This window comes from Ovis canadensis, chromosome X, assembly GCF_042477335.2.
Source record: "Ovis canadensis isolate MfBH-ARS-UI-01 breed Bighorn chromosome X, ARS-UI_OviCan_v2, whole genome shotgun sequence".
Classification (NCBI taxonomy): domain Eukaryota; kingdom Metazoa; phylum Chordata; class Mammalia; order Artiodactyla; family Bovidae; genus Ovis; species Ovis canadensis.
In genome coordinates, this window is record NC_091727.1 from 51,735,327 (window position 1) to 52,011,314 (window position 275,988).

Sequence of the window (275,988 nt, forward strand, 5' to 3'; positions counted from 1 at the left end):
CTTAGCGACCCCATGGACTGCAGCCTCCCAGGCTCCTTTATCCATGGGATTTTCCAGGCAAGAGTACTGGAGTGGGGTGCCATTGTCTTCTCCGAATAGGGACGGTTTAATTCCAAAGCCAGCAAACTCATTTTACTACTCCAGAGGGAGAAGAGAAAGAAAATAAAGAGGGAATAGCTGGTACTGGGTGAGGGGGGAGGCAAGAGGGGACTACATTGAGTTTTATCTCTAACAAGGGCCTGAGATACCTTTGGGGCCAATGCAGGGCCAGGCCAGCAGAAGGCGGGGTGGGTGGAGCTGAGCCAAGGGAGAAGGGATAAATACCATGTCTTGACTCACAGAGCCCAACCTGTCGTTCGTTCGTCCTCAGTGCAGGGCAACAGGTAAGTGTTGCTTTCAGCGTGGTGCCTTCTTTCTTGGTTTGCTTGCCCACCTCATGGCTGTATAGGCTGACTTTCTGACCTGACTAGATCTGGGTTTGTTTCTTACAACCTATCCCTCTGTCATTTTCTTTCCCGCACCCGATGTCTCTTCCTGTCTTTCCCTGTTTTCAGCTTCCCTTTGTCTTTTTTTCCTCTTGTTTCTTCTTCTTTGTTAGTTTACAAGATCACTCACTTTACTTCGTCACTCTCTGACACTTTAGTTTTCTCTTATTTTCCCTTTACTCTGGCTCCTTCTTGCTTGGCAGACAGCAGAGCCCAATGGATCAAAGTTTAGAGGGTGAGAGGTAGGGAGAGAAAACAGAGTTAATGTGGTGTGATGGGAATAATGCATTGAAGGGAGAGATTTGAAGGAACTGAGAGATGAATAATTACCAGAAATAAAGGGAGATGGCGGGAGAGGAATTCTGTGTCACTAAAAGGGCCCTGTGCTGAAAGTCAATAGATTTGTTTTCTCACCTTAATTCACTGTGAGGCAAATCATTCACTCTTTGTAAAAGAGAGGTTGCCCTATGATTTCCACAACCTCATCTAAGTTTGATTTTGTGGTCTTCTAAATTTTTCTGTTTCTAAGAATTTCCTATTTTGATTCCAGGAATCTAAAATTCTCAATGCTTCTTCTGTGATGGGGAGAGGGTGCTAGGAAGGAAATTAAAGCCTGATGCTTCCAATTCTTGAAGAAAAGTGACCATATCCTTTCCAGACTTAACTGATTCTTTCAAAGCAGGCTGTAAAGGGGACAGAAGTGTCAAGGAAAACAGTAATGAATGGTTTCTGGCTCTCTGCTGGGGTAGAGTTATGGTTAGTCCTTCTGATCTCTGGTACTGTACATTGGCTGCTGACACAAGAGAGGATTTTACTGTGTAGGAAAAATCTAGTAATGCTGTATAACTTAGGCCAAAATTTCACCATTATCACTTTGAGTGAAAGCATTGTTCTAAGAGACCCCAGCAAAGTTGTTAAATGATGGAATGAATGAATGAATGTTCATCAGTGTCTGAATTCCACTTCAGTTAGAAATCTGTTCCTATGATAAAGGCATTGGTTACAGCTCAAAATCAAACGTCCTGGAAAGGGACCTGGATTAATAGGAGAGTGGATTAATGTGTGGAGTCAGGCTCTCAGTCAGGAAAATATGTGGTAATATTTGAATCATAGATCCATAGTGGTTAAGTTAGTAGGCTCTGGAACCAGACTCTGTGTGTGTGTGTGTGTGTGTGCACGCACATGCTCAGTCATGTCCAGCTTTTTGTGATTGCATAGAGTACCCCACCAGGCTCCTCTGTCCATGGAATTTTCCAGGCAAGAAAAACTGGAATTCATTTCCATTTCCTTCTCCATGGGATTTTCCCAACCCAGGGATCAAACCCACATCTCTTGCATCTCCTGCATTAGCAGGCAGATTCTTTACCACTGAACCACCTGGGAAGCCCCTGGAACTAGATTGACTAGGTTCAAATCCTGGTTCTACTACTTAGTAGCTCTATGACATGGACAGGTTACTTAATCTTTTGGGGCCTCAGTTCCTCACCTTTGAAATAAAGTTGATATTGGTTTATACCTGACAGGATTGTCATGAGGATTAAATAAGTCAACGTATGTGAAGCACTTACAAAGGGGTCTGACACAGTGAGAACTCTGAGAGTGTTTGACTGTTAGAATCAGATGGAATCTATGGATTTATCTAGTCCAATGTCTGTGGAGAAACTGAGGCCCAGAGAAGAAAAGTGCAGGGTTCAATTTCATATAGTAAATTGTAATAGAAAAAGGATAAGAATCAGGATTGAGACAAGAGCCAGCTTTCCAGACCTGGTCTGGTATATTTATGATGTTAATTCCCTTGGCTATACCTTCCCTTTCCCTATACAGAAAATGTGGAATCTAGGATCTTCTTCAGTGAAGTAAGTCACCCCCTGATGTTATCATTTCTGCTGTAAAGCCAACCAGACCATCCTTCCTTTTCATGTTTTTTTTTCTTCCTGCTGTGAGTAGCCTGACCAGACCCCTGGCTTGGAGAGCTCAGGCTTGAGCCCCCAGCACTGCCCTGAAGGCCAGGACTAGCCTGGTGTGCTGGTGTGCAGGCCTTGCTCTCCCAGCGTGGGCCTGCCCAGCCTGATCACCAATAAACCCTTAACCATACCTGCAAAAAAAAAAAATAGATGACACTTTTTCAGTATTTACTGTTGGATAGGTACTCTTCTATATAATTTATATAGATTATTTTACTGCATCTTTACAACATCCCTGTGAATTTGAGTATTCTTGTTATTATCTATATTTTAAAGTTATAAGATGTAGAGCTTAAGCATGACTTTTCTAATACCCCAGGGCTAGTGAGTAGTACAGCAAGGATTCAAATGCAAGTAGTCTAGCAGGCTGTGCTCTTAATACTAAAATACTTAATTGCCTAAAATACTTCTTTGATTCAATTTTACTCACCCCAATCCCAGGATAGGTAGTAAGATAGAAAGGAAACAGAGCCCAAGGTAACTACACTACAAGATTATGGGTCATAAAGATGGTCAGGCAGAGTGAGACAGGACAAATTATAGGAAAGGAGTATCAGAACAAAGAAACTGGAACTGAAGCTTGAAAGAGCTTGATAATCCAACAAATTCCAAGAAGTAGCCTGTATTTCCCAGGTCTTGAGTATATATCATGGCTAAAAGCCTGTTAGAAGTGATGTGTGTAGTGAACTTCTGCTTTTATTCTGGGGGTGGGATTCACCATCATCCCAAGGCAAGACTGGACTTTGCTTTCAATATTGGGGTATTTTCTTCACATTACATACCCCAAAGTGGTCATTATTGTCGTTAATGTTGGCGAAAGGAATTTGCAGGAGCCTGGGACCTGATCATCTCTTTTGCCTGCCTCTCCCTTGGCCATTCAACCCCCTTACCACCAGTAGCCAGGGCAGCCCCATCCAGATGCACAGACATGATTCTAGAAAGGAACTCCTTTTCTCCCCCACACCCTAGTCTCAGCCTGGGGAGTGGTCAGACCCAAAATGTGATAAACTCTGAAAGCCTTATCTGTGGTCTGCAGGCTCAGCCCCAAGCACTTTAGCCTTTGCAGGCAGGCAGGAGATGGGAAACTCACATATCCAGATATGAGGGAGGCATCAAATTCAATTCATTACCTACCATATGAGGTAGACATAAATATCTTAAATTTGACTACTGATAAAAGCTGAGACCCAAAGAGGGGAAGTAACTTTCCAAGTATGTCTAACAAGGAGTTAGAGAGCTGGAACTGAAATAAGAAAAGCTAACATTTTCTTTTGGAAATTTTCCCAAAATCTTAACGTGAGTTTCATTTAGTCTTTTCAATACCACTTGGCCTTTTCCCAATTTCAATATCCATATACTCTACTCCATACACCAACCTATGCTCTTATGACAGCCTGTGAGAGTTGGAGGGAGGATACTCTGCAACTGAACAAGGGAAAGAGGTTGTTTTGTGAGTTAGGAGGAGGGCGTTTGCTCTGTGAGATCTAGAAGGGAGGGGTATTGCTCAGTAAGAGATGAAGGATATTGCCATATAACAACATGGCATGAGCTTCTCCTGTTCACTTGTCCCTCACAATATAAGGCCTTAAATAGTAGAGGTGTTGTTGGGTTCTACTCAGTAGCTCTCCTGGTGGTGGCAGGCCCTTAGTCTTCAAACATTCCTCCATCTTTCCCCCATTATCCAGTCCCATATTTTGGCTCACTCTCTGATGCTGGATGCTGTACTTTTCTTTCTTTCTTTCTTTCTTTCTTTTTTTTTTTTTTTGCAATTATCTCACTTCTGTTTTTATTGAACTATTAGATTACAAGTCACAACCAATTAAAAACATGATGTAAGATCTAAACAGTATAACCTTTATATCGTGTAGATGATAGATCCTAAAACCTGCCCGTTAGCACTTTGTAAAATGTTTCTTTCTTCTACTTAATGTTATCAACATTTTTCACCATTAGGTTTACATATAGATACATATAATCTACTTCTCCCTTTTGCTATCTGTAGCTTCTTTTCATATCTCTCATTCCTCCCTCATCCCAACCCCCAACCCACCTTAGCCACCTCTCTGTCTCTATCCTTTGATCTTGTCTCTACTCCCTTCACCCTGTCACTCAGTCTCACTCTCATTTCTCTCAGTAGGGAGGGCCAATTCCTCTTCCTCTAACCATTCTTTGTTCTTCTCCATCTCCACAGTCTCTGATAGAATTTCTCCTTTACCTTTGTGCTGACTGACTCTGTCCCTGCTGGATTCTCTCCTCTCCTGCTCTCAGTTTTCTGAGTCTTTGTATATTTCTGCATGCTTCTTGATTTTTGCCTCATATCCCTTTTTTGTCCTTCTATCTGTTTCTAACTCTTCTTCTGCTGTTACTCAATCCCTCTCCTCTACCCTTTTCCTCTCCTCTCTTTTGTCTTCTCTTTCATTCTCTTTGTCTCATCTCAGTCTCTTTCCCTGCCTCCTTTATTTTCCATCATCCTCTTGTCCTCTGTTTTTTTGATCAGTTATCTTCTTCCTGTTCTTATCTCTACTTGTCCCCTTTCCTTCTGACTTTGATCTTTCTCTCTCCTGCAATTTCTATTGTTCTAACTCCATCACTACCATTGCACTTTGTTTTCTATTACTTTCCACCTTTTATCTTTCTTAATTTTTCATTTCTTATGACTCTTTCCATATTCTTTTCCCTCTGAGTTCCTGCTCATTCATTAATTTACTCCCAAATTCAATAAACATTTATTGAATAAACATTCAATAAACTCAATAAATACTTATTTAAATTCAATAAATATTTATTGAATAAATTTGAATAAAATATTCAATGAATATCTGTTTTAGCCTCTGCCTCTTTCATTCACAAATAGATGTTTCCCAGATCCCTTGGGGCTTGGCTTGTTTTCATCTACATCTCTATTTGTGCTTTTCCCAGTCTGGTGGGACATGTACCCTTTCATTCTATTTTCCTGAATCTACTTAAATTGGTACCTGTGGCCTCAAGCTTGTCTCTCTGGCTGGGCCTGCTCAGGAAAGACCCCTAGCCAAGCTTCAGGAGCCCTGGTCAATGGCATCTGTCTACATTAGCAGGTTGAATCTTCATTTAGCTGAGGCCAATATTCTTAGAATGAGTCTTAGCCTTAAGTGTTGATCAAAGGGTTGGTAGGTTGTCAACTCTTATCCTGCCACACAGAACATACTTCAATGATCCTTACCATCACAGAGTAGGTCAGTAGTCAAGTCTAAAACAATCAGAATTCAGGCTTTCTCATCTCCAGTGGGAACTCATTTCTTTACCTCTTTGATCTAATGATCAGTTTCTTGTTTCTTCCTCTCAGATGCCCCTTTGGTACATTTTAAGATTGGGAAATTTCTTACTCTGAAATAACAGTAAAGGCATTTCTGGGGAGGGGAGCAAACATCAGGTGAGAAGCTAAAGGCAAAGTATCAAACATAAGAATGACGCTTGACTTTTGGCCAGGACTTCATAGTGGAATCTCATCTCTTCCATATCTTATGCAGAACTTCAGGCTCAAGATGGTGACAGCAGCCATGTTGCTACAGCGTTGCCCAGTGCTTATCCGGAGCCCCACAGGCCTCCTGGGCAAGATGATTAAGACTCACCAGTTCCTGTTTGGTATTGGACGTTGTCCCATTCTGGCCACCCAAGGACCAAGTTTTTCTCAAATCCACCTTAAAGCAACCAAGGCTGGAGGGGGTAAGAAGTCACTGCTGACAAATGGGGGGGGGGGGGAATGTCTGGGTCTTAGAGATAAAACTCCAAGTCATACTGGTCATTGTTACCTAATAACTGGGAGGGTTCATGTGAAAAGTGTCAATGAAGAATAAACTGGCCTAAAAATACACCTCACTTCTGACTTACGTCAGTATCTCTAAAAAGAGTCTCATTCTCTTGCCCCTCACATTCTATATACTCCAGTCATGCTGAAACTACTTAAAATTGTCTGGATTAACTATCGTTTTAAGTTTCTATGTCTTTGCTCCTGTCAAATGACTCTGTCCCATTATCTTTTCCAGAGCATCTCAAACTTCTCATGTAACACTTAACTTGGACACCATCTCTTCTGTGAAGCCTGCCTAGACTTCCAGCCTGTCCAATTCCAATTCTGGGTCATGTCCCTTCCCTCTTCTAGCCCATGTCTTCCTTCCCATCCCAACACTGTTCATAATGTGTCTTCAGTATGTGCCATTCCCAACAACTTAGGAACTCCCTTAGCACAGGGACAAGATACATCCATCTTTGTGTCTCTACCATAGCCTGAGATAGAGCTTTTAGTTATAGAACATCTCAGTGACCATTATTAAATTTACAGCTAGAAACTTATAGCTAGAAATTCACTACCACTTACTCTCTTTGCATAGATTCTCCATCTTGGGCCAAGAGCCACTGTCCCTTCATGCTGTTGGAACTCCAGGATGGAAAGAGTAAAATTGTGCAAAAAGCAGCCCCAGAAGTCCAGGAAGATGTGAAGACTTTCAAGACAGGTTGGAGTTAAGTTCTACCTCATCTAACATCTACACTTATTGCTTGATTTCATTTTATCATGGTCCTGAGCTAGGCTAATCCAAAGGCAACTGGTACACATTCCATGATGGAAGTCTAGTCTTTTCTAGGAGAACCACGGTAGGCAATAGCTTAAACTGTGCACTGAAATTCACCCTCCCCAACACATATGCATGCTTCTATAACTTTTAGCTATTAGTCTAAAATGAGCTTCTGCCTGCTCTCTCCCAAGTGACTAAATGGATTCCAACAGACTGGGCTCCCACATATAAGCAACACTACCCTATAACAATCTGGATTTGCATGAAAGAGTAAGTTTTGGAAGTAGGTGCATTCTTTAGATGAGTATTGAGGTCAGGTCAATTCAATTGGTGCAAAACATTTAAGATAATCACACTTGAGAGTTGGCTATACTGTCAACATCTTTCACAGAACTTTGTGGGATATAATTAAGAGTAAAATTTTCAAAATTGAATTCTAATGACTTTCAGAAAAGAAGAGTAAGGGACACTATCCTGCATTTACCTTTCAAGTGCAAGACTCAGCATTGCTGTTCCAGTTATCTCACCCAAGGGAAAGTCCTAGTGAAGAAAAGTATAATTCACCTTACGGATGGTTTCATGACATATAAGTCTCCACTTGGGGAGATGAGAAAAAGCTTACTTTTCAGAATATTTCTTCTCTCTGTACAAGGCTTCTCTACTTCCTAACCTTGAATTTATATATGTTGTATTGAGTTTAAAGAGGACAGCACATGCTTTTTTTTCCCTCCCCTCCCTCTTTTCATGGCCAATGGATCCCATACTCCCTCTCAGACGTGCCCATCTCTCTGGCCTCAACCAGCCTGAGGAAGCCATTCTCCAGTCCCCAAGAGCCAGAGAAAAATTCAGAGAAGGTCACACACCTGATTCAGAACAACATGGCTGGTGAGTTTCCTGAGATGGAAGTAAAAGGGGGTAGGAATATGGAAGGAATGCTGAAATGCTGTGCACTGACACAGCAGAGGAAATGGCAAAGAATCACTTTAGAGCCCAAGGGAGTCTGAGTTTAAATTTTAATGCTGGCACTTGCTGGATCTGCAAGCTTTGGAAAGTAAGTCATTTCCTTGAAGTGAGATTTCAATACCTTAACAAGTTATTACAGGAAGAAAATAAAATTACACTTACAGAAGTGCCTCTAACTTGTTATGAAGCTTCATTAAATATTAGATGTATTTCTATCATTTTTTTCTCCATGCTTCCCTCAGAAACACTCATCCTTCACAGAGAACTCTTCCCCTTGTCTTGTGTGTGTTTATAATAATTTTTCATGACAGAATTTGTTTTATTTTCCAAATACAAAATGAATATAAAGAGGGAAATTTAAATCAGAGCTCCACCATCCACCATTAATTTTCTTATTTTTTCCAGATATTTTCCTGTGACTAAACACACACGTACAAAACTACACTTCCCTGCACATACATGTTTTTATTAGAAATGTGATCTCATTCCACCTTGAGTTTACTGTTGTTCTTTGTTCATTTAACAATATGTCATGAGCATTATTCCATGTCCCTAAACATAGAGCTGAATAATAATTATAAATGATTGAAATGTGTCCTGTAGTATGAATGCAACATCATTTAATCCACCAAGCATCTTCATGTAATTATACCAATTTTTTGTGTGTATTCTTCCACTTTATATTGTATGTTGGTTTTATATACATATAAATGTAATAGATTGCTAATAGAACTTTCCACATAGGATAACATATCTCCACAAAGATAACATATAGTATTCTTAGACTATATATGGCTATACTAGAAACTAATTAGCTATTCCTCAATTGGGTTGCTTCCAGTTTTTTCTCTTACAAACAGTGGTGCAACAAACATCCTTGAATGTACCTCTTCATGTAGATAGGTAAATGTTTCTCTACAATAGACACCAAGAGGTGGAAATCTCAGGATGTGAAGGTGTACACATTTTCAATATTAATAAATATTGCCAATTGGTCCTCCAAAGTGGTATACTAATTATCAAAGAGAATCCATATTCTCACACACTATCCAGCACTTGATAGTATCAAACTTTTAAATCTTTGTCAATTTGATGAGTGAAAACTTGTTTTGCAGTTGACTTTCCCTGATTAAGCATCTTTTTACTACATTTGTTGAATGGTCTGGTTATATTCTTTGCCCACGTTTCTATTGGGTTAAAATTTTACATAGTAATTTTCAGAGTTTCTAAAACATAAATTCTGGATATCAAGTTTTATGCTAAACATGCTGCAAATATTTCCCTAGGTATGTCAGCATGTGCATTTAAAAATCTCTTGGTACATATTTCCAAACATCCCTACAGCACAGACATTACTAGTGTACACTCCTACCATATTAGTTACCATCTGCAACAATCATGATTTCTGTCTCGTGGATAGAGTTCTGGAGTTTAACAAGCCTGGTGGCATATATTATATTTCAATTCTAAAAATAAGGTTGCTCCATTTTGTAGTGGTTAAAGAAGTAGACTCTTCCTCATTTGTAAAATGGAGATGCTAATAGAACTTTCCACATAGGATTATTATAAAGAATAAATGAAATAATATCTATAAAGTTACTAAGAGAGGGTATTACATGTAATAGGCACTTATTAAATGTTGGCTACAATAATATTATTTAAAATTATTATTCTTACTACTACTACTATACTACTATATTACAATAGTCACAATAATAGTACTATGTGTCAGATATTGGCTTGGATATATTACATTCTATTTGTCATCAGATGGTCATAATTCTGTGATGAAGATATTATTAGTCCATTTTATAGGTAAGAAAATTAAGACTAAGAGGATTCATGACTTGCCAATATTACGCAAATAGGAAGTAGCAGAACTATGGCTAGAACTAGACCCATCAACACTCTTCCCATTGAAACTTGAGGTGGTACTTCTGGGAGGAGGGTGCCATACTAACCTTGGGAAAAGAGATGAGGCCATGCAAGGGGTAGGAGGCCTGAGTGAATGTATAACAAGTGAATGAGTCAGTGAGTAAGCAAAGGGATGGTTGAGTTAAATAGTAGAGCATTAATGTGACCCAGTAAGTTAATGACTGATCAAATAAATGAATAAATGGAAAGAGAACTGGAGAACTACAAATCAATTGCATTAAATAAAATATGGACTAGCCAGGAAGTAATTTAAAATAAATCCTTTTCATCCCCATCTCTACTCCCACAGGAGACCATGTCTTTGGTTATGACCAGTTTTTTAGGGACAAAATCATGGAGAAGAAACAGGACCACACCTATCGTGTTTTCAAGACTGTGAATCGCTGGGCTGATGCATACCCCTTTGCTGAACACTTCTTTGAGGCATCTGTGACCTCAAAGGATGTGTCTGTATGGTGCAGTAATGACTACCTGGGCATGAGCCGGCACCCTCGGGTCTTGCAAGCCACACAGTGAGTAGTAGGGTCTGAGCCATGATGAGCCCACAGGGGGATATCCAGAGAAGAGCCAAAGCCACACATAGAAGGAAAAGGCAGAACTGATGGTGGAAACCTGGGTTCCACCCAACATCCCTTTTGTCTTAAGGTCTTTCAACAAATCTAATCCTTGGACAGGAACTAAGTCAACAAGCCTAGTTTTCCAAACTCTTTGGTGTCCAGTGCTACAAAGGATAGGATGAGAAATCAAACAAGTTGCACCCTCCATGAGTTCTTACTCTGGCTACAGAATGAGTATTACCAGAGATGGTGTGCAACCTTCTCTAAAAGATCTTCCAAGCTAATCAAGACCAATCTAGCTTCTCCTTCTCTCCCTGAGTGCTTTCAGCCTAAGAGGGAAGGTCCATTTCTCCTCATTGCCCCCATACCAACCTCTACTTTGTCATATAGGACACAACTCAGAGAATCACTAAGTTAATATTGACCCCTATCGAGGAAGAGAAATCTACAGTTTCTCAGTATCTGACAAGAGTTTCTTCTCCTTTCTTCCCCTGTTTTCTCCTGGCCAGAGAGATCCTGCAGCGCCATGGAGCTGGAGCTGGTGGCACCCGCAACATCTCGGGTACCAGTAAGTTCCATGTTGAGCTGGAGCAAGAGCTGGCTGAGCTGCACCAGAAGGACTCAGCCCTGCTCTTCTCTTCATGCTTTGTGGCCAATGACTCCACTCTCTTCACCTTGGCCAAGATTTTGCCAGGTAAGCCCAGAGCCAAAACTTTGTTCAGGGCTAGTATCCTGCATCCAGGCTTACTGTCTCCATCAGCCCTTCCCTGTCTTCTGAGTTCACTTGCTCCCAATGCCCTTTGTCCTTACCCATCCTGCATACCCTCAACACTGGATGACTATATCCTAACCTCACTGAAGGGTAACATCATAAATTTATCATTTCCCAACTCAATTGCACTCAACACTTATAAATAGTCCTTTTATATCCCTATATCAGCTTTTTCAAACTTTCTTTCCCCTTCTAAAACCTGTGGCTACCTCCTTCAATCTTAGCAAATAATCTCACATCTTACAACACAAATAAAACAGAAGCCACCAAACAAGAGGTCCTTTAGCTTACAGCCACTAAGCCCACAAATTTATCTCACTGTTCATCTACCCTTTTTCATTCTCTCTCCTGCCTAAAGCTAATCTCTTCACTTGTACACCAGAGCTCATCTGAATCCCATCTTCCCACTCTCCCATCCTCTAACCAGTAATGTCCTCAACTCATATGCCTATCAATTCTTCCATCATAACCCAATCCCAGATAAATGCAACTCTCCACCTTCTCTATGTCAATACTGGTATTACATAATTACCTAGATGGGAGCCACTAATAATTCATGGTCCTCAACCTCTACTGTCTTCTATGCTTTCTGGCAATCCTGTTTCCATAGTCAGCCCTCCAAGTCTCCAAGGAAATTTTGCCAAACCCTATTCTCTTCAGCTTTTTTACACCTCCACCTCACCTCCACCCACAGCAGATTACTTCATCTCCTACCACACAGAAAACAGAAGACTCTAGGCAGCAATGTCCTCAACTTCTTGCCTCAAACTACCTATAAACTCATGAGCATTCTCACATGGCTTCTTTTCATTCCTTATCTCCTGTCACAGTAGAAGAGGTGCCATTTTTCTTGTTGACTAATTCTTACATCAGTGTTCTGTGTGTCCTTTACCTCATCAGGAATCTTGATCTATGAGTTCCCTCTCTCTCTCCTGTATCTTTAGCCTCTCCTGCTCTTTAAACATGTTTAAGTCTCTTGCATCTCAAAAAAATTTTTTTTCCTCTTCACTCTCTAGTTACTGCCATTCTGTCCTCTCCTTATAACAGGCAAACTGCTTGAGAAAAGTCTCCACACTTGCTACCCATTTCCTCACTTCTTGAAAACATTTCAGCACACTATAAACATCTCTACTGCTTCTTAGAAACTTTTTTCAAGACCACACATAACCCCAACTCAAGCCAATATCTTTGGAAATGTCTTCAGTAAACTCCTTCCACCATTAGAATTCAACTTCTTTTCATTTCCTCTGCCAACATCCTAAGACCAAAATCATTTTTCTGATTTCACCTTTGCCTTCCTACAACATATTCTTCATGAGAACCAGATGATATTTTAAAAATAAAAGCCCATCTTTGTTATTCCTCTGCCCCAAACCCTTTGATAGATCCCCACTGCCCTTCTCTTTATCATGCCTTCTAAAGCCTTCAATAATCTGGCCTCTACCTACCTCTTCAAGCTCATCTGTTGACACCTCTCCTCACATTTTTTCATTCAATAATATACTAATTCATATTTTCATTCACTCACTTAAAATTCAGTAATTCTATTTTTTTTAAGTCCATTCATTAAAAAAAGGTTTGCTTAACATCTCCTGTACACTTATCCTTAATCTGGGTACCAGAAACAGAAAGACAAAAAGCTATGGTCCCTGCTCCCAAGAAACTTCCAGTCTACTTATCTTTCACAGCAGGTTCTCCGGGAAGTCATGCCTGATTTCCACAGGTAGAAGTGATCCCTTACTCTAATATAAGGCCACAGTTCCTTGATGTCAGTGCAAGTTTAGGGGCCCAGGAATCAATTCCATCCACCAATTTCCCACCTCTACTTGTTCCCCCACCATTGTCTAGGAAAAAGCCCTGGATTCCTCAGGTCCTAGACAAAAGTCTCCCCTTCTTTAGACTTAGCTTCCTCACTTGTACATTAAAGTGACTAGATTCCATGGTCAACAATTGCCCTTCTAGCTCTGACTTGTAATGAGGTTATGATTCAAACTGTGAAAGTCTAAGTATCTCCATGTAACAATGAGCAGAGGTATACTATCTGGAAAAGGTGGGGTTTCATCTAAATCAGGAAGAATATATCATCAGTTCAAGTTAACAAACATTCCCTGGGATAAACTCCTTTCTAAGGCTTAATCTTGGTGTCTAGGAATAGGAACGTAAGCCCTGTTCTCAGGAAACTCTAGAGCATTCTTGGGAAGTTTAAATTTCTTCCACCCCGAGAATCAAAGTCCAAGCCAGAGTTAAAATGCCTGGAGAGAAGAGTGTAGTGATCAGAATTTCAGGGCAGAAGAGTTCTTCCAAGAGAGGAAGAGGTGTTACAAAGGCTTCCGGAGAAGGGAGAAGCTGAGCAGAGGCTTCATATGGAGGAAAGGATTAGCTCTTTGCTCCTGCCAAGTCAGTCTTGAAGTTGAAATGTGAATACTGGAATAGAAGCTTAAGCACTATGCATCTGGTTCTTCAGGGTGCGAGATTTACTCGGATGCAGGCAACCATGCTTCCATGATCCAAGGTATCCGCAATAGTGGAGCTGCCAAGTTTGTCTTCAGGCACAATGACCCTGACCACCTGAAGAAACTTCTAAAGAAGTCCAACCCTGAGACACCCAAAATTGTGGCCTTTGAGACTGTTCACTCCATGGATGGTAAGCGTATGTGTGAGTGTATGTTTACTAACATTGGTCTCACAAAAACTATGATGATAATGAAAATAGCTAACATTTATAGAATGCTTATTATGTACCAAGCAAAATTATTAGTATTTCACATGTATTACTTCACTTAATCTTCACAACAATTCTGATGTAAGTGCTATTATTATTTCTATTTATATGAGGAAACTGAGATACCAAGAAGTGAAGTGATTTGCCCAAGGTCACATAGACAGTAAATGCCAAAGGATGGAGACAGCTATTACACTGATTTCAAAGGTTAAGAAACTAAAGTGCAGAGACAGTACCCAAGTTACCTTGGCTGGTTCAGTAAACTGGTGCCAAAGTGTGTATCTGAACCCCTAAAATGTATGAGTCCAATTTCTTCATATGATACTCCTTCCATTAGAAATGATGTGCAGATCATCCCAGTGTCTGGTTCCTGCAGCATAAATTTTCACAAATCAGTACCTGGGAGATTTTTTAGGGTCCAATATGTAGCACTGGAATCAAAACAGGTTTTCAAGTCAGATCTTGGTTCAAATCCTACCTCTAGCACTTACCAGCTCAGTGACCTTGGGTAACTCTTTAACTCTCTGAACTTCAGCTTTCCTCAAGGTAAAATATCTGCTTGAAAGAGATGATGGAACACATTCTATTTATCATGATCTAAGTAGAAATAAGTCACCTTGATCATCCTACCTCTTTCCTTTCCCCAGCTGAAACAATGCTCAAATCATTGTATTGTTGTCCCTCTTAGGCAGAAATCGTCTATTTTAGGCATAATCTTCTGGGTTTATTAAAGTGAAGAAATCCTCAATTCATTTCAATGTGTCACTTTTCCAAGTGAAACAAAGGAGAGTCCACTGTACTCTCAGATTTAGCCAGTATAAGTGCCATCACATCAAATAATGGTGATGCACAAGCTGTTGAACCAAACTATCCATGTTCAAATCTCAGCATTACAACTTACTAGCTTGGACAAGTTTCTTAATTGCTGTGTCTCAATTGCCTTATCTTTAAAATTTGAGATGATAATTAATAGAGTAGCTGAGAGTATTTAAGTGAGTGAATATATATAAAAACTTATTGTCATGCCCTCGTCCAAATTTCCACAACCAGCAATGATCGTATTTCTACCACTGAGACTACTCTAAATCATTATTTCTGTAGTGAAAACCAGAAATAATGAATGTTGGGACTATTCTACTTCCTTACATTTGCAAATGAATGGTTCTTTATTTAGTGAATGGTGGAAACCCTGCTGAAACTGTCAATTTAGTGCTGAATTCCTCCCATTGAAATGATGCTTGAACCATTACACTGTCCTCTTAGTCTTGGACTCCAACTCTTGTGGTTTTCTCCCCTCCTGTTGTCCCACCAATTGCTCACAAACTTTAACTCTAGCTTGGAGTCCCTGTTCCCACATGAAGAAGTTTTTGTTGTATTCCACTTCCCTACACCATCAGTTTCCAGGAATGGAGAATGACAGATGTATGGGTTCTTGTATATGTAGAGTGGTCACAAAATCTGTGCATGAAATTCACAGACATTTGAAGACCTTATAAACAATTATCAGCATAGAATAACAGGGGAAAATGGTAAATCTGCATGGAAAATGTACAGGAACATACAGATTACTTCTAATTCACTTTCATTCAATACATTGAGCCTGAGTCTATGGGAGGGTACCCTCAGGTAACAACATTGACAGGATGAGAAAGAAATATTTCCCACAGAGACGAAAAGACTGAGGCACAAAAAAAAAAAAAAAAAAACCTCAGAAAGAGACAGAGATACAGAGAAAAAAGTCCAAAGTCAGAAAGGTAGACATGAAGGGATACAAACAATAAGAAAGAGAGAACAGAAGTGAGAGAAGAAGGTGAGTGAGGGAAGGAGGGATACAGATACTAACAAAGACACAGAGGAAGGGGGGAGAGGAGAGAGAAAAACGAAGACAGAGATAGAAAATAGAGACACAGAAACAAAGTTGGAAATAGTCATAGAAAGAGAATGGCAAAAAGTCATAAACACAGAAATATGGAAGACCAGTGAAAAAACGATATTGACACAGCTGACACTTGGCAGAGAGGGTGAGTGAAATCTGAAAACATTAACCTGGAGCAAAAGGAGAATTTTTTTAATTTATTTAAACAAAGGCATCATATAGGCTAGTGCCAATACTTGATGGAAATACACAGACTTGTAGGGGGGAAAAAGGCAGAGAGAGGCTGGCAAATAGCATAAGCAAGAGGACAGATATTATCAGAATGAAGTAAAAACAGAAAGACAGAAAAGTAACCCTTAATCACAGGCTGGGGAAAATGCACACACACACAACTTGGGTAGGAGTAGGGTGAACTCAGTTGACACTTATGAAGAAGTCTGGCATAGTCCCAACTAAGGGTGCACACCCTCCCCCTTTCCCAACCTATAGTTGTTATGTACCACAAATTCCATGCTGGAGATGGAGCTGGAGAAGGGTTATGATCTACCTCTATTCATGGCTTTGCTCAGGTGCCATCTGTCCCCTTGAGGAATTGTGTGATGTGGCCCACCAGTATGGGGCTCTGACCTTCGTGGATGAAGTTCATGCTGTAGGACTGTATGGGTCCCGGGGTGCTGGGATTGGGGAGCGTGATGGAGTTATGCACAAGATTGACATCATCTCTGGAACTCTTGGTAAGCGAGTCCCTTGGGTTACCCTTATATACAATCCAGAGAGGAAGTCCCTAAAAGAACTTTTTCTTCTTCCTCCACAAAGTTGCAAAGGCTATTTGGGTAGAATTTATGGCCCAGGCTATAGAACACTTGGATTCTCTCCTCCCACTCCCATCCCACTGCAAAATTGCTGACAAAGTCTGGGAGGATTTTTTGAGAAGACCCCTGAGCTGGGCCAAATTACCAAGTTCAATTCAGTGAGTGGAGTTGTGGATCAAAACTCCTTCCCCACCCCAGTTCCAAGCTCCATTTAGCTCTACTTTTGGATCTAACCAGTTGAAGGTCCCCACCCAGCTCCTGCATATCTAGTCAGTACACATGGCAGGGCTTGCAAGTCCTACCTCAAAGCAGCACAACTATCAGCTCTGTCTGCTTGTCACAGACAAGAAAGATGATAAGGGAGTCTGGAGTTCCAGCTTCTAGTGTATCGCCTTGAATTACCCTGTTCCTCAGGGGGCTGATAATAGGATCTGTGCATAACCTCCTTATTCTCCTTCTTGTCTCCAGGCAAAGCCTTTGGCTGTGTGGGTGGCTACATTGCCAGCACCCGTGACTTGGTGGACATGGTACGTTCCTATGCTGCTGGCTTCATCTTCACCACTTCACTGCCTCCCATGGTGCTCTCCGGGGCTCTGGAATCCGTGCGACTGCTTAAAGGAGAGGAGGGCCAAGCCCTTAGGAGGGCCCACCAACGCAATGTCAAGCACATGCGTCAGCTACTAATGGACAGGGGTCTTCCTGTCATCCCTTGCCCCAGCCACATCATCCCCATTCGGGTGAGAGTCCTACATTGCCCATTGCCTTCTCCACCATCTCTCCTGGGAGCCTTCCCGCACCCAGCAAACTGAAACCTGTTCCTGTCAACTGTTTCCTTGTTAACCAACCTTCTTATCATCAGTTTCTTTCCCTTTTGGAAAATTATCACTCATTCTGGATTAACTAGTCTTTTTTTTTTTTTTTTTAACATTAGCTATTATCTCATGCTTAGTAGACTGTACTGTTCCTTGGGCTAATTCAGAGTTCCTTAGAAAGACTACTTTTGCAAATATGTTTAATTAACCCAGTGACAACACCCCAGAAGTCACTTGTGGTTTTATCTTCTTACTCAGAACTACCCTAAATTAACATACTAGCTAAGTATGCTTCTGCAAACAGCTTCAAGACATCTTGAAGCCTATATGATGCCTTTGTTATGCACAAAGATGTTATGCACTTTGTTATGCACTCCCTAGAAGCACTTCTACCCCCTTTAATTTTTAAATTGAAGTATAGCTGACTTGGGGCTTTTCTGGTGGCTCAGCTAGTAAAGAAGCTACCTCCACTGCAGGAGACCCCAGTTCAATTGCTGGGTCTGGAAAGTTCCCCTAGAGAAGGGATAAGCTACCCACTCCAGCATTCTTGGGCTTCTCTGGTGGCTTAGATGGTAAAGAATCTGGGTGCAATGAGGGAGACCTGGGTTCAGTCCCTGAATTGGGAAGATCCCCTGGAGGAGGGCATGGCAACCCTCTCCAGTAGTGTTGCCTGGAGAATCCCAACAGTCAGAGGAGCCTGGCGGGCTACAGCCCACAGGGTCACAAAGAACTGGACAAAACTGAGCTAATAAGCACAGCACAGCATATAGTTGACTTACAATATTGTGTTAGTTTCAAGTGTACAACAAAGAGATTCAGCTACATATTTTTTTCAGATTATTTCCCTTTAGTTTACTGTATTATATAGTAAATCCTTGTTGCTTATCTATTTTATGGGTAGTAACTTTTATCTGTTAATCCCATCAGTTCAGTTCAGTTCAGTCACTCAGTAGTGTCCAACTCTTTGCTACTCCATGGACTGCAGCACACTAGGCTTCCCTATCCATCACCAACTCCTGGAGTTTACTCAAACTCATGTCCATTGAGTGGTGATGCCATCCAACCATCTCATCCTCTGTCATCCGCTTCTCCTCCCACTTTCAATCTTTCCCAGCATCAAAGTCTTTTCAAATGACTCAGTTCTTTGCATCAGGTGGCCAAAGTATTGGAGTTTCAAGTTCAGCATCAGTTCTTCCAATGAATATTCAGGACTGATTTCCTCTAGGATGACCTGGTCAGATCTCCTTGCTGTCCAAAGGACTCCAAGAGTCTTCCCCAACACCACAGTTTGAAAGCATTAATTCTTTGGCACTCAGCTTTCTTTATTGTCCAACTCTCACATTCATTCATGACTATTGGAAAAACCAAAGCTTTGACAAGACAGATCTTTATTTATTTATTGGCAAAGTGATCTCTCTGCTTTTTAACATGCTGTCTAGTTTGGTCACAGCTTTTCTTCCAAGGAGCAAACATCTTTTAATTTCATGGCTGCAGTCATCATCTGCAGCAATTTTGGAGCCCCTATTTTTTAGGGGCTTTATTTTTAAAGTCTGTCACTGTTTCCATTGTTTCCCCATCTACTTGCCATGAAGTCATGGGACCAGATGCTAAGATCTTAGTTTCTGAATGTTGAGCTTTAAGCCAAATTTTTCACTCTCCTCTTTCATCAAGAAGCTTTTTAGTTCTTACTTTGTTTTCTGCCATAAGGTGGTGCCATCTGCATATCTGAGGTGACTGATATTTCTCCTGGCAATCTTGATTCCAGCTTATTCTTCATCCAGCCCAGCATTTGTACAGCCTTGACTTACTCCTTTCCTGATTTGGAGCCAGTCTGTTATTCCATGTCTAGTTCTAATTGTTGCTTCTTGACCTGCATACAGATTTCTCAGAAGGCAGGTTAGGTAATCTGCTTGTCACATCTCTTGAAGAATTTTCCACAGTTTGTTGTGATCCACACAAAGGCTTTGGTGTAACCAATAAAGCAGAAGAAGATGTTTTTCTGGAACTGTCTCAATTTTTCAATGATCCAACAGATGTTGTCAATTTGATCTCTGGTTCCTCTGCCTTTTCTAAATCCAGCTTGAACATCTGTTAAGTTCATGGTTCACGTATTGCTGAAGCCTAGCTTGGAGAATTTTGAGCATTACTTTTTTAGTGTGTGAGATAAGTGCAATTGTGCAGTAGTATGAGCATTTGGCAATGCTTTTTTGGGGGATTGGAATGAAAACTGACCTTTTCCAGTCCTGTAGCCACTGCTGAGTTTTCCAAATTTGCTGACATAGTGAGTGCAGCAGTTTCACAGCATCATCTTTCAGAATTTGAAATAGCTCGACTGGAATTCCATCACCTCCACTAGCTTTGTTCATAGTGATGCGTCCTAAGGCCCACTTGACTTCACATTCCAGGATGTCTGGCTCCAGGAGAGTGATCTGGGTTGTGAAGTGATTATCTGAGTTGTGAGGATCTTTTTTGTACAGTTCTCTTATGTATTCTTACCACCTCTTCTTAATATCTTCTGCTTCTGTTAGGTCCATACCATTTCTATCCTTTATTGTGCCCATCTTTGCATGAAATATTCCTTTGATAACTCTAATTTTCTTGAAGAGATCTCTAGTCTTTCGCATTCTATTGTTTTCCTCTATTTCTTTGCATTGATCACTGAAGAAGGCTTTTTTATCTCTCTTTGCTATTCTTTGGAACTCTTCATTCAAATGGGTATATCTTTCCTTTTCTCCTTTGCCTTCCACATCTCTTCTTTTCACAGCTATTTGTAAGGCCTCCTCAGACAACCATTTTGCCTGTTTGAATTTCTTTTTCTTGGGGATGGTCTTGATCTCTGTCTCCTGTACAATGTCACGAAGCTCTATCCATAGTTCTTCAGGCACTCTGTCTATCAGATCTAATTCCTTGAATCTATTTCTCACCTCCAATGTATAATTGTAAGGGATTTGATTTAGGTCATACTTGAATGGTCTAGTGGTTTTCCCCCACTTTCTTCCATATAAGTCTGAATTTGGCAATAAGGAGTTCATGATCTGAGCCACAGTCAGCTTCTGGTCTTCTGGTTTTTGCTGACTGTAAAGAGCTTCTCCATCTTTGGCTGCAAAGAATATAATCAATCTGATTTTGTTGTTGACCATCTGGTGATGTCCATGTGTAGAGTCTTCTCTTGTGTTGTTGGAAGAGGGTGTTTGCTATGACCAGTGCATTCTCTTGGCAAACTCTATTAGCCTTTGCCCTGCTTCATTCTGTCCTCCAAGGCCAAATTTTCCTGTTACTCCAGGTGTTTCTTGACTTCCTACTTTTGCATTCCAGTCCCCTATAATGAAAAGGACATTTTTTTTGGGTGTTCATTCTAGAAGGTCTTGCGGTCTTCATAGAACCATTCAACTTCAACTTCTTCAGCATTACTGGTTGGGGCATAGACTTGGATTACTGTGATATTGAATGCTTTGCATTGGAAATGAACAGAGATCATTCTGTTGTTTTGGGGATTGCATCCAAGTACTGCATCTTGGGCTCTTTTGTTGACTATGATGGCTACTCCATTTCTTCTAAGGGATTCTTGCCCACAGTAGTAAATATAATGGTCATCTGAGGTAAATTCACCCATTCCAGTCCATTTTAGTTCACTGATTCCTAAAATGTTGATGTTCACTCTTGTCATCTCCTGTATGACCACTTCCAATTTGCCTTGATTCATGAACCTAACATTCCAGGTTCCTATGCAATATTGTTGTTTATAGCATTCGACTTTACTTCCGTTACCAGTCACATCCACAACTGGGTGTTGTTTTCGCTTTGGCCCCATCTCTTCATTCTTTCTGGAGTTGTTTCTCCACTGATCTCCAGTAGCATACTGGGCACCTACTAACCTGGGAAGTTCATCCCTCAGTGTCCTATTTTTTTGCCTTTTCCTACTGTTCATGGGGTTTTCAAGGCAAGAATACTGAAGTGGTTTGCCATTCCCTTCTCCAGTGGACCATGTTTTGTCAGAACTCTCCACAACGACCCGTACGTCTTGGGTGGCCCTACACAGCATGGCTCATGGTTTCATTGAGTTAGACAAGCCTGTGATTCATGTGATCAGATTGGTTAATTTTCTGTGATTGTGGTTTTCATGCTGTCTGCCCTCTGATGGAGAAGTATAAGAGGCTTATGGAAGCTTCCTGATGGGAGAGACTGACTGAGGGGGAAATGGAGTCATGTTCTGATGGGTAGGGCCATGCTCAGTAAATCTTTAATCCAATTTTCTGTTGATTGGCAGGGCTGTGTTCCCTATCATTCCCATACTCTTAATTTACCCCTCCCTTATACCTCATTGTTTTTTAGTCACAAAGTCATGTCTAACCAACTCTCGCAACCCCATAGACCATAGACTGCCATAGACTTCTCTATCCATGGGATTTCTCAGGCAAGAATACTGGAGTGGGTTGTTATTTCCTTCTCCAGGGAATCTTCCCAACCCAGTGATCAAACCCAAGTCTCCTGTATTAGCAGGCAGATTCTTAACCACTGAGCCACCTGGGAAGCCCCTCTTTCCCCTTAGGCATCCATAAGTTTATTTTCTATGAGTATGTTTTTTTGGTTATAGATTCATTTGTATTATTTTTTAAGATTCCACATATAAGTGATATATCTGTCTTTCTCTTTCTGACTCACTTCACTTAGTATAATATTCTCTAGGTCCATCCATATTTCCACAAATGAAAATATTTCACTTCTTTGTGGCTAATATTCAATTTTATGTATGTATGCACATATGTATATGTGTGTGTGTACACACATACACACCCCACATGTTCTTAAGCCAATTGTGTGTTGATAGGAACTTGAATTGTTTCCATGTCTTGGCTATTGTAAGTAGTGCTGTTGTGAACATTGGGATGCATGTATCTTAAGTCAGATTGCTGCCACCGAGCAACTCCTTGATAAGAGATTCTAGACCTGCCACTGGCTAAGATGCTTATGAAAATATATGCCCCCAAGTTCAGTGGAGTTCCTTGATCTGATTCCCTCCACCTACTTAATAGAGCTAGCAATAGTGGGGCCAGGGGAGCAGATACTGACAAGCTTTTCTCCTGGGTCCAGGTGGGTGATGCATTGCTGAACAGCAGGATCTGTGATCTCCTGCTCTCCAAGCATGGCATCTATGTGCAGGCCATCAACTACCCAACTGTCCCCCGGGGTGAGGAGCTGCTGCGCTTGGCACCCTCCCCCCACCACAGCCCTCAGATGATGGAAGACTTTGTGGGTAAGTCCTCAACATGAGTGTCTACAGCACTCTTCTTTCCTTCAGCCTCATTATCTTAAGAAGTTAACAATGGATGCCATTCAGTTTAAAAATACATTTCTGAAACATCTCTTATGTGCTAGACCCTATACTAGGGTCATACACGAATGAGAAACACTTCCTATATTCATAGGGCTTCAGTTTGGTTGAGGAGACCATAGCAGACTCAAACAATGACTTCAAGGAGCGATTGAAGTTCAACAGAGAGAATGAATGACGGAGTTTTAGGAGCAGAAGAGGGGCCTGGCTTCAGAACAGCTTTCTTAGTGGAGGTGACAACCTGAGCTGAGTCTTGCAAAGGGGTGTGGTATTGGACCAAGAGAAGAAAGAGGATGCAGAAGAGATATTCCCAGTAGAAGCAAGAGCATGGAGAAACGCAAGGAAGAGAATGAGAAGTAAGCTTGGACATATCAAGAACAAGCAGATATTACTGGAATGTAGGAAAGTAAGAATGGAATAAGGTAGGGGAGAGTTTGCCTATGAATCTGCAAAGACAACACACAGTTTGGAGGCTTGTAGAGCTGAATAGCTTAGGTTTTATCCTTAAGGTGCCCAATTCACCTAAAGTTTACTGGATTCCTTCTGGGTACAGGGCCAGCATAGAGCAGGTTCTTATTCTAGGTCTGTTGGGTGAAAGACACATAAGTAGTTGATGGCATAGCAAAGGAGACAGACATAAACATGGGTGGTACTGGTCCAGTGTGGTGAGCTCCAATACTCTGGGAGCTAAAAGGAGAGTGTTCACTTATGGCTAGAGAGGGTAAGAAAAGTGAAATTAAGTAGGCTTCATAGGTAAGGAAATCCTTCTGCTGTACCTTGAAGTACCTGTGGTATGGTGTAAGAAGGGTATTTCAGAACAAGGGAATTTGATAAGCACAGACCTAGAGATAGGAAAGCAGAGGGCATACATTAGCTAAGCATTTTGTTTGTCTGGAGCATAGGCAGAATGAGAGTACTAGGAAAACAAGACAGGTAGATGCCATTCATTCATTCATTTAAAAGCATCAAATAATGCTAGCCAACACTTATTAAGCACTTACCATGTGTCAAGAACTGTTCTAAATACTTTACATACTCATCTAATCCTCATGGGGTAGAGATGGTATTATTAGCATTTCCATTTTATATATGTAGAAACTGAGGTATCAAAATATATAGTAACTGGTCCAAAGTCATATATCTGCTAGGTTTGAACTGGAGAATCTGTTTCTACCTCCATGCTCATACCACTAGATCTCATACCACATACCTCTCTGAGCTAATGATCTAGACTTCTGGACCTCTTGCTAAGCCTTCTTTGCACTAGGCTTCAATTATAGAGCTTTCAGTATTATCAGTTCTCTAAGTATCCACTTATGCTGGGCTTTTGCAAGAAAGAAATATGAGAGGCATTCACCATGACTCCACCAGTCAGTCAGTCCTTCAAAGTTATAGCCAACCCATCATGAAATCTTGCAAATGTTCTCTACAATCTCTCTCAAATCTCATTTATCCATTGCTACTTTTTAAATCCATGTCAATGTGATTTCTTCTTAACTAATTTTCCTGCTTTTCTCTAATCCTTTATCCATACTGACCAATCAGAGGGATTTTTCTAAAAATCTGATCATATAGCTTCTTAGTTTCAACCTCTTCATAGTTCCCTACTGTCTTGACTAGAACAGTGGTCTCCCAAGGTGAGGTATGCAAGATCATCCATAGGGTAAGGCAATTTATTAGAATTGTATATTTATGTTTTGTCTTAAAAAATATGAAATTAAGCATTACTGATACCGATCTCTAATATATAGACTGACAATGATATATGTACATAGTATATATAAAAAATACATACATTGGAGGTAGGTATTAGAACTTTTGTACTAATAAGATATATAGCCCCCAAACTGGAGACACTGGCCTGGAGAATAGTCAAACCTCCTTGGCATAGCATTCAGTGCCTTCAACATGGTGATCTCTATGCTTTCTCTTCTTCCCCACATTCATTTTATTTCTTCAGCTACTCTGAATGACTTACAGTTCCCTCACTTAGCTCTAGCCTCTTACTTCTGGGATTTTGTTAATGATGCTTCCTTATGAGTGGAATGCCTTCCCTCATCTCTTACTCTGACTTACCTCTTTTCATCTTCTAGATGTGATCAGGCATCTTTCATTCATTCTTTCAACACATAGTTATTGAGTACCTACTGTGTGCTAGATACTGCTCCAGGTGCTGGGGATTCAGTACTAAACAAAACAGACACAAAATCTCTATCCTTCTGGAGCTTACATACTAGTAGGAGATAATAAAAAAGGAACACTTAAAAATAAGTGCAAATCAAATAGCATGGTAATTCTAAGCATTTATGAGGAAAAATATAGCAGGAGAAAGGGGATTGAAAGTGCTGGGGGTGGGTACAGGGGCTAGCTTGGAGAGGAAGGTTGCAGCCTTAAATAGAGTGCTATGGATAGAGACCACCAACGTGACACTTGAGCAAAGACATAAAGGAAGTGAAGGAGTCAGCTGGGAAGAAATCTAAGAGAAGAGCATCCCAGGCAGAAAGAACAGCCTAAAACAGGTAAGACCCTAGCACAGCAGTATTCCTCTTGTATTTGAATAACAGTAAGTAGATGAGTATGGATGGAATGGTGTGAATAAGAGGAAAAGAGAGAGAAAACTGAGGAGGAGCAATATGGACCAGACGGTGTAAGGTATGGCAGGCCACTGGAAGGGGTATGGCTTTAACTGTGAAAGTGAAAGAAAAGTGAAGTCGCTTAGTCATGTCCAACTCTTTCCGAACCCATGGACTGTAGCCTACCACGCTCCTCCGTCCATGGGATTTTTCCAGGCAAGAGTACTGGAGCAGGTTGCCATTTCCTTCTCCAGAGGATCTTCCTGACCCAGGGATCAAACCCGGGTCTCCCACATTGTAGGCAGATACTTTACTGTCTGAGCCACCAGGGAACTCTGAAATAGAAAGCCTTCTGAAGGATTTAAGCAGATGAGTAACATATCTGAATCTGATTCAGGTTTCAAGAGTTTCTCTGACTTCTATGTTGAGAATAGACTGAAAGAGTGGGAGCAGGGAGATCCATTAGGGGGCTACTGTGATATTTCAGGTTAAGAAATAATGGTGACAAAAGAAGGGATTAAAATTTCCAAGCCATTGGATGTCACATAGCAAAGAATTTGCTTTTTAATAAAAAAATCTTCAGAATTAAAAAATGAAAAACAAATAATGGTGGCTCAGACCTGAGGATAGCATTGGTGGTAAGAAGTGTCAGATTTTGAAGGTAGAACCAATGGTTTTTGCTAATAGACTGGATGTGTCATAGGAGAGAAAGAGAAAAATAAAGGATAGCTCAAATATTTTTGTACTGAGCAACTGGAATTGCCATCAACTGAGATGGTTAACGCTGAAAAGTAAGGTAGACTTGGTGGAGGGTAGGGAGATCAATAGCTCAGTTGTGCTCATGTTAAGTTACAGATGCCTATTAGATATCCAGGTGAAGACACAGAAAGGCAATTGGATATACAAGTCTATAATTCAGGAAAGAGCTTTGGGCTAGATATGAAAATTTCAGAATCACCAGCATATACATGGTGTTTAAAGCCATGAAACTAGATGAGATCACACAGGGAATAAGCATGAAAAAAGAGCCAGGGACAGAGCCCTGGGACACAACTGAGGTACTTCTGACAGAGAGGTCAGGTGCTGTCCTCTGGGCTCCCCACTCCCTCTAGGAAAAGCCCCTGCCCCAGGCTCCCAGGTCACAATACTGATGACACTGTGTGTTTACTGTCAGTGTCATCTTCCTCACCAGGCTGAGTTTCCAAGTAGATGGATTCACTTCTTGAGTTACACCATGTCATGTACTTAGGGAGTGGTTCAGGCCAGGCCAGTACAGCTTCAAATTATGTCACATGAGTGCTTCTCAAACTTTTATACATCACAACACCCATACACAAATGGTAATATTCACATCACACAAAGGAGCAAACTAATGAGGCTATTTCTAGTTCTGAGATATCTCAAAGGGTTGAGGGGATCAGTATCTTGGCACATCTGTAATGTGGCACAGGAATTAAGACATACTCTAACCAATTATTTCCCTTCCTTCCCCTCATCACCTTCAGAGAAGCTGCTAGAAGCCTGGACTGAGGTGGGACTCCCCCTCCAGGATATATCTATAGCTGCCTGCAATTTCTGCCGCCGTCCTGTACACTTCGAGCTCATGAGTGAGTGGGAACGTTCCTACTTTGGGAACATGGGGCCCCAGTATGTCACCACTTATGCCTAAGAAACCAGCTGCTTTGGATCCCCACTCCACCTGCACTTCACTTGAAGCTGGGCTGCCTCCTGTCCTCTGCTTTGTGTGCCTTTAGCTGACTTGAGTCTGAAAATAAAGAGCAAAGTGTAGCATTTGTAGCTCTTTGTTTGACAGAGAACAGATAATTGCATTATACCTGTCTCCCTCAGACAAGTGGCAGAGCCATGAGGAAACCACTGATCACCTGTTGATCTGACCGTCCCATTTTACTGAGAGGGAAACTGAGACTCAGAGAGAGGGAGAGGTCAAAAACTACACAGTGAGTTGCACAGAGCCAGGACACTTGGAAGATTTATATTAAATGGTTCTTTCCCCATGGTTTCACCAAAAATCCAGGGATTGACTCTTCATTTGTAGACCTGAAAACTTTGGTCCCAGGTAGTCCCTGAAGCAAGGAGATGGAATCAGCCTAAATCAATCTGCCTGGAGGAAAGGAGTGGTTCCCCAAAACTTGAAGGTATTTTCCAACAGAGAGAATGGATAGTCTCCTCAATCCATTATCCTCTTTCCTTCCCACAGTACCTTATAGAAGAGTACTTATCAGTTCTATTTCCCAAGGTGGGAAAGAGGCTTGGCTATAGCAAGCAACTTGTTCAAAGCAAGGCTCCCAACCTCTCTAGGTCATAACACACTGAAAACATGTCCATGGAACACTTGGGTGAATTAATATTTCCTGCCTAGGAGGCAATATTTCCTAATACTTGTACAATTAATTCCTGGTCCTGTCTGGCAACTCTAGGTTTGAGGGATCCATTTCTTTCCACCCTTTAACACATCTGTGGCAGCTGTGAGACACATCAGTTGGGAAACATTGGTTTAAAGCTACACAGGCTGGGGCTTCCCTGATGACTCATGACTGTAAAGAATCCACCTGTCAATGCAGGAGATCCAACTTCAATCACTGGGTCAGGAAGATCCCCTGGAGAAGGGAACAGCAACCCACTACAGTATTCTGCTTGGAGAATCCCATGGACAGAAGAGCCTAGCAGGCTACACTCCATGGGGGCACAAAGAGTCGGACATGACTGAGTGATTAACACTTTCATACAGCCCACCTGAGCTTTCTGTCCCACCATACCCATCTCCCTTGATGACCCAACCTCAGCAGTACAGGAAACCCCAACTAAACAGAGAACCTTTATGGTGAGCACCACTCTTCCTTCATCACTTCTCCTTAGGAGTTCAAACCCGGGACTGAGATAACATCTCTAACGCAACTTTATGGGGCACATCCAAAATGTCCATATGACATGGTGCACTACAACAAAGACATGGACTTTATTTAGGCACAGATACATTTTCTGGCAAGGTAAGAAGAGGTTTAAAATTACAACTTCCTGGGGCAACTGCTTCTGGTGTACTTCTGAGAGGAAGGTGGGAAGTGGGGTGGGGGACTGGGTCACAAGCATTAAGCACAAGAAGCTCACCAATGAGGAGGAACTAAGCAGGAAGAAAAGAGAAAAAAGGAGGCTTTGGAGGAAGAAGAAAAAGAGGAAAGGGGAAGGGTCCTTGAGGAAGGTGGAAGAAGAGGAGGAGAAAGAGGAGGAAGAAAGGAGGTCTTGAGGAAGGAGGAGGCAGCTTAGGAGGAAGTTGGCCTCAGACCATACAAGGTAGACTATGTCAGACATCTCTAGGCCTGCGTTGGTTCAGCTGGGCCTGCTCCAGAGGAAGAAATTGCAGCGGGAAGAGGGGTCAGTGGGAGGACCCTGGGGCCTGGCACACATGTAGAAGTGGCGGCCCAGGTTGGGTCCTGGCTTCTTTACAGTTCGCATTACACATGGCTCCCTGTGTCCCCCACAGAGGGGCATGGGCGAGGGTCCTCCCAGCAGAGACTTCCAGAATGAGGTCCTTATCTCCTTTTCATCCTTGGCCTCTGAAGCCTTGGCCTGCCCCTCCACCACATTGGCCATCATGTCCTCTTCTGAGGTCTTTGGGCTCTTAAGGGTGCCCAGGCTAGGAAGATCCAAGTTAGAAGTTTGGGGGCGACTGGAGGATGGTTGGAAGTAGCTCATCAGGTTTTTTTGGCCTCTACTAGAGACAGTTTTACTTGACCGGGACCTAGTTGAGCGCACACGGGCTTTGTTTTGGCGCATGTATACCTGTGTTTGATTGCTGGGCTGTAGTGCTGATTGCTTGAACACAGGATCTTGTTTGAGGTGAACCAGGAATCGTAGGATCTTGAGTTGGGTACCTGCAAACTCGGGGAGGAAGCAGGTGCACAGAGGTGGGCACTGTTTTGCTGCCACAGAGGACACACTTAAGACTGCACCCACAGGGCAGTGATCAGAGCCCATCACCTCAGGCAGCAAGAAGGAGTCCTGAAAGGTGTCTATGACCAGGGTCCTATCCCCCAACACGTAGTCAAGCCGGGAGCCATAGTTCAAATGGCGGGCACCACTGACTGTCGACCAACAGGTGAAGGCCCTCTTCTGCTTTGGGTGGAAGCAGCGGTAGCTATCAATGAAGGGTCCCATGTGGGAGCCACTCTCACACCCCAGGTTACTGAGCAAACCATCCATCCACTTGCGCCCTGGGTCCTCTTCAAAGCATTCCTGGGGAAAAGGGAAGAAGACAAAGAAAGAGGCAGAATTAGATGCCTAGAACTGTAAGGGACTAACTGCTTCATTTTACAGACAAGAAAATGTGGCTGTTCCAAAGAAGAATGCTCAAGGTCATACAGTCTGGAACTGGCAGAGCTGGGATTCACTTTGCATCCTTACTGATTTAAAAGCTCATGCTTCTTTTTACTTCTGCATCAAGCTACACCTACTTTGCACTGGGCCATAAATCCTGGGCCTGAAAGCTTCCTGTTGGTTAATCAAAGCAATTCTCAGAATTGCTCACCAAGGGAATGGAAAATAAGATGTGTAGAATGGTTACCTCCAGGAAGTTGGGCTACAATTAGGAGTTAAGACTGTTGCCTTTTCATGTAAACCCTTTAGTACTATTTTGGTATTTGTTTTGGTATTTGACGGGCTCAAAGGATTCACAACTGAATACTTCCTTTGGCACTGATTCCTAATTCATCATCCACCCAATCCACTTACTCATCCATTCAATGCAACAAATGTTCAAAGAACACTGACTATGTGCCAGGTGTGATATGAGTGACAAAGTGGGACCCTGATCTAGTCTTGGGGACCAACAAGGCTTTCTTTTAGCAAGTGATCTGGAGCTGAGAAGTGAAGATTGAGCAAGAATAACCCAGGCAGAAGGTGTTACAAATTGAGATAACAACTTATGCAATGGGCCTGTGGAGGGAGGGAACAGTGTACCCAGAAGACTGGAGAGGCAATGAAACTGTGGACCAAAGTACCAATAGGAGATAACTATCATAGTCCACATAAGCAAGATATGATGGTTACTTAGACTAGGGTGGTGCCAGGGGAGACAAAATGAAATTAAGAGATGATTTGGAGCTAGAATCAACAGTACTCACTGGCCAACTGAATGGGAAAAGGGAGGGTAGAGAAGGACAATACTAACACGATTCCCTGGCTTCTGGTTGGAGCAACCAAGAGGATGGACGGTACCATTTAGGGAGGATGAGACTAGAATAGCTGGTCTTGTGGGAAGTGGACATATTCTGCTATTTTGGAAAGATTGTGTTTGTCATGTCATCTGGTATTATTCTTTTTTGTTGGGGAAAAAAAAAGAACACATAAAGTGCACTCAAGAGATCTAGGATATTTCTGAACTAAGAAGAGAACACATAAAGGTGTATGACACTATCACAGGAAGCAGGAAGAACAGATTAAGTAAATACCCGATGAGGAATAAGGTAGGGAGGACTGATGGCTTTCAGTTTGCAGTGTATACTTCCTTCCCCACCATGACCATCACCAGTCTCTATCTCATTTCTGCTCATTTTCCCCATTGGGAGACACATCTATGTCCTGTGGGTCTTCTGCAAACCAATCAAGGAATCTTCCTACAGCCTCTTCTTTGAGGCAAGCAATGATGAGAACTGACTTGAAGATTCTAGCACAGTGGTTCTCTAGACTGAATATACAATAAAATCAGCCTGGGAGTTTTTAAAACATACTGCTACCCTGGCCTCACATCCAATAGATTCTGACTTAATTGGTCTAGGGTTACATCAAGGTATTGATATTTTTGTAAAGCTACTTATTTTAATGTGCTTTCAGAGGTTGAGAATCATTGGCCTAGAGGGACTCAGAGATGAGGGGTTGATACAAGAAAAGAAAACAGAAGGGAGGGGATGCCCACCAATTCAGAGGACAGTGAGAAAAGCCAAAATGAGAATAACTTGTGCAATGGGCAGAGAATAGAAAACCTAGGTGGAGTGGATGGAGTGTGAAGGGGTGCTGAGGATGGGAATAAAAGACGGAGCACAGACAAGGAAGAGCCTTGAATGCCAGGCCTGGGTATTTGCTCTGCATGTCTGCAAGGTAACTGGGAGGTATTAAAGATTTGTGAGCAGGAAACATACTCTATTAGGGAAATGATCCAGATAATGTGGAGTTCGAGGCCCTCAAAATCTGACTGGAACTCTCTAGCCCCGTCCTCTGCTACTCACCTTCCTTCCCTGTCATCCCCTAATAAGAAGGGGACTTGTAGTTCCTAATGCACACCAGCCAAATTCTCACCTTGCAGTCTTTGCTCATCATGCCAGAATGATTTGCTCTCCACTCCACCCCCAAGTTCTTTTCTACTCATCTTTTAAGACTCAGCCATTTTAAGATATCTCCCCTGAAGTCCAGACACTATTCTATAATTGACTCGTCATGTGTCCATAGCCAACCATCATGCTGAGAGCTCTGGGGGACCAACAGTCAGAACTGACTGATAAATGAGTCCACAGCATAATCCTCAGTGCTTTGAGAACAGAATTTCAAACTAAGCTCTGCTTTTCCACGAAGGATACTGGCCACTGGGCAAAAAAAAAAAAAAAAAAAAAAAACAGCACTGATTGGCTGAACAGAATCAGTCATGAGTGAGATCAAAGGCCTAACGGGAACCTTACCATGTTGACTGCATCCCAGTGATCAATGGGGCGGTGGGCTGTATTCAGATCACCCATAATGATAACATGGCTGAAAAACATAAAATGAATGTCAAGAAAAGGAAGCAGCAGTCCTGGCCCATCTACTGTCTCCTGGGCCCAAGATCTGCCACCTGCCACATAGACGTGAAGATGGGATCCAACAGCAACGCATAGTAGTCCACCTCTCCAATTTCACTATAACCTTGATGCCTTTTACAAATGACCAACCCAATTCTGATCTCCAAAGGTAAAACTGTTTCTTTTTTGACATGATTGTCTCACTGATCTCTATCAAATGGCATCTTTCTGATCCTTCAAAGATGAGCTCAGGTACCATTCCCTCTAGGAAGCATCTCTTGATTATTCCAACCCAACCTCACTTTCCTGTCCTTCTCTGGAACAAGACTTTTCATTTGTTCTAAGTATGTTACCTTCCTCTTATTTCACCCTTAAAACTTTACTGAGGTAGGGATTCATACAGGGCTTCTCTGATAGCTCAGCTGGTAAATAATCCACCTGCAATGCAGGAGACCCCGGTTCGATTCCTGGGTCAAGAAGATCCACTGGAGAAGGGATAGGCTACCCACTACAGTATTCTTGGGCTTCCCTGCTGGCTCAGGTAGTAAAGAATCTAACTGCAGTGCAGGAGACCTGGGTTCGATCCCTGGGTTGGGAAGATCCCCTAGAGAAGGGAACAGCCACCCACTCCAGTATTCTGACCTGGAGAATTCCATGGACTGTATAGTCCATAGAGTAGCAAAGAGAACAACATGACTGAGTGACTTTCACTTTCAGGGTTTCATATACTTATTTTACAAAAGAGAAAACAGAGGCAGGACTAGCTTTTGGGCTCATAGTGAGTAAAAGGAGAAGCCAAGGTATGTGACCAGAGGTATTTGAGTACAAAACTCGTATCTGTATCACTTTACTTGGTCCTCACAAGCTCTTAAACAGAAGAGCCTATTCCCTTGGGCATGCTGTTGTCTACAACTAGGCTGTGAATAAATTCAAAATACAAAGATCCCACATCCCTCCCAATGGGTCCTGACACAGGACTGGGCACCCAGGAAAAGCTCAAGGAATCCTTGCTGCACAGGCTTACGGTACCTGCCAGCTGCCAGGAGAGCTTCTGCTCGGATCTGCAGCAAGCGATAGAAGCGCATCTTAAAGGTGAGTCGCTCAGGCTTCCCAGGGTCCGCATGGGGGCAGTAAACGTTGATTAGGGTCAAGGTCTTCTCCTTCCCTTCCCATGTGCTGGGAAGAAGAGAACCAGCCCATCAAAAAGGGATCACTTGCAAGCCACCCTTCCCCTTCCCACACCATGTGACTTCCACTCAAGGTTGTCTATGGGATTAAAGTAAAGGAAAGGGATAGAGAAACATGAATGAGCTGGCATACACAGGACTTGAGGATTGACTATACCTATGATGACACACAGGTAAACCAAGTAACGGTGCTGCCATTCACAATGATAGGCCACAGAAGGAGAGCAATCTGGGGCAGTAAGTTCAAGGTTGACTAACTTGCTTTTGAGGCACCTGTGGTAATAAATGTTAGGCCTCCCAACCAGGCTCCCTCCCACCTCAGCCCCAAGCAGAGACAGAGAACTCAAAACTCAGAGAAGAATACAATTTGTTCAGGGTCACAAACTAGGTAGCTTAGCCAGGACTTAAGTCCAGGAATGGCAAGTTTAGGAAGTTTTCCAATGGCGGATGCATGTTTATAAGGCAAGCCTTAGAACCACCACATTCACAGAGTTGAACTAGCAATGATGGGTGACAGGGGGATGTGGACTATTACCAGATTTTGTGTTGTGTGAGGAGGGCCCGGCCCTCACTATCCAGAGCTCGAAGCTCCTCTTGGGTGAAGTCATCCAGGTTTCCATAGCAACCCACATCCCCATTCTGCGTGGAAAGCAGGCCACTCAGGCCTTCTTCAGCAGCCACTGGGGTAGCACTGTCCTTACAAAAAGTGGCTACACCTGGAGACAGAGAGGGTACTGGAGACTGAGCAGGCCTGGCAGTCAACAGCCTGTTGCACAGCCTATTGCCCCTGCACAGGTCACATGCTCAGCTTCATCAAGCATAGCTCTCTTGATGACTCAAGGGCCATGGATACTTGGGGCAAGTCTACTCAAACCCTGGGTCTCAGTTCCTTCATCTTGAAAAGATACAGATTAATAACACCTAATATTCTAAGTGCTTTACATGTTAGCTGCTCAGAAAATGCTATTATTATTATCATATGAACTAATAAGTTCAGTTCTTGCAACAGCCCTAAGAAGTACACATTATCCCCCTTTTCAAAGTGAGGAACTTTGAGCATAAAAAAGTTAAATAGCTAGCCAGAGGGTACACAGCTAGAAGTGAGCTAGGATTCAAACTCAGGCAGTCAGGCTCCAGAGCTCACATAACTAACCACCACTTTTGTGCTTTTGCAATCCAATATTATACAAAAAAATATCCTTCATATAATCTTATGTGGCTTTATCTCTGTAGATAAAAAGCCTAATTTCTTACTGCCTTCTCATTAAATATTGAAAACCCTTTTCCACCTGCCCTCATCACTTTAAAGCCCCCAGAAAGACCCATTTACCCGAATAGCCACTGCGGTTGCGGCTGAAGCTGAAATAGGAGTTGTAGCCCTCAATGATAGCCAAGGGCTCTGTCAGCACATCCCCTGGGGGAAAAAATATGTAAGATTACATCGGAGATAAAACTAGAAAGGCCTGGAATTATAGCTGTAGGCTAATTTCTTGCACACATCAGAGCCAGGGTGGGAAGGGAAAATTAAGTATCTATGATTAGAGAAGTTAGAAAGGTGGGGACGATAGAGGAAACTGATACCAGAATTACAAGAAAGGGGAAGACTACCTAATGGGAGGTGAAGAATTAGGTGGGAAAAGGCTAGGTGACTGGAGGAAGTTGGGGGTAAGAAATGGTTATATGGGAGAGAAGACTGGGAATCTGAGCAGGAGGTAGGAGAGAGAGGGAATTGGAAGATTTGAACAGAGGATGCAGGGAAAGTAGGTAACTGGTCTTAAAGGTGGTTGGGTGGGAGCGGGAAGGAATCAGGGGATTGAGCTGTGGGGCGGGGGTGGGGGGGGGTGGAGGCGTTGTGTGTGCAGGGAATTACCAGAGTCTAAGCTTGGGGGTGGACATAGAGTAGGAATGAGAGGCTCTCTGGAGAAGGAAATGGCAACCCACTCAAGTATTCTAGTCTGGAGAATCCCTTGGACAGAGGAGCCTGGGGCTATAGTCCATGGGGTTACAGAGAGTCAGACATGACTTAGCAACCGAGCACTCAGCTGGGGAGGAGACAGGGGGTAGAGATAAGGGGATCTGGTGACTTTAGATAGAGGTTTAAAAAGGAGGAAATTAGGGAGTCTAAACTGGGGACAAAGATGGGGTGGGAATTAAAGGATATGGACTGCGGGCAGAAAAGGGAAATTGGGGGAATCTGACTTGGGAGTGGGAGATGGAAAGTGTGTAGGGGAAGGAAATTCGGGGGACTTAGCTGGGGTAGGAGAATGAGTAGGAATTGGGATGTGAAACAAGATGGAAATTGCAAAGGGGAGAGAATTATGATTTCGCCGAGGCCGGGAGATTATGTGGGAATTAGGAGATCTAGCTAGAGCGTGAAACAGAGAGGGGAGATTGGGATTCCAAATTGGCTCTAAGGGGGAGGATTCTAAGAATAGAGAAATGGGAAAGTGAAGTATATGGAGCAGTGGGAAAAAGTTAGCAGAAAGGGGAAAGTATGGTAGGCGGTCCTAAATTCTTGAGTGCTCACTGGTTACTTTGGTCTCCTGAAGACAGACGATGTCTGCATCCAGCTTGTCCAAAATGCGCCCCATGGCCATGGCGCTGCAGCTGCTGGGCTCCTCGTATTTCACCCCTTGCAAGGGGCTCCGGATCCCATTGATGTTCCAGCTCACCAAGCGCAACATGTCGACAACTAATTACAATGTCCTTAAGCCCGCGCCCAGCACAGGCGCTAGGGGAACCACTGGAAACTTTCAAATCCAGCAGGCCTGGGCCTCCCGCGCGCGGGCGCGCGCGCGCGGATTTGCGCAGGCTTTCTATTGAGTGCCACCCTAAACGGTCGGACGTACGTGGGGCGGGGCTTCAAGCTCTTCAGTTTTCATTGGTAGGAGGAGCGGAAGCTGATGGGGAAGGTGCGGTCGGTCTCCCCTAGGGGAAATGAATAGCGAGAGAAAGGTCACGGGTTGGGCTTCTCCTACCACCCAACACTGGCTCGTGTGCCTGAGTCTGATTCCGTTTCTACTCTGCTCAAAAGTCCCTATGGTGCTTTTGATTGCTTACAGACGAGATTTCACCACTATTCAAGTGGCAGAGCCTTAAGCGGAACCGCACAGCCAGCGGAAGCACGCAGCGACCAAAACCCCCGCCCCTAGTGTTCAGACCGCACCCCTTGGTACCCGGAAGCCTTTGAGGTGGGGAGCTGGGAGTGTCTGGAATAACCCAGCGTGTAAACGCGGAAGCCAGACTGAGCAAAGGGAGCTTTGTGGCTGAAGGCCTGAGCAGTAAGAAAGGCTCTAGATTTTGGAAATTAAGCACGTGTTGGTAATTGTTTGCAATTACTTTCTGCCAGTCTGTAGGTTGTCTTTTCCTTTTGTTTATGGTTTCCTTTGTTGTGCAAAAGCGTTTAAGTTGGGTTAGATCCCATTTGTTTATTTGCTTTATTGCTTTTGCCTTCAAAGACTGATCTAAGACTATATTATCAGGATTTATGGCAAAGAATGCTTTGCCTGTATTCTTTTCTAGGAGTTTTAATGTGTCGTGTCTTATATTTAACTCTGTAAGCCATTTTGAATTTATTTTTGTGTATGATATAAGGGAGTGTCCTAACTTCATTTATTTACATGAGGTTGTCCAGCTTTCCCAGCACCACTTGCTAAATAGACTGTCTTTTTTCCACTGTACAGTCTTGCCCTCTTTGCCCAAAAGTAATTGAAAGTAAGTGTGTTAAGACAGAAATATAGACCAGTGGAGCAAGGTAGAAAGCCCAGAGATAAACCCATACACCTATGAGCACCTTGTCTTTGACAAAGGAGGCAAGAATACACAATGGAGTAAAGACAGTCTCTTCAATAAGTGGTGCTGGGAAAATGGACAGCTAACTGTAAAAGAATGAAATTATAACACTTCCTAACACCATCAAAAAATAAACTCAAAATGGATTAAAGACCTAAATGTAAGGCCTGAAACTGTAAAACTCTTAAAACATAGGCAGAACTCTCTTGGACATAAATCACAGCAATATCCTCTATGACCCAGCTCCTTAATTTAATTAATTATCACTCAGTTGTGTCTGACTCTTTGCAACCCCATGGACTGTAGCCTATCAGGCTCCTCTGTCCATGGGATTTTCCAGGCAAGAGTGCTGGAGTGGATTGCCATTTCCTTCCCCAGGGGATCTTCCCAACCCAGGAATCGAACCTGGGTCTCCCGCATCACAGGCAGACACTTTACCATCTGAGCCACCAGAGAAGTCCCTAGAGTAATGACCCAACTCCTAGAGTAATGGAAATAAAAGCAAAAATAAACAAATGGAACCTAATTAAACTTAAAAGCTTTTGCAAAGCAAACCATAAACAAGATGAAAAGACAACCCTCAGAGTGGGAGAAAATAATATCAAATGAAACAACTGACAAAGGATTAATCTCCAAAATAAGCAAGTGGCTCATGCAGTTCAATATCAGAAAAACAAGCAACCCAATCAAAAAATGCACAGAAAACCTAAACAGACAGTTTTTCAAAGACATATAGATGGTTAATAAACACATGAGAAAATGCTTAACATTTATTATTAGAGAAATGCACATCAAAACTAGAATGAGGTGTCACTGCATACTGGTCAGAATGGCCATCATTAAAAAAAAAAATCTACAAACAATAAATACTAGAGAGGGTGTGAGAAAGGGGAATCCTCCCGCACTGTTGGTGGGAATGTAAGTTGATACAGCCTCTGTGGAGAACACTGGAGATTTCTTTAAAAACTAGGAATAAAGCTACCATATGACCCAGCAATCCTGGTACGGGGCATATACCCTGAGAAAACCACAATTTTAAAAGACACATGTACCCCAATGTTCATTGCAGCACTATTTACAATAGCTAAGACATGGAAGCAATGTAGATATCCATCAACAGATACAGAAATTGTGGTACCTATATACAGGGAAATATGTGTGTGTTTGGTGGAAGGTTGGGTGGGTGTGTGAGCACATGCCTGCTCAGTTGTGTCCAACTCCTTGTGACCCCATGGACTGTAGCCCGCCAGGCTCCTCCATCCATGGGATTTTCCAGGCAAGAGTACTGGAGTGGGTTGCTATTTCCTTTTCCAGAGGATCTTCCAGACCCAGGGATCTAACCTGGGTCTTCCACATTGTAGGCAGATGCTTTACCATCTGAGCCACCAGGGAAGTCTATGCAATGTATAATTTACCATAATGAAAAAAAATAATAAAAGGAATGAGGAACCATCACCTCTTCCTAGTTCCAAAACATCACCTAAAGGGAAACACATACCCCTTAAGCAGTTAGTCCCTATGTCCTTCACCACGAGCACCTGGATGCCATCAATTTGCTTTCTCTCCCTGTGTGTTTATCTATTTTTGATTTTTCACATAAATTAAATCATTGCAAAATGTACTAAATCCCACTGAATCATACACTTTAAAATTGTTAACTTTATGTTGTGCAAATGTTACCTTGGGCTTCCCAGTGACTCAGCGGTAAAGAATTTACCTGCAGTGCAGGAGACATAGGAGACACGCGTTTGATCCCTAGGTTGGGAAGATCTCCTGGAGGAGAGAGTGGCAACACACTCCAGTATTCTTGCTGGGACAATCCCATGGACAGGGGAGCCTGGCAAGCTACAGATCAAGGGGTCACAAACAGTCATGACTGAGCACTCAAATTTTACCTCAATTTTTAAAAAGCATATACACACTATAATATATAAAATAGAGAATCAACAAGGACCTACTGTACAGCACAAGGAACTCTACTCAATACTCTGTAATAATCTATATGAGAAAAGAAGCTAAAAAAGAATAGATGTATGTATATGCTGTACTTTGTTATACACCTGAAGCTAACACAATATTATAAATCAACTATACTCCAATGTAAACTAATTTTTGTTAAGAAAAGGAGAGGATAATGAAATGTTCTATGTGCATTTATATGGGAAGATATCAAAGTGCATTGGGGGGCAGGCTGCAAAATAGTACTGAAACTTTTGAATAAACCATGGGGAAAATGAAGGAGTGGGGAAGCACTCTAATGGAGTAAGACTTAGGAGAGGGCCTCTGGCTTTATTGGGCTGGGAGAGGGAGATGGGGAAGTTTCATCCAGCCCACCCTGTAGCCATTATTTTTCTTTGGCTTTATAGCATCCCTAGGATGCGACCTGACAGTACTTTCTCTTCATTTCTCAGATGATTAAAATCAAGACCCAGAGAATCTAAGAGGATTATCCATGTCCAGAGCAGCACTGTTTCCCAATATAACCCAAGGCTCTTCCATATGCATTTATCTCACTTCCTTGTCAGAGCAACTTTGTAAGGGACATTAAGGCTAAATAAGAGAGGTTCAGTGAATTTGAATCAATATCACAGAAGTAGTAGAGCCAAGATTCAATCCATATCTTAATCAGCTCAAGGAATACTTTCCTGAGTAAGTTTTTGTTTTGTTTTGTTTTGTTTTTAATAATCACCCATGCACCACTTTTTCTCTGGGCCCCCACACCACCCTATCGTCCATTCTGTCACAGCACTTACAATGCACAGCTACCACTGATTTCTATTTCCATCACTAGACTGCCAGCAGCTTGAGAGCAATGACTATGTCTGATTCATCTCATTAGTCCCATCTCCTAATATAGCACACAACACATGTTAGGAGTTAATAAATGTTTGCTGAATGAATGAACAAGCAAGAGCATCAGCAGGTTAGTGACTTGTTTCCTAAGAACATAAGAATAGAGATAATAGACCTGTCCAATATCCAGGGGAAAGTATAACTTTGCATCCTTAGGTTCCTCACCCAGAATTGCAGTATAATTACTTTTCCCCCAGAATTCCAACCATCATTCTCAATGTCTGCAAAAAATACCTAAAGAGCTGCTTTTCTCCTTGGAAGAATTAAAGGTTACATTCCCTCTGATGGACTTAAAGGTTGTTGCCATCAGAAAATACCCTTGCAATTAAAATTAAAATGCTGGTTCTTTAAGCTTTTTCATGTTTTGGTAGTTATAAGCTTAGGACTGAGTCCCAAGAGTGGAATAATTAGGACAAAGGAAATGAACATTTGTATTGCTCTTAACTTCCTATTGCCAAATCACTTTCCAGTAAGGGATCATGTCAATTTGCACTGAAGAGCAATATGAAACAGCCCTAAGGAAATCCAGATCTTGCCTCTTTCCATTGCTGGTTTTCATTTCCCCATTCTGCAGTAGCTCGTTAATATTAGTTCTGACCTTCGGGGTTGGCCTGAAGAGAAAAGGCTCCAGATGACTCAGGAACTTCTTTGGCAACTACAACAGCTGATATTTCAACAGCGGGTACACTGCCTTTCTTACCAAGGGAACTTCCCAGCCTTCCCAGAGAACCAACAAGCACTTCCAGACTCCCTGTTTGATGCCACCCTCTGGACCTGCTTTGGGGTCTAAATGCAAGAGTCGTGTGTCGGATAATTAGTGATGGAAGAAAAAACCTCTAGGAGAACAGGTAGGTGAGACAGAAGAAAAATAGATGGGAGTTAATACAAATATAAATCCATTCTTTAGGCTCTCTGGAAATTTTTCTTAGTGTAGGCAGTCACTTGAATTTTTCACTAAAGTGTATGGGAAGTTTGGAATTAATATAATTTCTACATCTCATTATCTATCATCCATTCTGACCTGTCTTTGGGGAACACTGGCCCAAAGGGCAGTTCCTTAGCACTTTTAGAAGTCTCTCTCACTTGGTCTAGTCCAGTTTTGAAAAAAACTGGACGATAGATATTATATTTCTTAACTGCCAACTGTGTATAAAATAGGACTGGTTTGCTGTGGCACTTTGAACAAGCTTTTAGCTTCTTTGGGCTTCAGTAGCCTCCTTACTAAAATGGAAATTAAAGTCCCTATCCCATTTCCCTCAGAGGGCTGTAACAAGGTGAAGAAGAGTAGGATGAGAAGAACCAAAGCTCTTTGGAAATATTTCAGGATTTCTGTGCTCTGTGTTAGTGATCTTACCTTTTCTGCAGCCTCCACAGGCAATACCACCCACAACTCTCTTCTCCCTGAGTGACTGTGGTCTGTGGAGTGCAAACCTTGGGCTCCAGGCATGGCGCTGAAAGTAGTGAGGGGATAGTAGGTCAGGGAAGTGGCTAAGAAGGAAATTACTCCTAGGCTGCTGCCACAAAAGGCCTAATATACACATATAGACATCTGATCTATAAGCATACAATCTCCCCTCCTCACTCTAACACGAATGCATTAACATCCATACACTCCAAGAATTACCAATAAAGAGACTCTATTTGTGATTTTGAGACCCATCAGTACTGTCTTGATATTGCTTTTAATGAAATTCTTCCATGAATTCCATACTTTAGGAGGATGATCAGAATCTGCATGCCTCAGGAAGACACACTTTATGCTTTCCTCCATACAGTTAATCCCAAATTAGAATTTGTGGTTCAACTCTTAGTCTTGAGTTAGGGTAAGTGAGTTTCTGATACTGAGTGAAACTTTCTTTTTCCATAACCAGTTATTTGGATCATTTGGGGGAGTGAAGGGACTTCATTCTTTAATTCTTTTTGTTTTGCCCCATTCAGAGTTGAGAAACTCTCTAGATCCTCCTACCACCTTCTACCTTCAGTTCAGTTCAGTTCAATGCTCAGTCATGTCCAACTCTTTGCGACCCCATGGACTGCAGCATGGCAGGCCTCTCTGTCCATCACCAACTCCGAGAGTCCACCCAAACCCATGTCCAATGAGTCGGTGATGCCATCTCATCCTCTGTCATCCCCTTCTCCTCCTGCCCCCAATCCCTCCCAGCATCAGGGTCTTTTCAAATGAGTCAGCTCTTTGCATCAGATGGCTAAAGTATTGGAGTTTCAGCTTCAGCATCAGTCCTTCCAATGAACACCAAGGACTGATCTCCTTTAGGATGGACTGGGTGGATCTCCTTGCAATTCAGGGGACTCTCAAAAGTCTTCTCCAACACCACAGTTCAAAAGGATCAATTCTTCAGCGCTCAGCTTTTTTTATAGTTCAACGCTCACATCCATACATGACCACTGGAAAAATCATAACCTTGACTAGATGGACCTTTGTTGGCAAAGTAATGTCTCTGCTTATTAATATGCTGTCTAGGTTGGTCATAACTTTCCTTCCAAGAGGTAAGCGTCTTTTAATTTCCTGGCTGCAGTCACCATCTGCAGGGATTTTGGAGCCCAGAAAAATAAAGTCAGTCACTGTTTCCATCTATTTGCCATGAAGTGATGGGACCAAATGCCATGATCTTCTTTTTCTGAATGTTGAGCTTTAAGCCAACTTTTTTACTCTCCTCTTTCACTTTCATCAAGAGGCTTTTTAGTTCCTCTTCACTTTCTGCCATAAGGGTGGTGTCATCTGCATATCTGAGGTTATTGATATTTCTCCTGGCAATCTTGATTGCACCTTGTGCTTCTTCCGGCCAGGCGTTTCTCATGATGTATTCTGCATATAAATTAAATAAGCAGGGTGACAATATACAGCCTTGACATACTCCTTTTCCTATTTGGAACCAGTCTGTTGTTCCATGTCCAGTTCTAACTGTTGCTTCCTGACTTGCATACAGGTTTCTCAAGAGTCAGGTCAGGTGGTCTGGTATTCCCCTCACTTTCAGAATTTTCCACAGTTTATTGTGATCCACACAGTCAAAGGCTTTGGCATAGGAAATAAAACAGAAATAGATGTTTTTCTGGAACTCTCTTGATTTTTCAGTGATCCAGCAGATGTTGGTAATTTGACCTCTGGTTCCTCTGCCTTTTCTAAAACCAACTTGAACATCTGGATGTTCATGGTTCACGTATTGCTGAAGCTTGGCTTGGAGAATTTTGAGCATTACTTTACTAGCATGTGAGATGAGTGCAATTGTGCGGTAGTTTGAGCATTCTTTGGCATTACCTTTCTTTGGAATTGGAATGAAAACTGACCTTTTCCAGTCCTGTGGACACTGCTGAGTTTTCCAAATTTTTTTGCATATTGAGTGCAGCACTTTCACAACATCATCTTTCAGGATTTGAAATAGCTCCACTGGAATTCCATCACGTCCACTAGCTTTGTTCGTAGTGATGCTTTCTAAGGCCCGCTTGACTTCACATTCCAGGATGTCTGGCTCTAGGTGAGTGATCACACCATGGTGATTATCTGGGTCATGAAGATCTTTTTTGTATAGTTCTTCTGTGTATTCTTGCCACCTCTTCTTAATATCTTCTGTTAGATCCATACCACTTCTGTCCTTTATTGAGGCCATCTTTGCATGAAATGTTCCCTTGGTATCTCTAATTTTTTTGAAGAGATCTGTAGTCTTTCCCATTCTATTGTTTTCCTTTATTTCTTTGCATTGATCCCTGAGGAAGGCTTTCTTACCTCTCCTTGCTATTCTTTGGCACTCTGCATTCAAAAGGGTATATCTTTCCTTTTCTCCTTTGCGTTTCACTTCCCTTCTTTTCACAGCTATTTTGAAGGCCTCCTCAGACAGCCATTTTGCTTGTACCTTCAGACCAGGTTATTTCCCTCACTTCCAGTTCCCTGAATACTCCCTTTTTACAAAATTTGTCTTGTTGAATGGGGATTATTTGTACACATGTTCATCTCATCCAGGCAGAGAGATGTAGATTAAGCAAGTATCCTCTGTTCCAAGGCCTGAGCTGGACATGTGGAAACAGATCACAGATAACTGAGATCCAGTACCTATCCTTAAGGAGCTCAGAATCTAGTAGGAAAGTAGACTGGTAAAACACAGGTTGATACTTGCTCAGATAAACAGAAGCATATAAGCAATGTGAGAACCAAAACCAAGGCTTCTCAGAGGAGGTGAGAATTGAGCCCAGCCTAGAAAATTGAGTCATATTTCACTGAGAATGGAAAGGAAGGGAAGGCATTCCAGGCTAAGCAAACACACAGAGGCAAAAAAGTACACAGTGAGTTTGGGGGCCCAGTGAGTCAGCTGGTAACAATTAAGCTATGGGAGTTTAAAGAGATAAATGACTGTAGAAGTAGGTTTGATTGAGAAGAGTCAGGGCTGAGGCCTTTCCATAAAGCTTGTTGAGTTTTCCTACTTCTGGGGATCACAATGGATAACAGTGGTTAAACACACAGACAGACACATACATACACATACACATACACACACAAACACACACACAGAGCTAGTTCCAGGCAATTTTAATGTGGATTTTCAAGCCTGGACCCCAAGTTTGCCTTTCAGACCTTGTCAAAAGTCAGCTAAGCTCCTATCTCAGATTTCCTGCTGCTAAAATTATCTTTCATGCAGAGTCATGAGGACAAAATTGTAAACATAGTAAAGGGGTTCATATGACTAGAGTGATTACATCAGATGAGCCACTTCCCCTCCTGAGACCTCAGTTTCCCTGTGAGGCTAGTGAGAATGTTTGGAAGGAGCAACTATGAAAAAGAATATGTTTCTCTGTGGGCCTTGGAAAACATACTTGTAAAGCATTATTATTAAGATTATTAGCATTAGCAGAGTGATACAGTTAGGAGACTTATTAGAATTAAGAGAATTGTATCTCTTCCAAAGTCTAGGTCTAGGGCTATAAATGTTATGAACTAATCTGGAGGACCACATTCTTAAATCAAGCTATTTTTATCAGTTAAACCAATGAAAAACCCTGGACTGGAGAACTTAGATCCCCAGTGTTTTATTCTTGACTTGGAGATTTAATTTGCTATAGGACCTTAAGAAAATACTTCCCTTCTCAGGCCTTTATTTTCTTACCTGAGAGAGTTGAATGAAATGATTTCTAGGGGTCTTCTGTATCATAAAACCAAAAAAATAAAAACGAATTCATCTTTCTAATTGATTGGCATGAGTTCTTTATTACAAATGTTAACCCTTTGTCATAATTTTTAAGTTTCTTTTGCTGTTCCCTGAATTCTCACCATCACATTAGAAATTGTAGATTAGCCAAAGAGGTGATTGATTTTTTACTTCACAGGGGGAATCACTGTGTTACATAATATATATTGAACATTTCCCAGATTACTTTATATGTATTAACATACCGAATCTTCAACTACACTAAAATACACTTATGAGATGAAAACACAAAGTGTTTCACCAGGGCACTGCAAAGTTGTGTTCTGCCCAGCGTCTCCTAGCAAGGGGGAAGAGGTGGGATTCCACTCAGGTAGCATGGCTCCAGAGCCCATTGCTTTTAACCACTGTGATCCACTGCCTCGAGAGATTCATTTAGAAGGGAAGGATCTGAAATGTATTGAAAGTTTGGTATGATCTATACACAAAAACTGGAGGGACTCTAACCCTTAGGTAGACTGGGATGCTGAGAATGTATTTAAGGGAACTTCTTAAAAGGCAAAGTGGAGCTGAGAGCACTGGAGGTCAGGAATTGGGGATTTATATCCCCAAGAGACTAGCCAAGTGTTGCCCAGCTCAGAGGAAGAAACTGAGCTTCCATGTAGCCAATCACTGGAGGTTTATCAAGGGGTGGGAAGGTTGCAAAAGAATGAAGTAAGAGCACACTTGAACATCTTCCAAGTAAGCTATGCTGTTAGATGAGTTTTACACATAAAAGTTTCAAAACAATCAGGGGGAGGGTAAAGAAGATAATTCTGAGTAGGATGGCTCTGGTCTATGGATTTGTCCTACTTTGAGGCCATTGCTTCCTGTTCCCCATAGTCTGCTTGCTGCAGCCTCCCCCCAGGCCTCCATCCTCATGGCTTGACATGAAGAACTTTAGTCAAGTTCTGGGTCAGATCACAATTCCTTTCTGCCTAGAGGACCTGATGACAGTTGGCAATCATACTGTCACTTTCCCTAGCAATGGCTGCGTGCACATCTCTTCCCAAGGTGTCAGGTTTACTCTGATTTATTTAGCCTTGGCTGGAGAGAGCATAAAGATGATCAAACAGTGTCCATCTCTCTGAGAGGGTCCCAGGAAGCACACTTTCACATTTTAGGAAAGCAGGACCCTCAATAGGAAAGGTAGCTGCATTCAGGGGAAGAAAAGGTTTGTAGTGCCTTTGGGAGGGCATTGAGGCAGTAAACCTTCCACTTCCAGTTCGGGACAATGATTGCTATCTCAAAACATTTTTTTCAGTAGGGACATTGTATTTGTGTGTTTGTATTCAGGAATCTTGTATTTCTGATGTGGATGGGCTGGAGCTTGACATTCTGCTTGGGCCTGTTTTTTTACTGCAAAGCTATGAAAGCTGCTGAGATCTGACTCCATCACCTTTGCCTCCCCACCCCACACAGGACATAAGCACATGATCTTCAGTCTTTCATTTGCATACTCTACTAGTCCTGTCTTCATTGGAGGGAAGTGACTGGCCAGACCTGGGCTGTCTTGCTGGCTGCCTTCCTTGCTGGGCTCCAACTTATCTCCTATGTACACAGCCCTTGGAGTTCAGAGGCCTCTGCTGACCTCTGCCCAACCTCTCCTCTGTACCCAAGCCCTCAATGGTACATACAAGAGCAGAGGAAGGCAAGGACTAGGAGACAAGAGAGAGGCTGGAGACAGGCTGCAAAAGGGCTCAGAATCCCAGCACACCTCCCTGTCCCAACTCTGTCCACCACCTGCTGTGGCCACAGCAAAAGAAGATAGAGCTAATAAGACAAAGTAAGGCCGGGTACCTTGTGGATAGTGGTGTTGTTAGCTGTGATGCCTAAGATGTCTCAAGAGATGGGAGAGCTCACCCAAACCAGATTGCAGAAGATCTGGATTCCACACAACAACGGCAACAGCAGGCTGCAACGGAGGAGGGGCTGTAAGTGGTGTTTGCTTCTGTGGGCTTCAAGGTGGTGGTGGTAGAATGGGTGTAGAAGATCAAAGGACATGGCCCCCTGTCCATCCCCACCCCAACCTGAAAGTTGGAATAGATGAGCAGCAGGATGAAATAGCTGCAGGGTAACAAGATGCTAATGTCAAAAACAGAGAAAGAAGGAGAGAAAGAAAAACAGAAAGAGAGAGGTGAATACAGAGAAAGAATGATGGTTACATAAAGACCATCTTAATCAGAGGGATTTTTGACTAAGAATTTTTTCTTTTATCTGGAGCTTATTTGGAATACTTATTGTTTGAAATCTGACTGTTCTACATCAGTGTTTGCCTAAATGTTTTATTTTGGTGACCTCAGTGAAATGTCTGGAAATTTGTGCTGTCTGATAGCTCTTGGGTGAAATAAAATTCTTGGCATTGTTTCTTAGAGGACAGGTGCTGGGTACACAACAGTTCCATATCATTGGTCAGGTTTGCTCCTCCTTGAGAAACTGGGTTTAACTGGGTTGGAAAAGGCTGGTGTCCTGTCTCCTGCATTACCTTCATGGCACATATGGACACATTTGCTGCTCTAGGAATTTGAGGGAGAAGACACCCAGGGAAAGACTACTGGTGTAATGTCCACTTTTAAAAATTAAGAAAGGGGGAAAGCAAACAAAACCTGTAAATATATTTTTTAAGTAGATTATACCATTTCCCATAGATAACAGGGGACAGTTTGCAAATCAAGGTGTTTACAGCCCAAGAATTTTGACCTGAGGAGCCATAAGGTGGGTGGAGATAAGACAGCTATGGACTGTGGGACCCAGACATCTTAAGGACCAGCTGACCAAGCTTCCACTATGCTAATGCTAGAAGAGGTCCAGGCTCACAGCTAGTGAGAGGAAGATCCAGGAAGATGTAGGATGTTAAATATACTATGTAGAATGGAGGGTATGGATGGAGGGAGAGAGGGGAAAAAAAACCTAGCCTTCTGTTCTTCCTTTTCCTCTCCATCAGCAGTTTCAATCACTCATCTGGAGATCAAGGAGCCCAGATGAGACTGAAAATTACATCCCACCCTCATCCACCAAGCCACTTTTATTCCTTCTAAGGGGCTATTGGATTAAGCTGGCAAGCAGGCAAGCCACTCTCTAACTATTTCCTTTCATTCTATTTTCTGACAGAGGTTATCCAAGGAACTATTTGTTCTTTAAATATTTGGCACAACTTCCAGGTAAAAACATCAGACCAGTGTTTTCTTTGTAAGAAATAAAAATAATTGATATAATCTTTTGCATAGTTACAGAATCATTCCAGTTTGCTATTCCTTCTTGTCAGCTTTGTTAAATTATGGTTTGTTTTTTTTTTAGGAATTATTCTATTTCACATCACTTTTCAAATTTATTTGCATAAACTTATATCCATATTTTTAAAATCTCTATTTCATTTGCAATTATATCCTCTTATCCTTGTTTATTTGTACCTTCTTTTTTTATTATTCTTGATCAATAGTGCCATAAGTTTGTCACTTTTACAAATTTTTAAAAATAATCAACTTTTGGCCTTCTGATTCTTTCTGATATGTCTCTGGCTTTTTATTTAGCCATTTTCCTCATCATTATTCTTTTTTTCTACTTTTTTTGGACTTACTCTGTTTTTCTTTTTTAACTTCTGGGGTTGGATGCACAGCTTATTAATTTTTAGACTTTCTTCCTTTTGAAAGTAAGCATCTGATGCTATAATTGTCATACGAAACAGATTGGTATTCCACAGATGCAGTTGTATGGACATATGAATTTTTAAAGTATTTCCAGACTGTTTGGTAAATAGACACTGCTCAGGGCTTTCTTAGTTTCTATATCACTCAGTTGCCCTGGCCACCTCAGTCCCTTTCTCAGGACTGCTAAGACCTATAGATTATCACCTAGCAACTGAAGAGTTAATGCCTGACACAGAAGGAGTCATCTAGAAATTGGTGCCAAACCCTTGGGCCAGCTTCTGTTTTGCTAGATCAGTGCCCTTACCATTTCCTGTCTGATTCCATCCTTCTTCAAGAGCAAACTGTATGATTTCTATTTTTTTATGTCTATTGAGATTTGCTTTATGGACCAACATATGGTAATTTTTGGTAAAAATTCCATGAGCACTTGAAAAAAATATACATTTTACAATTCGATTAAGAATACTATATACTTCAATTAGTATTCTCCCAGGATTTTGTCTGCTTATTGATATGAAAAATTTGTTAATGTCTCCTTGTAACTATGTCAATTTTGAAGCTTTGTAAATAGCTACAAATTTAGAATTGCTATATATTTCTGGTAAACTGACTATTTATCAATGTGTAAGGAAATTTCTGCTAATCTAGTATAATTAACATTTTGTCCTACAATGTTTTCTGATATTATTATATGTATATTTGCTTTATTTTGCTTTATATTTACCTGGTAAATCATTTATACACTTTCAAATAATGTTTTTACCATTTTAGTGAAGTGTAGTTAACTTATAATGTTGTATTAGTTTCAACTGTGAGCAATTCAGAATATATATATGTATGTATATATATATATATATATTCTATATATTCTTTTGCAGGTTCTTTTTCATTAGAGGTTATTATAAGTTATTGATTATAGTTCCTTGTACTATACTGTAGGCCCTTGTTGTTGATCTATTTTATATAGGGTTTCATATATTAATTCCAAACTCCTAATTTATCTCTCCCTTAACTCCCACTATGTTCTTTGGTAACCATGTTTCTTTTCTGTTTGTAAGTCTATTTCTGTTCTGTAAATAAATTCACTTGTATCATTTTTTTTTATTCTACTTATAAGTGATATATGACACTTGTCTTTCTCTGTCTGGCTTACTTCACTTAACATGATAATTTCTAAGTTCATCGTGTTCCTGCAAACAGTATTATTTCATTCTTCTTTTCATTCATTTGTTGATGGACATTTAGGTTGCTTCTGTGTCTTTGGCTATTGTAAATAGTGCTGCTGTGAACATAGGGAGGCATGTGTTTTTTCAAATTAGATTTTTCCCTGGGTTTATGCCCAGGAATGGGGTTGTTGGATCATATGCCAACTCTATTTTTAGCTTTTTAAGGAACCTCCATGCTGTTCTCCATAGTGGCTGTACCAGGTTACATTACAACCAATAGCATAGGAGGGTTCCTTTTCCTCCATATCCTCTCCATCATTTATAGACTTTTAAATGATGGCCTATAAGAAAAATGTTTATGATAGAGATATAATACACATACCATAAAACTCACTATTTTAAAGTGTACAACTTAGTAGTTTTTAGTATATTCATGTGGTTATGTACCATCATTACTAATTCCAAAACATTTTCATCACACTCTCCAAAGAAACCCCATATGCTTTAGTGTCATTCCAGATTCCCCCCTCCCTTTAGCCACTGGCAAACCACTAAAATCTACTTATTGTCACCATAGATTTGCCTATTCTGGACATTTCCCAATAATGAAATCATACAATACATGCTCTTTTGTATCTGGCTTCTTCCATTGGGCATAATATTTTCAGTTAATTCATGTTGTAGCATGTGTAGATACTTCAGTCCTTTTTAAAGCTGAATAATATTCCATTATATAGATATACAACATTTTGTTTAGCCAATTCAAATATGAATTGAGGGAAATTTGGTTTGTTTCCACTTTTGCCTATTATGAACAATGTTGCCATCAACATTTGTGTACAAGTTTTTGGGTGGACACATTTTTCATTTCTCTTGAATATATACATAGAAGTAGAAATGCTAAGTCCTCTGGTAATTCTGTCTATTAATACAATGATTTAAAGAACTGCTAAGCTGGTTTTTCAAGTGGATTCATGTTTTATATTTCCAAAAGCAACATATGAAGATTCTAATTTCTCTATATCTTCACTAACAGCTGGTTTTGTCCACTTTTAAAAGATAGTCATGCTAGAGGATGTTCAATCTACACTTGAGAAGAATCTCTAATCCCTTGAATCTATTCCTCACTTCCACAGTATAATTGTTAGGGATTTGATTTAGGTCATACCTGAATGATCTGGTGGTTTTCCCTTCTTTCTTCAATTTAAGTCTGAATTTGACATGCTCTGAGCCACAGTCAGCTCCCAGTCTTGTTTTGCTGTTTCTATAGAGCTTCTCCATCTTTGGCTACAAAGAATACAATCAATCTGATTTCAGTAGTGACCATCTGGTGATGTCCATGTGTAGAGTCTTCTCTTGTGTTGTTGGAAGAGGGTATTTGCTACAACCAGTGCATTCTCATGGCAAAACTCTGTTAGCCTTTGCCCTGCTTCATTCTGTATTCCAAGGCCAAATTTGCCTGTTAATGCAGGTATCTCTTGACTTCCTACTTTTGCATTCCAGTCCCCTATAATGAAAAGGACATCTTTTGTGTGTGTTTGTTCTAGAAAATCTTGTAGGTCATCATAGAAACATCCAGCTTCAACTTCTTCAGCATTACTGGTTGGGGCATAGACTTGGATTACTGTGATATTGAATGCTTTGCATTGGAAACAAACAGAGATCATTCTGTCATTTTTGAGATTGCATCCAAGTACTGCATTTTGGGCTCTTTTGTTGACTATGGTGGCTACTCCATTTCTTCAAATGGATTCTTGCCCACAGTAGTAGATATAATAGTCATCTGAGTTAAATTCACCCATTTCAGTCTATTTTAGTTCACTGATTCCTAATATGTTAATGTTCACTGTTGCCATCTCCCGTTTGACCAATTTACCTTGATTCATGGACTTAACATTCCATGTTCCTAAGTAATATCGTTCTTTACAGCACCAGACATTACTTAAACCACCAGTCACATCCCCAAGTAGGTGTTTTTGCTTTGGCTCCATCTCTTCATTCTTTCTGGAGTTGTTTTCTCCACTTTATTCCAGTAGCATACTGGGCACCTACTGACCTGGGGAGTTCATTTTTCAGTGTCCTATATTTTTGCCTTTTCATACTGTTCATGGGGTTCTCAAGGCAAGAATACTGAAGTAGTTTGTCATTCCCTTCCCCAGTGGACCATTTTTTTATCAAAACTCTCCATCATGACTCATCTGTCTTGGGTGGCCCTACATGGCATGGCTCATACTTTCATTGAGTTAGACAAGATAGTGGTCCATGTCATCAGTTTGTTTAGTTTTCTGTGATTGTGGTTTTCATTCTGTTTGCTCTCTGATGGATAAGGATAAGAGGTTTATGGAAGCTTCCTGATGGTAGAGACTGACTGGTAGGGGACGGGGGGAACTGGGTCTTGTGTGATGGGCAGGGCCATCTTTAATCCAATTTTCTGTTGATGAGTGGGGCTGTGTTCCCTCCCTGTTATTTGACCTGAGGCCAAACTAATGTGGAGGTAATGAAGATAATGTTGAGCTCCTTCAAAAGGTCCAGTGTACGCACTGCACTCAGTGCCCCTGGCCATGCAGCAGGCCACCACTGATCCATGCCTCCACTAGAGACTCCTGGACAATCACGTGCAACTGTGGGTCAGTCTCTTGTGGGGTCACTTCTCCTTTCTCCTGGGTCCTGTTGCACAAAAGGTTTTGTTTGTGGCCTCCAAGAGTCTGCTTCTCCAGTCCTGTGTAAGTTCTGGTGGCTCTATGGTGGGGTTGATGGCAACCTCTTGCAAGAGGGCTTATGCCATAACCAGGTCTCCTGCACCCAGAGCCCCTGCCAGGCCTCTACCTCCACAGGAGACACTCAAACATGCAAAGGCAGGACTGGCTCTTTCTCTGTGGGGTCTCCTGCTGTGCACAAGGTTTTATTTGAGCCCTCCAAGCATTTCTGGCTGGTATGGGGTTTGATTCTAAATGTGATTTTGCCCCTCCTACCATCTTGCTGGGGCTTCTCCTTTGCCCTTGGGTGTGGGGTATCTTTTTGGTGGGATCCAACATTCTCCTGTTGACTGTTGTTCAGCAGTGAGTTGTAATTTTGTAGTTCTCACAGGAGAAGATGAGTGCATGTCCTTTTGCACTGCCATCTTGCAAATCTTGGTGAGTAGGGAAAGGCTATATAGTCAGGTAGGAGTTTGTGATAAGGATAAATGCAATAACAGTCTTGTATTCTTTCTTCAACACAATTAAGGTGTGTGCAAGGTCTTAGATGGTCCAGTCTCCTAATTTTGATGAGCCTTTCTGGTCCATTAATCTTGCCTCAGGTTTCATTGCTCTTCCTCCTTTGGTTAGCAACTGTTCTGACCTTTGGAACTGAGAGATCATGGAGGCTGGAGTCTTGTCTATAGGAAATGAGGGACAAAAAGGCCTCCATGCCAGGCGTCCCACAGGGCCCTGCTCAGCATCAGTAGTGGCTTCTTGGGGCACACTTACTCACTGACTGGGGTGTGCAATAGTTGCTTGCAGTAGCAGGGACCAACAGGCAGTTTTATATAAGCTAGCTCCACAGTGCTGGATTTAGAAAAGGCAAAGGAATCAGAGATCAAATTGCCAACATCCGTTGGATCATTGAAAAAGCAAGAGAGTTCCAGAAAAACATCTATTTTTGCTTCATTGACTATGCCAAAGCCTTTGACTCTGTGGATAACAACAAACTGAGGAAAGTTCTTCAAGAGATGGGAATACCAGGCCACCTTACCTGCCTTCTGAGAAATCTGTATGCAGGTCAAGAAGCAACAGTTAGAACCAGACATGGAACAACTGATTCTTTCCAAATTGGGAAAGGAGTATATCAAGGCTATATGTAGTCACCCTGCTTATTTAACTTATATGCAGAGTATGTCATTCAAAATGTCAGGCTGGATGAAGCACAAGCTGGGATCAAGATTGCTGGGAGAAATATCAATAACCTCAGATATGCAGAGGACACCACCCTTATGGCAGAAAGTGAAGAAGAACTAAAGAGTCTCCTGATGAAAGTGAAAGAGGAGAGTGAAAAAGTTGGCTTAAAGATCAACATTCAAAGAACTATGATCATGCTATCTGGCCCCATCGCTTCATAGCAAGTAGATGGGGAAACAATGGAAACAGTGACAGACTTTGTTTTCTTGGGCTCCAAAATCACTGCAGATGGTGACTGCAGCCATGACATTAAAAGATGCTTACTCCTTGGAAGGTAAACTATGACCAACTTGGACAGCATACTAAAAAGCAGAGACATTACTTTGCCAACAAAAGTCTGTCTAGTCAAAGCTATGGTTTCTTCCAATATTCACGTGTGGATGTGAGAATTGGACTATAAAGAAAACTGAGTGCTTAAAAATTGATACTTTTGAATTGTGGTGTTGGAGAAGACTCTTGATAGTCTCTTGGTCTGTAAGAAGACCCAAACAATCTATCTTAAAAGAAATCAGTCCTGAATATTCATTGGAAGGACTGATGCTGCAGCTGAAATTCCAATACTTTGGCCATCTGATGAGAAGAGATGACTCATTTGAAAAAACTCTGATGCTGGGAAAGATTGAAGGTGGGAGGAGAAGGGGATGACAGACGATGAGATGATTGGATGGCATCAGCGACTCGATGGACATGAGTTTGAGTAAGATCTGGAGTTGGTGATGGACAGGGAGGCCTGGTATGCTGCAGTCAATGGGGTCACAAAGAGTCGGAAATGACCGAGCAACTGAACTGAACTGAACAGTGCATGTAGAGGCAGTTTCTGGCGTGTGGAGGTGATGGTGACCTAGCCCCCATACATGTATCTCAACAGTGGTGCCTCAGTTTCCAGGCACACTATGCCTTGTCTAGGAGCATTCATGGCTGTGCATCCTTTCCCTCCTGTTCCCTTTGCTGTATCCACACAGTCAACCGTGTTCCTCTCCCTGAATCAGTTCTCCCAACCCCACACTTTAGCACTCAGTCCCCACCAGCACTGGCAGACTCTTGTCCCAGAGAGAGCACCCAGTGCTGATTCCCAAGGAGGCTTTGGGATGATTGGTGCTCAGGCAACCAGAGCTCCAGAGGGCAGAGGAGACCCTGACCTGATAGCCCTCCCTGCTCAGAAAAGGACTCCTCTCACTGCCTGCAGATGCTGGTGGGTTGGGGGAGGATTTGAAATGGTGACTCTGTCCCCTTGCCCACCAGTGAACAATGATGCTTTGCTTCTGTAATGTCCTGGGATTGTTCTGAAGACACTCCTAGTTGTGGAGCTCCTTATACCTGTCCCTTCAGACTGTCTTTTCACAGCTAATACCTGTCCCTTCTCAGTGAGATGGGAATCTGAGTTCTTGTCCATGGAGCCAAAGAATGGAATCCATGAGTAAACACTCAAGGTAGCAAGCAAATAGGATTTATTAAAGAGGAGGAAAGTACAAAGCTCTCAGCATAGACCCTGATTGGGGGTAAAGAGTCCCCCTGCCTCCAAGGTGGGACTTATAGCAGTTTTTATATCCTTCCTTAAATCATGGATGTCTACCCAATCAGTGTAAAAGTCAAGATACTTAACATCTTTATGGCTTCCCTCGATCCTTGGATTAAGTCCTCACCCTTTCTAACACCCCCTAGCCAGCCTGGTCCTTAGGCCGACTGTCACCCCTGCTTGCCTGAATAAAGGAGCATGGCACCCCACTCCAGTACTCTTGCCTGGGAAATCCCATGGATGGAGGAGCCTGGTAAGTGGCAGTCCATGGAGTCGCTAAGAGTCGGACACAACTGAGCAACTTCCCTCCCTTTCACTTTTCACTTTCATGCATTGGAGATGGAAATAGCAACCCACTCCAGTGTTCTTGCCTGGAGAATCCCAGGGATGGAGGAGCCTGGTGGGCTGCCGTCTATGGGGTCGCACAGAGTTGGACATGACTGAAGTGACTTAGCAGACATTTTACCAGATATATGCGCTTAAGATTAATGATCACTGGTTGTTTTTCCCAGGCATTTGGAACAGAAGCTAATTACTGCCCTTTCCTTGATCTGAGTGCTGATAATTTATCAGACTAAAGACACATTAGAGGATTTGAGGACATGGAGTGGGATGTTTACTGAAAACAAGACCAAGGTCTCAGAGTTCTACACTGATTGCTACATATCTCTAGCAATGTTTTTTTAACATCTTTTCATTTGATATTAGTATAGCCACTTCATCTTTCTTCCGGTTGCTCTTTTTGTGATATACTTTTTACATTCTTTTACTTTTAATTTATCTGTATCTTAAAATCTAAAGCATATTTTCTGTAGGCATCATAAACCCGGACCTTGTTTTTTCTTTTTAATCCAGTCAGACATTTTCCACCTCTTTCTTAGATTGCTTGATCCATTAATATTTAATATTATTATTGATGCAGTTGGATTTAAATATACCATTTTAAAATTTTCTATATACATTATGTCTTTTCCCCATATTCCTTTCTTTTGTGTTAATTTTACCTAGTTTAATATTTAATTTCTTTAAATATTTTTTTCACTACATATTTTTGAGATATTTCCATAGTGGTTGCTCTAGGGCTTTCCATATATATCTTAACTACTAAAATCTATTTTCAGTTCAGTTCAGTCACTCAGTCGTGTCCGATTCTTTGTGACCCCATGAACCACAGTATACCAGGCCTCCCTGTCCATCATCAACTACCAGGGTTCACACAAACTCATGTCCACTGAGTTGGTGATGCCATCCAACCATCTCATCCTCTGTAGTCCGCTTCACCTCTTGCCCTCAATCTTTCCCAGCATTAGGGTCATTTCAAATGAGTCAGCATTCGCATTAGGTGGCCAAAGTATTGGAGTTTCAGCTTCAGCATCAGTCCTTCCAATGAACACCCAGGACTGTTCTCCTTTAAGATGGACTGGTTGGAACTCCATGCAGTCCAAGGGACTCTAAAGAGTCTTCCCCAACACCACAGTTCAAAAGCATTCAGTCTTTGATGCTCAGCTTTCTTTAAAGTCCAACTCTCACATCCATATATGACTACTGCAAAAACCATAGCCTTGACTAGACAGATCTTTGTTGACAAAGTAATGTCTCTGCTTTTTAATATGCTGTCTAGGTTGATCATAACTTTCCTTCCAAGGAGTAAGCATCTTTTAATTTCATGGCTGCAGTCACAAGCTGCAGTGATTTTGGAGCCCCCCAAAATAAAGTCAGCCACTGTTTCCACTGTTTCCCCATCTATCTGCATGAAGTGATGGGACCGGATGGCATGATCATAGTTTTCTGAATGTTGAGTTTTAAGCCAACTTTTTCACTCTCCTCTTTCACTTTCATCAAGAGGCTCATCAGTTTTTCTTTACTTTCTGCCATAAGGGTGGTGTCATCTGCATATCTGAGGTTATTGATATTTCTCCCAGCAATCTTGATTCCAGCTTGTACTTCATCCAGCCAGCCTTCCTCATGATGTACTCTGCAGGGTGACAATATACAGCCTTGACATACTCCTTTTCCTATTTGGAACCAGTCTGTTGTTCCATGTCCAGTTCTAACTGCTATTTCCTGACTTGCATACAGGTTTCTCAAGAGTCAAGTCAGGTGGTCTGGTATGCCCATTTCTTTCAGAATTTTCAAAAGTTTACTGTGATCCACATAGTCAAAGGCTTTGTCATAATCAATAAAGCAGAAATAGATGTTTTTTCTGGAACTCTCTTGCTTTTAAGATGATAGAGGGGATGTTGGCAATTTCATCTCTGGTTCCTCTGCCTTTTCTAAATCCAGCTTGAACATCTGGAAGTTCACGGTTCACATATTGCTGAAGCCTGGCTGGGAGAATTTTGAGCATTACTTTACTAGCATGTGAGATGAGTGCAATTGTGCGGTAGTTTGAGCATTCTTTGGCATTGCCTTTCTTTGGCATTGGAATTAAAATCTACCTTTTCCAGTCCTGTGGCCACTGCTGAGTCTTCCAATTTTGCTGGCATATTGAGTGCAGCACTCTCACAGCATCATCTTTCAGGATTTGAAACAGTTCATCTGGAATTCCATCACCTCCAGTAGCTTTGTTCCTAGTGATGCTTCCTAAGGCCCACTTGACTTCACTTTCCAGGATGTCTGACTCTAGGTGAGTGATCACACCATCGTGATTATCTGGATTGTGAAGATCTTTTTTGTACAGTTCTGTGTATTCTTGCCACCGTTTCTTAATATCTTCTTCTTCTGTTAGGTCCATACTGTTTCTCTCCTTTATTGTGTCTATCTTTGCTGGAAATGTTCATTTGGTATCTCTAATTTTCTTGAAGAGATCTTGAAGAATCTACTTTAGATTTATACTAACTTAATTCCAGTTAGATATAGAAATGTTACCCTTATATAACTATATTCCATTTTTCTTTTCTGTGCTATTATTTCATACATATCATATCTTTACATGCTAAAACCCCCAATATATTATTATTGTTTTACAAAATTTTATGTTTTAAAGAAGCTGAGCAAATTAAAGAGAGCATATATATAAAGTTTATTATATTGATATTTATTGTCTGATTCTGTTCATTTGTTCCTGTGTGTTTGAGTTGTAACTCTTCACTTTGTGACTTGATTAGCCTATTTTAGTGAAGTTTATTTCTCTGCAGTGAGAAACCTTTGGTGTTACTTCTTGGAGGCCATGGGACTTCCCTGGTGGCTCAGTGGTAAAGAATCTGCCTGTAATGCAGGAGACCTGGGTTTGATCCCTAGGCTGGGAAGATCCCCTGGAGAAGGGCATGGCAACCCACTCCAGTACCCTTGTCTAGAGAATCCCATGGACAGAGAAAACTGGTGGGCTGCAGTCCATAGGGTCACACAATGTTGAACGTGACTGAAGTGACTCAACAATAGCAGCAACTTGGAAGGCAAAGCCTTCAGGCTCACTTTGACTATCTTTTTCCCTGATTATTCTATAAAGCTATCAGTTTCATTTGGTGTTACATTCTGGGATTCACAAATTACAAGCTGATTGCTATTATATTTTACAATGCCCTTAAAGCATACATTGCTCAGCAGTGTAATCCAATTAAACTCTGGCAAAGGTAGTCTTTGAGGTTAGCTCTGACCCCAGTAGGGCTCTTCTTAATAGGCTCTTTCTCTGGTTCTCTCTCAAAAAAAGATGTCCTTTTCATTATAGGGTACTGGAAAGCAAAAGTAGGAAGTCAAGAAACACCTGGAGTAACGGGCAAATTTGGCCTTGAATTACAGAATGAAGCAGGGCAAAGGCCAATAGAGTTTTGGCAAGAGAAAGCATTGGTCATAGATATCACCCTCTTCCAACAACACAAGAGAAGACTCTACACATGGACATCACCAGATGGTCAACACCAAAATTATATTGATTATATTCTTTGCAGCCAAAAATGGAAAAGCTCTATGCAGTCAGCAAAAAGAAGACTGGGAGCTGACTGTGGCTCAGATCATGAACTCCTTATTGTCAAATTCAGACATAAATTGAAGAAAGCAGGGGAAACCACTAGGCCATTCAGGTATGACCTAAATCAAATCCCTTACGGTTATACAGTGGAAGTGACAAATAGATTTAAGGAACTAGATCTAATAGACAGAGTGCCTGATGAACTATGGTTGAAGGTTTGTGACATTGTACAGGAAACAGGGATCAAGATCATCCCCAACAAAAAGAAATGCAAAAAAAAAAAAAAAAAAGCAAAATGATTGTCTGAGGAGGCCTTACAAATATCTGTGAAAAGAAGAGAAGCGAAAAGCAAAGGAGGAAAGGAAAGATACACCCATTTGAATGCAGAGTTCCAAAGAATACCAAGGAGAGATAAGAAAGCCTTCCTCGGCGATCAACGCAAAGAAATACACCAACGATCAATGCAAAGAAATACAGGAAAACAGTAGAATGGGAAAGATGGACTTCCCTGGTGGCTCAGACAGTAAAGCGTCTGTCTACAATGTGGGAGACCCAGGTTCGATCCCTGGGTCGGGAAGATCCCCTGAAGAAGGAAATGGCAATCCACTCCAGTACTATTGCCTGGAAAATCCCATGGACAGAGGAGCATGGTAGGCTACAGTCCATGGGGTAGCAAAGAGTTGGACATGACTGAGCGACTTGACTGACTGACTGAGAGATCTCTTCAAGAAAATTAGAGATACCAAGGGAACATTTCATGCAAAGATAGGCTCAATAAAGGACAGAAATGGTATGGACCTAACAGAAGTAGACGATATTAAGAAGAGGTGGCAAGAATACACGGAAGAACTGTACAAAAAAGATTTTCACAACCCAGATAATCATGATGGTGTGATCACTCACCTAGAGCCAGACATCCTGGAATGTGAATCAAGTGGGCCTTAGAAAGCATCACCAAGAACAAAGCTAGTGGAGGTGATGGAATTCCAGTTGAGCTATCTGTGAAAGTGCTGTACTCAATATGCCAGCAAATAGAACTCCTAATCATGGAAAGATGTCTCACAATTGATTTTTGTATATTGATCTTGTATCTGTCAATTTTGTCGAACTCACTTGTCAGTTCTAAGGATTTCTATAGTTTTGGGGATTTCTATGCAGATGGTCATGACATCTACAAACGGGAAATATTTTATTTATTCAATCTTTCACTTTTAAGGCTAATAATGACAGTATGCTTTTGTTTTAAACGTTCCTTATCAAGTTTAAGTAATTCACATCTATTCCTAACTTAATAATTTTGATTACTAATTAGTTTTTAAAGTATTAAGTGTGTTTCCTGTGTGCATTGACATATTTTTCTTCAATAGGTTTTCAATATCATGGGTTACATTAATTGATATTTTTGAATGTTCACCTAACCTTACAGACTTGCACTGAATAACACTTAACCATTCTCCATAATTCTTTATTCATAATATTGGATTTTTTGAGCTTGTAGCAAATAATTTATTGAAAGATGAGGATAGGCAACATTACTTTATAAGAACTAATAATATTTAATCTTTTGCTTTCTTCTTATTTAACTTCTATAGTAATACATTCATTCTTTAAAAGTTTAGAAAATATATAAAAGTATAAAGAAAAAAATGATATGGATCTAACAGAAGCAGAATATATTAAGAAGAGGTGGCAAAAATACACAAAAGGACTGTGCAATAGAGATCTTCATGACCAGATAACCATGATGGTGCAATCACTCACCTAGAGCCAGACATCGTGGAATGCAAAGTCAAGTGGGCCTTAGGAAACATCGCTACGAACAAAGCTAGTGGAGGTGATGGAATTCCAATTGACCTATTTCAGATCCTAAAAGATAATGCTGCGAAAGTGCTGCACTCAATATGCCAGAAAATTTGGAAAACTCAGCAGTGGCCACAGGACTGGAAAATGTCACTTTTAATTCCAATCCCTAGGAAAGGCAACACAAAAGAATGCTCAAACTACTGCACAATTGCACTCATCTCACACACTAGCGAAATAATGCTCAAAAAATTCTCCAAGCCAGGCTTCAACAGTATGTGAACCATGAACTTCCACATGTTCAAGCTGGATTTAGAAAAGGCAGAGGAACCAGAGGTTAAATTGCCAACATCTGCTGGATCATCGAAAAAGCAAGAGAATTCCAGAAAAACATCTACTGCTGCTTTATTAACTTTCCCAAAACCTTTGACTGTGTGGATCACAAACAACTGTGGAACATTCTTCAAGAGATGGGAATACCAGACAACCTGACCTGCCTCCTAAGAAATCTGTATGCAGGTCAAGAAGCAACAGTTAGAAACAGACGTGGAAAAATTGACTGGTTCAAATTGAGAAAGGAGTACATCAAGGCTATATATTGCTACCTTGCTTATTTAACTTACATGCAGAGAATATCATTCAAAATGCTGGGCTGGATGAAGCACAAGCTGGAATCAAAATTGCTGGGAGAAATATCAATAACCTCAGATATGCAGATGACACCACCCTTATGGCAGAAAGCGACGAAGAACTGAAGAGCTTTTTTCTGAAAGTGAAAGAGGAGAGTGAAAAAGTTGGTTTAAACTCAACATTCAGAGAACTAAGATCATAGCATCCAGTCCCATCACTTCATGACAAATAGATGGGGAAACAATGGAAACAGTGACAGACTTTATTTTCTTGGGCTCCAAAATCACTGCAGATGGTGACTGCAGCCATGACATTAAAAGATGCTTGCTCCTTTGAGGAAAAGTTGTGACCAACCTAGACAGCATATTAAGAAGCAGAGACATTGCTTTGCCAACGAAGGTCCATCTAATCAAAGCTATGGTTTTTCCAGTAGTCATGTGTGGGTGTTAGAGTTGGACTATAAAGAAAGCTGAGCACTGAAGAACTGATACTTTTGAACTGTGGTGTTGGAGAAGACTCTTGAGAGTCCCTTGGAGAGCAAGGAGATCCAACCAGTCTATCCTAAAGGAAATCAGTCCTGAATATTCATTGGAAGGACTGATATTGAAGGTGAAACTCCAGTACTTTGGCCACCTGATGAAAACTGACTCATTGGAAAACACCCTAGTGTTGGGAAAGATTGAAGGTGGAAGGAGAAGGGGATGACAGAGGATGAGATGGTTGGATGGCATCACCGACTCAATGGGGATGAGTTTGAGTAAGCTCCTGGAGTTGGTGATGGACAGGGAGGCCTGGTGTGCTGCAGTCCATGCAGTCACAAAGAGTTTAACAGGACTAAGGGACTGAACTGAACTGAACTGGTGGGCACAGCCTTTCTTAGTAAAACTTTAATCCAGTTATGTGCTAATGGGTGGAGTTGCATTCCCTCCCTGTTAGTTCTCTGGCCTATGGTTACCCAGCCCTGGGATCTGTGGGCTGTATGGTAGGGTTAATGGCAACCTCCAAGAGGGTTTATGCCAAGGGGGACTTTCCCAGCCTGCTGCTGCCAGTGCCCTCATCCCTGTGGTGTGCCCCTGCTGACCAACACCTCCACAGGAGACCCTCCAACACTAGCAGGTAATTTTTGTTCAATCTCCTGTAGGGTCACAACTCCTTTCTCATATGCCTTGGTGCACAAAAGATTTTGTTATCCTTTCCAAGACTGGAGACTCTGTTTCCCCCAGTCCTGTGGAAGTCCTATAATCAAACCTTGCTGGCCTTCAAGGCCAGATTCCCTGGGGACTCTCATTCACTTTGTCAGATCCCCAAGTGGGAAGCCTGATGTGGGATTCATAACTTTCACAACAGTGGGATAACTCCTTTCATATTGTTTTTCTCCAGTTTGTGAGCCACCCACCTAGCAGGAATGGGATTTGATTTTATCATTATTATGTCCCTCCTACCATCTCACTGCAGCCTTTTTGTCTTTGGGTTTGTGGTACATTTTTGGTGGGTTCCAGTGTCCTCCTGTCAATGGTTGTTCAACAGCTAGTTGCAATTTTGGTGCTCTCACAGGAGAGATGTGCACATGTCCTTCTACTCTGCCATCTTGAACCCCAAACCCCTTATTAACTTTTAAATGACTGCAGAATATGTAGTGATATCCCCTAAATATTATTTCTGATATTGGCCATTTTATCTTCTCTCTTTTTATATGTGTCAGTCTTGCCAAAGGTTGTTCATTGATTTTCCACTGAATGGTTTATTTATTTATTTATTTAGTAATCAACTTTTTGTTTTATTCATTTTCTCTATTGTTATTCTGGTTTTAATGTCATTGATTTCTGCTCTTATCTAGAATTTCTTTCCTTTTGCTTGCTTTCATTTATTTTGCTCTTTTTTCCTTTTTTTTTTTTTTGTTTTAAGTGGAACTTAGATTATTGATTTGAGACTTTTTTTTCAATGTATAGTGTTTTCAATTTATAGCATTTTAGTGCTGTAAATCCCTCTGTCACCATTGCTTTAGCTGCAACCCTCATATTTTAATGTTTTTTTTTTTTTACTTTAAATCAGTTCTATGTGTATTTTCAAAATATCTTTTGAGATTTCTTTTATCAGTCATGGATTATTTAGAAGTATGTTCTTTAATTTTCAAGTGTTTAGAGACTTAAAGTATCTTCATTCTTTTGTTGATTTTACTTTGATACCTTTAGGATAAGAGAATACACTATGTTAATGTCAATCAGTTTTTATTTACTGAATGTTGTTTAATGGCCCAGAGCATGAAAATGAGCCATGGTCACTAGAACAAAATATTTATTCTGGTGTACATATAAATGTAGTACTTTTATATGTCAATTAGATGCTACTGATTTAGTATGTTGCTTAATTCTTCTATATTGTTGCTGATTTTCTGTCTAATGATTCTGTTAATTCCTGAGAGTGTATGTTGGAGTCCCCAAGAGTCTTTGTGCATTTGTCTCTTTTCTCCTTTTAGTTTTGCTTCATTCATTTTGAGACTCTGTTGTCTGGTATGCATATAATTTGGATTATTATATATTCGTAAGGGATTGATCTTTTATCATTGTGTAATTCTCTTTTGTATGTAGTATTTTTCTGTGCACTGAAATATAACTAACTGGATATTAACAGACACTCTTGCTTTTTTAAAATTGATGATTGTATAGTACATACTTTTTCCTTTAAAATATGCTTTTATGAACCCATTTAAACATGAAAATAATAAACCAATTACATGTTAACATAAATAGCATATTTTTCACAAAATAGCTATTTCCCAAAAAAATGATGAAGAAAAATTATTTCATGTATTTAAAAACCTATTTTATGTGTGGCTTAATAGTAGATGTATCACATGTTCTGCATTCAATCTGTTGTAGTGTGTCATCTTGGTTGAAATACATGAAGAAAACTTGTCCTCCTCTATGAGAGCTTGGGAAAACAACAATACCCTAATAGTGTTTATTTTTAGATAATTACATTTTTCTTTGATTTGATACCAAAATTCAACAATTGGCAGTTGTTTTTTTATATTGTGACAAGAACACTTAACATGAGATCTACCTTGTTAACAATGTTTTAAGTGAATAATAATTATTGTTAATTTTAGGCACAATTACAATAAATCTCTAGAACTTATTCATCTTTCATAACTCAAACTCTCTACCCATTGAACAACCATTCTACCCTCTGCTTCTATGACTTTGACTACTTTAGATACTTCATATAAGTATAGTGTGTAGCGTAGTCTCTCAGTCATGTCCGACTCTTTGCGACCCCCTGGACGGTAGGCCTCCAGGCTCCTCTGTCCATGGGATTCTCCAGACAAGAATACTGGAGTGGGTTGCCATTTCCTTTTCCAGGGGATCTTCCCAACCCAGGGATCGAACCTGGGTCTTCTGTATCACAGGCAGATGCTTTACCCTCTGAGCCACCATAGTCATGCAGTATTTGTACTTCTGTAACTGATTGATTTATTCCACTCAGCATAATGTACACCAGGTAAATCCACACTGTCACATATGACAGGATGTCCTTATTTTTAAGGATGAATAGTATTCAATTACGTGTGTGTACCATATTTTCTTAATTCATTTATCAGTTAATGGATATTTACCTCATTTCAATATCTTGGCTATTGTGAATAATACTTCAATGAACATGGAAGTGCAGATAATGTCTTGATGATATTGATTTCAAGGATAGCATCTTAAACAAATGGTAGTGGGAAAGGTGGATATCCACATGCAAAAGAGTAAAATTGGACCTATATCTTACAACATACACAAAAATCAAGTCAACCTTGATTAGCTATTTAAATAAAAGACCTGAAACAGTACAACTCCTAGAAGGAAACTTAAGGATAAAGCTTCATGACATTAGTCTAGGCAGGGATTTCTTGGATATCACACAAAAAAACAATAGCAACAGAAGCAAAAATAAATAAGTGGTAATTCATCAAACTAAAACGCTTCGGCATGGCAAAAGTCACTTAACTGTATTTGAATGGATTTATTTCTGGGGTCTCTAGTCCATTCCATTGATCTATATGTCTATCCTTTCCCCACACTACACTGTCTTGGGTACTATAGCTTTATAGTAAATCTTAAAAACAAGTAGGAAGTTTCTTCCAAAATTTTTCTTGTCTTATAATTATTTTAGTCAGTCTAGTTCCTTTTACTTTCCATATTAATTTAATTTTTTCCATTTTTATTTTATATTGGAGTATATTTGATTAACAATGTTGTGTTACTTTCAGATGTACAGGAAAATGATTCAGCTATACATATGCATGTATCTATTTTTTAAATTATTTTCCCATTTAGGTTATCACACAGTATTGAGCAGAGTTCACTGTAGGTTCTTGTAGATTATCTATTTTATATATATAACAGTGTGTACATGTCAATTCCATCTCCCAATCTATCCTCCTCCCTCAAGTCTCTGAGTCTGTCTGTATTACAAAAATGTTAATTTGTATAATGTTTTAAGATTCTGAATATATGGAATATCTTATGCTGTTTGTCTTTCTCTGACTTACTTCACTTAATATGGTAGTCTCCAGGTCAATCTATGTTGATGCAAATGGCACTGTTTCATTCTTTTTAATTTCTGAGTAACATTCCATCATATATATGTACCACATCTATTTCATCTATTCATCTGTCAATGGACAATTTAGGCTTGCTTCCATGTCTTGGCTGTTGTAATGAACATTGCTGAAATGAACATCAGAATGCATGCATCCTTTCAAAACATGTTTTTTTTTTTCCTCCAAATGTGTGTCCAAGAATGGGATTGCTGCATCATATGGTAGCTCTATTTTTACTTTCTTAAGAAACTTCCATACTATTCTCCATAGTGGTTTTACCAATTTACATTTCCACCAACAGTGTAAGAAGGTTCCTCTTTCTCCCCACCCTCTCCAGCTTTTATTATTTGTAGACTTTTTGATGATGGCCATTCTGACTGGTGTAATGTGATATCTTGTAGTTTAGACTTGTATTTCTCTAATAATTAGTGATGTTGAGTACCTTTTCATGTGACTCTTAGCCATGTGTATATCTTCTTTGGAAAAATGTCTATTTAGGTCTGTTGCCATTTTTTTATTGTTTTTTTTTTTAAATATATTTAGCCTCATGTTTGTAATTTTGGGGAATTAATTCCTTGTTGGATACATAATTTGCAAATATTTTCTCCCACTCTATAGGTGGTCTTTCTGTTTTGTTTGTGGGTTCCTTTGTTTTGCAAATGCTTTTGAGTATAATTAGGTCTCATTTGTTTATTTTTTTGTTTTTATTTTACCCTATGAGATTGGTCCAAAAAAGATATTTTTCCAATTTGTGTCAAAGAGTATTGTGTCTATATCTTTGTTTAAGAATTTTATAGTTTCTAGGCTTACATTTAGGTCTCTAATCCATTTTGAGTTTATTTTGGGGTTTGGTGTTAAAGAATATCCTATTTTCATTTCTTATCTACAGCTGTCTAGTTTTCCCAGCACTCTTTATTCAAGAGATTGTCTTTTCTCCATTGTATAGTTTTTCCTCCTTTGCCATAGATTAATTGACAATAGGTGCACAGGTTTATTTCTGGGATTACTATCCTGTTTAATTGATCTGTATTTCTATTTCTGTGCCAGTACCATACTGTCTTGATAACAGTAGCTCCATTGTATAGTCTGAAGACAGGGAGCCTGATTCTTCCAGCTCCATTTTTCTTTCTTAAGATTGTTTTGGCTGTTTGGGGTCTTTTCTGTCTCCACACAAATTTGAATATTTTTTATGTTTTAGTTCTGTGAACATTGGTTATTTGATAAGGATTGCCTTGTTTGGGGTAGTACCATGATTTTGCCAATGTTAAATCTTCCAAAACTCCAGAAGTTGGTGATGGACAGGGAGGCCTGGTGTGCTGCAGTCCATGGGGTCACAAAGAGTCAGACATGACTGAGTGACTGAACTGAACTGAATTCTTCTAATCCAAGTATATGGTATATCTCTCCATCAGTTTGTGTCATCTTTGATTTCTTTCATCAGCCTCTTTATAGTTTTTGGAGTACAAGACTTTTGTCACCTTAGATAGACTGTTCCTAGGTATTCTTATGAGGTGGTAAATGGGATTGTTTTCTGCACTTTGCTTTCTAATCTTTCATTGTTAGTGTATAGAAATGAAACCGAAAAAAAAAAAATGTAGCTGGAGGAATTAGGCTCCCTGACTTCAGACTACTACAAAGCTACAGTCATCAAAACAATATGGTACTGGCACAAAAATAGACATATTGATCAATGGAACAGGATAGAAAACCCATAAATAAGCCCATGCTCCTATGGTCAACTAATGTATGACAAAGGATGCAAGACAATGTTGGAAAGATGGTCTCTTCAACAAATGATGTTTGGAAAACTGGACAGCCACATGTACAAAAATGAAATTAGATCATTTTTAAACTCCATACACAAAAATAAGTTCAAAATGGATTAAATACCTAGATGTGAGCCCAGACACTTCAAAACTCCTAGAGGAAAACATTGGCAGAACACTCTCTGACATAAATCACAACAACATCTTTTCCAATCCATCTCCCAGAATAATGGAAATACAAACAAATAAATGGGAATATTAAACTCAGAAGCTTTTCCACAGCAAAGGGAACAATAACAAAATGAAAAGAAAACCCACAGATAGGAAGAAAATATTTGCAAATGAAGTCACTGATAAGGGATTAGTCTTCAAAATTTACAAACAGCTTGTGATACATAACGGCATCAGAACAAACAACCCACTCAAAAAACGGACAGAAGAGCTAAATAAACATTTCTCCAAAGAAGACATAGAGATGGCCAATAGACACATGAAAATGTGTTCAACACCACTAAGTATTAGACAAATGCAAATCAAAATTACAATGAGATATCACCTCATATCAGCCAGAATAGCTATCATCAAAAAGTCTACAAACAATAAATGATGGGGAAGGCATGCAGAGAAGGGAACTCTCCTACACTGTTGGTAGGAATGTAAATTGGTACAGCTACTATGAAGAACAGTATGGAGGTTCCTTAAAAATCTAAAAATGTAGCTCTCTTATGACCCTACAATCCTACTCTTGGGCATGTATCTGGACAAAAACATGATGACAAGTATGCATGCACCCCAGTGTTCACTGTGGCACTGTTTACAATAGCCAAGACATGGAAGCAACCTAAATGTACATTGACAGAGGAATGGATATGAAAGATGTGGTACATATATACAATGAAATATTACTCATCCATTACAAAGAACAAAATTATGTCATTTGCAGCAATGTGGATGGACCTAGAGAGTGTCATAATGAGTGAAGTCAGACAGAGAAGGAGAAATATCATATGGCATCCCTTATATGTGGAATCTAAAAAGAATTTTACAAATGAACTCACTTACAGAACAGAAAGAGACTCATAGACTTATAAGACTTATGGTTTGCAGGGGAAAGGGATAGTTAAGGAGTTGGAGATGGTCATGTACATACTGCTATATTTAAAATGGATAACCAACAAGGATCTATGGTATGGCACATGAGGCTTGGCTCAATGTTGTGTGGCAGCCTGGATGGGAGGGGGGTTGGGAGAAGAATGGATACATGTATATGTATGGCTGAGTCCCTTCATTGTTCACCTGAAACTATCACAACATTATTAACTGGCTATACCCTGACACAAGAAAAAAAAGTTCAAATTAAAAAAAAATGAAATTCAACAGATTTCTATATATTTATTTTATATCTTGCAACTTTACCAAATTCATTGATGAGTTCTGGTAGTTTTAGTGTAGCATCTTTAGGATTTTCTATGTATAGTATTATGTAATCTGCAAAAGGTGACAATTTTACTTCTTTTTCCAGTTCGGCTCCCTTTTATTTTTTTTTCTTCTCTGATGGCCATGGCTAGGACTTCCCAAACTATGCTGAACAAAAGTGGCAAGAGTAGGCATCCTTGTCTTATTCCTGGTCATAGAGGAAATGCTTTCAGCTATTCACCTTTGGGTATGACATTAGCTGAAAATTTGTAGTATGTGGCCTTTACAATGTTGAAGTAGGTTCCCTCTCTCCCACATTCTGGAGAGCTTTTTTAAAATCATAAATGGCTGTTGAATTTTGTCAAAATATTTTTCTGCATCTATTGAAATGATCATATGGTTTTTATTCTTCAATTTGTTGATATGGCACACTGATTGATTTGCAGATTTTAAAAAATCCTTGCATGCCTGGGATAATCCCACTTAATCATGGCATATGATCCTTTTAATGTATTGTTGGATTTGGCTTGCTAGTATTTTGTTGAAATTTTTTGCATCAGTGTTCAGCAGTGATATTGGCTTGTAATTTTTGTGTGGTATTTTTATCTGATTTTATTATCAGAGCGATGATAGCCTCACAGAATGAGTATGGGAGTGTTCCTTCCTCTGCAATATTTTGGAATAGTTTCAGAAGGATAGGTGTTAACTCTTCTCTAAATGTTTGATAGATGTTCCTGTGAAGCATCTGATCCTGGACTTTTGTTCACTGGGAGTTTTTAGTCACAGTTTCAATTTCAGTATTTGTGATTGGTCTGTTTTTATTTTCTATTTCTTCCTGATTCAGTCTTGGTAGATTGTACCTTTCTATGAATTTGCTCATTTCTTCTATTAATATGATGTCAAATTTATTGGCATATAGTTGCTTATAGTAGTCTCATGATCCTTTGTATTTCTCTGGTGTCACTTGTAACCTTTTCTTTTCCATTTCTAATTTATTGATTTGAGCTCTCCCTTTTCTTAATGAGTCTGGCTAAAGACTTATCATTTTATCTTTTCAAAGAACTAACTTTTAATTTCATTGGTCTTTTCTAGTTTTTTTGTCCTTATGTCATTTATTTCTGCTGCAATCTATGATTTCCTTCCTTCTACTAATTATGGGTTTTGTTTGTTCTTCTTTATCTAGCTGCTTTAAGTGTAAGGCTTGGTTGATTATTTGAGATCTTTCATGTTTCCTGAGGTAAGATTTTATTGCTGTAAGCTTCCTTCTTAGAACTGTTTTTGCTGCATCCCATAGGTTTTGAATCGTCTTTTCCTTTTGATTTGTCTCTAGGTATTCATTGATTTTCTCTTTAATATATATTTTTAATACTTTAATTTTTACTTTTTTTAGGCTGTGTTAGGTCTTCATTGCTGCGTGGGCTTTTCTGTAGTTGTGGTGAGCAGGGACCTCTCTCTAGTTTTGGTGAGTGGGCTTTTCATTGCACTGGTATCTGTTGCAGAGCATGGGCTCCAGGGTGCACAGGCTTCAGTAGTTGCGGCTCATGGTCTCATAGATGTGGCTCTCAGGCTCCAGAGCACAGGCTCAATAGTTTTGCTGCAGAGGCTCAATTTCTCTGCAGCATGTGTGATCTTCCTGGACAAGGGATCAAACCTATGTCTCCTGCATTGGCTGGCAGATTCTTGCATTGCAGATGGATTCTTTGTCTCTGAGACACCAGGGAAGCCCAGGAGGTGGATTCTTTCCCACTGAACACCAGGGGAGCCCCATCCTCTTTGATTTCTTCAGCTATCCATTAGTTGTTTAGCACCATATTGTTGAACCTCCATGCGTTTGAGTTTTTTTATAATGTGTTTTCTTGTAGTTGATTTTTCATTTCACATAGGTGTGTTTGGAAAAGTTGTTTGATATGATTTCAATTTTCTCAAATTTACAAAGTTTTGCTTTATAGTCCAGTATGTGGTCGATCCTGGGGAATGTCCATGTACACTTTAAAAGAATGTGTATTCTGCTGCTTTTGGATGGAATGCTCTATAAATATCAAAAATGTCAATCTAGTCTAATATGTCATCTAAGACCTCTGTTTCTTTACTGATTCTCTGTCTGGGTGATCTGTCCATTGATGAAAGTGGGGTGTTAAAAGTTCCCCACTATTATTGTGTTACTTTTGTTTTCTCCTTTTATAGCTGTTAGCATTTGCCTTCTGTATTGAGGTGCTCCTATGTTGGGTGCACATATATTTAAAATTGTTATATCTTCTTCTTGGATTGATCCCTTGATTATTATGTATCATCTTTCTTTGTCTCTTGTAACCTTCTTTATTTTAAAGTCTATTTGTCTGATATGAGTATTGTTACTCCAGCTTTCTTTTGCTTTCCATTTGCATTGAATATTTTTTTCCATGCTCTCACTTTCAGTTTGTAAGTGTTCTGAAATTTGAAGTGGGCCTCTTATAGACAGCATATATAGTGGTCTCTTTTTTTTTGGTATCCATTCAGCCAATCTGTGTCTTTTGATTGAAGCATTTAGTCCATTTACATTTAAAGTAATTGCTGATATATTCTTTCTTATCTTTTTAATTTATTTTTTATTGGAGGATAATTGTTTTACAATGTTGTTAGTTTCTGCTGTACAACATGAATCAGCTATAAGTATACATATATCCCTTCCCTCCTGAACCTCCCTCTACCGCCCATCCCATCCCTCTATGTCATCACAGAGCACCAAGCTGAGCCCACTGTGTTATAGAGCAGCTTCCTACTAGCTATCTCTTTTATATATGGTAATGTATATATGTCAATGCTACTCTCTCAGTACGTCCTACCTTCTCCATCCCCTGCTATGTCCCAAGTCCATTCTCTACATCTTCATCTCTATATCTGCCCTGCAAATAAGCTCATCAGTACCATTTTTCTAGATTCCACTTATGTGCATTAATACATGATATTTGTTTTTCTAACTTATTTCACTCTGTATGACAGGCTCTAGGTTCACCCATATCACTACAATTGACTCAATTTTGTTCTTTTTTATGGCTATGTAATATCCTATTTATACATGTACCACAAATCTATCCATTCACGGGTCTATGGATATCTAGGTTGCTTCTATGTCCTGGCTATCATAAATAGTGCTGGATACGTATATTCTTATCACCATTTTCATAACTGTTTTGGACTTTTTAAAGATTTTTTCTTCCTTTCTTCTTTTTTGTCTTCTGTTGTGATTTGATGACTGTCTTGTGTGATGTGTTTGTATTTCTTTCTGTTTTTGTGCGTATTGTAGATTATTGCTTTGTGGTTACCATAATGTTTTTTTTTTCTTTTTTCAAATTTATTTATTTTTAATTGAAGGATAATTGCTTTAAAATATCGTGTTGGTTTCTACCATACATCAACATCAATTAGCCATAGGTATACAAATATCCCCTCTCTCTTGAACCTCCCTCCCAACATCCACCTCATCCCATCCCTCTAGGTTGTTACAGAGCCTTGGTCTGAATTCCTTGAGTCATACAGCAAACTTCCACTGGCTATCTATTTTACATATGGTAGTATATATGTTTCCATGATATTTTCTCCATTTTTCTCACCCTCTCATTCCCTGCCAACAGCATGTCCATAAGTCTATTTTCTATGTCTACATCTCCATTCTAGATTCCATATATATATATATATATATATGCATTGATATATAATATTTGTTTTCCTCTTTCTGACTTACTTCACTATTTATAATAGGCTCTAGGTTCATCAACCTAATTAACACTGGCTCAATTCATTTGATCCAGTCCCATCACTTCATGGCAAATAGATGGAGAAACAATGGAAACAGTGAGAGACTTTATATTCCTGGGCTCCAAAATCACTGCAGATGGTGACTGCAGCCATGAAATTGAAAGATGATTGCTCCACGGAAAAAGCTATGACCAACCTGGACAACATAGTAAACAGAAGAGGCATTACACTACCAACAAAGGTCCATCTAATCCAAGCTATGGTTTTTCCAGTAATCATGTATGAATGTGAGAGTTGGACTATAAAGAAAACTGAGTGCTGAAGAACTGATCCTTTTGAATTCTGGTTCTGGAGAAGACTCTTGAGAGTCCCTTGGACAGCAAGGAGATCAAACCACTCAACCCTAAAGGAAATCAGTCCTGAATATTCATTGGAAGGACTTATGCTGAAGCTGAAGCTCCAATATTTTGGCCACCTGACACATATAATTGTCTCAGTGGAAACAATGAAGGCAGGAGGAAAAGGGGACGACAGAGGATGAGATGGTTGGATGGCATCACCAACTCAATGGACATGAGTTTGAGCAAGCTCTGGGAATTGGTGATGGACAGGGAAGCCTGGCATGCTGCAGTCCATGGGGTCACAAAGAATCAGACACGACTGAATGACTGAACTGACTGAAATGCATTTATTTTTATGGCTGAGTAATATTGCATTGTATATATATGTACCACAGCTTCTTTATCCATTCATCTGTCAATGAACATCTAGGTTGCTTCCATGTCCTAGATATCATGAATAGTGCTGCAATGAACATTGGGATACATGTGTTTTTTTTCAATCATGATTTTTTCAGGGTATATGCCCAATAGTGGAACTGTTTTGTCATATGGTATTTTTATTCTTAGAGTTTTAAGCAATCTCCATACTGTCTTCCTTAGCGGCAGTATCAATTTACATTTCCACCAACAGTGGAAGAAAGTTCCCTTTTCTCCACAACTTCTCTAGCATTTATTGTTTGTAGTTTGTTTGTTTTTTTTTTAATGATGGCCATTCTGACTGATGTGAGGTCATATCTCATTGTAGTTTTGATTTGCATTTAATAATGAGCAATGTTGAGCATCTTTTCGTGTGTTTAATAGCCATCTGTATATCTTCTTTAGAGAAATATCTGGTTAGGTCTTCTGCCCACTTTTTGATTGGGTTGTTTGTTTTTCTGGTATTGAGTTGCATGAACTGCTTATGTATTTTGGAAATTAATTATTCTGTCAGTTGTTTCATTTGCTATCATTTTTTCACATTCTGAAGACTGCTTTTTCACCTTGTTTATAGTTTCCTTTGCTGTGCAAAAGCTTTTAAGTTTAACTAAGTCTCATTTGTTTATTTTTGTCTTTATTTCCATTACTCTAGGAGGTGGATCATAGAAGATCTTGCTGTGATTTATGCTACATATGTTCTGCTTATGTTTTCCTCTAAGAGTTTTATGGTTTCTGATCTTACATTTAGCTCTTTAAACCATTTTAAATTTATCTTTGTGTATGATGTTAGAAAGTATTCTAATTTCATTCTATTTAAAACACCTAGGAATAGACCTACCTAAGTAGACAAAGAGTCAGACACGACTGAGCGACTGAACTGAACTGACGTAGACAAAGAGCTATATACAGAAAACTATAAGGCACTGATGAAAGAAATCAAAGATGACATAAACAAATGGAGAGATATTCCATGTTCCTGAGTTGGAAGAATCAATATTGTGAAAATGACTATACTACCAAATGCAATCTACAGATTCAATGTAATCCCTAGCAAATAACCAATGACGTTTTTCACAGAACTAGAATAAAAAAAAATTCACAATTCGTATGGAAACACAAAAGACCCAGAAAGGCAAAGCAATTCTCAAAAAGAAAACTGGAGCTGGAGGAATCAATCGTCTTGACTTTCGACTATACTACAAAGCTACAATCATCAATAGAGTATGGTTCTGACAGAAAAACAGAAATACAGACCAATGGAGCAAGATAGAAAGTTCAGAGATAAATCCATGCACCAATGAGCTTTGTCTTTGACAAAGGAGGCAAGAATGTACAATGGGGCAAAAATAGTCTCTTCAATAAGTGGTGCTTGGAAAACTGGACACCTACCATGAGGTTTTGATGGAGCAATCTTTCTATACACACTATACACAAGATTGTTTTAAGTTGCTAGTCTCTTAATTTCAAATGCATTTCAAATATCTTGCATCTAAAATCTCCTCATTGCACAATTATTGGTTTTGATATTATATTTTTGTGCAGATTGTTTCCTGCCTTTATTATATGTTTGCCTTTACTGTTCAGCTTTTCCATTTGTAAATTTCTTGTTTCTAGTTGTGAGTTTTTCTGCCTACAGAAGTTCCTTTAGCATTTGTTTTAAATATGGGTTCATGGTGTTGAATTTTCTATTTTTTTAAATTAATTCATTCATTTTAATTGGGGGCTAATCACTTTACAATATTGTAGTGATTATTGCCATACACTGACATGAATCAGCCATGGGTGCACATGTGTTCTCCATCCAAAAATCCCCACCCACCTCCCTCCTCATCCCATCCCTCCAGGATCATTTCAATACACCAGCCATGAGCACCCTGTCTCATGTATTGAACCTGAACTGGTGATCCATTGCATATATGATAATATACACATTTCAATGCTACCCTATCAAACCATCCCACCCTTGCCTTCTCCTACAGAGTCCAAAAGATTGTTGTTAACATCTGTGTCTCTTTTGCTGTCGTACATATTGGGTCATCTGTACCATCTTTCTAAATTCCATACATATGTATTAGTATATTGTATTGGTGTTTTTCTTTGTGACTTACTTCACTCTGTGTAATAGGCTCCAGTTGCATCCATCTCACTAGAACTGATTCAAATGCATTATTTTTAATGACTGAGTAATATTCCATTGTGTATATGTACCACAGCTTTCTTATCCATTCGTCTGCTGATGGACATCTAGGTTGTTTCTAAGTTCTGGCTATTATAAACAGTGCTTGTATGAACATTGGGGTACACATGTCTCTTTCAATTCTGGTTTCCTCAGTGTGTATGCCCAACAGTGGGATTGCTGTGTCATATGGCAGTTCTATTTCCAGTTTTTTAAGGAATCTCCACACTGTTCTCCATAGTGGCTGTACTAGTTTGCATTCCTACCAACGGTGTAAGAGGGTTCCTTTTTCTCCGCATCCTCTTCAGCATTTATTGTTTGAAGACTTTTGGATAGCAGCCATTCTGACCGGCATGAGATAGTACCTCATTGTGGTTTTGATTTGTATTTTTCTGATAATGAGTGATGTTGAACATTTTTCATGTGCGTGTTAGCAATCTGTATGTCTTCTTTAGAGAAATGTCTGTTTAGTTCTTTGGCCCATTTTTTGATTGGTCGTTTATTTTTCTGGAATTGAGCTGAATGAGCTGCTTCTATATTTTTGAGATTAATTCTTTGTCAGTTGTTTCATTTGCTATTATTTTCTCCCATTCTGAAGGCTGTCTTTTCACCTTGCTTATAGTTTCCTTCATTGTGTAAAAACTTTTAATTTCAATCAGGTCCCATTTGTTTATTTTTGCTCTTATTTCCATTACTCTGGGAGGTGGGTTATAGAGGATCCTGCTGTGATTTATGTCAGTTAGTGTTTTCCCTAAATTTTCCCCTTGGAGTTATATAGTTTCTGGTCTTACATTTAGATCTTTAATCCATTTTGAGTTTATTTTTGTGTATGGTGTTAGAAAGTGTTCTAGTTTCATTCTTTTACAAGTGGTTGACCACTTTCTCAGCACCACTTGTTAAAGAGATTGTCTCTTCTCCTTTGTATATTCTTGCATCCTTTGTCAAAAATAAGGTGTCCATAGGTGCAAGGATTTATCTCTGGGCTTTCCATTTTGTTCCCTTGATTTATATTTCTGTCTTTGTGCCAGTACCATACTGTCCTGATGACTGTTGCTTTGTAGTATAGTCTGAAGTCAGGTAGGTTGATTCCTCCAGTTCCATTCTTCTTTCTCAAGATTGCTTTGGCTATTCAAGGTTTTTTGTATTTCCATACAAATTGTGAAATTATTTGTTCTAGTTCTCTGAAAAATGCTGTTGGTAGCTTGATAGGGATTGCACTGAATGTATAGATTGCTTTGGGTAGTATACTCATTTTCACTATATTGATTCTTCTGATCCATGAACATGGTATATTTCTCTATCTATCTATGTCCTCTTTGATCTCTTTCACCAGTGTATTATAGTTTTCTATATATAGGTCTTTTTTTTCTGTTATGTAGATTTTTTTTCTGTTAGGTAGATTTATTCCTACGTATTTTATTCTTCTTGTTGCAACGATATACAGAATTGTTTTCTTAATTTCTCTGTTTTCTCATTGTTAGTGTAGAGGAATGCAAGGGATTTCTGTGTGTTAACTTTATATCCTGCAACTTTACTATGTTCATTGATGAGCTCTAGTAATTTTCTGGTGGAGTCTTTAGGGTTTTCAATGTAGAGGATCATGTCATATACAAACAGTGAGAGTTTTACTTCTTCTTTTCCAATCTGGGTTCCTTTTATTCATTTTTCTTCTCTGATTGCTGTGGCTAAAACATCCAAAACCATGTTGAATAGTAGTGGTGAGAGTGGGCACCCTTGTCTTGTTCCTGACTTTGGGGGAAATGCTTCCAATTTTTCACCATTGAGGATAATATTTGCTATGGGTTTATCATATATGGCTTTTATTATGTTGAGATGTTCCTTTTATTCCTGCTTTCTGGAAGGTTTTTTTTTTATCATAAATAGATGTTGAATTTTATCAAAGGCTTTCTCTGCATCTATTGAGATAATCATGTGGTTTTTATCTTTCAATTTGTTAATGTGGTGTATCACGTTGATTGATTTGTGGATATTGAAGAATCCTTGCATCCCTGGGATAAAGACCACTATGGTCATGATGTTTGATATTTTTGCTATGTTGTTGGGTTCTGTTTGCTAGAATTTTGTTAAGGATTTTTGCATCTTGTTCATCAGTGATATTGGCCTGTAGTTTCCTTTTTTGTGGCATCTTTGTCTGGTTTTGGTATTAAGGTGATGGTGGCCTCATAGAATGAATTTGACATTTTCTTTCCTCTGCAATATTCTGGAAGAAGTTGAGTAGTATGGGTGTTAGCTCTTCTCTAAATTTTTGGTAGAACTCAGCTTCGTGAAACCATCTAGTCCTGGGCTTTTGTTTGCTGGAAGATTTCTGATTACACATTTGATTTCTGTGCATGTGATGAGTCTGTTAAGATTTTCTATTTCTTCCTGGCTCAGGTTTGAAAAGTTTTACTTTTCAGAGGATTTGTCCGTTTCTTCCAAGTTGTCCATTTTATTGGCATATAGCTGTTGACTGTAGTCTCTTATGATCCTTTGTATTTCTCTGTTGTCTGTTCTGATTTCTCCATTTTCATTTCTAATTTTATTGATTTGATTCTTCTCCCTTTGTTTCTTGATGAGTCTGGCTAATGGTTGTCAATTTTATTTATCTTCCCAAGGAATCAGCTTTTAGCTTTGTTGACTTTTGCTATGGTCTCTTTTGTTTCTTTAGCATTTATTTCTGCCCTAATTTTTATGATTTCTTTCCTCCTACTTACCCTAGGGTTCTTCATTTCTTCCTTTTCTAGTTGCTTTAGGTGTAAAGTTAGGTTATTTATTTGACTTTTCTCTTGTTTCTTGAGGTAAGCTTGTATTGTTATGAACCTTCCCCTAGGCACTGATTTTACTGAGGCCCATAGGTTTTGGGTTTTTGTGTTTTCATTTTCATTTGTTTCTATGCATATTTTGATTTCTTTGTTTATTTCTTCTGTGATTTGTTGCTTATTCAGAAGTCTGTTGTTTAGCTTCCTTATGTTTGTATTTTTAATAGTTTTTTCCTGCAGTTGATACCTAATCTTACTGCATTGTGATCAGAAAAGATGCTTGGGATGATTTCAGTTTTTTTTTTTTTTAATTTACCAAGGCTTGATTTATGGCCCAGGATATGATCTGTCCTGGAGAAGTTTCCGTGTGCACTTGAGAAAATGGTGAAATTAATTGTTTGGGGGTGAAATGTCCTATAGATATCAATTAGGCCTAACTGGTCCATTCTATCATTTAAAGTTTGTGTTTCCTTGTTAATTATCTGTTTAGTTGATCTATCCATAGGTGTGAGTGGGGTATTAAAGTCTCCCACTATTATTGTATTATTGTTAATTTCCCTTTTCATACTTGTTAGCATTTGCCTTGGTGCCCCTATGTTGAGTGCATATATACTTATAATTGTGTCTTCTTCTTGGATTGATCCTTTGATCATTATGTATTATCCTTCTTTGTCTCTTTTCAGAGCCTTTATTTTATAGTCTATTTTATCTGATATGAGTATTGGTACTCCAACTTTCATTTGGTCTCTATTTGTGTGGAATATCTTTTTCCTACCCTTCACTTTCAGTCTGTATATGTCCCTTGTTTTGAGGTGAGTCTCTTGTAGACATCATATATAGGGGTCTTGCTTTTGTATCCATTCAGCCAGTCTTTGTCTTTTGATTGGGGCATTCAACCCACTTACATTTAAGGTAATTATTGATAAGCATGATCCCGTTGCCATTTTTTGTTGTTTTGAGTTCGAGTTTATACACGTTTTCTGTGTTTCCTGTCTAGAGAAGATCCTTTATCATTTGTTGGAGAGCTGGTTTGGTGGTTCTGAATTCTCTCAGCTTTTGCTTGTTTGTAAAACTTTTGATGTCTCCTTAACATTTGAATAACATCCTTCCTGGGTACAGTAATCTGGGTTGTAGGTTTTTCTCTTTCATCACTTTAAGTACATCTTGCCATTCCCTTCTGGCCTGAAGAGTTTCTATTGAAATATCAGCTGTTATCCTTATGGGAATCCCCTTGTGTGTTATTTGTGGTTTTTTCCCTTGCTGCTTTTAATATTTGTTCTTTGTGTTTGATCTTTGTTAATCTGATTAAAATGTGTCTTGGGATGTTTCGCCTTGGGTTTATCCTGTTTGGGACTCTCTGGATTTCTTGGACTTGGGTGGCTATTTCCTTCGCCACATTAGGGAAGTTTTCAACTATTATCTCCTCAAGTATTTTTCATGGCTTTCTTTTTGTCTTCTTCTGGGACTCCTATGATTCGAATGTTGGGACATTTGACATTGTCCCAAAGATCTCTGAGATTGTCTTCATTTCTTTTAATTCGTTTTTTCTTTTTTCCTCTCTGCTTCACTTATTTCTATTATTCTATCTTCTACCTCACTTATCCTATCTTCTGCCTCTGTTATTCTACCATTGGTTCCCTCCAGAGTGTTTCTGATCTCAGTTATTGCATTATTCATTATTGGTTGACTCTTTTTTTTAATTTCTTCTAGGTCTTTTTTAAACATTTCTTGCATATTCTCAATCCTTGTTTTCAGACTATATATCTGTAACTTCATTTTTTCCCCAAGATTTTGGATCATCTTTACTATCATTATTCTGAATTCTTTTTCAGGTAGACTCCCTATCTCCTCCTCTTTTGTTTGGTTTGGTGGGCATTTACCATGTTTCTCTACCTGATAAATATTCCTCTGCCTTTTCATCTTGTTTAGATTGCTGTGTTTGGGGTGGCTTTTCAGTATGTTGGAGGTTTGTGATTCCTCTTTATTGTGGAGGTTCCCCCCTTTGGTTGTGTTGGAAGAGTGCTTGTCAGGGTTTCCTGGTTAGGGAAGCTTGCATAGGTGTTCTGGTGGGTGGAGCAGGATCTTTTCTCTCTGGAGTGCAATGAAGTGTCCAGTAGTGAGTTTTGAGGTGTCTATGGGTTTGGTGTGACTTTGGGAAGCCTGTATATTAATGCTCAGGGCTATGTTCCTGCTTTGCTGGATAATTTGCATGGTATGTCTTGCTCTGGAACTTGTTGGCTCTTGGGTGGAGCTTGGTTTCTGTGTAAGTATGGAGGCTTTTAGGTGAGCTCTTGTCAATTAATGTTCCCTGGAGTCAGGAGTCTTCTGATGTTCTCAAGTTTTGGACTTAAGCCTCCTGTCTCTGGTTTTCAGTCTTATTCTTACAGTAGCCTTAAGACTTCTCCATTCATACTGCACTGATGATAAAACATATAGGTTTTTGGCGAAAAGATTCTCCACAATGAGGGACACTCAGAGAGGTTCACAGAGTTACACGGAGAAGAGAAGAGGCAGGAGGGAGATAGAGGTGACCAGGAGGAGAAGAGAGAGAATCAAAAGGGGAGAGAACAAGCTAGCCAGTAATCAATTCTCTATGTGCTCTCTATAGCCTGGAACACCCAGAGAGGTTCACAGCATTGGGTAGCAAAGAGAAGAGGGAGGGAGGAGATAGAGGTGACCTGGGGGAAAAAATGAAGAGTCAAAGGAGGAGAGAGTAATCAAGCCAGTAATCACACTCCTAAGTAAAAATTGACACTGAAGATTGGATTCTTAAAGGTACAAAATTAATAGCCAATACCAAAAAGCAAAGATTAAAAATCTAGAGTGTAGGTTAGATTCTCAAAAATACATTATTAAAAAAGCAAAACAGGGGGAGAAGGAGAAGATGGCGGAGGAATAGGATGGGGAGACCACTTTCTCCCTCACACATTCATCAAAAGAACATTTCAACCCTGAGTAAACTTCACAAAACAACTTCTGAATGCTGGCAGAGGACATCAGGCACCCAGAAAAGTGGATCATTGTCTTCAAAAACAGGTAGGTAAAATATAAAAGACGGAAAAAAGATACTAAAGAAGTAGAGAGGGAGCTCCATCCCGGGAAGGGAGTCATAAAAAGAGAGAGGTTTCCAAACACCAAGAAACACTCTCACGGCCGAGTCTGTGGCCAGCCTTGGAAGCACAGAGGGCCACATAACAGGGAGGAAAAATAAATAATTAAAAGCAACAGATTATGAGTCCAACGGTAACTCCCCCAGCAGAAAAGCAGTGCAGACGCCTGCATCCGCCACTAGCAAGTGGGGGCTGGGCAGGGAGGCGCAGGCTACAGTGCTTTTCAAGAACCGGGCCAGAATGCCCCGATCGTAACCTGAGCAAACTAACTTGGGCTAGCAAGCCAGATTGTGGGATAGCTACTGCACGAAAAGCTCTAACATAAACACTGCCAGGACTGTGCACAGAACAAAGGATGGAATAGAATTAGCCCGCTGTAGACCATCCCCCTCTGATGACAGGCAGACAGAGCCGGAAGGGCCGGAAGGGGGCAATCGCAGCCCCAGAAAAACTTCCAAACTGCAAGCAAGCTTCTTTACTAACTAAGACTTCTTGGGGTTCCAGACAGTCACCATCTGCCTAATAAGGGGCGTCAGTTGTACACCCAGAAAACTGAGCAGCAGTGTCGGGAAAGGTGATAAGTCACAGTGACTGTGCTCGCCAAACTCCCGAGTTGCTTGGACCTGGGAAGGGCACAAAACACAGGCCCAACCGAGTCTGCACCTCTGAGGACTACGTGAGTGCCTGAGCTTGAGCGGCTTAGACCGAGGAGGTGTATGCAGACCAGGGCCAGCCTCAGATGGTTCCTGGCGGAGCAACCTAGAGTCTGAGCGGTGTGTGCCATAAGCGGGGACAGGCCCAGCGGGACTGAGACAGTATGAACACATGCCAATGTTATTTGTTTGCAGCATCCCTCCCTCCCCACAGCACTACTGAACAAGTAAGCCTTAAAAAAAAAACGTGTCCATCCCCGTCCCCCTTGTGTCAGGGCGGAAAACAGACACTGAACAGACCAGCAAACAGAAGAAGCTAAAACAGAGGGAACCACCTTGGAAGTATAGATCTTAAGAAATATAAGCCAGACCAAGGAACTATCTGAAAATGATCTGACCCCACACTGCCCACAACACCACCAGAGAAGTCCCAGATTTACCTTTGCTATTTTTACTATCATTCTTTTTGTTGTTGTTTTGTTTTTTTCTTCTTTTTTAAATTTTATTTTAACATTTTTTTTTTAATTTTTAAGTTCTTAAAGCAAATATATATATATATCTGTGGTGGTTGTTTTTTTTAATAAGTCATGTGACTTTTTTTTCTTTCTTCTTCATTTTTTCTTTAATATTGTATTTTTGAAAATCCAACCTCTACTTTAGATTTTTAATCTTTGCTTTTTGGTATTTGTTATCAATTTTGTACCTTTAAAAACCCAATCTTCAGTACCCATTTTTACTTGAGAGTGAGATTATTGACTTGACCACTCTCTCCTCCTTTGAACTCTCCTTTTTCTCCACCAGGTTGCCTCTGTCTTCTCCTCCACCCTTCTTTTCTCAACCTAACTCAGTGAATCTCTGTGTGTTCCAGACAGTGGGGAACACTTAGGGAACTGATTACTGGCTGGATCTGTCTCTCTCCTTTTCATTTCCCTCTTTTATGCTCCTGGCCACCTCTGTCTCCTTCCTCCCTCTCCTCTTCTCTGTATAACTCTGTGAACATCTCTGAGTGGTCCAGACAGTGGAGCGCACATAAGGAAGTGATTACTGCCTAGTTTGCTCTCTCCTCTTCTGATCCCACCTCATCTCATTCCAGTCACCTCTAACTACCCCTCCCTCTTCTCTTCTCCATGTAACTCAGTGAGCCTCTCTGGGTGTCCCTCAATGTGGAGAAACTTTTCATTTCTAACCCAGATGTTTTATCATCGGTGCTGTATAGATGGAGAAGTCTTGAAGCTACTGTAAAATAAAACTGAAAACCAGAAGCAGGAGACTTAAGTCCAAATCCTGAGAACATCAGAGAACTCTTTACTCCAGGGAATATTAATAGATAAGAGCTCATCAAACACCTCCATACCGACACTGAAACCAAGCATCACCCAAGGGCCAACAAGTTCCAGAGCAAGACATACCATGCAAATTCACACAGGAACACACCGCTGAGCTTCAAAATACAGGCAGCTCAAGTTACTCCAAAACCATTCACGTCTCATAACTCATTACTGGACACTTCATTGCACTCCAGAGAGAAGAAATCCAGTTCCACCCACCAGAACTCTGACACAAGCTTCCCTAACAAAGAAACCTTGACAAGCCACTGATACAACACCACCCACAGTGAGGAAACTCCATAATAAAGAGAACTCCACAAATTGCCAGAATACAGAAAGGCCACCCCAAATGCAGTAATATAACCAAGATGAAGAGGCAGAGGAATACCCAGCAGGTAAAGGAACAGGAGAAATGCCCATCAAACCAAACAAAAGAGGAAAAGATAGGGAATTTACCTGATAAAGAATTCCGAATAATGATAGTGAAAATGATCCAAAATCTTGAAATCAAAATGGAATCACAGATACATAGTCTGGAGACAAGGATTGAGAAGATGCAAGAAAGGTTTAACAAGGACCTAGAAGAAATAAAAAAGAGTCACTATATAATGAATAATGAAATAAATGAGATCAGAAACACTCTGGAGGCAACAAATAGTAGAATAACAGAGGCAGAAGATAGGATTAGTGAAATAGAAGACAGAATGGTAGAAATAAATGAATCAGAGAGGAAAAAAGAAAAACGAATTAAAAGAAATGAGGACTATCTCAGAGACCTCCAGGACAATATGAAACGCTCCAACATTAGAATTATAGGAGTCCCAGAAGAAGAAGACAAAAAGAAAGACCATGAAAAAATACTTGAGGAGACAATAGTTGAAAACGTCCCTAAAATGGGGAAGGAAATAATCACCCAAGTCCAAGAAACCCAGAGTCCCAAACAGGATAAACCCAAGGCAAAACACACCAAGACACATATTAATCAAATTAACAAAGATCAAACATAAAGAAGAAATATTAAAAGCAGCAAAGGAAAAACAACAAATGACACACAAGGGGATTCCCATAAGGATAACAGCTGATCTTTCTATAGAAACTCTTCAGGCCAGGAGGGAATGGCAAGACATACTTAAAGTGATGAAAGAAAATAACCTACAGCCCAGATGACTGTACCCAGCAAGGATCTCATTCAAATGTGAAGGAGAAATCAAAAGCTTTACACACAAGCAAAAGCTGAGAGAATTCAGAGACCAAAAGATAGCAGGAGTAGCTATATTTATATCAGATAAAATAGACTTTAAAACAAAGGCTGTGAAAAGAGACAAACAAGGACACTACGTAATGATCAAAGGATCAATGCAAGAAGAAGATATAATAATTATAAATGTATATGCACCCAACATAGGACCACTGCATTATGTAAGACAAATGCTAACAGGTATGAAAGGGGAAATTAACAACATCACAATAATAGTGGGAGACTTTAGTACCCCGCTCACACCTATGGACAGATCAACTAAACAGAAAATTAACAAAGAGACACAAACTTTAAATGATACAATAGACCAGTTGGACCTAATTGATATCTATAGGACATTTCACCCTAAAACAATGAATTTCGCCTTTTTCTCAAGTGTACGCGGAATCTTCTCCAGGATAGATCACATCCTGGGCCATAAATCTAGCCTTGATAAATTCAAAAAAATTGAAATCATTCCAAGCATCTTTTCTGACCATAATGCATTAAGATTAGATATCAATTACAGGAGAAAAACTATTAAAATTTTCAACATATGGAGGCTGAACAACACACTGCTGAATAACCAACAAATCACAGAAGAAATCAAAATATGTATAGAAATGAATGAAAATGAAAACACAACAACCAAAACCTGTGGGACACTGTAAAAGCAGTGTTAAGGGGAAAGTTCATAGCAATACAGGCATATCTCAAGAAACAAGAAAAAAGTCAAATAAATAACCTAACTCTACACCTAAAGCAACTAGAGAAGGAAGAAATGGAGAACCCCAGAGTTAGTAGAAGGAAAGAATTCTTAAAAATTAGGGCAGAAATAAATGCAAAAGAAACAAGAGACCATAGCAAAAATCAACAAAGCCAAAAGCTGGTTCTTTGAAAGGATAAATAAAGTTGAGAAACCATTAGCCAGACTCATCAAGAAATAAAGGGAGAAAAATCAAATCAATAAAATTAGAAATGAAAATGGAGAGATCACAACAGAAAAAACAAAAATACAAAGGATCATAAGAGATTACTCTCAGCAATTGTATGCCAATAAAATGGACAACGTGGAAGAAATGGACAAATTCTTAGAAAAGTACAACTTTCCAAAACTGAACCAGGAAGAAATAGAAAATCTTAACAGACCCATCACAAGCATGGAAATTGAAACTGTAATCAGAAATCTTCCAGCAAACAAAAGCCCAGGTCCAGAAGGCTTCACAGCTGAATTCTACCAAAAATTTCAAGAAGAGCTAACACCTCTCCTACTCAAACTCTTCCAGAAAATTGCAGAGGAAGGTCAACTTCCAAACTCATTCTATGAGGCCACCATCACCCTAATACCAAAACTTGACAAAGATGCCACAAGGAAAAAAAACTACAGGCCGATATCACTGATGAACATAGATGTAAAAATCCTTCACAAAATTCTAGCAATCAGAATCCAGCAACACATTAAAAAGATCATACACCACGACCAAGTGGGCTTTATCCCAGGGATGCAAGAATTCTTCAATATCCACAAATCAATCAATGTAATACACCACATTAACAAATTGAAAAATAAAAGCCATATGATTATCTCAATAGAGGCAGAGAAAGCCTTTGACAAAATTCAACATCCATTTATGATGAGAACTCTCCAGAAAGCAGGAATACAAGGAACATACCTCAACATAATAAAAGCTATATATGACAAACCCACAGCAAACATTATCCTCAATGGTGAAAAATTGAAAGCATTTCCCCTAAAATCAGGAACAATACAAGGGTGCCCACTTTCACCGCTACTGTTCAACATAGTTCTGGAAGTTTTGGCCACAGCAATCAGAGAAGAAAAAGAAATAAAAGGAATCCAAATTGGAAAAGAAGAGGTAAAACTCTCACTGTTTGCAGATGACATGATCCACTACATAGAAAACCCTAAAGACTCAACCAGAAAATTAGTAGAGCTAATCAATGAAAATAGTAAAGTTGCGGGATATAAAATCAACACACAGAAATCTCTTGCATTCCTATTCACTAATAATGAGAAAGCAGAAAAAGAAATTAAGGAAACAATTCCATTCACCATAGCAACGAAAAGAATAAAATACTTGGGAATATATCTGCCTAAGGAAACTAAAGACTTCTATATAGAAAACTATAAAACACTGATGAAAGAAATCAAAGAGGACACTAATAGATGGAGAAATATTCATGTTCATGGATCAGAAGAATAAATATAGGGAAAATGAGTATACTACCCAAAGCAATCTACAGATTCAATGCAATCCCTATCAAGCTACCAATGGTATTTTTTACAGAGCTAGAACAAATAATTTCACAATTTGTATGGAAATACAAAAAAACCTCAAATAGCCAAAGCAATCTTGAGAAAGAAGAATGGAACTGGAGGAATCAACCTGTCTGACTTCAGGCTCTACTACAAAGCCACAGTCATCAAGACAGTATGGTACTGGCACAAAGACAGAAATATAGATCAATGGAACAAAATAGAAAGCCCAGAGATAAATCCACACACCTATGGACACCTTATCTTCGACAAAGGAGGCAAGAATATACAATGGAGAAAAGACAATCTCTTTAACAATTGGTGCTGAGAATACTGGTCAACCACTTGTAAAAGAATGAAACTAGAACACTTTCTAACACCATTCACAAAAGTAAATTCAAAATGGATTAAAGATCTAAATGTAAGACCAGAAACTATAAAACTCCTAGAGGAGAACATAGGCAAAACACTCTCCGACATAAATCACAGCAGGGTCCTCTATGATCCACCTTCCAGAATATTGGAAATAAAAGCAAAAATAAACAAATGGGATCTAATTAAAATGAAAAGCTTCTGCACAACAAAGGAAAATATAAGCAAGGTGAAAAGACAGCCTTAGGAATGGGGGAAAATAATAGCAAATGAAGCAACTGACAAACAACTAATCTCAAAAATATACAAGCAACTTATGCAGCTCAATTCCAGAAAAATAAATGACCCAATCAAAAAATGGGCCAAAGAACTAAACAGACATTTCTCCAAAGAAGACATACAGATGGCTAACAAACACATGAAAAGATGCTCAACATCACTCATTATCAGAGAAATGCAAATCAAGACCACAATGAGGTACCGTTTCACACCAGTCAGAATGGCTGCGATCCAAAAGTCCACAAGAAATAAATGCTGGAGAGGGTGTGGAGAAAAGGGAACCCTCTTACACTGTTGGTGGGAATGCAAACTAGTACAGCCACCATGGAGAACAGTGTGGGGATTCCTTAAAAAACTGAAAATTGAACTGCCTTATGACCCAGCAATCCCATGCTGGGCATACACACCGAGGAAACCAGAATTGAGACACGTGTACCCCAATGTTCATTGCAGCACTGTTTATAATAGCCAGGACATGGAAGCAACCTAGATGTCCATCAGCAAATGAATGGATAAGAAAGCTGTGGTACATATAGACAATGGAGCATTACTCAGCCATTAAAAAGAATACATATGAATCAGTTCTAATGGGGTGGATGAAACTGGAGCCAATTATACAGAGTGAAGTAAGCCAGAAAGAAAAAAGCAATACAGTATACTAACACATATATATGGAATTTAAAAAGATGGTAATGATAACCCTATATGCGAGACAGTAAAAGAGACACAGATGTAAAGAACAGAGTTTTGGACTCTGTGTGAGAGGGAGAGCGTGGGATGATTTGGGAGAATGGCATTGAAACATGTATACTCTCATGTAAGAAATGAATCGCTAGTCTAGGTTCGATACAGGATACAGGATGCTTGGGGCTGGTGCACTGGGATGACCCAGAGAGATGATATGGGGAGGGTGGTGGGAAGGGGGTTCAGAGTTGGGAACTCATGTACACCTGTGGTGGATTCATGTCAATGTATGGCAAAACCAATACAGTATTGTGAAGTAAAAAAATAAAATTTAAATTAAAAAAAGATTTTAAAATGCATATATAAATAAATAAATAGAAAATAATAAAGCAAACCAAATCACAAGAATTACAAAAAATATATATGAAATTTGCTTTAAAATAGAGCCTTTTTGCAAGGTAATAGTAGGTTATAAAAATGAAAATTAAAGAAGTAACAAAGGACTGAAAATTTTTTTTTAATTTAAATGATAATAGTAAAATATATCTAGGAATTTCTCTGGAGCTGTTGTGGGTAGCGTGGGGTAAGTTCAGTTTCAGGTAGTTCCTTGTTCCAGCTTATACTTCTTCTTGAGGTCTATAGACCCCTTCCAATGTAGTCGGTGCTAACTACAGGGTTTTAATCTGTTGCACCTGTTACTTCCAAAGCAGTTCCCTCTGTTTATTTTGGTTTCTTCTGTTTGCAAGTCTCTTCAGTGTCTAACTTCCACCTTGGCACAAGGGGATGGAGGTGGTCACTTATTTAGGCTCACTTGTTCATTCGTGCTGTGGGGAGGGAGGAACACTGCAAACAAATATCACTGGTCTGTGGGGGGAGTGTGCGCAGTGTCTTGGCCACACTGGCAAAGACACAGACTCGGTTGAGCCTATGTTTTGTGCCCTTCCCAGGTCCAAGCATCTCAGACAACCAGGTGCTTGGAGAGCGCACTCTCCCCAGGTGAGGCAATGTGTCTTATCACCTCCCCAGTCCCAGCTGCTCATTTTCTGGATGGCAGTGGGTGCGCCCATCTCAGTTGTGTCATGTGTCTCCTCTGGGGAGATGATCTCTGGCTGTGACCCTCCTGGCAGATATCAACCGTCCAGGATCCCAGGAAGACTTGGTTAGCAACTGGGAGCCTGCTCGCAGTTTGGTAGAGGATGCCATCTTTGGGGCTGAGATTGCCCTTTGCTGGCTCTGTCTGTCTCCTGCCTGCCTCTCTGCCTCCAGTGAGGGATGGGTTGGTCCGCAGCCTGCTTGCTCTCCTCTTGTAGTCGCTCAGTCCTTTGTCTGTGAGCAAGCCTGGCAGTGCCTTAGGTTAGAGCTTTTTGTGGGAAGTTCTCTCTCTCTCTCTCTCTCTCTCTCTCTCTCTCTCTCTCTCTCTCTCTCTCTCTCTCTTTCCCTCTCTGGCTATTGCACAGTTTGGGTTAATATCTCATGTTAGCTCCCTGAGATTGTCCTCAGGGCATACAGGCCTGGTCCTTACCCTAAGCAATGCAGCCTGCTCCTCCCTGTTCAGCCCCCACTTGCTGGTGGCAGATGCAAGCAAGTATCTGGGCTACTTCTCTACTGGGAGGTGCAGTTAGGCACGTAATCTGTGGTATTTTTTTTTTCTCCCAGTTATATTGCCCTCTGAGATTCCAAAACTCCCCACAGACCCGCTGGTCCGAGGGTTTCCTGGTGTTTGGAAACTTCTCCTTCATGACTTCCTCCCCAGGACGGGTCTCCTTCCCTAACTCTTTTGTCTTTCCTTTTATCTTTTATATTTTGTCCTACCTCCTTTTGAAGACAATGGGCTGCATTTCTGGGTGCCTGGTGTCCTGTGCCAGCTTCAGAATTTATTCTGTGGAAGTTGCTGAGTGTTCAAAAGATTGTTCAATGAATTTGTGGGGGAGAAAGTGGTCTCCCTGTCCTATTGCTCTGCCATCTTAGCCAGCTCCAGTATTGAAGTTTCTTAGCTTTTGCTTATCTGCTTTGTTCAGTCTGTAAGTCTGACTCTTTGCAACCCCATGAACTGTAGCACACCAGGCTTCCCTGTCCTTTACTCTCTCCCAGAATTCGTTCAACCTCATGTCCACTGAGTCAGTGATGCCATCCAATCATCTCATCTTCTGTTGCCTCTCTTCTCTTGTCCTCAATCTTTTGCAGCATCAGAGTCTTTTCCAGTGAGTAAGCTCTTCGCATCAGGTGGCCAAAGTATTGGATCTTCAGATTCTCCATCAGTCCTTCCAATGAATATTCAGGGTTGATTTCCTTCAGGATTGACTGGTTTGATCTCCTTGCTGTCCAAGGTAATCTCAAAAGCCTTCTCCAGCACCACAATTTGAAAGTTTTAATTCTTCTGGGCTCAGACTTCTTTGTGATCCAACTCTCACATCCATACATGACTACTGGAAAAACCGTAGCTTTGACTGTATGCACCTTTATCAGCAAAGTGATGTCTCTGCTTTTTAATATGCTGTCTAGGTTTGTCATAGCTTTTGTTAGAGGAGCAAACATCTTTTAATTTCATGGCTACAGTCATGGTCCACAGTGATTTTGGGAGCCCAAGAAAATGAAATCTGACACTGTATCCCCTTTTCCTCATCTATTTGCCATGAAGTGCTGGGACCAGATGCCATATTCTTAGTTTTTTGAACGCTGAATTTTAAGCCAGTTTTTTCACTCTCCTCATTCACCTTCATCAAGAGTTTCTTTAGTTCCTCTTCACATTCTGTCATTAAAATGGTATCATCTGCATGTCTGAGGTTGTTTCTATTTCTCCTGGCAATCTTGATTCTAGCTTGTGAGTCATCCAGCCCAGCATTTCATATGATGTACTCAACATGTAAGTTAAATAAGCAGGGAGCCAATATACATCCTTGACATACTCTTCCCAATTTGGAACCAGTCTGGTTTTCCATGTCCAGTTCTAACTGTCGCTTCTTGTCCTGCACACGGGTTTCTCAGGAGGCAGGTAAGTATTCCCGTCTCTTCAAGAATAACTCACAGTTTGTTGTGATCCACATAGTCAGACTTTAGCATAGTTAATGAAGTAGAAGTAGACATTTTTATGGAATACATTTGTTTTTTGCTACGATCCAGTGGATGTTGGCAATTTGATCTTTGGTTCCTCTGCCTTTTCTAGATCCATATTGTACATTTGGAAATCCTTGGTTCACATACTGCTGAAGCCTAACTTGAAGGATTTTGAGCATAATCTTGCTAGCATGTGAAATGAGTGCAAGTGCACAGTAATTTGAACATTCTTTGCCATTGCCTTTCTTTTGAATTGAAACAAAAACTGACCTTTTCCTGTCCTGCAGCCACTGCTGAGGTTTGCAAGTTTGTTGGCATATTGAGTGCAGAACTTTGATAGCATCATCCTTCATCCTTTAGGATTTGAAAGAGCTCACCTTGAATTCTGTCACCTCCACTAGCTTTGTCCATAACAATTCTTCCTAAGGCCCACTTTACTTCACATGCTAGGATGTCTGGCCTTAAGTGAGTGATCACACTGTCGTGGGTATCTGGGTCATTGAGAGTTTTCTGTACAGATTTTCTGTATATTCTTGCCACCTCTTCTTAATCGCTTCTGCTTCTGTTAGGTCTTTGCTGTTTTTGTCCTTTATTGTCCCTATATTTACGTGAAATATTCCCTTGATTTCTCCAGTTTTCTTAAAAAGTCTCTAGTCTTTCCCATTCTATTGTTTTCCTCTGTTTCTTTGTGTTGTTCACTCGAGAAATCTTTCTTATCTCTCTTTGCTATTCTCTGGTACTCTGCGTTCAGTTGGGTGTATATTTCCCTTTCTCCTTTGCTTATCATTTCTCTTCTGTTCTCAGCTATTTGTAAGGCCTCCTCAGACAACTAATTTGCCTTCTTGCATTTTTTTCCCCTTGAGATAGTTTTGGTCACCACCTCCTGTACAATGTTATAAACCTCCATCCATAATTCTTCAGGCACTCTGTCTACCAGATCTAGTCCCTTGAATATTATACTCATCACCTCCACTGTATAATGATAAAGGATTTTATTTAGGTCATACCTGAATGGCCCATCTGAGCCAGGGAAGCCCTTGCTTATCTGTAAATCTTTTGATTTCTCTGTTGAATCTGAATGACAGCCTTGCTGGCTAGAATAATCTTGGTTGTAGGTTTTCCCCTTTTAGCACTTTAAATATGCCATGCCATTCCCTTATGAACTGCAGAATTTGTGCTGCAATATTAATGGATAAGTTTATACATGTATGGTAAGTCGTTTTAGTCATGTACAACTCTTTGTGACCCCATGAATGCCTCTGTCCATAGATTTTTCCAGTCAAGAATACTGGAGTGGGTTTCCATACCCTCCTCAAGGGGATCGTCCTGACCCATGGATCAAACTCGCGTCTCTTACATCTCCTGCACTAGCAGGCAGGTTCTTTACCACTAACACCACCTAGGAAGCCCAGATAACTTTATAGGGATTCTTTTCCCTTGTTGCTTTTAATATTTTTCTTTGTCTTTAATTTTTGTCAATTGTTGCTTTTAATATTTTTCTTTGTCTTTAATTTTTGTCAATTTGATTAATATGTGTCTGTGTATATTCTTCTTTGAATTTATCGTATATGGGACTCTGTGATTCCTGGACTTGGGTGACTATTTCCTTCCCCATGTTAAGGAAGTTTTCAGCTGTTATCTCTTCTTATATTTTCCCAGGCCCTTTCTCTCTTCTCCTTCTGGGGTTCTTATAATGTGAATGTTGGTATGTTTAATGTTGTCCCAGAGGTCTCTGAGACCATAATCTCTTCTTTTCATTCTTTTTTCTTCATTCTGTTCCACAACATTGGTTTCCAGCATTTGTCTTCCTGAGGACTTGTCTGTTCTTCTTCCTCATTTATTCTTGTATTGTTTTTTTTCAAATTTTCATTTATTGTATTCTTCAACTATTTGTTTGTCCTTTATATCTTCTACCTCTATGTCAAACATTTCTTCTATTTCTCTGCCTGTGCCTCCATTCTTTTTCCAAGATCTTGGTTTATCTTTACTATCATTACTCTGAAGTATTTTCTGGATAATTTGCCTATCTCCACTTCATCTAGTTGTTTTTCTGGGGATTTATCTTGTTCCTTCATCTGGAATATATTCTTCTTCTGTCTCATTTTGTCTAACTTTCTGTGTTTATGGTGTCTGTTCTGCAGGCTGCTGGATTATCATTCATTCTACTTCTGCTATTTGTCCCCTGCCTGGTGAGGCTGGTCTAGAGGCTTGTGCAGGCTTCCTGGTTGGAGTACTGGTGCCTGCCCACTGGTGTTTGGAGCTGGATCCTAACCATTTGGTAGATAGGACTATGTCAAGGAATGTGTTTAGAATTTCTTTAGAGGTGGCTGGGGACTCAGTAGGTAGCCTGTCTACTGATGGATAAGGCTGTGTTCCTGCCCAGTTAGTTGTTTGGCCTAAGGCTCCTCAGCTCTAGAGCCTACAGGCTGTTGCTGCTGCTGCTGCTAAGTCGCTTCAGTTGTGTCTGACTCTGCGCAACCCCATAGATGGCAGCCCATGAGGTTCCCCCGTCCCTGGGATTCTCCAGGCAAGAACACTGGAGTGGGTTGCCATTTCCTTCTCCAATGCATGAAAGTGAAAAGTGAAAATGAAGCCGCTCAGTTGTGTCCAACTCTTAGCGACCCCATGGACTGCAACCTACCAGGCTCCTCTGCCCATGGGATTTGCCAGAAAAGAGTACTGGAGTGGGGTGCCATTGCCTTCTCCCTACAGGCTGTTAGTTGGAGCCAAAATAGGTCTTGCTGCCAAAATAGCCGCCTCCAGAAGAGCTCATGCCAATGAGTACTCCCCAGATTCTCTGCCTTCAGGGTCCTGTCCCACCGTGAGCTACAGCTACCCTGTAACTCCCCAAGAGTTCTTCCAAAACCATCATGTAGGGCTGACCCATGTTCCTCTGAAGTCACTGTTTTTCCCCTGGTCCCAATGCACTTGAGATCTAAACACTCTCTAAAAGTGGTCTTTCTCTTTGCCCCTATATTTTGGAGTTCCTACAATCAAGCCCCACTGGCCTTCACAGCCAAATGCTCTGGGGGATCTTCCTCTTGATGACAGACCCCTAGACTTGTGATCCTAATGTGACACTCAGAACTCTCATTTCTGTAGGAGAACCTCTGCTAAATAAATATTTTCCAGTTTGGGGGTCACCCACCTGATGGTTATGGGATTTGATTGTATTGCAAATGTGCCTCTCCTACCATCTTGTTGTTGCTTCTTGTTTGTCTTTGGATATATAATATCTTTTCTGATAGGTTTCAATCTTTTTGTTAATGGTTATATTCAGCAGTTAATTGTGACTTTAGTATTTTTATGAGAGGAGGTGAACCTAAGTCCTTCTACTCAGCCATCCTGCCTTCAGCACCCATAAATAATCTTCTTTTATGGAAGAACCCTGAAACATGAACAGGTGATTTCACACAATTCCAAGGTACAGCTTTCTGGAGGGACAGGAACAGACCAGCAGTTCACTGAATTGTCATCTCCAGTGTCAGTGACACCTCTTGTTCTTCACCATGTCTTTTGGTTCTCCACAGCATATATTTTCTGGCCCATTTCATGAAAAGAAAAGGTATAATGGAAATATTCTGGAGGATAGTTGAAGGCACTAGTGAATGCAAGCCAATAAATCCCTGGATAGTTGAACTATCCAGTTTTACCTGGCTTATACCTCTTTGGGTTCCAACTGGGCAGTGTTCCCTCTGTTGTCTCTGCACCCTGAGATAATGTTACAGGGTAACTCCAAAACTGTTTGTGCAAGTTTCTCTATTATGCTTGCTACAAACTGGTTGTTGCACTCTCCTCCAAGACTTTGAAACTCCCCCTCTATTCTGACTGATCTTCCTGACAGTGAAGTGACTTTGAGAGTGTAGGACCTTTTCTATTTCATATAAATAGAAGGGACTTTGAGGAGTATGCTCCTCCCCTGGGAGGGAGCACAGGTCTTATTCCATTTTTTTTCTTTCTTTTTTCTTTTGTCCTACCAGGTTATGTGGAAACTATATTGCTCTTTCAGAAGTTTGAGGTCTTCTGTCACCATTCAGTAGATATTCTGTGAAAACTGTTACACATGTAAATGTGTTTTTGATGTATTTGTCGGAGGAGGTGGCCTCCATGTCCTAGTACTCTGACATCTTGATCCACTCTCTCATTCAAGAATTTTTATAATAAATAATTTTAGACAATTCCATTAACTATGTTATCTCATCATTTATGTCTTTTGATGGTCTTTTAAAATGCGAATTGAATTTTCATAGTTATTTGTATGTTCAATGATTTCAGTTTATATAGTGGACATTGTAAACATAATTTGAGGGGAAAGTATTGCTTTTATCTTATGGAGATTAATATTTTTATTTTACCTTTTTGTGTGTTGTGATTCAAACATTAATTCCATTTTCAAAACTGAATTTAGACAAGTACTATGGCACCCCATTCCAGTACTCTAGCCTGGAAAATTCCACGGACAGAGGAGCCTGGTAGGCTGCAGTCCAGGGGGTCGCGAAGAGTCGGACACTACTGAGTGACTTCTCTTTCACTTTTCACTTTCATGCATTGGAGAAGGAAATGGCAACCCACTCCAGTGTTCTTGCCTGGAGTATCCCAGAGACGGGGGAATCTGGTGGGCTTCCGTCTGTGGGGTCGCACAGAGTTGGACACGACTGACGTGACTTAGCAGCAGTAGCAGCATGTGTGCACCACCTAGTGGTCAATGTGGGACTTAGGTGAAGGTATTTTCAGTTCATTTTCCAAATTCTTGGTAGGCTAATTAGGGGTCACATCAAAGCACTCACAGATCAAACATGAGCCCATGAGTTCAAAACCACTTCTTGCGATTTCTCTTCTAAACGGTTCCGTCTCTCATATTTTTTCCCTGGTGGCTCAGATGGTAAAGAATCTGCCTGCAATGCAGGAGTTCGAGGTTCAATCCCTGGGTTTGGGTAGATCCTCTGGAGGAGGCATGGCAACCCACTCCAGTATTCTTGCCTGGAGAATCCTTATGGACAGAGGAGCCTGGCAGGCTACAGTTCATGGGGTTGCAAAGAGTCAGACATGATTAAGCAACTAAGCACAGCACAGTGCCAGTTCCCTACGCTCTCATTTTGTCCTCTGTTCAGAAACCACACACTCTCTTGGTTGTATCACTTCCAGAAATAAGTTGCAAGAGGATCGGTTCAGTTCAGTTTCTCAGTCATGCCCAACTCCTTGTGACCCATGGATTGCAGCATGCCAGGCTTTGCTGTCCATCATCAACTCCCAGTTTGCTCAAACTCATGTCCATTGAATCGGTGATGCCATCCAACCATCTCATCCTCTGTCATCCCCTTCTCCTGCCTTCAATCTTTCCCAGCATCAGGGTCTTTTCCAATGAGTCAGTTCTTCACATCAGGTGGCCAAAGTATTGGAACTTCAGCTGCAACATCGGTCCTTCCAATGAATATTCAGGACTGATTTCATTTAGGATGGACTGGTTGGATACCCTTGCAGTCTAAGGGACTCTCAAGAGTCTTCTCCAACACCACAGTTCAAAAGCATCAATTCAGTGCTTAGCTTTCTTTATGTTACAATTCTCACATCCATACATGACTACTGGAAAAACCATAGCCTTGACTAAATGGACCTTTGTCAGCAAAGTAATGTCTCTGCTTTTTAATATGCTGTCCAGGTTGGTCATAGCTTTTCTTCCAAGGAGCAACCGTCTTTTAAATTCATGGCTGCAGTCACCATCTGCAGTGATTTTGGAGCCCCCCAAATAAAGCCTGTCACTGTTTCCACTGTTTTCCCCATCTATTTGCCAAGAAGTGGGAGGACTGGATGCCATGATCTTCACTTTTTGAATATTAAGTTTGAAGCCAGCCTTTGCACTCTTCTCTTTCGCTTTCATCAATAGGTTATTTCTTCTTCACTTTCTGTCATAAGGGTGGTATCATCTGCGTATCTGAAATTATTGATATTTCTCCCTGCAATCTTGATTACAACTTGTGGTTCATCCAGTCTGGCATTTTGCACAATATACTCTGTATATCAATTAAATAAGCAGGGTGACAATATATAGCCTTGATCTACTCCTTTCCCAACTTGGAGGCAGTCCATTTTTCCATGTCTGGTTCTAACTGTTGCTTCTTGACCTGTGTACAGATTTCTCAGGAGGCAGATAAGGTGGTCTGGTGTTCACATCTCTTCAAGAATGTTCCACAGTTTGTTGTGATCCACACAGTCAAAGGCTTTGGCATAGTCAATAAAGCTGAAGTAGATGTTTTTCTGGATGCTTAGGAAGCATCACTATGAACAAAGCTGGTGAAGGTGATAGAATTCCAATTGAGCTATTTCAAATCCTAAAAGATGATGCTGTTAAAGTGCTGCACTCAATATGTCAGCAAATTTGGAAAACTCAACAGGGGCCACAGGAATGGAAAAGTTCGGTTTTCATTCCAGTCCCAAAGAAAGGCAATGCAGGAGGATAGAGAGAGGAAATTTTCATATGAAGTTTTGTGTTGTCTCCTTGATATCATGGTTCCACCTAGAGAAAGGACCTTATCCCTGAGACTTTTGATTCCTGAAGGTTTCCTTAATGGACTACTCTGGACTACCTTTGCCGTCATTACTCTCACTGTGGGGCCAAAACAGAAGTAGAGTAAATAAAGACCTGAAGAATTTCTCACATTCTATCTTTAGAAGTTCTCTTTTCCACTCCTTAGGCCAGAACATCAAGGCTTCTCCTGTATTGAATGCCCTCTGCTAAACAATGCTAACTTCTGGGTTTCATAACATGGCCAGTTCAGGCTTGGGATGCTGAAGGAGAAAAATTATGTTAAAGTCATAACTGTCTATGTGGTATTTTAAACTTTGATTTTTTCCCCCAATTCATCTGCCTGTATTAACTTTTCAGTTTTCAAATATGTGTTCATGGATTTTATCAAAATTTTATATTTGAGTTAGAGATAAAAGAAGGTCCCGTAACTGGATCTAGCTGTATATGTTTTGTAGATAGTTTGCAGTTGAGTCTTGCATTTTTATCCACTCTTAGAACCTCTCTTTTAAGTAGTGCATTTAGACCAGTGGTCCCCAATCTTTTTGGCACAAGGAACTGGTTTTGTGAAAGACAATTTTCCACAGGCCAGGTTGGGGGTTTGTGTGGGATGGTTCAGGTGGTAATGCAAGCAATGGGGAGTAGCAGATGAATCTTTGCTTGCTCACCTCCCACTCACCTTCTGCTGCGCAGCCCAGTTTCTAATTGTCTAAACCATGGGTCCCAGTTGGGGACCCGTGGTTTACACAATTCACATTCAAAGTGATTTATTAGTATGGTTGGATTGAAATATACCATCTTACTGTTTTTCCATTCATTGCATTTGTTCTTTGTTTATTCCCTCTTTCAATTTTTATCATTTTGAGTAATTTTTTTCAGATTTTATTATATTTTATTTACTTTACAGTATTGTATTGGTTTTGCCATACATAAACATGAATTTTTATGATCCCATTTTATCTCCTCTATTTAATTATCATGTGTACATCTTTTCAAATAATTTAGTGATTCCCTAGGGCTTACAATGTACAGTTTAAAATAATTTGGATTTACCTTCAAATAATACTATTTTTAATATAAATTTATTTATTTTAATTGGAGGTTAATTACTTTACAACTTGTATCGGTTTTGCCATATATCAAAATGAATCTGCCACAGGTATACACATAGTATAATTACCTTAAAACAGAATATTCCCAATTTCTTCCTTCCTTTCTTTGTGTCACTACTGTAACCATTTAACTTTTACATTTGCAATAAAAACCAATACATTGCTAAAATTATTGCTTAAAACAGTCCAGTTGCTTTAATGAAATACAGTTGACATACAATATTATGTTTTAAGTTCACTATATAATGACTTGACATTTGCATACATTATGAAACAATCAGTGTAAGTCTGTTAAACATCTGTGCCCATACAAAATTATTCAGCTCAGTTCAGTTCAATCGCTCAGTCGTGTCCGACTCTTTGTGACCACATGAAGCAGCACACCAGGCCTCCCTGTCCATCACCATCTCCCAGAGTTCACTCAGGCTCATGGCCATCAAGTCAGTGATGCCATCCAGCCATCTCATCCTCTGTCGTCCCCTTCTCCTCCTGCCCCCAATCCCTCCCAGCATCACAGTCTTTTCCAATGACTCAACTCTTCACATGAGGTGGCAAAAGTACTGGAGCTTCAGCTTTAGCATCATTCCTTCCAAAGAAATCTCAGGGTTGATCTCCTTCAGAATGGACTGGTTGGATCTCCTTGCAGTCCAAGGGACTCTCAAGAGTCTTCTCCAACACCACTGTTCAAAAGCATCAATTCTTTGGCGCTCAGCCCTCTTCACAGTCCAACTCTCACATACATACATGACCACAGGAAAAACCGTAGCCTTGACTAGATGGACCTTAGTCGGCAAAGTAATGTCTCTGCTTTTGAATATACTATCTAGGTTGGTCATAACTTTTCTTCCAAGGAGTAAGTGTCTTTTAATTTCATGGCTGCAATCACCACCTGCAGTGATTTTGGAGCCCCAAAAGATAAAGTCTGACACTGTTTCCACTGTTTCCCCATCTATTTCCCATGAAGTGATGGGACCAGATGCCATGATCTTTGTTTTCTGAATGTTGAGCTTTAAGCCAACTTTTTCACTCTCCTCTTTCACTTTCATCAAGAGGCTTTTTAGTTCTTCTTCACTTTCTGCCATAAGGATGGGGTTATCTGCATATCTGAGGTTATTGATATTTCTCCCAGCAATCTTGATTCCAGCTTGTGTTTCTTCCAGTCCAGTGTTTCTCATAATGTGCTCTGCATATAAGTTAAATAAGCAGGGTGACAATATGCAGCCTTGAAGTACTCCTTTTCCTATTTGGAACCAGTCTGTGGTTCCATGTGCAGTTCTAACTGTTGCTTCCTGACCTGCATACAGATTTCTCAAGAGGCAGGTCAGGTGGTCTGGGATTCCCATCTCTTTCAGAATTTTCCACAGTTTATTGTGATCCACACAGTCAAAGGTTTTGGCATAGTCAATAAAGCAGAAGTAGATGTTTTTCTGGAACTCTCTTGCTTTTTCCATGATCCAGGGGATGTTGGCAATTTGATCTCTGGTTCCTCTGCCTTTTCTAAAACCAGCTTGAACATCAGGAAGTTCATGGTTCATGTATTGCTGAAGCCTGGCTTGGAGAATTTTGAGCATTACTTTACTAGCATGTGAGATGAGTGTAATTGTGCAGTAGTTTAAGCATTCTTTGACGTTGCCTTTCTTTGGAATTGGAATGAAAACTGACCTTTTCCAGTCCTGTGGCCACTGCTGAGTTTTCCAAATTTGCTGGCATATTGAGTGAAGCACTTTCACAGCACCATCTTTCAGGATTTGAAAAAGCTCAACTAGAATTCCATCACTTCCACTAGCTTTGTTAGTAGTGATGCTTTCCAAGGCCCACTTGACACATTCCAAGATGTCTGGCTCTAGATTAGTGATCACATCATCATGATTATCTGGGTCGTGAAGATCTTTTTGTACAGTTCTTCCGTGTATTCTTGCCACCTCTTCTTAATATCTTCTGCTTCTGTTAGGTCCATATCATTTCTGTCCTTTATCGAGCCTATCTTTGCATGAAATGTTCCCTTGGTATCTCTAATTTTCTTGAAGAGATCTCTAGTCTTTCCCATTCTGTTCTTTTCCTCTATTTGTTTGCATTGATCGCTGAAGAAGGCTTTCTTATCTCTTCTTTCTATTCTCTGGAACTCTACATTCAGATGCTTATATCTTTCCATTTCTCCTTTGCTTATTATTACAATATTATTGACCATATGTTTTGTGCTGCATATTACATCACTGTAGCTTATTTATTTTATAACTGGAGATTTGTACTTCTTAATCCTTTTGACCAATTCACTCCCTACCTCCACTCTGGCAACCATCCATTTGTTCTCTGTATCTATGAATCTGTTTTCATTTTTTTTTTCAGATTTCACATATAAGTGAGATCCTACGGCATTTGCCTTTCTTTGTCTGACTTATTGACTGATCTATAGTACCTTATAGATCCACCCATGTGGTTGCAAATGGAAAGAGTTCATTTTTGTGGCTAAGGAATTTTCCATTGTTTACATTTATGCATATGTGTGTGTGAGAGAGAAAGAGAGATATATCTTCTTTATCCATAGATGGACACTTAAACAGTTCCCATATCTTGGCTATTGTAAATAATACTACAATGAAAAACTTTTTACAATCTTTACAGATTATTATATTTTTGATCTTTTTCTTCATTTATTTATTTTAATTGGAGGCTAATTACTTTACAATATTGTAGTGGTTTTTGCAATACATTAACATGAATCAGCCATGGGTGTACATGTGTTCCCCATCCTGAACCCCCCTCACACCTCCCTCCCCATCCCATCCCTCTGGGTCATTCCAGTGCACCAGCCCTGAGCATCCTGTCTCATGCATTGAACCTGGCCTGGCGATCTGTTCCATATATGATAATATACATGTTTTAATGCTATTCTCACAAATCATCCCACGCTCACCTTCTCCCAGAGTCCAAAAGACTGTTCTATACATCTCTGTCTCTTTTGCTGTCTCACATATAGGGTTATTGTTACCAACTTTCTAAATTCCATATATATGCATTAGTATACTGTATTGGTGTTTTTCTTTGTGACTTACTTCACTCTGTATTCTGTACTTCAACTGTATGCTCCAGTTGCATCCATCTCACTAGAACTGATTCAAATGCATTATTGTTAATGACTGAGTAATATTCCATTGTGTATATGTACCACAGTTTTCTTATCCATTCGTCTGCCAGTGGAAATCTAGGTTGCTTCCATGTCCTGGCTATTATAAACAGTGCTGCAATGAACATTCGGGTACATGTGTCTCTTTCAGTTCTGGTACCTCAGTGTGTATGCCCAGCAGTGGGATTGCTGGGTCATATGGCAGTTCTACTTCCAGTTTTTTAAGGAATCTCCACACTGTTCTCCATAGTGGCTGTACTAGTTTGCATTCCCACCAACAGTGTAAGAGGGTTCCTTTTTCTCTGCAACCTCTCCAAAATACAGTATTTGTTGAGTTTTGGATAGCAGCCATTCTAACCAGCCTGAGATGGTACCTCATCATGGATTTGATCTGCATTTCTCTGATAATGAGTGATGTTGAGCATCTTTTCATGTGTTTGTTACACATCTGTATGTCTTCTTTGGAGAAATGTCTGTTTAGTTCTTTGGTCCGTTTTTTCATTGGGTCATTTATTTCTCTGGAATTGAGCTGCAGGAGTTGGTTGTATATTTTTGAGATTAATTCTTTGTCAGTTGTTTCATTTGCTATTATTTTTCCCATTCTGAAGGCTGTCTTTTCACCTTGCTTATAGCTTCCTTCATTGTGCAAAAGCTTTTATGTTTAATTAAGTTCCATTTGCTTATTTTTGCTTTTATTTCCATTAGCCTGGGAGATGGGTCATAGAGGATCCTACTGTGATTTATGTTGGAGAGTGTTTTCCTATGTTGTCCTCTAGGTGTTTTACAGTTTCTAGTCTTACGTTTAACCTATTATAAGTTTATTTTTGTGTATGGTGTTAGAAAGTGTTCTAGTTTCATTCATTTACAAATGGCTGACCAATTTTCCCAGCACCACTTGTTAAAGAGATTGTCTTTTCTCCTTTGTATATTCTTACATCCTTTGTCAAAGATAAGGTGTCCATAGGTGTGTGGATTAATCTCTGGGTTTTCTATTTTGTTCCATTGATCTATATTTCTGTTTTAGTGCCAGTACCCTACTGTCTTGATGGCTGTAGCTTTGTAGTATAGCCTGAAGTCAGGCAGGTTGATTCCTCCAGTACCATACTTCTTTCTCAAGATTGTTTTGGCTATTCGAGGTTTTTTTGTATTTCCATACCAATTGTGAAATTATTTGTTCTAGTTCTCTGAAAAATACCGTTGGTAACGTGATAGGGATTGCATTGAATCTAGAGATTGCTTTGGGTAGTATGCCCGTTTTCACTATATTGATTCTTCCAATCCATGAACATGGTATATCTCTCCATCTATTTGTGTCCTCTTTGATTTCTTTCATCAGAGTTTTATAGTTTTCTACATATAGGTATTTTATTTCTTTAGGTAGACATATTCCTAAGTATTTTATTCTTTTCGTTGTAATGGTGAATGAAATTGTTTCCTTGATTTCTCTTTCTGTATTATCATTGTTAGTGTATAGGAATGCAAGGGATTTCTGTGTGTTAATTTTATATCCTGCAACTTTACTATTTTCATTGATTAGCTCTACTAATTTTCTGGTGGAGTATTTGGGGTTTTCTATGTAGAGGATTATGTCATCTGTAAACAGTGAGAGTTTTACTTCTTTTTTTCCAATCTGGATTCCTTTTATTCATTTTTCTGCTCTGATTGTTGTGGCTAAAACATCCAAAACTATGTTGAATAGTAGTTGTGAGTGTGGACACTCTTGTCTTGGTCCTGACTTTAGGGGAAATGCTTTCAATTTTTCACCATTGAGGATAATGTTTCCTGTGGGTTTGTCATATATAGCTTTTATTGTGTTGAGGAATGTTCCTTCTATTCCTGCTTTCTGGAGGATTTTATCTTAGATGGATGTTGAATTTTGTCAAAGGCTTGCTCTGCATCTGTTAAGATAATCATATGGCTTTTATCTTTCAATTTATTAAAGTGGTGTATTACATTGATTGATTTGCCAATATTGAAGAATCCTTGTATCCCTGAGATAAAGCCCACTTGGTCATGATGTATGATCTTTTTCATATGTTGTTGGATTCTGTTTGCTAGAATTTTGTTAAAGATTTTTGCATCTATGGTCATCAGTGATATTGGCCTGTCAGTTCAGTTCAGTGCAGTTCAGTCGCTCAGTCGTGTTCAGCTCTTTGCGACCCCATGAATTGCAGCACGCCAGGCCTCCCTGTCCATCATCAACTTCCAGAGTTCACCCAAACTCATGTCCATTGAGTCAGTGATGCCATCCAGCCATCTCATCCTCTGTCGTCCCCTTCTCCTCCTACCCCCAGTCCCTCCCAGCATCAGAGTATTTTCCAATGAGTCAGCTCTTCACATGAAGTGGCCAAAGTATTGGAGTTTCAGCCTTTGCATCAGTCCTTCCAAAGAACACCCAGGACTGATCTCCTTTAGAATGGACTATTGGCCTGTAGTTTTCTTTTTTGTGGCATCTATGTCTGATTTTCATATTAGGGTGATGGTGGCCTCATAGAATGAGTTTAGAAGTTTACCCTCTTCTGCAATTTTCTGGAAGACTTTGAGTAGTATAGGTGTTAGCTCTTCTCTAAATTTTGGTAGAATTCAGCTGTGGAGCCGTCTGTTCCTAGGCTTTTGTTTGCTGGAAAATTTCTGATTATAATTTCAATTTCTGTGCTTGTGATGGGTCTGTTAAGATTTTCTATTTCTTCCTGGCTCAGGTTTGGAAAGTTGTACTTTTCTAAGAAGTTGTCCATTCCTTCCAAGTTGTCCATTTTATTGGCATATGCTGCTGATCGTAGTCTCTGATGATCCTTTGTATTTCTGTGTTGTCTGTTCTGATTTCTCCATTTTCATTTCTAATTTTATTGATTTGATTCTTCTCCCTTTGTTTCTTGATGAGTCTGGCTAATGGCTGTCAATTTTATTTATCTTCTCAAGGAATCAGCTTTTAGCTTTGTTGACTTTTGCTATGGTCTCTTTTGTTTCTTTAGCATTTTTTTTCTGCCCTAATTTTTATAATTTCTTTCCTCCTACCTACCCTAGGGTTCTTCATTTCTTCCTTTTCTAGTTGCTTTAGGTGTAAAGTTAGGTTATTTATTTGACTTTTCCCTTGTTTCTTGAGGTAAGCTTGTATTGCTATGAACCTTCCCCTAGGCACTGCTTTTACTGAGTCCCATAGGTTTTGGGTTGTTGTGTTTTCATTTTCATTCGTTTCTATGCATATTTCTTTTTTTATTTCTTCTGTGATTTGTTGCTTATTCAGAAGTCTGTTGTTTAGCGTCCATATGTTTGTATTTTTAATAGGTTTTTGTGTGTGTGCAGTTGATACCTAATCTTACTGCATTGTGATCAGAAACGATGCTTGGGATGATTTCAGTTTTTTGTTTGTTTTTTTTTTTTTTTTTTAAATTTACCAAGGCTTAATTTATGGCCCAGGATATGATCTATCCTGGAGAAGTTTCCATGTGCACTTGAGAAAAAGGTGAAATTCATTGTTTGGGGGTGAAATGTCCAATAGATATCAATTAGGTCTAACTGGCCCATTGTATCATTTAAAGTTTGTGCTTCTTGTTAATTATCTGTTTAGTTGATCTATCCATAGGTGTGAGTGGGGTATTAAAGTCTCCCACTATTATTGTATTATTGTTAATTTCTCCTTTCATACTTGTTAGCATTTGTCTTACATATTGTGGTGCTCCTATGTTGAGTGCATATATATTTATAATTGTGTTATCTTCTTCTTGGATTGATCCTTTGATCATTATGTAGTGTCCTTCTTTGTCTGTTTTCACAGCCTTTATTTTAAAGTCTATTTTATCTGATATGAATATTGCTACTCCAGCTTTCTTTTGGTCTCTATTTGCATGGAATAACTTTTTCCTGCCCTTCACTTTCAGTCTGTATGTGTCCCTTGTTATAAGGTGGGTTTTTTGTAGACAACATATATAGGGGTCTTGTTTTTGTATCCATTCAGCCAGTCTTTGTCTTTTGGTTGGGGCATTCGACCCACTTACATTTAAGGTAATTATTGATAAGCATGATCCCATTGCCATTTACTTTGTTGTTTTGGGTTTGAGTTTGTATACCCTTTCTGTGTTTCCTGTTTAGAGAAGATCCTTTAGCATTTGTTGAAGACCTGGTTTGGTGGTGCTGAAATCTCTGAGCTTTTGTATGTCTGTAAAGCTTTTGATTTCTCCTTCATATTTGAATGAGATCCTTGCTGGTACAGTAATCTTGGTTGTAGACTTTTCTCTTTCATCACTTAAAGTATGTCCTGCCATTCCTTTCTGCCCTGAAGAGTTTCTATTGAAAGATCAGCTGTTATCCTTATGGGAATCCCCTTGTGTGTTATTTGTTGCTTTTTCCTTGCTGCTTTTATATTTGTTCTTTGTGTTTGATCTTTGTTAATTTGATTAATATGTGTCTTGTGGTGTTTTACTTTGGCAACCTCATGCGAAGAGTTGACATTGGAAAAGACTCTGATGCTGGGAGGGATTGGGGGCAGGAGAAGGGGACTATAGAGGATGAGACCGCTGGATGACATCACTGACTCAATGGGCGTGAGTCTGAGTGAACTCTGGGAGTTGGTGATGGAGAGGGAGGCCTGGCGTGCTGCAATTCATGGGGTTGCAAAGAGTCGGACACGACTGAGCGACTGAACTGAACTAAACTGGAGTGTTTCACATTGGGTTTATCCTGTGTGGGACTCTCTGGGTTTCTTGGACTTGGGTGACGATTTCCTTCCCCATATTAGGGAAGTTTTCAACTATTATCTCCTCAAGTATTTTCTCATGGCCTTTCTTTTTGTCTTCTTCTTCTGGGACTCTTATGATTTGAATGTTGGGGCATTTAACATTGTCCCAGAGGTCTCTGACATTGTCCTCATTTCTTTTAATTCATTTTTCTTCTTTCCTCTCTGTTTCATGTGTTTCTACCATTCTATCTTCTATCTCACTTATCCTATCTTCTGCCTCCATTATTCTATTATTTGGTCCCTCCAGAGTGTTTTTGATCTCGTTTATTGTATTATTCATTATTCATTGACTCTTTTTTGTTTCTTCTAGGTCCTTGTTGAACATTTATTGTATCTTCTCATTCCTCGTCTCCAGGCTATTTATCTGTAGCTCCATTTTGTTTTCAAGATTTTGAATCATCTTTACTATCATTATTCAGAATTATTTTTCAGGTAGACTCCCTATCTCCTCCTCTTTTGTTTGGTTTGATAGGCATTTATACTGTTCCTTTACCTGCTGAGTATTTCTCTGCCTTTTCATCTTGTTTACATTTCTGTGTGTTGGGGTGACCTTTCTGTATTCTGGCAGTTTGCGGTTCCTCTTTATTGTGGAGGTTCCTCCCTGTGGGTGGGGTTGGACGGGTGGCTTGTCAAGGTTTCCTTGTTAGGGAAGCTTGTGTCGATGTTCTAGTGGGTGGAGATGGATTTCTTCTCTTTGGAGTGCAATGGAGTGTTCAGTATGAGTTTTGAAATGTATGGGCTTGGTTTGACTTTGGGCAGCCGGTATATGGAAGCTCAGGGCTATGTTCCTGCGTTGATGGAGAAAATGTGTGGTATGTCTTGCTCTGGAACTTGTTGGCTCTTGGGTGGAGCTTGGTTTCTGTGTATATATGGAGGCTGTTGGATGAGCTCTTGTCGATTGATGTTCCCTGGAATCAGAAGCTCCCGGGTGTTCTCAGGTTTTGGACTTAAGCCTCCTGCCTCTGGTTTTCAGTCTTATTCTTATAGAAGCCACAAGACTTCTCCATCCATACAGCAATGACGGTAAAACATCTAGGTTAAGTGAAAAGCTTCTCCACAGTGAGGGACACTTGGAGAGGTTCACAGAGTTACATGGAGAAGAGAAGAGGGAGCAGGGAGATAGTGGTGACCAGGACGAGAAGAGGGGGAATCAAATGGAGAGAGAGCATGCTAACCAGTAATCAATTCCCTATGTGTTCTCACTGTCTGGACCCCTCAGAAAGGTTCACCAAGTTACACAAAGAAGAGGGAAGAAGGAGACAGAGCTGGCCAGGAGGAGAAAAGGGGGAATCAAAAGGAGAGAGACAGATCCAGCCATAACCAGTTCCCTAAGTGTTCTCAAGGCAATGGCACCCCACTCCAGTACTCTTGCCTGGAAAATCCCATGGATGGAGGAGCCTTGTAGGCTGCAGTCCATGGGGTTGCTGGAAGTCAGACATGACTGAGTGACTTCACTTTTCACTTTTCACTTTCATGCATTGGAGAAGGAAATGGCAACCCACTCCAGTATTCTTGCCTGGAGAATCCCAGGGATGGGGGAGCCTGGTGGGCGCCCGTCTATGGGGTCGCACAGAGTCAGACACGACTGAAACGACTTAGCAGCAGCAGTAGCAGCAAGTGTTCTCCACAGCCTGGAACACACTAAGAGGTTCACAGAGTTGGGCAGAGAAGAGAAGGGAGAGGGAGGAGGTAGAGGCATCTTGGTGGAGTACTCAAGATTGGGTTGTTAAAGGTAGAATTTGGAATTGATAACAAATGCCAAAAAGCAAAGATTAAAAATCTAGAGTAGAGGTTAGACTCTCAAAAATACAATATCAAAAAAACAAAGCAAAGTCACAAAAATTATAAAATATATAAATGAAGTTAGCTTTAAAAATAGGGTCTTTTTGCAAGGTAAGAGTAGGTTATAAACATGAAAATTAACAGAGTAACAGAGGACTTAAAATTTTAATTTTTTTAATTTAAAAAATTATAATAATAAAAAATATATCTAGGAATTTCCCTGGAGCTGTTGTGGGCAGTGTGGGGTCAGTTCAGTTTCAGATATTTCCTTGATCCAGCTTATACTTTTCAAGATCTATAGGTCCCTTCCAATGTAATTGATACTAACAACAGGGTTTTAATCTGTTGTACCTGTCACTTCCAAAGCATTTCCCTCTGTTTATTTTAGCTTCTTCTGTTTGCTGGTCTCTTCAGGTCTAATTTCCACCCTGACACACAAGGGTGAAAGTGGTCACTTATTTAGGCTCACTTGTTCAGTCCTGCTGTGGAGAGAGAGGAACACTGCAAACAAATATTACTGGCATGTGTGGGGAGTGCTCACAGTGTCTCATTCTCACTGGGTTCCCCACCCCGCTAATGGTGTGTGTGTTTTCACAGTCTACAGTCTCAGGCTCTAGGTTGCTCTGCTGGGGAACTGACTGAGGCGGACCCTCAGTTGCATGCACTTCCCAGGTCTAAGCTGCTCAGGTTCAGGTTCTCCAGTACTCCACAAAAGCACAGATTCAGTTGGGCTTGCGTTTTGTGCTCTTCCCAGGTCCAAACAGCTCAGGCGACCAGGTGCTTGGCGAACACAATCTCCTCAGGTGGGGAGTGTGTCTTATCACCTCCCCAATTCCAGCTGCTTGGTTTTCTGGGTGGCAGCAGGTGCGCCCATCTCAGGTGTGCCATGTGTGTCTTCTGGGGAGCTGATCTCTGGCTGTGACCCTCCCGGCAGATGTCAGCCATCCAGAATCCCAAGAAGTCTTGGTGAGCAACTCGGAGCCTGCTTGCAGTTTGGTAGAGAATGCGTTTCTGGAGGAGAGATTGCTCCTTTCTGGCTCTGCCTGCCCCCCACCTGCTTCCCTGTCTCTGGCAGGTGATGGGCTGCTCTGCAGCCAGCTACCTCTCCTCTGCTATTTGCTCAGGCCTTTGTTCTATAAGCAGGCCCAGCACTGCCTTGCTGCTGCTGCTAAGTCGCTTCAGTCGTGCCCGACTCTGTGTGACCCCATAGATGGCAGCCCACGAGGCTCCGCTGTCAATGGGACTCTCCAGGCAAGAACACTGGAGTGGGTTGCCATTTCCTTCTCCAATGCATGAAAGTGAAAAGTGAAAGTGAAAAGTGAAAGTGAAGTCGCTCAGTTGTGACCGACTCTTCGCGACCCCATGGGCTGCAGCCTACCAGGCTCCTCTGCCCATGGGATTTTCCAGGCAAGAGTACTGGAGTGGGATGCCATTGCCTTCTCTGAGCAGTGCCTTAGGTTAGGGCTTTTCATGGAATAGTTCTCTCTCTCTTTTTTTTCCCCTCTCTGTCTCTCTCTCTAATTAGCCTACAGTTTGGGTTGCTATCTCACGTTAGTTCCCTCAGATTGCCCTCAGGGATTTCAGGCCCAGTCCTTACCCTAAGCAATGTAGCCTATGTCTCCCTGTTCAGCCCCCACTTGCTGGTGGCAGATGCAAGCGCTGGGAGTTACTGTTAGGCACATAATCTATGGGTTTTATTTATTTATTTTTCCTCCTGGTTATCTTGCCCTCTGAGGTTCCAAAACTCCCCACCAACCCAGTGGTGAGAGTGTTTCCTGGTGTTTGGAAACTTCTTGTTTAAGACTCCCTTTGCAGGATGGATCTCCATCCCTACCTCTTTTGTCTCAATTTTTATCTATTATATTTTGTCTTAACTCCTTTAGAAGAAAATAGGCTGCCTTTCTTGGTGTCTAATGTCCTCTGCCAGCGTTCAGAAGTTGTTTTCTGGAATTTGCTCAGCGTTCAAATGTTCTTTCAATGAATTTGTGGGGGAGAAAATGTTCATCCTGTCCTATTCCCCTGTCATCTTAGGACTGCCCTATATTTTTGTTCCTCAGGGAAATATCCAGAAGTGAAATTGCTCAATCATGTGGTAATTCTACATTTTTTTAAAGGAAGCTCCATAATGTTTTCCATAATGACTGCACCAGTTTAAAATCCCACCAAGAGTGCACAAGGGTTCCCTTTTCTCCACATCAGATATTTTTAGAACAGTTAAGAATATGGAAAATAAAAATATATTTTGCCTTTGATATTACTTTTCAAGTGCTCTTACCTTAATTCAGTTCAGTCCAGTTGCTCAGTCATGTCTGACTCTGCGACCCATGGACTGTAGCACACCAGGCCTCCCTGTCCTTTGCCAACCCCCAGAGCTTACCGAAACTCATGTCCATTGAGTTGATGATGCCATCCGAACATCTCATTCTCTGTCATACCTTTCTGTTCCTGCCTTCTGTCTTTCCCAGCATCAGGGTCTTTTTCAATGAGTCAGTTCTATGCATCAGGTAGTCAAAGAATTGGAGCTTCAGATTCAGCATCAGTCCTTCCAATAGATATTCAGGACTGATTTCCATTAGGATGGAATGGTTGGATCTCCTTGCAATACAAGAGAGTCACATGAGTCTTCTCCAACACCACAGTTGAAAAGCACCAGTTCTCTGGTGCTCAGCCCTTTTTATAGTCCAACTCTCACATCCATGCATGACCACTGGAAAAACCATAGCCTTGACTAAACGGACCTTAGTCGGCAAAGTAATGTCTCTGCTTTTGAATATGCTGTCTAGGTTGGTCATAACTTTCCCTCCAAAGAGTGTCTTTTAATTTCATGGCTGAAATCACCATCTGCAGTGATTTTGGAGCCCCAAGAAATAAAGTTTGACACTGTTTCCACTGTTTCCCCATCTATCTGTCATGAAGTGATGGGCCAGATGCCATGATCTTAGTTTTCTGAATGTTGAGCTTTAAGCCAACTTTTTCACTCTCCTCTTTTACTTTCATCAAGAGGCTATTTAGTTCCTCTTCACTTTCTGCCATAAGGGTGGTGCCATCTGCATATCTGAGGTTATTGATATTTCTCCCAGAAATCTTGATTCCAGCTTGTGTTTCTTCCAGCCCAGCGTTTCTCATGATGTACTCTGCATATAAGTTAAATAAGCAGGGTGACAATATACAGCCTTGATGTACTCCTTTTCTTATTTGAGACCAGTCTATTCTTCCATGTCCAGTTCTAACTGTTGCTTCTTGACCTGCATACAGGTTTCTCAAGAAGCAGGTCAGGTGATCCGGTATTCCCATTTCCTTCAGAACTTTCCACAGTTTACTGTGAGCCACACAGTCAAAGACTTTGGCATAGTCAATCAAGCAGAAATAGATGTTTTTCTGGAACTCTCTTACTTTTTCAATAATCTGGTGGATGTTTGATCTCTTGTTCCTGTGCCTTTTTTAATCCAGCTTGAACATCTAAAATTTCACAGTTCATGTATTGTTGAAGCCTGGCTTGAAGAATTTTAAAAAACACTTTACTAGCGTGTGAGATGAGTGCAATTGTGTGGTAGTTTGAGCATTCTTTGGCATTGCCTTTCTTTGGGATTGGAATGAAAACTGACCTTTGCCAGTCCTGTGGCCATCGCTGAGTTTTCCATATTTGCTGGCATAATGAGTGCAGTACTTTCATAGCATCATCTTTCAGGATTTGAAATAACTCAACTGGAATTCCATCACTTCCACTAGCTTTGTTCATAGTGATGCTTTCTAAGGCCCATTTGACTTCACATTCCAGGATGTCTGGCTCTAGGTGAGTGATCATACCATTGTTATTATCTGGGTCATGAAGATCTTTTTGTACAGTTCCTCTGTGTATTCTTGCCAACTCTTCTTAATATCTTCTGCTTCTGTTAGGTCCATCCCATTTCTGTCCTTTATCGAACCCATCTTTCCATAAAATGTTCCCTTTGTATCTCTAATTTTCTTGAAGGGATTTCTATTCTTGCACATTCTATTATTTTCCTCTATTTCTTTGCATTGATCACTGAGGAAGGCTTTCTTATCTCTCCTTGCTCTTCTTTGGAACTCTGAATTCAGATGCTTATACCTTTCCTTTTCTCCTTTGCTTTTCACTTCCCTTCTTTTCACAGCTATTTGTAAGGCCTCCTCAGACAGCCATTTTTCTTTTTTGCATTTCTTTTCCCTGGGAATAGTCTTGATCCCTGTATCCTATACAATGTCACGAACCTCCATCTATAGTTCATCAGGCACTCTATCTATCAGATCTAGTCCCTTAAGTTTATTTCTCACTTCCACTGCATAGTCATAATGGATTTGATTTAGGTCATACCTGAATGGTCTAGTGGTTTTCTCTAGTTTCTTCAGTTTAAGTCTGAATTTGGCAATAAGGAGTTCATGATCTGAGCCACAGTCAGCTCCCAGTTTTGTTTTTGCTGACTGTATAGAGCTTCTCCATCCTTGGTTGTATTTTTTTATTTATTTTTAATTGAAGGATAATTGCTTTCAATGTTGTGTCAATTTCTGCCACACATCAACATGAATTAACCATAAGCCTTCCTCAGCGATCAATGCAAAGAAATAGAGGAAAACAATAGAATGGGAAAGACTAGAGATCTCTTCAAGAGAATTAGAGATACCAAGAGAATATTTCATGAAAAGATGGGCTCAATAAAGGACAGAAAAGGTAGGGACCTAACAGAAGCAGAAGATATTAAGAAAAGGTGGCAAAAAATACACAGAAGAACTGTACAAAAAAGATCTTCACGACCAAGATAATCACGATGATATGATCACTCACTTAGAGCCAGACATCTTAGAATGTGAGGTCAAGTGGGCCTTAGAAAGCATCACTACGAACAAAGCTAGTGGAGGTGATGGAATTCCAGTTGAGCTATTTCAATTCCTAAAAGATGATGCTGTGAAAGTGCCACACTCATTATGCCAGCAAATTTGGAAGACTCAGCGATGGCCACAGGTCTGGCAAAGGTCAGTTTTCATTCCAATCCCAAAGAAAGGCAATGCCAAAGAATGCTCATACTACCACACAATTGAACTTATCTCACACACTAGTAAAGTAATGCTCAAAGTTCTCCAAGCCAGGCTTCAGCAATACATGAGCTGTCAACTTCCAGATGTTCAAGCTTGTCTTAGAAAAGTTAGAGGAACCAGGGATCAAATTGCCAACATCCGCTGGATCATTGAAAAAGCTAAAGAGTTCCAGAAAAACATATATTTCTGCTTGATTGACTAGGCCAAAGCCTGAAAGAGATGGGAATACCAGACCACCTGATCTGCCTCCTGAGAAACCTATATGCAGGTCAGGAAGCAACAGTTAGAACTGGACATGGAACAACTGACTGTTTCCAAATAGGAAAAGGAGTACGTCAAGGCTGTATATTGTCACCCTGCTTATTTATTTTATATGCAGAGTACAACATGAGAAATGCTGGGCTGGAGGAAGCACAAGCTGGAATCAAGAGTGCCAGGAGAAATATCAATAACCTCAGATATGTAGATGACACCATCCTTATGACAGAAAGTGAAGAGGAACTAAAAAGCCTCTTGGTGAAAGTGAAAGAGGAGACTGAAGAAGTTGGCTTAAAGCTCAACATTCAGAAAACGAAGATCATGGCATCTGGTCCCATATCACTTCATGGCAAACAGATGAGGAAACAGTGGAAACAGTGGCAGACTTTATGTTTTGGGGCTCCAAAATCACTGCAGATGGTGACTGCAGACATGAAACTAAAAGATCCTGACTCCTTGGAAGGAAAGTTATGACCAACCTCATGATCACGAAGTCGCTCAGTCATGTCCAACTCTTTGCAACCCCATGGACTGTAGCCTACCAGGCTCCTCCATCCCTAGGATTCTCCAGGCAGGAATACTGGAGTGGGTTGCCATTTCCTTCTCCAATCTAGATAGCATATTAAAAAACAAAGATATTACTTTGCCAACAAAGGTCCGTCCAGTCAAGGCTATGGTTTTTCCAGTGGTCATGTATGGATGTGACAGTTGGACTGTGAAGAAAGCTGAGTGCTGAAGAATTGATGCTTTTGAAGGATGGCATTGGAGAAGACTCTTGAGAGTTCCTTGGACTTCAAGGAGATCCAATCAGTCCATTCTAAAGATCAGTCCTGGGTGTTGTTTGAAAGGACTGATGCTAAAGCTGAAACTCCAATACTTTGCCCACCTCATGCGAAGAGTTGACTCATTGGGAGACTCTGACCCTGGGAGGGATTGGGGGCAGGAGGAGAAGGGGATGACAGGGGATGAGATGGCTGGATGGCATCACTGACTCGATGGACATGAGTTTGCGTGAACTCCAGGAGTTGGTGATGGACAGGGAGGCCTGGCGTGCTGAAATTCATGGGGTCGCAAAGTCGGACACGACTGAGCGACTGAACTGAAGTGAACTGAACTGAACTGATACTTATGTCTCTTTCCACTTAAACCTCCCTCCCACCTCCTATCCTATCCCACCCCTCTAGGTTGTCACAGAGCATGAGGTCTACCTCTCTTAGCCATATAGTAGATTCTCACTGGCTATCTATTTTACATATGGTAAAGTATATGTTTCAGTGCTACTCTATCAATTTGCCCCACTCTCTTCTTCACCCATTGTGTCCACAAGTCTGCTCTCTACATCTCCATCTCTATTGCTGCACTATGAATAGGTTTATCAGTACACTTTTTCTAGAATCCATATGTAGATAAGGATAAATATACGATATTGTTTTTCACTTTCTCATTTATTTTACTTTGTAAAATAGGCTCTAGGTTCATCCATCTCATTAGGACGAATTCAAATGTTTTCTTTTTCTATGGCTGAGTAATACTCTTTTGTGTATTAATAAAACAATTTTTTATTCATTTGTCTGTCATTGAACACCCAGGTTGCCTCCGTGTCTTAACTATTGTAAACACTGCTACCGTGAACATTGAGGATATATGTGTCTTTCTTAATTATGGTTTCCTCATAATGTATGCCCAATAGTGGAATTGTCAGGTCATCAGTTCAGTCAGTCACTCAGTCATGTCCAAATCTTTGTGTCCCTATGGACTGCAGCACACCAGCCTGTACATCACCAACTCCCGGAGCTTACCCAAACTCATATACGTCAAGTTGATGATGCCATCCTACCATCTCATCCTCTGTCCTCCCCTTCTCATCCTGCCTTCAATCTTTCTGAGCATCAGGGTCTTTTCAAATGATTCAGTTCTACGCAACAGGTGACTGAAGTTTTGGAGCTTCAGATTCAGCATCAGTCCTTCCAACGGATATTCAGGACTGATTTCCATTAGGATGGACTAGTTGCATCTCCTTGCTGTTCAAGTGACTCTCAAGAGTCTTCCCCAACACCACAGTTCAAAAGTATCAATTCTTTGGCTTTCAGCTTTCTTTATAGTCCAACTCTCACATCCATACATGACCACTGGAAAAACCATAGCTTTGAATATACAGACCTTTGTCAGCAAATTAATGTCTCTGCTTTTAAATATGCTGTCTAGGTTGGTCATAGCTTTTCTTCCAAGGAGTAAGCATCTTTTAATTTCATGGCTGCAGTCACCATCTGCAGTGATTTTGGAGCCCCCCAAAATAAAGTCTGTCAGTGTTTCCATTGTTTCCCCATCTATTTCCCATGAAGTCACGGAACCTAATGCCATGATCTTTGTTTTTTGAATGTTGAGTTTGAAGCCAGCTTTTTCACTCTCCTTTTTCACTTTTATCAAGAGGTTCTTCAGCTCTTCTTTGCTTTTTGCCATAGGAGTGGTGTCATCTGCATATCTGAGGTTATTAATATTTCTCCCAGCAATCTTGATTCCAGCTTGTGCTTCATCCAACTCAGCACTTGGGTTGATGTACTCTGCATGTAAGTTAAATAAGCAAGGTGACAATATACAGCCTTGACCTACTCCTTTCCCGATTTGGAACCAGTCTGTTGTTCCATGTCCAATTCTAACTGTTTCTCCTTGACCTACATACAGATTTCTCAGGAGGCAGGTCAGGTGGTCTGGTATTCCCATCTCTTTAAGAATTTTCCAGAGTTTGTTGTGATCCACACAGTCAATGGCTTTGGCATAACCAATAAATCAGAAGTAGATGTTTTTCTGGTATTCTCTTGCTTTTTTGATGATCCAGTAGATGTTGGCAATTTGATCTCTGGTTCCTCTGCCTCTTCTAAATCCAGCTTGGACATCTGGAAGTTCACATTCCATGTACTGTTGAAGCCTGGCTTGGAGAATTTTGAGCATTACTTTACTAGCGTGTGAGATGAGTACAACTGTGTGGTATTTTGAACATTCTTTGGCATTGCCTTTCTTTGGTATTGGAATGAAAACTGACCTTTTCCAGTTTTCTGCCCACTGTTGAGTTTTCCAAATTTTCTGGGTTAGATTTAGGTTGTGAGGTCACATCGTAGCTTTATTCCTAGTTTTTTTTTTTTTTTAAAGAAATCTCCATACTGTTCTCCATAGTGGTTGAATCAATTTATATTCCTACCAACAGTGAAACAGGGCTCCATTTTCTCCATATTCTCTCCAGAATTTATTATTTGTAGATTTTTTGATCATTAACTATTCTGACCAGTTTCAGGTGGCACGTCATTGTAGTTTTGATTTGCATTTCTCTAGTGATGATCGATTTTGAGCATTTTTTGCGTGTTTATTAGTCATCTGAATGTCTTCTTTGGAGAAATGTCTGTTTAGCTCTCCAACCCATTTTTTTATTGGGTCATTTTTCTGATATTTGCTGCATAAGCTGCTTGTATATTTTGGAGATTATTTCTTTGTCAGTTGCTGCATTTGCAGTTATTTTTCCTACCATTCTGAGGGCTGTCTTTTCACATATTTATGCTTTCCTTCACTATGCAAAATCTTCTAAGTTCAATCATGTCCCATTTGTTTATTTTGTTTTTATTTCCATTACTCTACAAGGTGGATCATAGAGGATCTGTATAATTTATGTCAAAAGTGTTCTGCCTATGATTTCCTCTGAGAGTTTTATACTTTCTGGTCTTACATTTAGGTCTTTAGTCTTTTTGAGATTATCTTTGTGTATAGTGTTAGGAAGTGTTCTAATTTCATTCTTTGACATGTAGCTGTCCAGTTTTCCCAGCACCACTTATTGAAGAAACTATTTTTTTCTCCATTATATATTCTTCCCTCTTTGTCAAAGAGAAGGTGTACATAGTGTGTGGGCTTATCTCTGGGCTTTCTATCTTGTTCTGTTGGTTTATATTTCTGTTTTTATGCTAGTACCATACTGTCTTGATGGCTGTAGTATAGTCTAAATTCATGAATGTTGAGGCCCCTAGCTCTATTCTTTTTTCTCAAGATTGCTCTGGCTGTTTGGAGTGTTTTGTGTTTCCATACAAATTGTGAAATTTTTTGTTCTCATTCTATTTTTAAAAATGCCATTAGTAATTTGATAAGGATTGCATTGATTCTGTAGATTGCTTTGGATAGTATAGTCATTTTCACAATATTGATTCATCTAATCTAGGAACCTGGACTATTTCTTCTGTTTATGGTGTCTTTCATTTCTTTCATTAGTGTCTTATAGTTTACTTTTTTAAATTAAAATTTATTTATTTTTAATTGAAGGATAATTGCTTCACAATATTGTGTTGCTTTCTGCCATACATCAAGATGAATCAGTCATCGGTATGTCCCTTCCCTCTTGAACGTCCCTCCCATCCCACTCCTCTAGGTTGCCACAGAGAACTGGGTTTGAGCTCCCTACCTCACACAGAGAATTTCCACTGGCTATCTAGTTTTACATATGGTAATGTATATGTTTCAATGCTACTCTTTCAATTTGTCCTACACTCTCCTTCCCTTATTGTGTCCATAAGTCTGTTCTCTATGCCTGCATACTCATTGCTGCCCTTCAGATAGGTTCATCAATACAATTTTTCTTCACTCTATATACATACATTAGTATATGATTTTTTTCTTCTCTTTCTGACTTATATCACTCTGTATGAACCTATTGGCTCTAGATTCATCCATCTTATTAGAAGTGAGTCCAGTGTGTTCCATTTTATGGCTAAGTAATACTTCATTGTGTACATGTAGCAGTTTCTTTATCCATTCTTCTTTGACTGGACATCTAGGTTGCTTCCATGTTCTAGCTATTGTAAATAGTGCTGCAATGAACATTGAGGTACATGTGCCTTTTTCAATTATGGTTTCTTCAGGATATATGCCCAGTAGTGGGATTGTTGGGTCATATGGAAGTTTTATTCCTAGTTTTTTTTTTTTTTTTTTTCAGAAATCTCCACACTGTTCCCACAGTGGCTTTATCAATTTGCATCCCCAACAACAATTCAAGAAGTTACCTTTTCTCCACACCCTTTCCAGCATTTATTGTTTATAGATTTTTTTGATGATGGCCATTCTGACTGATGTGAAGTGATACCTCATTGTAGCTTTGATTTGCATTTCTCTAATAATGAGCAATATTGAGCATCTTTTCATGCCTTCTTTAGGGAAATATCTGTTTAGGTCTTCTGCTCACTTTTTGATTTTTTTTTTTTTTCTGGCATTGAGCTGAATGAGCTGCTTGTATATTTTGGAGATTTAATCCTTTCTTGGTTGTTTCATTTGCTATTATTTTTTGCCCATTCTGAGGGTTGTCTTTTGTTGTTTATGGTTTCCTTTGTAGTGCAAAAGCTTTTAAGTCAAGGCTGTATATTGTCACCCTGCCTATTTAACTTCTATGCAGAGTACATCATGAGAAACACTGGACTGGAAGAAACACAAGCTGGAATCAAGATTGCTGGGAGAAATATCAATAACTTCAGATATGCAGATGACATCACCCTTATGGCAGAAAGTGAAGAGGAGTGTGAAAAGTTGGCTTAAAGCTCAACATTCAGAAAACGAAGATCATGACATCCGGGACTTCATGGGAAATAGATGGGGAAATAGTGGAAACAGTGTCAGACTTTATTTTGGGGGCTCCAAAATCACTGCATATGGTGACTGCAGCCATGAAATTAAAAGACACTTACTCCTTGGAAGAAAAGTTATGACCAACCTAGATAGTATATTCAGAAGCAGAGACATTACTTTGACGACTAAGGTCCGTCTAGTCAAGGCTATGGTTTTTCCTGTGGTCATGTATGGATGTGAGAGTTGGACTGTGAAGAAGGCTGAGCGCTGAAGAATTGATGCTTTTGAACAGTGGTGTTGGAGAAGACTCTTGAGAGTCCCTTGGACTGCAAGGAGATCCAACCACTCCATCCTGAAGGAGATCAACCCTGGGATTTCTTTGGAAGGAATGATGCTAAAGCTGAAACTCCAGTACTTTGGCCACCTCATGCGAAGAGTTGACTCATTGGAAAAGACTCTGATGCTGGGAGGGACTGGGGGCAGGAGGAGAAGGGGACGACCAAGGATGAGATGGCTGGATGGCATCATGGACTCGATGGACGTGAGTCTGAGTGAACTCCAGGAGATGGTGATGAACAGGGAGGCCTGGCATGCTGCGATTCATGGGGTCGCAAAGAGTCGGACATGACTGAATGACTGAACTGAACTATGTCCCATTTGTTTATTTTTGCTTTCATTTCCATTACTTTAGGAGGTGGGTCACTGAGGAACTTGATGTGATTTATTTTAAAGAGCGTTCTGCCTATGATTTCCTCTGAGAGTTTTATAGTTTCTGGTTTTACATTTAGGTCTTTAATCCTTTTTGAGTTTATCTTTGCATATAGTGTTGCAATTTGGTATAACTTGATTCTTTTACATGTAGCTGTCCATCACCACTTATTGAAGAGACTACATTTTTTTTTAATTTTTATTTTTTTTTAGTTTTTTATTTTTTAAATTTTAATATCTTTAATTCTTACATGGGTTCCCAAACATGAACCTCCCTCCCACCTCCCTCCCCATAACATCTCTCTGGGTCATCCCCATGCACCAGCCCCAAGCATGCTGCATCCTGTGTCAGACATAGACTGGCTATTCAATTGTTACATGATAGTATACATGTTAGAATGTCATTCTCCCAAATCATGCCACCCTCTCCCTCTCCCTCTGAGTCCAGAAGTCCATTATACACATCTGTGTCTCTTTCCCTGTCTTTCATACAGGGTCGTCATTGCCATCTTCCTAAATTCCATATATATGTGTTAGTATACTGTATTGGTGTTTTTCTTTCTGGCTTACTTCACTCTGTATAATCAGCTCCAGTTTCATCCATCTCATCAGAACTGATTCAAATGAATTCTTTTTAATGGCTGAGTAATACTCCATTGTGTATATGTACCACAGCTTTCTTATCCATTCATCTGCTGATGGACATCTAGGTTGTTTCCATGTCCTGGCTATTATAAACAGTGGTGCGATGAACATTGGGGTACATGTGTCTCTTTCAATTCTGGTTTCCTCGGTGTGTATGCCCAGCAGGGGGATTGCTGGGTCATAAGGTAGTTCTATTTGCAATTTTTTAAAGAATCTCCACACTGTTCTCTATAGTGGCTGTATTAGTTTGCATTCCCACCAAGAGTGTAGGAGGGTTCCCTTTTCTCCACACCCTCTCCAGCATTTATTGCTTGCAGATTTTTGGATCACAGCCATTCTGACTGGTGTGAAGTGGTACCTCATTATGGTTTTGATTTGCATTTCTCTAATAATGAGTGATGTTGAGCATCTTTTCATGTGTTTGTTAGCCATCCGTATGTCTTCTTTGGAGAAATGTCTATTTAGTTCTTTGGCCCATTTTTTGATTGGGTCGTTTATTTTTCTGGAATTGAGCTGCATAAGTTGCTTGTATATTTTTGAGATTAGTTGTTTGTCAGTTGCTTCATTTGCTATTATTTTCTCCCATTCAGAAGGCTGTCTTTTCACCTTGCTTATATTTTCCTTTGTTGTGCAGAAGCTTTTAATTTTAATTAGATCCCATTTGTTTATTTTTGCTTTTATTTCCAGAATTCTGGGAGGTGGATCATGGAGGATCCTGCTGTGATTTATGTCTGAGAGTGTTTTGCCTATGTTCTCCTCTAGGAGTTTTATAGTTTCTGATCTTACATTTAGATCTTTAATCCATTTTGAGTTTATTTTTGTGTGCGGTGTTAGAAAGTGATCTAGTTTCATTATTTTACAAGTGGTTGACCAGGTTTCCCAGCACCACTTGTTAAAGAGATTGTCTTTACTCCATTGTATATTCTTGCCTCCTTTGTCAAAGATAAGGTGTCCATATGTGTGTGGATTTATCTCTGGGCTTTCTAATTTGTTCCATTGATCTATATGTCTGTCTTTGTGCCAGTACCATACTGTCTTGATGACTGTGGCTTTGTAGTAGAGCCTGAAGTCAGGCAAGTTGATTCCTCCAGTTCCATTCTTCTTTCTCAAGATTGCTTTGGCTATTCGAGGTTTTTTGTATTTCCATACAAATCTTGAAATTATTTGTTCTAGTTCTGTGAAAAATGTGGCTGGTAGCTTGATAGGGATTGCATTGAATTTGTAAATTGCTTTGGGTAGTATACTCATTTTCACTATATTGATTCTTCCAATCCATGAACATGGTATATTTCTCCATCTATTAGTGTCCTCTTTGATTTCTTTCATCAGTGTTTTATAGTTTTCTATATATAGGTCTTTAGTTTCTTTAGGTAGATATATTCCTAAGTATTTTATTCTTTTCGTTGCAATGGTGAATGGAATTGTTTCCTTAATTTCTTTTTCTACTTTCTCATTATTCGTGTATAGGAATGCAAGGGATTCCTGTGTGTTGATTTTATATCCTGCAACTTTACTATATTCATTGATTAGCTCTAGTAATTTTCTGGTGGAGTCTTTAGGGTTTTCCATATAGAGGATCATGTCATCTGCAAACAGTGAGAGTTTTACTTCTTCTTTTCCAATTTGTGAAGAGACTACATTTTCTCCATTGTGTATTCTTGCCTCCTTTGTCAGAGATAAGGTGTTCATATGTTCATGGGTTTATCTCTGGGCTTTTTATCTTGTTCCATGGGTCTACATTTCTGCTTTTGTGCCAGCTCCATGCTGTTTTGATGACTATAGCTTTGTTGTATAGTCTTCAGTCAGGAAAGTTGATGCATCCAGCTCCATTTTTCGTTTTTAAGATTGCTTTTGCTATTCGTGGTCTATATATTTCCATACAAATTGTGAACTTTTTTGTTCTAGTTCTTTAAAAATATACCATCAATAGTTTGATCAGGATTGCACTGATTCTGTAGATTGCTTTGGGTAACATAGTCATTTTCACAATATTGATTCTTCCAATCCAGGAACACAGTATATCTCTCCATCTGTTTGTGTCATCTTTGATTTCTTTCATCAGTGTTTTATAGTTTTCTGCATACAGGTCTTTCATATCCTCAGGTAGGTTTATTCCTAGGTATTTTGTTCTTTTTTTTTTTTTTTGCAATGGTGAATGCAACTGTTTCTTTAATTTCTCTTTCTTATTTTTCATTGTTAGTGTAAAGAATGCTATGGATTTCTGTGTAATAATTTTATATCCTACAACTTTCCTATACTCACTGATTAGATTTAGTAATTTTCTGGTGGCATATTTGCATGGTGTATCTTTTACCAGGCTGTTACTTCTAGCCTACCTTTATTTTGAGGGGACTTCCCAGGTGGCATTAGTGGTAAAGAACCTGCCTTACCTATGTAGGAGACATAAGAGATGCAGGTTTGATCCCTGGGTCTGGAAAATCCCTTAGAGGAGGATATGACAATTCACTCTGGTATTTTTGCCTGGAGAATCCCATGGGCAGAGGAGCCTGGTGCACTACCATCCATAGGATCACAAAGAGTCAGATATGACTGAAACAACTTAACACATAACACACACATCATGTCATCTGCTAGTGGTGACAGTTTTATTTCTTTTTTTACAACCTACATTCCTTTTTTTTTTCTTTTCTTTCATTTCTGTGGCTAGGACTTCCAAAAACATGTTGAATTGTAGTGGCAAGAATGGGCACCCTTGTCTTGCTCCTGATCTTAGAGGAAATGCTTTCAGTTTTTCGCCATTAGGGATAATGTTTGCTGTGGGTTTGTCACATATAGCCTTTATGATGTTGAGATATTTTCCTTCTATGCCTATTTTCTGGAGAGTGTTTTTAATCATAAGTGGATGTTGAATTTTGCAAAAGCTTTTTCTGCATCTATTGAGATGATCATATGTTTTTTATCTTTCAATTTGTTAATACGGTATATCAGATTAATTAATTTGCATATACTGAAGAATTCTTGCATCCCTGGGATACTGCTGCTAAGTCACTTCAGTCGTGTCCGACTCTGTGTGACCCCATAGACGGCAGCCCACCAGGCTCTGCCATCCCTGGGATTCTCCAGGCAAGAACACTGGAGTGGATTGCCATTTCCTTCTCTAATCCCTGGGATAAAGCCCACTTAATCATGATGTATGATCTTTTTAATGTGCTGTTGGATTCTCTTTGCTAGAATTTTGTTGAAGATTTTTCCGTCTATGTTCATCAGTGATATTGACCTCTTATTTTCTTTTTTTGTAGCATTTTTGTCTGGTTTTGGTATCAGGGTGATAGTGGCCTCATAGAATTAGTTCAAGAGTTTTCTTTCCTCTACAATTTTCTGGAAAATTTGAGGAAGATACATGTTAGCTCTTCTCTGAAATTTTGGTAGAATTAGCCTGTGAAGCCATCTGGCCCTGGGCTTTTGTTTGTTAGAAGATTTTTTATTGCCATTTTGATTTCTGTGCTTGTGATTAGTCTATGTTTTCTATTTCTTCCTGGATCAGTTTTGGAGGTCATATTTTTATAAGAATTTGTCCATTTCTTCAAGTTTGTCCATTTTATTGGCATATAGTTGCTCATAGTAGTCTCTTATGATCTTTTGTATTTCTACATTGTCTGCTGTAACTTCCTTTTCATTTCTGATTTTATTGATTTGAGTCTTCTCCCTTTTCTCTTGATGAGTCTGGCTAATGATCTTTAATTTTGTTTATCATCTCAAAGAACCAGCTTGTAGTTTTATTGATCTTTGCTATTGTCTACATTTCTTTTTCATTTATTTTTGCTTTGATCTTTACAATTTCTTTACTTCTACTAACTTTGGCTTTTTTTTTTCTTTTTCAGGTTGCTTTAGGTGTAGGGTTAGGTTGTTTATTTGATGTTTCTCTTGTTTCTTGAAGTAGGCTTGTATTGCTATAAACTTCCCTCTTAGCACTGCTTTTCCTTCATCCCATTGGTTTTGACTTGTGTTTTCATCATCATTTGCTTCCAAGCATTTTTTATTTCTTCTTTAATTTATTCAGTGACCTCTCATTTATTCAGAAGTGTATTGTTTAACCTCCTAGTATTTGTGTTTTTAATAGTTTTTCCTGTAGTTGATGTCAAATCTCATAATGCTGTGGTCAAAAAAGATGCTTGAAATGATTTCAACTTTTAAAAATATGTTGCAGCTTGTTTTATGACCCAAGATGTGATATATCCTGAAGAATTTTCCATGTGTATGTTAGAAAAAATGAAATCTATTGTTTTTGGAAGAAATGCCCTGTAGATATCAATTAGATCTAATTGGTCCAATGTATCATTTAAAGTTTGTGTTTTCTTATTAATTTTCTGTCTGGATCATCTGTCCATTGGTGTGAGTAAAGTGTTAAAGTCCCCCATTATTATTGTGTTACTGTTGATTTCCCCTATAATAGTTTCTGCTATTTGCCTTATGTATTGTGGTGCTCCTATGTTTAGTGTATATAAATGTATAATTGTTTTATCTTCCTCTTGGATTAATCCCTTGATCATTATATAGTGTCCTTTCTTGTCTCTTATAGCAGTCTTTATTTTAAAGTCTATTTTATCTGATATGAATATTTCTACTCCCACTTTCTTTTGATTTCCATTTGCATGGGTCTCTTGTAGATAGAATATACAGGAGTCTTGCTTTTGTATCCATTCAGCCAATCTATGTCTTTTGGTTGGAGCATTTATTCCATTTACAAAAGGTAATTATTGATATGTATGATCCTATTACCATTTGCTTTGTTGTTTTTGGATTTGCTTTTACAGGTTTTTTTCTTTCTCTTATGTTTCCTGTCTAGGGAAGTTCCTTTAGCATTTGCTGTAAAAGTGGTTTGGTGGTGCTGTATTCTCTTAACTTCTGCTTGTCTGGAAAATTTTTGATTTCTCCTTCACATCTCAATGAGATCCTTGCTGGATGGAGTAATCTTGGTTGTAGGTTTTCCTCCTTTCATCACTTTAAGTATACCCTGCCACTCTCTTCTGGCCTGCAGAATTTCTGTTGAAAGATGAGCTGTTAGCTTTATGGAAATCCCGTTGTATGTTATTTGTTGCTTTTCCCTTGCTACTTTTAATATTTGTTCTTCTTAATTTTCATTGGCTTGATTAATATGTGTCTTGGCATGTTTCTCCTTGGGTTTACCCTTATGGGACTCTCTGGGCTTCTTGACTTGAGTGGTTATTTCTTTTCCCATGTTAGGGAAGTTTTTTACTATAATCTCCTCAAATATTTTTCCATACCCTTTCTTTTACTCTTCTTCTTCTGCGACCCCTATAATTCCAATGTTGGTTCACTGAATGTTGTCCCAGAGTTCTGTGAGACTGTTCTTATTTCTTTTGATCCTTTTTTCTTTACTCTGCTCTACTTCACTTATTTCCACCACTCTATCTTCCAGCTCATTCACTCTCAGTTATTCTGCTATTGTTTCCCTCTAGTGTATTATTAATCTGTTATTGTGTAGTTCATTGCTTATTTTCTAATCTTTATTTCTTCTAAATTCTTGTTAAACATTTCTTCTTTTTGATCCATGCCTCCAGTCTATTTATCTGTGCCTCCATTTTATTTCCAAAGTTTTGGATCATCTCTACAATCATTACTATGAATTCTTGTTCACATAGACTGCCTATTTCCTCTTCATTTGTTTTGTCTTGGGTGTTTTTACCATGTTCCTTCAACTGTTGCATATTTCCTCTGTCTTTTCATTTTGTTTAATTTACTGTGCTTGGAGTCACCCTTCTACAGGCTAGAAGGTCTTAGTTGCTACTCATTTTCAAGTCTGCCCCCACTCGGGTGGGTTTGGAACAGTGCCTTATGAAGGTTTCCCATTGGGGAGCTTGTGTCTGTGTTCTGGCGAATGGAGCTGGATCTTGACTTTCTGAAGGACAGTGCCATGTCCAATAAAGTGTTCTGGGATGTTAGTGGGCTTGGCATGACTTTGGGAAACCTGTCTGCTAATGGGCAGGGTTGAGTTCCTATTTTGCTGAAGATTTGGCATGAAGTGTCTGGCACTGGAGCTTGCTGGCCTTTGAGTGTGTCTTGGTCTTAGTGCTGAGATGGAGGCTTTGGGGAGAGCTCTCATTGATTAATGTTCCATGGGTTTGGGAGCTCTCTGGTGATCCAAAGTCCTGGGCTTGGATCTCCCACCTCTAGAGTTTGGCCCCAACCCCTTACTGTAGTAGGAAGATTTCACAGGCCACACAGCATAGAAGACAAAACCCCAAGACTAATGGCGAAAGCAACACAAACAGCCCAGAACACTCAAAGAAATTCACACACTCATTCTGAGGAGACTAACTTCCCTTTTTGGAAGTGTAGGGTCTTCTGTCAGTGTTCAGAAGGTATTCTGTAGGAGTTATCCCATATGCAGATGGATTTTTAATACATTTGTTGGGAGGAAGTTGATCTCCCTGTCTAACTCCTCCACCACCTTGAAAGTCCTCAGGAATCTAGCTGTAACTTCTTATGCTTATATGTTATTCAGTAGTATCTGTAAAAGATAAGCAAATTCCTGGGCCCTGTTTCTCCCTGCAGATGCCTGCATCTACATATTTGGGGTTAGCATTTTGCACTGCAATCTCAGTTTGCTCATGGATTCAATGAAGATAAGTTTCCATTTTCTAGGGTTTTTTTTTCCTTGTTATTTAATGGTTGGAGAGAGGCCCTTTTAAATTTTACATCTCTGTGATGATAACTTAATATCATATGAATCTGAGGATAAGATTTGAAGCTCTGTTTGTCTTCCAGCATCCATACCACAGTTTACAAATTCCCCCACGATGGTGATCATGGTGGGTTTACCAGCTCGAGGAAAGACCTACATCTCAACAAAGCTCACACGCTACCTCAACTGGATAGGAACACCAACTAAAGGTATGTCTCTGAAACCCTTTGTTCTACAACCCTCTATAGAACACTGATGGAGTATAGAGTAAGGTAGCTAACCTCAAAAGAGCAAAGCCAGTAGGACAGGAATGTCTCAAACCACTATTAATAGTACTAAGACTATTGCTAGTATTATTACTGCTGCTACTGCTACTACTACTACTACTATGACTGCTACTACTATTTCTACTACTGCTACTACTACCTTCATAAATTTTACAATTTCTTAAGTACATACCCAGTGCTAAATCTTATGCTAGGGGCTAAGTATAGGAAAATCAATAAGATTAAACATCTGTTTCAGAGAAGGTCTATTTTGGAAGACCTCAAAATCACCCTATCAATAACATATTACTCTTATTACCATTTTTATTAATATTATATCAATAATGCTACTCTATTAGCATTACCATTTCTTTACAACCTTAAGGTTTCCTTCAGAACGTAGGGATGTATGGAGTAAAGCATGTTGAAACCCCAGCCTGGAGGCCCCCACAAGCTCTTCAGTATAGCAGGCACTTTAGCTCACCTCTCCAGTGCAGAAAGCGTCCTGTCTCCAAGCCTTTCCTTAGGTCTGTGCCTTGCTTCTCCCCATCCCTAGCTGGAAGTGACCCTGCCTCTTTCCACTTCAAGAGGTGTCTCCTTCACAGCCTGTCAGTCTCCTCCCACACTCCCTGCTTCCAGCTTTCCTTTCTCCCCATGTGATCTCTTTTCTGCTTACTACCTCTTATTCAGCAATCATTCTCTTCTATTCTCTTTTTGGTTTCTCTATCCCCACCCCGTATCTCCATTCCTATTTGACTCCTCTGTTCTCCCTAGGACCATGCTTCTCTGGGCTCCCACACCAATGCTTTCTACAGCCTCCTCTATGCCAACACTAATTACATAGTGTATTGTGTGTCTGGGTCTCTCGCCCCAGGAGCTGCTCTGGGGTAAGAGATTAGAGCTTATTCATTTCAGTTGCTCAAGTAGGACAAAATTAAGACATTTAGAGGCTCTAAACGCTAAGAGTTAGGGTGCCCCTGCATCATATGTAATTCAGAATAAAATCAGTAAATGTAACAACGTCTACCTATTTTTTAAATTTATCCCCTAATGACTATATTAATGATTTTAATGCATATCCACTAAGCTGAAAACTTTTACTGGGCTGTGTCTTTACTGGTACACTAAGCAAGTGCTTAGCCTGTCTCTCTTGTGGAATGGAGCACTACTCACCAGTGCAGAAAAAGTTCTTCTCAGGCATTCATTTGCTCAGTCACTAATTATTTGTTGAGCACAGTTGTGTCAAGGCCCTTGTTGGATGTTGGGCAAAGAAAAACAAGTAAAATAGGACCCCTGCCCTCAAAGAACTCACATCTATTCTTAAGCTCTAAAATACCCATGTGGGAGGGACTAGTATTATCATCATCCCACAGTTGATGAAACTAATGCCCAAGAGTTGATGCATCTTGTCTGAAGGCACGTGGTCACCATGTGATGGAACACATCACATGTATGTAACATCAACCAGGGTGATGGAACACAAGGTGATGGAACCAAGATACGAACCCACATCTGGTTGATTCCAAAGCCTAACACTCACTGTGTCTGACTCTGACACTCACTGTCTGATACTTGGCACTACTGATGGAAAGAGGAGAGAATCCACATTGGACCTGTACCCCTCTCCATGTTTTTCCTCTCATTTCTCTTGACCATCCCAACACCCTATCTGCCCCCTTCCCTCCCTCTCTCCAGTCTTCTCCTCTCCTTCTCCCATTTCTTCTTTTCCTTCATTTACTTTCTGTTTCTCTCATTCACTGGTGAGTTTCCGACTGGTCCTCCATGTGCCAAAACCCATACTATGCACTGGACATGCAAAACTAGATGAGATTCACACCCCATCCTTGAAGATTTCTCCATTTGACTAGGGTGCATAAGAATGCAACATGTCACTGAAGAATCCCAGAGCAGGGTACTGAGGGTCTCACAGAGGAAATCACCACCTAGAAGGCAGTGAAATCTTCCATATATGGTATATTTGAGCTGGGAGGTATGGTATATTCCTCCTGTGGGAGGAATAGGACATTGGCAGAAGAGAAGGGGAGAAGGAATAGTTCTTGTATGACTGCAGGCTCTGAAGAGCCTCTGCTGAGTGTAGGGGCACATGTGATGGTGGCAGATGGGTCTCTGCTCCTATGCACCTGCTTCCCATCTGCTCCACTCACACAGAGACCCTCAGAGTCATGTTTCAAACACATAGCTGCCCATATCTGTAGCTACCAAAGGTTCCCTTGACTGGCAGGTTTAGATCCAAGCCCGTTAGCCTATCATTTGTTCAAGGCCCTTCATGATTGGCCTCTGCCAAGCTCACATGCCTCAGTCACAATTGGATGACTCATGTCCTGCATTCTGCCAATGCCACACACTTGCTCAAACTGTTCCTCTACCTGGAATATCTTTGTTCCCCTCTCCCACACACCATGCCTGCCTATTAAAGGTCTGCCTTCCTATAAAGACTGGTACAAATGGTGCTTTCTCCAAAATAAGCTTCTGAGACTACTCTAAGTTTAGTTAGTCTTTCCTTCCCCCTTACTCTTTTGCATGACTCTGTCATAGCACTTAATAAACTGGGTGAGAGCTCTCTGTTTCCTGGTTTATTCTATGTCCTGCCTTCTGCATGGTGAGCTTCTTGTGGATCCATCATGCAGATCTGGTTCATCTCTGAGACTCCAGAACTCATGTCCTGATTTACAAAGTAGACATGAGAAAGTATTTGTTGGATGAATGAATGAAATAGTACATTACCTCTTTGCCTATTATCCCCTTGTTCCCCCTTTCCCTCTTTCCTCTCTGGTTTATCACCACTACAAATGAGAAAGTATGGCCTAAAAAGTCCAACATATCTAGGTTCTCTATACTGATGCATAAAGTATGATAACATTGGACTAGGTATCAGAAGGCCAAGTCTAGTTATGCCCCCAGCTTGCTCAATGTTTGACCCTTGGTTTACTCCCAGGATCCCAGTTTCTTTATCTTTCCAATGGAGTGGGACATTAAAAGTTTTGTAGTTTATGATAAAATGAAATAGTGGAAAGATCACCAGCTTTGGAACCAAACAGACCTTTGTTTGAATCCCAGCTCTCCACTTACAATGAGAGTTACTTCCTTTCTCTGAAATTTCATTTTCTCATTTATAAAATGGGAATAGCGATTCCTACTTTTTAAGGTTGTTGTGAGGAGTAAGTGAGCTGGACGCCATAATTTGAGGCTTTGTATACATATTATATAATTAGAAACTTTACCTTCTTTTACCTCTGAGATCCCTCCCAGAAAGGACTTTTTTTTTTTTTTTTTTTTTGCCACTGAGATCTTCCCAACCACTTCACCAGGGCTTCCTGCTTTCAGTGTTTAATTTAGGTCAATATCGACGAGAGGCAGTGAGCTACAAGAACTACGAATTCTTTCTTCCCGACAACATGGAGGCCCTACTTATCAGGAAGTGAGTACCTAACATTTTAAAGACCTTTGCTGTCCCCTGGCTGAAGGAGGCCTCTATTCAGATAATAGTGGAGTACAGCAGAGCAATTTGGGTTAGTAAGGAAACTAGTTAAGACAATCCTTACACTATTTTAACTGAAACCTATTTCTGGTCATATCCATCCCCTGCTTAAGAACTTTTAACAGTTTCTTATTTCTGACAGGAAAGAGTGGAAATTTAGTCTAGCATTTAAAATAAGAGTCTCAGTAATTTGGCCCACTCTGATCTCATCCATTCAACCTCGAGGTGTTTGTCTTCTACAAGACTCTGAACGCTTTCAGAACAGAGCCTGAGTCTCATTTATTGATCTATATTCTCATAATGGAACCCAACAAAGAGTAATCACTAAACAGATTTTTGTCAAAAGTGTAAATACATTTCCATCATGTTACCTGTGTTTGTCCTGTTATATGTGCCAGGAATGCCTTCTACTTTACAGACTATGTATCCAGGCTCTTCGTGGGTTCAAGACCCAGTTCAGTTTAAGCACTATTAGTTCAAGGTTTAGAGCCCTTGATAGTATGGCTCGGTCATTAGTTTACTTTTCCTGGGTATGTTATGCCCCTAAGATGTCTACACAGAGCCATTTTCAACTGTGTGACTTCTCTGTGCTTGTTATAATTCTTAGAACATAGAACACCCTTTGTAGATATTCAACAGATGAATAATTTAATGTATGACATTTGAGATATAGTGTATAAGATAATGCAGAATAGAGAGGAATCCATCTTTGGTATAGTAGCTGTCTGTTTCTTTCTTCATCTTTTTCAGGCAGTGTGCCTTAGCAGCCCTGAAAGATGTTCACAGCTATCTCAGCCATGAGGAAGGTCGTGTTGCAGTAAGGAAATTTGCTTTTTCTCTTGGGTTTCTGTTGGGATGGAGAAGAGCTAATATATGCTGAGTGTTTATTATGTTCTATACATTATTTTAAGCACTTTGCATGTATTAATTTAATTCCACCCTTCCCCACAAGATAAAAATATTTTTTACTATACTCCATTTTATACCCCAGAAAAATGTAGTGCAGAAAGACCAAATAGTTAAATATTTTCCCAAAGAGTAGGCCAGAACTGGAGTACAGGTTGTATAGCTCCAGAATCTATACTCCTAATCAATAGAGTCTACCACTCTATCCCCAAGAATTCAACAGGACTACACTAGAATCTGACTGCAATAGAAACATTTTTAAGTTCTAGAGATTTACCTAAACACCTAGTCAATTTAATCTCATAAATCTCTGACATAGGATTTGGAAATTCTAAAAGGGCTTCAAAGAACTCCAAAGTGATAGGGAGGGAAGAAGCTTCACCTAGGAGCTGAGAAAATCAGTTTCAACTCTGCTTTGTCAGTAAGTCTCAGTGGCCTTGGATAAAAGAAACCCTTCTTCTAAGTCTCAGCTATTTTACCCGTAAAATTGGCCTAATAGAATTCCACAGTTTTCCTCTGGCCTTTTTGTGATTACAGAGTCTGCTACATCTCTGGGAAGACAGCAAGGGCTCAATGAATGCTTGAGAAATTGATATAAGTCATTTCAAATCCTTCAAAACCCTGGCCAAGTTTTATCTCCTCCTTGAAACCATTTGCTTAGCATAGGGATGGTCAAAGAGTAGGCATTCTATCAGAACTAGATTTAAGGCAAACCAATCTCATCGTGTGCCTCTAGGTTTTTGATGCCACCAACACTACCAGAGAACGACGGTCACTGATTCTGCAGTTTGCTAAAGAACATGGTTACAAGGTAGAGTAACTCTTCAACTCTTATCTAGAGCCTACTCATCTATGAGCAAACCCCAAAGAAAGCCAAACCAGGGAACAGAGATGCCAAATCAGCTACCATAGGCTCAGCATTTTAATTGAGTTATACGGCTCTCCAGATCACAGTTAGAAACAGAAAAACAGAACAGAACAGGAAAGAAGGGATGCCACATAGGGCAATGGAAGATAATTACTGAGAAGCTGACACTGGTGGATGGGTATGACGAAGGAGGAGATGGAATCACTACAATTTAGGGCCAATCTGCCTCATAAAACTCAGAATCCTAAAAGCACCACTATATGAAATTACATTGTTGCAAATGCCTGTAACACTGAGTAAATTCCACAAAACAACTTCTGAATGCCAGCAGAGGACATCAGGCACCCATCAAAGCAGCCCATTGTCTTTGAAAGGAGGTAGGAAAAAATATAAAAGACAAAAAGAGAGACAAAAGAGGTAGGGACGGAGCTCTGTCCTGGAAAGGGAGTCAAAAAAGAGACGTTTCCAAACACCAGGAAACACTCTCACTGCCGAGTCTGTGCCAAGCCTTGGAACCACAGAGGGCAACATAATCAGCAGGAAAAATAAATAAATAATTAAAACCCACAGATTACGTGCCCAATGGTAACTCCCCCAGTGGAGAAGCAGCGCAGATGCCTGCATCCGCCACGAGCAAGTGAGGGCTGCGCAGGGAGGTGCGGGCTGCATTGCTTAGAGTAAGGACCGGGCCTGAATGCCCCGAGGGCAATCTGAGTGAACTAACTTGGGCTAGCAAACCAGACCGTGGGATAACTACCATGCAAAAAACCCTAACCTAAGACACCGTCAGGCCCCCTCACAGAACAAAGGACTGAGCAGAGCTAGCCGGCTGCAGGCAGGCCCATCCCCCTCTGTTGACAGGCAGGCGAGGGCAGCCAGAGCCAGAAGGGGGCAATCACGGCCCCAGAGGGGCATCATCTACCAAACTACAAGCAGGCTTCATTGCTAACCAAGACTTCTTGGGATTCTGAACGGTCAACATCCACCTGAGAAGGTGTGCTGGTTGTGCACCCAGAAAACCGAGAGGCAGGGACGAGGGAGACGATAAGTCACAGTGACCATGCTCTCCAAACACCTGATCACCTGGCTGCTCAGACCTCGGAAGGGCACAAAATGTAGGCCCAACAGAGTATGCACCTTTGAGGAGTACCCAAGTACCTTAACCTGAGCGGCTTAGACCTGGGAAGGGCATACAATCCAGGGCCAGCCTCAGACAGTTCCCAGCAGAGCAACCTAAAGCCTAAGCAGTGTAGACAGGGAAAGCACACACACCATGAGCGGGGGCAAACCCAGTGTGGCTGAGACACTGCGAGCACATGCCAGTGTTATTTGTTTGCAGCATCCCTCCCTCCCCACAGCATGACTGAACAAGTGAGCCTAAAAGAGTGTCCACCACCGCCCCCTTGTGCCAGGGTGGAAATTAGACACTGAAAAGACCAGTGAACAGAAGAAGCTAAAACAGAGGGAACCTCCTTGGAAGTGACAGGTGCAATAGATTAAAACCCTGTAGTTAGTACCAACCACATAGGAAGGGGCCTATAGATCTTGAGAAATATAAGCCAGATCAAGGAACTATCCAAAAATGAACTGACCCCACATTGCCCACAACACCACCAGAGAAAGTCCTAGATATATTTTTACTATTTTTACTATCATTCTTTAATTTAAATTCTTTTATTTTTAAGTCCTCTATTGCTCCTTTAATTTTCATTTTTATAACCTACTATTACTTTTCTTTTTTTAATTTTTATTTTTACTTTATTTTACTTTACAATACTGTATTGGTTTTGCCATACATTGACATGAATCCACCACGGGTGTACATGCGTTCCCAAACATGAACCTCCCTCCCACCTCCCTCCCCATAATATCTCTCTGGGTCATCCCCGTGCACCAGCCCCAAGCATGCTGTATCCTGCATCAGACATAGACTGGCAATTTGATTCTTACATGATAGTATACATGTTTCAATGACATTCTCCCAAATCATCCCACCCTCTCCCTCTCCCTCTGAGTCCAAAAGTCCGCTATACACATCTGTGTCTTTTTTCCTGTCTTGCATACAGGGTCATCATTGCCATCTTTCTAAATTCCAAATATATGTGTTAGTATACTGTATTGGTGTTTTTCTTTCTGGCTTACTTCACTCTGTATAACAGACTCCAGTTTCATCCATCTCCTTAGAACTGACTCAAATGTATTCTTTTTAACGGCTGAGTAATACTCCATTGTGTATATGTACCACAGCTTTCTTATCCATTCATCTGCTGATGGACATCTACGTTGTTTCCATGTCCTAGCTATTATAAACAGTGCTGCGATGAACATTGGGGTACATGTGTCTCTTTCAATTCTGGTTTCCTCAGTGTGTATGCCCAGCAGTGGGATTGCTGGGTCATAAAGCAGTTCTATTTGCAATTTTTTAAGGAATCTCCACACTGTCCTCCATAGTGGCTGTACTAGTTTGCATTCCCATCAACAGTGTGGGTTCCCTTTTCTCCACACCCTCTCCAGCATTTATTGCTTGCAGATTTTTGGATCGCAGACATTCTGACTGGTGTGAAGTGGTACCTCATTTGGTTTTTGTGGCATTTCTCTAATAATAAGTGATGTTGAGCATATTTTCATCTGTTTGTTAGCCATCCATACATCTTCTTTGGAGAAATGTCTATTTAGTTCTTTGGCCCATTTTTTGATTGGGTCATTTATTTTTCTGGAATTGAGCTGCATAAGTTGCTTGTATATTTTTGGGATTAGTTGTTTGTCAGTTATAAAGAGAAAGTAGAAAAAGAAATTAAGGAAACAATTCCATTCACCATTGCAATGAAAAGAATAAAATACTTAGGAATATATCTACCTAAAGAAACTAAAGACCTATATATAGAAAACTATAAAACACTGATGAAAGAAATCAAATAGGACACTAATAGATGGAGAAATATACCATGCTCATGGATCAGAAGAATCAATATAGTGAAAATGAGTATACTACCCAAAGCAATTTACAAATTCAATGCAATCCCTATCAAGCTACCAACGATATTTTTCACAGAACTAGAACAAATAATTTCAAGATTTGTATGGAAATACAAAAAACCTCGAATAGCCAAAGCAATCTTGAGAAAGAAGAATGGAACTGGAGGAATCAACTTGCCTGACTTCAGGCTCTACTACAAAGCCACAGTCATCAAGATAGTATGGTACTGGCACAAAGACAGAAATATAGATCAATGGAACAAAATAGAAAGCCCAGAGATAAATCCACACACATATGGACACCTTATCTTCAACAAAGGAGGCAAGAATATACAGTGGAGTAAAGACAATCTCTTTAACAAGTGGTGCTGGGAAAACTGGTCAACCACTTGCAAAAAAAATGAAACTAGATCACTTTCTAACACCGCACACAAAAATGAACTCAAAATGGATTAAAGGTCTAAATGTAAGACCAGAAACTATAAAACTCCTAGAGGAGAATATAGGCAAAACACTCTCAGAAATAAATCACAGCAGGATCCTCTATGATCCACCTCCCAGAATTCTGGAAATAAAAGCAAAAATAAACAAATGGGATCTAATTAAAATTAAAAGCTTCTGCACAACAAAGGAAAATATAAGCAAGGTGAAAAGACAGCCCTCTGAATGGGAGAAAATAATACCTACTATTAGTTTTCAAAAAAAGAGACCCTGGTTTTAAAGCAAACTTTATCTTTATATATATATATATATATATATATATATATATATATATATATTATAATTTTTGTGACTTTTTTCATTAATATTGTTTTTTTGAAAATCCAACTTCTACTCTAGACTTTTAATCTTTGCTTTTTGGTATTTGTTATCAATTTTGTACCTTTAAGAACCCAATTTTCAGTACCCATTTCTACTTGGGAGCGAGATTACTGGCTTGACCGCTCTCTCCCCCTTTGGACTCTCCTTTTTCTCCACTAGGTTACCTCTATCTCCTCCCTCCCCCTTCTCTTCTATACCAAACTCTGTGAATCTCTTTGTGTGTTCCGGACAGTGGAGAACACTTAGGGAACTGATTACTGGTTGAATCTGTCTCTCACCTTTTGACTCCCCCTTTTATCCTCCTGGCGACCTGTCTCCTTCCTCCCTCTTATCTTCTCTGTATAACTCCATGAACATCTCTGAGGGATCCAGACTGTGGAGCACACATAAGGAAGTGATTACTGGCTAGCTTTCTGTCTCCTCTCTTGATTCCACTTCATCTCATCCTGGTCACCTCTATCTCCCTCCTCTCTCTTCTCTTCTCCATGTAACTCTGTGAACCTCTCTGGGTGTCCCTCACTGTGGAGAAACTTTTCATCTTAAACCTAGATGTTTTATCAGTGGTGCTGTATATATGGAGAAGTCTTGAGGCTACTGTAAAAATAAGACTAAAAATCAGAAGCAGAAGGTTTAAGTCCAAATCCTGAGAACACCAGAGAACTCCTGACTCCAGGGAACATTAATCGACAGGAACTCATCTAATGCCTCCATACATACACTGAAACCAAGCATCATCCAAGGACCAATAAGTTCTAAAGCAAGACATACCATTCAAATTCTCCACCAACACAGGAACACAGCCCTGAGCTTCAATATACAGGCTGTCCAAAGTCACTCCAAACACACTGACATCTCATAACTCATTACTGGACACTTCATTGCACTCCAGAGAGCAGAAATCCAGCTCCACCCACCAGAACACTGACACAAGCTTCCCTAACCAGGAAACCTTGACACGCCACCTGTACAACCCTACCCACAGTGAGGAAACTCCACAATAACGATAACTCCACAAACTGCCATGATTCAGAAAGGCCACCCCAAACACAGCAATTTAAAAAAGATGAAGAGACAGAGTAACGTAAAGGCACGGGATAAATACCCATCAAACCAAACAAAAGAGGAAGAGATAGGGAATCTACCTGATAAAGAATTCCGAATAATGATAGTGAAAATGATCCAAAATCTTGAAATCAAAATGGAATCACAGATAAATAGCCTGGAGACAAGGATTGAGAAGATGCAAGAAAGGTTTAACGAGGATCTAGAAGAAATAAAAAAGAGTCAATATATAATGAATAATGCAATAAACGAGATGAAAAACACTCTGGAGGGAACAAATAGTATAATAAGATACTAGAATAAATAGTAGAATAAGGCAGAAGATAGGACTAGTGAGGAAGAAGATAGAATGGTAGAAATAAATGAATCAGAGAGGAAAAAAGAAAAACGAATTAAAAGAAATGAGGACAATCTCAGAGACCTCCAAGACAATGTTAAACGCCCCAAAATTCAAATCATAAGAGTCCCAGAAGAAGACAAAAAGAAAGTCCATGAGAAAATACTTGAGAAGATAATAGTTGAAAACTTCCCTTATATGGGGAAGGAAATAATCACCCAAGTCCAAGAAACCCAGAAAGTCCCAAATAAAATAAACCCAAAGCGAAACACCCCAAGATGCATATTAATCAAATTAACAAAGATCAAACAAAAAGAACAAATATTAAAAGCAGCAAGGGGAAAACAACAAATAACACACAAGGGGATTCCCATAAGGATAACAGCTGGTCTTTCAATAGAAACTCTTCAGGCCACGAGGGAATGGCAAGACATACTTAAAGTGATGAAAGAAATTAACCTACAGCCCAGATGACTGTACCCAGCAAGGATCTCATTCAAATATGAAGGAGAAATCAAAAGCTTTACAGACAAGCAAAAGCTGAGAGAATTCAGCACCACCAAACCAGCTCTCCAACAAATGCTAAAGGATCTTCTCTAGACAAGAAACAAAAAGGGTGTATAAACTCAAACCCAAAATAATAAAGTAAATGGCAACGGGATCATACTTATCAATAATTACCTTAAATGTAAGTGGGTTGAATGCCCCAACCAAAAGACAAAGACTGGCTGAATGGATACAAAAACAAGACCCTTATATATGTTGTCTACAAGAGACGCACCTCAAAACAAGGGACACATACAGACTGAAAGTGAAGAGCTGGAAAAAGATATTCCATGCAAATAGAGACCAAACAAAAGCAAGAATAGCAATACTCATATCAGATAAAATAGACTTTAAAACAAAGGCTGTGAAAACAGACAAAGAAGGACACTATATAATGATCAAAGGATCAATCCAAGAAGAAGATAACACAATTATAAATATATATGCACTCAACATAGGAGCACCACAATATGTAAGACAAATGCTATCAAGTATGAAAGGGGAAATTAACAATGACACAATAATAGTGGGAGACTTTAATACCCCACCCATACCTATGGATAGACCAACTAAACAGAAATGAAACACAAACTTTAAATGATAACAATAGATCAGTTGGACCTAATTGATATCTATAAGACATTTCATCCCAAAACAATGAATTTCACTTTTTTTTCAAGCACACATGGAACCTTCTCCAGGATAGATCATGTCCTGGGCCATAAATCTAGCCTTGGTAAATTCAAAAAAAAAAATGAAATAATTCCAAGCATCTTTTCTGACCACAATGCAGTAAGATTAGATCTCAATTACAGGAAAAACAAACTATTAAAAATTCCAACATATAGAGGCTGAACAACATGCTTCTGAATAACCACCAAATCACAAAAGAAATCAAAATATGCATAGAAATGAATCAAAATGAAAACACAACAGCCCAAAACCTGTGGGACACTGTAAAATAAGTGCTAAGGGGAAAGTTCATAGCAACGAAGGCATACCTCATGAAACAAGAAAAAAGTCCAATAAATAACCTAACTCTACACTAAAAGCAACTAGAAAAGGAAGAAATGAAGAACCCCAGGGTTAGTAGAAGGAAAGAAATCTTAAAAATTAGGGCAGAAATAAATGCAAAAAATTTTTACCTCTCAGGTTTTGCTAGAGATTTTAAGAGATGATATCTTAAGAGTTGAAATTATAATTAAAATATGTAATCAAAACTACTAGAAATAATAAGCAAAATGTGTCAGTATGCAAGAAAGTAAGATGTGAGTTTTCAGCAAAAGTAGGTATGAGGAATGAAAATGTATTTTATTAAGGGGAAATAATGATTTTGTCATAGAGTTAGTTGTTTTTTTATGGAAAAACAATGGCTAAATGAATATGGATATATAAAGTTGTAGAAGGTTTGTAGAAATGGAGCCCTTAAAAAGAGTTTTGTACCTGTGAAGGCTGAGACTGGATTCAATTTTATTAAGTAAATGAATTTTGTTATTGAGGGTGGGCTGATGCAGGATTGGAGTTTGTTTTTCTCTTAATAGAACAAAGTTTTCTTGTAATGTTGAGCTATTTTGATAACAGATTGTGAATTTCTTTGCTTTCCAAACACTCTATACTTGGCTTAAAAATCTTTTATTCTCACGTTGATTGAGTAATTATTGCTTTGTGGTGGTTTATGATTCAATTTGACCAGGTGTTTTAAAACACTTTTGATGTTTTTCGACAAACTGTACAAATGTCAAATTCTAAATAAAATTCTTTTGAACTCTGAAAAAAAAAAAAAAAGAAAGAAACAAAGGAGACCATAGCAAAAATCAACAAAGCCAAAAGCTGGTTCTTTGAAAGGATAAATAAAATTGACAAACCATTAGCCAGACTCATTTAAACGAAGTGAGAAAAATCAAATCAACAAAATTAGAAATGAAAATGGAGAGATCACAACAGACAACGCAAAAATACAAAGGCTCATAAGAGACTACTATCAGCAATTATATGCCAATAAAATGCACAACATGGAAGAAATGGACATATTCTTAGGAAAGTACAACTTTCCAAAACTGAACCAGGAAGAAATAGAAAATCTTAAAAAAACCCATCACAAGCACGGAAACTGAAACTGTAATCAGAAATCTTCCAGCAAAAAAAAAAAAAAAAGCCCAGGTCCAGACGGCTTCACAGCTGAATTCTACCAAAAATTTAGAGAAGAGCTAACACCTATCCTACTCAAACTCTTCCAGAAAATTGCAGAGGAAGGTCAACTTTCAAACTCATTCTATGAGGCCACCATCACCCTAATACAAAAACCTGACAAAGATGCCACAAAAAAAGAAGACTACAGGCCAATATCACTGATGAACATAGATGTAAAAATCCTTAACAAAATTCTAGCAATCAGAATCCAACAACACATTAAAAAACAACACATTAAAGCCCCATAACCAAGTGGGCTTTATCCCAGGGATGCAAGAATTCTTCAATATCCGCAAATCAATCAATGTAATACACCACATTAACAAATTGAAAAATAAAAGCCATATGATTATCTCAATAGAGGCAGAGAAAGCCTTTGACAAAATTCAACATCCATTTATGATAAAAACTCTCCAGAAAGCAGGAATAGAAGGAACATACCTCAACATTATAAAAGCTATATATGACAAACCCACAGCAAACATTATCCTCAATGGTGAAAAATTGAAAGCATTTCCCCTAAAGTCAGGAACAAGACAAGGGTGCCCACTCTCACCACTACTATTCAACATAGTTTTGGAAGTTTTGGCCACAGCAATCAGAGCAGAAAAAGAAATAAAAGGAATCCAAATTGGAAAAGAAGTAAAACTCTCACTGTTTGCAGATGACATGATAGAAAACCCTCTACATAGAAAACCCTAAAGACTCCACCAGAAAATTCCTAGAGCTAATTAATGAGTATAGCAAAGTTGCAGAATATAAAATCAACACACAGAAATCCCTTGCATTCCTATACACTAATAATGAGAAAATAGAACAAGAAATTAAGGAAACAGGTCCATTCACCATTGCAACGAATAGAATAAAATGCTTAGGAATATATGTACCTAAAGAAACAAAAGACCTATATATAGAAAACTATAAAACACTGGTGAAAGAAATCCAAGAGGACACTAATGGATGGAGAAATATACCATGTTCATGGATTGGAAGAATCAATGTAGTGAAAATGAGTACACTACCCCAAACAATCTATAAATTCAGTGCAATCCCTGCCAAGCTACCAATGATATTTTTCACACAGCTAGAACAAATAATTTCACAATTTGTATGGAAATACAAAAAACCTCGAAATAGTCAAAGCAATCTTGAGAAAGAAGAATGGAACTGGAGGAATCAACTTGCCTGACTTCAGGCTCTACTATAAAGCCACAGTCATCAAGACAGTATGGTACTGGCACAAAGACAGAAATATTGATCAATGGAACAAAACAGAAAGCCCAGAGAAAAATCCACGCACCTATGGACACCTTATCTTTGACACAGGAGGCAAGAATATACAATGCAGAAAAGATAATCTCTTTAACAAGTGGTGCTGGGAAAACTGGTCAACCACTTGTAAAAGAGTGAAACTAGAACACTTTTTAACGCTATACACAAAAATAAACTCAAAATGGATTAAAACCTAAACGTAAGACTGGAAACTATAAAACTCCTAGAGGAGAACATAGGCAAAACACTCTCCAACATAAATCACAGCAGGATCCTCTATGACCCACCTCCCAGAATATTGGAAATGAAAGGAAAAATAAATGGCCCTAATTAAAATTAAAAGCTTCTGCACAAAAATGGAAACTATAAGCAAGCTGAAAAGATAGCCTTCAGAATGGGAGAAAATGATAGAAAATGAAGCAACTGACAAAAAATTAATCTCAAAAATATACAAGCAACTTATGCAGCTCAATTCCAGAAAAATAAACGACCCAATCAAAAAATGGGCCAAAGAACTAAACAGACATTTCTCCAAAGAAGGCATACAGATTGCTAACAAACACATGAAAAGATGCTCAACATCACTCATTATCAGAGAAAGCAAATCAAAACCACAATAAGGTACCATTTCACACCAGTCAGAATGGCTGCGATCCAAAAGTCTACAAGCAATAAATGCTGGAGACGGTGTGGAGAAAAGGGAACCATCTTACACTGTTTGTGGGAATGCAAACTGGTACAACTACTATGGAGAACAGTGTGGAGATTCCTTAAAAAACTGGAAATAGAACTGCCATATGACCCAGCAATCCCACTGCTGGGCATACACACTGAGGAAACCAGAACTGAAAGAGACATGTGTACCCCAGTGTTCATCGCAGCACTCTCTATAATAGCCAGGAAATGGAAGCAACCTAGATGTCCATCAGCAGACGAGTGGATAAGAAAGCAGTGGTACATATACACAATGGAGTATTATTCAGCCATTAAAAAGAATACATTTGAATCAGTTCTAATGAGGTGGATGAAACTGAAGTTTGTTATACAGAGTGAAGTAAGCCAGAAAGAAAAACACCAATGCACTATACTAATGCATATTTATGGAATTCATAAAGATGGTAATGATAACCCTGTATGAGAGACAGAAAAGAGACACAGATGTGTAGAACAGTCTTTTGGACTCTGTGGGCAAGGGCAAGGGTGGGATGATTTGGGAGAGTGGCATTGAAACATGTATAATATCATATGTGAAACAACTTGCCAGTCCAGTTTCGATGCATGACACAGGATGCTCGGGGCTGGTGCATTGGGATGACCCAGACTGATGGTACGGGGAGGAAGGTGGAAGGGGGGTTCAGGATGGGAAACACATGTACACCCATGGCAGATCATGTTGATGTATGGCAAAACCAATACAATATTGTAAAGTAATTAGCTCCCAATTAAAATAACTAAATTTATATATATATTTTTTAAAGAGCTGCCTCTAAAGATGATTCAGAGTCATTGAGAAGAAGTCAAGTTATGTTTAGCTCATGCCAAACATAATTCCTTGCTGAAATCTCTCTTTTGTTTCTCTTATAGGTCTTTTTCATTGAGTCCATTTGTAATGACCCTGAAGTCATTGCAGAAAACATCAGGGTAAGGAGTACCAGTCACCTTTTCTTTCCTTCTTATTTTTTCTCAGATTTGGATCATGCCTAGAAATGTCTCTGTAGTTAAAGGAGGTATTTTTCCATTAGCTTCTCCTCCCACTTCCTATAGAAAGTATTCCTTCACCATCCTGTCATACAATGATTCTGTGAAATTCTTCTTAGTACTGGAGAGAGGAAACTAATGTTCCAAGGGAAGCAGTAAGTTGCCAAGAGTTTATACAGCTGGGAAGAGACAGAACTGGGGGTGAACCTCAGGTCTGTCTATCTGTCTTGAAAGCTCTTTTTTCTGCCCCACAGTTTGTATCAAATTTATCACTGCTCTTAGATTCCAGGTATGTGGTCTAGAGTTAGAACACTCACCACATTTTATTGTTTCCTATTTCATCAAATTACTGTATCTTGGGGACAGAGAAGACCTTAAAGATCACCTCCTTCAATGTTTCATCAGAAACTTGAAATCTTAGCTAAAGGTTTGTCTAAATTTTCTTTTTTGTACCTCCAATTATGAGGCTCACTGCCTTCATTAAATGCAGTCCAATCAAGCTGAAATCTGACTCCCTGTAATCTCCACTGATTGGTCCTATTTTTGCCTCTTGAGGCATAGAATATGTCCAAATCCTCTCTTTCCTTTTCATCCATCCACCTGTCCATCCGTTTGTTGATTAAACATAAATTGTATCCATATACCTGGACTGAACCACTTGGGGTATTAGAGACAGAAATAGCTAAAGGAGAGTCCAGCCTTGAACTCACACTCTAGTGAGGGAGACTGACAACATAAGAGATGTAACTCTGTGAGATCAGTGCTGAGATAAACGAACAAAGGATGCTGTGGAAGGCTGTTGAGGAACTAACCTTGCATAAGAAGGCTTCTTCTTCAAGATAACAGCTGACCTGCATCTTGAAGAATGAATAGGTATTTGGCAGGTAAAGAATGGAAAATAAAGGAATGGCATATACTAAATATGGCGTCTTGGGGGAACTAGAAATAGCTTAGATTGGTTAAAGCAAAGTGTGTGTAGGACTAGAAGAGCAATGGGAGATGAGGATGAAGAAATCATTCAGGGCACAATCAAAACAAGCCATGTGTCACCTGCTAAAATATTTCATACATGCATGCTAAATTGCTTTAGTCATGTTCAATATTTTGCAACCCTATGGACTGTAGCTCACCAGTCTCTTGTGTCTATGGGGAATCTCCAGGCAAGAATACTGGGGTGGGTTGCCATGTCCTTCTCCAGGGTATCTTCCTGATCCAGGGATCGAACCTGAGCCTCTTATGTCTCCTGCATGGGAGGTGGGTTTTTAACCACTAGCGCCACCTGCAAACCCGAAATATTTCATACTTTATCCTAAAAGACATGAGGAAATAGTGAAGGGTTTCAAGTAGAGGAATTCCATATTCAGGTGTGCACATTAGAACTATACTTCTTGCTACTAGTAAGGGAAAGTAAACTGTAAACAGAGTAACTTGTCACAAAGATAGAGTGAGCATCCAAGGAAGAGAGAATGGAGGTCATTTGGGGAGATATTTAGAAGATATAGTGAGGTATATAGAAGGTATATACCTTCTAAGAGGTGGGGGTGATAGAAAGAGATACATCTAGTATGATTCTCAGATTCATTTAAGGCTCAGAAGTGAAAGGCAAATGAGAAAAGGAAAGATATATCCAATTGTATGCAGAGTTCCAAAGAAGAGCAAGGAGAGATAAGAAAGCCTTCCTCAGTGATCAATGCAAAGAAATAGAGGAAAACAACAGAATGGGAAAGACTAGAGATCTTTTCAAGAAATTAGGGATACCAAGGGAACATTTCATGCTAAGATGGGCTCAATAAAGGACAGAAATGGTATGGACCTAACAGAAGCAGAAGATATTAAGAAGAGGTGGCAAGGATACACAGAAGAACTATACAAAAAAGATCTTTCTGACCCAGATAACCATGATGGTGTGACCACTCACCTAGAGCCAGACATCCTGGAATGTGAAGTCAAGTGGGCCTTAGAAAGCATCACTATGAACAAAGCTAGTGGAGTTGCTGGAATCAGGAAAGGAGTAGGTCAAGGCTGTATATTGTCACCCTGTTTATTTAACTTCTATGCAGAGTACATCATGAGAAATGCTGAGCTGGATGAAGCACAAGCTGGAATCAAGATTGCTGGGAGAAATATCAATAACCCCAGATATGCAGATGATGCCATGCCTATGGCAGAAAGCAAAGAAGAACTAAAAAGCCTCTTGATGAAAGTGAAAGAAGAAAGTGAAAATTTGGGGTTAAAACTCAACATTCAGAAAACTAAGATCATGGCATCCACTCCCATCACTTCATGGCAAATAGATGGGGAAACAATGGAAACAGTGACAGACTTTATTTTCTTGGGCTCCAAAATCACTGCAGATGGTGACTGCAGCCATGACATTAAAAGACATTTGCTCCTTGGAAGAAAAACTATGCCCAACCTAAAGAGCATATTAAAAAGTAGAGACATTACTTTGCTGACAAAGTCCATCTAGTCAAAGCTATGGTTTTTCCAGTAGTCGTGTGTGGATGTGAGAGTTGGACTATAAAGAATGCTGAGCACCGAAGAATTTGTGTTTTCGAACTGTGGTGTTGGAGAAGACGCTTGAGAATCCCTTGGACAGCAAGGATATTCAACCAGTCCATCCTAGAGGAAATCAGTCCTGAAAATTCATTGGAAGGACTGATGCTGAAGCTGAAACTTCAATACTTATGCAAAGAACTGAGTCATTTGAAAAGACCCTGATGCTGGAAAAAATTGAAGGCAGGAGGAGAAGGGAACGACAGAGGATGAGATGGCTGGATGGCATCACCGACTCAGTGGACATGAGTTTGAGTAAACGCCAGAAGTTGGTGATGGACAGGGAGGCCTGGCGTACTGCAATCCATGGGGTCACAAACAGTCAGACATGACTGAGTGACTGAACTCAACTGACTTAAGTAGATGATAATACCATTCACTGAGATGTAGATATGGGTAAAGAAGTTAGATCCTAAGGGATTAGAAGATGCCAGCCCTTCAGAAATCTAAAGCCAACATATGCTAAGTTATCCCAGTAAACACTCGATACATGTAAGCCATTATGACCCCTGGTTAAGATCTTCTGTTCCTCTTCTTCAACCATTTCTCACACCACAATTTCCAGTCCACTTATAAATCATTATCTTAAACTGTGTACTCTAGAACTGAATATAATATAACAGACCTTGTTTGAGCACACAGATAAGGAATGAAGGGTTATACTGTTCAGATTCTCTTCAACTGTCTGATTTTATAAACTTCAGCAAGGCCCCTCTCTAAGTCTCAGTCTCCTCATCTTTATGATGAGGGATATTGTACTCAGTGAACTCTAAGAGCTCTTCCCAAGGGCACTGTCAGAATCTCTGTCTCCCATGGTTCTTTCTCCCTTCTTCCAGCAAGTGAAACTTGGCAGTCCTGATTATATAGACTGTGATCGTGAAAAGGTTCTGGAAGATTTTCTAAAGAGAATAGAGTGCTATGAGGTCAACTACCAACCCTTGGATGATGAACTGGATAGGTAAGAACCCAGCACCACAAAGTATAGGTCTGGATTCTTAGCCTGGTTTTGATGTCTTATAGGACCTGAAGAAATGCCTTCCCTCTCTGGGCCTCAAGTTTATTAGTAACATCAGGGAGCTACACTTGATCTGTCTTCAAGGGCCCTCCCAGCTCTAATTATCCACGACATGGTGATTCTTTGATTTGTAAGGTGTTCACAAAGGGATTGAAGTAATGTTTTACTGAACAGTATGGACATATTAGGACCCTGGTCTCTGGAGTAAAATGCCTCTCCCCTATGGTTGTTACTACTGTGTTCTCAAAAGTATTATTCACATATGGATGACACTTCAGTTTCCAAAAGTGTTCACCTTTTTTTTTTTTTTTGGTTTGTTTCATTGAATGCCCTTGGCACTCCAGTTAAGGAGGCTAAAATAGGTCTTATGATCACAAATTTTCAAGAAGAGGAAATTGCATCTTAGGGAGCTTGAGCTTGCTCAATCTTCTACCACATAAAGCTAGGATTTTAATCACACATTCTGTCTCTTAATCATGTCTTTTTTCACAATGCACATGTACCTTTTTCAGTCACTATGTATTTGAATTCTTTGGGCTGTGGTGTCTATAGGGGGTGTAAATAAGGGCAAGAAAAGTAGGTTGTATCTTTCAGTAGCTTCCATAGAGCTTTGATATATGAGAAGATACATGAAAAATATGAAACTTTCATTCATAATACCAACTAAAGATTGGAGAGATGTTAGCTGGAAGTACAGGGAAAATGTTAGCTTTAGACATAAGGTGTTCCCAGAAGCTCACTTTCTTTCAAAATAGGTTGTGATGAGAAGAGACCCTGGTCACTCAGACCCTCTGGGCCTCAAGTAGAAAGTATAAGGAGGCTGCTAATAGTCATCACCACTCTAAGAAGTTTAAAGAACATCCTTCCAGCTTTGTCCAACCAAAATCCCCAAGGTGAACATTGTTACTGCTTCACTTCTTAGATGGGGAAACAAACATAGAGCAGGGCAAGGACTTACCTGAGGCCACACAATGATTCAGTAGCAGAATATATACTCAAATTCTTATCTTCAAACTTCCATCATGGTTATCCCCTCCCACATACCTATATCATAAAAAGTGTCACATGACCTTATGTATGATTGTGAATATTGTTCACTGTGTCAGGTCAAGGGTACAATTGCTTTTCTCATCAAGGCATCTGTGCTGGAGTCAGGGAAAGTTTTGCAAATTTCCACAAAGGCACTATATGAGAAGTTTGAAGGAGGAGCGCTGAAGTGAAAGAACAGCATTGAGAAAGCTCTAGCCTTTAGTCTACACTTCTGGATGTGCTCAGTGTTTCATGAATCAGTTCAGGTCTGAAGATAACTGATTATGAAAGTTGGCTTTATCTAATCATTTTTCCATCAACAGACATTTACAATCCATGCATCAAGGTCCAAACCTAGTTGTGCACTAAGAATCCAAAGAGGGATAGGCTATCTGCTCTAATAGAATGACCACTTGGTTGAAGAAGACAATGAATATGCAGCTGGCCAGAATTTGGGGATGGTAAAGCAAGTGGGGTGGGGGAACACAGAAGAGGGGATTCAGTCCAACTTGGAGGAAAAGACCTGGAAGAGCATGTTTACCAAGTAATTAGGGCACCAGCAAGGAAGAGGCTACCAAAAATTAGAAATAAAAAAAAGACAATCTTGAAAGCTTTGATACTTTGTATTGGGTTGGCCAGAAAGTTTGTTTGGGTTTTTCTGAATGAACTTTCTGGCCAACACAATATTTCAAAAACAGCATCAAGGTAGTGAAAACAGAAAAGATCTAACCAGAACTCAGTAGAACCTCTTCTATTACAATATAGCTTATAATTTTTAGTATAAAGATGTCTCTCCCATCAGGAAGCTTCCATAAGCCTCTTATACTTATTCATCAGATGGCAGACAGAATGAAAACCACAAGCACAGAAAGCTAAAAAAACTGATCACACGGACCACAGCCTTGTCTAGCTCAATGAAAATATGAGCTACGCCATGTAGGGCCACACAAGACGGACAAGCCATGGTGAAGAATACAGACAAAACGTGGTCCACAGGAGAAGGAAATGACAATACACTTCAGTATTCCTGTTTTGAGAACCCCATGAACAGTATGAAAAGGCAAAAAGACGTGACACTGAAAGATAAACTCACCAAGTCGGTAGGTGCCCAATATGCTACTGGAGAAGAATGGAGAAATAACCTCAGAAAGAATGAAGAGATGGAGCCAAAGCAAAAACAATGCTCAGATGTGGGTGTGACTGGTGATGGAAGTAAAGTCTGATGCTATAAAGAATATTGCACAGGAATCTGGAATATTAGGTCATGAATCAAGGTAAATTGGAAGTGGTCAAATAGGAGACAGCAAGAGTGAACATTGATATTTTAGGAATCAGTGAATAGGAATAGATTGGAATGGGTCCATTTAATTCAGATGACAATTATTTCTACTACTAGGTGCAACAATCCCTTAGAAGAAATGAAATAACCCTCAAAGTCAACAAAAGAGTCCGAAATGCAGTACTTGCGTGCAATCTCAAAAACGACAGAATGATCTCTGTTCATTTCCAAGGCAAACCATTCAACATCACAGTAATCCAAGTCTGTGCCCCAGCCACTAATGCTGAAGAAGCTGAAGTTGAGTGGTTCTATGATGACCTACAAGACCTTCTAGAATTAACACCAAAAAGAGATGTCCTTTTCATCATAGGGAACTGGAATGCAAAAGCAGGAAGTCGAGATACCTGGAGTAACAGGCAAGTTTAGCATTAGAGTACAAAATGAAGCAGGGAAAAGGCTAACAAATTTTGCCAAGAGAATGCACTGGTCATAGCAAACACCTTTTTTCCAACAAAACAAGAGACAATGCTACACATGGACATCACCAGATGGTCAACACCGAAATCAGATTGATTATATTCTTTGCAGCCAAAGATGGAGAAGCTCTACACAGTCAGCAAAAACAAGACTGGAGTTGACTGTGGCTAAGATCATGAACTCCTTATTGCCAAATTGAGACCTAAATCGAAGAAAGTAGGGAAAACCACTAGACCATTCAGGTATGACCTAAATCAAATCCCTCACAATTGTAGAGTGGAAGTGACAAACATATACAAGGGGTTAGATCTGATAGGGTGTCTGAAGAACTATGGATGGAGGTTCATGACATTGTACAGGAGGCAGTGATTAAGACCATCCCCAACAAAAATAAATGCAAAAAGGCAAAAATGTACTCTGAGGAGACCTTACAAATAGCTAAGAAAAGAAGAGAAGCTAAAGGCAAAGGAGAAAAGGAAAGACATACCCATCTTAATGCAGAGTTCCAAAGAATAGCAAGGAAAGATAAGAAAGACTTCCTCAGTGATCAATGCAAAGAAATAGAGGAAAACAATAGAATGGGAAAGACTAGAGATCTCTTCAAGAAAATTAGAGATACCAAGGGAACATTTCATGCAAAGATGAGCACAATAAAGGACAGAAATGATATGGACCTAACAGAAGCAGGAGATATTAAGAAGAGGTGGCAAGAATACAAAGAAGAACCATACAAAAAAGATCCTAATGACCCAGATAACAACGATGGTGTGATCACACCTAGAGCTAGACATCCTGGAGTCTGAAGTCAAGCGGACCTTAGGAAGCATCACTACAAACAAAGCTAGTAGAGGTGCTACAATTTCAGCTGAGCAATTTCATTTCCTAAAAGACAGTGTTGTTAACGTGCTGCACTCAATATGCCAGCAAATTTGGAAAACTCAGCGGTGACCACAGGAGTGGAAAAGGTCAGTTTTCACTCTAATCACAAAGAAAGGCAATGCCAAAAACTACCATGCAATTCCACTCATCTCACACACTAGCAAAGTAATGCTCAAAATTCTCCAAGTGAGGCTTTAACAGCATGTGAACTGTGAACTTCCAGATGTTCAAGGTGGATTTAGAAAAGGCAGTGGAACCAGAGATCAAATTGCCAACATCTCCTGGATCAGAGAAAAATCAAGAGAGTTCCAGAAAAGCATCTACTCCTGCTTTATTGACTACATCAAAGCCTTTGACCATGTGGATTACAATAAACTCTGGAAAATGCTTAAAGAATTCGGAATACCAAGCCACCTTACCTGTCTCCTCAGAAATCTGTATGCAGGTCAAGAAACAACAGTTAGAACCAGACATGGAACAATGGACTGGTTCCATTTCTGAAAAGGAGTATATCAAGGCTGTATATTGTCACCTTGCTTATTTAACTTATATGCAGAGTACATTATGCGAAATGCCAGGCTGGGTGAAGCACAAGCTGGAATCAAGATTGCTGGGAGAAATATCAATAACCTCAGATATTCAGAAAACACCACCCTTACAGCAGAAGGCAAAGAAGAACTAAAGAACCTCTTGATGAAAGTGAAAGAGGAGAGTGAAAAGTTGACTTAAAGCTCAGCATTCAGATCATGGCATCCACTCCCACCACTTCATGGTAAATAGATGGGGAAACAATGGAAACAGTGACAGACTTTATTGGGCTACAAAATCACTGCAGATGGTGACTGCAGCCATGACATTAAAAGACACTTGTTTCTTGGAAGAAAAGCTATGCCCAACCTAGAATCCCTCAGAAGAAATGGAGTAGCCATCATGGTCAACAAAAGAGTCTGAAATGCAGTACTTGGATGCAATCTCAAAAATGACAGAATGATCTCTGTTCGTCTCCAAGGCAAACCATTCAATATCACAGTTATCCTAGTTTATGCCCCAACCAGTAATGCTGAAGAAGCTGAAGTTGAACAGTTTTATAAAGACCTACAAGACCTTTTAGAACTAACACCCTAAAAAGATGTCCTTTTCATTATAGGGGACTAGAATGCAAAAGTAGAAAGTCAAAAAACACCTGAAGTAACAGGCAAATTTGGCCTTGGAATGCGGAATGAAGCAGGGCAAAGACTAATAGAGTTTTGCCAAGAAAATGCACTGGTCATAGCAAACACCCTCTTCCAACAACACAAGAGAAGACTCTACACATGGACATCACCAGATGGTCAACACTGAAATCACATTGATTATATTCTATGCAGCCAAAGATGGAGAAGCTGTATACAGTCAACAAAAACAAGACCAGGAGCTGACTGTGGCTCAGATCATGAACTCCTTATTACCAAATTCAGACTTAAATTGAAGAAAGTAGGGAAAACTGCTAGACCATTCAGGTATGACCTAAATCAAATCCCTTATGATTATACAGTGGAAGTGAGAAATAGATTTAAGGGCCTAGATCTGATAGAGTGCCTGATGAACTATGGAATGAAATTCATGACATTGTGCAGGAGACAGGGATCAAGACCATCCCCATGGAAAAGAAATGCAAAAAAGCAAAATGGCTGTTGGGGGAGGCCTTACAAATAGCTGTGAAGAGAAGAGAGGCAAAAAGCAAAGGAGAAAAGGAAAGATATAGGCATCTAAATGCAGAGTTCCAAAGAATAGCAAGAAGAGATAAGAAAGCCTTCTTCAGCGATCAATGCAAACAAATAGAGGAAAAGAACACAATGGGCAAGACTAGAGATCTCTTCAAGAAAATTAGAGATACCAAGGGAACATTTCATGCAAAGATGGGCTCGATAAAGGACAGAAATGATATGGACCTAACAGAAGCAGAAGATATTAAGAAGAGGTGGCAAGAATACACAGAAGAACTGTACAAAAAAGATCTTCACGACCCAGATAGTCATGATGGTGTGATCACTAATCTAGAGCCAGACATCTTGGAATGTGAAGTCAAGTGGGCCTTAGAAAGCATCACTACGAACAAAGCTAGTGGAGGTGATGGAATTCCAGTGGAGTTGTTTCAAATCCTGAAAGATGATGCTGTGAAAGTGCTGCATTCAATATGCCAACAAATTTGGAAAACTCAGCAGTGACCACAGGACTGGAAAAGGTCCATTTTCATTCCAATCCCAAAGAAAGGCAATGCCAAAGAATGCTTAAACAACTGCATGATTGCACTCATCTCACATGCTAGTAAAGTAATGCTCAAAATTCTCCAAGCCAGGCTTCAGCAATAAGTGAACCGTGAAACCCCTGACGTTCAAGCTGGTTTTAGAAAAAGCAGAGGAACCAGAGATCAAATTGCCAACATCCCCTGGATCATGGAAAAAGCAAGAGAGTTCCAGAAAAACCGCTATTTCTTCTTTATTGACTATGCCAAAGCCTTTGACTGTGTGGATCACAATAAACTGTGGAAAATTCTGAAAGAGATGGGAATCCCAGACCACCTGACCTGCCTCTTGAGAAATCTGCATGCACGTCAGGAAGCAACAGTTAGAACTGGACATGGAACAACAGACTGGTTCCAAATAGGAAAAGGAGTACATCAAGGCTGTATATTGTCACCCTGCTTATTTAATTTATATGCAGAGTACATCATGAGAAACGCTGGACTGGAAGAAGCACAAGCTGGAATCAAGATCGCCAGGAGAAATATCAATAACCTCAGATACGTAAATGACACCACCCTTATGGCAGAAAGTGAATAGGACCTAAAAAGCCTCTTGATGAAAGTGAAAGAGGAGAGCGAAAAAGTTGGCTTAAAGCTCAACATTCAGAAAATGAAGATCATGGCATCTGGTCCCATCACTTCATGGGAAATAGATGGGGAAACAGTGAAAACAGTGTCAGACTTTATTTTGGGGGGTTCCAGAATCACTGCAGATGGTGACTGCAGCCATGAAATTAAAAGACGCTTACTCCTTGGAAGAAAAGTTATGACCAACCTAGATAGTATATTCAAAAGCAGAGACATTACTTTGCCAACTAAGGTCCGTCTAGTCAAGGCTATGGTTTTTCCTGTGGTCATGTATGGATGTGAGAGTTGGACTGTGAAGAAAGCTGAGCACCAAAGAATTGATGCTTTTGAACTGTGGTGTTGGAGAAGACTCTTGAGAGTCCCTTGGACTGCAAGGAGATCCAACCAGTCCATTCTGAAGGAGATCAGTCCTGGGATTTCTTTGGAAGGAATGATGCTAAAGCTGAAACTCCAGTACTATGGCCACCTCATGAGAAGAGTTGACTCACTGGAAAAGACTCTGAATGCTGGGAGGGATTGGGGGCAGGAGAAAGGAGACGACCAAGGCTGAGATGGCTGGATGGCATCACGGACTCGATGGACGTGAGTCTGAGTGAACTCCGGGAGATGGTGATGAACAGGGAGGCCTGGCGTGCTGCGATTCATGGGGTCGCAAAGAGTCAGACATGACTGAGCGACTGAACTGAACCTAGATAGCATATTAAAAAGCAGAGACATTACTTTGATGACAAAGATCCATCTAGTCAAAGCTATAGTTTTTCCAATAGTCATGTGAGAGTTGGACTATAAGGAAAACTGTGCACCAAAGAATTGATGTTTTTTGAGTTGTGGTGCTGAAGAACTCTTGAGAGTCCCTTGGACTGCAAGGAGATCCAACCAGTCAATCCTGAAGAAAATCAGTCCTGAATGTTCATTGATGCTGAAGCTGAATCTCCAATACTTTGGTCACCTGATGTGAAGAATGCACTCATTAAAAAATACCCTGTTCCTGGGAAAGATTGAAGGCAGGAGGAGAAGTGGATAACAGAGGATGAGATGGTTGGATGGCATCACTGACTTGATGGACATGAGTTTGGGTAAATTCTGGGAGTTGGTGATGGACTGGGAGGCCTGGTATGCTGCAGTCCATGTTATTGCAAAGAGCCCAAGACTTAGCAACTGAACTGAACTGATAATTTTTATTTTAAAGTATAAATGATGGGGGTATGCCAAGAAGAAATAGAAAATGTCATAGTTTTGATGTGAACTACCTCTAAATGATTCACATGATCCTGGGCTTAAAAAAATCTTCTTAGAGAGAGTGAATATTCTGACTCTTGGAGGATAGATGCATAGGAGCTCAGCTTTGGAAACCAGGGAAAGAACATCTTTTCAGGGAAAGATAACAGTACCTTGTAAAGGTCTAGTTATGTCTGAATAAAAAGAGAAGTACAGATAATATTTCAGCAAAAGCATTAAGGCTGAAATTAAAGTTATGAGCATGGACATGGGACACTGAGGTGAGGCCAACCACAGCCAAGGTATGAAGGCACCTAGAATGTCAGAATAAGCTAAGGAATTTGGAATTTATCCTAGTCCCACTCAGAACCTAGTGCCAGGAGTAAGACAACAAGGTGATATCAGACATTTTCTACCTAGGCTCTAAGAGTCATAGGTTGAAGAGTTTGACATCAGGCAAATTACTTCCTCTTTCTGTGTTTCAGTTTCCTCACCTATAAAACAGAGATTATAGTCTCCACTTCCTAGGATGGCTATGAGGATTTATGCAGTTTGAAACCTCCCACCCCTGCCAGATGCACACACACACACACACACACACACACACACACATGAAATGCTCAGCAAATGCAAATGGCCTATGAGATGGAGGCAGTCAGGGACAGGCAGTCAGGCACAGTTGGCAGCTGCTTTTTTTTTTTTTTTTTGCTTTATGCAATAGATGTTTATATCAGAATATTAGGTGAGTTCTATTTTAAAATGTATTAGAAGAGCTGGATAATTTAAAGGGCCCACCCTTGCCAGAGTTCTTCAGTGACATGAAGAGATCTCCAGCTATTTCAGATATTTTTAAAGCATATTTGTAAGCATGACAGCAGATGCTCTGACCCTCAGACCTGAAAGAACAGTGACCATACCCTGTACCTGACTGCCTGTCCCTGACTGCTTCCAACATCTCATAGGCCACTTGAATTTGCTTCCTGCTTGACTGTTGGAGAATTACTGTTTCTCTCTCAGTACGTCAGCAGTGTGAACCACAGAAGAGAGAATATTAGATGCATGGAGTGTAATGAGTGAAAGTAAAAAAACAGTCTGGCTCAAACTGAGACTAAGGAAAGGAGACAAAGGGAGATGGTAGCAAGCAGTGAGCTCCTCAGGGTGGCCAGGAACAAGTTTCTAGAACAGCTATGCACAAGGCAAAACTAGAGGAAAGGTAAGTGAGAGCTGTGTTATGGAGTAGGCTTGAAGGCAGGCTGTGTGGTTGGGGCTTTCTCTTGGGATCAGCCTCTCCAACATCAGCTCCTGCTTGGACTGGCCCAGCCACCTGTCCTACATCAAGATCTTCGACGTGGGCACACGCTACATGGTGAATCGTGTGCAGGACCATATCCAGAGCCGCACAGTCTACTATCTCATGAACATTCACGTCACACCCCGCTCCATCTACCTATGCCGGCATGGTGAGAGTGAACTCAACCTCAGAGGCCGCATTGGAGGTGACTCTGGCCTCTCAGCTCGAGGCAAGCAGGTAGGGAAGGCCCCATGCATTCTGAAACATTGACTGGGCTGGTTCAAGTGGGCCACAAGTTGGTGGGGTGGCTGCTGACTGGGTCCTGAGGGTGGAGGGACTCAGTGACAAGGTAAAAGCAGGTTCTGGCCACTCCTGCTCTTCCACCCCATTAGCCACTCAGTCTTGACCCATCTTTGTATGGCTTCCATGTGCCACCAGCAACTCTGATGCTTTGGTCCTGGCACACCAGGCCTTCCCAGACCACTTGCTCCTCCAACCCCATTAAAATAAGCACTGTCTCTCCTGCCTAACTGGTCCCCTCATTTTTCTCATAACTCTGTGTCTTCATTTGTGCAGTTTATGCCATGGAGGCTGCCCTCCTCTGTCCTTTCTGTCAGCTGGTGACCATCCTTTGCACAGACAGCTGCCCTGAAGAGCCCCACACTTGAATCCATCTTTTCCTGCATTACTCAGGGCTGATGCTATGCTCCCAAACCCCCACTGCAGGTCATCATAGAGTTGACTCTTGTCCCCCACCAGTCACCACTTCTTTCCTGCCCTCCCTTCTCCACACTTTCCAGGACCCATCTCCTGCTCCACGGGCTGATCCAGAAAGCCCTCCCCTGCCCTCTCTTGCCCTCCCAGGCAGGTCGCTTGGGCTCCATACCCCCCAGTTCTGGCCCATCTCTGACCTTCATGGTGGGAGTCTCTTTTCTGAGTGAGTGAGTGAAAGTCGCTCAGTTGTGTCCAACTCTTTGAGACCCCACGGACTATACAGTCCATGGAATTCTCCAAGCCAGAATACTGGAGTGGGTAGCCTATCCCTTCTCCAGCGGATCTTCTTGACCCAGGAATTGAACTGGGGTCTCCTGCATTGCAGGCAGATTCTTTACAAACTGAGCTATCAGGGAAGCTGATGGTGGGAGTCTCTTCTTTCTAGTCAAGAATAATGACCTGCATGTTATACATGCTGCCCAAATAAAGAGACACATTTTCCTGCATTTGGCCCTCTCCCAGGGCTTGTTAAAGGGGCTTTCCGGGTGGCTAAGATGATAAAGAATTTGTCTGCAGTGCAGGAGACCCAGGTTCACTCCCTGGGTTGGGAAGATCCCCTGGAGAAGGGAATGGCAACCCACTCCAGTATTCTTGCCTGGAGAATTCCATGGACAGAGAAGCCTGGATGGCTACAGTCCATGGCGTCACAGAGATGGACACAACTGAGTGACTAACATTTTCACTTTCACTAGGCTTGTTAACATAAGTATTGTTCTTGCTAGGAGGATGACTTGGGGTAGGATAAGAGGGAAATGAGGTGCAGGAGGGAAGGAGCTCCCTCTTTTATTGGACACCTCTGCACATTCATGGCACCATCTACTTCCACATGTGTGGCCTCATTTAATCTTCACAACTCTGTGGGGTTGGCATTACCATCACTGATTTATGGAAGAGGAGGCTGAGGCCCAGACAGGAACAGAAAGTGGCCTCTGGTCACGCATTCAGTAAAGGACAGAGCCAGAACTGAAAACCAGGCCTTCCTGCTTGCCCCTCAGCCTCCCCCACTGCAGAGCTGGCAGTGTTGCAGGCAAGTCATCATACAAGAAGCCTCAGTCCTTCTGGCTCCTTTTCTGTTACTTTCAGACTGGCAGTATCCTCTCAAGGTGGACTCTGCTGCTGCTGCTGCTAAGTCGCTTCAGTCGTGTCCGACTGTGCGACCCCATAGACAGCAGCCCACCAGGCTCCCCCGTCCCTGGGATTCTCCAGGCAAGAACACTGGAGTGGGTTGCCATTTCCTTCTCCAGTGCATGAAAGTGAAAAGTGAAAGTGAAGTCGCTCAGTTGTGTCCAACTCTTAGCGACCCCATGGACTGCAGCCCACCAGGCTCCTCTGTCCATGGGATTTTCCAGGCAAAAGTACTGGAGTGGGGTGCTATCGCCTTCCCCGAAGGTGGACTCTGACTTCTGACTATTACCTCTCTCACTCCTCAGAGCAGAGTCAGAGGCCATAGAGATGCCATCCAAGCCTGTGGCACCACCTACAGCCAGAGGTCTCTTGGTTGGGGCTGTCCATGGCCTTGCCCATACAACTAAGCACCCAGTTTGGACACATGGCCATCTCCATACAACATGCCTCCTTAAACAGAAAGGTGTACATGTAAATGCACATGCCTGGCTCCAACTTTCATGCTAAAGAGCACAGTGCAACATGCATGGTTTCCAAAGTATTTTCCCATCAACTGTCATCCACAATCAAGCACAGTAGCTCTCACTATGTAACAGAGAGTACTCTGGTGGCTCCCCGTCTACTATGTAATGTAACACTCAGAGAGACCAGGCTGAGTGAGCTAATGCTGTTTGCATGTTACAGTTAGGAAATACAAAGCCAGGGTGGGCCCAAGATATGCCCCAGGCCCCAAGGGACCCTGTGAGGGAGGTGAGGTAGATTAAACCCCATCACTTGTCTCCCAATCAGGACTCCTTCCACCAGAGCACACTGACTGTTGACTCATAATCCATAATTAGAATGTGTGGACACAATGCCTGTATTTGTACATAAAAACATGTGCCTGTATCTGTACATTTGTGCAGATGTTCCTCACACATCATCTGTGAATAAAAACATGCTTATCTGCAGAAGAAGAGTGAATCAGTTGCTCATATGCACTTCCACAAACCTAAGTGGTTCTTTTTGGTGCTGTCACTGTTTCCCTCACTGGATAGGCTGTGTCTTCATATATATATATATATATATATATATATATATATATATATATATATATATATATATATATTTACTTATTTTAATTGGAGGCTACTTTGCAATATTGTATTGGTTTTGCTATACATCAACATGAATCCACCATGGGTGTACATGTGTTCCCCATCCTGAACCCCCCTCCCATCTCCCTCCCCATACCATCCCTCTGTGTAATCCCAGTGCACCAGGCTGTGTCTTGAGAACTTGCCACCCCAGCACCCAGTACATGGCCACACATACTCAGTAAATATTTGAATGCCCTTAGAATCTTAGTACCAGGTCCCCTGCTCAAGCAATGACCTTTCACAAGGTCAAAGAGAAATGTCCCCCACATCCCACCCACATACACTTCCAGACCACACTCAGAGTACCCAGAATCCTAGAATTTCCTGCCCAGAGTCTGCTTCCAGTAGCTATATGGAGCCTGTCCCAGAGTCTGTTCACGTGAGAACAGGACATGTCACAAAATTTTTCACACCTAGGAAAAGGAATGGCCAAGGGGTCACTGTTTGTATGTCATGGGGATTGGTGGAGATAGGGTATAGACAGAATTTGTTCCTGAGACTGGATTATCCATAAGCATATACTTAAGATGCCTAGGAGTACAGGATGGAGCAGAAATGGGAAAAGAAGAGAGGTGAACTATAAGTGGAGTGCTTCCATTTGTACTTTTGTCCCAGGCCCACAAATGTTAGAAGTGAGCTGTTTGAATGAATGAATAACCAAGTAGGAGGTTCTATGAACAAGCTTCAGTGAACACAACACACACATATGCACATATACACATATAAATACACATATTCTTTTCTATTCCCTTGGCCCTTAGTCATGTGGGCAAGAATATGATTTTTGTAAATTGGAAACATTTAAACTCTACTCCTCGTTCATTATCACTCCATTATTTGTGGTAGATCTAAATTTATTCTCATGGCCACTTTGTCTTCTTTCATCTCTCTTTCTCCCATCCTCTCCTCCTTTGCACCCCCACTCCTCAGTATGCCTATGCCCTGGCCAATTTCATTCAGTCCCAGGGTATCAGCTCACTGAAGGTGTGGACGAGCCACATGAAGAGGACTATCCAGACAGCTGAAGCCTTAGGCGTTCCCTATGAGCAATGGAAGGCCCTGAATGAGATTGATGCGGTGAGATGGAGGGGGATGGATTCCCTGGTGGGTGGTGACTCTAGACTTATCCCCTGGGTTGCCTTTGCTCTGGCTCATATGCAGAACCTAATTAATTCAACAAACTTTTCTTGCGCTAAACACTGTTCTGTGCCTTGGGGATCCAGTGAAGTCCAGAATAGACAAGGTCTTCACTCTCATGGAGCCCGAAGTTAGACAGTGAATAAGACATTGCATTGCATGCAACAAAAGTTTGTGAGAGGGGAAATACAAGGATCTATAGAGTCCCAGAAGGTGAGGATATTCTTGACAAGACAGTGGTAGATTTAGAAGGAAAATTTCCTAGAAGCAGGCAAAATGGACTGGGGTAAGGGAATAATTTTAGTTCAAGGAATAGGGAACAGTTCACGTGAAAGCCCAAAGGTGATAATAGAGCATGGCATGTTCAGGGAACTGAGGGAAAATAGGAGAGAGTCTGAGATAGTGATTGTAAGGTCTGGAGAGAAGGGAGATGAGGTTGGAAAAGAAGAGAGTTTATAGGGCTTTATAGTCCATATTGAGGGATTTGGATGGTACCCTAAAAATGGGAAAACATTGATGTGGTCTAAGTCAAGAAGGAGTGGGCTACCATGTGCAAAATAGATGACTAGTGGGAAGCTGCTGTATAGTACAGGAAACTCAGATTGGTCCCCTGTGATAAACTAGAGGAAGTGGGTGGGGGATGGGAAGGAGGCTCAAGAGGGAGGGGATATATGTATACTTAAAGCTGATTCACTTTGTTGTATAGCAGAAGTCAATACAACATTGTAAAACAATTATCTTCCAACTAAAAATTATTTAAAAAAAAATTTACCTCCCTCGCCAAAAGGAGGAGTGGGCTGAATGTGACTCACATTTTCTTAAAGACCATGCTGTGAAGACTCCACCCATGACTCCATCATGATCATGTCTGGAGACTAGGTGGGAAGGGGCCAGAATGAGAATGCATACCAGTATGGAGATGACTGCATTAGTCTAGGCAAGAAGTGAGGGTGTGATGAACCAGATGTGTATTGGAGATGAAATGAAGAAAGAAAAACTTAGTGAATATTTCATCTGACCCTCATGACATCGCAGTCTCTCTTCAGAGTCAGGTTTTTCTATGAGCTCTTTAAGAAGATATTTCCTCTCCATTGTCTCACCTGCACTCTAGGCACATTTACATCAGGTAGCAGCCCACAGATTATGATTGTTAAATACTAAAGTAAAAGCTTCACCACAGATGTAGATAACTTCTGTGTAGGTAGGTTAACCTGATTGCCTGCTAGATAAATAAAGGAAGTATGTGTGTGCATACATAATAACATATATATTCAACTATAGATGTATAGAGACACACGTATTTAGAAAAGGGATATACAACATTGTTATACATATCACATATATTATTATAAAATACATGTGAGACAACTTTCCATCATAATAGTTCAGTTATTGTTTGTTTCTGGCATACATGTGGTATAAGCATTTATTGGATCCCTACTCCATTTCAGACTCTAGAATGGTGCTAGAGAGAGAGATTGGTTTCTGTCTTCATTGAAGTTTCAGAAAAACATAGGGTAGTCAGAGGAATACAAAACAGCATGTGTGGTGCAGACTCTGATAGACTAGAATGTGGGCACACAGATGCTGGGGCAAGGCATCTGACCCAGCCATGATCTGGATGCCCACTTAAAACCTGAGAGTTGAGTAACAGTGAGCCAAGTAGAGAGGATCAGGAATCATGCAGAGAAAGCAGCATAAACAAAGAGGGAATTGTGTATGTGTATAGATCTACTAAGGTTATAGCAGTGGAGATGGAGAGAGAATAAAGAGGAATAAATTTGAGAGAAATTTAAGGATTAGAATCTCAGAAGTTAGCTATGAGAGATGGGTCAAGAAGGAGGAAGAATTTAGAATGATGTTTAAGTTTCTGGTTTATTTCCATTACCAATACTGTATTAATAATTATATATATTAATCTAATAACATTAGATTAAATTGATCTATTTAAATTACTATATAATCTAAACAATATTAATTATAGTAATATATTCCATTGATTGTTTTTTAAATGTGTCTTGTACATTCTGTATTAGTCTTTTTTACATATATTATCTCTAATATTCAAAATACTGTTGTGAGATAGTTATAATTACCCTCATTTTGCAGATGAGGAAAATAAAATTCAAAGAAGTTAGGTGATTTTCTTTAAGTCAGTAAGGAATTAGTGGTCACTTCCACAGGCAACAGATTCCCAGCATGCCTCAGAATAGAAAGTCAAAGCCAGTCTGGAAGGACTTTGTGAATATAGAGTGCACTTTCTCCCATGGGCAGTGTCAGATGCAGGTTTGGCACTGCCTATCTTCTTGTAGGTTGGGGCAGGGGTGAACCTAACTCCTAAGGAAAGCCTGGTTGGTAGCTCAAAAGACAACCAGAGCCCATTGCTTCACTACAGGAAGGTCTAATTGGAATCTATCAGACTAGAAGGGAATCTTATAAACTCAACATCGATCCCACCTCTACCAACAGACACCTCACTTCTGTGGATTTCTTAGTGAAAACTCATTCTTTAAGAGCCCTTAACTCCTTCTTTGGGTCAGGAGAGTGTATATCCCCAAGGACCACTGTGAAACTGAGGAATTTGCTAATTCTTGCCTTCTGAGAGAGGTCTGTGGATACCTATTTCTTTATCTGTCAGAGGTCCTGGAGAAGAAGTGTAGGCAGGAGGGATGGGAAATGTGATAACATTGAAAAGCCCTGTTTTGGATATGTACCTACACATGCACTTGTGTACACAGTCACAGACATCCACCACAGGTATGTTTACACTCACAGATATACATTTCACAGACACATAGACCAACTAGTCAAACACAGGTTTCCTCTCAGACACATCTACCAATCATATGTGCACCATTCATGCACACACACACACACACACTTACAGACAGACACACCTAGAGGTACATATCACATTCACTGTAGATACACATGCAATCTTTGCATATATTTACATCACATAGACACATAGAGGCATACCATGGACACACTACCAGTACAGACATACAGCCTCAACCATATTACCAAAGATTCACACAGACCTCAGACATAGGCACATAGATACTCACACATATATTTATAGATATACACATTTCAGAGACACACACACTACAGACACACTGAGACTCACATGAAAAGACAGACCACAAAGACACCTATGCACACACATTCTTAGATGATAAGACATCCTTTATATACATACACATACTCACACTTATATATATACTTACATATATATGCTGACACAAATGCACAACCAATAGCATAGGACCTTAAACATGCCAAAAATACACATCATGAGCAAGCTACACACACACACAAACACAGTCACAAATTCTTAAACCCACAAATTTATAAAAATACACATATATGTACAATGTACACCTATAAACCTGTTAGGATAATCATAGAGAAACACCACAGATACCCACCATGCACTCAGCCTGAACACACCTATGCACATGCACTCATTCTCACATCCACACAGCTACATATCTTGTGCACACATATACACATACACCAGACAACAAATAGAATGTATTGTCTCCTTCCATAGGAGCAGTAAAGTGAAGTAGTGAAAGTGTTAGTTGCTCAGTTGTGTCCAACTCTTTGCAACTCCATGGACTATAGCCCACCAGGAGGAAGAGGTGGCAAGTATACAAAGAAGAACTATACAAAAAAGGTCTTAATGATGCAGATAACCACAATGATGTGGTCACTCACCTAGAGCCAGACATCCTGGAGTGTGAAGTCAAGTGGGCCTTAGGAAACATCACTACCAACAAATCTAGAGGAGGGGATGGAATTCCAGTTGAGCTATTTCAAATCCTAAAAGATGATGCTGTTAAAGTGCTGCACTCAGTATGTCAGCAAATTTGGAAAATTCAGCAGTAGCCACAGGATTGGAAAAGGTCAGTTTTCATTCCAATCTCAAGAAAGGGCAATACCAAAGGAACTACCATACAATTGCGCTCATGTCACATGTTAGCAGGGTAATGCTCAAAATCCTTCAAGCTGGACTTCAACAGTATGTGAATCGAGAACTTCCAGATGTACAACCTGGGTTTAGAATGGGCAGAGACCAGAGATCATATTGCCGACATCTGTTGGACTGTAGAAAAAGCAAGGGAATTCCAGAAAAACATCTATTTCTGCTTCATTGACTATGCAAAAGCCTTTGACTGTGGATCACAACAAACTGTGGAAAATTCTTCAAGAGACGGGAATATCAGACCACCTCCTTGTCTCTTGAGAAACCTGTATGAATGCCAAGAAACAATAGTTAGAACTGGACATGGAGCAATGGAATGGTTCAAAATTGGGAAAGGAGTACGTCAAGGCTATATATTGTTACCCTGCTTCTTTAACTTATATGCAGAGTACACCATGCAAAATGCCAGGCTGGATGAAGCACAAGCTGGAATCAAGATTGCTGGGAGAAATATCAACAATCTCAGATATGCAGATGATACCACTCTGAGAGTTGGACTGTGAAGAAGGCTGAGCACCAAAGAATTGATGCTTTTGAACTGTGGTGTTGGAGAAGACTCTTGAGAGTCCCTTGGACTGCAAGGAGATCCAACAAGTCCATTCTGAAGGAGATCGACCCTGGGATTTCTTTGGAAGGAATGATGCTAAAGCTGAAGCTCCAGTACTTTGGCCACCTCATGCGAAGAGTTGACTCATTGGAAAAGACTCTGATGCTGGGAGGGATTGGGGGCAGGAGGAGAAAGGGACAACCGAGGATGAGATGGCTGGATGGCATCATGGACTTGATGGATGTGAGTCTGAGTGAACTCCGGGAGTTGGTGATGAACAGGGAGGCCTGGCGTGCTGCGATTCATGGGATCGCAGAGTCGGACACGACTGAGCGACTGAACTGAACTGAATGGCAGAAAGAGGAACTAAAGAGCCTCTTGAGGAGGGTTAAAGAGAAAGGTGAAAAAGCTGGCTTAAAATTCAGCATTCAAAAATTAAGATCATGGCATCTGGTCCCGTCACTTCATGGAAAATGGATGAGAAAAGGTGGAAAGAGTGACAGACTTTATTTTCTTGGGCTTCAAAATCACTGTAGACAGTGACTGCAGCCACGAAATTAAAAGACACTTGCTCCTTGGAAGAAAAGTTATGACAAACATAGACAGTGTATTAAAAACCAGGCATCACTTTGCCAACAAAGTGCATATAGTCAAAGCTATGGTTTTTCCAGTAGTCATGTATGGATGTGAAAGAAGACTGAGTGCTGAAGAACTGATGCTTTCAAATTGTGGTGCTGGAGATGACTCTTGAAAATCCCTTGGAAAGCAAGGAGATCTAACCAGTCAATCCTAAAGGAAATCAGTCCTGAATATTCATTGGAAGGACTGATGCTGAAGCTGAAGCTCCAATACTTTTGGCCACCTGATTTGAAGAGCTGACTCATTGGAAAACACTCTGATGTTGGGAAGGATTGAGGGCAGGAGGAGCAGGGGTTGATTGGTGGGGTGATGAGATGGTTGAATAGCATCATCAAGTCAGTGGACTTGAGTTTGAGCAAACTCCAGAAGATAGTGAACAACAGGGAAGCCTGGTGTGCTGCAGTTCATGGAGTTGCAAATAGTTGGACTCAACTAGTGACTGAACAACAACAAGACAGCAGACCCAAACCTAGAGGTGTGTTAGCAGAAACCCAGGTGCTTGTGTGCTAATGTTCCACAATCATTGGCCTCAGAACTATGGTAAAGGCTGTGGAGATTTCAATTTGTGAAAACTTTTGTCCCCAAATAATTTTTCTCAGGGTGTCTGTGAGGAGATGACCTATGAAGAAATCCAAGAACACTACCCCGAAGAATTTGCACTGCGAGACCAAGATAAATACCGCTACCGCTATCCTAAGGGAGAGGTAAGATTTGGAGGGGTGGCCAGACTCTTAGGACTCCTCCCCGGTATCTTTATTCCAACTACCAGGAGTCCATATTTCCCCAGACAGCTTTAAAAACAGGGTAAAGCAAATTTTGCAGCATCTTCCATACCACAAAGCACATGATTATCTGGCCCTTGGCTCTCTCATTCTTGGCTATAAGCAACATATTCCTCTTTTTAAAGGCTGTACATTTGCCTGTTTATTTCCTTCTTTCAGGAAGGCTCACTTTATCCTAGACTTTGTCTTTAATATTCTTTCACTAATGGCATCTGAAATATTTTAATGTACTTTAATTTTCTTGCACTTTATTGCCAAGTTGCCTAAAGTTCCAGCCTTTCTGGACTGTGGATTGGAGTCCCAAGTAACAATGGCTAATGGTTTAACCAACTCTTCTGCCACCATATGAGCCAGATTATTAGTTCCTTATTCCCATGTGGTGGTGAATCCTCATTGCTTTCAACCAAGCCTCCATTTGCCCTGTTCCACATGTTAGAATATTTATTAGTCATGCTCCATTTCTGATACAGGTTCCTGGGGGAAATTGTCAGAAAGCAGAATATTAGAGAAGAAGAAATGATAGATATCCTGTGTTACAAAGCACTTTAACATTTGTATTTTCATCTTCAGAAATGACATTATGAAGTCAGTGACTGTGCCCTCATTTTCCTTTTTATATTTTAAGGCTATATTATTGGAGGCATACAAATTTAAGGCAGTTATATCTCCTTAGTAAATTGTATATTTTATTATACAGTGAGCAAGCCTCTTTCCCCCTCTAATAATGCTTCTTTTATATATTAAAATTTTGCCTGCTCAGTATTTGGTTAGTTATTTACTTTCAACTTCTCTGTGTAGTTTTGTTTTGTTTCCTATAGACATCATAGAGCTGGGTTTTGTTGGTTTTAATAAACACTGGAAATATATGACTTTTGAATGGCAAGTTTGGTATACTTTTAATTACCGACATGTAAATTTACTTCTATTCTCTTATTTTGAGCTCTCTAGGCTTGGTTACTTTTTGTCTTCTCCTCCCTTCTTTAGAATTGATAAAATTTTACATCTATGTTTGAGTTATGCAATCTCTTTCTATGCTTTTAGAGTTACTCTTAACATTTTAATATGTATGACTGACAAAAACTAAAAATCAATATCTCTACCTGCCTCCTAAATCAATATAAAAACTTTATAATTCTGGTCACTCCTTCTCTTATATTGTTTGTTGTTTTTTATTTTACTTACTTCAAACTTGTGTCTTATTCCCCAAATGAATTGTTAGTATTAAATTTATTATTGTAAGCACAGCTTACTCAGTGAGTGTTAATTGAATGAATGCTTGCTGAAGGACTTCAATTTATACCAGTCTATCAGAATACATCACTATTTGTCCCTATAATGCCAACATATTGTATTTTGGGGTTAAATTGACATTACCAAAGTAAAATTATTATGAATTCTAGATAAAATAGAATTACTTCCAAACAATTAATAAACTTTGTACCCACATAGATGGATTTTTTCTTTTTAAAAAATTTTATTGGATTATAGTTGATTTACAATGCTGTATCACATATACATATACTTATTCTTGTTTGGGCTCTTTTCGCATATAGTTTATTACATAATATTGAAAAGTTCCTTGTGTTATTCAACTGGCTCTTATTGATTATCTGTCTTATATATAATTGTGTGTGTCTATTAATCCCAAGTGCCTGATTTATCCCCCCTCCCACATTTTTCCTTTGGTAACCATAAGCTTGTTTTCGATATCTGTAAGTCTGTTTCTGTTTTCTAAATAAGATTATTTATATCATTTTCTAATTAGATTCCACATATGTGTGATGTCATAAGATATTTGTCTTCTTCTGTCTGACTTCAGATAATCTCTAGGTTCATCCATGTTGCTGCAAATGGCCTTATTTCATTCTTTTGATGGCTGAGTAATATTCCATTATATGTGTTAATTAATATATACACAATGAAATTTATATGTATGCAATGGAATATATTAATATTCAGTTCATTTCATCTGTTTATAGACATTTAGGTTCTTCTTCTCCATTCATTCGTGTTGATAGATATTTAGGTTGCTTCCATGTCTTAGTTTTTTTAAATAGAGCTACAAAGAACATTGGAGTGCATGTATCTTTTTGAATTATGGTTTTCTCCAGATAAATGACTAGGAGTGGTATTGCTGGGTCACATGATAGTTCTATTTTTAGTTTTTTAAGGAACCCCATCCCCATTCTGTTCTCCTAGATGGATTTTATATAGTAGAAATTGGGGGAAATCACTTACTTAATTAAAATATAATTTTTACTAGCTAAAAAAATTGTATATAGTCAGTGTTTATTTAGATTAAACCACATATTTACCAATTCCTTTGATCATTCTTTCATGTTACATCTCAGGTTTTCCTTCTGAGTTAAATGTCTATCTTTTTTTAGAATTTTCTTTGGGAGGATCTGTTGGTAGTAGACTCACCTTTCCTTTTGTTTAAAAATGTCTTTTGGAGGGGTGGTCCTCAATCCTAAATGGTACTTTGGCAAGGTATAAAACACTAGGAAGAAAATTTTCTCTCTGGAGTTATCATCCCCACTGTCTTCTGGTTTCTAACATGTCTAAGAAGTTTCCTACAAGTCTAATTGTTATTTCTTTTCTCTCTGGCTGCTTTTAGGGTCTTTGGATCTCTATTGCTTTTAAGTTTCACTCTGATATGTCTAAATGTTTATTTCTTTTAATTTATCTTGCTCAGAATTAATTGGAATTCCTGAATCTGAGAGCTGAGATTCTTCATCAATTCTAGAAAATTCCCAGGCATTATATCTTTAGCTATTCCTTTCTCATATTTTCTTTATTATCTCCTTCTAGAAATTCAACTAGATATGTGTTAGTTTTACCTCTATGTTTCATGTCTACAAACTTCTTATTTTTGATCTCTTTGCTACATTCTGAGTAATTTCTTCAGCTCTGTTTTCCAAAATATTTTATTTAATGCTCTGCATACTCTATCCATTGAGTTTTCCATTTTAATGAATATATTCTTCATTTATAAAAATTCTACTTAATTTTTTTTCAAATCTGGATCTTATATTCAATAGCATCTTATTTCTTCCTTGTATTTTTGAGTAAATCTTTTACTTTTCTAAAAATCTCGAGAATATTTATTTTATATTGTGGATCCTTTATCTTAAGTTGTTAGAGTTCTTGTTGTTTCTGTTTATTTTTATTATAGCTTATTTTCTGTGTCTGTTATATGAGCCTCAGTTTGACAAAAATTTATCTGTAGGAAATCCATGCAGCCTCAGTGGAGAGAATCTAGAGAGAATTTACATTTGCTTCTTCCAGACACTACTGGAAGCAAATAACTTGAAATCACTTTTTATTAAACTCTCAGCTTAGCATTTTCTGAAACACATGGATAATATAATTCAGAACCACAAATCTATTTAACAATACGTTTGGGGTTATACATTCTTAGTGGAGGCTTTTCCTAATTTTTTCCACCTAAGTCAGGCAGAGACACATTTTCTTATTGTTTCCCTTTGCCTGTGGATATATTTTTCAGCTTATAATTTTATTGAGGATGTAGTCCTTTGAAGGTCTCAGATTTATCTGAGAGTCTCATTCCCAAATCCCTACCCTATACACACCTAAGGCTTCATCTCATAATTCTATTATGTTTTAAAAGCTCAAGACTCTTGGATACTGTGATTGGCAAATGCCCTCATGGGAATTATGGCTTCTATATCCATTTATCACTCTTTTTCCCAAGTTTTTCTTCATTTGGGAACCCTATATTCATAATGTTTTGTTTTCTTGAAAGATCAGCAATGCAAACATTTATTTTATCCAGCTTTTCTAGGGATTTTTTTTAATGGAAAGTTTTATTATTGTTATTGTTATCTACTCCATTATATTGATTACCCCATTTAATAGATAAAAAGTAAGGCCCTAGGAAGGAAGGAAGTGAGTTGCCCAAGGTCATACTGCTGACCAACAACTGAACTAGCACCAAAATCAAGTTTTCCTGATTCCTGGTCTAGAGTTCTTCTCCTCAGGGCAAATGTGCCTCATCTCCCCTTCTTACCCAAATGTTTCTCTCCTTTTCAGTCTTACGAGGATCTGGTCCAGCGTCTGGAGCCAGTTATAATGGAGCTAGAACGGCAAGAAAATGTATTGGTGATCTGCCACCAGGCTGTCATGCGGTGCCTCCTGGCCTACTTTCTGGACAAAAGCTCAGGTACCACTTTTCTCTCTGGTCCTGGCATGGGAGCTGCATGTAAGTTGAGACTCTGACACCAGAAACTGGTGGTTTATATCTTAATAGTTAAGAGTACAGTATTTAGAACAAGGGTGCATGAGTCCAATTTCTTACTCTGTCTCGTGATACCTTTGGGAAATTACTTTAACCTCTCCCCAGTGGCTCAGTGGTAAAGAATCTGCCTACAGTGCAGAAGCCACAGGAGACACGGGCTTGATCCCTGGGTCAGCAAGATCCGCTGGAGGAGTACACGGGCAACCCACTCCAGTATTCTTGCTTGGAGAATCCCATGGATGGAGGAGCCTGACAGGCAACAGTCCATGGGGTCGCAAAGAGTCAGACACAACTAAAGCGACTTAGCAGGCAGCAGGCTCTGTTCTCAGTTTCCTCATCTGTAAAACAGAGAGAATGATGAAGTTTAAATAAATTAACATATTTATAGAGCTTAGAACAGTTCATGATACAAAGTATGGGCCATATAAGTATTAGCTGTTACTATTAATATCAGTGTTATTATGAGTTAACATTTTCAAAGCCAACCTTTACAGTCTTTTCAACCTGAGAAAGCTGAGCCAGTATTTCTCAAAGGTATACTGTCATCAGGTGGAATGGGACCTCTTGTGACTTTCTTTTTTAACTTTTTGGCCACATCATGCATGTGGCATGGAGGATCTTATTTCCCTGACCAGGGATCCAACACGCCCCTGCAATGGAAGCACGGGAATCTTAATCACTGGACCACCAGGGAAGTCCCTAGTGTCTTGATTTTGATTATAGGTTTCTGTCTTTGCTCTAGGGATGATTTCTCCAAAATAGCAGTGTTTTCATTTTTAAATAATAATTTATTTTTATTAAAAAAATCTGGAAATTTTTATTTATGGAGTATCTACACACTGATTACAAATTGCAAGCTAGGGCAGCTGGCCTGGCAAAGGACTATCATGTCACCTCCAAGTGTGAAAGTCTATTTCTGACATGGAGGCTGAAGTGTTGGCATCTCCAGGATAGTGGAGTAAGGATGTGTGAGAACAGTGCAAAGTCATATTTGAAGTACACAATGTCCTGCAGACTTGTATCTTTTCTATGAAGCTAGCTTTCAAACAAAGGGCTCTTATAATATGGAGTCATCTAGAATTGGAACCAGGGGGACTTGAGAACTTGACATTGGACAAGTAATTTCCTTTGGTTGGTCCTCAATCTCCTCAACGGAAAAAAGGTGACAGGGGATGGGGTGGTGCTGTTAGATTTCTGATGCTGTTCACATCTCTACTGCTCAGTACTATTTTTGAGACTGTGAGGCTGGCCCTGTAACCCTGACTGTGCAGAAGAGGAAATGGAGGCTCTGAGAGATGAAGTGACTTGACCAAGATCACAGGGCTCAGTGGGGCAGAGAGAGGCACTAATCTCAGGTGCATTCTAGAGACACCTTATCTCAGACACATGTGGGGTTCATGGGAAGCACATGCATCTCCCATTTGCACACTGCTTTACCCACATACTACCTGCTTTCATGAACAGGCCATGCCATCTTCTCACAGTTGTCCTAAGAGCTGGGCTAGGCAGGACTGGGCACATGCTGAGGTAAGGAAACTGAAACTCAGGAAGATGCTGTGACTGAGAACTCAGATCCATAGGACCTTACAGCTGGGTCCAATCCTGTGCTATAAGAGATAAGATCTTTAAGGACCAGAAAAAGAAAAGGCAGGGTCGAGATCACTTGTGTAGGCAGTGGCAGAACTGGGTCAGAGACCTCAGGCAAGTTGCTTCCCTTCTCTGAATCTATTTTGTCATGCATGCAGTGAGGAACAGTAACTCCCATAGAGTGTTAGTGAGAACGAAGTGAGGTAGTGGACCAAAAGCACTGGACCCAGCACCTGAAGATGATTATGACAAAGGCAAGGAGGAGGAGCAGATTGGTTACCCAGGAAATCTTGTGTGTCAGGAGGCTGGGTGGGCCGTGGCAGGCCTGAAAAGCCTAGCATGACCCTCAGGGGCAGGGAGGCCATGATGGGTGGGTTCTGGTTCAATGAAGGGAGATGGAAAGCTGAATATGTTTCCTGGGTGATCAGGAGGGTGGGTGTTTACAGAGAGGAATGAGAGATGGGAGTGTCACCACACAGCACTGTGCATCCCTCAAAGGCAGTGACAGCAGACTGCAGTGGTCAGAGCACACATTTGGGCTCAAAGCATCCTGGGTTCCAGTCCCAGCACTGCCACATTCTTGCTGTGGGACTCAGGGCAAGTGTCTTCCCTCTCAGAGCATCAGGGTCCTCATCCATGGAATGTGGCTGGTCTTCTGCTCCCTTGAGGATATCTGGTGATTGCCATCAAGGCCATGCAAGTCATTGCATGCAAATCATCAGGAACTGAACACAAGTGAATCAGTGAATGCTTGTCCATCAACAAGTGTCCAAGGAGTCAAAGGGCACAGACCTGGGCTGGGGAGAAACCTGCAAGAGCTGCCAAGGTGCATGCACACCTCAGCCAAGACCCCAGCACATAGTAGGGCCTCAGAAAACACTGGCTGAGACATGTTGTGACCTTTGGGGTGGGAGACCCCATGGAAGGACTGAGTGGGGGTGGGAGGGAGGCTTGTCTTGGTCTCATGTCTGCCCTGCAGTTGAGGAAGTCGGCCACCTCCACAGTGCCAATCGTTGGTTTCTGGGGATCCAGGGTTTGTCCCCTATCCCCAGGACCTGCCATCCTCCTTGTTGCTAAGGCCTCTCTGCTCTCTTCCTCCCTCCCCACTGGGCTCTCAGCACTGCCCCCTGAAGAGTGTGGGGGAGCAGGACCCAGGTAAAGATATCCATGGGGAAGGGGGTGGAAGGGAAGAGTGCTTTAAGCCTGGAGCCCCGGAGAGGTGGTGACATCCCTAGCATCCTGCCTCTGAAAGCTGCTCTCTCCTCCTTTCCAGATGAGTTGCCTTATCTCAAGTGCCCTCTGCACACAGTGCTCAAACTTACACCTGTGGCTTATGGTGAGTGCCCCCACCGTCATCTGCAGAAAAGTATATAGACACTATGAGCATGCCTGCAGTACCTACCATTTGTCCAGCAAAGTCCTAAGAGAAATTCCCTGGGTAGATAGTTAGATGTCTTGGTAGAGGCAGGACTGGTGGTAGCAAGATGACAATGAGGGAAGGACTTAGGTAGCCTCTAAATCTGGGATGTGGCCCCAGCTTTCTCTGTCTCTACAAGAGCACCAATCATATAGCACAAACCTGTAGAAGAGAGGGTCCCCAGGGACCAGAGAAAGGGGGATTTCCACAGGTTTGGGGCCTCCTATGCCAGCTCCAAACCCCAATGATACCACCCTCTTCTTTCTTGAGGCTCCCCAGAACTACCTTGTGGCCTTCCACACCTCTGATCTTGCAGTAACCACATAGTTCTCAAAATAAACTTTACCTGGAGTTGGTTGCCCCAAGGTAGTGGCCCCAAGATTCTTTTAACATTTCGGCACCTAACACAGCTGGGAGGCTCCACAGAGCGCCATCCTTATCACACAGATTAGGTTTCTGTCTCACAGAAAAGAGCTGGGGGTGGGGCAGAGATCATCTCTTCTCAATTCTCACTCCCATTGACAAGGGAGGCTCAGAGAACACTGAGACTATTAGGGGCAGAGCCTGCCTCTTAGGCCTGATGTCTTCCCCAGACACCACACAGCTGGTCTAAATTCCCCTCCATAAAGGGCAGCTATAATCCACACACAACATGGAGCTGGGGGTGTGGGTGCTTATGGGGAGAGGGAATGATACCTCAGGGGAGACCTGTGCTTACCTGGGTGGCTTATGGATGGACGGGTTGTTCTTTTCCGAGGCTGCAAGGTGGAGTCCATCTACCTGAATGTGGAGGCTGTAAACACACATCGAGAGAAGCCTGAGGTAGGTGAGGGACTCTGTGGCTCAAGCTGGGGTGTTGTGAAAGCACCTTCCCCTGCAGAAAGGCAGCCCCAGTCCCACAGAGCTTGGGTGTTTCCACCAACATGTAGAAAAACCAGCACCCAGAAATGTAGGAACTGCAGACCAGACTAGAGATACCATAGAGAAGCAGGGCTAGATCAACCCTGCCTAAAAGGACTCTGGCTGAGGTTCCCCCAGGCTTGCCTAAGGAAAGAGTCAGGATCCAGGACTGGCTGAAAGAGGAGAGCCTGGCATTGAGAAGAGGCAGGGAAGGGTGGGAGCTCCAGACTACTGGTTCCTTCCTACTAATACTAGATTCTTTCCTCTCAGAATGTGGACATCACCCGGGAACCTGAAGAAGCCCTGGACACTGTTCCTGCCCACTACTGAGCCTTTTCTTAGACATCAAACTGCCTCTGTCCTTTCTTGGGTTCACCTTTAGGAGCTGCTATTATTTCTCTTTTCTTACACTGAGAACACTCTGAACTTGGCCTCACTGGAAGAGACCCACTTCCAGTAAAGAAACTTTCATCAGCTCCAAAATAGGCCTTGATTTCTAGCTATAAACAAGGAACTATCCAGCTCAAGATGAAACTTGTTCCTTCTTAATTCTTATTCCCTGATCAATAAAGACTTCCCTTACTACCTACAAAAGGAGAAAGGAGGTCATTGTGAGGCTTCTCCTACAAGATTTTCTTAAGATCCTGACCTTATGAAATGGCTCTGGTGCTGTAGGGGTATGGGCTCAGTGAGAATTTCCTGGATAAAGGGGCTCTGGAGAAGCATCTTCAAATGTGAAGGTGGAGCACCCATGTGAGTGCCTATGGCCTTGTTCCTTGGTGAGCAACATGACTCATGTACAAGAAGAATCTGTACTTAGGCCACAGTTCTCCTTTCTTCTCCAACTTGTTGCCATCCTGATTGATTTCACCGTCCATATAAATGATCCAAATACCCTGGTCACCTAGTGCCCTGCCCCCTCAACTTCAGTGATCATCTTCACTTCAGTCATTCACTCCATGGACCTTGGCTGGCATCATCTAGACTTCTCCCCAGTTTGGCTTCTTAAATACAAGCATCTCACTATCTGACCACTGGCCCCCTATTCCTTATAACTCTCTGTGTCATCCTCCCACACAGCAGGCATGTATGTAGTATTTCTTGAATGAACAATATTTACCCTTGCACTGCATTGAGTATAAGTCCTTTGATTCCTTCAGTATCTCCCCATCCATCAGTCCTCTCCCTTTTCATTTTTCTTCCATCCCTGGCCATTTTGGATCCTACTTTCTGTCTCCAGCCAATCTCCATGCAGCTACTATGGGCAGGTACCAGCAACTCAGTTGTGAAGATACAGACTCATACACCCCCTGCCTTTTTTTTACCTTTTTTTCCTCCCATCACAACCACCAGCAAGACCCAAAACCTTGTATAATCCACACCATTTTTTAAATCGGGATCTATTACAGGGTTGATGATCACTGCTTGAAGCAAATCTACATTTATCTTCTTCCACTGCCACCATTAAATTCTGTTCAAAGTCAGGGCCACTCTCTATTCTCTGGTATTCTATCCATCCCATCTTCTCCAGGATAAGTTGATTCAGTCAGTTCTTGATTATTCCACATCTATATCCTGTCCTTCTTTATTGGCTTTTGCACTCATAATCTATGCAACATGCTTGGGTCTTTCTCCTATCCCAAGAAAATCCTCTGTTGTTGCCATGTCCACCTTTAGTTATGTCCCTCTCTATCTCTCCATTTTTAGCTATCTCAAAATGAAACTGTACTTAATCTCAAGAACCTGCTCCCTTTGCCTTCTGTTCCAGGCTTCCCCTTCTAGAGCTTGACTTAAGCTATTTTCTGCTGGTCTGCTATGCTTTCCCCAAGACTCTATCCCACTGAAGTCATACTTTCCTTTTAGTCTAAAGTGAGAGCCCACCTTCCCCAAAGAGCTAAGCTGATCTCTAGCTCTTCTAAACCCAAAATGTCACCCACATCAACCTAAGCACAATAAAAGACAGAACAAACTGAAATTCATTTTGCAAATTTAAAGCAACTATGATACCAAATATGATAGGACACAAAAAGCAGAATTGGCAAACAGATTATTTTCATAGCATGTCACCCTCAGCTGATTGGTGATATCTGCTAAGACTGCTGCATGGACAAAGATTCCAGGATGTACCTTGATTCCATGGGAAGGACTGCTGAAATTTATTAGCAGTATCCATAAAAATGAGATAAATATGGGCGCAGGAGGGCCGAGAGGAGCTACTCCATGTTCAAGGTGAGGAGGGGAGGCTGTGAGGAGATACCCCTCGTCCAAGGTAAGGAGCAGTGGCTGCACTTTGCTGGAGCAACTGTGAAGAGATACCCCACGCGCAAGGTAAGAGAAACCCAAGTAAGACGGTAGGTGTTGCGAGAGGCATCAGAAGGCAGACACACTGAAACCATAATCACAGAAAACTACTCAGTCTAATCACATGGACCACAGCCTTGTCTAACTCAATAAAACTAAGCCATGCCGTGTGGGGCCTCCCAAGATGGGCTGGTCATGGTGGAGAGGTCTGACAGAATGTGGTCCACTGGAGAAGGGAATGGCAAACCACTTCAGTATTCCTGCCTTGAGAACCCCATGAACAGTATGAAAAGACAAAATGATAGGATACTGAAAGAGAAATTCCCAGGTCGGTAGGTGCCCAATATGCTACTGGAGATCAATGGAGAAATAACTCCAGAAAGAATGAAGGGATGGAGTCAAAGAAAAACAATACCCAGTTGTGGGTGTGACTGGTGATAGAAGCAAGGTCCGATGCTGTAAGAGCAATATTGCATAAGAATCTGGAATGTTAGGTCCATGAATCAAGGCAAATTGGAAGTAGTCAAACAGGAGATGGAAAGAATGAACATCAACATTCTAGGAATCAGTGAACTAAAATGGACTGGAATGGGTGAATTTAACTCAGATGACCATTATATCTACTAATGTGGGCAGGAATCCCTTAGAAGAAATGGAGTAGCCAGCATTGTCAACAAAAGAGTCTGAAATGCAGTATTTGCATGCAATCTCAAAAACGACAGAATTGTCTCTGTTTCCAAGGCAAATCATTCAATATCATGGTAATCCAAGCCTATGCCTCAACTGGTAATGCTGAAGGTTGAACGGTTCTATGAAGACCTACAGGACCTTTTAGAACTAACACCCAAAAAAGATGTCCTTTTCATTATAGGGGACTAGAATGCAAAAGGAGGAAGTCAAGAAACACCAGGAGGAACAAGTAAATTTGGCCTTGGAGTACAGAATGAAGCAGGGCAAAGGCTAATAGAGTTTTGCCAAGAGAATGAACTGGTCATAGCGAACACCCTCTTCCAACAACACGAGAGAAGTCTCTACACATGGACATCACCAGATGGTCAACACTGAAATCACATTGATTATATTCTTTGCAGCCAAAGATGGAGAAGCCTTATACAGTCAGCAAAAACAAGACTGGGAGCTGACTGTGGCTCAGATCATGAACTCCCTATTGCCAAATTCAGACATAAATTGAAGAAAGTAGGCAAAACCACTAGACCATTCAGGTATGACCTAAATAAAATCCCTTATGATTATACAGTGGAAGTGAGAAATAGATTTAAGGGCCTAGTTCTGATAGAGTGCCTGATGAACTATGGATGGAGCTTTGTGACATTGTACAGGAGACAGGGATCAAGACCATCTCCATGGAAAAGAAATGCAAAAAAATAAAATGGCTGTCTGGGGAGGCCTTACAAATAGCTGTGAAAAGAGAATCCAAAAGCAAAGGAGAAAAGGAAAGATATAAGCATCTGAATGCAGAGTTCCAAAGAATAGCAAGAAGATATAAAAAAGCTTTCCTCAGCGATTAGTGCAAAGAAATAGAGGAAAACAACAGATTGGGAAAGACTAGAGATCTCTTCAAGAAAATTAGAGATACCAAGGGAACATTTCATGCAAAGGTGGGCTCCATAAAGGACAGAAATGGTATGGACCTAACAGAAGCAGAAGATATTAAGAAGAGGTGGCAAGAATGCACGGAAGAACTGTACAAAAAAGATCTTCATGACCCAGATAATCACGATGGTGTGATCACTCACCTAGTTCCAGACATCCTTGAATGAGAAGTCAAGTGGGCCTTAGAAGGCATCACTACAAACAAAACTAGTGGAGGTCATGGAATTCCAATTGAGCTATTTCAAATCCTAAAAGACGATGCTGTGAAAGTGCTGCACTCATTATGCCAGCAAATTTGGAAAATTCAGCAGTGGCCACAGACCTGGAAAAGGTCCATTTTCATTCCAATCCCAAAGAAAGGCAATGCCAAAGAATGCTCAAACTACTGCACAATTGCACTCATCTCACATGCTAGTAAAGTAATGCTCAAAATTCTCCAAGCCAGGCTTCAGCAATATGTGAACCGTGAACTTCCTGATGTTCAAGCTGGTTTTAGAAATACAGAGTGAAGTAAGCCAGAAAGAAAAACACCAATACAGTATACTGACACATATATACGGAATTTAGAAAGATGGTAATGATGAACCTGTATGCAAGACAGCAAAAGAGACACAGATGTATAGAATGGACTTTTGGACTATGAGGGAGAGGGAGAGGGAGAGGGTGGGATGATTTGGGAGAATGGCATTGAAACATGTATACTATCATGTAAGAAACAAAGTGCCAGTCTATGTTCGATACAGGATACAGGATGCTTGGGGCTGGTGCATGGGGATGACCCAGAGAAATGATATGGGGTGGAAGGTGGGAGGGGGATTCAGGATTGGGAGCTTGTATACACCCATAGTGGATTCATGTCAATGTATGGCAAAACCAATACAGTACTGTAAAGTAAAATAAAGTAAAAACAAAAAAGAAAAAATAAAAAAAAGGCAGATGAACCAAAGATCAAATTGCCAACATCCCCAGGTTCATTGAAAAAGCAAGAGAGTTCCAGAAAAACATTTATTTCTGCTTTATTGACTATGCCAAAGTCTTTGACTGTGTGGATCACAAGAAACTGTGGAAAATTCTGAAAGAGGTGGAAATACCAGACCACCTGACCTGCCTCTTGAGAAATCTGTATGCAGGTCAGGAAGCAGCAGTTAGAACTGGACATGAAACAACAGACTGGTTCCAAATAGGAAAAGGAGTACATCAAGGCTGTATATTGTCACCCTGCTTATTTAACTTATATGCAGAGTACATCATGAGAAACGCTGGGCTGGAGGAAGCACAAGTTGGAATCAAGATTGCCGGGAAAAAGATCAATAACCTCAGATATGCAGATGACACCACCCTTATGGCAGAAAGTGAAGAGGAACTAAAAAGCCTCTTGATGAGAGTGAAAGAGGAGAGTGAAAACGCTGGCTTAAAGCTCAACATTCAGAAAATGAAGATCATGGCATCTGGTCCCATCACTTCATGGCAAATAGAATGGGAAACAATGGAAACAGTGGCAGACTTTATATTTTGGGGTTCCAAAATCACTGCAGATGGTGACTGCAGCCATGAAATTAAAAGACACTTACTCCTTGGAAGGAAAGTTATGACCAACCTAGACAGCTTATTAAAAAGCAGAGACATTATTTTGCCAACAAAGGTCCGTCTAGTCAAGGCTATGGTTTTTCCAGTAGTCATGTTTGGATGTGAGAATTGGAATGTGAAGAAGGCTGAGCACCGAAGAATTGAAGCTTTTGAACTGTGGTGTTGGAGAAGACTCTTGAGAGTCCCTTGGATTGCAATGAGATCCAATCAGTCCATTCTAAAGGAGATCCATCCTGGGTGTTCTTTGGAAGGATTGATGCTGAAGCTGAAACTCCAGTACTTTGGCCGCCTCATTCAAAGAGTTGACTCATTGGAAAAGACCCTGATGCTGGGAGGGATTGTGGGCAGGAGAAGAGGATGACCAAGGATGAGATGGCTGGATGGACACCAACTCAATGGACATGAGTTTGGGTAAACTCCGGGAGTTGTTGATGGACAGGGAGGCCTGGTGTGCTGCGATTCATGGAATCACAAAGGGTTGGACACGACTGAGCAACTGAACTGAACTAAACACTGCTGAAGCCAGTGCTAATACTGACAGCACTGCTAAAACCAGCACTGGTGCTGTGTGTGCCTCCAAAGCCAAGATTGGTGCTGAGTGTATCACCAAAGTTAGTGCAACTGTTGAAAGAGCTGCTAAAGGAGACACTGGTACTGAGTACACCATCAAAACCAGTGCTGGTGCTAGAAGAGCCACCAAAGCAGATACTGGTTCTAAGTGTGCCACCAAACTAGCACTAGAACTGGGAGACCCACCAATGTAGCCACTAGTGCTGAGTGTGCCACCTAGGCGAGTGTTGGTGCTAAGTGCACCACTAAAGACTGCACTGATGCCAAGTGTACTGCCAAGGTTGGTGCTCGTAATGAGTGCATCACTGAAACCAGCAGTGGTACTGAGTGTGCCTCCAAAACCAGAGCTGGCTCCACCATTGAAACTGGTATTGGTGTTGAGCAGGTCACTGAAACTACAGCTGACCTCATCACTGAAGTTGGCACTGGTGCAAGGTATGCCACCAAAGCTAATACTGGCTTCACTGCTGAAACTAGAGCTGGTGTTGGCTGTACCACTAAAGCTAATGCTGGCTCCACCACTGAAAGTGGAGCAAGTGCTGGGTGTGCCATCAAAGTAAATACTGGCCGCACTGCTGAAGCTAGCACTGGTGCTGCATGTGCCACCAAAGCTAATACCAGCTTTGCCACCAAAGCCATTACCAGGGCTTGGTACACCACCTAAGCTAATACTAGAACCATCACTATAGCTAGCACTGGTGCTAGCTTCTCTGCTGAAGTCAATGCTGGCACTGGCGTTTGCATTTTCTTGGGCTCTGGCCTGAATTTCAAGTGAAAATCTGTTCCAGGTGTGAGCATCATCGCCTAACTCTTCCTTTGTTAGACAGTCGATATCCATGTCATCCCAATTCCAGGGCCCAGCCACAGCTTCCTCTTCAATCACCATTTGGGCTCTTGCCTCAGCCCTGGCCTCAGCCTCAACTATAGCCACAGCTGCAGCTTGGACTTGCATCTCCATTGCTTCCTGGTACTTCACGGCCCAGTCCTTGGGGTCTTTCTTTTGCACCTGAAATAAGAATTACAATCATTATAATAAAAAATAACATTTGTAATTATGTATTAAGTACATACCATGGGCTTTGTATAAAACTGAGAGTAGCATTTTAAAAAATTCTTAGTTGTTAGGGCTCTATCATGGGTCAATCCTGAGATCCAATTTCAGTTCTGATAATTCAGGTGCTATGTGACCTTGGACAAGTTACTTAATGTCACTGAGCCTAAATGTCTTCATCTCTGTCTTCATACTGACTCTCCTATCGCAAATGAACTGCAAGCTGCCCATCACTGTATACTGCTTTCCCCAGTCAGGGACATCTTGTACCCTTAATATGTCAAGTCAGGCAGCTCTCCTGTTACCTTGTATGATAAGAGATAAGGAGAAATGATAAAAGAGTAAGTATGTTATGGACTGAATGCTTTTGTCCCACCAAAATTAATATGTTGAAGCACCAACCTCGAATGTGACTATATCTGGAGGTAGAGCTTTTCTGGAAGTAAAGTTTGATGATGTCATAATGGTGGGTTCCTGATCCAATAAGATTAGTGTCCTTTTAAGAAGAGGCTCTCCCATTATACAGAGTGAAGTAAGTCAGAAAGAGAAGAACAAATATCATATATTAATGCATATATATGGGATCTAGAAACACAGCACTGATGAACCTATTTGCAGGGCAGCAATGGAGACAGACATAGAGAACAGGCTTATGGACATGGAAGGGGTGCAGGAAAGGAGAGAGTGGGACAAATGGAAAGAGTAGCATAGAAACACATACAGTACCATATGTACAACAAATAGCCAGTGGGAATTTGCTGTATGATGCAGGGAGCTAGACCTGGTGTTCTGTGAAAATCTAGAGGGCTGGGATTGGAGGGAGGTTCAAGAGTAAGGAAACATGTGTATACCTATAGCTGATTTATGTTAATAAATGCAGAAACCAACAAAATATTGTATGGCCATTATCCTCCAATTAAAAACAAATATTTATTTTAAAAAAGAACTCTCTTTCCACAATGAACACACGAACGCATAAACTCTGCAAGCCAGGAGAGGTTTCATTAGAAACTAATGCTCCTGGACCTTGATCTAAGACTTCTAGCCTTCAGGACTATAATAAAATGTTTCTGGTTTTTGTTTTTGTTTTTTTTTGTGTGTGTTTGTGTGTGTGTGTGTGTGTGTGTGTTTTGTTTTTTTTTTTTTTTTTTTGGCTGCACCAAGCTTTACTTGTGGCATGTGGGTGAATTCTTAGTTGGGGCATGTGGGACCGAGTTCCCTGACCACGTATTGAACCCCAGCCCCCTGCATTGGGAGTGTAGTCTTAGCCATTGGACCACCAGGGAAGTTCCTGTTTCTGTTGTTTAAACTACTCAGTTTATGATATTTTGTTATAGCAGTTAAGGAGACTAATATAAATTATGAATAATGAATGAAATGATGTAAACTTTAAGTCAAGCAGCATTCTGGGACATAAATTAAGTTCCATATGTTTATATATGAACTGCAGGCTACCCTGTACCTGTCCATTCCTGTACACTGCCTGCCCCAGCCAGGTGTATCCTGTACCCTTAATATGCCAAGTAAGGGAAGCTCTTCTATTACCTTACAGGCAAACTTGAGTACTTTCATCTTGCTAATCTCTTGGTAAGAGACAAGCCCCAGAAGAACTCATATTCAGGTGGTCTGCTGTCGGGGACCCTCTTGTATTCCAGGTACCTTGGAGAAAGGAAATGAAACTTGCTTCTAACCAAGCAAACCTGTTGTCTAACCACTTGGTTCCAGGTGGCAACCATCCTCCAATCAAGTATTAAACTCAGCTCCTGGAGAAGGATTTCCAAGGCCCTCCTTCCCCAGACTAACTCCAAAACATATTTCATGGTCTTGACCTACAATATTGAGCCATTTCCCATTGGCTCTGTACAAAGCAGTCACTTGGTGTTACAGGGGAGGCATGTATAGGGTATGGTGTCACAGGGAGGCCAAAGTATTCTGCCACCTATGAGGAGTAAACCCAAGTTTCTATTGGGTGTGTTGTAAACAGAGAAGCCATTCTCTAGGCATTCTGCTCTGAGCATACCCCATAGCAAGGATTTTGTGTTTGGTCTGGCCCAGCTCTGGTAATTGTGGACTGGACTCACTTAGTTCTAGGAAACATAATGCCCATATGTCTAAAGTTAGTGTAAGAAAAGGGCTGATCAAGCACTTTCTGGACCAGACTGGCACACCCAGAACACTTCAGGTCCTGACAAAGCCCCCAAACACCACTTAATTTTGCTTCACAAACTCATCTGTGATGAGCTTCCTCACTTCCCCTAAGAGTGAGTGCCTTACCCTGACAATGGGGAAAATAACCCATGAACCAAGATCAGATCTTCCCACATGGGGGCAGAGGCATGTCCCAATGTGGAAGAGACCTCTCTAGTACATGAGGCCATCTCAATTAAGTTAGGAAAGTAATGAACACAGGGTCACTAGAAGCAGGCAGCTGAGGTCAGATGGTTCTTATCAGGAATGCCCTAAGGTCTATCTTATATATCAGATTAGAACAGAAAGAGGACATAGGAGAAAGAGGAAGCAGAGAGTTCAGGACCATTTCCCTATCCACCCAGGTCAGAACTCTGGACCCAATCCAGCACATCCGCCCACACCACCAGACCACCATACTGATGCAATCCTGGGACCATTCTCTCTTGCCAAAGCACAACACGGACAACAAGCACTGACAGAGCCCAATCATACCCAGGGCACAGCCCCAACTTGTGCAGCACATCCCAGATGACAGCTGCAAGGGGAGGCAAAAGGAAACAGGGATAGAAAATGAACATGTGCAATTTTGACCACAACCCCCTCCTCCGATTCAGCTGCCAACCCAGCCACTTACCCTCATTGGCCTTGTTGCCATTCATAAAATGACACTCAGAATCACCATGAGAAGATCTAGCTTGGGCGTGTCCTTGGTCCTAGGGGAATAATGGGACAGAGAGAAGGTTTACATCCAGTAGCCATCTGCAAAACAAAACAAAACAAAAAACACACCAGCCAGCTCACTAGGCTAGCTTCTCCCAGATTCTTCAGATATGGGAGAATTCTGCCCCGTCTATGCTTCAAGCTCTATATGATCCTGGGCAAGGCACTTAAGACTTTGAGCCTAGTCTCCTATTCGTAAAATGGGAAAATTACATTCTCCTCTCCCCAAGTTACTGAGAGGACAGAATGCTTGTCAGCCAGGTATGATCCAGGCACCCAGCCAATGTGAGTCCCTTCTTTCTCTTCCAGACCCCTCAGTTCCAAGAGAATTCTAGACACTGCCCCACTGATGCTCCTGCCCATCAACCATCATGATTCACCCACACCAGGAAGCCTTCCCTTGAGAACCACTCTACCAAGCCTGATAGAAAGAGACACGGAAGCTTCTAGAGAAACAGAAAATCTGACAGTAGGAGTAACCCAGGCTTCTAACCCTCCAGACAATCATAAAGGGGCACTACTCTTGTGTGCAGGGCTCCAACAACGTGTGGATGATAGAAAAGGGAGTTTTAGGCTCTGTCTTTCCTGACTTTCTAAGGGGGTGTGGGGAAGGAAAAGACAAAGATGGAGTAGTACCATGAACAAATAAAAAGCAGAAGCCTCCCTCCCACTGCAGCCCTTTCCCAGCTTACACTCTCAGTATGCCTGTAGAGGATTCCTGAAGGCTGATGAGACTATATAAGCTACCTTATCAATTTCCTCCAGATTGACTCGAAACATCTGCCAAGTAAAAGAATAGTGTGTGAGATCACAAAATTCAGCCTAGGCATCAATGAGCTGGCTGAGCATCCCACAGTTCCCTGTTTACCTAGGATTTGTGAGTGTGTGTGAGAAATCAGTAAGATAATGCATAGAAAGCATTCAGCTAAGTGGCTGACACATAGCAAACAGATAACAAACATATTATTGCTACCAAATCATCTTTATGATTAATGGGACTCTATACATGAACCGTGAACTTCCAGATGTTCAAGCTGGTTTTAGAAAAGGCAGAGGAACCAGAGATCAAATTGCCAATATCTGCTGGATCACTGAAAAAGCAAGAGAGTTCCAGAAAAACATCTATTTCTGCTTTATTGACTATGCCAAAGCCTTTGACTGTGCGGATCACAATAAACTATGGAAAATTCTGAAAGAGATGGGAATCCCAGACCATCTGACCAGCCTCTTGAGCAACGTATATGCAGGTCAGGAAGCAACAGATAGAACTGGACATGGAACAACAGACTGGTTCCAAATAGGAAAAGGAGTACGTCAAGACTATATATTGTCACCCTGCTTATTTAACTTATATGCAGAGTACATCATGAGAAACGCTGGGCTGGAAGAAGCACAAGCTTGAATCAAGATTGCCGAGAGAAATATCAGTAACCTCAGATATGCAGATGACACCACCCTTGTGGCAGAAAGTGAAGAGGAACTAAAGAGCCTCTTGATGAGAGTGAAAGAGGAGAGTGAAAAAGTTGGCTTAAAGCTCAACATTCAGAAAACGAAGATCATGGCATCTGGTCCCACCACTTCATGGGAAATAGATGGAGAAACAGTGGAAACAGTGTCAGACTTTATTTTTCTGGGCTCCAAAATCACTGCAGATGGTGACTGCAGCCATGAGATTAAAAGACACTTACTCCTTGGAAGAAAAGTTATGACCAGCCTAGATAGTAGGCTCAAAAGCAGAGACATTACTTTGCCGACTAAGGTCCGTCTAGTCAAGGCTATGGTTTTTCCTGTGGTCATGTATGGATGTGAGAGTTGGACTATGAAGAAGGCTGAACACCGAACAATTGATGCTTTTGAACTGTGGTGTTAGAGAAGAGTCTTGAGAGTCCCTTAGACTGCAAGGAGATCCCACCAATCCATTCTGAAGGAGATCAGCCCTGGAATTTCTTTGGAGGGAATGATGCTGAAATTGAAACTTCAGTACTTTGGCCACCTCGTGCGAAGAGTTGAGTCATTGGAAAAGACTCTGATGCTGGGAGGGATTGGGGGCAGGAGGAGAAGGGAACGACAGAGGATGAGATGGCTGGATGGCATCACTGACTCGATGGATGTGAGTTTGAGTGAACTCCGGGAGTTGGTGATGGACAGGGAGGCCTGGCGTGCTGCGATTCATGGGGTTGCAAAGAGTCAGACACGATTGAATGACTGAACTGAACTGAAGTGAACTGAGGGAGACAGAGAATGGGAAATGGAAGGGAGAAGTAAATATCTGAAATATACTACAGGATGTGTCCAGCAGTGAACAGAAGCCAGGATTGAGTTGGATGGCTTGGGTCTTAGCTGTACCTGTTGTGTGACCCCAGGCTAGTCTATACCTCTCCCTAGGCCACCACCTGCTCATCTGCATGGGGATGGGACTGGATTAGTCAGTCTCTGTGGTTCCCTGCAAAGGGATGTGTACACCTTTGTTCCATTCAAGAATTCCTCATTGTGCCCATTCCTCAGAGGATACCCCTTCACTTTCTTCAGAGCATAACTTGCTTGTTCAATGATCTTTGAGAAATATTCATCATATTCTTGGATGACATCCTTCAGCATGTCTGCAGGAAGGGAGAGGAGTTAACAGTTGGGATGAGAAGGGGCCACCCTGTGGGGTCAGTATAGTCTGAGTCCTGAACTGTGTTAATGGGAGATGCCAGCCATGAAAGAGTGTGAAAAGGGCAGGGGGGACATGTGAGAGAATGAAGAGGCCATAAAACTAAATGGTTACTCCCATGGCAGGGAGGAGAGGGGAGTAGAAAAGAAAGCTTAGGGAGGAGGGTTGGTATGACTCTACCTGGGTGGTTGATGGGGATCTTTGTCTGGTCACCAACTTATTTGCCTGGGAGAAGAGGAATACATGGGGAGATCTCAATATATTTTCATAAAACTTAGAATGACAGAGAGGAGGGCAGGTGAAGAAGAGAAGAAACTGAGCAGCATTGGATTCTTACACTTTCTTGCAAAATGGCCACTTCTCGGGATAGCAGAGGCCTCTGGCCCCATGAGATCCACTTATAATTACCATCACCTCTCTCATCCTTGTTCAGATGCTTGGACTACATCATCAGAAAGAAGGGAGATCCAAAATCACCAGGTGAAAGAGATGGCTTTGTCTCCTCACGCTGTCTGTTTCTGAAAGTCCCCTAAAACCTGCCCTATAGTGGGTTCTGACTTTACCATTAACCACACTGTCCTAGATTTGTCTTTTACTGTCTTCTAGGCAGGAGTTTTATTTTCCTGCCAGAGAGGAGCAACCCAAGGGCAGGGTCTGGTTATTTCTCTTTTTTTGGCCACCACTGGCTCTACAAGCGGTACCCCTTCAACAAGTCACTTCACCTCTCTGGGACTTGGTTTTCTTATCTGTAAAACTGGCACCTTAGCTGGCACAAGTTACTTTAAAACATAAAAATATACCGTGTAACTATACCTAACACAAAGCCTGGCACATTCTAACTACTATGTAAATACAAGTTGAATTATATCTGGGTTGTATCTAAGTGTATCAATGTCTTATTTCCACACCAATCTGTGAACTGCCAAGAAACAGTAACTACATCCCAATCTTCTCAGAATCTCACATAGCCTATGTGAATGTAGGGACTGGCTCAGAGTATAAAGACTCAGTAAACTTTTATAGAGCAAGTAAACAAACCAGGAGGAAAGCAATGGAAAAGAAGTACAAAGTTAAGGATGGTGATGCCAGAGATCTCACCCTTTGGTTCCTCTTTCCCCGGGTCCTAGTTGTTGGCTCCAAACTAAACTGAGCCAGGTAGTCATCTGCCAAGGCCTGGACAGAAGCAGCAACCTGAGTCTCACAGGAACTTATGTGTGTCTGAGAGGTATCTATCTTGGCCTAGATCCCTTGGTCAACCTGAGTCTGGCTTTCGGTTGTTTGGGTCTTAGTGTCAACCTTCCAAGCCCTGTACCCTCTCTTGACCCAGAGGGCGGCTGCTAGGGGTTGATTTGTGACCATTTGACTGGCAGGTAGGGCCTCAGAGATCTCACAGGCAGATTTTGGGCCCTCATAGACAACTTTCTTGCCCTTGGATTTTGGGGGCCAGATAGCTGCTGCTGAGGCCTCAGTCTGCCTGGTAGCTATCTCAGTGGCATCTGGGGCCTCTGGGAGTTCAGTATCAGTATTTGTGCCCTTAACAATAAAATTGCCTTCTTGGCTTTGGAGGCTTTCTTAGTTTGGATAGAGGTAATTTGGCTGTGGGTGGTAGCTGTGTAAATAGTGGATGGAGCCAGTGAGATATCAGTGGCACTAGCTATGACCTTATTATCAGCCTTCTTAGCCTTGAAAACTTGCTTAGGCATGGTGGGGCCTAACAAAGCTTGAGAACTGGCTGACTCATTGGCAGTTGGAGCCTGGATAGTATGAAGAATGACTAGCAGGTTTAGGGTCTGCAAGGGTAACTTGATCTGTGTAGTGACACTCTCACTGTCAATTGGAAATTGGGAACCTTGGGTTGCCTTAGCAGTGACTTTCTTTGTCTTGTTAGATTTCTTAGGCTAAGCAGTGAATGAAGAAGCCTGAGTAGTGGCTACCTCAGTGGTAGCTGAAGCCTGGTTGATCTGGGGAATGATTGGCAGATTTAAAGCTGGAAAAGTTACTGTAGACTTGGTGGTGGTAATCACACTGGCAGATGGAACTGGAGGGTCAGTTTTAGTGATAGCCTTAATAGGAGCCTTCTTGGTTTTGGTTTTATTCGGCTGGTTGGCAACTGGTGGGTCCATGGCCAGGGTGTCCTTGGTTGCTGCCAAGAGGGTATGTATCAGCAAGACACTGTCTTCTGTTGTTTCAGCCTGTACATATGGAGGGAAGTGAGGCCCCAGGCTCACAGTGGGAGGCAGAGGGCCTTACACACTTAAGAAGTATAGAACCATCTGGCCTCCCTAGAGCCCACCCTTTCTACAAAACCTCCCCCTCCTTTGAACGATTGAAGGGGAGGGTAAAGAAAGAGAAAGGGAGCAAGAAATAGGCAGGTTTTCCTCACCTCCTCCTCCACCATGCAAGGGAGGACTGAAACAGGGTAGGTAGGGAGTTATGCAACCACGGAGTGGTAGGGGCTCAACAGCAGTAAATGAAGTTAGAACAGGGTAGATAGCCTACAGAGAATTCAGAGAGGCCTCACCTGGAACAGGGTCATCTTACAATTGGAGTCATTTCTCCTATCCATTTTTCTGGAGGGCCAAGAAACAGCTGAGCCTGATGGGAAGGGGCTTGAGTTAGGAAAGAATGAGAGGGAGGTGGACATTCGTATGGCCTCCTGCCAATCCTAAGGAAGGGGTTCTTATCAAACCTTGAGCCCCAAACCCTTCAACTACTGGGTTCTCATACCTAGAAACCCAGATGGTCTGGCTTCCAAATCCTAGCTCCTTTTGCTTCCAAGGAACAGCAAGTCAGTTCTCCGACCCCTTCCTCTTTACCCTACACAGGCTCCTTACCTTAACTCTATAGTGCGCATGTGCACCAACCAGAGGTGTAGGGGCAACCGCTGGAGCTGAGCGCTCACGTGCTTTGGTGAACTGAACTGTGACCACTTCAATCCCACATAAGGTCTCTGCTCTCAGAGCAGCAGAACATCTGGACTCCACCCGTGACAAACTCTTTCTAATTGCATCTCATCTCATTCCAACCCTTCTCCCAACACCTCCCCCTCCACCTCCGCTCTGCAGTACCTCTTCTTACAGCTTCTTACAGCCCCTTCTCGCCCCCAACACCATCCACCTCTGCTCTGTAGTACAGTGGTGCACCGCTGTGGTGCCCCTTTTCGAAACGCCCCCTCCCTCCACTCTACAGTACTTCCTTGCACCTCTTCCCTTTACACGCTCCCTCCCTCCGCTATGCAGTAAGTCCCTGCATGCCCCCTCCCCAGAACTGCTTTCCTACTTCCACGTCTGCAAGTGACCATCCGCCCTAACTACAAACATGGTTTCCCCGCCCATAAATCCAACGATGTCAGGCTTTTGTGTGACCCTTGTTCCCAAACGTTACCAGGTTCTGTTCCTTTCCTTTTCAAACCGGTATCAACCGGGTCTTAGCCCCTCTTTTCTCCCCTCCGAGCCCGTTCATTTCATTCAATAAGGATTCTACCCCGTTCATTTCATTCAATAAGGATTCTACCCCTTCGTTTTTACACCTCCAAATCGCTAGTTTCTGTGGCCCAAACCAGGTCCTGAGACCTTTCTCCATTTAACAAAGCCCCTCATTGCCTATCTCCCTGCTAAATTGGATTCTGTTCCTTTCTTTCTGTGGCCTGAACGATTTCTCCATCTCATTCTTATGCGGTCTCAACGGGATCTGCATCCCTCCTTTAGGCACCCCTAACAGAGTCCAGACCTCTCCTTTCCATTGCCCAAAAGAAATTCTAAACTATCTCCCTTGCTATCTGAGTCAAGGCACCTCTAAATCCGACCACTTCCATGAGTTTAGCGAGTATATCTTCAGCGGATTTCCTTCAAACCTTAGGGGAATGTGGAGTCAAGCAAGTTGAAACCCCAGCCTGGAGGCCCCCACAAGCTCTTCAGTATAGCAGGCACTTTAGCTCACCTCTCCAGTACAGAAAGCGTCCTGTCTCCAAGCCTCTCCTTAGGTCTGTGCCTTGCTTCTCCCCATCCCCAGCTGGAAGTGACCCTGCCTCTTTCCACTTCAAGAGGGGTCTCCTTCACAGCCTGTCAGTCTCCTCCCACACTCCCTGCTTCCAGCTTTCCTTTCTCCCCATGTGATCTCTTTTCTGCTTACTACCTCTTATTCAGCAATCATTCTCTTCTATTCTTCTGTTGGTTTCTCTATCCCCACCCCATATACCCATTCCTACTTGACTCCTCTGTTCTCCCTAGGACCATGCTTCTCTGGGCTGCCACATCAATGCTTTCTACAGCCTCCTCTATGCCAACACTAATTACATAGTGTGTTGTGTGTCTGGGTCTCTCGCCCCAGGAGCTGCTCTGGGGTAAGAGATTAGAGCTTATTCATTTATATTGCTCAAGTAGGACAAAATTAAGGCATTTAGAGGCTCTAAACGCTAAGAGTTAGGGTGCCCCTGCATCATATGTAATTCAGAATAAAAATAGTAAATGTAACAACGTCTACCATTTTTTTATTTATCCCCTAATGACTATATTAATGCTTTTAATGCATATCCACTTGGCTGAAAACTTTTACTGGGGCTGTGTCTTTACTGGTACACTAAGCAAGTGCTTAGCCTGTCTCTCTTGTGGAATGGAGCACTACTCACCAGTGCAGAAAAAGTTCTCAGGCATTCATTTGCTCAGTCACTAATTATTTGTTGAGCACAGTTGTGTCAAGGCCCTTGTTGGATGTTGGGCAAAGGAAAGCAAGTAAGATAGGACCCCTGCCCTCAAAGGACTCACATCTATTTTTAAGTTCTAAAATACCCATGTGAGAGAGACTAGTATTATCATCATCCCACAGTTGATGAAACTAATGCCCAAGAGTTGATGCATCTTGTCTGAAGGCACGTGGTCACCATGTGATGGAACACATCACATGTATGTAACATCAACCAAGGTGATGGAACCAAGATACGAACCCACATCTGGTTGATTCCAAAGCCTAACACTCTGTGTCTGACACTGACACTCACTGTCTGATACTTGGCACTACTGATGGAAAGAGGAGAGAATCCACATTGGCCCTGTACTTCCCTCCATGTTCTTCCTCTCATTTCTCTTGACCATCCCAACACCCTATCTATCTGCCCCCTTCCCTCCCTCTCTCCAGTCTTCTCCTCTCCTCCCATTTCTTCTTTCCCTTCATTTACTTTCTGTTTCTCTCATTCACTGGTGAGTTTCCTACTGGTCCTCCATGTGCCAAAACCCATACTATGCACTGGACATGCAAAACTAAATGAGATTCACACCCCGTCCTTGAAGATTTCTCCATTTGACTGGGGTGCATAAGAATACAACATGTCACTGAAGAATCCCAGAGCAGGGTACTGAGGGTCTCACAGAGGAAATCACCACCTGGAAGGCAATGAAATCTTCCATATATGGTATATTTGAGCTGGGAGGTCTGGTATATTCCTCCTGTGGGAGGAATAGGACATTGGCAGAAGAGAAGGGGAGAAGGAATAGTTCTTGTATGACTGCAGGCTCTGAAGAGCCTCTGCTGAGTGTAGGGGCACATGTGATGGTGGCAGATGGGTCTCTGCTCCTATGCACCTGCTTCCCATCTGCTCCACTCACACAGAGACCCTCAGAGTCATGTTTCAAACACATAGCTGCCCATATCTGTAGCTACCAAGGGTTCCCTTGACTGGCAGGTTTAGATCCAAGCCCCTTAGCCTATCATTTGTTCAAGGCCCTCCATGATTGGCCTCTGCTAAGCTCACATGCCTCAGTCACAATTGGATGACTCATGTTCTGCATTCTGCCAATGCCACACACTTGCTCAAACTGTTCCTCTACCTGGAATATCTTTGTTCCCCTCTCCCTCACACCATGCCTGCCTATAAAAGGTCTGCCTTCCTATAAAGACTGGTACAAATGCTGCTTTCTCCAAAATAAGCTTCTGAGACTACTCTAAGTTTAGTTAGTCTTTCCTTCCCCCTTACTCTTTTGCATGACTCTATCATAGCACTTAATAAACTGGGTGAGAGCTCTCTGTTTCCTGGTTTATTCTATGTCCTGCCTTTTGCATGGTGAGCTTCTTGTGGATCCATCATGCAGATCTGATTCATCTCCGAGACCCCAGAACTCGTGTCCTAACTCAGAGAATAGACACCAGAACAAAATATTACGTTTCCTCTTCTTCTTCATTCCTCTTGTGCTATTTCACTCTCTCCTCCTTTTATTTCACTTTTTTCATTGCCACTTTTTGTTTTTACATTAAGCCATACCTAAATCTGCTGCTATCCCTGAACTTTCCTAATATATATTACAACAACACCCGCCCTTTTTAATTCAGTTGAATTTTCTGTTTGCAGTCAAAAGCATACCTATACAGAAATTGGTACCAAGTTTTTACGGGTAGAAACTTCTGCAAAGGGAAGAGATTAGAAAAATACAGAGAAGCAGGGTATGTTGACTACATCTAAGAATCCTAAAAAAAATAATCTACTAAAAAGAAATAAGCGGAACTTGAGACTGGCTTGATTAAAAACTGATAAGCATTAATTAGGGAAATGAAATTACCATAAAATAAAATACCATTTTATTTCTTATATTAGTAAAAGCTAAAATAATATTTTAAAAAGGAAGATTGATATTACATACTGTAAGGGAGAGTATAAGAATATAGGCAATCCCATTCAGTATTTGTGGGAGTATACATTTGTCCAACTATGATATCTGATAAAATTAAAGGTCAATAAATGTATAATCCCCAATTCCACTATTATGTAGTACCCAAGAGAAACATGTTCCTAATAATCCATGAAAATGAATTTTAATTGCAACATTGTTTTTAGTAGAATTAGAACACTACCCCAAATTTAAAACAAAGAAATAGGCAATTTTGATAAGTAAATTGTAGCATAGTTATTCAATGGGATACTATACAACAGTTAAATATGTATCAAAATGGATATTTACCTACTATATATTCGTGCTAAGTTGCTTCAGTTATGTCCATGTATGATACTCTTTGCTCAGTATTGTACAATTTATATACATGTGAAAGTCTGCTATACATATAAAGTGAAGTCACTCTGTCGTGTCTGACTCTTTGTGACCCCGTGGACTGTAGCCCACCAGACTCCTCTGTCCATGGGATTCTCCAGTCAAGAATACTGGAGTGGGTTGCCATTTCCTTCTCCAGGGGAATCTTCCTGACCCAGGGATCGAACCCAAGTCTCCCGCATTGCAGGCAGATGCTTTAACCTCTGAGCCACCAGGGAAGCCCACATACACAGTAATAGTGTAAAATATGCACAGGGAGGGAAATAGTTATGGGATTTGGAAAGAGGTACAGAAGCATCTTTAACTCTAAAATATTTTATGTAATTAAAAAAATATAAATCTAGCTGGGCTTGGTAGGCATTGACATCATAGAAACTAGTAGTCAGGGATTTTTCTCATTAGTTAGTGCCTATGTCATACAGGTTGCTATATTTTTAATATCACCTCTGGAAACAACTTTATAAAATGTTAGGATTTGATAGGAAGCAAGTGTATATGTTATAGTCTACACCAATGTATAAAATTTCAGCTTGAATATTAGCTGCGCTATTAATCAATTTATATATAAATTTGGGAGACACTAAAGTTTTTATAGTGCTATATCATCCTATTCTTAAATATGGTATATCTATCCATGCATTCAGGTTACCTTTTATGTATTTCACAATAAAACCTAAAATTTTATGAAAAGACACAACTGGTTAATTATCAGCATAGTGTTGAATAAAAGTAAATATTGAATGAGATATAAATATAGGATGATATTTAAAATATAGTGCTCTTGGGAGACCCAATTCTGCAATGGAAGTGTAAGCCCCCCTAGAAACCACATCCCCCATTAATTTGGACAAAATTTTAGAAAGAAAAATCTCACTTGAGGACTCTGAGAAGTAACCAAAAAGGAGGCAAATGATGAAAAAGAATGAAAACATAAGAGGGTAAGGTATCCAGGTTTTTTTTCTTTTGCAACCCTGCAAGGTAACTGTTTTATTGTGGATTAGAGAGTCACATGTAGCTAAAACTCTGATGGAAAACCTGCCATTTTTCTCGCCAGAAGAACCTTACAAAAGGCACATGAGTATGATGAAGTGCAAAAGAGAAATCTCAGAAGGAAAAGAGACAGAGAAAGTATCCCATATCTTTGGATAAAACCACTCTTACTGGACAATGAATGTGCAGAAAGTAACCAAACAAGCAAATCAAAGGCTTTGAGAAATGAACTGAGATTTAAATCACAAAAATCTCAGCCTGAACTCTGAACCACACATGCACACACATAACCAAATCAGCAAAAAAAAAAAAAAAAAACAAACGGCTTTGAGAGCTAAACTGAGATTTTAATTATAGTATAGAAAAGATAATGCAGAACTAATGGCCAGAATCTAACCAAGTAGATTGCCTACTAAAAGAAAAGTGTCTTTTTTCAGTGGATTATAAAAGAACAAAGAGTTTACACAAAACATTTTCAATGTCCAGGATAAGCAGAAAATTACTTAGTATCCAAGAGTGAGAAAATATGTCCCCTTCTAAAGGGAAAACAAAATCATCTGATACCAAACAAGAAAAGATTCAGATATTAGAATTATGAGGAGTAACATTAAAGCAGCTATTACATTTATATTCCATAAGGTACAGAAAGGGCTTCCCAGGTGGCACTAGTGGTAAAGAATCCTCCTGCCAATGCAGGAGACATAAGAGACGCAGGTTAGATCCCTGGGTTGAGGAGATCCCCTGGAGTAGGAAATGGCAACCCACTCTAGTATCCTAGCCTGGAGAATCCTATGGACAGAGAAGCCTGGCGAGCTACAGTCCATAGGGTTGCAAAGAGTTGGACACAACTGAAATGATTTAGCACACATGCAACGTACAGGAAAACACACTTGCGATGAATGAAAGAAAAACAAATCTCAGAAGAGAAATAGAAATTGTAAGAAAGAACCAAATGAAAATTTTGGAACTGAAAACACAGTATCATGTACACCCATGGCTGATTTATGTTATTGTATGACAAAAACCAGCACAATATTGGAAAATAATTAGCTTTTAATTAAAATAAATAAATTTTTAAGTGTATTGGATGAGTTTACTAACAGAATGGAAATTTCAGAGGAAAAATGGTGAAATTGAAGATGGATTTATAAACAATATCTAATGAGAAATATATAAAGGGAAAAACTTAGAGGAAAAATAAACAGAGACTGAGGGAGCTATTGAGCATTACCAAAGATACTGATATATGTGTAATTTGAACTCCAAAAATAGAGAACAAATAAATTGGAGTAGAAAATATATTTGAAGAAATAATAAACAAAAGCTTCCTAAATTATGTGAATAAAATATTTTTGTACATATGAAAAGCTAGGGCTTCCCTGGTAGCTCAGCTGGTAAAGAATCCATGTAATGCAAGAGACCCTGATTAGATTCCTGGGTCAGGAAAATCCCCCAGGAGAAGGGATAGGCTACCCACTCCAGCATTCGTGGACTTCCCTGGTGGCTCAGATGGTAAAGAATCTGCCTGCAACGTGAGAGACCTGGGTTTGATCCCTGGGTTGGGAAGATCCACTGGAGGAGGGCATGATAGCCCACTCCAGTATTCTTGCCTGGAAAATCCCCACAGACAGAGGAGCCTGGTGGGCTATAGTCCATGAGGTCACAAAGAGGTGAATATGATTGAGCAACTAAGTACAGCACAGCATGAGAAGTTTATACTGAACAGTAAAACTTCAAAGAAACTCAAATCTTAAAACCAAAGATATGTTAAAAACATATAAAACAGCCAGAGTAAAGTGGCATTCAGTTCAGTTTAGTTCAGTTCAGTCACTCAGTCGTGTCCAACTCTTTGCAACCCCATGAACCGCAGCACACCAGGTCTCCCTGTCCATCACCAACTCCTGAGTTTACCCAGACTCATGTCCATTGAGTCAGTGATGCCATCTAACCATCTCATCCTCTGTCGTCCCCTTCTCCTTCTGCCTTCAATCTTTCTCAACATCAGGGATTTTTCAAATGAGTCAGCTCTTCGCATCAGGTGGCCAAAGTATTGGAGTCTCAGCTTCAACATCAGTCCTTCCAATGAATATTCAGGACTGACTCCCTTTAGGATGGACTGGTTGGATCTCCTTGCAGTCCAAGGGACTCTCAAGAGTCTTCTCCAACACCACAGTTCAAAAGCATCAATTCTTCGGCGCTCAGCTTTCTTTATAGTCCAACTCTCACATCCATACATGACTACTGGAAAAACCATAGCCTTGACTAGATGGACCTTTGTTGACAAAACAATGTTTCTGCTTTTTAATATGCTGATATTACATCATACAATAAAAGAGTTCAATGACGTGGACTTTTCAAAATAGAAGTATAGTTGATTTAAAATATATTGCTAATTTCAGGTGTAAAACAAAATGATTCTGTTTTTTGGGTTGTATTTCATTATAAGCTATTATAAGATATTGAATATAAATTCCTGTGCTATACAGCAAATCCTTGTTACTTATCTATTGTAAGTATGGTCGTTTGTTAATCCCACAATCCTAATTTGTCTCTCCCTCCTCCTCCATTTGGTAATCAAAATATTGTTTCTATATCTGTGAATCTGCTTCTCTTTTGTATATAGATTCATTTGTATTATTTTTAGATTTCTCTTATAAGTGGTATCATATAGTACTTGTCTTTCTCTGACTGACTTACTTCACCAAGCATAATATTTTCTAGGTCCATCTATGTTGCTGCACATGGCAATATTTCATTCTTTTTATGGCTGAGTAATATTCTGATCTATATATCTACCACATCTTCTTAAATGAATAATCTATTGATGGGCACTTGTGTTGTTTCCATGTCTTAGCTATTGCAAAAAGTGCTGCTGTGAACACAGGGGATGTGTCTTTTTTATTTAGATTTTCATTTTTTACTAATATATATTCAGAAGTGTGCTTGCTTGTTCTTAAAGTTTAGCGTTTTGAAGAGTTTCCATACTGTTTTCCATAGTGGTGGCACCAGTTTGCATTCTTACCAACAGTGTAAGAGGGTTCCCTTTTCTCCACACCCTCTGCAACATTTATTACAATATTTGTAGCTTTTGATGATGGCCATTCTGACCAGTGTGAGGTGATACCTCATTGTAGTTTTGATTCATATTTTTCTAATAATTAGCAATGTTGAGCATCTTTTCATGTCTTTGGCCATATGTATGTCTTCTTTGCAGAAATGTCTATTCAGGTCTTCTGTCCATTTTTTAGTTGTTCTTTTTTAAATATTGAGTTGTATGAACCATGTGTATATTTTGGCTGTTACCCCTTGGTTGCCTCTAAGTGACGTCCAATTACCATTTTGTTTTCCACTGAGGAGACCTGGCAATGATGACATTAAAGTGATGATATCATTTCCCTGATCTTGTTTCATGTTGTGAGGTGTGCTTTGTAACTGTAGAAACAGTTTTTTTCTTTATAGTTCAGCAGACATTACTGGCATTACTGGCTATACAGACCATGCCTTTAATATTTCCCTTTAAAATCTATGAAAGTTGGTATTGGAGAATTCCAAGGCAGGTAGGGTAACACTCCATGATGTGATAGTGCACTGAAGCCTGTGTAAGCAAAGAAAGAGATTATTCATACAGACAAGGGAAATGTAATTGTCATTCAGCCACTCTCACTTCTCTAAAGTCCAGATTTTAAAAGCAGTGTATCCTTGTAGTAATCCTTTTGGAGAGCTTTCAAAGATATTCTTTCCTAGACTTTCTCTGAAGCCTGTTCTCTTAAGCAAAGCAATAATGATCAGAGCATAAATAAATAAAACTAAGAATTTAAAAAAAAATAGAAAAGATCAATGAAATTAAGAACTGGTTCCTTGAAAAGATAAACAAGATTGATAAACTACTAGACACACTCATAAAAAAGATATAGGGTCCTCAAAATTGGAGAAGTTACAAACAATATCAAAGGATACAAAGGATCACAAGAGATTACTACTAACAATTATATACCAATAAAATGGACAACCTAGAAGAAATAGATAAGTTTCTAGAAAGGTACAACCTCTCAGGACCAAGTCAGGAAGAAATAGAAAATATGAATGCCAATTATTAGTAATGAAATTGAATCACTAATAGAACAACTCCAAACAAACAAAAGTCTAGGACTAGTAGGCTTCACAGGGTATACTCCTATACATATATAGAAGAGATAAAAGTGGGAGGCAATCAAGATGGTGGAGTAGGAGAATGGAAATTTCCCCTCTCCCTATGAAAACATCAAAAATATATGTGGATGTCACTTAGTAAATCAAAAAGGAAATAAAAATATGCATAGAAACAAATGATAATGAAAATACAGCAACCCAAAACCTACATGATTCAGTAGAAGCAGTGCTAAGAGGGAAATTCATACCAATACAAGCCTACCTCAAGAAACAAGAGGAACATCAAATAAACAACCTAAGCTTACACCTGAAGCAACTAGGAAAAGAAGAACAAACTCACCAAAAAAATAGTACAAGGAAAGAAATCATAAAAATCAGAGTAGAAATAAATGAGAAAGAAATAAAGGAGACTATAGTAAAGATCAATAAAACTTAAAGCTGATTCTTTGAGAAGATGAACAAAATAGAAAAACCATTAGCCAGGCTCATCAAGAAAAAAAGGGAGAAGGCTCAAATCAATAAAATTAGACATGAAAATAGAGAAATTACAATGGACAACATGGAAATACAAACAGTCATGAGACTACTATGAACAACTATATGCCAATAAAATGGACAACTTGGAAGAAATGGAAAAATTCTGAGACAAGTGTTACCTTACAAAACTGAACCAGGAAGAAATAGAAAAAGTGAACCAATCACAAGCATAGAAATCAAAACTGAAATTTAAAAAAATCTTCCGATAAACACAAGCTCAGGACCAGATGGCTTCACAGCTGAATTCTACCAAAATTTTAGAGAAGAGCTAACACCTGTCTTACTCAAACTCTTCCAGAAAACTGCAGAGGAAGGAGAACCCCCAAACTCATTCTATGAGGCCACAATCACCCTGATACAAAAACCAGACAAAGATGCCACAGAAAAGAAAACTACAACCTAATATAACTGAGGAACACAGTTGCAAAAATCCTCAACAAAATTCTAGCAACAAGAATCCAACAACACATTAAAAATATCATACATTATGATCAAGTAGACTTTATTCCAGGGATGCATGGATTCTTCAATATGCACAAGTCAATCAATCTGATACACAATATTAACAAATTGAAAGATTAAAAAGATATGATTATTTCAATAGATGCAGAGAAAGCCTTTGACAAAATTCAACACCCATTTATGATTAAAAACTCTCCATTAAGTAGGCATGGAAGGAAAATACCTCAACATAATAAAAGTCATATATGACAAACCCACAGGAAACATTATCCTCAATGGTGAAAAATTGAAAGCGTTTCCCTTAAAGTCAGGAACAAGGCAAGGGTGCCCACTCTCACCACTACTATTCTACATCGTTTTGGAAGTTTTGGCCACAGCAATCAGAGCAGAAAAAGAAATAAAAGGAATCCAGATTGGAAAAGAAGAAGTAAAACTCTCACTGTTTGCAGATGACATGATCCTCTACATAGAAAACCCTAAAGACTCACCAGAAAATTACTAGAGCTAATCAATGAATATAGTAAAGTTGCAGGATATAAAATCAACACACAGAAATCCCTTGCATTCCTATACACTAATAATGAGGAAACAGAAAGAGAAATTAAGGAAACAACTCCATTCACCATTGCAATGAAAAGAATAAAATATTTAGAAATATGCATAACTAAAGAAACAAAAGACCTATATATAGAAAACTATAAAACACTGGTGAAAGAAATCAAAGAGGACACAAATAGATGGAGAAATATACCATGTTCATAGATCAGAAGAATAAGTATAGTGAAAATGAGTATACTATCTAAAGGAATCTATAGATTCAATGCAATCCCTATCAAGCAACCAATGGTATTTTCCACAGAACTAGATCAAATAATTTCACAATTTGTATGGAAATACAAAAACCTCGAATAGCCAAAGCAATCTTGAGAAAGAAGAACGGAACAGGAGGAATAAACTCGCCTGACCTCAGACTATACTACAAACCTGACTTCAGACTATACTTGATTACTTCAGTCATCAAGACAATTATGGTACTGGCACAAAGACAGAAATACAGATCAATGGAACAAAACAGAAAGTCCAGGGATAGATCCACACACCTATGGACACCTCATCTTTGACAAAGGAGGCACATATATGCAATGGAGAAAAGATAATCTCTTCAACAAGTGGTGCTGGGAAAACTAGTCAACTACAAGTAAAAGAATGAAACTGGAATGCTTTCTAACATGATACACAAAAATAAACCCAAAATGGATTAAAGACCTAAATATAAGATCAGAAACTATAAAATTCTTAGGGGAAAAATAGGCAGAACACTCTCCGACATAAATTATAGCAAGATCCTCTATGACCCAACTCCCAGAGTAATGGAAATAAAATAAACAAATGGAACCTAATTAAACTTAAAAGCTTTTGCATGACAAAGGAAACTATAAGCAATGTGAAAAGACAGCCCTCAGAGTGGGAGAAAATAATAGCAAATGAAACAACTGACAAAGAACCAATTTCCAATATATAAAAGCAGCTAGTGCAGCTCAATACCAGAAAAATAAATGACTAAATAAAGAAGTGGACAGAAGACCTACAGACATTATGCCAAAAATGACATGCAGATGGCTGATAAACACATGAAAAGATGTTCAACATCACTCATCATTCAGTTCAGTTGAGTTCAGTTGCTCAGTCGTGTCCGACGCTTTGCGATCCCATGAATCGCAGCATGCCAGGCCTCCCTGTCCATCACCAACTCCCGGAGTTCACTCAGATTCACGTCCATCGAGTCAGTGATGCCATCCAGCCATCTCATCCTCGGTCTTCCCCTTCTCCTACTGCCCCCAACCCTCCCAGCATCAGAGTCTTTTCCAATGAGTCAACTCTTCGCATGAGGTGGCCATAGTACTGGAGTTTCAGCTTTAGCATCATTCCTTCCAAAGAAATCCCAGGGCTGATCTCCTTCAGAATGGACTGGTTGAATCTGCCTGCACTCCAAAGGACTCTCAAGAGTCTTCTCCAACACCACAGTTCAAAAGCATCAATTCTATGGCGCTCAGCCTTCTTCACAGTCCAACTCTCACATCCATACATGACCACTGGAAAAACCATAGCCTTGACTAGACGGACCTTAGTCAGCAAAGTAATGTGTCTGCTTTTGAATATGCTATCTAGGTTGGTCATAACTTTTCTTCCAAGGAGTAAGTGTCTTTTAATTTCATGGCTGCAGTCACCATCTGCAGTGATTTTGGAGCCCAAAAAAATAAAGTCTGATTCTGTTTCCACTGTTTCCCCATCTATTTCCCATGAAGTGATGGCACCGGATGCCATGATCTTCATTTTCTGAATGTTGAGCTTTAAACCAACTTTTTCACTGTCCTCTTTCACTTTCATCAAGAGGCTTTTTAATTCCTCTTCACTTTCTGCCATAAGGATGATGTCATCTGCATATCTGAGGTTATTGATATTCCTCCTGGCAATCTTGATTCCAGCTTGTGTTTCTTCCAGTGCAGTGTTTCTCATGATGTACTCTGCATATAAGTTCAATAAGCAGGGTGACAATATACAGCCTTGACATACTCCTTTTCCTATTTGGAACCAGTCTGCTGTTCCATGTCCAGTTCTAACTGTTGCTTCCTGACCTGCATACTGATTTCTCAAGAGACAGGTCAGGTGGTCTGGTATTCCCATCTCTCTCAGAATTTTCCACATCTATTGTGATCCACACAGTCAAAGTCTTTGGCATAGTCAATAAAGAAGAAATAAATGTTTTTCTGGAACTCTCTTGCTTTTTCGATGATCCAGGGGATGTTGCCAATTTGATCTCTGGTTCCTCTGCCTTTTCTAAAACCAGCTTGAACATCAGGAAGGTCACAATTCATGTATTGCTGAAGCCTGGCTTGGAGAATTTTGAGCATTACTTTACTAGCCTGTGAGATGAGTGCAATCGTGCAGTAGTTTGAGCATTCTTTGGCATTGCCTTTCTTGGGGATTGAAATGAAAACTGACTTTTCCAGTCCTGTGGCCACTGCTGAGTTTTCCAAATTTGCTGACATATTGAGTGCAGCACTTTCACAGCATCATCTTTCAGGATTTGAAATAGCTCAATGACAATTCCATCACCTCTGCTAGCTTTGTTCATAGTGATGCTTTCTAAGGCCCACTTGACTTCACATTCCAGGATGTCTGGCTCTAGATTAGTGATCACATCATCATGATTATCTGGGTCATGAAGGCCTTTTTTGTACAATTCTTCTGTGTATTCTTGCCACCTCTTCTTAATATCTTCTGCTTCTGTTAGGTCCATACCATTTCTGTCCTTCATCGATTCCATCTTTGCATGAAATATTCCCTTGGTATCTCTAACTCTTGAAGAGATCTCTAGTCTTTCCCATTCTGTTCTTTTCCTCTATTTCTTTGCATTGATCACTCAGGAAGTCTTTCTTATCTCTTCTTGCTATTCTTTGGAACTCTGCATTCAGATGCTTATATCTTTCCTTTTCTCCTTTGCTTTTCGCTTCTCTTCTTTTCACAGCTATTGTAAGGCCTCCCCAGACAGCCATTTGGCTTTTTTGCATTTCTTTTCCATGGGGATGGTCTTGATCCCTGTCTCCTGTACAATGTCACAGACCTCCGTCCATAGTTCATCAGGCACTCTATCTATCAGATCTAGTCCCTTAAATCTATTTCTCACTTCCACTGTATTTAGGCCATACCTGAATGGTCTAGTGGTTTTCCCTACTTTCTTCAATTTGAGTCTGAATTTGGTAATAAGGAGTTCATGATCTGAGCCACAGTCAGCTCCTGGTCTTGTTTTTGTCAACTGAATAGAGCTTCTCCATCTTTGGCTGCAAAGAATATAATCAGTCTGATTTCGGTGTTGACCATCTGGTGATGTCCATGTGTAGAGTCTTCTCTTGTGTTGTTGGAAGAGGGTGTTTGCTATGACCAGTGCATTTTCTTGGCAAAACTCTATTAGTCTTTGCCCTGCTTCATTCTGCATTCCAAGGCCAAATTTTCCTGTTACTCCTGGTGTTTCTTGACTTCCTACTTTTGCATTCCAGTCCCCTATAATGAAAAAGACATCTTTTTGGGGTGTTAGTTCCAAAAGGTCTTGTAGGGTCTTCATAAAACCATTCAACTTCAGCTTCTTCAGCATTACTGGTTGGGGCATAGACTTGGATAATTGTGATATTGAATGGTTTGCCTTGGAGACGAACAGAGATCATTCTGTCGTTTTTGAGATTGCATCCAAGTACTGCATTTCAGACTCTTCTGTTGACCATGATGGCTACTCCATTTCTTCTGAGGGATTCCTGCCCGCAGTAGTAGATATAATGGTCATCTGAGTTAAATTCACCCATTCCAGTCCGTTTTAGTTTGCTGATTGCTAGAATGTCAACATTCCTCCTTGCCATCTCTTGTTTGACCACTTCCAATTTCCTTGATTCATGGACTTGACATTCCAGTTTCCTATGCAATATTGCTCTTTACAGCATCAGATCTTGTTTCTATCACCAGTCACATCCACAACTGGGTATTGTTTTTGCTTTGGCTCCATCCCTTCATTCTTTCTGGAGTTATTTCTCCACTGATCTCCAGTAGCATATTGGGCACCTATTGACCTGGGGAGTTCCTCTTTCAGTATCCTATCATTTTGCCCTTTCATAATGTTCATGGATTTCTCAAGGCAAGAATACTGAAGTGGCTTGCCATTCCCTTCTCCAGTGGACCACATTCTGTCAGACCTCTCCACTGTGACCCGCCCATCTTGGGTTGTCCACAGGTATGGCTTGGTTTCATTGAGTTAGACAAGGCTCTGGTCCTAGTGTGATTAGATTGACTAGTTTCCTGTGAGTATGGTTTCAGTGTGTCTGCCTTCTGATGCCCTCTTGCAACACCTACCATCTTACTTGGGTTTCTCTTACCTTGGGAGTGGGGTATCTCTTCACGGCTGCTCCAACAAAGCACAGCCACTGCTCCTTACCTTGGATGAGGGGTATCTCCTTACCGCCGCCGTTCCTGACCTTCAACGTGGGATAGCTCCTCTAGGCCTTCCTGTGCCTGTGCAGCCACCACTCCTCGGGTTGCTCCTCCCAGCCACCGGCCCTGGCCTCGGGCTCAGGGTGGCTCCTCAGGGTCACCGCCCCTGGCCTCAGGTGCAAGGTGGCTTCTCCCGGCCACCCCGACCTCAGATGCGGGGTGTCTCCTCCTGGCCGCCACTGGCCTGGGACGCGGGGTAGCTCCTCTCAGCCGCCACCCCTGACCTTGGACGTGGGGTGTCTCCTCTAGCTATTCTTAATTATTCCTAAATCCTAAACTCAGCAAACTTCTTTTGCCATAAATATTTACCTCACAAACAGGTCTCAGAAAACAATCCTTCCCATGGCCTCAAGCTGTGGCCTATGTGCTCATCCTGGAACATTCTTTGTAAAGATCCTTGAACAAATGTCAATGGTTATTTTATAGATTATTTTCTGGGCACTACTGCAGAAGGCTTTGTGCTTTCTCATGCTTCTCTCAAGCACCTTAACATTCTTTCCAGCCAACTCAACCGAAGAAAGGAAAAAACAAGTCAGAATCATAAGCCCTAACTCCTTCATCCTGGGACCATGCTTGCAAGGTGAGGAGAGGGGATTGGGGCCGTGCCTCCATTTTGTCAGTAATGCCTAATGCAGCTCCCAACACAAAGGCTTTGGCATAATCAATAAAGCAGAAATAGATGTTTTTCTGGTATGCTGTTGCTTTTTTGATAATCCAGTGGATGTTGGCAATTTGATCTCTGGTTCCTCTGCCTTTTCTAAAACCAACTTGAACATCTGGAACTTCATACTTCACGTATTGCTGAAGCCTGGCTTGGAGAATTTTGAGCATCAGTTTACTAGTGTGTGAGATGAGTGCAATTGTGCAGTAGTTTGAACATTCTTTAGCATTGCCTTTCTTTGGGATTGGAATGAAAAGTGACCTTTTCCAGTCCTGTGGCCACTGCTTAGTTTTCCAAATTTACTGGCACATGGAGTGCAGCACTTTCACAGCATTATCTCGTTCAGATATTTTATTTTTTGACACAATTTTAAACAAGATTTTTTTAAACTTTATTTTTTGAATATTTAATTGTTAGTATAAAGAAACGCAACAGATCTTTGTATCTTAACCTTGCTGAAATCTCTTATTAGTTCTAACAGTTTTTTTGTGAAGATGTTAGGGTTCTCTATATAGAGTATTATGTGATCTGCATAGTGACAGTTACACATCTTCCTTTCCAATTTGGATACCTTCTACTTCTTTCCTGGTCTGACAGCTGGGGCTAGGACTTAAATACTATTTTGAATAGAAGTTGTGAGAGTGGGCATCCTTGTCTTTTTCCTGAATTTAGTGGAAAGGCTTTCAGCTTTTCACCATTGATGATTATGTGGGCTGTGTGTTTGTCATAAATAGCTTTTATTAGGTTGAGATATGTTTCCTCTATACTCACTTTGGTGACAGGTTTTTTTTTTCTTTTGTCATGAATGGATATTGAATTCTCTCAAATATTTTTTGCATCTATTAAGATGATCATATTGATTTTGTCTTTCCTTTTGTTACTATGGTGTATCACATTGATTAGTTTGTATATATTGAATCATCTTTGTGATGCTGGAATAAACCTAACTTGATCATGCTGTATGATCCTTTTTATGTATTGTTGGATTCACTTTCCTAATATGCTATGGAGGATTTTTGCATCTTTTTTCATCAAAGATATTGGCCTAATTTTTTTTTAATTAGAGTATAATCTATTTACAATGTTGTGTTAGTTTCTGCTATACAGCAAAATGAATCAGTTATACATGTATGTATATTCACTCTTTTTTTAAGATTTTTTTCCCATATAGGCAATTACAGAGTATTGAGTAGAGTTCCCTCTGCTGTACAGCAGGTTCTTCTGTGTCACCTATTTTTTATATAATAGTGTGTATATATAATTCCAACCTCCCAATTTATCTCTCCCACCCCATCTCTTGGTAACTATAAATTTGTTTTCTACATCCATGACTCTCTTTCCATATTGTAAAAAAGTTCATTTGTACCCTTGTTTTTAGATTCTAAATATGAGCAGTATCATATATTTGTCTTTCTGTATCTGACTTCACTCAGTACAACAATCTCTAGGTCCATCCATGTTGCTGCAAATAGCATTATCTTGTTCTTTTTATGGCTGAGTAATATTCCACTGTATATATAATTTTCTTTTTTGTAGTTTCTTTGTCTAGCTTTGGTATAACGGCGATGGTGGGTTCATAGAAGGAATTTGCGAATGTTCCTTCCTCTTCAACGCTTTGTAATAGCTTGAGAAGGATAGATTAACAGTTATTCCTTTTATGTTCAGTAGAATCCCCCAATGAAGCTGTCTTGCCCTGGGTTTTTGTTTGCAATGCTATTTTATTAGAGATTTCATTACAATTTGAATAGTCAAATTATCTGTATCTTCTTGAATCAGTTTTGGCAGAATGCATGTTTCTAAAAATTTGTCCATTTCTTCTAGGTTGTATGGTTTGTTGGCATATAACTATTCATACTATTGTCTTATGATTTTTCTGTATGTCTGTGGTATCAGATGTTATTTCTTTTTCATTTCTTATTTTATTTATTTGGGTACTCTTTTCTTCTTGGTGATTTTGGCTAGAGGTTTGTCAATTTTGTTTATCCTTTAAAAATAGAACAATTCTTGGTTTTATTAATATTTTCTCCTGTTTTTAATCCCTATTTTATTCATTTCCTCTTTAATTTTTATTACTTCCTTCATCCTGGTGACTTTGGATTTTGTTTCCCCCCCAAAAATGTTTTAGGTGGTAGGTTAGGTTGTTTATTTGAAATTTTTCTTGTTTCTTGAGGAAGGCCTATATCATTATGAGCTTCCCTCTTAGAACTGTTTTTGTCTCATAGATTTTTGTAAGGATGTGTTTTCATTGTCACTTGTCTCAGGGTATTTTCTGATTTCTTCTTTGGTTTCATTGTTAATCCATTGGGTTTTTAGTTGCATGTTGTTTAATCTCCCCATGATAGCTATTTTTCCCTGCTTTTCTTTCTGTTGATTATTTCCAGTTTCATACTAGAAGCGTGCTTCTTGTAGTCAGAAAAGATGGTTGAAATAATTATTATCTGCTTAAATTTAAATTAATCATTTTGTGATCTAGTATGTGGTCTATCCTACAGAATGCTCTATGAGCACTTGAAAAGAGTGTATTCTCTGGTTTGTTTTTTTTTTGTTTGTTTGTTTGGTTGGTTGGTTTTTTTTTAGTTCAGTTGGGTTTTGTCATTGTTGTTCTATTTTTTTTTTTCTTTTTAATGTAGTGTCCAGTAGATATTGTTGAAGTCCAACTGGTCTATTATGTTATTTAGGACTTCTGTTGCCATACTGTTTTTGTTGTTTTTTTTTTTTCTGTCTGGATGGTCTGTCTATTGATGTCAGTGGGGTGGCAAAATCTCCTACTATTATTTAATTCCTGTCAATTTCGTCTTTTATGTCTGTTAGCATTTATTTTACACATTTAGGTACTCCTATATTAGGTGTGTGTGTGTGTGTGTGTGTGTGTGTGTGTGTGTGTGTATTTCATTCAGGGGCTTTATTGAGTTCTTCAAGATAAAACTCCCAACTTTTAATTGGGAGTTGTTCCTTGACTTTTTATTTTGCTTATATTCCTCTGACTCTATAAATTTAGGAGATACATTTATTTACTGTGATATTGAAGGTCTGTTTTTATGCAGGAGCATCCTTGTGTAAGCTGTGTGACCCCAATATTTTTGTTGCAAGGACTATATTTGGTATGGATGCCTGCCACATCCTTCCTCAGAATGTGTTGCCTATTAGTCCCTTGATAGTGGTGTGATTGATGTTGTGGTGACCATAACCTGAAGTGGATGTTGGGTGGGACATCCTCTTTGCTCTATCAGGGGCAGAGTTTGCTCCCTAGTTGTTGCAGTAGAGATCCCTTGAACCTGTTATACATCTTGGTGGAAGGTAGGTGGGACTGGAGTGCTGGGAAAGGAGATTTCCCACTTGGAAAGGTGCTGCTGTGTGTTTCTCCCCAGGAGTTGTCTCTCAGGACATGCAACTCTATGACATCACCTGTCACCCAGTGTGTTTCCTCAAAAAATACACAGCTGTTGGCACTGCCTTGGCCCTACTTCCACTGTGGGGATGTTGGTAATCAGCTCAGGTTTCAGCCTTGCTTCTGCATGTATCTGGCCACAAAGCATGCTGCTGCTGACACCTGATATACCTCAGCTATGAGAGCACAGTAATCAACTCAGATGTCCCCCCAAGAGCTGCATTCACAACGCCAAGAGTGTGAATCCATTGAAGTAGCACATCCACCAGGAATTCACTTAGATTTAAGCACTGCTTCTGCGTGTGAGTAACCCACTGGTCCTTACACAATCCCAAAGCTTTACTTCAACCCCTGTGAACATACTAAGAATAAGGCTGCTATGGCAGAGCCACGCTGTTCCCTTCACATGCATGTTAACAATGGGGCTCCTATACTGGACATAGGCTCTGTCTTATGCAGTACAGCCTCAGTTGCAGTAAAGAACACACCCTAAGCCCTTTGGGCTGTTTTCATGCAGCCAAACCAAGTCTTCTCTTTGAGCCTGTCCATTGAAGTCCACGTTTCAGCACCCAGCCACTGCCCACACTAACAGGTATGTTTTGTGTCAGGCTGGGGATTGTAGTAACATGGTGAAGATGGTTTGGGCTGATCTCTCAATGAGGTTCCCTAACTGTCCCAGCTGACCTCCCAGTCCCTGAAGTGGGTTTCAAGGGAGAAGAAATTTTTCTCTTGAGAACTCACTCCCAGAGACACAAGTCCCATCCTTATTCTCTCTCTCTTTTTTTTTTTTTACTTTTGTCCTACCAAGTTATATGGTGATCTTTCTTGTTTTTATTATCATTATTGGAGTATAATTTCTTATAATGTTGTGTGAGTTTATTCTGTTAAAGTGAATCAGCTATATGTATAAATATATCCCCTCCCTCATCAGCCTCCCACCAAACCCCCCATCCTACCCTTCTAGGTCATCACAGAACACCAAGCTGAGCTCCCTGTGCTATACAGAAACCTCCCAATAGCTATGTATTTTACACATGGTAGTGTATATATGTCAATGCTACTCTCTCAATTAATCCCACAATCCCCTTCCTCTCCTGTGCCCTCTTATCCATTCTCGACATTTTCATCTATATCCCTGCCCTGTAAATAGGTTCATTTGTACACTTTTCCTAGACTCCATGAAAGTGAAAGGGTGAAATCATGTTTGACTCTTTGTGATCCCATGGACTGTAGCTTGCCAGGCCCTTCTGTCCATGAAATTCTCCAGGCAAGAATACTGGAGTGGGTAATCAATCCCTTGTAGAAGGAATTCATTCTGACCCAGGGTTTGAACCTGGATCTCCTGCATTGCAGGCAAACTCTTTACCATCTGAGCCACCTGAGTAGCCCCTATATTTCATATATATGTGATATATATGTGTTAATATAAGATACTTGTTTTTCCCTTTTCTTACATACTTCAGTCTCTATGACAGACTCTAAGGCCATCCACATCACTACAAATGACTCAACTTTGTTCTTTTTATGGCTCAGTAATATTCCATTTCATATATGTACAAAATCTTCTCTAACCATTCATCTATCAGTGGACAGTTAGGTGGCATCCATGTCCTGGTTGCTGTAAATACTGCTGCAATGAACACTGAGGTATATGTGTCTTTTTGAATTATGGTTTTCCTCAGGGTTTATGCCCAGTGGTGGGATAGCAGGGTCATATGGTGGTTCTAATTTTAGTTTTATAAGGCACATCCATACTTATTTCCATAGTGGCTGTACAAATTTGCATTCCTACTAACAGTGCAAGGGGGTTCTGTTTTCTCCACATCGATTCCAGCATTTATACTTTGTATTTTTCTTTGATGGTGGCCATTCTGACTGGTGTGAGGCGATGACTGTAGCTTTGTAGAATAGTCTGAAGTCAGGGAAGAAAGAATGTAATTAAAATCATTCAAGCTAGGCTCCAGGAGTATGTGAACTGAGAGTTTCCAGATGTACGAGCTGGATTTAGAAAACACAGAGGAAACAGAGATCAAATTGCCAACATCCACTGGATCACAGAAAAGGCAAAGAAATTCCCCCCAAAAAATCTACTTCTGCTTCATTGACTACACTAAACCTTTGATTGTGTTGATCACAACAAACTGGAGAAAATTCAAGAGATGGGAATACCAGACCACCTTACCTGTTACCTGAGAAGCCTATATGCAAGGCAAGAAGCAGCAGTTAGAACCAGACATGGAACAATAAACTGTTTCAAAACTGGGAAAGGAGTACATCAAGGCTATATATTATCACCCTTCTTACTTAACTTATATGCAGAGTGCATCATGTGAAATACCAGGCTGGATGATTCACAAGCTGGAATCAAGAATCCCAGGAGAAATATCAACAATCTTAGATATGCAGATGATACCACTTTAATGGCAGAAAGTGAATAGGAACTAAAAAGCCTCTTGGTGAAGGTGAAAGAGGAGAGTGAAAAATCTGGTTTAAAACTCAACATTAAAAAAACTAAGATAGTGGCATCCAGTCCCATCACTACATGGCAAATAGATGGGAGAAAAAGTGGAAACAGTTAAAGACTTTATTTTCTTGGGCTCCAAAATCACTGTGGATAGTGATTGCAGCCAGAAAATTAAAAGACATTTGCTGCTTGGAAGAAAAGCTATGACAAACCTAGAGAGTGGATTAAAAAGCAAAGACATTACTTTGCCAGCAAAGGCCCATCTAGTCAAAGCTATGGTTTTTCCAGTAGTCATGTATGGATGTGACAGTTGGACCATAAAGAAGTCTGAGCACATAAGAATTAATGCTTTCAAATCATGGTGCTAGAGAAGACTCTTGAGATTCCTTGGACAGCAAGGTGTTGAAACTAGTCAATCCTAAAGGAAATCAACCCTGAATGTTCATTGGAAGGACTGATGCTGAAGCTCCAATACTTTGGCCACCTGGTGCAAAAAGCTGACTCATTGGGAAAGACCCTGATGCTGGGGAAGATTGAAAGCAGGAGGAGAAGGAGACTATAGAGGATGAGATGGTTGGAATGCATTACTGACTCAATGGGCATGAGTTTGAGAAAACTCCAGGAGATTGTGAAGGACAGGGAAGTCTGGTGTGCTGCAGTTCATGGGATTGCAAAGAGTCAGATAAGACTTAGTGATTGAACAATAACAGGGAGATTAATTCTTCCCTTTTTCTTTCTCAAGGTTGCTTTGGCTACTTGGGGTCTTTTATGTTTACATGCAAATTATAAATTTTTGGTTCTAGTTCTGTGGAAAATGCCATTGTAATTTGGTTGCGTTGGATCCATAGATTGCTTTGGATAGTATTGTCATCTTCATAATATTGATTCTTTCAAACAAAGAACATGGTATATCTCTCCTTCAGTTAGTGAGGTCTTTGATTTCTATAGCCAGTATCTTACAGTTTTCTGCATAACAGGTCTTTTGCTTCCTTAGGTAAGTTTGTGCTGTGCTGTGCTGTGCTGTGCTTAGTTGCTTCATCGTGTCTGACTTTGTGACACCATGGACTTCAGCCTGCCAGGCTCCTCCATCCATGGGATTCTCCAGGCAAAAATATTGGAGTGGGTTACCATGCCCTCCACCAGGGGATCTTCCCAACCCAGGAATCAAATCAGTAATCACACCTTTAAGTAAAAATGGATACTGAAGATTAGATTCTTAAAGGTATAAAATTAATTACAAATACCAAAAAGCAAAGATTAAAAATCTAGAGTAGAGTTTAGACTCTCAAAAATACAATATTGAAAATGCAGAGTTGCGGAAAAGATGGCGGAGGAATAGGACGGGAAGACTACTTTCTCCCTCACAAATTCCTCAACGCTGAGCAAACTTCACAAAACAACTTCTGTAGGCTGGCAGAGGACATCAGGCAACCAGAAAAGCAGACCATTGTCTTCAAAAACAGGTAGGATAAAATATAAAAGACGAAAAAGGAGACAAAGGAGGTGGGGAGGGAGCTCCGTCCCGGGAAGGGAAGCCCGTCCCGGGAAGGGAATTTGAAGAAGAGGTTTCCAAACACCAGGAAACACTCTCCCTGCCGAGTCTGTGGCGAGCCTTGGAAACACAGAGGGCAACATAACAGGAAGGAAAAATAGATAAATAATTAAAACCAACAGATTACAAGCCCAACAGTAACTCCCCCAGCGGAAAAGCAGCACAGACGCCTGCATCCGCCATTGGGAAGTGGGGGCAGGGCAGGGACGCGCGGGAGGTGCAGGCTGCAGAGCTTTGTAAGAATCGGGCAGGAACGCCCCACACGCAACCAGAACGATCTAACTTGGGCTAGCAAACCAGACTGTGGGATAGCTACCACGCGAAAAGCTCGAACATAAGACACCGCCTGGAACGAGCACAGAACAAAGGATGGAGCGGAAAAAGCCAGCTGCAGACCATCCCCCGCCGGGGACAGGCAGCCAGAGCCGTAAGGTCTGGAAAGGGGCAATTGCAGACCCGGAGAGACTTTACTTACCTAACTGCAAGCAGGCTCCTTTGCTAAGACTTCTGGGGGTGCTGGACAGTCACAATCTGCCTCATGGGGTGCGCCAGCAGTCCACCCAGAAAGCTGAGCAGCAGCGGCAGAAAAGGTGACAAGCCGCGGCGATCGCGCTCGCCAAACTCCTGAGCTACTCGGACCTGGGAAGGGCACAAAGCGCAGTCCCAGCCGAATCTGTGCCTCTGAGGGCTGCCTGAGCGCCGAACCTGAGCGGCTTGGACTGGGGAAGTGCACGCAGCCTAGGGCCGGCCCCAGATGGTTCCCGGCTGAGCATCCTAGAACCGGAGCAGTTTGTGCGCTGCGAGGAAGGACAGGTCAAGCGGGGCAGAGATACTGTGTGCACACGACAGTGCTATTTGTTTGCAGCATCCCCCCTCCCCACAGCACGACTGAACTAGTGAGCCTAAAAAACCAGCAAACAGAAGAAGTTAAACAGAGGGAACCACCTTGGAAGTGATCCCACACGGCCCATAACACCAGGAAGGGCCAGAAATATATTTTTAATATTTTTAAAATCATTCCTTTTTTTTTTTTTGCTTTTTTTTTCTAACTTTTTTTAAATTGTTAAGTCTTCTATTTCTCTTCTAATTTTTATTTCTATAACCTATTATTACTATTTTTTTAAGACTTTTTTTTTTTTAAGGCAAACACCATATATAGTCTTTGGATGGTTGTTGATGGTTTTTTGGTTTTTTTTTTTTTTTTTGATTGTTTGTCTGTTTGTTTGTTTTTTAATAATTCTTTTTCTTTCTTTTTTTCTTTCTTTCTTCCTTTTTCCTTCTGCTTCTCTTTAATATTGTATCTTTGAAAATCCAACCTCTACTCTAGATTTTTAATCTTTGCTCTTAGGTGTTTATTGCCAATTTTGTACATTTAAAAACCCAAACTTCACTACCCCAGTTTACCTGAGAGCGAGATTACTGGCTTGACCACTCTCTCCTCCTCTGGACTCTCTTTTTTCTCCACCAGGTGGCCTCTGTCTCTTCCCCCCCCCCCCAATCTCTCCTCTATCCAACTCTGTGAATCTCTGTGTGTTCCAGACGGTGGGGAACACCTAAGGAACAGGTTACTGGCAGGACTTGTCTCTCTCCTACTCATTCCTCTCTCTGATCCTCCTGGTCACCTCTGTCTACTTCCTCCCTCTCCTCTTCCCCGTATAACTCTGTAAATACCTCTGAGCGGTCCAGACTATAGAGCGCACATAAGGAAGTGACTACTGGCTAGCTTGCTCTCTTCTCTTTTGATCTCACAGCATCTCATTCCAGTTACCTCTAACTACCTCCTCCATCTTCTCTTCTCCTTATAACCCAGTGAACCTCTCGGAGTGTCCCTCAATGTGGAGAAACTTTTCATCTTTAACCTAGATGTTTTATCATCGGTGCTGTATAGATGGAGAAGTCTAGAGGCTACTGTAAAAATAAAACTGAAAACCAGAAGCAGGAGGCTTAAATCCAAAGCCTGAAAACATTAGAGAACTCTTGAATTCAGGGAACATTAAGCAATAGGAGCCCATCTAATGCCTTCATACCTACACCAAAACCAAGCTCCACCCAAGGGCCAACAAGTTCCAAAACAAGACATACCATGCAAATTCTCCAGCAACACAGGAACACTCCCCTGAGCTTCAATATACAGGCAGCTCAAAATTATCCCAAAACCTTTGATGTCTTGTAACCCATTACGGGTTACTCCACTGCACTGCAGAGAGAAGAAACCCAGCTCCACCCACCAAAACTCCAACACAAGCCTCCCTAACCAGGAAACCTTGACAAGCCACTGATAGAACCCCACCCAAAGTGAGGAAGCTCCATAATAAAGAGAACTACACAAATTACCAGAATATAAAAAGGCCACCCCAAACGCAGCAATATAACCAAGATGAAGAGACAGAGGAATACACAGAGGTAAAGGAACAGGAGAGTTGCCCACCAAACCAAACAAAAGAGGAAGAAGTAGGGAATCTACCGGAGAAGGAATTCTGAATATTGATAGTGAAAATGATCCAAAATCTTGAAATCAAAATGGAATCACAGATAAATAGGCTAGAGACAAAGATTGAGAAGATGCAAGAAAGGTTTAACAAGGACCTAGAAGAAATAAAAAAGAGTCAAAATATAATGAATAACTCAATAAATGAGATCAGAAACACTCTGGAGGCAACAATTAGTAGAATAACGGAGGCAGAAGATAGGATTAGTGAAATAGAAGATAGAATGGTAGAAATAAATGAATCAGAGAGGAAACAAGAAAAACGAATTAAAAGAAATGAGGACAATCTCAGAGACCTCCAGGACAATATGAAACGCCCCAACATTCGAATTATAGGAGTCCCAGAAGAAGAAGACAGAAAGAAAGATCATGAGAAAATCCTTGAGGAGATAATAGTTGAAAACTTCCCTAAAATGGGGAAGGAAATAATCACCCAAGTCCAAGAAACACAGAGAGTTCCAAATAGGATAAACCCAAGGCGAAACACCCCAAGACACATATTAATCAAATTAACAAAGATCAAACACAAAGAACAAATATTAAAAGCAGCAAGGGGAAAACAACAAATAACACACAAGGGGATTCCCATAAGGATAACAGCTGATCTGTCAATAGAAACTCTTCAGGCCAGGAGGGAATGGCAAGACATACTTAAAGAGATGAAAGACAATAACCTACAGCCCAGATGACTGTACCCAGCAAGGATCTCATTCAAATACGAAGGAGAAATCAAAAGCTTTACAGACAAGCAAAAGCTGAGAGAATTCAGCACCACCAAACCAGCTCTCCAACAAATTCTAAAGGATATTCTCTAGACAGGAAACACGAAAAGGGTGTATAAACCCGAACCCAAAACAATAAAGTAAATGGTAACGGGATCATACTTATCAATAATTACCTTAAATGTAAATGGGTTGAACGCCCCAACCAAAAGACAAAGACTGACCGAATGGATACAAAAACAAGACCCCTCTATATGCTGCTTACAAGAGACCCACCTCAAAACAAGGGACACATACAGACTGAAAGTGAAGGGCTGGAAAAAGATATACCACGCAAATAGAGACCAAAAGAAAGCAGGAGTGGCAATATTCATATCCGATAAAATAGACTTTAAAACAAAGGCTGTGAAAAGAGACAAAGAAGGCCACTACATAATGATCAAAGGAACAATACAAGAAGAAGATATAACAATTATAATTATATATGCACCCAATATAGGAGCACCGCAATACGTAAGACAAATGCTAACAAGTATGAAAGGGGAAATCAACAATAACACAATAATAGTGGGCGACTTTAATACCCCATTCACACCTATGGACAGATCAACTAAACAGAAAATTAACAAAGAAACGCAAACTTTAAACGATACATTAGATCAGTTAGACCTAATTGATATCTACAGGACATTTCACCCCAAAACAATGAATTTCACCTTTTTTTCAAGTGCTCATGGAACCTTCTCCAGGATAGATCACATCCTGGGCCATAAATCTAAACTTGATAAATTCAAAAAAATTGAAATCATTCCAAGCATCTTTTCTGACCATAATGCATTAAGATTAGATCTCAATTACAGGATAAAACCTATTAAAAATTCCAACATATGGAGGTTGAACAACACACTTCTGAATAACCAACAAATCACAGAAGAAATCAAAAAAGAAATCAAAATATGCATAGAAACTAATGAAAATGAAAACACAACAACCCAAAACCTGTGGGACACTATAAAAGCAGTGCTAAGAGGAAAGTTCATAGCAATACAGGCATACCTCAAGAAACAAGAAAAAAGTCAAATAAATAACCTAACTCTACAACTAAAGCAACTAGAAAAGGAAGAGTTGGAGAACCCCAGAGTTAGTAGAAGGAAAGAAATCTTAAAAATTAGGGCAGAAATAAATGCAAAAGAAACAAAAGAGACCATAGCAAAAATCAGCAAAGCCAAAAGCTGGTTCTTTGAAAGGATAAATAAAATTGACAAACCATTAGCCAGACTCATCAAGAAGCAAAGAGAGAAAAATCAAATCAATAAAATTAGAAATGAAAATGGAGAGATCACAACAGACAACACAGAAATACAAAGGATCATAAGAGACTACTATCAGCAGTTGTATGCCAATAAAATGGACGTTGTGGAAGAAATGGACAAATTCTTAGAAAAGTACAATTTTCCAAAACTGAACCAGGAAGAAATAGAAAATCTTAACAGACCCATCACAAGCACGGAAATTGAAACGGTAATCAGAAATCTTCCAGCAAACAAAAGCCCAGGTCCAGACGGCTTCACAGCTGAATTCTACCAAAAATTAGAGAAGAGCTAACACCTATCCTCCTCAAACTCTTCCAGAAAATTGCAGAGGAAGGTCAACTTCCAAACTCATTCTATGAGGCCACCATCACCCTAATACCAAAACCTGACAAAGATGTCACAAAAAAAGAAAACTACAGGCCAATATCACTGATGAACATAGATGCAAAAATCCTCAACAAAATTCTAGCAATCAGAATCCAACAACACATTAAAAAGATCATACACCATGACCAAGTGGGCTTTATCCCAGGGATGCAAGGATTCTTCAATATCCGCAAATCAATCAATGTAATTCACCACATTAACAAATTGAAAAATAAAAGCCATATGATTATCTCAATAGATGCAGAGAAGGCCTTTGACAAAATTCAACATCCATTTATGATAAAAACTCTCCAGAAAGCAGGAATAGAAGGAACATACCTCAACATTATAAAAGCTATATATGACAAACCCACAGCAAACATTATCCTCAATGGTGAAAAATTGAAAGCATTTCCCCTAAAGTCAGGAACAAGACAAGGGTGTCCACTTTCACCGCTACTGTTCAACATAGTTCTGGAAGTTTTGGCCACAGCAATCAGAACAGAAAAAGAAATAAAAGGAATCCAAATTGGAAAAGAAGAAGTAAAACTCTCACTGTTTGCAGATGACATGATCCTCTACATGGAAAACCCTAAAGACTCCACCAGAAAATTACTAGAGCTCATCAATGAATATAGTAAAGTTGCAGGATATAAAATCAACACACAGAAATCCCTTGCATTCCTATACACGAATAATGAGAAAGTAGAAAAAGAAATTAAGGAAACAATTCCATTCACCATTGCAACGAAAAGAATAAAATACTTAGGAATATATCTACCTAAAGAAAGTAAAGACCTATATATAGAAAACTATAAAACACTGGTGAAAGAAATCAAAGAGGACACTAATAGATGGAGAAATATACCATGTTCATGGGTCAGAAGAATCAATATAGTGAAAATGAGTATACTACCCAAAGCAATTTACAAATTCAGTGCAATCCCTATCAAGCTACCAGCCACATTTTTCACAGAACTAGAACAAATAATTTCAAGATTTGTATGGAAATACAAAAAACCTCGAATAGCCAAAGCAATCTTGAGAAAGAAGAATGGAACTGGAGGAATCAACTTGCCTGACTTCAGGCTCTACTACAAAGCCACAGTCATCAAGACAGTATGGTACTGGCACAAAGACAGACACATAGATCAATGGAACAAAATAGAAAGCCCAGAGATAAATCCACACACATATGGACACCTTATCTTTGACAAAGGAGGCAAGAATATACAATGGAGTAAAGACAATCTCTTTAACAAGTGGTGCTGGGAAAACTGGTCAACCACTTGTAAAAGAATGAAACTAGATCACTTTCTAACACCGCACACAAAAATAAACTCAAAATGGATTAAAGATCTAAATGTAAGATCAGGAACTATAAAACTCCTAGAGGAGAATATAGGCAAAACACTCTCAGAAATAAATCACAGCAGGATCCTCTATGATCCACCTCCCAGAATTCTGGAAATAAAAGCAAAAATAAACAAATGGGATCTAATTAAAATTAAAAGCTTCTGCACAACAAAGGAAAATATAAGCAAGGTGAAAAGACAGCCTTCTGAATGGGAGAAAATAATAGCAAATGAAGCAACTGACAAACAACTAATCTCAAAAATATACAAGCAACTTATGCAGCTCAATTCCAGAAAAATAAACGACCCAATCAAAAAATGGGCCAAAGAACTAAATAGACATTTCTCCAAAGAAGACATATGGATGGCTAACAAACACATGAAAAGAGGCTCAACATCACTCATTATTAGAGAAATGCAAATCAAAACCACAATGAGGTACCACTTCACACCAGTCAGAATGGCTGCGATCCAAAAATCTGCAAGCAATAAATGCTGGAGAGGGTGTGGAGAAAAGGGAACCCTCCTACGCTGTTGGTGGGAATGCAATCTAGTACAGCCACTATGGAGAACAGTGTGGAGATTCCTTTAAAAATTGCAAATAGAACTACCGTATGACCCAGCAATCCCACTTCTGGGCATACACACCGAGGAAACCAGAATTGAAAGAGACACATGTACCCCAATGTTCATCGCAGCACTGTTTATAATAGCCAGGACATGGAAACAACCTAGATGTCCATCAGCAGATGAATGGATAAGAAAGCTGTGGTACATATACACGATGGAGTATTACTCAGCTGTTAAAAAGAATTCATTTGAATCAGTTCTGATGAGATGGATGAAACTGGAGCCAATTATACAGAGTGAAGTAAGCCAGAAAGAAAAACACTAATACAGTATACTAACACATATATATGGAATTTAGGAAGATGGCAATGACGACCCTGTATGCAAGACAGGAAAAAAGACACAGATGTGTATAACGGACTTTTGGACTCAGAGGGAGAGGGAGAGGGTGGGATGATTTGGGAGAATGGGAATTCTAACATGTAAACTATCATGTAAGAATTGAATCGCCAGTCCATGTCTGACATAGGGTGCAGCATGCTTGGGGCTGGTGCATGGGGATGACCCAGAGAGTTGTTGTGGGGAGGGAGGTGGGAGGGGGGGTCATGTTTGGGAACGCATGTAAGAATTAAAGATTTTAAAATTTAAAATAAAATAAAATAAAAGTAATGATTAAAAAAAAAGAAAATGCAAAATAAAATCAATCATAAAAATTATAAAAAATACACATGTGAAATTTGCTTTAAAAATAGGGTCTTTTTTTAAAGGTAATAGTAGGTGATAAAAATGAAAATTAAAGGAGTAATAAAGAACTTAAAAATTATAATAGTAAAAATATATCTAGGAATTTCTCTGGAGCTGTTGAGGGCAGTGTCGGGTCAGTTCAGTTTTAGATAGTTCCTTGTTCCAGCTTATACTTCTTCTCAAGGTCTATAGGCCTCTTCCAATGCTTCAGTTCAGTTCAGTTCAGTTCAGTTCAGTCACTCAGTCGTGTCTGACTCTTTGCGACCCCGTGAATCGCAGCATGCTAGGCCTCCTTGTCCATCACCAACTTCTGGAGTTCACTCAGACTCATGTCCATCGAGTCGGTGATGCCATCCAGCCATCTCATCCTCTGTCGTTCAATGCTTAGTCAATGCTAACTACAGGGTTTTCATCTGTTGCCCCTGTCGCTTCTAGAGCAGCTCCCTCTTCTTTGTTTATTTTGGCTTCCTCTGTTTGCAAGTCTCTTCAGTGTCGAATTTCCACCCTGACAAAAAAGGGCGAAGGTGGTCACTTATTTAGGCTCACTTGTTCAGTTGTGCTGTGGAGAGGTTGGAACGCTTCAAACAAATATCACTGGTGTGTGTGGGGAGTGCGTGCAGTGTATGGACCACACTGGCTTTGCCCCAGCTCATGGTGCCTGTCTACAGTGTCTACACTGCTCAGGCTCCAGGTTGCTCTGAAAGGGAACTGTCCAAAGCAGCCCCTGTGTTATATGCACTTCCCATGCCTAAGCTGCTCAGGTTCAAGTTCTCGGGTACTCCACAAAGAGCACAGACTCAGTTTGACATGCGTTTTGTGCCCTTCCCAGGTGCGAACAGATCAGTCAACCAGGTGCTTGGTGAGTGCACTATCCCAGGTGTGTGGTGTGTCTTATCACCTCCCCAGTCCCAGCCGCTCAGTTTCCTGGGTGTGCCGCAAGAGCGCTATCTCAGGTGTGCCATGTGTCTCCTTTGGGGATCTCAGGTTGTGACCCTCCTGGCAGATGTCAACCGTCCAGGATCCCAGGAAGACTTGGTTAGCAACTGGGAGCCTGCTCTGAGGCCAAGATTGTCCCTTGCCTTCTGGCTCTGGCTGTTGCCTGCCTGCCTCTCTGTCTCCGTTGGGGGGATGGGCCTGTCCATAGCTGGCTAGCTCTCCTTTGGTATTCACTCAATTCTTTGTTCTGTGAGCAGGCCAGCCTGTGCCTTAGGTTAGAGCTTTTCACGGGAAAGTTCTCTCTCTTTTTTTCTTCTCTCTCTGGCTATCCCACAGTTTGGGTTGCTATCTCACGTTAACTCCCTCAGACTGTCCTCAGGGCATTCAGGCCTGGTCCTTACCCTAAGCATGCAACCCTCACCTGTCCTGCTCACTGGTGGCAGATGTGAGTGTTTGGGCTTTCTCCGCTGGGAGTTGTGGTTAAGACACGTATTCTGTGGACTTTGGTTTTTGTTTTTCCTCCTGGTTATGTTGCCCTCTGAGATTCCAAAACTCCTCACAGACTTGCTAGTGAGAGGGTTTCCTGGTGTTTGGAAACTTCTCCTTCTCAACTCCCTCGCCAGGATGGGTCTACGTCCCTCTCTTTTGTCACTCCTTTTGTCTTTTATATTTTGTCCTACCTCCTTTAAACGAGAATGGGCTACCCTTCTGGGTGCCTGGTGTCATCCGCCAGCATTCAGAAGTTGTTTTGTGGAAGTTGCTCAGCATTCAAAAGATCTTTTGATGAATTTGTCGGGGAGAAAGTGGTCTCCCCATCCTATTCTTTGCCATCCTAGAACCGCCTCTGCATGCTGTTCTTACTTTGTCCTGCCTTCCACAGACCATCTGCTGCATTCTCCTTTGATTTCCCAAAGGTCTTTTTCTGTCCAAGCTAATTTCCCCACTGTGATGGAGTTTTTCTGAGTGATGGAGCCTCCCATCACCTTCAGCTCTCCACAAGAGTTACTGGTCCAATTTTTTATTATACTTTTTTTATCTTCTGTCTTTCATTCTTTTAGGTGTCCAAAGTCTTATGCTAATGTCAAGCAGGTGCTCTGTGGGAATTGTTCTGTTTGTAGATGAATTATTTGTGTATTTATGAAGAGTGACAAATTCTGCATCTTTTTATTCTGCCATCTTGACTCTTCTGTGGTGATCTTTCTTTCAGCTTTGGTTGTCAAGACTATATTTCTTGGACTCCAAAATCACTGCAGATAGCGACTGCAGCCGTGAAATTAAAAGACACTTGCTCCTTGGAAGAAAAGCTATGACGATCTTAGACAGCATATTAAAAAGCAGAAACATTACTGACAAAGGTTCATCTGGTCAAAGCTAAGATTGAAAGCAAGCTGAAGCTCCAATACTTTGGCCCCCTGATGGGAAGATTGGACTCATTGGAAAAGACCCTGATACTGGGAAAGATTGAAAGCAGGAGGAGAAGGAGACAACTGAGGATGAGATGGTTGGATGTCATCACAAACTCAATGGACAAGCTCTAGGAGTTAGTCATGGCTAGGGAAGCCTAGTGTACTGCAGTCTATGGGGTCACAAAGAGTCAGACGTGACTGAGCAGCTAAACTAAACTGACTGATAAGTGAGGATATAGATTTGTTTTTCTCTGTCTGGCTTCTTTTATAATGAGATCCAGCTTTATCCACATTGTCACAAAAGGTAGGATTGTATTATTTCTTATGGCTGAATAATGTTCATATATATATCTTCATTACCCTTATGGACACATTATCCATATGGGTTTTTCCAGATCTTGACCTTCACGAATAATGCAACAATGAACATGAGAGTGCTGATATCTCTTTGAGATAATTCTATTTCTTTGAATACATACTTAGAGGTGGGGTTGCTGATTATATGGTTGTTATATATATATATATATTTTTTTTTTTTGAGAAACTTCCATATGTTTTCCATAATGGCTGTACATATTTACATTCCCACCAATAGTGGACAAGAGTACTCTTTTTTCCACATTCTTGCCAATACAGTTTATCTTTTGACTTTTGCTAAAGACATTCTAACAAATGTGAAGTAATATTTCTTTGTGATTCTGATTTCAAATTTCTCTGATTATGTTGAACAACTTTTCAAATAACTGTCGGCAATCTGTGTATTCTTTTTTATTTAGGCATAGTTGAGAAGAAGGCAATGGCAACCCACTCCAGTATTCTTGCCTGGAGAATCCCAAGGACAGAGGAGCCTGGTGGGCTGCTGTTTATGGGGTTGCACAGAATCAGACATGACTGACATGACTTAGCAGCAGCAGCAGCAGCAGCAGCAGCAGCACAGGTACAATATTATATGTTTCAGGTGCACAGCTTTGACCAGCATACAGATATCTCAGGAGGCAAGTAAGGTGGTCTGGTTTCCATTGTTTCCCCATCTATTTGCCATGAAGTGATGAGACTGGACGCCATGATCTTCATTTTTTGAATGTTGAGTTTTAAGCCAGTTTTTTCACTCTCCTCTTTCACTTTCATCAAGAGGCTTTTTAGTTCCTCTTCACTTTCTGCCATAAGGGTGGTGTCACCTGCATATCTGAGGTTATTGATATTTCTCCCTGCAATCTTGATTCCAGCTTGTGTTTCATCCAGTACAGCATTTTGCATTATGTACTCTGCATATAAGTTAAATAAGCAAAGTGACGATATACAGCCTTGATGTATTCCTTTCCCAATCTGGAACCAGTAGGTTGTTCCATGTCTAGTTCTAACTGTTGCTTCTTGACAAGCATACAGATTTCTCAAGAAGCAAATAAAGTGGTCTAGTATTTCCATCTCTTGAAGAATTTCTCAGTTTTTTGTGATCCACACAGTCAAAGGCTTTAGAGTAGTTAATGAAGCAGAAGGAGATATTATCCTCACGTATAGGTGGAATCTAAAAAAAAAAAAAGTGAAACTCACAGAAACAGGCAGTAAAGTGGTGGTTAATGGGGGCTGCTGTGCTGTGCTTAGTCACTCAGTCATGTCTGACTTTTTGTGACCCCATGGCCCGTAGCCTGCCATTAGCTATTATTTCTTCAAATAATCTCTTTGTCACCTTGTCATATCTCTTTCTGGGACTCCCATAATTTGTATATTTGCCTCCTTTATTGTGTCCCATGAGTCCCTTAGGCTTTTCTCATTTTTTTCATTCTTTTTTTAAATTTCTTCTCCTCAGACTCACTAATTTCTAATGTCTTATCTTCAAGCTCACTGATTTTTCCTTTTGTCTAATCAAGTCTGTTGAACTTCCCGAGTTAATTCTTTCATTTAGTTCTTATAGCTTTTAGCTCTAGAATTTTGTTTCCATCTTATAACTTCTCTTTGTTGGTATTCTTATTTGTATCATATACCATTGTCCTGATTTCCATTAGTTCTTGTCTTTGTTGTTGCATTAGCTTTTTGAGTATATTTCAGTTGAAGCTGGTGCATCTTCAGGGATGGTTTCTGGCACTTTATTTTTCTCCCTTAGAATCAAAAATCCTGAACAAAATACAGGCAAATATAATCCGATAATGCATAAAAGAATTACACAACAAGTGCAATTTATTCTAGGTATGCAAGGCTGCTCCAACTAAGGAAATCAATTAATTTAATCCATCATATCAGCTTACTAAAAAAGAAAAATAAATCAATAGATGCAAAAAAATGCATCTGACAAAACTCAGCACCTATTCATGATAAAAACTCTAAGCAAACTGGGAATAGAGAGAAATTTCTTTAATCCAATAAGGAATACCTACAAAAACTCCTACAGTTAACATTATACTTAAAGGCAAGAAACTAGAAATGCTTTCCCAAGATCAGGAACAAGGCAAGGATGTCCTCACTCACCACTCCTACATCATACTGCAAGTCTTGGCTAACGTAATAAGACAAGAGGGGCATACATATTGGGATGGAAGATCTAAAGTTGGTTTTGTTTTCATAGATAGTATGATTGTCTATGTAAAAAAAAATCCAAAGAATCAGCAGAAAATCATCCTAGAAATAATAATTATAGCAATACTGTAGACAAGGTTAATATACAAAACTCAATCACTTTCCTATACATCTGCAATGAACAATGGGAATTTGAAATCAAGGCATAATGCCATGTACATTAGCATCAAAAAGAAACAGATGTAAATCTAGCAAAGAAGGCAATGCCAAAGAATGCTCAAACTACAGTACAACTGCACTCATTTCCCACGCTAGTAAGTGTAAGTAAGGTTATACTCAAAATCCTTCAAGTTAGGCTTTAGCAGTATGTGAACCGAGAACTTACAGATGTGCTAGCTAGGTTTAGAAAAGGCAGAGGAACCAGAGATCAAGTTTTCAACATTCACTGGATCATAGAGAAAGCAAAGGAATTCCAGAAAAACATTTACTTCTGCTTCATTAGGTCTTTCCTGGTGGCTCTGACAGTAAAGAATCTGCCTGCAATGTGGGAGACCTGGGTTCAAACCCTGAGTCAGGAAAATCCCCTGGAGAAGGAAATGGCAAGCCACTCCAGTATTCTTGCATGGAGAATTCCATGGACACTGCAGTCCATTCAGCCACAAAGAGTCAGACACAACTGAGCAACTAACACTTTCGCTGCTTTGTTACATTAAAACCTTTGACTGTGTGGATCACAATAAACTGTGGAAAATTCTGAAAGAGATGGGAATACCAGACCACCTTATCTGCCTCCTGAGAAACCTGTATGTGGATCAAGAAGCAACAATTAGAACTAGACATGGAACAACTGACTGGTTCAAAATTGGGAAAGGAGTATGACAAGGCTGTATATTGTCACCCTATTTGTATAATGTATGCAGAGTATTTCATACGAAATGCTGGGCTGGATGAATCACAGGCTGGAATCAAGATTGCCAGGAGAAATATCAATAACCTCAGATGTACAGAAGATATCACTCTAATGGCAGAAAGTGAAAATGAACTAAAGAGCCCCTTGATGAGGGTGAAAAAGGAAAGTGAAATAGCTGACTTGAAACTCAATATTCAAAAAACAAAGATCATGATATCTGGTCCCACTTCTTCATGGCAAATAGAAGGGGAAACAGTGATAGATTTTATTTTCTTGGGCTCCAAAATCACTGCCAATGATGACTGCAGCCATGAAATTAAAAAATGCTTGTTCCATGGAAGGAAAGCTATGACAAACCTAGACACCATATTAAAAAGCAGAGATATCACCCTGATGACAAAGCAATGGCTTTTTTTTCCAGCAGTAATGTACAGAAAGTGCTGCACTCAATATGCCAGCAAATTTGGAAAACTCAGCAGTGCCCACAGGACTGGAAAAGGGCAGTTTTCATTCCATTCTCAAAGAAAGGCAATGCCAAAGAATGCTCAAAATACCACACAATTGCACTCATCTCACACGCTACTAAAGTAATGCTCAAAATTCTCCAAGCCAGGCTTCAGCAATACGTGAAATGTGAACTCCCTGATGTCTAAGCTGGTTTTAGAAAAGGCAGAGGAACCAGAGATCAAAGTGCCAACATCCCCTGCATCATGGAAAAAGCAAGAAAGTTCCAGAAAAACATCTCTTTCTGCTTTATTGGCTATGCCAAAGCCTTTGACTGTGCGGATCACGGAAAATTCTGAAAAAGATGGGAATACCAGACCACCTGACCTGCCTCTTGAGAAATCTGCATGCAGGTCAGGAAGCAGCAGTTAGAACTGGACATGGAACAACAGACTGGTTCCATATAGGAAAAGGAGTAGGTCAAGACTATATATTGTCACCCTGCATATTTAACTTATATGCAGAGTACATCATGAGAAACGCTGGACTGGAAGAAGCACAAGCTGGAATCAAGATTGCCGGGAGAAATATCAGTAACCTCAGATATGCAGATGACACCACCCTTATGGCAGAAAGTGAAGAGGAACTAAAAAGCCTCTTGATGAGAGTGAAAGAGGAGAGTGAAAAAGTTGGCCTAAAGCTCAACAATCAGAAAACGAAGATCATGGCATCAGATCTCATCACTTCATGGGAAATAGATGGGGAAAAAGTGGAAATGGTGTCAGACTTTAGTTTTTGGGGTTCCAAAATCACTGAAGATGGTGACTGCAGCCATGAAATTAAAAGACGCTTACTCCTTGGAAGGGAAGTTATGACCAACCTAGACAGCGTATTCAAAAGCAGAGACATTACTTTGCCAACAAAGGTCCATCTAGTCAAGGCTACGCTTTTTCCAGTGGTCATGTATGGATGTGAGAGTTGGACTGTGAAGAAAGATGAGTGCTGAAGAATTGATGCTTTTGAACTGTGGTGTTGGAGAAGACTCTTGAGAGTCCCTTGGACAGCAAGTAGATCCAACCAGTCCATCCTAAAGGAGATCAGTCCTGGGTGTTCTTTGGAAGGACTGATGCTGAAGCTGAAACTCCAATACTTTGGCCACTTCATGCGAAGAGTTGACTCATTGGAAAAGACTCTGATGCTGGGAGGGATTGGGGGCAGGAGGAAAAGGGGACGACAGAGGATGAGATGGCTGGATGGCATCACCAACTCTATGGATGTGAGTTTGGGTGAACTCCGGGAGTTGGTGATGGACAGGGAAGCCTGGCGTGCTGCGATTCATGGGATCGCAAAGAGTCGGACATGACTGAGCGACTGAACTGAACTAAACTGACTGTACAGATGTGTGAGTTGGACCATAAAGAAGGTTGAATGCTGGAGAATTGATGCTTTTGAATTGTTGTGCTGAAAAAGACTATTGAGAGTCCCTCGGACTGCAAGGAAATCCAACCAGTCAATACTGAAAGAAATCAACCATGAATATTCATTGGAAGGACTGATACTGAGGCTGAAGCTCCAATACTTTGGCCACCTGATGCAAAGAGTTAACTCATTTCAAAGACCTTGATGCTGGGAAAGATTGAAGGCAAAAGGAGAAGAGGGTGGCAGAGGATGAGCTGGCTTGATAGGATTACAGACTCAGTAGACATGAATTTGAGCAAACTCCAGGAGATAGTGAATGACATGGAAGCCTAGCATACTGCAGTCCCTGGGGTCACAAAGAGCTGGACACAACTTATCAAATGAACAAGTAAGATGCCATCTGTATATTGTTTGCAAATACCTTTTATTAAATCAAAATAAAGTTTGCCAAGAATTTTAATCCTGAACAGGTGCTGACTTTATCGATTCTCTTGGTACATCTATTGAGATGGCCACTCTTTGCTTTATTATGGTAATGCAGAGACTAGCAATCATTTAGTTTTCTAAGGTAAAATTTATTGAGGTATTATTTGCATACAGTATAATGCAGTCATTTACATTTATAGTTTAACAAGTTTTCAGTGTATAGACCCCATGAAACAGCCTCCACAATCAAGATGTAGAATATTTCCATCACCCAAAAAAGTTCCCTCGTGCTTCAAGGCCTAGGCACCAACTTAGCTTCTTTCTGTCAAAAAAAAAAAGATCATTTTTGTCATATAAGTGGAATTTATAGAGGGATAGAGTGGGGAGGGAGATGGGAGTTCAGGATGGGAGGGACATATGTATACCTTTGGCTGATGCATGTTGTATGGCAAAAACCATCACAATATTGTAAAGTAGTTATCCTCCAATTAAAATAAATAAATTCATTTCTAAAAAGGATTGACAAAGGAATTTATGAAATGATTTTGTATATTAATAAATGGAATTATACACTATGTACTCTTTTGAGTGACTTTTAAAACTCATATTTGGGACTTCTTAATGATTTTGCATACAGAAGTTTATTCGGTTTATTGCTGAATAGCTTTAATCATGTAAATATACCATAATATTTGTCCATTCACTGATCAAAGAGTGTTAGCAGTCTCTTTTCCACATTGGAGGCTATTATAAATAAACCTTCTATGAACATTTCTGTGTAAGTCATTTATGGACATATGTTTTTTTCTCTTGAGTGAATATGTAAGGATGAGATTGTTGAGTAATATCATTGAGTGTATATTTGAAATTATGATATTTTGAAATTGTTTGCCAATGTAGCTATAACATTTTGCACTCCCACCAGCAGCACATGAGAGTTTCACTTGTCCTACATCCTCATCAGCAGTTGGAATTTTCAGTCCTTTAATTTTATTCATCCAGTGGTTGTGTAGCCGTCTGTTAGTGTTGTTTCAATTTTTATTTATCTGATAAGAAGTGATATTAAATACCCTTCACAAGCTTGTTGCACATTTGTACCTCTTCTTCTGTAAAACATTTGTTCAAATATTTAGCCATATTTTAATTTGTTTTTAATTTACATGTATGTTCTATGGATTTTAGCAAATGCAGAGTCATATAACAATGCTTATGATCAAGAAACCACACAGTTTCATCATGCCCTAAAGTTCCACTATACAAAACCTTTCTGGTCAAACTCTCCAAACAAATTTAACTCCTAGCAACTTCTTATGTGTTCTTCATTCTATAATTTTGTTTTCCCAAGATGTCATAGTGTATGATTTGGAACCTGACTTCTTCCTCTTGGCATTGCTTATCACAGTTCTTAATTAGTTTTGTGTGTTTTTACTGTTGACTTTTTAGAGTTATTTGTTTAATCTGAATTCTTCCCTCTAATACATATTGCAAATATATACTCCCAGTCAGTGGTTTGCCTTTTCATTTTCTTGATATTGTCTTTCAAGGAGCAAGATTTTGCACTATTGACAAAGGCCATTTGATAAAGTTTATTCTTTATGAGTCATGCTTTGATTTTTTTTTTGCAATTTATAAACGTATTAGATTGCTTGGGTTGGGAAGATCCTCTGGAGAAGGAAATGGCAACCCAATCCAGTATTCTTGCCTGGAGAATCCCATGGACAGAGGAGCCTGGCAGGCTACAGCCCATGGGGTTGCAAAGAGTTGGACACGACTGAGTGATTAGCACTTTCACATCTTGATTATTGTGAATAGTGCTGCAATGAACTTGGGAGTGCAGATATGTCTTCAAGATAGTGATTATTTTTTCTTGGAACATATATCCAGAGGTGGAATTGGTAGCTCTATTCTTTTTTTTTTCTTTTAATTTTTTTGTTGAAGCATAATTGCTTTATAGAATTTTGTTGTTTTCTGTCAAACCTCAACATGAATTGGCCATAGGTATACATATATCCCCTCCCTTTTGAACCTCCCTCCCATCTCCCTCCCCATCCCACCTCTCTAGGTTGATACAGAGCCCCTGTTTGAGTTTCCTGAGCCATACAGCAATTCTTTTTTGAACATAATGTTTGCATCATTGTGATTTCCAACAACAATGTGCAAGAGTTTCAATTTCTCCACATCTTCACCAACACTTGCTCACTCGATCTCCACACACACACACACACACACACACACACACATACACCATCCTGACAGGTGCATGGTAATATCTCACTGTGGGCTTGATTTACATTTCCCAACTCCAGTACTTTGGCCACCTCATGCGAAGAGTTGACTCATTGGAAAAGACTGTGATGCTGGGAGGGATTGGGGGCAGGAGGAGAAGGGGATAACAGAGGATGAGATGGCTGGATGGCATCACTGACTGGATGGACGTGAGTCTGAGTAAACTCTGGGAGTTGGTGATGGACAGGGAGGCCTGGCGTGCTGTAATTCATGGGGTCGCAAAGCGTTGGACACGACTGAGCAACTGAACTGAACTGAACTGAACTGACAATTAGTGAAACTGAGCACTTTTTTTTTCATGTTATCTGTTGGTCATTTAATGTCTTCTTTGGGAAAATATCTATTTAAGTTTTTAGGTCACTTTTAAATCAAGTTGTTATTTTGCTTTTTTGTTTTGTTTGCTATTGAGTTGCAGAAGTAGCTTGCATATTTTTTATATTAACCCCTGATTAAATATAAGGTTTCCCATCCTATAGATTGCCTCCTTGTTTTGTTGACTGTTTCATTAACTTGAATTCCTGAAATAAATATCTCTTGGTCATGATGCATTATCTTTTTCACATGTTATGGAGTTTAATTTGCAAATAGTTTGCTTACAACTTTTGCATGTTCATGAAAGTTATAGTTCTTATAGTTTATTTGTCAAGTTTTGGTATCAGGGTAAATCTGGTCTCATAACATAATTTGCAAAATGTTTCATCTTTATTATATTCTCTGACAGAGTTTATGTAAAATGGGCAAATATTTCTTTCTTAAATGCTCCAAGAATTTACATCTGAGTTTTCTTGGTAGAAAGAAGTTCAATTACATATTCAACTTATTTAACATATAGAGAATTATTCACACTTTCAATCTTTTGTGTGTTTTGGTAAGTTGTATTTTTTAAGAAATTTGATAATTTTATTGAAGTTATAAGCTTTACAAGCATAAAGTTTCCCACAATAAGTACTTATTATTACTTCCTTTACTTGAATTGGGTAAAAGTTACTATTTTTTCTTTATAATTCTATGATTTTTTAAAAAAAATACATACAGTCACATAATCTAAAATAAAAGAAAGATACAGAACAATTGTGAAGTGAAAATCACTCAGTCGTGTCTGACTCTTTGAAACCCCATGGACTATGCGGCTTATGGAATTCTCCAGGCCAAAACACTGGACTGGGTAGCCTTTCCCTTCTCCACGGGATCTTCCCAACCCAGAGACCTAACCCAGGTCTCCCACATTGCAAGTGGATTCCTCACCAGCTGAGTCACAAAGGAAGTCCAAGAATACTGGAATAGGTAGCCTATCCACTCTCCAGCAGATCTTCCTGACCAAGGAATCGAACCCAGGTCTCCTGCATTGCAGGCGGATTCTTTACCAACTGAACTATCAGGGAAGTCAGAACAATTAAAGCCTCAGAAAATTCTCTCATATTGTCCTTTTATAGTCTATTCCTTCACCTCTCTTCTAGTCCCAATAACAACAGAGCTGTTTTTCAATAACACTGCCTTTTCCAGAAGGTCATATGTATGGAATTACACAGTATGTAGTGTTTGAAATCTGTAGTTTTTCTTTTTTTCTCTAATCTGTGTTGCTCCATGTATAAGTAGTTTGCTTCTTTTTGCTGTTGAGTAGTATTCCCTCATAGCCCAGTCAGTAAAGAATCTGCCTGCAATGCAGGAGACCTGGGTTCGATTCCTTGGTCGGGAAGATCCCCTGGAGAAGGAAATGGCAATCCACTCCAGTATTCTTGCCTGGAAAATTTCATGGACAGAGGAGCTTGGCGGGCTACATTCCATGGGGTCACAAGAGTTGGACACAACTTAGTGACTAAACCACCACCACCAGTATTCTATTAGAGGCTTCCAACATGGCTCAGTGGTAAAGAATCTGCCTGCCAATGTAGGAGATGCAAGTGATGAGGGTTCAATCCCTGGGTCAGGAAGATTACACGGTATGGTAGGAAATGGCAACCCACTCCAGTATTCTTGCCTGGAAAATTCCATGAACAGAGGAGCCTGGTGGGCTATAGTCCATGAGGCCTCAAAGAGTCACAGACTATTGAGCATTGTATTCTACTGTATGCATGCTTCAGAGCTTTTTTTTTTTTTAATTCACCATTTGAAGGATATTGGAGCTATATCCAGGTTTTGGCAATCATAAATAAATCTTCTATACTTGTGTACAGATTTTCATGTGAACATGAGTTTTCATTTATCCAGGGTAAATACTTGACATTCTGTTGTATGGATGTAGCACTGTTTATTTAAATATTCACCAGTTGAAGAACATTTGAATTGTTTCCTTTTAGTTGGCATAGAGCCACTAAAACATTTCTTTACAAAGTTTATGTGAATTTAAGCTTTGTTTTCTATTGGAAAAAAATTTTATCCTAGGAATAGGATTTCTGGGTTATAGGGCAAGTTTTTTTTTTCTAAATTTATGTGAAATTCCCAAACTACTCTCCAAAGTGGCTGTACTATTTTGCATTCCCACCAGCAATATATGAGAGTTTCTGTCATTTTGTATCCTTACCAGCATTTGATTACAAAGTTTTGGTTTGCCTTAGTTTGGTTTTGTTTTTAAAGACATTTTTTAGTAGGTGTAGTGTATATCATTGTGATTTTAATGTTTATTCTAAAATGGAAAAAAAAAACATACCCCAGAGTATGACCTCTTTTGGAAATTGTTTCATGGGCACTTAAAAGGAATGTATAGTCTGCTATCATTTGGTGTAGTGTTTTATAGATGTCATTCAAAGTCAAACTGCTTAATATTGTTGTTCAAATCACACATATCCATACATAATTGTTAACTGTCTTATTTTTGCTACTTTTGCATTCCAGTCCCTATAATGAAAAGGACATCCTTTTGTGTGTGTGTGTGTTAGTTCTACTAACTAGTTAGTTCTAGTACTAACACCAAAAAAAAAAAAGATGTCATTTTCATCCTTTTCATCTACTTCTGCTTTATTGACTACACTGAAACCTTTAACTGTACAGATCACAACAAACTGTGGAAAGTTCTACAGGAGATGGAAATACCAGACCACCTTACCTGCCTCCTCAGAAATCTGTATACAGGTCAAGAAGCAACAGTTAGAACTGGACATGGAACAACAGACTGGTTCCAAATTGGGAAAGGAGTATGTCAAGGCTGTATATTGTCACCTTGCTTATTTAACTTTTACGCAGAGTACATTATGTGAAATGCCAGGCTGGATGAATCACAAGCTGGAATCAAGATTGCCAGGATAAATAGCAATAACCTCAGATACGCAGATGACACCACCCTTATGGCAGAAAGTGAAGAGGAACTAAAGAGCCTCTTCATAAAAGTGAAAGAGGTGAGTGAAAAAGCTGACTTAACACTCAACATTCAAAAAACAAAGATCATGGCATCCGGTCCCATCACTTCATGGCAAATAGATAGGAAAACAATGGAAATAATGACAGACTTTATTTTCCTGGGCTCCAAAATCACTGCAGATGGTAACTGCAGCCATGAAATTAAAAGACACTCGCTCCTTGAAAGAAAAGCTATCACCAACCTATACAGCAAATTAAAAAGCAGAGACATTATTTGGCAAACAAAGGTTCATCTAGTCAAAGCTATGGTTTTTCCAGTAGTCGTATATGGATGTGAGAGTTGGAACATAAAGAAAGCCAAGTGCCAAAGAACTGACGCTTTCAAACTGTGGTGAGAAGACTCTTGAGAGTCCCTTGGACTGCAAGGAGATCAAACCAGTCAATCCTAAAGGAAATCACCTCTGAATATTCATTGGAAGGACTGATGCTGAAGCTGCAGCTCCAAAACTTTGGCCACCTGATGTGAAGAATGGATTCATTTGAAAAGACCCTGATGCTGGGAATGGAGAAGGACATGGCAACCCACTCCAGTGGAGAATTCTCTTCCTTGGAGAATCCCAGGGACAGAAGAGCCTGGTGGGCTGCCATCTATGGGGTTGCACAGAGACTGGGGGTCCAACAGAGAGTTGGACATGACTGATGGAACGCAGCAGCAGCAGCAGCAGATGCTGGGAAAGATTGAAGGCAGGAGGTAAAGGGGACGACAGAGGATGAGATGGCTGGATGGCATCACCGACTCAATGAACATGAGTTTGAGCAAGCTCTGGGAGTTGGTGATGAACAGGGAAACCTGGAATGCTGCAGTCCATGGGGTTGAAAAAAATCAGAAACAATTGAGTGACTGAACTGAACTGAACTGAACTGAACTGAACTGTCTTATTAGTTACTGAGAGAAGCATGTTAAAATCTCTACTTATAACTGTGAATTTATTTCTATCAATTTTGTAGAGGAGTTTACAATTTACTGCAGATACTGTTTATTTTTCATCTTTTTATTTTTTTAATATATATCAAACCTGTGACAATGGGTGCAAGAAAATTTATAAATGTTGTATCTTACAATTTAATGGATCTTTTTATCATTCTAAAATGTTAATCTTTATCTTTGCTAATATGTACTGATTCAAAGACTGTTCGTTCTGGCATTAATGCAATGCCATCCTTTTAGTTTCAGTCTGTGTCCTTATATTTAAGGTCAATCTATTATTTTTTAAAATATATAATTGAATTCTATCATTTTCAGTCTTTTCACTGAAGTGTACGAAGAAGGAAATGGCAACCCACTCCAGTATTCTTGCCTGGAAAATCCCATGGACAAGGAAGATGGCAATGACGACCCTGTATGCAAGACAGGGAAAGAGACACAGATGTGTATAACGGACTTTTGGACTCAGAGGGAGAGGGAGAGGGTGGGATGATTTGGGAGAATGCCATTCTAACATGTATACTATCATGTGAATTGAATCGCCAGTCTATGTCTGACGCAGGATGCAGCATGCTTGGGGCTGGTGCATGGGGATGACCCAGAAAGATGTTCTGGGGAGGGAGGTGGGAGGGGGGTTCATGTTTGGGAATGCATGTAAGAATTAAAGATTTTAAAATTTAAAAAATAAAAAACTAAAAAAAAAATAATTATTATAAAAACAATAAAAAAAAATATTCTGCATTTGTTCTCTCCTCCTCTCATGATTACTGGTTTACGTATCATATTTGTGTGGATCATTTCCTATCTTTATTGTATGTTTCCCTTTATTGTATATTTCCCTTAGAAAGCTTTGTTATTTTGTAACTTTCTTGTTTCTAGTTGTAGCCTTTTCTTTTATACCAAGAGAAGTTCCTTTAGCATTTGTTGTAAAGGTGGTTTGGTGGTATTGAATTCTTTTAGTGTTTGCTTGTCTGTAAAGCTTTTGATTTCTTTGTCAAATCTGAGCAAGTCTTCCTGTGTACTCTTGGTTGTAGATTTTTCCCTTTCATCACCTTAAATAAATCATGCCGTTCCCTTTTGGTCTGCAGAGTTTCTGCTGAAATATCAGCTGATAACCTAATGGGGATTCCCTTGGATGTTATATATTATTTTCCCCTTGTTTCTTTTTAAAAATACTTTCATTTACTTATTGGCTGTGATGGGTCTTCATTGCTGCACAGGCTTTTCTCTAGTTGCAGAGAGCAGACTTTTCATTGCACTGGCTTCTCTTGTGAAGTATGGTCTCTAGGGTACTCGGGATTCAGTGATTGTGGTTTTCATGCTCTAGAGCAGATGCTCAGTGGTTGTGGCACACAGGGACTTAGTTGCTCCATGGCATGTGAGATCCTCTGGGACCAGGGATCAAACCCATGTCTCCTGAATTGGCAGGCAGATTCTTTACCACTGAGCTACCAGGGAAACCCCTCTTTTGGCTTTTAATATTTTGTCTTCATCTCTAATTTTTGTCAGTTTGATTAATATGTATCTCAGAGTGTTCCCCCTTGTGTTAATCACATATGGGACTCTCTGTGCTTCCTGGACTTAAGTGACTGTTTCCTCTCCCATGTTAGGGAAGTTTCCAGCTACTATCTCTTTAAATATTTTCTCAGGTCCTTTCTCTCTCTCTTCCCTTTTTGAGACCCTTATAATGTGAATGTTGGTACATTTTGATGTTGTCTCAGAGGTCTCTTATACTGTCCTCATTTCTTTTCATTCTTTTTCCTCTGTTCCACAGCAGTAATTTCCATCACTCTATCTTCCAGGACTCTTAGCCATTTCTTCTGCCTCATCTATTCTGCCATTGACTCCTTCAATTGTGGCTTTTATTTCAGTTATTGTATTCTTCAACTTTGGTTGTTCTTTATATTTTCTAACTCTTTGTTAAAAACATCTTGTGCCTTCTCACTCTAAGCATCCATTCTTTTCCTGAGTTCTTGAATCATCTTTATGATCATTACCCTGAACTCTTTTTTAGGATAGATTGCCTATGTCCACTCTAATTACTTGTTCTTTGGGGATTTTATCTTGTTCCTTTGTCTGGAAAATATTCCTATGCTGTCTCATTTGGTCTAAATTATATGTGTGCTTTTATGTATATGGTAGGTTAGTTACATTTCTCAACCTTGGAGAAGTGGCCCTTCTGTTGGGGGTGGCCTATGTGTCACAGGAGTACACGCCCCTCTTGTCATCCACAGACCAGGCATCAGCTGGTCCCAGGGCAGGTCCTGACCCGTTTACAGACTCAGTTCCATTGGCTGAGGAAATGTGTTTTTTGCTTGTTTTGGTTTTGCTTCTGGTATCTGCCCCCCTGATGAGTGAGGCTAGTCTGGAGACTTGGGCACGCTTCCTGGTAGGAAGGGTCAGGCTTGCCCACTGCTGGGTAAAGCTAAATCTTGGCCCTCTGGTGGGCATAACCACATTAAGGGGCATTCCTGGAGATGGCTGTGGGTTCAGAAATTCTTTAGGCAGCCTTTCTATTGATGGATGGTGCTGTGAAAAAGCTGGCTTAAAACTCAACATTCAGAAAACTAAGATTATGGCATCTGGTCCCATCACTTCATGGCAAATGGATGAGAAAACAATGCAAACAGTCACAGACTTTATTTTCCTGGGCTCCAAAATCACTGCAGATGGTGACTGCAGCCAAAAAATTAAAAGACTCTGGCTCCTTAGAAGAAAAGCTATGACAAACCTAGACAGCATATTAAAAACCATTTTACATTGCTGAGACATTACTTTGCTGACAAGGGTCTGTCTAGTCAAAGCTATGGTTTTCCAGTAGTCAAGTATAGATATGAGAGTTGAACCATAAGGAAGGCTGAGCACCGAAGAATTGATGTTTTTGAACTGTGGTGTTGGAGAAGACTCTTGAGAGTCCCTTGGACTGCAAGGAGATCAGACCAGTTAATCCTAAAGTAAATCAGTCCTGAATATTCATTAAAAGGACTGATGCTGAAGCTGAAACTCCAATATTTTGGCCAACTGATGGGAAGAGCCAACTCATTAGAAAAGACCCCAATGCTGGGAAAGATTGAAGACAGCAGAAGGGGATGACGGAGGACGAGATGGTTGGATGGCATCACCAGCTCAATGGACATGAGTTTGAACAAGCTCCAGGAGATGGTGAAGGACAGGGAAGCCTGGTGTGCTGTAGTCCATGGGGTCACAAAGAAGTTGGACACGACTGAGCAACTGAACAACAACAAGGCCTAGGGGCTAATTACACAAGCAAGATGTCTGCCTCCAAGGACTCAAGTAGATGAAAACCGCAATATTTCTTTTTTAAAAAAAATAAATTTATTTATTTTAATTGGAGGCTAACTACTTTACTATATTGTAGTGGTTTTGCCATACATTGACATGAATCAGCCAAGGGTGTACATGTGTTCCCCATCCTAAACCCCCCTCCCACCTCCCTCCCCATCCCATCCCTCTGGGTCATCCCAGTGCACCAGCCCTATGCACCCTGCATCGAAGCTGAACTGCTGATCAGTTTCACATATGATAATATACATGTTTCAATTCTGTTCTCTCAAATTGTCCCACCCTTGCCTTTTCCCACAGAGTCCAAGTCTGTTCTTTACACCTGTGTCTCTTTTGCTGTCTCGCATATAGGGTCATCATTACCATCTTTCTAAATTCCATATATATATGTTAATATACTGTATTGGTATTTTTCTTTCTGACATACTTCACTCTGTATAATAGGCTCCAGTTTCATCCACCTCATTAGAACTGATTCAAATGCATTCTTTTCAATAGCTGAGTAATATTCCATTGTATATATGTACCACAGCTTTCTTATCCATTCGTCTGCTGATGGACATCTAGGTTCCTTCCATGTCCCGGCTATTATAAACAGTGCTGCAATGAACATTGGGGTACACGGGTCTCTTTCAATTCTGGTTTCCTCAGTGTGTATGCCCAGCAGTGGGATTGCTGGGTCATAAGGCAGTTCTATTTCCAGTTTTTTAAGGAATCTCCACACTGTTCTCCATAGTGGCTGTACTAGTTTGCATTCCCACCAACAGTGTAAGAGGGTTCCCTTTTCTCCACACTCTCTCCAGCATTTATTGCTTGTAGACTTTTGGATAGCAGCCATTCTGAGTGGCATGAAATGGTACCTCATTGTGGTTTTGATTTGCATTTCTCTGATAGTGAGTGATGTTGAGCATCTTTTCATGTGTTTGTTAGCCATCCGTATGTCTTCTTTGGAGAAATGTCTATTTAGTTCTTTAGCCCATTTTTTTTTTAATTTTTAGTTTTTTATTTTTTAAATTTTAAAATCTTTAATTCTTACATGCATTCCCAAACATGAACCCCCCTCCCACCTCCCTCCCCAGAACATCTTTCTGGGTCATCCCCATGCACCAGCCCCAAGCATGCTGCATCCTGCGTCAGACATAGACTGGCGATTCAATTCACATGATAGTATACATGTTAGAATGTCATTCTCCCAAATCATCCCACCCTCTCCCTCTCCCTCTGAGTCCAAAAATCCATTATACACATCTGTGTCTCTTTCCCTGTCTTGCATACAGGGTCATCATTGCCATCTTCCTAAATTCCATATATATGTGTTAGTATACTGTATTGGTGTTTTTCTTTCTGGCTTACTTCACTCTGTATAATCGGCTCCAGTTTCATCCATCTCACCAGAACTGATTCAAATGAATTCTTTTTAAAGGCTGAGTAATACTCCATTGTGTATATGTACCACTGCTTTCTTATCCATTCATCTGCTGATGGACATCTAGGTTGTTTCCATGTCCTGGCTATTATAAACAGTGCTGCGATGAACATTGGGGTACATGTGTCTCTTTCAATTCTGGTTTCCTCGGTGTGTATGCCCAGAAGTGGGATTGCTGGGTCATAAGGTAGTTCTATTTGCAATTTTTTAAGGAATCTCCACACTGTTCTCCATAGTGGCTGTACTAGTTTGCATTCCCACCAACAGTGTAGGAGGGTTCCCTTTTCTCCACACCCTCTCCAGCATTTATTGCTTGCAGATTTTTGGATCGCAGCCATTCTGACTGGTGTGAACTTTAGCCCATTTTTTATTGGGTCGTTTATTTTTCTGTAATGGAGCTGCAGGAGTTGCTTGTATATTTTTGAGATTAATTCTTTGTCAGTTGCTTCATTTGCTATTATTTTCTCCCATTCTGAAGGCTGTCCATTGACCTTGTTTATAGTTTCCTTCATTGTGCAAAAGCTTTTAAGTTTAATTAGGTCCCATTTGTCTATTTTTGCTTTTATTTCCATTACTCTGGGAGGTGGGTCATAGAGGATCCTGCTTTGATTTATGTTAGAGTGTTTTGCCTATGTTCTCCTCTAGGAGTTTTATAGTTTCCAGTCTTACATTTAGATCATTAATCCATTTTGAGTTTATTTCTGTGTATGATGATAGAAAGTGTTCTAGTTTCATTCTTTTACAGGCAGTTGACCAGCTTTCCCAGCGCCACTTGTTAAAGAGATTGTCTTTTCTCCATTGTATATTCTTGCCGCCTTTGTCAAAGATAAGGTATCCATAGGTGCATGGATTTATCTCTTGGCTTTCTATTTTATTCCATTGATCTATATTTCTGTCTTTGTGCCAGTACCATACTGTCTTGATGACCATGGCTTTGCAGTAGAGCCTGAAGTCAGGCAGGTTGATTCTTCCAGTTCCATTCTTCTTTCTCAAGATTGCTTTGGCTATTTGAGGTTTTTTTGTATTTCCATACAAATTGTGAAGTTATTTGTCCTAGTTCTCTGAAAAAAATACCATTGGTAGCTTGATAGAGATTGCATTGAATCTATACATTGCTTTGGGCAGTATACTCATTTTCACTATATTGATTCTTCCGATCCATGAACATGAATATTTCTCCGTCTATTTGTGTCATCTTTGATTTCTTTCATCAGTGTTTTATAGTTTGTATAGGTCTTTAGTTTCTTTAGGTAGATATATTCCTAAGTATTTTATTCTTTTCATTGCAATGATGAATGGAATTGTTTCCTTAATTTCTCGTTCTGTTTTCTAATTATTAGTGTACAGGAATTCAAGGGCTTTCTGTGTGTTGATTTTATATCCTGCAACTTTACTATATTCATTGATGCGCTCTAGTAATTTTCTGGTGGAGTCTTTAGGGTTTTCTATGTAGAGGATCATGTCATCTGCAAATAGTGAGAGTTTTACTTCTTCTTTTCCAATCTGGATTCCTTTTGTTTCTTTTTCTGCTCTGATTGCTGTGGCCAAAACTTCCAAAACGATGTAGAATAGTAGTGGTGAGAGTGGGCACCCTTGTCTTGCTCCTGACTTTAGGGGAAATGCTTTCAGTTTTTTACCATTGAAGATAATGTTTGCTGTGGTGAAAGCGCCAATATTTCTGACACCAGCTTTTATGATCCCAGCAAGAAAAACAACCACCCCTACCTCCCCAGGAGGCTCTCTAAGACCAGCAGGTAGATATGGCCCAGGATCTTATGAAGTCACTGATTTTGCCCTGGGTCTTGTTGAACACAAGACCTTGAGTGTGCCCTGCAAGAATGGAGTCTGTCTTTCCCAGTTTGGTGGAGCTCCAGCAATGAAGCCCCACTGATCCTCAAAGCCAAATACTCTGGGGGCTCCTCCTCCTGATACCAGACACTCAGGCTGGGGAAACTGACATGGGTCTTAGAAGTCTTGCTTCTACAATATATTAATAATTATTTTCTAGTTTGTGGTTTAACCACTCAGGGGTATTGGATTTGATTATATCACGAGTGCATCCCTCCTACCAACTAGTCAGATTTCTTCTTTATGTCTCTGGATGTAGAATATCTTTCTTGGTTGGTTCTGGTTCTTTTTTAAATTGTTTTTTCAGCAGTTAGTTGTGATTTTGGTGTTCTTGTAAAAGGAGGTGAGCTCAAGGTCCTTCTACTTCACCATCATTTCTCCTCCCATAAACTTAATATCTTAATTCTACTTTTTGATTTGTCCCATCTGTTGTTTGTATCTTTAATTCTCCTTCTTTGACTTCTTTTGGATTTGTTATTAATAATGTTTTACTGTTCCATTTTATCTCTTTTATTAGATTTTTAATAATATATAGTTGTATTGTTGCTTTTGTCTTTACCCTTAATATTACAATATGAATTCTTGCCTTATTATAGTCTACCTTAACTTAGAAGTTTAATCACTTCTCAAAGAATGAAAGAATAAAACCATCTAACTCTATTTCCTTCATGCACTTAAATTTTTAAATATTTTAATTGTGCCTACTATAAATCCTATAGCAAGCAATAATATTGTAAAAACAGTATTCTTTTTTCCCATTTTATTTTATTTTTTAATATAAATTTATTTATTTTAATTGGAGGCTAATTACATTACAATATTGTATTGGTTTTGCCATACATCAACATGAATCTTCCACAGGATGGGGAAACAGTATTCTCTTATACTTACTCATGTGTATATTTTTTCCAAGCGAACTTCAGCCATTCTAAAATTCTGTTTATCCATCTAGGTTAATTTTGCTTTAACTTAAAGAACATCCTCTAATTCTTCTTGTTGCTTGAGTTTGCTGACAAAAAAATTCTGTCAATACGTATTTAAAAAGTCATAATTTTACCTTCATTTAAAAAAAATAATTATGTTTATTTGGCTGCACTGAGCCTTAGTTGAAGTATGTGGGATCTTCTGTTGTAGTGAGTGGGCTTCTCTAGTTCTGACACATGGGATCTAGAGCACACAGGCTCAGTAGTGCTCTTGCTTAGCTATCTTGAGGCATGTTCCCAACTAGGGATCGAATCCACATCCCCTGCACTGGAAGGCAGATTCTTAACCACTGGACCACAAGGGAAGTCCCTTACCTTAATTTTTGAAGAACATTTTGACTGGGTATAGAACACAGCTTGTTAGTTTTTTAAATATATAATTCCTTTTAAAAAGTCATTGCATTGCCTATGACTTCCCATAGGTTTTTTCCAAGTTCATTTCTAAGATGTATTATTATTTCCTGATGATAATAATTCACTCTCAATGATTCTGATTATTTCTTCACTTCCACTGTTTTCAACAGCTTGCCCATGGTGTACCTAATTCTAGTTTTCTTTATGCTTTCCCTAACTGGTATTCTCTAAGCTATAGATTAAATTATTTCATCATTATCATTTATATGTGAAATCTAAAATATGACACAAATGAACCTATCTACAAAACAAAGACAGACTCACAGACATGGAGAACAGACTTGTGGTTGCAAAGCAGAAAGGGATGGGGAAGGGAAGGACTAAGAGTGTGGGATTAATATGTATAAACTATTATATATAGAATGGATAAACAATAAGATCCTAGCACAGGGAACTATATTCAATATTCTATGATAAACCATAATGGAAAAGAATATTCAAAGAAAAAAGGAATGTATATATGTGTATAACTGAGTCACTTTGTTGTACAGCAGAGATTGGCACAATACTATAAATCAACTATATTTCAATAGAAATGAATAAACAAAAATATAGTTTATTTTATCATTTGGCTTTCTGACATATGTTTCTATTATTTTCATTCTTTGGGATGTCTTTGTCTCAATTAAGATACTTTCCAATGATCTCTTTAAACTCACTAATGCTGATTTCTAAAACTAAAAAATATCATATCTTAAATGAAGTAATCATTAAATACATTTGGATGTAGACTGGACATGTAGACCTCAGGTTTAGTCAAAAGATACTATGGTTCAGGGGCTGAAAAACCACTCTGGCCTAGGATAACTAGTGCTAGAGACTTGGAGCTTATAACACAAAAAAATAATCTTACCCTAAAAGAGTTTAATTTCCAAAGACTTTGTGAAGTCTTAGGCACCCAGGTACCCATGATGCTAAAATTCAGGGGATCTTGCATTCTATACCTTACTTTCAAAGTATGCTTCTTTCAGCAACAAAGGTGCTACTGTCCTAAAATCAGAACCTTATACTCTGGACCTCCACAGTCTGATGGTCTGAAAAGCAGTTTCCAGAAGTTTATGGATTCAGGCTCTAAAATCAGAATCATTTTGGTTTATGGCTCCAAGGTTCTGTTTCAACAGTGCTCTGGTAAAGTGAACAAGATTGAAGCCTAGATGGACCCAGGACTCTATGGCTCCTAAGAACTATAAGCCCAAGGCACAGTACTCTTTTGGCTATGTAGTCAAAAAACAAGAAAACAAAGCTGTGGCCCCTTGACAATTCAGAGTCTGAAATGATCAAACTTTTAATGTTTTTCATGCAGCCTATGTGATGCGAGAGTACTCTAGCTCAAAGGCTCTTTAACTCTGAGCACTTATGAGACCTGGAGGCTTGTGGCTGAGGCTATCAATGGGTTCAGGCCCTGTGGTCCTATGTTTCAGTATTCCTAGGGTTCTGTGGCTCCATGTCTATGGGGGTTCTAACTGATAAGGAACCAAGACACTAAGGTAGGACTAGGCCTATAAGGTCAAAGGGTCATGGGATGGTACAGAGTCTGGTCTTAGGGAACCACTGTTCCAGCACTCTGCTTTCCGAGTTTTCTAAATCAAAAGCTATGAAAGACCCAGAGGGTCCCTGTTACCTGCTTCATCGTGGTACCACACATGGAGCCTCTCATGTCAAAAACAAACTCCATATTTTCTCCAACAGGTGGAAGGCCTCTGGGTGCAAAGCAATAAATAAAACAGCCATTGTAAATCTGAGGAAAATGGAAGAGAAATAAACAAAAACTGTGAAAGTGTCTAAATTAAGTCCTCTCTTATTTTGCTACACAAAACTCTACTCTTTTCCTTCCTCAGTTCAGTTCAGTTCAGTCACTCAGTCATGTCCAACTCTTTGCAACCCCATGAATCGCAGCACACCAGGCCTCCCTGTCCATCATCAACTCCCGGAGTTCACTCAGACTCACGTCCATTGAGTCAGTGATGCCATCCAGCCATCTCATCCTCTGTCGTCCTCTTCTCCTCCTGAACCCAATCCCTCCCAGCATCAGAGTCTTTTCCAATGAGTCAACACTTTGCATGAGGTGGCCAAAGTACTGGAGTTTCAGCTTTAGCACCATTCTTTCCAAAGAAATCCCAGGCTATATTTTAAAATTGCTTTCTCTTCCTTTTCCTTTTTTTCTTTGTCTCCTATTCTTTTTTCTGACTTTGATTTTAATTGACTGTTTTGTATGGTCCTGTTTTCTCTCATTTCTTAGCATATCCATTATGTTAAGAAAATTTATTAGTGGTTGCCCTAGAGTTTAAAATATGCCTTTACAGTTAATCCAAGTCTACATTCAAATAACATTTTATGACTTCATGCATAGTTCATGTACCTTGTGACAGAGTAGTCCAATTCCTTTCTCCTGTCCCTTATAGCACTGCTGTCATTAATTTCACTTATCAATAAGCTATAATCACTGAATACATAGTTGCTCTAATTATTCTGAGTAAATTGTTATCCGTTAGATCAAGTAGTTTAAAAATAAAATATATTATTTTATCTTTATTTATTATTTCTCTAACAATCTTCCTTTCTTTACGTAGATCCAAGTATCTGAGCCATCTCATTTCCCTTCTCTCTGAAGAACTTCTTTTAACTTTTAGCTGTGCAAGACAGGTCTACTGGTGACAATTATCTCAATATTGGTTTGGCTGATAAAGTCTTTATTTTTCATTTTGGAAAGGCAATTTTGTTGTCAAATTGGGTGGTTTTCTCTTTCGACACTTTAAACATTTCACTGTACTCTCTTTTATCTTGCATGGTTTCTCAAGAGAAATTCAATGTAATTCTTATCCTTGTTCCTCTATAAGAAAGATTTTATTTTCTGTGGGCTTTTCCAGGATTTTCTCTTTGTCTTTGATTTTCTGCATATGCCTCCATGCACATCTTTTAGCATTTATCCTGCTTAGTGTGCTGTGAGCTTCCAGGACCTCTGATTTGATAGATGTCATTTGTTATTTGGAAAATCTGTGCCTGTTATTCCTTCAAATATTTCTTCTGCAACTTTCTTTCTTCTCCTTATGGTATTCCCATTAAACATGTTACACTTTTGTACAAGTACATAGTTCTTGGATATTCTGTTGGTTTTCTTTTTTTTTTTTTTAATTCTCTCTTCTCTTTGCTTTTCGGTTTGGGAAGTTCTATTCTCATATCTTCAAGTTCACTGATTCTTTCTTTGGCCATGTTCAGTCCTCTGATGAGCCATAAAAAGCATTTTTCATTATCGCTACAGTGTTTTATATTTCTAGCATTCTTATAAATTTTCTTAGAGTATACCTCTCTGGTTAAATTTCCCATCTGTTCTTAAATGTTGTCCACTTTTCCCATTAGAATCCTAAGCATATTAGTCATACTTGGCTCCATGTTTATGGTGGTCCTAATTGATAAGGAAACAAGACACTAAGGTAGGCCTAGGTCTATAAGGTCAAAGGGTGATGGGATGGCAGTGAGTCCGGTCTCAGGGAACCACTGTTCGAGCACTCTGCTTTCTGAGCTTTCTAAATCAAAAGCTACAAAAGACCCCCAGGGTCCCTGTTACCTGCTTCATCTTGGTACCACACATAGAGCCACTCATGTCAAAAACAAACTCCACATTTTTACCAACAGGTGGAAGGCCTCTGGGTGCAAACCATAAATAAAATAGCCATTGTAAATCTGAGGAAAATGGAAATGAAATCAACAAAGACTGTGAAAGGGTCTAAATCAAGTCCTCTCCTATTTTGCTACATAAAACTCTATGCTTTTCCTTCCTAGGCCTTACCACTGTTGCCATTAAACAGGCATTTGTGGGATTGCTTGCTCAATATCCATCTCCTCCACCGGAACTATGTATCTCTGCTGATCAGACTGCCAGCCCAGGGCCTGCCCCTGAGTGTGGAGAGAATGAGACTGGCTTGAGGCCAAAGGCTCCAAGGATCAGGATCTCTATAATATGTGAGTTCCTGTCTGTGAGAGCTGGGCTTGCACAGTCTTGAGGGCCCCTAGGGACAGTTTGCCTGGGCTCCAGGAACTGTAAGTACTGTTTCAACCTCTCTCTGTAGAGTGAGTCTGAGGCCCAGCTCCATTGCTGCCAGGGGCTGGGAGTTTGCAGGGCCTCCCTCTCCTCCTTCAGCCTGCTTTCTGCTGTTGCTGGGCAGAGCAGGGAGGGGAGGAGGGAGCAGAGCCTGAGTGAGCAGTTTGTTCAGAAGGGATTGGTTAGACCAGGTGCAGATGCCTTGGGCTATCAGGTCTGCGATTGGCTGCTGACCCCCTTCCCCCACTCCATCTCTCTTTCTGCAGAGCCTGGCGCCTGGGACAGCTGGGGGAAAGGGAGAGGGAAGTTGGGAGGGCCCCCAGGACCAGTGGCAGCTCAGCCTAAGGAAGTATAGGCTTGCAGAGGGTCTGTGCTGCCCAGAAGCCTGCAGCAGGCTCTGCCCCAGGATAACCAGCTTATTCTCCTCTCAGACATTCAGGCATTCTCTGATCACAAAGCTGGACACACTATCTCCTCCCCTCTTGGAGGGCGGGAGCTGGGAGTGGAGAGAAGGAAGGAAGGTGGGAGGACATCTTGCTCTTCTCCTCCATGCCAGCCTTTTGATTAATTCACAAGCACAAGTTTAGGCTCTGTCTGCACTTTTCCCTTGCACACTACAGCAGTCCCCCAAGGCCTGAGTCAAACATCCTGCAACTGCCCAACCAACAGGCAAAGGCCTGAGTCAAACATCCTGCAACTGCCCAAGCAACAGGCAGAGTCCAGCTCTCTTTCCATGTTCTTCCCATACCTGTGCGGGTGAGAGCTTCTGGGAAAATCACATCCCTACCTCTCCATGCACCCAGGTTCACTGGTGGTGCCACACCTCACATCTTATAAACCAGCGGCATTACCTCTCACGCTCCCTTCAGCTATCATGCCACACTGTTCTCAGGAACCGTCTCCCTTCCCTCCACAGGAGAACAGTAAGGGCACCAGGCCATGTCCCTTGGACTGCCCACTCCACTCTTGCACAAGGTCCACATGCCTATATGCCTCATCCCTCTACTGAAAGACAAAACAATCCTTCCCTGACCCCATGCATGCCCAGCCTCCAGGACCTCTTCCACCAGCCAGACTCCTACTCTCCAACCCCACCCATGCACCCGACTGGGTCTTCTTTAGAATTTAAACATGTTGCTGTCTTTTCCATCCACTAAGACCGCCTCCATTCATCCCGACCCCACCCAAACTTCAAACCAGCTCCTTTCTTCCCGGTAGCATGCCAAGGTAACCAACTCACAGCTGTAATGGTCTTCTCACCTCCAGTTTACTCCGCTGCCTACTGGAGCCTAGCTCCCACCCTCACCACTGATCCTTCTCTCACCAAAGGCAGCAATGACTAGTTGGTTTGAAAACTCACTGGGTGTACCTCAGTTCTCCTCAGACTGCACCTCTCTGATGCTGCTCACAATTGACAATCACTTCTGGTCCTTAGAAGAATCTTGTCCCCTGGGATTCAGAGATGACGAAAGCTCCTTATTCTCCTACAGGCTCTCAGGCCCATGGGGTTCAGTCTCTTTCTTCAGCTCCATGTTCTCCTCGTGTTCCATAAGCAGTGTTGCCTAATATTTGTCAGTCGTGGCATGCAAAGAAAATGATTACATTTGTGTAGCACGATGGGGGAAGTGGTGGGCATTGAGAACCCTGAACAGCCCAATGTCAGTTGGTGGGGCTGGATACCCCAAGGGTTGTGGAGGTCAATAGCTGCTAGACTGGGAAGCTCTGCTTTAGCAACTGCCATCCTAGATCTGCTCTTCTGGCTCTAGACGTTCTGCTTGGGTCACCTCTCTAGCTCTCTTGGATTCAACCCATGAATCTCCATTGCTGACCCCACAAGTCCTTCTCCAGTCCAATGCTCTTCACTCGTCCCCCTCCACAAATTCATACCCACTCACCACTGGACCCATTCCCTTGGATGGCTGAAGCCTCTCAACATAAACTTTATGTTCCTTATCAAGCCCCTGCAGCACGCATGGCCCTCAGGCTCACCTCTGAACATATCATGAGCCTCAAATCAACGCTTCAGGAGCGCCAGTCGTCTTGTAGTTCCCTTCACAACCCTGGATTTTTCCAACCTCCATTCTTTGTATCATGCAACCCTCAGTTTACTAGATTGCCTTTGCCTCTGAGAGCGTCCTTCCCAACCTGGCACATGTCTTTGAATTCTTTAAGGCCACAGTACGTCTTTACTTCCTCCAGGGAGCACTCTCTGATCTCCTCACCCCTCACAATGGCTTCCATCCATCATACTTAAGCTGTCATTGACAAAGCACTTCTCATCTTGTGTCATTCTTGCATGTCTCTGTTTCACCTGGAGACAGTGAATAAGACCTGTGTGTGATTCACTTCAGGGTTCCCAACACAGGCAGTAGAGGCCATAATGGATTAGCTGTTCATGGAGTGAGGGTGTTGGGCTTTGAAAGGCAGGCATACTCAAATAAAATGGTAGGTAGGTGGATTGAAGGGTTCTTGTTTTGGGGATGCAGGAATCAGAGCACACACTGGATGGGAGTATCAGTTCCATTCAGCCACTCAGTCATGTCCGACTCTTTGCGACCCCATGGACTGCAATGTGCCAGGCTTACCTCTCCAACACCAACTCCTAGAGCTTGCTCAAACTCATGTCTGTCAAGTCAGTGATGCCATTCAACCATCTCATCCTCTGTCGTCCCCTTCTCCTCCTGCCTTCAATCTTTCCCAGCATCAGGGTATTTTACAATGAGTCAGTTCTTCACATCAGGTGGCCAAAGTATTGGAGCTTCAGCACGAATATTATTCAGGACTGATTTCCTTTATGATTGACTGATTTGATGTCCTTGCAGTTGAAGGGACTCTCAAGGGTTTTCTCCAACACCACAGTTCAAAAGCATCGATTCTTCAGCACTCAGCTTTCTTTATGGTCCAACTCTCACACCCATACATGACTACTGGAAAAACCATAGCTTTGACTAGACGGACCTTTGTTGGCAAAGTAATATCTCTGCTTTTTAATATGCCATTTAGGTTGGTGATACCTTTTCTTCCAAGAAGCAAGTGTCTTTTACTTTCATGGCTGCAGTCACCATCTGCAGTGATTTTGGAGGCCAAGAAAATAAGTCTGTCAGGGTTTCCATTGTTTCCCCATCTATTTGCCATGAAATGATGGGACTGGATTCCATGATCTTAGTTTTCTGAATGTTGAGTTTTAAGCCAGCTTTTTCACTCTCCTCCTTCACTTTCATCAAGAGGCTCTTTAGTTCCTCTTCACTTTCTGCCATAAGGGTGGTGTCATCTGTGTATCTGAGGTTATTGATATTTCTCCTGGCAATCTTGATTCCAGCTTGTGCTTCATCCAGCCCGGCATTTCACATGATGTACTCTGTATATAAGTAAGGGAAACAGGGTGACAATGTACAGCCTTTGCATACTCCTTTCCCCATTTGGAACCAGTCTGTTGTTCCATGTATAGTTGTAACTGTTGCTCCTTGACCTGCTTTCAGATTTCTCAGGAGGCAGCTAAGGCAGTCTCGTATTCCCATCTCTTTAAGGATTTTTCACAGTTTGTTGTGATCCACACAGTCAAAGGTTTTGGAGGAGTCAGTAAAGCAAAAGTAGACGTTTTTCTGGAGGTCCCTTGCTTCTTCTATGATCCAGGGGATGTTGGTAATTTGATCTCCGGTTCCTCTGCCTTTTCTAAAGGCAGATTTACATATGGAAGTTTGAACACCTTTCCAGCTTGAACATTTGGAAGTTCTCGGTTCACATGCTGTTGAAGCCTCGCTTGGAGAATTTTGAGTGTTATATTGCTAGCGTGTGAGATGAGTGCAATTGTGCGGTAGTTTGCGCATTCTTTGGCATTGCCTTTCTTTGGGATTGGAATGAAAACTGACCTTTGCCAGTCCTGTGGCTGCTGTTGCGTTTTCCAAATTTGCCTGCATATTGAGTGCAGCACTTTCACAGCATCATCTTTTAGGATTTGAAATAGCTCCACTGGAATCCCATCACCTCCACTAGCTTTGTTCGTAGTGATGCTTCCTAAGGCCCACTTGACTTCACATTCCAGGATGTCTGGCTCTAGGTGAGTGATCACACCATCGTGATTATCTGGGTCATGAAGCTCTTTTTTGTACAGTTCTTCTCTGTATTCTTGCCACCTCTTCTTAATACCTTCTGCTTCTGTTAGGTACGTACCATTTCTGTCCTTTATCGAGCCCATCTTTGCATGAAATGTTCCCTTGGTATCTCTAATTTTCTTGAAGAGATCTCCAGTCTTTCCCATTCTGTGGTTTTCCTCTATTTCTTTGCATTGATCGCTGAGGAAGGCTTTCTTATATCTCCTTTCTCATCTTTGGAACTCTGCATTCAGATGCTTATATCTTTCCTGTTCTCCTTTGCCTTTAGCTTCTCTTCTTTTCTCAGCTATTTTCAAGGTTTCCTCAGACAGCCACTTTGCCTTTTCACATTTCTTTTCCTTGGGGATGGCCTTGATCACTGCCTCCTGTAAATGTCATGAACTTCTGCCCATCGTTCTTCAGGCACTCTGTCTATCAGATCTAGTCCCTTGAATCTGTTTGTCACTTCCACTGTATAATCTGAAGGGATTTGATTTAAGTCATACCTGAATGGTCTAGTGATTTTCCCTACTTTTTTCAATTTATGTCTGAATTAGGCAAGAAGGAATTCATGATCTGAGCCACGGGCAGCTTGCAGCACTGAAGCATGGTCTTCAGGATGAGGAGGACATGCACCAGTGGACAAAGGAAGAAGACATTCCCAAGGTGGCAGATAGTTGGAGCACATACTCAGACACAGATGTTTGGCAGGTTCGGGTGCTTTGGGACAATGGTGTGTGATGTGTCATGGTGTGGGGGCAGCTGGAGGATGGTTTGTGTGCTGGAGGCAGTGAGAGGTGCTGTGGAACAAGCAGGCTGGGACCAGACATCTCAGGCTGCCACACGATTGTTGTCAAGACAAGCGTCCCGGATCAGCCTCTGTTCCTCTGGAAGAGGACGGGACCTTGGCATGTTCTTTGTGAGTGTGTGAGCTCAGAATTTAAGGGCTCCCAGTTTAGGCAAATGGCTCAAAAGAGGCTAAAAGGCTTTTTGAAAGGTAGAGACATCCAGAAAACCCAAGAGAACATGAGAGTATCAGAGCTGCAGAAACTGTGAGAGTCTAATCACTGGCCAATATTTCCCTTCCTAAAAGGACTGGTTAGGAGTGGGCTATGGCTTGCTTCACTTAGGAGTGTGTTTACCTGGAGTTCAGTTCAATTTATTGAATTCAAGCTCCAGGTCTCTAAGCCTTTGGGGTACACGGGCTTCCCCGCTGTGAAGTCATGTGTTGCTACACACCATCTTGTCTGTGTGCACTAATCCTCGCTGATCCCCAGGGAGAAACAAACAAGTACCTCGTGGAGGCCAGCGCCTTGTTTCCCAGGACTGTCTGACTCCTGAGCCCACTTTCCATTCTGCCGGCCCTCTCATTTGCCTGTCTCCTATGATGTCCTCCAATTCTACAATATACTGGACCACAAAGTTGGCCATGATCCCTGAGCTGGAGAAGGCAGACTGGTCTTGCAGTGATGGACAGAAGGTAATTCGGACACAGGTCTCTCCCCTCTCAATCCTGGTGGATGGGGGCGAGTCAGCCTCACCTGCATGGGTGGTGGTATGAAGAGTTCACCAGGCAGAAAGCCAAGTAAAGGGACATCAAAAGGGGCAATATCTGGGGAGGATGAGATGTGAGCTCTGCACCACCTGCTGCTCCATTTGCTGGCAACACCCCCACCCCACCTGCCCAAATACCACATGCTTCTCCCAAACCTACAATCAGCTGCCCCTACTCTGCCTCTTCCAAGCAAGCCCAGCCTGACAGACCCAGCCCCCACTCAGCTCCCAGGCTCTGGCAGTCTGGCTATTACTCACGACTTCATTCTGGCTCATTTGCCATCCATCCTGGAGCCCAGGCTCTGGAGGAGTGTCATGTCCTCATGAGCCTGGATTTCCTCCCGGAGAGACTGTGGTGTGTGTTGCAGAGAGAGACAGATACACAGACAGGGACTCGGTCTCCCCCAAAACCCCTTACTGCTGTGGGAACTTACAGTCTAGCAAGGTTCTCTTCTAGATAGAATTTCATGTGTTTTTCCCCTCCATCTGCCTTTTGACTCTCAGAGAATCAGATGTGTGAATAAGCCTTTTAGCGCCTTGTGAAATCACAGACGAATTTCTGGTCCCGGATGTTTGCTGAGCTGGCCACAAGATCAACTCCTCTGGAATTTCAGTCCAAGACAAATGTCCATTTAGACAAATGTCCAAATGTCTGTGCCTCCTTCCCCCCGCCCCCGACCCCCCCCCCAGCCCAGAACATGGAAACTAGGGAATTCTGCTCCCCACCCCCTTTCCTGCTACAGCTGTCAGGAAGCTTAGGGGCAAACTGAGCCCCCATACTCTCTGAGGCGCCTGCTTACATACATTCCCTTGGCTTCCTTCCTTTCAGAGGTCTTTGTTCTGTTTGATCTCCACAGGATTGGCTCTCCCCTCTGTTTTAACCCTTAAGGAGAAGGGGTGGGGAGAGGGAGCTGCCATTTATGGCTTAGCGTTTAAGAGTGCAGGCTCCAAGGACTCAGTTGCTGCCTGTGGGCCCCTGGACAAGTTATTCACACTCTCTACACCTCAGGCTCCTCATCTGTAGCATGGGAAGGATAATACCTCCTCTTTCATAGATAAAGTTAGTGCAAATTCCGTGAGATCACTTATGTAAATCATTTGGAACCATACTTGGATCTTCGTAAGTGCTTGATAATGCTGCTGCTGCTAAGTCACTTCAGTCGTGTCCGACTCTGTGCGACCCCATAGACAGCAGCCCACCAGGCTCCCCCATCCCTGGAATTCTCCAGGCAAGAACACTGGAGTGGGTTGCCATGCATTTCCTTCTCCAATGCATGAAAGTGAAAAGTGAAAGTGAAGTCGCTCAGTGGTGTCCAACTCTTAGCAACCCCAGGGACTGCAGCCTACCAGGTTCCTCCATCTATGGGATTTTCCAGGCAAGGGTACTGGAGTGGGGTGCCATTGCCTTCTCTGATAATCACCTCTTGATAATGCTAAGGATTACAATTATCATCAGGTCTTCATTACTGGGTACCAGTGATTTGAGGGGAGGAATTTTCTCAAATTCTCACAGTGGTCCTGGGCTGTAGATTGTGCATGCTCATTGTGCAGATGGGAAAAGTGAAGGAGAGCCAGTGAGTGATTTGCCTGCTGCCTCACCTTCACAGAAGGTCAAAGCTGGGATTTGAACCCAGGTCTGTGTCTGTGTCTCCCCACCTCCACATTCCACGCTGTCTCTCTGGCTGAGCAGGGTCAAATTAGGTAGGACCTTCGAAGATAAACAGTTTAGTGAGAGTGGCCACATAACACGGGTTATTTCTCTGTGCCTGTTCACTTGTCCCTCAGAGGAGGCCTCTAGCCCAGATCACTGGTTTTCCAATATGATTGGACATCAAGCTCACTCATAAATGGATTATAAAGATAGATTCCTAGGCCCCTCCACAACCTACTCATACAGACTCCAGGACGGTGAGGCCCAGGAATCCATATTTGGACAGCTCATATAGTGATTCTGCTGTAGCCAGTGTGGCGTTCAAATGCCTCGAGATGAAGTTTGAAGCAAGGCTGGCAGCCTTGATGTTTCTCTGACCTATAGGGCCTGAGATATCCTCTGGGGCAGCCGTCCTTCACATTGTCATCTCATTGCCTCCCATTCTCAGTCGTAATTCCATTAGAAAGCAAGTGTGGCCACTGCATCTCTTAGCAGAATATATAGGAAAAGGTTACTGGTAACTTATTCAGAGATTCCCTCATTCACACTAATTTACTGAATCATTCATTACATTACATTCACCCACTTTACTCACACATTCACCCATTCCCCTTGTCTCTCACATTTACTCTCTTCATCAATCAGAATGCTATTTAAAAACAGATGGCTCACTTAGTGGGTAAACTGAAGACAAATTAGTGAAGATGTAAGTCTCCTGAGGCACAAAGTACTCTGGGTGCTCCCCATCCACTATCTAATGTGATACTCACAGAGCCCAGGCTGGGTGACTTAATGCTGTTCTCATGTTATAGGCAGGAGATATGAAGCCAGGATGGGCCCAGGACATGCCCCAGGCCACACAGGGATCCTGTGAGGGAGCCGGGGTAAATTAAATCCCGTCACTTGTCTCCCATTCAGGACTCCTTCCACTAGAGCACACTGACCTCTGATTCATAATCCATAATTAGAATGTGTGGACACAATGCCTATATTTGTACATAAAAATATGTGCCTGTGTCTGTACATTTGTGCAGATGTTCCTCATGCATCATCTGTGATTAGAAACATGCCTATCTGCAAAAGAAGAGTGAATCAGTTGCTCATCTGCACTCCCACAAACCTAAGTGGTTCCTTTTGCTGCTGTCACTGTTTCCCTCACTGGATGGGCTGTGTCTTGAGAACATGCCACCCCAGTACCCAGCATGGGCCGTGAACACTGTAGTTACCAGTGGATGTTTGTTGAATGAACAAGTCAATGTCTGAGTGAGTTGAGTGATTGCCTGTGCCAGATTGGGATGCTGTATGAGGCCTGTGACAAGCCCCAAGCAGAGAATTAAAGCACAAGTCTCTACAGTTTTGGAGCATAAGCCATGCTTTTTGTTGAATATTACCCTCCTTTTGAGAAACAGCTCCTGGCACCTGATGATTGAGTTCATAAAGTTAAATCACCGGCCCTGGTAGAGATTGAACGAATAACCATGGGACCCCGAGTGACCATGCAAACTGAGCTGCCCATCCTAGGCTTGGTGCTGTCTGATCTACCAGCCCCTAACGTTGGACAGACAGTAACAGCACTCCACCACCAAAGAGCAGTGTTATATTCAAAGTCACTCTGGAGCAGGTCCTGAAAGCAAAAGCAAGTTAGAGAGGGCACAAACTCACAGCTACTTCCATCACATTGCTTCCTCTCCCTCAGCTCACTCCTAGGTCCTTGTGGTGAGTCCCAATAACCAGTTTAATGAAAAAGAAAAAACCCAAGAACATGATTTGCAGATGATACTGTCTGATAAGCAGGAACTAACTGAAAGTTAACAGCCCTACTGAAATGTGACCCTGATGGGAGGTAACGAAGGGAGGAGACATAACTTGGAGCTGTGCATCTGGTTGATCTCTTAATTCAGAAAGTGTCCTACCCAGGGATCTGATCAATGCCAATTAACAGTCTTGTCAGATGGTCAGATGCTGGGAAGGGACAAGATTGGAAAACTGGTAGCAATAACAAGGAGGCAGCAAAATACGTGGAGAGTGCTTATTATAAGGCACAGTCTAATTGCTTTGCCTACATGTATATGAGGAGTAAGTGAATGGATCTTTGGAATGGGCTGAGTGTGAGAATATTTGTATTGCATGAGAATGCTTACTACTGGGAACATGATGACCCAGCCTGTGGGGATCCATCAACCTCTTTCTCTAGACATCCCAGTGCTTGTCAGATGAGCCAATGAACAAAACTACCATTGTAGAAGGGATGGATGTTACTCAGGGGTTTGACATGGATTTACCTTCTCATAGGTTGACTTGGCTACCAACAGTGTTGAGTGCCCAATTTCTCAACAGTAGAAACCCCAATGTCACCATTTCTTAGGAGACCAACAAGTCCTTGGATGACAGAGGGATTACAATGGAACTTTTCCATCAGGGACTGGGCATCAATTTGTCCTTATGGAAATAACCACATATTCCGGAATGGATTTGCCTCCCCTGGTGCTTTTACCAGAACCATCATCCTTGGATTTTCTAATTACTTTATACACTTTGTACATCTTTGAAATATCCTATACAATATTTCTTCTGGTCAAGAAACACATTTCACAGTGAAAGAGGTAAGACAAATGGTCTAATGACAAGGGCTTTATGTGTTCTTATCACATACACCATCACCCATAAGCAACTGCCTTTGCAGAAGAGTGGGATGGCCTACAGAACATTTCAATCTAGTGATAGGAAACAACATTTTGTGAAGTCTGAAGGCCATTCTGCAGAATTCATCACATTCTGTGAATCGATAACTAATATATGATGCTCCTTCTCCCATAAATAGAATACATAGGTCTAGAAACTAAAGGATAGAAGAAGGAATGACACTTCTCATCACTTCACTTAGTTAAACAATTTTGATTCACAGGAAGTTGAGACTTCTACCTGGCCATTTGGTGTTCCTCATGACATTGAAGCAATAGGCAAGAAAGGCGGGGGTAGGGGGGATCAGTTCACTATGTGACTGGGATGAGTGATCCCAACTACCAAGGGGAAATAGGGAGTCTATCTGCCTCACAGTGGGGTAGGGAAGAGTATACCTAGAACCCAGGAGATTCACTGCATGACCCTAGCATTACCATGTCCAGTGGCAAAAGGTCAATGCAGATTATGGCAAGCCAATACAGGACTTCCAAGAGCTTAGATTTCGCACAGACATTGTGGAGGCAACCTCTAGGGTCTCACACATGTTAATTCTACAAAGCATGCTCAGGATTGCTGGACCCACTGGAGAGGGCTTAATGTACCTTATATTTGAGGCCCAGGAAATTCCTTTGGTACCTTCATCCACATCATACTCAGTGATAATCCAAAGATTATCCAAATGATACAATAGCCATACACACACAGGACATGGTGATTCAATGTACAATCTAGTTCAAAGCCTGCAGCATATCTAGAATAGGTTGCAAGGCAGGTAGAAAAAAGGGTATCACCCAAAATTTGTGGACTTGAAGCTGGAGATAGTAGGTGAAAAGATTTGGGTTGATCTCCGTTTGGAAAATGGGTGAATGGCAATTATACATGAATTAATAGAATTATGTTGGACTAAGGCATTTTTGAAAGTGTAAGTTTGGAGAAATAAAAGTGTTGTCCCCCTCACTTTGTTTTCACAAATGGTTGGTCTCTAGTAGTTATTTCTTGTTCTTTTCCTCCCTCGTTTTTTTCCTTTCCCTCTCTCCCACTCCTCACCCCTCCTCCCCAACCCAGCACTCATTCTATCTTCTTTATTCAATTCAGGTGAAATGTTACTGTAGGTCTTGTATTAATGCAGGAGGAAAGGGCAGATGGAGTTGTGGGTGATCAACCACAAGGGAGTGAAAATTGGTCCTTGTGGGGGACAAAAATTCCCCCAAATCTTTCACCATAGTTTGTGTCCCCCTAAAGCTCAACCTTATTGAAGAATCTTACTCTTTAGTATTTAATTTCATTTAATTTCTGTTATTGGGTTTTCTTGAGTTTCACAAGAGCAACAATGAGGAAGACACAGAAAATGTATGCAAAATCAGCACTATAAAACCATGGTGAATAGATGGCTGTGATTGGAAGACTTCCTCAGTGTCTCGGAGTGTTGTCTGGGCTTCGAGAATTAAAAATAGCTTCTATTTAATTCTACAAAAGTTATTCAATTGATCTTTCAGTCAAGCACTGAAGAGCGCTTATAAGAATGCTGATGATACCTGAATGGATACCCAGCAGCTAGTTAAAAATTTTCTTTTATCATGCAATGCTTGAAAGTTAGTTACACTAAAAATCATTTTTAAGAAATTAATTTAAAATTTCATGTTTTACTTTTGCTGAAAAATGTTTTGAATAGTTATTTTAAAATATTGGTTATACTGCTATTATCACATAGCTATATAAATTGCTGATTTACATATGTAATTTGATACATTACAATGTAAATGTTACATTTAAAGCTGATCAGCAAATAGTTATAAAGTTGCTCACAGTATCTTAAATTGTTAAACTTTAAATATTTTAGTCATTATAAACCCTATATTGAGTAAAAACCTTTCTCTGTATAAAGTACAAATATACATTATACATTAAATAGGTGCACAGTATATTTGTAGTATTCAAATTTTATGGGGAGTAGCAATTGGGACAAAAATGTCTGAAAAAGCTTGAGGGTGATAATAAAAAAATAGATGGAGAAATTGCTTTTGGAGCTCTTCCCACTCCTAGCCAAATGGGAAATATTAATACATGATATATTCTAGAATTATTTGGAATTTAATGATAATACTGTAGGAGTTCATTTATTACAGTAGTGGCCTTCAAGCTAATAAAGGTGACGAAAACATGAACCATAGTCTGTTCCCATTTCCCCTGGCCCTCCTTCTTTTTAGTTCTGGCCATTCCCCATTTGCCTTGAACCAGATTTGATCTCTTCCTCCCTACCTCACATGCCTTCCATCTTTACACCTGAGGTAGTGAGAAAAAACCCATTATTTTCCAAAGTCTAAGCCTTGTAGGAAAGAAGAGGTGGGGAGCCCTGCAAACCCAGTGGTCTGTGGAGGGAAGGTAAGTGGGAAGGTCAGAGTTCTTCATGACTATGATTCACCCTTATCTCTTATCAAGCACTTTAAACTCACTTTTTATTAGAATCACAGTCTCCAAGTTCCTTGCCACCCCTCACCATTACCCCCTTACATTACCCCCTATTTTCAGATGGACATCACCTGGGAGTCTTAGGGCACCCTGGACATGGTACCCACCTGCTATAGAATCCTTCCTAGGTCTAAGCTGCCTCTGACCTTGCCTACTTCTCCCAGGTACTATCCAACCCCTGAGGCAACCATGGCTTATGGAATCAATGCTTCCAGTGAAGAAGAGCTCAACATCTCCGCAGCAAAAGCAGGTCTTGATTCATGACAACAGGCAAGGAACTTCCTTGCTCCTGGTGCAGCTTTTTCTTTTTTAGATTCTGTTCCCTAAGCAATAAGCCTTGTTTCTTTATTGCTTTTAGTCTTAAGAGCTATTACTAGAGTCTCATTGTCTGTGTGCCTCTATCCCAGATTAGGGGTCTGGTATATTGTCACCCTGCTTATTTAACTTATATGCAGAGTACATCATGAGAAATGCTGGGCTGGAAGAAGCACAAGCTGGAATCAATATTGCCAGGAGAAATATCAATAACCTCAGATAGGCAGATGATACCACCCTTATGGCAGAAAGTGAAGAAGAACTAAGAAGCCTCTTGATGAAAGTGAAAGAGGAGAGTGAAAAAGTTGGCTTAAAGCTCAACATTCAGAAAACGAAGATCATGGCATCTGGTCCCATCACTTCATGGGAAATAGATGGGGAAACAGTGGAAACAGTGTCAGATTTTATTTTGGGGGGCTCCAAAATCACTGCAGATGGTGACTGCAGCCATGAAATTAAAAGACGCTTACTCCTTGGAAGGAAAGTTATGACCAACCTAGATAGCATATTAAAAAGCAGAATACATTACTTTGCCGACTAAGGTCCGTCTAGTCAAGGCTATGGTTTTTCCTGTGGTCATGTATGGATGTGAGTTGGACTGTGAAGAAAGCTGAGTGCTGATGAATTGATGCTTTTGAACTGTGGTGTTAGAGAAGACTCTTGAGATTCCCTTGGACTGCAAAGAGATCCAACCAGTCCATCCTAAAGGAGATCAGTCCTGGTTGTTCATTGGAAGGACTGATGCTGAAGCTGAAACTCCAATACTTTGGCCACTTCATGCGAAGAGTTGACTCATTGGAAAAGACTCTGATGCTGGGAGGGATTGGGGGCAGGAGGAGAAGGGGACAACAGAGGTTGAGATGGCTGGATGGCATCAGCGACTCAATAGACATGAGTTTGGGTGAACTCCAGGAGTTGGTGATGGACAGGGAGGCCTGGCGTGCTGCGATTCATGGGGTCGCAAAGAGTCAGTCGGACACGACTGAGCAACTGAACTGAACTGAATGTGGGGATTAGATGCTGAGAGCTTCCTGGGAAGGAAGGTCCAGGGAAATACTCTCCAAAACAGGGCAAAGGTGGATCTCTGCCTGAAGGTCCCATGCCTTAAGTGGGTAGTAGAGCTGGGAGGACACCTTCAACTACACAAGGGAACTCTGGCACTTGGCTCACAGTGCTCCTCTCTACCCTAACTTCTGCCTCCATTCTGGGTGATTTCACTGTCCAAATGGATAACCCAACCAGGCCACTTACCCCTCCTCATCTCTAGGAACCATCATCTCCCCTTTTAACCAGCTATTCCATGGATCTTCCCACTGCCCAGAGTTCTTTCTCCTGTCTTCTTAATCATTCTACTGTCTGACCATCGAACTAATCCCTCAGTTCATCCTTCTGGTTCTCTGAACATTCCCTCCCAGACAGCTATAACACTGCACACAGCAGGCACTTAGTATATTTACTTACCTTTCTGTCTTGTTCATAGACTTCAGAGACTCCTGTCCACAAACCCCTGCACTGTTTCCCAATCTGTCACTCAAACTCCATCTTCCTCACCAATCCTGCTTGGGTTCCCTGGTCCATCTCTTTCTCCATTCTGTGAACCTACACTGGTGGACATGGTAACAAAGATGCTGACTCATACACTCGCTGCCCTTGGTCTTGTCCTTATTCTACCACTGAATAACAGAATGAAATCCTTGGAATAAACTAACACTCATCTTCATTCCTACAAGATTACTGAGCACTTTGCCATGGGGAAGGGGGTCTACCATAAATCATGGGCTCCCTGCTCTACTGGGGCCTCCCCACTGTCTGGAATCCTTCTACAGTCCCCTCTCCAAGTCCTTTCTGTACAGTCCCTTCCCACAGGTCCTCCCCTCCCACCTCCTCAGGGACTAGGCTGCATGAGTCAGCCTTCAACATCTCCCCGTCTTTTGGCTCCTGCCTGCTCAAATCTCTCTCTTTTCCCAAGAAAATCATTATTCCTGTACCTCTCTTTAGCTACCTACCTCTTTCTCCTTCTTGTCTAACCTAAGTTTCTCAAAAGGAGAGTCAATACTTGATGTCCAATCTCCTCTATTTTTCTGGACCAGATTTGCCCATATCAGAGCTTCTAAGTATGCCCTCTGTGCCTACAATCTCCATGACTCCCACACCACTGCAACCCTGCCTGCTCTATAGGATAGTGATGGGGCCCAACCTATCCCAGGAAACATGCTAATTTTGCTCCACTGAATTCAGCAATGTCACCTCAAGCTAAGCACAGACTGAGGTGGAAACTTTCCCAGTTCATTTTAAAATATGATACAAAACGTGACAGCCCACCAAAAAAGGCAATAAACTCAGAAATGGCAAATAGATTTAATGTAGAGTGTCAACTTCAATTGATTGATAGTGGCTGCCTAGAGCGCTGTGCTGAATAGGTTTCTGAGGATGCACCCTGGCTCGAAGACAAAGATTGCTGGGATTAGGAATATCTGAAAACACAAGTAAAAGAAAATTTAAAAAGTCAATTATATCCACCAATAGGAAGGAGTAAAATGTCAAAAGTAGTGTTTTCTCACACTCTCCATGATCCTCCAACCCTGGCCTTCCTGTAACCACCCAGCTCTTTATCCCACCCCCATGAGCCCTGGCTTTCCCCAAATATAAGTAGATACCTGATATCTCACTTGTAGGAGAAACCACAGGCACCAGAACTGCCACTGGCGCTGGCACCAGCTCCACCAAGGCCTGCGAAGAGCCCAAACGTGAGAGTGGCTGTCAGGCTGGTGCTGGCACCAAAGTTGCCACCAGTGCTGGCACCAGCACTGGCACCACCACTCTCCTGGGCTTTGGCTTTAGCTTCAGCTCCCGCCTGGATACGGGCCTTGGCCCAGGGTCCAATATCAGCTTCATCCCAGTTGCAGGGCCCAGCAGCATTCTCAGAGCCGAGCCCAATGCCCATCTGAGCTCTAATCTCAGCCCTTGCCTTGGCTTCAGCTGCAGCCTCAGCTGCAGCCTTCATATCTGCTTCCATTGCCTCTCGGTACTGAGCTGCCCATTCCTTAGGGTCCTTCTTTTGTACCTACGACAGGAAGAACAATCATCTGAAGGATCCAAATCTGAGCACCAAGTGCCTACTCTATGCAAATTATAATACCATAAATACTACTAGTAGCTATGCACCTAATATTCCAGCTCTGCTTTGACACTTACTATCTCTGTGACCTTGGACATGACACCTAACAACCTCTGAGCCTGAGTTTTCTCATTTACAATAAGGCAATGACATGTCAGTTGTAAGTATTAAATGATTCAAATAAAGTGTTTGCACATTAATACAGGCTTCAGAATGTTCATGCATGAGCTGCAGGCTGTTCTGCACACAGCCTACCCCAGACAGTGGCACCCCATGCTCTTGGTATGCCAAGCTTGGGCAGTTCTCCAATTACCTTGCAGGCAAACTTGAGGACTTTCATTTTGCTGGTTTCATAATAAGAGCGCAGGCCCCAGAAGAACTCATATTCAGGGGGATTGCTATTAGGGACTCTGACATAGTCCAGGTACCTTGAAAAGAGAGGGTCAAAGCCTTTATGTCTATAAGACCACTAATGGCCCATTCATGCATTTAGGTGGCAAACTCCCCCACTGACTACTGCAGCTTTTCTTCCAATCTTCAGCCCTATCTCACTGACCCTACCCAGCAGCCATGTGGAGGTACAAGGGGCCTGTATAGAGTATTTCTTCATAGGAAGGCCACAAGTTGTGTGCCCCTGTCACAATAACCCAGATTCCTGTTGGGTGTATTGCAAATAGAGAAGCCAATTCTTTAGGCCCCCTGCTCTGAGCACACCCCACCAACGGGCTCATCCATCGCCTGGCTGAACCCTGGTACAGTCCATCCTAGGAAATGACTGTATGGGACGAAACAGTCAACCAAGAGCAGTGGATTCAACGCATACTCTCGACCATTTGTGTGTGAGCATTCAGGCATGTGTGCTGGTGCACCTGCGTGAGTGTACACATGTTCTCCAAGGACCAACAACAGGGTGGGCCCTGGTCAGAAAAGTCAGGAGGACTAGGCTTCAGATCCAAATGGGTCCTTTACCAGCCAGGGCCAGGTTCAGACCTACTCTCTGAGCCCCAGGCTCCTCAACTGATACCGGGGTTGGGTTGATGGCAGCTATTCTGCAGAGTAGTTATGAAAATGAAATGAGATGTTCAAGTCAAGACTCCAGGACAATACCTGGTTGCCTAAAGCTACCATTCTATGGCATTTCTTTATGGAAATAAATTTCTATGAAGCCCTAGCTAGCATAGTAAAAAGAACCAAGGTACTGAAGTCAGGATTTCAATACAACTCTTCTGTCTGTTGCCTGTATAACGCTGAGCAAATTACTTCACCTCTCTCAGTTTCAGTTTCCTCACACATACAATACTGGTGATGACAATCCTTCCCCCGAAGAACTGCTCCAAAGGCATATATGAGAGCACAGGTAGGTCAGTAAACGTGTACTCATGTTCTCTGCCACTATCTCAGGAAAAAGCTACCACTTGCATATGCACTTATATAACATGCACAAGCACATGCACATGCACCATAGCTTTATCACTCATTTCGAAGACAGGCAAAATGCATGGAACACAGCAACACCATACAGACTTACTTCTGCTTCACAAACTCATCAGTAATGAGCTTCTTCACATCTCCAAAAAGTGAATGATGTATCCTGACAGTAGAGAATGATAAAATAATTACATACATACATAACTACATACATAGATAAATATAACTAGGGCTACAGCACTTCCCAGATATGGACAGAGACATTTCCCACATGGAAAAGAAGCTTCCAGCATAGATGGAAGCTCCATAGAAACCCAAGAGTCAGTGACATAGAGCAGAGTTCAGGACCATTTCCCCATCCACCTAGGTCAGAACCCTGAACCCAATCCAGCACCCCCACCCACCCCACCAGACCACCAGGCTGATGCAATCCTGGGACCATCCTCTCTTGACAAAGGACAACATGGACAGCAAGTGCTGACAGAGCCCAATCATACCCAGGGCGCAGCCCCAACTTGCGCAGCACCTCCCAGATGACAGCTGCAAGGGGAGGAAAAAGGAAACAGGGATAGAAAATGAACATGTGCAATTCTGACCACAACCCCCCATCCAGCTGTCAATCCAGCCACTCACCCTCACTGGATCGATTTCCATTCATGAAGATGATGCTAAGAAGCACCATGAGGAGACCGAGCTTTGGTGAGTCCTTGGTCCTAGGAGAATAATGGGAGAGAGAGAAGGTTTACATCCAATAGTCATCTGCAAAAAAAAACACATATCAGCCAGCTCACTAGGCTAGCTTCTCCCAGATTCTTCAGATATGGGAGAATTCTGCCCCATCTATGCTTCAAGCTCTATGTGATCCTGGGTAAGGCACTTAAGATTTTGAGCCTAGTCTCCTATTCATAAAATGGGAAAAACACATCCTTCTCTTCCTGTGTTGCTGAGAGAATAGAAGAATGGTAAGATCTGGGCACCCAGTCAATTGTGAGTCCCTTCTTGCTCCCCCAGACCCATCAGTTCCAAGAAAATTCTAGGCATAGCCCCAAATGATGCCCCTGCCCATCGAGCATCATGATCCACTCATACCAGGAAGCCCTCCTGTGAGAACTATTCTACCAAGGCCAATATGAAGAGACAAGGAATGACAAGTCTGTTTTCTTGGGAAGCTTCTGGAAAACCAGAAAATATTACAGTAAGAATGCACTACCCGAGGCTTCTACACCCTACAGACAATCATAATCAGGTACCACTCCTGTGTGCAGGGCTCCAACTACGTAAGGGTGATAGAAAAGAGGTCTGGGGCTCTGTCCTTTCTATTTCTTAAGGGGGTATAGGGAGAAGATAGGGATGAACTAGTACCATGAACAAAAGCAGATGCCTCCCTCCCATCCCAGCCCTATCCCAGCTTACGTTCCCAGTATGCCTGCATCAGTGGGCTCTAAGGTGCTGAGAAGAATGTACAAGTGATCATTCTTATCAATCTCCTTTAATTGGATCCCAAAAACCTGTGGATGGGGACAACAGTGTGAGACCACAGAATTCAGCTTCCTTGGCATCCCATAGCTCCCCACGTACTCAGGAGTCTGTCTCTCTGTGTGTGTATGCTTGTATGTGTGTGTATGTGTGTGTGCATGTGAAATCAGTGAGATAATGCACATAAAACACTTAGCTGAGTGGCCAGCACACAGCATACAGACAACAAATGCATTACTGTTATTGTCATCTTTGTGATTAGTGGAATCCAGGGAGCCAGAGAGTGGGGAAAGAAATTGAGAAGTGAGTATCTGAAGTACATTACAGGACTGTCCAGCAGTGGACAAAAGCCAAGACTAAGCTGGGTAGCTTGGGTTCTAGCTGTGATTTTACCATGGACTTGCTGTGTGACCTCAAGGTAGTCTATGCCCCTTGCTAGGCCACTGTCTTCCCATCTGCACAGTGACGGGGCTGGATTAGTTTCTGTGGTGCCCCCCAGAAGAGACATGTACACCTTTGTTTGATTCAAGGTTTCCCCAATGCACCCATCCCCCAGGTCTGCCCCTTCACCTTCTCCAAGGAATAGCCTGCTCGTTCAATGATTTCAGGGTACACATCAGTGTATTCTTTGATGATGTCCTTCAGCATGTCTGCAAGGGGAGAGTGTTGCGAGCACCTGGGCTGAAGTGAAGCCAAGTGGCCCCCATACCCAAACTGTAGACCCTTTACCAACCCTGCTGTGGGTGGCACAAACAGGTTCTGAGCTAGTGAACAGAGATGCTACTACTGCCAAATTAGAACTTTGAGAGGGCATAAGTGGAAGCAGGAGAGCAAGAAATGCCCTCAGCATATGGGGGAGAGGGCAATTGGAGGGCAGAGCTGGAGGAAGGAAGGGGTTAGTAGGACTCTACCTGAGCGTTTGATGGGAATCTTCGTCTGGTCTTTAACCAACAGGTACTTCACCAAATCGTTTGCCTGGGAGAAGTGGAAAAGATGGAAAGATCAAAATATGTTTGCCAAAAACTTGACACAATGGCAGAGAAAAAGGTAGGCAAAGCAGAGAATAATGCAGAGTGGAGAGGACAAGGTTCTTACCCTCCCTTGCAAAAGGGCTACATCCCGGGGTGGTGGTGCTTCAGGCTCTTGGGATGACTGGAGCTTGGCAGCTCTGCGACGAGCCTTGCCCCTACGGGCCTTGGGTGATCTCAGAGAAAGCAAAGCTCTCCGGGCCCAAGCAGCCAACCGAGTCCTTGATGCCCTGCGGGCCCAAAATGCTATGGGGCCCCTTGAAGCCCTGCGGGCCATTGAAGCCATTAGGGCCTTTGAGATCCTTCGGCCACCTGTGGTTCCAGAAGCCTGACTCTGATCACTGCTGCCATCCTCTTCTCCATTCAGATGCTTCACCTGCATCAACAGAGAGCAAACACAACATTGCCAGATGAAACAGATGGTCTTTTTTCCTTCACAGAAGTCCCCTCTAATCCCACCCTTGCAGTAACAGCCTGACTCACTAGGTATTGGCCATGTTGAGTCTTGGATTCACCTTTCACTGGTTTCCAAGTAGGAGTTTCATCTTCCCACCAGGACAGGAGCAACCCAAATGTAAAGCTTGAGGCTTCTCCTCTTCCTGTGTCCACCACTGATTCTGTTTATATCACCCTGGACAAGTCACTCCACCTCTCTGGGACTCAACTTCCTTCTCTACAAAACTAGATCACTTTCAGGATTTAATGAGATAACCTGTGTGAATATGCCTAGTTCAAGCCCTTGACATATGGTAAGCTACTATGTAAACATAAACTGCATTTTGTTTTGATTTCGGCTATGTGTATTCCTATCTCATGTCCAGTCTATGAGCTTTCTGAAGACAGGAATTATAACAAATTCCTCTTTGTATCCACCCACAGCTATTATGAGGAGAGGAAACAAACCTTCTAAAGGTTTACAAAACCATGAACCAACTGAGAGAAGTAGAAAAGCAAAGATCTTACCTTTCGGGCTTTCTTGGCCTTGATCTTGGGCCGGGTATCCTGATTCTCCTGAGCCTGACCAGCTGCACCCTCAGGCTCAGGTTCATCTGCCAGAGCCTGAGAGGCAGTAGACTCAGTCTCCAGGGTCTTTGTATTGACCTTTGTATCAGCCACAGAGCTGACCTTTTTGGTCTCAGTAGCAGACACTGTCACAGCCTGAGGGTCAGTATGCTGCATGTTGGTGTCAGCTGCCAGACTCTTCTTTTTGGCTGCTAGAAACTGGGTATCGGTCAGCTTAGTGGTAGGTGAAGCCTGAGTGGCAGATACCTCCTGAGCCGCAGTGGTCTTTGAGACTCCTGCAGCATTTGAGATCTTCGTGGCCTTTGAGACCTCTGGTGTCTTTGAGGCCTTTGGTGTCTCTGAGGCCTCCAAGTTCTGGGTCACTGTCAGTATGGTCTGCATCTTCAAGCCAGGGTCCTCTTCTGAAGCTTCAGCCTGCAAGATGAAGCAGGGAAGCTCACAAACTTTCTCCCCACCCCCAGCTAAGCAAATGGCTCCATTATTCCAGGGCCTCACTTCTCTTACTTATACTAACTCCTATTTGTGGTCTTAGCAGCAGCAGCAGCAGCTGACCACCTCTGCCCACTCCTGAGCAGAAGAGGGGTGGGCCCACTCTCCCTCTAGCTTAGCTTCCTCCCTCCTTCCTTCTCTCCTCCCTCCTTCTACTTGGGGGAGGGGGGGCAGCACCCAAGCAAGGAGGTAGGTGGAGAAGGATTAGGATGGGAGGGGAGGTGCCAAGGGATTGGGGGCAGTAACAAGAGCTGGAGAGCAAAAGCAGCTAGGGAGAGGGCAGAAGAAGGTCTTACCTGGAAGCAGGTTGGACCCGTACCACTCTCGCTTGTGTCAGACATGTCTCAAGTCGGCCTGGCAAGAGCTGAGCCTGAAGGGGAGAAAGCCTGGGTCAAGAGGCAAACCCACTGAACGTCTTCTCTCCCGCTCTGCCTGGAGGCTGATCCCCATCCAATCTCAAACCCTCCCAACGCACCCCCTCCCGCCCCACCCAAAGACTTCGTTCTCAAATTCAGTATTCCAGAACGTCTCAATTCTCTGCAGCCGCACCCTCCCCTTCTCCAGGAAGATGTGCCAGCGCGGCAGCCCTGAGGACCCCGCCCCCTTTCCCAGTGCACCCCCCCCCCCAGCCGCAAGTCGACAATGCGCATGCGCATCCGTTCCAGGGCCCATCTCAGCCCCACCCGCTTTCCCAGCAGAAGCCCTTTCTTTGATGTCCACCCTGCACATGCGCACTCAGCAGCTGGTATCTCTCCAAGCTGGCCCTTCTCTACACGCCCCTTTCTAGCGATCCATAGTGCGCATGCGTAATAGTCGAGGACTCAGTCCAACACCTTTTTCCAACACGCCCCTCTCCAAGTTCATAGTATCATTCGGTCCCGCCCCCTCCCCAACAGACCTCACTCTCAAATTGTCGCAGTGTCCGTTAGTCCTGACTCCTCCCCTACTGAATACACCCCAAGTCCAGAACACCGCCTGGTCCCGCCCTTTTTCATAATACGCTCCCCTTCCAAACAGGGCCCAAGTGCATCTTGGTTCTTCCCCGTCCCTAATACACCCCCTCCTCAAATCAGTACTGAGCTAGTGATTCCATCTTTAGGCCCAGCCAAACAGGGTCCGGTCCCCTCCCTTCCTGACTGGATGGATCCGGTATGATCCGGTCCTTTAGAGCAGGATTTCTGCAGATCCCAGAGGGTGGGGCAGATCCCTCCCGGGCTCAGATTCAGGGCTGCTCACCTCGTCCTTCTACAATTCCTGAGTGCGTCCACTCCCTCTGAGCCCCTCATAAACTCAGAGACTTCCCTCTCCGCTCCAGGCCGGAAGTGGCCCCGCCCCTTTCCGCCTCCCTAGGGGGGCCTCCGTCTGCCCTTCCCCCGCTCCCTACTCTTCATTCCTTATCCCCCACTTCGTACCAGTCCGTATTCCCTCTGTCTTGATCCCCGCTCCTAGTTCTCCATTGACTTTCTTATTTACCCGACAGGATTTCTTATTTCCATTCCTCACATCCTCCTCCTTCATGTTACTATTGCACTCCCTCCCCTAGCATTCCTTAACCATTCTCTACACTCCCCTATTTTCTTTTCTGGATTTCCAGTTCCCCTCAGCATTCCCCTTCCCCCTCATATTCCCCATTCACCATTCAACACGCCCAGTTCCCAGTTTTTCTCCCCTCCCTTCCTCAACTACTCTCTGCTCTCTAGTCCATAAACCTACTACTCTCTTGGTCGTCTTCGTTGCCTACATCTCACTCCGAGTAACCTCCCCTAACTGCAGTGGTGCGGTAAAAATTGCCCACCTGCCTGGCTCTATGTTCGAGAGGACTGGAACTACTGACTGGAAACCTCAATCTCAACGTCCCTCACCTTGTCCTCCAGCGAGTCCGGAATTTGTCTTCCGTCTCTTAGTCCCTCTGGAAGTCAGCGTCCTGGACTAGAGCTGCAGACAGCCCAGCCCAGCCCCTTTCCGCAGCCCCCTGCCACCCCCCTTCTCCTTCCTCGGGGGGTGGGGCAATGGGGCCCAGCTCAGGGCTGTCTGACGCCAAAGCCCGTGTTTATGCCACTGTACCAGGCTCGGTCTGAAGCCATTCCAAACCAAAACCACCGCCTCAAAGCGATTCATTCATTGAATATATTTATTTTTATATCTTTATTTTTGCTTATTGCAAAAGTAATGTGTTGTAGTTGTGAAATTTCAAATAATACAGAAATTTGTAACACACTTAGCTCATGCCCCAGAAATAGCCACTATTAATATTTTGATATACATTCTTCCAGATTTGTTTCAATTCATATACTGATTATTTGAGTTTTCTCCCCATAAATGGTACACTATATCTGTTATTCTGTGACCTGGGTTTTTTTTTTCCCAGTTGTATATTCTTTAGAATTAAGCTGTTTACAGCTTTCCATAGTGTACATTTTTCTTAACTGCTGCATAATCTTTTCTGTATAAATGTCCCATAATGTATTTAACCAGTCCAGGGGTACATAGACATTTAGATTGTTTCCATTTTTTATTTACTGTTACAAGCAGAGCTGACTCCATTTTAATACACAAACTTGCTAACTTACTCTAAAAAGATACACAGAATAACATTTCCACAAGCAATGTCTCTTGCACATTTGTGTGCTGCATATATTACAAATATCTTTCATGTTATTTATAATATTCTTAGCTGTACAAAAAGGTTTAATTATTATGTAGTGAAATGTATCAGGTTTTCCTTTATCGTGACTGGATTCTGCTTCATGCTTACAGATGCTTTATAGACTTCTATTGTATAATAATCAGTTTTTTCCAGTTTTATGGCTCTATTATTTACATTTAAAAGTTTGATCACTCCAACATTTGTATAAGGATTATTTTCCAAAACAACAAAAAAAGTAGCTTCTTCTCTACACCATGTGCAAAGTCATCCATCTTTTCCCCAACTGATTTGAAATGGTACTTTTACCATATAACAGATTCATATAAAGAGTCTATTCAGGAGAACAGAATAAGATGTATAAAAAATGGAAAGACAACATAATTATTAATTGCAGATTATATGAATGCAGAGCCAGACAACCTGAGAGCATCAATTGATATTATTAGAAACCATAATAAAATTCAACATAGTGGTCAGTTATAGAATTAATATTCAATACTTTCCCTACATTCAAAAATAATTTAAAATGATTATGCCTTCTGCTTTATGAAGTCACCCTTTCCTCATTTAAGCAAATGAAATGTGAATCCCTATGTTCTGTGAACAATTCAACATATGTATACACATACACACACTTTATAGATATTCACAGTGGGTTTCTATTCTTCTGATTTTTTTCTCTAAATTGTTGCTTCCTCCAAGTTTGTGACATCAGCCCACCACTTTCCTGTCTCCTAGATTCTCTCCCCCAGCTACAGGGCTTTATTTCGCACTAGACACAGCCCTTCCATTCTTCCAGTTCCAGTACTCTAAATCCCCATCCCTTTCAAATAACAGCAAGCCTTGAATGCCAGGGTAAGGACTTTGTTCTTGATCTTGAGAACACCAAGAGGTTATTGAAGGGTTCTGGGCTTGGATATAGCATAGATTTGTTTTAAAGAAAGAACACCATTCTAGTTGCCTAACCCTTTAGGAGTATGAATTAGATGTCTTCCTGGAAAAATGGAGAGTAGTCATCCAGGTAAGCAGTGACTGTGGTTAGGCCTAGAGTGGTAGCAGCTGAGGTGGTGAGAAATGGCTGAATTCAGAGATATTAAATTAAAAATGACAAGACCTTATGAATAATTGGATGTAGGAAAATAAGTGAGGAGGAGGGAAGTGTCAAAGGGAACGCTTGCGAATCTAATTTGAGAGATCAAATGTGTAGAAGGTGGAGGGGACCATTGATTTTGAGGTACTTGGCGCAACAGCCAAGTGGAAATGACCCACAGGCAGTTGAATATACATATCTGAAGCTCATAAACGAGGTCTGAACTGAGGTTACAGATCTATAACATGAACAGTTCTTTAATCCATGGGAAAGAGCAAGAGCACCTGGAAAGAATGAAAACCTTAAGAAGAGAAGGAGGCCAGGGAAGAGCCCTGGAGGACAGCAGTGACCTCAGCATATGCAAAGGAAGAGGAGCCCAGGAGAGAGACAGATAAGTAATGACAAAGGAGATTGAAAAGCAGGAGAAAGTAATGTCACAAAAGCAAGGGAAGAGAATATTTCAAAGGGAGGGAGGGGTCAATAGCATTGAATGCTACCCAGAGGTCAAGAAAAGGCCTGAAAAAATGGTTAGGGCTTGTAACAGTCAGGTAGTGGTCTGGTCTCTGGTGACCTTGGAGGGGATAGTTACAGTACAGACACTTGTGGCATAGATTGCTAATTATTTACCCCAATATACATTCTCCTTTCCTTCCCTAGTGATAGAACATCTGATTTTTACCTGGGCACAGCGTGTCTTCTGGAATAAAGGCTGTGAGGACAAAGGTCATCATCCTAAGGATAGTGGAGGAGTAAACTAAAAAGAATCAGGACCTCTAACAATTTCAAATCGCCAACGTCCGCTGGATTATGGAAAAAGCAAGAGAGTTCCAGAAAACATCTATTTCTGCTTTATTGACTATGCCAAAGCCTTTGACTGTGTGGATCACAACAAACTGTGGAAAATTCTGAGAGAGATGGGAATACCAGACCACCTAACCTGCCTCTTGAGAAACCTATATGCAGGTCAGGAAGCAACAGTTAGAACTGGACATGGAACAACAGACTGGTTCCAAATAGGAAAAGGAGTATGTCAAGGCTGTATATTGTCACCCTGCTTATTTAACGTATATGCAGAGTACATCATGAGAAATGCTGGGCTGGAAGAAGCACAAGCTGGAATCAAGATTGCCAGGAGAAATATCAATAACCTCAGATAGGCAGATGACACCACCCTTATGGCAGAAAGTGAAGAGGAACTAAAGAGCCTCTTGATGAAAGTGAAACAGGAGAGTGAAGAAGTTGGCTTAAAGCTCAACATTCAGAAAACGAAGATCATGGCATCCGGCCCCATCACTTCATGGGAAATAGATGGGGAAACAGCACAAACAGTGTCAGACTTTATTTTTTTGGGTTCCAAAATCACTTCAGATGGTGACTGCAGCCATGAAATTAAAAGACGCTTACTCCTTGGAAGGAAAGTTATGACCAACCTAGATAGCATATTGAAAAGCAGAGACATTACTTTGCCAACAAAGGTCCGTCTAGTCAAAGCTATTGTTTTTCCAGTGGTCATGTATGGATGTGAAAGTTGGACTGTGAAGAATTGATGCTTTTGAACTGTGGTGTTGGATAAAACTCTTGAGAGTCCCTTGGACTGCAAAGAGATCCAACCAGTCCATTCTAAAGGAGACAAGTCCTGGGTGTTCATTGGAAGGACTGAAGCTAAAGCTGAAACTCCAATACTTTGTAGTGAGTTGAAATGTGAATTACAGTTGAATTACAGGTGAAGTATTCCTGACAGTGTGTATAAACTACTTTTTAAAGAAATGTCTGACTCTGATTCTGAGCCTCTCCCAAAATATAGCCCTGACTAGTTTTCCAGCCTTTTTCTTGCTATTTTTTTGAGTGCTGCCTATATTCCAAACACTTCTCTATCACCAAACATGTCCTGCCTTCTCTTAGGTAGGAGCCTTTGTTCATACAATTTCTCCCCATGGAATGCCCTCTGTTACATCTACCTTCTGTTATACCTCCATCATTTTAAATTTCACAGCATTTTAAGTCCTGGTTGTGGCCTTTAGGATCCTGGAGTAACTTTAAAAGAATATAAAGTCAGACTCTTAGCAGTTATTGGACTCAAGGAACTCAGCTGAAGTCTCAGTCCATGTGCATTGGAGAGGCATTCCCCAAAATTTTCAAAGTCAAACTTCCCCAGTTCCCTGTTAATATCACCACCTTCCTAGAAAAATACCATAGCCACCCTTATCTTATGATCTGGGGGTCAAAGGACAGGATGAAACTTTATTAGGAGAGAACAAAACAAATTCA

General features: G+C 40.8%; 5 protein-coding genes and 2 non-coding genes across 37 annotated transcripts; 2 read left to right on the plus strand and 5 right to left on the minus strand.

Moving 5' to 3' along the window:
• The first annotated feature begins 252 nt into the window (after positions 1-252).
• ALAS2 (5'-aminolevulinate synthase 2) lies at positions 253-27,141 on the plus strand. Of its 7 annotated transcripts, none has more exons than XM_070291568.1 (12): positions 1,036-1,241; positions 2,310-2,341; positions 5,956-6,151; positions 6,817-6,939; positions 7,774-7,884; positions 10,187-10,409; positions 10,964-11,148; positions 13,691-13,870; positions 16,394-16,558; positions 17,105-17,373; positions 22,540-22,702; positions 26,859-27,141. In XM_070291568.1, exons 3-12 carry the CDS (start codon positions 5,971-5,973, stop codon positions 27,020-27,022), a joined length of 1,764 nt encoding a protein of 587 aa, XP_070147669.1. In that variant the 5' UTR covers positions 1,036-1,241; positions 2,310-2,341; positions 5,956-5,970; the 3' UTR covers positions 27,023-27,141. The 7 variants fall into 7 exon arrangements, with proteins under 7 accessions (XP_070147665.1, XP_070147670.1, XP_070147669.1 ...); XM_070291566.1 differs by having other exon boundaries at positions 1,036-1,200; XM_070291564.1 differs by lacking the exons at positions 1,036-1,241; positions 2,310-2,341 and adding an exon at positions 253-383.
• Positions 27,142-28,306: 1,165 nt separating this feature from the next.
• Positions 28,307-36,443, minus strand: APEX2 (apurinic/apyrimidinic endodeoxyribonuclease 2). Of its 4 annotated transcripts, none has more exons than XM_070291572.1 (6): positions 35,860-36,443; positions 34,656-34,739; positions 33,861-34,041; positions 33,168-33,314; positions 32,040-32,109; positions 28,307-29,604 (listed from the first exon to the last, which is right to left on the minus strand). In XM_070291572.1, the coding sequence occupies exons 4-6, from the start codon at positions 33,221-33,223 to the stop codon at positions 28,699-28,701; spliced, it is 1,032 nt and encodes a 343-aa protein (XP_070147673.1). In that variant the 5' UTR covers positions 33,224-33,314; positions 33,861-34,041; positions 34,656-34,739; positions 35,860-36,443; the 3' UTR covers positions 28,307-28,698. The 4 variants fall into 4 exon arrangements, with proteins under 4 accessions (XP_070147673.1, XP_070147672.1, XP_070147674.1 ...); XM_070291571.1 differs by having other exon boundaries at positions 35,853-36,426; XM_070291573.1 differs by lacking the exon at positions 33,861-34,041 and having other exon boundaries at positions 35,853-36,170.
• Positions 36,444-40,513: 4,070 nt separating this feature from the next.
• PFKFB1 (6-phosphofructo-2-kinase/fructose-2,6-biphosphatase 1) lies at positions 40,514-176,102 on the plus strand. Of its 19 annotated transcripts, none has more exons than XM_070291587.1 (15): positions 46,713-47,093; positions 48,271-48,320; positions 128,238-128,363; positions 131,766-131,859; positions 132,670-132,736; positions 133,562-133,636; positions 144,483-144,539; positions 147,989-148,110; positions 157,206-157,449; positions 161,181-161,327; positions 167,164-167,268; positions 171,400-171,529; positions 174,465-174,527; positions 175,366-175,430; positions 175,779-176,102. In XM_070291587.1, the coding sequence occupies exons 3-15, from the start codon at positions 128,270-128,272 to the stop codon at positions 175,836-175,838; spliced, it is 1,323 nt and encodes a 440-aa protein (XP_070147688.1). In that variant the 5' UTR covers positions 46,713-47,093; positions 48,271-48,320; positions 128,238-128,269; the 3' UTR covers positions 175,839-176,102. The 19 variants fall into 19 exon arrangements, with proteins under 19 accessions (XP_070147694.1, XP_070147684.1, XP_070147690.1 ...); XM_070291596.1 differs by having other exon boundaries at positions 46,715-47,093; positions 157,242-157,449; positions 175,374-175,430; XM_070291591.1 differs by having other exon boundaries at positions 46,729-47,093; positions 157,242-157,449.
• Positions 176,103-181,455: 5,353 nt separating this feature from the next.
• Positions 181,456-194,291, minus strand: TRO (trophinin). The gene is given in 15 exon segments (XM_070291182.1): positions 181,456-181,743; positions 181,746-182,586; positions 184,177-184,226; positions 184,229-184,290; positions 184,835-184,906; positions 185,314-185,356; positions 185,456-185,485; positions 185,488-185,534; positions 186,234-186,288; positions 186,291-186,321; positions 188,062-188,141; positions 188,537-188,639; positions 189,296-189,739; positions 189,742-190,442; positions 194,243-194,291. Coding segments are annotated over 15 exon segments (2,835 nt in total). The 3' UTR covers positions 181,456-181,516.
• On the minus strand, positions 184,526-184,654 carry LOC138931281 (small nucleolar RNA SNORA11). Its single transcript, XR_011446527.1, has one exon. It is a non-coding gene; the product is annotated as a small nucleolar RNA SNORA11 (small nucleolar RNA).
• Positions 194,292-263,760: 69,469 nt separating the features above from the next.
• On the minus strand, positions 263,761-272,065 carry MAGED2 (MAGE family member D2). 4 transcript variants are annotated; one of them, XM_070291576.1, is made up of 13 exons: positions 271,846-272,065; positions 270,280-270,353; positions 269,435-269,908; positions 268,539-268,847; positions 268,355-268,418; positions 268,014-268,093; positions 267,381-267,475; positions 266,601-266,680; positions 266,465-266,507; positions 266,068-266,130; positions 264,853-264,967; positions 264,079-264,485; positions 263,761-263,895 (listed from the first exon to the last, which is right to left on the minus strand). In XM_070291576.1, exons 2-12 carry the CDS (start codon positions 270,322-270,324, stop codon positions 264,087-264,089), a joined length of 1,767 nt encoding a protein of 588 aa, XP_070147677.1. In that variant the 5' UTR covers positions 270,325-270,353; positions 271,846-272,065; the 3' UTR covers positions 263,761-263,895; positions 264,079-264,086. The 4 variants fall into 4 exon arrangements, with proteins under 4 accessions (XP_070147677.1, XP_070147679.1, XP_070147676.1 ...); XM_070291578.1 differs by having other exon boundaries at positions 271,779-271,963; XM_070291575.1 differs by lacking the exon at positions 271,846-272,065 and adding an exon at positions 271,220-271,458.
• Positions 265,129-265,256, minus strand: LOC138931278 (small nucleolar RNA SNORA11). The gene has a single exon (XR_011446524.1). It is a non-coding gene; the product is annotated as a small nucleolar RNA SNORA11 (small nucleolar RNA).
• Positions 272,066-275,988: the final 3,923 nt, after the last annotated feature.

Excerpts from the sequence above, each read along its gene's own strand:
- ALAS2 (XM_070291564.1), top strand. The coding sequence starts at position 5,971 with ATGGTGACAGCAGCCATGTTGCTACAGCGTTGCCCAGTGCTTATCCGG. Across the intron at positions 7,885-10,186 it reads GATTCAGAACAACATGGCTG|GAGACCATGTCTTTGGTTAT; the intron begins GTGAGTTTCCTG and ends CTACTCCCACAG. Across the intron at positions 17,374-22,539 it reads GCCACATCATCCCCATTCGG|GTGGGTGATGCATTGCTGAA; the intron begins GTGAGAGTCCTA and ends TCCTGGGTCCAG.
- APEX2 (XM_070291571.1), bottom strand. The coding sequence starts at position 36,009 with ATGTTGCGCTTGGTGAGCTGGAACATCAATGGGATCCGGAGCCCCTTG. Across the intron at positions 34,740-35,852 it reads TCAGGAGACCAAAGTAACCA|GGGATGTGCTGACAGAGCCC; the intron begins GTGAGCACTCAA and ends TTTTTCCCCCAG. Across the intron at positions 33,315-33,860 it reads CTCACACAACACAAAATCTG|CACATGGGAAGGGAAGGAGA; the intron begins GTAATAGTCCAC and ends TCTTCTTCCCAG.
- PFKFB1 (XM_070291579.1), top strand. The coding sequence starts at position 46,988 with ATGCCTAAGATGTCTCAAGAGATGGGAGAGCTCACCCAAACCAGATTG. Across the intron at positions 157,450-161,180 it reads TCTCAGCTCGAGGCAAGCAG|TATGCCTATGCCCTGGCCAA; the intron begins GTAGGGAAGGCC and ends CCCACTCCTCAG. Across the intron at positions 161,328-167,163 it reads CCCTGAATGAGATTGATGCG|GGTGTCTGTGAGGAGATGAC; the intron begins GTGAGATGGAGG and ends AATTTTTCTCAG.
- MAGED2 (XM_070291576.1), bottom strand. The coding sequence starts at position 270,324 with ATGTCTGACACAAGCGAGAGTGGTACGGGTCCAACCTGCTTCCAG. Across the intron at positions 266,508-266,600 it reads TGGAAATCGATCCAGTGAGG|CTGTCATCTGGGAGGTGCTG; the intron begins GTGAGTGGCTGG and ends CTCCCCTTGCAG. Across the intron at positions 266,131-266,464 it reads AAGTTGGGGCTGCGCCCTGG|GATACATCATTCACTTTTTG; the intron begins GTATGATTGGGC and ends CTCTACTGTCAG.